Genomic DNA, 288,358 nt, shown 5'->3' on the forward strand with positions numbered 1-288,358 from the left:
GCAACTGACATAATCTACCTGGACATGTGTAAAGCATTTGACACTGTCACACATGACATCCTGGTTAACAAATTGGAAAAGTATGAACTTGAGGGGTGGTCCATTTGCTGGATAAGGAATTGGCTGGATGGCCTCACTCGTTGAATTGCGGTCAACAACTCAATGTCCAAATGGAGAACAGTGACAAATGGCATCCCTCAGGAGTCAGTACTCGGACCACTGCTGTTTAACATCTTTGTCACTGATGTGGACAGTGGGACAGAGTGCACCTTCAGCAAGTGTGTGGATGACACCAGGCTGTATGGTTTGGGTGTCATGCTGGAGGGAAGGGATGCCATCCAGAGGGACCTGGACAGGCTTGAGAGGTGGGTCCAAACCAACCTTACGAAGTTCAGCAAAGCCAAATGCAAGGTCCTACACTTGACTTGAGGCAATCCCAAGCACAAATACAGGCTGGGAGAGGAGTGGCTCAACAGCAGTATTGAGAAGGACTTACAGGTGTTGGCTGATGAAAAAATTCAATGTGAGCCGACAACTTGTGCTTGCAGCCCATAAGGCCAACTGTATCCTGAGAAGTTTGAAAAGACCAGGATGAGAAAGGTGATTCTCCTCTTCTACTCCACACTCATGAGACCCTGACCAGAATGTTGCACTCAGTGCTGGTGCCTCTAGCATAAGAGTGACATCAAACTGCTGGAGCAGGTCCAGAGGAGGGCCACAGAGATGATCAGAGGGCTGGAGTACCTTCCCTATAGGGACAGGCTATGAGAGTGTGACTGTTCAGTCTGGAGAAAAGAAGGCTTGGGAGAGACCTTCTAGCAGCTTTCCAATAGCTGAAAGAGGCTTACAGGAAAGCAAGGAAGAGACTTTTATAAGGACTTGTAGTGACAGGATGAGAGGCAATGGCTCTAAGCCTGAGGAAGGTAGATTTAGACTGGATATCAGGAAGAAATTCTTTACAGTGAGGGTAATGAGACACTGGAATAGGTTGCCCAGGAAGATGGTCGACAAATCCCTGAAGACATTCGAGGTCAGGTTTGGGCTGTGAGCAACATGATCCAGCTGGGGCTGTCCCTGCTTACTTACAGAGGAGTTGGACCAGATGATAGGTACAGATAGATAATGGTCCCTTCCAACCCACTGCATTCCATGATTCCCAATCCACTGTAACTGTTAGACAAGTCCAGACAGAAACATAATTTCACTTTATACTGTGCTCACTCTGTATCAGCTTTCCCTCATTGGACAGTGGGGGATCTCAAGATAGGACTCCAGCCATGCTTTAACAAGGTCCCTCAGAAAGACTTAGTTTACCACCATTTGTCAACCATCTTTACAGCATCTTTCTCCCTATTATCACAATCCTGGAACAAACACATAGAAGTGAAGCAATTTCTGACTAGCATATTGATCACCTTCATTATTTCTCCAGGTCAAGATGGTCTAGGCCCCAGTAACTTCATATACATCTGCTGTAGACCCTTCGTCCACGTTTATTTATTAGCAATCATTCTTCAAAATGACTTTATTGTGACCAGGGCAAAACACATACCTTGACCTGAAGGTGCAATTCTGAGACAACTGAACCCAGAAGGTCCCACCTTAAGTTGAGGTAGCAGACCAGCTAGGCTCAAGTCAGGCTGAGGAGAGGCATCTTACAATGACACCATGGACCCCTAGCACTGTCATTTCTCCATAGAAGTGGCACTATTGTAGGTGCAAGAGAGGGAAGTCATGTCTGTCATCTCTACAGCTGTCCCTGGTGCTCCTGCAGAGCTGTGACATTGCTTTTCCCTCTGCTGCTCCCTGAGATGGGAAAAAGGACCTCTTCAGAGTTCCTGCTCACCTATTTCATGTAACCTCCCTCCCTTGGGCAGTGATCCAACTCCATCAACTCCCAAGGAACAAGATCACATGGCACAAAGGAAACATTATGAACAAGGGTAAAGACAGGAAAGGGGAGTGGATGCACTGAACATGATGGAGAAGAGTGAGGACAAGGGAAGGCCAGGCCAGGGCTAGCAGAGAAGCTGGCAGCATCATGTAATCATGGATACTTCTTTTTTATTTCACTGTAAACTCTCTTAGAAAAGCAGTGTTCATGCCAGTGTAGAACATAGAATAGTAGAATCAACCAGGTTGAAAGAGACCTCCAAGATCATCCAGTCCAACCTAGCACCCAGCCCTATCCAATCAGCTAGACCATGGAACTAAGTGCCTCATCCAGTCTTTGCTTGAACACTTCCAGGAATGGTGACTCCACCACCTCCCTGGGCAGCCCATTCCAATGGCAAATCACTCTCTCTGTGAAGAACTTCCTCCTAAAAGTACAGAAGTAAAAGCTACTTCATTTACAGGCAGACTACTGTGTGCTAAACCACATTCTGAATGCAAATCTGTCATTCTGAGAAAGGATTGACGTGTTTGTATCTGCATGGTGATATAGCTGATTCACTACTAATATTAATGCAACTTTAATCCAAATAAAGCAATTTAATACAAATGTGCAATCTGCTAAGTGCTTCATTCTGTGTGCTGAGAAGACTACATAGTAAATTCTGTGCCATATCTCTGTGACTGTAACTGTAGCCACAGGAAACCTGGAAGGTTGTATTCACATTTGTGTTTACCAAACTCATGAATACAAACTTCACGGTCAGTTCTGGATAGTTTAAATGAAATTAATGAGAAGTTTCTCACTGCACTAACACCCACTGGTTATTATCTCTGTCATGCTTGTTGCTCTCCAAAATACATTATAAAACTTGACCTAGTGACCTGGGAAGGCATCCTGTTATATTTAGTTTATTCTCTCATAAAGAGTGTATTTTATAGCTGTTGTGGTGTTTGTCCTCCAAACAAACTAGTACACATTAGACATTTCAGGTATCAAATATAAAGTGAATTCTCAGATGACATTATTTTAAAAAAGGGGAAGGAAACAGAAGGAGGTCAAACTACCTAAAAACAAGAAATCTTATTCTTGTCTCCGTGAAACAGAAAAACATACTCAACTGCTGAGTGTTTCCACAGGCCAGACTTTCCGTGCTGTGAAACAAATCCACTGTCAGTAACTGGAACATTTTCCAATATACTGCAGCAGAACAGCACATTGAGGGAAATATTTCCATCTTAGATAATTTGGAAGAGAGGTGCTTTACAACCAGAATTGTGTCTGAACAGTGTTTAAGTACTAAAGCCACCACTTACCCTTGGGTGACCTCACTGCATTCAGAGGCATTTCAGCAGTGTAACTGGGGGCACCATTTGTTTCTTTAAATGTCAGCAATTATCTAATCAGATTTTTTGCAAATTTAATAGACAGCTGCTTACAATTGATATGACTCCACCTTCACAGTGCTGCATGTGCTAGAGTTGTCAATTATAGGGAGAAGCAACTTTTACCTCTGGTCATTTACCCCATATTCAGGGCTAAACTACAACAGTTTATCATCCAGTGACCTCTGGCCAACACAGAAAGGCAATTGGGAAAATGACAGGATATCAATGGGCTGAGATGAATACAGATTTTACGGAGAGCAAAATTAATACTAATACCAATGCCAACATAAAATATACAAAGTTACACTTAGCCCAGCAAATGCGTGGTGGTCACAATAAACAAGAAAACCATCCTTAGGAGCAGCATGGTAAGCAAACCTCTCCAGGGATGGGGAGAGGCAACAGAAGGAGGGGGAGAAACAGCTGTCCTGGAGTCCTGTATACCCCTAAATTCTTCTCCTGCCATGGCTTGAATGGGAGGGGGAAAGCAGCCTGGTTCCCCCACCTCGCCTGCCCTGCAGGCGTGAGGGGGGTGAGCAAAGGGGTCCTGCCTGCACGAGGAGTGCCCGTGCAGTGCCCGCACTGGAATCAAGCTGGGATTGGCTGTGCGCTTTTGCGCCTAAAGCGTGGTAATTCCCCCCTTTGTCTAGCGAGAGTATAAACTGGGGGGCTTCCCACCTTTGGGGGTTCCCGCCTTGGAGCTCATTCCCACCTTGGAGTTCGTCCCTGCCTGAACGTTTGGACGTTTGTGCCTGCCTGAGAGTTCCCCCACTCTCGCCTCGCCTTGGATGCAGAGATCTTCAAAGACTGCTTCACCTATTGACACCTTTTGTAAGAGCTGAATACCTCTTAATGACTCTTCGGCAGCTGCTGAAAAGGGAACGACAGAGACAGACCTCACGAGCAAGTCAGCCTGATCGTGAGTTATTTTGGCTCATCTCTGCTTTATTAGTAAGAAAACCGCTATAATTTAATAGCTAAAGCCTTTTCCAACTTCTGACTTCCAAAATAGTCAGATTATCAATGGTATCCCTGTAGATATTCTCATGCGACTGAATCTGCTAATTAAACTAAATTAATCTTTGTATATATAGTTTTGGGGGCGGGTTTTTGGGAAAATAAAATAACTATTTTTGTATAAAAATTCCTGGCTCAGCCACACATTAATTCCTTCCTCCACAACAACAGCCCAAAGCAAAGCAGATCCTGTCTGCACCAAACCTCTTCCTTCATACTGAGCATGACATTTATGGCATGGGACAGACCTGTGAGCCACCTCTGGTAAGTTGCTTCAGCTGACTCAAAACTGCTAGCAGCTTGCAGGCTGTGGCTACCCTGTGAGTCTGTCCCAGTGAAACCAGGACACTGCCCCAGTTCTGTTGTGCATCAGGCTTCCTTACTTGACTGCCCACAGCAATATTCACTGGTTTTGGCAGCCTGCAGTGCAGCTAAATATAGTCAGTGGATAACATTGTTTTAGTAGTAAGCATAGGCTTAGCAAGCAGAAACAGCTGTGTTCTGCTTTGAACAACTCCTTCCATCCTAAGGCACCTTGGGTAATAAAACCCCAAACAAACGGAAAACCCCACAACAATGCATATGTTAAGACCTAGAAATCCCATCCACCTAAATGGATATGCCTTGCCTTGTCACCAGTGTAGGTCTCATCCAATCTTTGTTAAAGATCACTGAGGAATTTCTATTGACTTCAGTGGCAGCAGATCAATCTCCTAGAGGAGAAGGGTTTTGCTCCTTTTTTAAGAAGCAAGTTCTTTTCAGGTACTTGAGAGGAAGGACTGGTAGTGCTGTTACTACTTCCCATATTTTTTAAAGCTTCACATTTTGCAAGTAATATCCTGTAACTTTGCTCACTCTGTTGTCTGAAGAGCATGTTGGTACTCTGCACAGTGTAACTAAAGTGGACCAAAATACTACATGTTGGTGAATGCCACGAAAGCTAAATTGAGTGCAACACACTGGAATCCTTGCACAGATTTACAGCTCCCAGCAGCTCAATCGACATTAGTAGGTAGTAGTCTTGGTAACCATGACTGATCTCATGCCAATAAAGACCTTAAAGAAACAGAAGTGGATGCCCTAAAAATCTGTTTGTTGGCCACAATTAGGATATATTTTTTAACAAAGTTCTTCTTGCTAGATTCTGCTTGCATCTATTCACATTTCGACCAGAAATATTTAACTGTTAAATTTTCACCACTTTGCCTTAGACTGCTCTCTGTTATTCTCAGCAGACAAGGTTCTGCCACTCCTGAAGGTGGTGTATATACCCTAACTATAGAACTATCGTGTAGTTACATTATGAAAAGGACTTAAGGCTGCTCTTTTAAGCATGGATGTGAGAACAAGCATAATAGTTACAGAGATAGCAGTGATAAGCCTTTTTTACCTCCAGTACATACAAAACTGGATACAGTCCTGAGCACTCAGTAACATTGTTCTCTGTTCACAGACCCTCATGGGGTGAGGTGCCTCCATCACAAAAGAAAGCAGATGTCCATAGGCCCAGGCTCAAAAGTGAGAAGACAAGACACTATTTCTTTTTAGCTTTTTCATCAGCCAGAAGCTGACTGAGCAACAGCTGTAATATACAATTTATGCAGGTAACAGGAGTAGAAAGAAAAATAAGACTAAAAAAGAAACCCATGCATAGCAAGAATGGTAACTTTATTTAATGACTTAGGTGGCAGTGCACAATTCCAAGTTGCTGTTTGTGCATGCGTTTGGATCTTGTGGCAACATTTCTGTTCTTCTGCAATTAGAATTTTTAAGCTTGTGGAAAAGCACACAAAAAGAACACTGGAGTGAAAGGAAAAAAAAAAAAAAAAAAAAAAAAAAACCAACAACCACCAGTCTAGAAAACAGGAAAGCATGCAAACCTGAACCAAGGGCTTCCCCTGCTCAGCACGAAGCTGGAAGTCATGATCTTCTTTGTATGCTTTCTTTCCTGCTCCTTATATCTTAGTGCAACTAAGCACTACATTGCATAGCTGGAGCATGACATTGCAGCCCTTGCTCTGGTACTGGCAACATGAAAAGTGCAGGCAGCTGCTACTCTGAACCACCTGATCTAGTTAAAGATGTCCCTGTTCATCCCTCAGATGCAGAGGTATTAAACTGGGTGACCTTTAAAGGTCCCCTCCAACCCTGAAGTGTTCTATGATTCTTTGTCCTAAGGTATTGAAACCAGTCCCACTGTGCAGCTTGCATTCATGGAGCAGAGGACCAAACCTATGCAGGAAGTGTGCTGAGGGATTCTGGCAGGTTACATACAGCGTTAGGCTGCTTTACAGGGGGATGCACAGTGTCTGGAGAAAAAGATAATTTCCTTATCTGAAAAGGGAGACAACAGTGGATTATGCACAGAAGTTTTGTGTTTTGGAGTTCTACAGACAAAATCTAATATAGTTTCCACATCATGTCCAATTTACAATATTCAAAGAAAGTCTAGCAGGACAAATTGGTGGGATTTCCTAATTGTTAAGAGTTTAGAGCTAATGCCCTAACCTGGTGTCTTGACTGTAAATTAGAATTAGTTTTTCCAGAGAATTACAGTGTAAAGAATGAACAGTTCATAGGATTTGGCACAGAATAATAAGATATATTTATCTAATTCCATCAGTCTGCTGCAAACCTTATATTTTGTGTATTCTTTCTCTCTCTCTGGCTGCCTTCTGCTTAGCTTCTGGCTGTTTTCTATCCCTGCTCCTGACCTTGCATGTAGGCAGATTGCATTCTGCCTACACACCTTTGTAAGGTAGAGGGAAAGGGGGAGGTAGAGACAGAGGGCCATCTGGACTCTTTGTGTCCAGAGAAGGTGGAAGGAGAGCTGAAGCATTGTACAAGGGGATATTGTGATGGTTTTGAACTCTAAATATATGTAAATTTGCCTCATATATGTTTATTGCCTTTTATACCTTTATATTTAGTCTACTTTTGTAATTATAATTTCATTTAACTTCCAAAGCTCTGAGTAGTGTAGTAAACTTCCAGTTTGTTAGGATGTAAATCTAACCGCAACACTAACTTTTTAGGGCCTGACAATCTGCTTTGCAGAGACACATTGAACAAGAGGCCTCTTAGAAAAAAAAAAAAAAAAACCCAGTCAATTTAATAAACAAATGGTCTTTGTGTAATCAAATGTTTGTGGAAAATCAGTGCACTATTTTGCATTTTTCACACTGATGTTTGGACTGGGTAAGGCCTCTGTGCTAGAACCTGCAGAATATTTTTATCTAAGTAGATGGAGAGTGTAACTTCACTATGAGGCAACATGTGAGGATTTTTTATATAATTCAGTTAAAGTCTTTACCCTGGGATCTTTTCAGTCATCTTTTGACCATGTTCACACTACTTGCTGACTGTTGCTCCTGGTTAGTGGATTCCCAGCATTTTAAGAAAAGAGCAATGTTATTTTCAGGAAAATGAACTGAATCAAATGTCCCAAATATACAGCTAATTCACTTATGAGAAATAATGCTTTTGTAGAGTTTGAAGTCCTTGATTCAAAACAAAGCTTTCTGAAGTCGGGAAGAACTTTGGGAAGACACATCTTCTTGTCTTGATTTTATGAAAACGCTATCCTGAAGGCTGTTAAGAAATCAAAGACTTACCGTCTCTCACAAAGCTGTAACACTCAAAGAAAATAGAAGTTTCCTGCTCTTCTGCTATCATGCTCAATCTTACGCCACATAGAATCATAGAATCAAACAGGTTGGAAGAGACCTCCAAGAGCATCCAGTCCAACCTAGCACCCAGCCCTATCCAGTCAACTAAACCATGGCACTAAGTGCCTCATCCAGGCTTTTCTTGAACACCTCCAGGGACGGTGACTCCATCACCTCCCTGGGCAGCCCATTCCAATGGCAAATCACTGTCAACAACTTCCTCCTAGCATCCAGTCTATACCATCCTCAGCACAATTTGAGACTGTGTCCCCTTGTTCTATTGCTGGTTGCCTAGAAGAAGAGGCCAACCCCCACCTGGCTACAACTTCACTTCAGGTAGTTGTAGACAGCAATGAGGTCACCCCTGAGCCTCCTCTTCTCCAGGCTAAACAACTCCAGCTCCCTCAGCCTCTCCTCATAGGGTTTGTGTTCCAGGCCTTTCACCAGCTTTGTTACCCTTCTCTGGACATGTTCCAGCACCTCAACATCTCTCTTGAATTGAGGAGCCCAGAACTGGACACAGTACTCAAGGTGTGGCCTGACCAGTGCTGAGTACAGGGGAAGAATAACCTCCCTTGTCCTACTGGCCACACTGTTCCTGATGCAGGCCAGGAGGCCATTGGCTCTCTTGGCCACCTGGGCACACTGCTGGCTCATCTTCAGCCTACTATCTATCAGCAGCCCCAGGTCCCTTTCTTCCTGGCTGCTTTCCAGCCACTCTGTCCCCAGCCTGTAGCACTGCTTGGGGTTGTTGTGGCCAAAGTGTAGAACCCTGCACTTGGCCTTGTTAAATCTCATCCCATTGGCCTCTGCCCACCCATCCAGCCTGTCCAGGTCCCTCTACAGGGCTCTCCTACATGAGATGCAATTCAGGCTGCCTTTATAATTACTATAGCTAGTAAAACACTATGACTAAAAATTAAATATAAACTTTTAAACTGAGCCAGTTATCTTTCTCCTTTGGTTTCTGTTGTTCTCATTCAGTGTAACTGCTAGGCCAAAATGTGTGCAAACAAACACGTTAAATCTTAAGTAAGAATGTACAGAACCCCACAAGTCATGCTATCAGAGTACAAGCTTTAAGGTTAGTTTCTAAGACACTACTAATTACAACTCTCAGAGACAAGAAAGAAAACACAAGACTAGGTTTTGTAGCATAGCTCACTTTTATTGTTTAAACAGTTTTTGCATAGGAAATATATCCGCTTCCAGTAATTGACTGCAGTATGAGCAGCTGCTAGCAGTATAGGCTGGATATAACAGTAACAATCACATTAAGTCAAGCTTGATTTACACCAGTTTAAAACTTGTGGCAGTTAAGTTCATTTGTAACCTTAAAAAAAAAAAAGTACCAAAAAGAACATTATTATCCTCCAACCAGGCACAACAAAAACCTTTGTTAACACTGAGGCTAAAACCAGGTCTGATGCCGAGGGCTCTAATTCCAAAATTAAGTAGCTGTAGTGTAATGTATCCTACTAGTGAAGGTTCATTACACAAAGACTGTGCACACACCTCCTTTTTAATTAAAATGTAACCTTCAGGATTTATGGGCTACAGTATGGGGAAAAATGCCAAAAGTTTTAAAATGGATCAACCCTGGTGTGTAGCTAGCAAGCAATAACTGACTACTTGTCACCTACAGTTGTACTAAATGTATCTAAAGAAACACGTAGTCCTACAAAAGTTGTTCTCAGAGAAATATCATTGAGATGGCGTGCCTCTTCCCAGATTACTAAAAGTTCTATATGATATAAGCACAAATTAACAGCTTGATGAAGATATAATCTAATGCAGCTCTTGAGAAGTCTATGCCTGGGATTGAGGAACCCTCACATTCTACAATGTTGTAAAGTTTTTTTTTTGTTTTTTTTTTTGAAGAAGAAAATGTTATCTGAAACATATTTACAACTGAACTCAACAGAGACTGTGAAATTGAACAGGCACTGCTCATTTGTTTTGATTTTTTTTTGGTAAACATTTTGCTGGTTTTTGTTTCTTTCTCATTTTGCATCAACTTTTATCAGTCCATGCAACTTCAATGCCCTCAATGAAGAATGCATAATAAGCCATACTTCTTAAAAAACTTCCTTCTGCATATAGAGATACATTTGCCACATCAGTCCCTGTAGCACAGTTTCAAAACCATTCTGTTAAAAATACAGGAATACAACGACTGACTTTAGTGTCACTAGCTCACACTGCTCTCCGTTTATTTAGGCCACCTTCTGTATTACTGTTATATCATGCAATAAAAATATCAAAGGCTTATTCTAGGTTATTATGATGCTAGTGGCACTGAAGCCCTTTTCACAAATTCAACATACATTTGAATTGCAACACACAGATATTTCTAAGAGTAATAACTAGTGAACCCTTTTATCATAAAAAACCCAAACAAACAAAATCCTACAAACGAGCAAATGAAAAAAAACCAAAACAAACCCTACTTACAACCATTGAAGAAAAAATTGCAACAAAAAATGTAAAAATTGACCATCTCCAACCTGTCCCCTTTACTTTTAACAATGTCACCAACAGAGCTGTGGCATGGAAACAGTACAAAGAGTTGTCATGGCAATAAGTTTGGCTGATACAAAGGTCATTGTGCAGGGCTAAAGGGCAAAATCAGTGGTCCGTGTTATCCTCCAACTGCAGTGCTCCACCACACCCACACAATTTTGAGGAATTAGAAAATAACTGGTGAACTAGCAGAAAGTGCAAATAAGAAGGAGGCAGATTTCAACTCCTTCAGCATGGAGTAGAACATTCAGCTCTGAGCTTTTTCCTGTTTATCTTGATTAGCCTGCATATGATTTTACTCCCTTTTCTTTACAACCAAAAACCAAATGAACAAAAAAAAACAAAAAACAAAAAAAAAAAAAAAACAAAAAAACCCAGTTTTCTATAGAAAACCAATAAAAAAGTCCAGGAGCATGCAGCTGGTTTATGTTAACAAAAGCCCTTGACAGGCTCATGTAAACTATATCGGATGTTATGCTTGGGGCCTTACTGCCAGCAACTTAAGGGAGTTGTCTCATTATAGTGAATACTGTACACTGACTATGGGATAGCTTTCTGCAGCCTTCATAGTCTCACACAGTAAATACAATTCAGATTTAATTACAGAACACACTCTGATGTCACAGATGAGTATGTCCTTGTGCAAGCCTTTTCATTAAGTCCTTACGAAGCTACAAGTTGCAAACCCAAAACTCTGCTCCCTGAGGACACAGCTGTGTGAGATACAAGTACTGTTTTAGTTCTCTGCCTATCCTGAATCGCTCTGTGAACCTAATCTTAAATACCATCACGTAACAATCACAAAAACTTTTACTAAAGGCCATAGACACTAACAAAAAGACAGTGGTGCTCCCAACATTTTGAAATGCTCTGAAAACCAACTTCTCCAATACTAAATACAACAAAATAACCTTCATAAAATATAACTTTTCTCCATTTACATTTTTTAAGGATTAGTAACCTATGCTTTTCAAGCACAGGAATCTGCAAAATAACTCCTAACATGGACAGATAATTTTTTTAATACATAAATTAAGAAACTGGAGAGTTTTAACTCAAGTCCAGTTTCCAAACAAGGAATATTCTTGTTCACTTTAAAAATGGAAATGTCATGCATTTCCATTATAATTGTTAAAAAGTAGGATTTACAAACAAGGGTATTTTAATTAAAAAAAAAATCTTAACAAAACTATACAGTGTACAAATTGCTGTCTACAAGGTAGATCCTCCTTTCTTCTTGCTACTTGCAGCTTCACAAATTCATTCACATATTTTCAATGGAGCTGCCCACCTGAACATTACCCCACAACTATATTGCTATAATTAATATTTTTGCCATGTCTTTATGTACAGTCTCCTTCACTGTCTTTTTTTTTCTTTTTCCTTAGTCAAGCCTCAAACGTTCATGTCACTCTGGGGGGAAACACACTTCAGTGGCACAGCCATGAGGCCAGGGGCTGCAAAGCAACTTAGTAAAGGCAGAACAGTGCACATAGAACGGGGTGGCTCAATTTAGTCAGAATACACTTCCTGGTGAAGGAGGAGGCCAGAGACTGGATTTGAGTTCTCAGTCTTATCCTGATCTGTTGATTGCTGAGCTTAACAACAACAACAACAACAACAATAACAGAACAAAACAAAATAAAATACAAAAAAAAAAAAAGGGGGAAAAAAAGGCAAACAACACAAAACCAAACCTACAGTAAATGACGAGTTCATTTTCTTCCAAAGAGGCTTCCTTATAAAAAAGGCAGGTGGAAAAATCTCACAGCTACTCACCAACTCAATTCTAGGAGACAGTTTGCTGCTTAAAATGGTGCATCTGTAAGCCTTAATTTTTTTCATACAGGAGGTCAGGGATACCAAAAAAATCTCTGTTAAGGGTACTCTTCTTCCTACAAGGGCAATGGTCATTTTGACTGCTGCACTTTGAACCTAAACTTGTTTCAGTTTTTAATCTTGGTGTGGTATTAAAAGCTGAACGAGGACACACTGCTAACCACATTAATAAGGACATTCTCACAGCATAACTCTAAACTTCCAAACACCACAGTATCACTGACATGTGGAAAAGACAATACATACTTTGTTTTATCAGGCCAGAGCCCGAGGTGGACTCTAAGTGGATCTAGTATATTTTGGTAACCATGTACTTATTGAATACATGCACTCTACTACAGGGCACATAAAAAGAACAACGTAAAGTTTATTTTAATTTTTTATCTATGCATCTTAATTTTTTATGTGGGGTTTCCTATTTTTTAAGTTTAGCTATAGCTAAAGCTCAAGAATTTGCTATTCTACAGCTCCTAGCTCTAGCCATTGAGGCTCTGCATACACACATACCTGCATTTGGAGACATAAGGATGCACTGCTCCAGTGGCTCATTAGCTGCTGTGTGCTGGCCAGAGGCAGAAAGGACTGACTTCAGTGTGCCACTACCCAGCACTCAGAGTCATGACTCTTACTGGGGCTACTCTAGGGTATAAAAGCCTCCGAAATGCAAAGACAGCTGCAAAGGGATTAATGTTATAAATTCAAATCAACAAGTCTATACTTTCCTCTACTTGCACCATAATAAAAGGAGGTGTTTTTAGAAAAACTTCACCATACTGAGCCATACAACACAAAGATTCTTGACGTGTAACTTGTCTCCAGCAACATGCTGATACTGATCTGTAAAGTGTCGTTTCACAGGAAATAGTCTTTTATTTACATCATAGTCTCTAATTCTGTGCATTAATAAACTCTTTCTCCCCTAGAGTTCAGAGCTTTCCATCTGACCTGCTGTACGAGAAGAAATAAGTAATTCAGATGCTATGAATTAAAAAACCTGGGAGGGGGGGAGGGACAAAAGATGTTTTGACACAGATTAAAAAGAAAGTGTAATATTCGTAAGTCAAGCAGACCAAAGGAGGCAAATTCTCTGCAGGAGTTACCCCAGAGTCAGCTGCAGTCAGTGGAATTATGCTAGTGACGACTTTGGCCCTGTACATACATTTCCTGGGCAAAAGTAAGTGTCTTTGTCATTCTGAGATAAAAACATTTGCTAAAGTGGACATTTTAGAATGTAGTAATCTTTGCCAGAAAAGATTTCATCTCACTGTAGGTCCTGACCTCTTTCTGTCTCTCTTTCTGAAGGAAAAAAAACCGTACACTAAAACAATTTCCTCAAGTCAAGTCTGCCTCCAACAGAATTGAATATTAGTTTTTTAAATCCAGAAATTACTTCAGCTTGCACCCCAGGTGGGAAGTTGAAAAGAGGGAACCAATTCGAAAGTTTGTCACAGTAGGCAGAACAGTCACTTTGCAGCCCTTGCCTGGCTAAGGGTGCACTGCTTCACAGCTACACTGTAAAGTGTTAAAAATTCTCCCCACCCACCCCATAATATATATATATATATATATATATGTATCTATATATATATATGTATGTATGTATAAAAAAAATCCCCTGTCCACCTCTCAGTACAGAAAAGGACCTCATCACACTGCAAAAATAGCAGTACCCACTTTGGTCAATTAAAACAACAAAATGAAACAAAACAAAAAAACCCAAAAAAAACCAAAACAAAACAAAAAAAGCATACTTTATTCTTCTTTTTTTTTTCTTTTCTTTTTTCTTTTAAATCTGAGTACTTACCTATAATAACCAATACAGCTAAAAGCACTACCTACATAGGCAAAACTTGGTATTGCATAATTCGTATAAATTTGTATCCCCTCCCCCCAATATTAATTGGAAGATGAAAAACATGAAAGCTTAATAGAAAAAACACCAAAAATACTGAAAATATTGCTGGTCGATTACAATTCTTAAGCGGCAACTATACACAGCCATGATATGCTTTATAAATGTGAGATAAAGGTATAAATCCATGATGTCACACTTCTTCCCATCTGGAGTACAAAATATTTAGTCATAAAAATGGCAAAGATTTAAAATTATAATAATAAATGCAGCAAAACAAGTGTTGTGAAGTCAGGTGGGGTTTTTTTAAATTTTTTTTTTCTCTTTTTGTATTTTTTTTCCTTTTTTTTTTTCTTTTTTTTTTTAGATTGCAAGGCAAGGCACGTAATGTGGACATTATATCTTCGTGCAAATTAGGATTACTGGAAAGTGTGTTTTAGTTTGTCTTTGTTTGTCTGTTTGTTTGTTTGTTTTTTTAAAGAGACATAGAGGCAAAATGTCTGCCCATGCACGTTATATTTCTGTCAGTATGTGTAAATTGTTGAACAAGGCTAACTTCTGAAAGCACCATGCAAGTTTTCAGCACCCTGTAACTAGACTTACATTAAGAGTGCATTATTTAAATATAACATATCCCCATTCTGGTATTACCAGTTTGTAAACGGTAAGCTTTGCCCTTGTGACATGGATTTGCCTATCTCTTTGTCTCTATGATGCAGATTTTACAGAAATATGTAAACCCTATGGGTTCTTGATGCAACCAGTAACTTTAAATAAATAAATTCTACCCCTCTGTAGAGGCAGCAGCTAAATCAACTTAAGGGCTCTGTTTCCATTGATTTCTTTTTCTCAAGGATGTGATTTGTCTTGATTTAATGCCTTTTACCGCCCCCAAAAACTGAGGGGAAAAGTAAGTCTGCATGAAGTTATTTTTAATCCCCTCAATTTAGAGTCCAAGGGCTGAAGGACTTATAGTGATGACCCCCTTAGATATGATTTTTAAATTGCACTTGCCTCTGTAAGTGTTTCTTTAATGGGGAAGGCGTTCACTTCTTTTTTCTTTTCCTTTTTACTGTTGCATGAGGAGATAACACTTCTACCTACTTAGAGGCATTTCTTCCATAGAGTCTGTGTTCATGCTGATTGAAAACCTCAAATTGCATAACACACTAGGAAAGGCTGAATTAAGGGCCAAAGTTTAATAAATCCATACCGATAACTGAGGGCTACAAAGCTTATTCTTAGAAGATTTAGAAATCAGTGTTGATAAAATGCCTGGCTCACAGCCCTTGTCCTTGTACAGCTCTGTTGCTTCTGTCTAGCCTTTGTTTTGTGAGATAACCAGAAATAGTGATCCCATGCGTAAACAACAAGAATACTAAACCAATAAAACTAGCTTATCATGCAAATATTAAGGCATCTAGAAAGTCAGTTAAAATATATTGTCAGAGACAGAACATCTATTTCCCAGCGGATTTCATATAACAAAGGCTACTTAGCAGGGGCTGCATTCTACCCATCAGTGAAATATCATCGACCCTTCATATGTCATTTCAGTTTCAATCATAAAGGAATTAATTGCTGTAAGAGCAGCAATTGCTGGCCTATCTTTTCCTTCTTTCTTCGATTTCTTTTCTTGTTCTGTTCTTCCTCTTTCATTTTTTTTTCAATTTTGCTTTTGTTTTTAGTTTTTCCCTCAGTCGCTTGTTTCTGCTTGAAGGAAAGGCTCTCCAATTATGTTCAAACCATAATTTGGGACGTTTGTTGGCAGGATCGGTGTCCTATTTGATACTTGAAAAGGAACCAAGCTAGCCCAGGTACCAGGACTGTTGAAGAGGGAAAAGAGGGAAAAGAGAGAAAAAAGAGAGGAAAAAACAACAAAATATAAATTAAATATATTGCAAAAAACCCAAAACACAATTCATTTGAATCAGGGCTAAGCCAATATGTATTATTAATAACACTACTTAGGACAAAATAAGAACCCCAAATCGTGAATATTACTTGAGATTCTACTGCAGAGTTTTCCTTGTGAAAGTATGACTTATTTGAAAGAAATATAATTTTGCAGAATTTGGTTGCAAGCAGTATTACTGCTGTCTCACACTGAATGACATGTTTGTTATGAAACCCCCCCAAAACATTTCAGATGCAAATATATAGAGCAGACAAAACAAAACTGTACAAGTGACTGTATGGCACAATGGACGTTACTATAGTGTAGGGGTTTGCTGCCTTCTAGAACTCAATATAAAGGTTCAGCAGTTAAGTTTCCTGTGCTATTTCCAATGCTTCTGCAACTTGGTAGTTTGTCTTCTCTCAGTCCCAGCATGTGTCTTTGAGATGTGTGGGCTTCCGTGAGAACAGAGGACCTTTAATATTCAAGAAACCTGCATTCTCTACAGATCTTTTTCCAAAAGGCACCAGTGCCTAAGGGACATTGGATAACACAGGATATAATCATGCAAACACTTGGCATCAAGGCTAGCCCTGAGTCAAAGGTAGCAATGAGCACTATAATTTTTTTCAACAAACATCTGAGCAAAAAAAAAAAAAAAAGGTTTCAAAGGCAATTCAATGACTTTGGAACTGAAGTAGTTATTTATAAGCACTCTACCACTGAGATGCTTAAGTCCCAGTGTCATTCACACGTTTACCAGGCACGAACCACTAGTAAGTACTCTACTCAACAGTATTTGCAAGATGGATATTTAAGAAAGACCTCAGCTGTCTCTATTCAGTATGCACAGCAGATCCTAAGCAGCCTCTTTCCTAGGTGTCTTTCTGGCAACCCAGAAATAATGGACTTTAGAGAAAATCTTGTCAAATTTATTCAAAAGAAAATCAATGTCGACAATTATTGCCAAACCACTAACATCAGACCTCCACACACAATCTGCAAATACTGCATACAGATTTTCTCTGCTCTAGGTCTTTCCACAAACACAACCTCTTACTTGGTAATACAGTTTGGGATTAGGCTGGTAAACTTCATGATAGCACATCTGAAGACTATAATCTGGCATATTTATTACATTCATGTTCCATCACAATTTGTTTTAAAATGCATTTTTCCCTCTTGCCCTCAGACTTCAGTGCTGTTAAAAAATAAATTCTGAAACAACAGCACAATGCCCAAGCACAGGGATTTGTAAAAACAAGAACTGCTAATAAATAAACCAGCCAAGCGCATTTGTTTTCTCAGGTTCTGTCTGAGTATGTTTTACAGTGCACAGTTCTTTGCTGTCCTGCTACATAGGATTTACAGCGTTTAGTGACTTTAAATAAAACAGAACTAGTTTCCTATTCTAACAAAATGTACGTAAATTTTGTGTGGGGTCAATATGGTGTTTAAACAATTTCTGCTGCAAAAGCTTCCAGATTATGTTTCTGAAGACTTACAGTGCACTTCAATGGTTAGATACACCTAATTAAGACTTTCTCATTTGTTTTAAAGTTGACAGCCTTCTAATGACTACAGCAGGTGAGGGAAACCAGGTAGCGCCAATAAAGGGTGAATTACTATTTGTAACAGTTTTCATGGAATCATGACATTGTTTGGGCTGGAAGGGATGTCTAAAGGTCAATATGATAATTATCAACTAATATTACAATTACTATTTAATATAGAAGACAGAGATCTTGATTCTGTGGAAAGTGCTCAATAAAAGTAGATTGTAATAAATGATTAACAGGACTGTAGCTGTCATGCAACCTACAAATTTAACATAGGGTTTATTCAAGCCCTTCAATCCCTCTCCCACCCTATATTACAACTGTGACAAAAATGCAAATTGCAATAAATTCATCTATGCTGCTTATGAATCATCAGGGAGTAGTAAATCTCCCGTGCTAACACTGTGCAGATCCCAGAGAAGTTTCAGGTGCCCCTTGCACTGATTGTTCAGTGCCTTCTGCAGTCAGCCAAAGATCATGCTACCAGCAGCGGAGCACCTGTGGCACTGAAACGTCTGCAGAGGAGTGGGAAAAAACACCATTCCAGCACCTCTGTGGGTGGGCTGAGATTCCTGATCTATATACACTTGCTGGGCAGTGGCTGGTCTCCCTGGCAGCCAGGAAGGACAAGCCATCCCTTCTGTTTGCTAGCACTTCATAAGGCACAATTTTCAAGGCCTTAGGAGCTCTGCTTGCATTTGAAAAATAAACCATATCATACTGCAGTTTGATGTAACTCCATCTCAGGCCATCCCAGTCCTGATACCATCACCAAGTATTTACTGCAGACAAAGCAGGAAACCTGAATTAAACTTACTAAAGTGAACAGCAGTAATCAGCATAAAGCTATGAACAGCTATGAGAAAAGAACGGCAAAAGATCCAACTTCAGGCTCTGCTAAGCTGCCTATGTATGGCTGTCTATCCAATATTCCAAAGTATCCCACTACATTTATGGTAAATTTAGTTAATGTTCAGTTATCACATGAGCCACAGCCTGTGGCTGTGTACCTCCCTAGTACTCCTGTGTGCATCCAAGCCCAACTGTCCGTTCACAAGAGGTCCCCTGACAGCTTTATCAAACCTTTTCTGAAAGAACCTCTATGAACATTGCAGAGTTTATTTTCTACCATGGAAATCATCTACAGTTTCTCCTCAGAGCACCCTAAGAGAAGCACCAGTTACTGCCCACTGCAATGCAAACTCTGCCTCAGGAGCCCACATGTCAACGGCAGACACAGGAAAATAACTTCACCACAGTGTTCAGCACTTTGCATGAGTTCCAGGTAAAAGCTCAACCTTTAGTTTAACAAAAGCAGAGGCAATGCTCTGTATCTGTCCTCAAAGCATCTCAACAAGCAAGCTTGTTGTCTTTGTATAAGTTAATGAGGTGTCCCTCTGCCAACATGGACTGTCCTTCCCATAAAACACACTGAATGTATGAAAGGAAGAAAGTTGATCTCGGCCCCACTCTCCAGCTCACTGCTCCTAAGGAAGTATGTGAGGTCTGAGCTGACAGAGGTTATAACATAAACACTTATCTTTTGGAATATGAAGTGAGATCCTTAAAAAAACCTGCTCCAGGCTAAGGGTTTGTTTTTGTTGTTGGGGTTTTTTTTCTTTTTTTGGGGGAAGGGGGAAATTACATGAGAAGCACCAACAGATATTGCTGTAAGATTCAGGCTAATAGCTTTGTAAGAGTGTGGACTGCCAAACCATCTTGAAGGATTATATTTCTAAGTACTTTAACTTAACAGAACAGTTTTCTCTCACCATAACCAAACTATCAGGTGTGTTACACAGTTACCAGTTCCCTCTCTATCTGTGGCAAGTACAATGCAATTTATCTGTTTACATATAATGATGCAGCAAAGGAAAATTTTGCAAGCATGCTACAGGGTTAACATTCTCCTTTACAGTTTTCATTACAGTTTTCATGTTAATTCAATCAAGATTTCTGCCCTGATTTCCTCTTAAAGATAATAATTGCTTTTTCAAGAACCTCTGATTAAAATATTACTGGAATGTACCACACGCAGTACTAACATTATTTGTATACACAGTCTGCTGTGGAGATCATAATAACATGAAGACTATAATAATGTTAAACAACTAACTAAATGCAATAAAAAATAAATCAAATCAGACCTGAGTAAATCTGAAGGATTTTAAGATTTTTATTTCCCACCATTTGCTACCTTCTTTGTAGGTCTGTTCAGAGGTCTGTGTTTCACCATTTGGAAAGTATGCACAAACCAGTATTTTCTTCTTGTAGCTTTGCTACCTGGTTGCATGAATGTGCTAGCTCAGACATAGTAAATCAGATCATGCCAGGTCCAACCTTGAATGGTTAAGGTAGAAACATCTTCAATGCTGAGAGAAGTGGCACTAGCAAACCACTAAGCAAGGTCTTTCTATCTCTGCACTAAAAAAAGTGTTTGTCCCTACAAGTACAGGGAATTTTACCATTTTAAATTGTTAACATCAGTTTTTGGAAATACAATTGTACTAACCACAGTGTGCTGCAGAAATTCCCACTTATGCATTTCAGCCTAAAGAACAACCACTACTCCAACATTTACTTCAAGTAGTAATTTTTTACCCTTCTAAATGGTATCTATAGTCAAATGGCTCCCAGACTTCACCTCTGAGGTGAGAATTCACTTCAAGAGATATATTAAATATCTCACTTTAATTTAGGGTAACTTTTACAGTTTAGCAGGTATGTACCACCCATCTAGCAGATGGAGGAGGTAAAAACCTATTTATTTATGCCCAGAGGAGGGAAAAGAGAATTCTGTTGTAAGTATATGTACTCTAATTAGTAGATCCTTTTTTTGTTATACTGGAACAAAACAGAACAACAACAACAAAACAAACAAACAAAAACACATTAAAAAAAAAGGTAAGGGAAGTTTAGGAAGAGGCCACAAAGCCCTTCACAAAGAAAACCCACAGTGGGGATCCATGCTGTGCTCTGGACCACACATACAAGACTGTTTGGTGCAAGAGCAGGGCTAAAGGATGTTTGCAAACATTTCTGTGCACAGAGGATGTCAGGACAAGGTGAAGGGCTGCCCACCATAAAGGATAAACCATGAATCATGTGGGCTTGAGTTACTGGAGTTACCTGTGAAAAACCTGAGCCCAAGCTTTCCACAAGTACACTATTCTCTTCCCCAAATATTACCATTTTTTATGTAGAAGTTTTAAAAAATATTACTAGAACATTTATTTATCAAATTAGTATGACTAAAGAATAATGCAGATAATCTTGATTGCATAAAAAAAACCCACAAACAAACCATGCATGTACACACACACAAAAAAAAAGAAAAGAAAACAACAAAAAACCCCAAGCAATGAACAACAACAACAACAACAAAACCAACAAAAACACCAACCCACCAGTGTAGTTTTCATGCTTTAAAAGAAACAATGGAAGGGAAGATGATCAAGAAGTAGAAAACGGGAGTAACCAGAGGGTTAAAGATACAGTTTACAGCTGGGAATTCTTTACAGTATGCTCCTCCTTCCCTAGGAGTGCTGCCAGAAATCATCTGACAGGAAAAGTAAGATTAAGTTTGTCCTACCTAAGTGAACAAAGACTGCTCAGAACAGACAACCAGTTCACTGCAGAGAGGGAACTTTTCTAATCCTGCTGGAATCTGCAGCACTGGTCAGGAAATATTACTGAAGTTGTTCCCTTTAACATCTTGCTTCTGGATCACCTAATTCATTTTGGTCACATGGCAGTTCTTGCTGCTTCTCCTGTAAAGGTTAAGTTAAAGCTCCAAACACAATCATGTGGAAAATGGACATTATTGATTCCTATGGTCCATTGTTTCCCTATTCTAAGTCCCTGAAGTTCAAGTTCAATCTGGAATTACATCATGTCTGGTTTCTCCTGGTTACCAGACGGCTTGAGACGTGACCACAGCTACAGAAAAAACAAACAGCCTTCTTCACGCTTCGCCTATCGATTCAAACATAAACTTTTTTTTTTTTTTTCTTACTCTCAAGTATGCCTAAAGTATGGAGCATGGTTAATTTAGAGATTAAGTTCCAAATTAGATTATCTAATGGCATCTTAATGGATTGCTGACCCATTTCCTGTGGGATGGCAGCATGCAAGTCTGGCTTGAATACAATTAATTTCTTAGGAAGTGTTCCGAAGATGTTTGCCTAGATGGGGAGGAAACACAATGTTCTGCACATCTTTCTGTATTATGGAGTTGGGAAAAACTATTAGAGTTAGCAATTTAAATTGAAAAAGAGCAGAAATCATTAGGTTTTCTTTCCATGAATACTTCTACCATCAGGATATTTCTGTGTTTTTGCTCTTAAACTGTAATGAATTCATACTTCCAGTCAAAAAAATTGCCTAAGGGGATTTGAGCTGGGGAAGGGGGAGGGAAATGAAAGAAGGGGGAGAAGGGAAGTTGCAGCGGGTGCAAACCACTCCTCTAACAGGTGTCCGTGTTTACCAAAATGTGCTGGCCACAGCAAGGCTGCCGACCCTGGTACTTTAGTTACGGGTTTGATCACTAACAAGTGCACACAAGATACTGTGTAACAAAAGCAGTCTGCACCCTCTCAGTTTCTCTTCTACTTCTTCCACAAATCCAAGATTATTCCACTTGATTCATTATCAGCACTATTATCATAAACCCAGAATGGTGCTAGGCAGGGGTGGGAAATGATGCTTGGAAAGCTGAAAGCCCCTACCGCTGGAGCTGAGAACGAAATCCAGCACTCTGAGAACAGAGCCCCTCAGCATATCCAGGAACAAAACAGCTGTTGTACTATGCTTATACGTCAAGATAACAGACCAAAAAGCAGGAAATGCTAACCTAGTGCATTTGCTTAGGCAGTGTAAATGTAATGTTAAAGTAACAGTTAACTCATAAAGTTCACAAAGGAAGATTGCTAAAAAATTAACATAAATGCTAAAAGTTGTGAATCAAAATATTTTTGGCAACAGCTGACTTGAAGTGTACACTCTGGCAATGAGTATCTGCTTGCAGTCTGTGAAATACTTGAAGACACTCAGCATGCTCCAAGAGATTCGTCTTGTCAGCTTTTGTGAGTGATCCCACTGGAATTAATGGTGTAATGAGCAACTGAGATTCAGGCTCACGATCATGTTATCAGTCCTACACACACACTTCTTCTCATTCTTAGTTGTGTCTAAACTTACTTGTTGTATATGCTCTTGACTTCACAAAGCAGCTGAGTATTTTCCTAACTGAACCTTTCACAGCTTTCCTTCACATTATGTCTCCAGGAAAAGTTACAAACACAGAACTGAGGATATTTGAAAAGAAGGTTGGTGGTGCTTTTTTTTTTTTCATGAATTCTGAATGATTTTAGAAGAACGTGAGACGTTAATCCTGTTGATGTGCATAGGTGTTGCACAAAGGTTAGCAAACATTAAAATGTATACCAGAAATGATGTAAGTAAGCAACAAAATGAAACAAAAAATACTGTAGAGGGTTAGGGTCTCAGGAGCAAAATAGAAATTACTACTTCCAAACACCTCATCAAATAACTGGGGAGTCTCCCCCAACTTTTATTTTATTTAAATATTTACTTTTAAAATACTGGAATGTTTAATTCAACCTAACAAAGTACTAGCCTAGTTTTTATTATCACTATTCCTTGCATGCCTTCTGGTTTCAACGAAAAGTGTGCATCAATGACTTAAAGTTTTGTGGTTTAAGATAGGTTTTGTCCTGTACTGTTTATATTATCCTTTTTTCCCCCTCTTTCTCCTCACAGTTCAGTCACAGAATCACAGAATTAATCAGGTTGGAAAAGACCTCTAAGATCATCGAGTCCAACCTATCACCTAATCCTTCCAATGAGGCACTAAGTGCCTCATCCAGCCTCCTCTTAAGCACCTTCAGGGATCTGACTTCACTACCTCTCCAGCCAGTCCACTCCAATGGGCAATCAGTCTTTCTGTGAAGAATTTCTTCCTAACATCCAGCCTAAACCTGCCCTGGTGCAATTTGAGACTGTGTCCTCTTGTTCTGTCACTGAGTGCCTGGGAGAAGAGACCAGCCCCCACCTGGCTACAACCTCCTTTCAGGTACTTGTACAGAGCAATAAGGGTCTCCCCTGAGTCTCCCCTGAGCCTCCTCTTCTTCAGGCTGAACAACTCCATCTCCCTCGGCTGCTCCTCGTAGGGCTTGTACTCCAGCCCCCTCACCAGCCTTGTTGCCCTTCTCTGGACACGTTCAAGCATCTCAACATCTTTCTTAAATTGAGTGGTGCAGAACTGGACACAGTACTCAAGCTGTGGCCTAACCAGTGCTGAGTACAGTCCTTTGCATATGGATCACTACTCCATGGGACTTCAAATGCCAACAGTACATAATGTTCTGTGGAAAGAAAATATTATTTGAAATCTGAGTATCATATTTTGAAATCTATGCATTGTATCTACTGTCAGGTATAACAGGAAGGTACTAATAAGACAAGAACGCCCATGAAAATAACAAAGATGTTATCTTCATTCAATCTCCCCAAGTTTCTAAGCTGTGGCTGACCCACAATGCCCCATGATGAATCTTTCAGGTTGGTTTACCTCTGCCACCTGATTTCTGTAGAGACAGGACAGCTAACACTGAGGCAACTGACAATTTTTTTACCTTCTTTAGCTCAGCGATATCCTGAAAAATCAGTATACCTAAAATAAACACAAAAGCCTGATATGAAAGATCAGACTGAACATCACCAAAATGAGCACTGCAGACTTGAGGAAGCCATACAGATCAAACATTCATCAAACCATTCCGCCGAGGAAAATCTGACTGCCTGGCCTAGAATGTATTTCTTTGCCATTAAACCACAATTCCTTCTGCAGTATGTTCGCTGTTTTCGTGTTGGAAGGTCCTCTTAGCCTATGCAGGTATTACTCCTCTTATTGTACTTTTAGAACATTGTATTCCAAATCTCAAATTCTGAAAGTCATCTACTTAGGAAGAACTAAAAATTTCCTCCATTGTCCTCCAAACTTCTGTTTAATTCAAGGCACAATAAGCACAACCTCGGCCTATAAAGAGATGCTCATGGCAGAACCGAGCTCATCAAGCAGCACTTTTATATGTTGGTTGGGTCAGAGTGGCAGGCAGCATTCTGAGAGTAACCTACAAAGCATTTTGTCTATAAAGATGAGTGGATCATGGAGTGTTCTTGTATTCACCACCAAGGTTTCCTTGGTCACTGACCAGAAATATTTTCCCCTTTCCTTTCTTTTCAGAATTTATGGCCAATAGAATTGTGTGATGGGTACCGAAAAACACAGTTCTTTAATAAGCATTTGGACGGTGCTTCAGACAGTACAAACTGGCACTGCTTTAAAGGGGGTTCAAGTGATGATTGATTAGAACTATTCAAAGATAATCCTAGCATACGCAGTTGTGATATAATTTCAGAACACCTGTCAATGCACTGAAAAAGCAACACCCTTCTTACTGGGAGAATAATTGAGTCTCTTTGTGCCATACTAGCTCAGTTTGGATTCACTCTTGGCAGTGAAAACTGCAGCAATTACCGCATGATGGGGATTTATAATGTGAATTACAGTCCTTGAGGAGTTGAGGTAAATCCATTAGCTAATTTTCCATTGTGTCACTTAAACTATAAGGAAAGAAATTGACAACATCTTGCTTTTCTCACACAATTCTTCCAGATTTTACATATTATTTTGGGAAAATAGCAATAAGGAAAATCAGAGCAAAAGTATTCAAGGCATTTGTATTTCAGATCTGTAAACAGCACCAGTTTTCAAATTCCTTAATTACCCTTCCAACGTGATAGTAAAAAATCTCCAAACTTTCCAACAATCTGTGGTACAATAAAGTGCATCAAAAGGCATTCTGTACATAGTACATACAGACACACACAAACAACAAACTTTTCAGTATTATGTACATTTTTATGTGAGTACAAATGTAAAAAAAAAGATCAAAATTATTTCAAGAGTAACTAATACTTCATCCAACAAAGTGCTAATGCACAGGCTCTATATGTACCATCCCCATTAAGTGTCAAGTGTTGCAGATAGTCCTCCATATGAAAGAGATGGAAAACCGGGGTATCACAATTATGTTGATTGACACACACACCTCTGCCGTTACTAAAATTTATTGTACACCAGGAAACATAAAAGATATTAAGATGACAATAATTTATTAATGTATCAAAGGTTAATGGGCTTTATTGTGTTTGCCTTTTCCCCCCCTCCCACAAAAATTATTCCTAATAATTCTGTTATTTGGTTGAGAAATGTTTCATATCTTACCTTCATGTACATGCTAGCGACTTAAATCTACACCTTTTGATTAGAAAAGTCCCTATGAATAGTATGGTTAGTCACTGTCCAAAACCACCATCACCACTGACATAATTTATTATGTTCATCTATACCTCTAACACCACCATTTTCTTTGTGTTAATCACTAAGCCCCCCAAATCCAACCTCTAATTCTGTAAACGACATTCTCATTTTTAAAGCTTAGATCAGTGTTCCCTTAAATTTGCAAACCCTTTATCTTTGACAACATAGCATTGTCATTCCAGGTGCTTAATTAAGGTAGTTTCTAAATTCAGCTTACACTGAAAATAACCTGGATGCGCATGGGAGAAACGTTACACACGTTTTGATCAAAGGCTGTCACATATTCCTAGCAAGACCCGCTAAAACAGATACCGTAGCTCAATGCAACTTTTTTAGAGGTGGTGTAGGGGTGGAAATAATTAAAAGGTTACCTTTGCCAAGTAATTCCCAATGTATCCTCACTGGCACTGGGGTATAAATGCCTGCCGTTTTGATTCATGGTCCAGTCACAAATTCTCAGCTGTCAATTGAAACCTAGCAGTCAGATATGGATCGAGCAGTACTACAGTTTTTAGTATTTAAATGAATACATGCAAGCTAGTACTGTACATGGCAAAAGCCTTACTTTCCCAGGAAGTAACTTTTAAAAATAAAACAAACAATCAAAGAAAAATAGCTTATTCTGAGAAATAAATACCTACAGATTTGCTTAAGATAATGCTACTTTAATATGCTCCACTATTAATAAAGCATTAAAGAGTAACTAGTGTTAAGCACATAACAATTAGCCATTATTAGACTACAAATTGAGCTGGAATAAAAGGAGATGTTAATATTCAATAGCAAGATACTTTAAGAAAGGAAATAAATAATGCTGTTTTCTCAAAGCAATGCTCTATATAATGCATATTAATTAAAAGTCAAATATAATCAATATCTTGTAGCATGCATTTTGTGAAACATAGAAGACATGCAACTTACAGAATATTTCCCAAAACTAAACAAAATGTCCTTATCTTGCTGTTTAAGAAGGGTAAAGGTATTTTGGAACTGAATTTTATTAATCTAGTGTTACTGGAAGTGGTATTGCTTAGCAAGGAAGTAATAAATTAATCTAACGTTGCTTCAGAATCTAGTGCTTCACTGCATGTTAATATCATGAAGAACTAAATGTTAGCTGAAATAAATTCTTCCCAGACCACTGAATCATCAGTCCTGCCTTCACAGGTTTTTCAAGCAATCCTCTATAGTTTTATGTGTCTAACAGCTGCCCTGTAGTGTTAGCAGATTTATTGAAAAGATATATTGCTTATTTTTAAGAGTGTGAACCTATCTGGATTGTGAAACAAACCCTACATTTTAATCTCTGTCTAGTCCTGCCACATATAACTTGCTGTACCATTATAGATGATACCGCACTCTGAACTGAAAATAATGTTATTGTTCAGTTTAATTGCATTTGATTAGTTTTGACTTTGTCTGTGCTCACAGTCTTGTGATCGCACAGGCTACCAAAAAAAAAAACCCAAAAAACACAACAACCCCAAAACAAAACAAACAAAAAAACAACCCACAAAAAAAAAAAAAAACAAAAAAAAAAAAAAAAAAAAAAAAAAAAAAAAAAAAAAAAACACCTAACATGAACTGTTTTCACAGGGGCGCAATTAATTAGTCTTTTCCTGAAAAATACAACTGCTGAGGACAAGACAGTATTACAAACTTGACCCTGTCTGGCAGTTAGCCTCATAAGCTTCCTGCTGTTAAGGTCTGAGAAATGGAAATGTTAGTGTCTGATGTTTTCATAGGGATTGTTTCTTGTTATCTGAAGAACGCTAAGGCACCTTCTAAGGGCCATTAAAGCATGACTAAACCAAATGAAATGAACCACAAAAGGAAATACGCAGTCAAAAAAGTTTGGTAGAGGTAACTATGAAAAATACATTAAACACTTATAAAGAAATGGGCACGTAAATATTTGGTTTAGTCACCACATAAGACAATATTGTAAGCTTGGTTTTAATGTTGATGGCATAGTAAAACATGTCAGCTCAGTTAATTAATATATGTTAGATGTTTTTTCTGCTATAGTCCTTAAGAATGCCATCATCTTCACTACAGGTGCATATTTTAAAACTTTCTAACTTAGCTATAAAAAAACACTTCCAGCTAAAACATAAGACTGAAAGGTCAAATCTCCTCTGTTTTCCTCTTTTGCAAAATATAACATCTACAAATAAAACCCCTTTGGGTTACTATAACTATAAAAACTGCTAAAATCATAAACTTAAGTATTGTCAAATTATTTTATGCATTTAGATCTAGCTTGAAAACCACAGAATGTGGAGATCATCTGGTCCAATCCCTTTCCTGTCACAGGTACACCTAGATGAGCTTGCACAGGAATGCATCCAGGCGTCCAGATGGGTCTGAAAGTCTCCAGAGAAGGAGCTCCACAACCTCTGTGGGCAGCCAGTTCCAGTGATTCCTCAAAGCACCCACAAAGTGACGAAGTTTCTCCTGAAGTGCAAGTGAACCCTCTTGTGTTCTAGTTAGCCTCCAACATCTCTTCTGCTATCTCTCACCAGCACTGAAAAGAGCCCAGCCTCATCCTCCCAACCTCCACCCTTTAGATATTTATACACATTAAGATTCCCCTCAGTGTGTTTTCCAGGCTAAAGGGCCCTGCATCTCTCAGTGTCTCCTCATAACACAGAAGTTCCAGTCCCCTAATCATCTTCATGGCCATCTGTTGGACTGTCTCTAACAGCTCTCTGAAAAAAAACCTCTCACAGCACTTAGCTTATTATAGAACCTGACTGCATTTACCATTTTGGGAAAAACAGGTTTTAGTAAATCAGCTTCCTCACTAAATCATTAGTCTTCCCACAGTCTGCATGAAAACTTCAATGTACAGTTAAACTCTTACATTTATCCCTAAGAAAGCTACAAAAGAAGACCTTTTGAAACCTAGTTCATAAATATTAGTAATGACATATTTCATGTTATATAAATACTGTAATGGTAATAATAGACCACTTGCACTTTATAGATATGCTGTAGACACACAGATACACAGAGAGGTGAAACTCATGTCACACTAGACTTTCAGTCAGTGTAAGCTGCAGTGTTATTCACTACACCACTTGCACCATACACTGGTACTGACAACACCTTGAAGAACTGCAGGTTTGTACAATGGGTTCTGTGGTAAACAGATAACAGGCTGGACATCAGGTCAAACGAGGTTCTTCTCCCACTTTGCTCTGCCCCTGCTCTGTTCTGGGCTCCCTAGTTCAAGAAACACAGGGAACTAGTGCAGACAGTCTAATCGAGGGCCACTAAGATTATCAGGGAACACAAGCTTCTTTCTTATGAGGAGAAGCTGAGAGACCTGGGGGCTCTTTAGCATGGAAAAGATAAGATTGAGAAGGGATCTTATCAATGTAGGGAATCTTATCAATGTATATAAATGTCTAAAGGGTTGAAGGTCATGAGAACAAGGATGGACTCAGTGGTGGATAGTAATAGGATGAGAGACAACAGGTACCAAGTAGAACACAGGATTTGCTTCAACTCAGGAGAAACTTCTTTACTTTTAGGCAGTTAATAGAGCAGGTCGTCCAGAGAGGTTGTGAAGTCTTCTCTGGAGCCTTTCACATCCACCTGCATAACACTCATGTGCAACCTGATCCAGGTGTCTTTGTGTCAGCAGGGGGCTTGGACTAGATGATCTCCAGAGGTCCCTTCCAACCCCTACCACTCTGTGATTCTGCAAAATCTAGAACTGCATCAGTTGTGCTGAAAATCATCTTTCCAACGCGACAAACTTTGGAGAGCTCTGCACTCCTTAGCAGGCTGACATAGCTGCCGTGTTGTCTTTACAAAGGAGCTGCACAGGAAAACTTTTTCTCTCTCACACAAAATTTCACTTCTAAGTAACTCCTGCTTACAGATCAGGATGTATATGGTTTAGAAATATAGTTTTCAATGTATGCAGAAATATCACTTTAAAATTCTATATCTGCATCCTTCACACTTTTTGAGTGCTTTCTGAGTAAAAAGACTGGAGAAGCTTGAAAGAGCTCTGTAAGCTGGAAGAGCTCTATAAGCCCTGGCTCCATTTGATGGAAGAAGTCTGTTCACTGCTGCAGAGGCAATGCTTCCCTTTGAGGATGTCCAGATGGCTTGGCTGGGAAAGCCTGAGAGCAGGATCTGACATGAGTACCAATCTCTGGAAGGATATATGACACTTTAGTACAGTATTTTGAGTGCTGTATGTTGTCTGGAATCATGATGAAAGCTTCCACTCTCATTATAGTTCAGAGACTTCTAAAATCATGCCACAGTATTATCTAAAGACAAGAAGGCACATTCACTCCAGTCTACCCTAAGCCACCTAAAGCTGTTTCTCTGATATGAAAGGGAAAGGCAGAAAACTACTCTAGGACTATTTCAGAGAACTTCAATTCATCAGTAGAGAAATGGTCCTCATTAGACATTTAATAAATCCTGGATAACATTGTTAACTTTCTCAAAAATTTACTATGAATGAAAACTAAAAAACTCAAGAAAAGTCTTTCTTAGAAGCCTGTTGGACAGGCTGGTCCTCAGCCCTATAGCTTTACTCTTTCAGCAAGGCAAGCAACATGAGCTCTGCTTCAGTAAGACCTTCCACCTGAGAAACACTACCAATGATATTTTAATTTATCTCTCATTTAACCACAGAGAAAAAGAATATGGGTCTGTATTCTGAAGCTGAAGAAGCTGTCCAGCCTTGCAGCAGAGGGCGAAAACTTTACAGGCAGCCAAGCCACTTCATAGAATCATAGAATCAACCAGGTTGGAAGAGACCTCCAAGATCATCGGGTCCAACCTATCACCCAGCCCTAGCCAGTCAACTAGACCATGGCACTAAGTGCCTCATCCAGTCTTTTCTTGAAGACCCCCAGGGACGGTGCCTCCACCACCTCCCTGGGCAGCCCATTCCAATGGGAAATCACTCTCTCTGTGAAGAATTTCTTCCTAATATCCAGCCTATACCTACCCTGGCACAACTTGAGACTGTGTCCCCTTGTTTTATTGCTGGTTACCTGGGAGAAGAGGCCAACCCCCACCTGGCTACAATGCCCCTTCAGGTAGTTGTAGACAGTAATAAGATCACCCCTGAGCCTCCTCTTCTCCAGGCTAAACAGGCCCAGTTCCCTCAACCTCTCCTCATAGGATTTGTGTTCCAGGCCCCTCACCAGCTTCGTTGCCCTTCTCTGGACATGCTCCAGCACCTCAACATCTCTCTTGAATTGAGGGGCCCAGAACTGGACACAGTACTCAAGGTGTGGCCTGACCAGTGCTGAGTACAGGGGAAGAATAACCTCCCTTGTCCTACTGGCCACACTGTTCCTGATGCAGGCCAGGATGCCATTGGCTCTCCTGGCCACCTGGGCACACTGCTGGCTCATCTTCAGCTTACTGTCTATCAGTACCCCCAGGTCCCTTTCCTCCTGGCTGCTCTCCAGCCACTCTGTCCCCAGCCTGTAGCGCTGCTTGGGGTTGTTGTGGCCGAAGTGCAGAACCCTGCACTTGGCCTTGTTAAATCTCATCCCATTGGCCTCTGCCCACCCATCCAGCCTGTCCAGGTCCCTCTGCAGGGCTCTCCTACCTTCCAACAGATCAACACCTGCTCCTAGCTTGGTGTCATCTGCAAATTTACTGATGCTGGACTCAATGCCCTCATCCAGATCATCAATAAAGATATTGAACAGGACTGGGCCCAGCACTGATCCTTGGGGAACACCACTAGTGACTGGCTGCCAACTGGATGTGGCACCATTCACCACCACTCTCTGAGCTCTGCCATCCAGCCAGTTCTTGATCCAGCACAGAGTGAATCTGTCCAAACCATGATCTGCCAGCTTGGCTAGGAGCTTCTTGTGGCAGACAGTGTCAAAGGCTTTGCTGAAGTCCAAGTAGACTACATCCACAGCCTTCCCCACATTCACCAGGCGGGTAACCTGATCATAAAAGGAGATCAGGTTGGTGAGGCAGGACCTGCCCTTCCTAAACCCATGCTGGCTGGGCCTGATCCCTTGGCTATCCTGTAGGTGCTTTGTGATGGCACCCAAGATGACCTGTTCCATGACCTTGCCTGGCACTGAGGTCAGGCTCACAGGTCTGTAGTTTTCTGGCTCCTCCTTACGACCCTTCTTGTGTATGGGAATCACATTGGCCAGCTTCCAGTCTTCAGGGACCTCTCCAGTGAGCCAGGACTGCTGATAAATGATGGAGAGTGGCTTGGCCAGCTCAGCTGCCAGCTCTCTCAGCACCCTAGGGTGGATCCCATCCGGTCCCATGGACTTGTGAAGATCCAAGTGACTTAGCAGATCCCTTACTGCTTCCTCATGGATTAGAGGGGGACTGTACTGGTCCCTGACTCCATCCACCACTTCAGGAGTCCAGCTGTCCTGGAGACAACCTGTCCCACTAGTGAAGATTGAGGCAAAGAAGGTGTTAAGCACCTCTGCCTTTTCCTCATCCTTTGTCACTATGTTCCCATCTCTATCTAGTAAGGACTGGAGGTTGTCCTTGGCCCTTCTCTTGCCATTCATATATTTAAAGAAACACTTTTTATTTTCCTTGGCAGCCGTGGCCAGCCTGAGCTCCAAGTGGGCTTTTGCCTCTCTAATTTTTCCTCTACAAGACCTAGCAACTTCCTTGAACTTCTCCTGGGACAGCTCCCCTCTTTTCCAGAGGTGATACACTCTCTTTTTAATCTTTAATTCCTTCAGCAGCTCCCTGCCCATCCAGCCTGGCTGCCTCCCTCGTCGGCTCATCTTCCGGCTCAGTGGCACTGCCTGCTCCTGTGCCTTCAGGAGTTCTTTCTTGAAGCAGGTCCAACCTTCCTGGACCCCTTTGTTTCTAAGGGCTATTTCCCAAGGAACTTTCTGAATTAGTTCCTTAAATAGGCTGAAGTCTGCCCTTCAGAAGTCCAGTGTGGAGGTTCTGTTGATGCCCCTCCTGATTTCTCCATGGATTGAAAACTCTATAATTTCATGGTCACTGGACCCCAGGCAGCCTCCAACCACCACATCCCCTACCAGCCCCTCTCTATTTGTGAGCAGCAGGTCAAGCAGGGCTGCCCCCCTGGTAGGCTCAAGTAACAGCTGGGATAGGAAGTTGTCTTCCACACATTGCAGAAACCTTCTAGACTGCTTCTTCTCTGCAGTGTTTAAGTCCCAGCAGATGTCTGGTAGGTTAAAGTCACCCACCAGAACAAGGGCAGGTGATCTTGAGGCAGCCTCCAGTTGCTTAAAGAGTAATAAATCAACCTCTTCTTCCTGGTTGGGTGGTCTGTAACAGACTCCAACCAGGATATCAGCCTTGTTGGCCTTCGCCTTAAGTCTCACCCATAATGACTCAACTTGATCATCCCTGATTTCTACCTCCACGACATCCAGAGCATCCCTAATATACAGAGCCACTCCCCCACCCTTTCTCCCTTGCCTGTCTCTCCTGAAGAGTCTGTAGCCATTGATTACAGCACACCAATCATGTGAGCCATCCCACCACGTTTCAGTGATGGCGACAATATCATAGTTTTCCTCCAGCACCAGAGCTTCCAGCTCCTCTTGTTTGTTACCCATACTGCGTGCATTAGTGTACATGCACTTCAGCTGGGCTGCTGCTTTTACTCCTAGCTCTAGCCTACCATCCTCAATTCCCTTTGATTTATCTCTGGTGCTGTCATGTTTAACCCCCTCCCCCTTCCATTCTAGTTTAAAGCCCTCTCAACAAGCCCAGCCAGCTTATGTGCCAGGGTCCTTCTCCCCTTCTGAGATAGTTGTGTCCCATCTGCTGATTGCAGACCTGTGGCAAGATGAAGTTCCCCAATATCAAAGAATCCAAAGTTATGTTGGATGCACCAACCTCTGAGCCACTTGTTCATCAAATATGCTTTCCTATTCTTCTCTGTATTCCAGCCTGTGACTAAGGGTATAGATGAAAAGATTACCTGTGCCCCTGTTCCCTCAACTGCTTTCCCCAGTGTCTTAAAGTCCCTTTTGATAGCTTTTAGCCCTCTGTTATTAATCTCATCATTCCCTGCCTGTATAACTAATAAGGGATAGTAATCAGAGGGCTGCACTACAGTAGGCAGCCTCCTGGTAACATCCCTGACCCGGGCTCCAGGGAGGCAGCAGAGCTCCCTGTGGAAGGGGTCTGGCCGGCATATGGGGCCCTCTGTTCCCTGCAGAAGGGAATCACCAATAACAATTACCCTCCTCTTTTTCTTCTGGGTACTTGTTCTGATCCGAGGGGGCAACTGATTTGTCTCGGTTGCCCTCCCAGCCGGTGATGCTTCTGCCTGCTCCAGGATCACCTCATCCTCAACCTCTAGTGCCCTATATCTGTTATGTAAGGGCAGCTGGGGATGTGAAGATGGCTGGAAGGGTTTTCCCTTGCCCCTTCTGGCAGGCACCTGCATCCATTCTTCTTGGTTGCTCTGTTCGTCTCCCTCTGGCAAGGGGGACTGCAGAGCATGTTGCTCTTTTGTACCTTCCCTTTCAGCCTTCAGTCGTTCCACCTCTCCCTTGAGTTCAGCCACCAGGTTAAGCAGACAATCAATCTGCTCACACCTAATGCAGCCATTGCCTGTGTCGAGTGCCAGGCTCCAGCACTCCTCACATCCAGACGTCTGGACGCCTGCACTCCTACAGGTGGGCTCTGTTTGGGTGCCCACAGTTTTACAATTATTATACAGCTTGGACCTAGTTCGAACCATGTCTGCTATCCTGAAGGTCCGCTGCGAGTTGTTAGGTGTGGTGGGTTTTTTTTTTTCCTGACACACGGAGCCTCAGCAGTTTAGCATCCTTGTGATACATCCTTGCTGCTGCACTCATGAAGTAGCATAGAGCACAAGTGTTTCTTCAGGGAGGAAGCACAACTCTCTTATCTGCCTCAGCATCATCATGGGAAGCAGTCATAGGCTGAGGAAGAAGTAGAGCAGTAGACCAAATTCTTCCCTTAACTCCTCTACCTCCCTGCAAGTCATCTACCCTCCTGCTTCTGTTCCACTCTCTGTAAAATGCCATGGAAATTATTTTAATGCACTTTCCAGCACTGTGAGACATACTGTGAAGTCCTGCACGTAAGCTAGATTTCACTATCTATAGCTTCCTTTCTTCACAAACACAAATAAACCAATCCTATGTTCATTAAAATCCCATAGTCAACATCTCAATCTTTAATGATAGTCTGAATAATTTTTATAGGTGAATCGTAGAATGGTTTAGGTTGGAAGGGACCTCAAAAATCATCTAGTTTGAACCCCCTGCTATAGGCAGAGACACCTCCCACTAGAATAGGTCACTCAAGGACTCATCTAACCCAGCTTTGAACAACTCAAGAGAAGGAGCATCCTCAGCCTCACTGGGCAACCTGTTCCAGTGTTTCACCATTCTCACTGTAAAGAAATTCTTAACATCTAGTTTAAATCTCGCCTTTGTCAGTTTAAAGTCATTACCCCTCATCCTGTCATTACAAGACCTTGTAAATAGTCCCTCACCAGTCTTCCTGTAGGTCCCCTTCAGATATAGGAAGGCTACTACAAGGTCTCCTTGAAGCCTTATCTTCTTTAGGTGTGGTGGAGGGGCAGCAGCCCCAAAACTGATGCCTCTCTATGCCTCTACATGCCTGGACATGTTTTTCTGCCAGGACCCATGGCAGTAAACAGGTTGTGTAACACACACACACCCAGTCCGTGTACCCCTGGGGTCTGCCCAGGTAATCTCCTATTGGGAGGGTCCAGGCAAACAGCTTCTGCCTATTAAGGTAAGGTTTGGCTTACTGCCAGCCTGATTGGTCACTTTAGATGGCCAAATGAGCCACAAATCTCGGCTCAGAGTCTATAAAGAGAGGTGCAAAGGAGCACCACGTGTTCAGAGCATTCAGAGCATTCAGAGGATCAAGCTCAGCTCTCTGATCCATATAGCAGCATCCTGCTGCCCTGACCTGCTTGCATGGCCTAGACACAGAGTCAGGCCTTACTCTCTTGCAAACATTACTGAGGCTCAGACCTCATGCATTGATCTCAAGGCGCAGTTAAGCTGTCTGCGAACCCTTTGAGAAGCAGAGCGCATGCACGCCTGCATTGCATACATATCTGGGGAGCTGAGAGCCCCCTGCCTAAGCCTAGAGCAGCTGTACATGCTGGCTTGCTATCCTGCATTTAGCTACAGAGCTCAAGTCTCCCTGCAGCCCGGCATATGCTGCTTGCCAAGCTGCCCTGTAAGCCTGTAAAATTCTAGGCCCAGCAGACCTTCCAGACTGTCTGCTAACCTACAAACACAGCCTGCTAGCTGTGAGACTGACTGTGCTAGAAGCTGCATGGACAAATCCTCCTCCTGCATCTGGAAATCCTGCCAGCTGATCATCCCTGGACACGGCATCCAGAACCAGCAGCACCAAGGCAGAGACCACTTCATAGCAGAAAAGAAGGTCAGAGAAATCCTGTTTACCCCAGAGACTGGGAACACCTTATCATTCACCTGCAAGCCGGGACAGATTCCAGCTTCAACAAGACCCGAACACTGGGCACACACTGTGGCACGATCCCGGGAGGGTGATTAATGATTAATACTTAAGAGCAACACATTTAAGCAAGCTCTAATTCCTTTGTAATATGTTACCTCTGTCTTAAGAGCAGACACAGTTTCAGCCCTTGCTGGGCAAACAGTATAGTTGTTAAGAGGCATTAAGCCTAAGGGAATCTTTCTCTCTGTCTATAGTTGTTGATAATTTGATATTTCCATTTAATAATCAAATCCCTGTAAATATATCCCAAGCTGTTTTCATAACTTTGCACAAATAACTTAATTACATAGTGGTTGGGGGTGGTACAAATTTGTAAATATTCATTTTTATAAATAATTTTATAAAAAATTAATACCACCTCAAATTAATTTCTCACTTCCTCCTAACAGAGGAGGAATAAGAGAAGCCCCTCCATGACACTAGGCTGAAGAGCCCCTACTCTTGTAGCCTGTCCTCACAGGAGAGCTGTTCCAGCCCTCTGATCATCTTTAAGGCCCACCTCTGGACTCGCTCCAACAGTTCAATGTTCTTCTTGTGCTGGGGGCTCCAGAACATTCATTGCAAACTTCTGTTATTGCTACTACCTATTTTGGAAAGTGCAAATGAGAGACTGTTCTATAGATCCTCTTAGCTGAGAAATGCCCATAAAGCTCAACATTTGCATATTGACATTGTTTTGACTGAAACTTCCTTGCAATGTGTTTCCTTTCCAGAAAGTATATGTGAAAGGTGACCTCTTATGCATTTACATACCTCACTGGTGGTCATGTGACCCAGTTTTACGTCAAACTGTCAGTTATGATAAGGGATACAATAAGAACAGCCTAAGCGTTGATAACCTGTTTCCTGGCATTACTGAACAGTTGTTTCAGAGACTACTTGTGTTCTTCTTTCAATCTCCTGCTGAAAGCAAAACCAGCACCCACTCAGAGCAGTTTGTAAACAGATACTCTATATTCAGTGGACATTCAAGTTTACAGTTTCCACGATGACTACTATGAAGAGAGCTCCATTTTGAATTGTGTGACTCAGTGCTAAAGGATGCATCTGGTAAGGACAGCTTCCTGACTAACAGGCAGGGGAGCTGGGAGTGTTGGAAATAAAAAGCTGTCTACAGTTTTCTGATTTTACATTTTAGAGACCTGGAGTGTTTCTTATAGCTACAGATATGGTCTGTATCTTCTCGTAAATCCCAAAGCTCAGTAGAAATTATGGATATTGCACACCACACTTAGAAAGTCCAAGCTTTAGTGAAAACCATGCCATTGTATTAATCAGTGCAAAGACTGGAAGAGTTCACTAACTTCTCATTAGCACTAGTTATCATAATTTACTGTAATAGTTAAGTTCTAGAGGTTATTGGCTTCATATACCTTGTTATCCCATTTATTTATATTTTGTAATTAAAAAACCCATGCAAAGCTCCAAGATGTATTAAAATTAAATAAATGGCTGAAAAAGAAAACTCATCAGTTATTTTACTTATTCCAACATAAGTATTATTATTTGTGAAATCATTCATCTGTACTTGCAATAAATGCAAATGTCTATTTATCCATCCATCCATCCATCCATCCATCTTTATATACTGTTTACACAGGTAAAGTGCTTGGCTAGTACTATTTCTGGTAACATTCAAGCTTTACAGAGAGAAAAAATATCATACTACCTCCACGTGTCTATCTGAAGATACAAATAAATTCATGAAGTTGAGATTGATAACATAAGGTGGCTACAGATATCTCATTACCCTGAAAACTCCCATAACCATTAGAAGAATTCTGATCATTATGTTACAGAACTGATGACTTCTGCATTAATATTACTTAGCCAAAAGAATGGAGATACAGCTAAAATCTGTCAGATACTGTGCTGAGCTGCAGAAGACTGAATTTGATTGAGTTTCCTCAAATTTCTTCTATTCATTGTTTTTTCCTCTAGTCTAGGCTTAGAAACCACAAATCTTCAGCAACTGCAAATCAGGCAAAAAAAGGGGGCGGAAAGGTAATCCCATATAACTGTTGCACCAGATGATCCTTGAGATGCCTTCCAACCTGACATTCTATGATTCTATTACTATCCAATCTTTCTTTAATGCACAATCCATTTAAGGTATTTCTCAGCACAGATGATAAGTACTGAGCACTAAATTTGACAACAAAATAATCCCATCAACCACTAACAGTAACATTAAGAAAAACTCTCTCACTCAGATACCAGCTCTTAACATTTCCCTTGTCCTCTTCCTGTGGTGCCCTCCCTGCAGCTGTTAAGTATCATCACCTAAAAACTAAAAAGCCAATGTGGAATCAAAAAAAGTATTAACGATTTGAGGGTGGGACTGACATGTTTTTTTTATCAACCAATTGTAAAATATAGTGCTAGATGACAGTGAAACAAGAGGTATGTTTTGTAACCACTCATGTCACCACACAGAAATACCTGTCATTTCAAAGCCAGTAATAGGGAGACTCATCAGCAACTGCAGCAGAATGTGGACTGCACAGTTATAATTCCTTTTCTTCCTGTCAATGTAGACTGCTAAGTGATGCACTTAACAGCATATTTTTCACAGTACCCAGATGAGTAAAACCAAATAAACCATGTCTATTGGTGCTAGAGTGCCCTGTTTTCCAAAGCCTTACAAAGTACTTTCAATCTAAAAGAGGTTATTTCAGGCATGTTGCACTACAATTTGTTTACTGGAAGTTCTAGCAAGCTGTCACTTTGTGAGAAGTTGCTTTGTAACTCTACGTTGCAAAATATATGTGTAACTTTTAAATTTATGGTGGTTACTGTAATTTAAACAGGCAATGTAATGATTCTTTGTAACAACAACAAAAAGTACTCAAAAGTACACGTCAATATTTCTCATAACCAGGGAGAATAAATCTTCATAAAGACTCTTCCAATGAAGTAAAAAATGTATCCGTGACAATATTTATTCCTGAGGGGTCAGTGTGCATTATAGAGCATGGTGAATGTTTGAAAGACCTCTCTGGAACTAAGACCACAGGCTTTCTAATTTGGAATTTCTCTCCACTAATACAAAATGATTGATCACCTTTAATTCATGTACCCCTTGATTCTTCTTTTCATTTATCATGGACTGTTCTAAACCAAATGCATTTAAAGTCTGCCACAAGAAAAGTGGTCTCTTTTAAATTGTTGTAAAGTAATAAAAGAAAATAGTAAATCAATCTAATTTTTGTCTTACTAAAGGATAACCTTTGCTCTTCTGAAGTTGTTTAGACAATCTCAGTGGCCTACCTCACTTTCTGGGTAATAAACATACATAGCACTGTAATCTCAGTGATGCCTTTAGGATTTGAGTGAAGGTAACTAATTTATTAGAAAGTCTTATATATGTATATTTGTATTCATCTGAAAAAGCTTTGTGATTGAAGTATTCTGTTCCTTAAAATGGTTTCAGCAGCACATACTGTTTCCTAATTTTGCAGTTATTTATATGTTTAAGCATGAACACACATAACCCCTCCAGACACACTTAGGCTAAGTATAAACATATATCCACTGCCTAAGTTAGAAAAGAATAGAGAATTCACAACAAAGATGAAACCTTGACACTATTTTTAAATATAAGAAATCAATTGCTGGTCATCACCTGATGCTCTTAAATTAACAGAACAAGACTATGGAACAATATACTTTAGAAAGGAGAACAGTGTTAATGAAGAATTTTGCTGTTTATAAAGTGTATATTAGACCTATTTTTTCCTTCCCTCTAAACCATGTGGTCACGTGTTTTACCATGAAAGGAAGCATAAGACACAGTGCATGTAAAGATCAAAGACTGTGATGACTCTTGAGATTCCTCACTTATACTGTCCTGTGACACTGCTGCAACCTCCAAGTCTATTTCCATCTACATAAATCCGAAAAAATATAGAAGATGCATGAAATAAGCAATATAAGACCTACATGTCATAAACTCAGCCAAAAGAAAATTATATACTTGCACTACCTTCTGGCATGTGACATGACGTTCTTAACTCTTTCAGTGAAATTTGAGTAATGTGGAGAGGGCTTAAGCAATAGTAAATTTGTAGGGAAAACAAACCAAAAGAAAAAAGTTGGCAAAGCATCAACTGTCTTGAATAAGACATCATCTTTATGGTTTTCCCTGCACTCTCCATGTGGTGACCTTTAAAACAGACATAGTGCCACCTCACCCTGGGAGTAGGTAGGGAGACAGTGCTCCAGATGAAACACACTTCATCTGTAGCAGCAAACACTGAACAGGTAGGTTTCACTCAAAAATGAAACTGGCATGTCTGCCAAATCATCACAGGAACTCAGGCCTGAGAACAAAATACAGTGGTATAAATACCAGGGAGTCTTTAAAAGCCCTTTTCTTACTACCACATTCAGCTTTTTTTTTTCCTTCTAACATTTTACATGCTGTTAATTTCAAAGTGCTCTACTGTTAAAATCTATGAGCAACACAAACACACATCATAAAACATGTTACAGTTCTAATGGGTCTGAATTTATTCCTGTTACTAGCAATGTAGCATTTCTGTATATGTATGGCCTTGCCACTGACTGCAGCTAATTTGTTTGTATGGTAGCATTAATGTCAGTTGCTTATTTTCACAGTTTGGGTAAACACCTCATTTGCATTAAATTTACAGCATTAATGAGATGTGAAATCTAAAATGTTACTTGAAACTAGAAAAAAAATGGGTTTATCATATTTGAAATCAGCAGACCAATTTAAACTTATTAACTATAACTAATGTGTTGTAGTGAACATTTGGCTTTATAACTCATCTTCTACAATTCAGATCATGTTAGGTAGGCTTAAAGATCTAGGAAAACCCCAAACAAAACAGCTTGAAAACAGTAAGAATGATGTTTTGCTTTAGAGATTTTGCGTATTTGTTAAAATGATTTTGAAGTGAGTATTTCTTCTTCACATATCTCATTCTCTTCCTTAAAATCCTTCAAAAGATTACATGTATGAGCTCTTGACATATAAAATAACTGAAACAAATATGACTGGAAGTTCCTTAAGATGGCACAAATCTAAGAAAAAAAGCATAATCTAAACTGAGTGTTTCTTAAAGGGTTCGGGTTCATATTGAATAAGCTTTATCTTCAGATGACAAACACTGAAGTCCTCAGAATCCCATTCTAATCCAAGCTAACAGTGGCAGCACATAGGAAGATGATACTGCAAAAGCTTCTCTATATAATTACACCTATGTGAAACTTGCCCACCTGTTGCTGGTGTAGGAAGGATGGGTCTCTTGGGCTTAGTCCCACATATCGATTGGCTTGGGATGTGCCTGAGGCTGTGTAGGCTGATTAAGGAAGAACAAAACAGATTGATAAAAATACCAACCTATCATTATAAATACCCTCTGCAGATACAGTAAATACATTAGAGATCCAGAGTTATGATTTTGCAATGTATAGGATGTGTCTGTGGTTTCCCCTTCTTTAAACGTTTATAGCAAAAGAACAAATTGTACCAGATTTGGACAAGCATGTGTAAATTCCTATAAACTTCAATGGAAGCTGCAATGTGTAAACCACAATTATGTCCCTTCTTAAATAAAAGTTCCTCTGATCAATATGATTTTATTTTTCTTAAAGTGATTAAATAAGATATGCAGCATGAGCCTGAATGTCATTTCCACTATACCAATCCAAAGGCACCAGTGAAATCTCCGAGATGAGAGTGTTGATAGAAAATACTAGTATACATTTTTTGTTCTTTACTGTTGTGCAGGACCATCACAGAACTGTAAAAGAACAAAAACTGCAACCAAAAGTTCAGTTTACTTATGATATGAAATGAATCCTCAGAGAGCTTCAGAAACAAAAGGTAATCTGATTGGTATTTTCATGAGAAACTAATTATTTTTTTCACCCTGCAATAGAATATTAAAGTTCTCTATAAACTTGGAAATGTTTTCCCAGAGGGACAATTTAAGGAAGTTTCTCAAAGTCTGCTACAGAAAATGATAAAAATAATCTTCTGATGAGATAGAGAATGGTAGGTGATGTTGGAATTAATTACAGAATATGGATTCTTGACCTGCAGGTCACATTCCTCTCTGGCCTCTGTCAGTAATCACTAAAAGCCATTAATGTCACAGCTTTTGGTGGCACTTGTGAAATGTGGTGAGTGGTCTTACTCCACTTCCCAGCGTGGAGATGTCAGCACTGCAACACGCAACATCACAACCTAGAAACTTGCTGGCAGACAAAGCAAAACTACCAAAACTGAATAGACAGACACAAGGAAGACACTGAGGAGCTTCATGGGAGTATCTACTGAATGAGCATGCTAAAGTCATGCAGCAAATACAGACAAATGAAGTCCAACAAAACTATTTTTTTAAGAGGCCTTCCTGAAAAACTGTCATAAAATTAATCAGCCATTAGATGGAAATTATGGTGAAGGCCATAGGGTTCCCAAATATTCAAAACAATTCTCCTATTGCACTTCAGAAAGAAAAGCACTGCTAATAATTGGCCACCTTATGAGATGGAATAATAACAACAACTTGCTGCCCAATAATAGCTTTCTGTCATGTATATTTTGATCCAATCATAGCAAATAAAATAAAGGCTGTGCCTAAAAATTTATTTGGTCTTGATTTTTCCTTTAAGTTGATGATAGCGCTCTGTGTGGCAGATCTATTATGACTGATAATACAGCCTCTATGTATTCATACATAATTTATGTATCAGCTGGATGTGATCCCTCTGTTGTTATTTTCTTCATCAATAAGCTGAGTTCCTTAATTTTTTTTACTCTTAAAGTTGCCGATACAGTTTCAAAAGACTTTAACAAGCAGATCAGATTACTGCCCTGCTCTGAAAAGCACAACATTGAACATGCAGCAATTGTACTCTGCCTTATATGCAGAACTGGCATACTCAAATAAAATTTACACACAGGGCCTCTTTTATTACTTACATGCTCTAGTGGCAGATATCAGACCTTTAGGCAAGATGTTACTTGCACACAGCAGTGGAAACAAGATTAGGCCTTATTTAAAAAAAAACTAAGCCAAGGTGTTCTAAGGTTCATGGGGAATCAGTTACTCAAGTTCCAATGTATTGTACAACAAGTTGGCTGTCAACTAAATTTGAAAACGTAGTCCAAATTTTCCCCTTAGTAGTAGGACAACAAACAGATTAGTTTTGCTTTCACAGGATGTTGAATAGTATAGTCAGATTACCACTGTATTTATTCTTTTTGCCACTTGTACTAGAATCCCTGACCTCAACTGTGCCAGCTATTGAGGTTAGGCATGGTCAAGTATAACAGTAAGAAGAAAAAAATCATGATCACTTGAAACCATACATCAACTCAGCTTTCTCAGTTTTCTATTCCGGACTTAAAGGCTACAACAACAGCTTCTTGTTTGCCTCTAAACCTAACTCTTCTTAAAGGTGCAAGAACTGAACCACAAACCACAGATAAACTCTATCACTTTTTAACAAGGCTTCTGATACACTGAATAGCTGAAACACTTCCATAAATCTATCCACGATTACTTGTTTGTAGCTAAATGATTGTTTGTTCTGAAGTTATTACCTTTTTATAATAAAGGGACAATTAGGCTTCCTTCCTTGTATCTTGGCCATTCCTATGTATTTGAGTTTTCACCTCTGCTTCACATTCTAGTGAAAGGATGTCAAGTATTGTAATGTTTAAGTACCATACAGCTTATAGAGTCTGTTAATGACAGACCAAAAGTCAGGAACTAGATTTATGGGTCAAACACTTAAAAAGGTCATTTTAATTTAATGGAGCCTGAAGAGATTAATATTTCTAAAGACTCACAGGTCTTTGAGTGTATGTTTCTAAGTGTCTCCTAAAGATCTTCACCACCCTCATACAAACTGGTAAAAAAAACTGGCCATCTCAGGTACAGATAAAAGTTCAAAGATAACAGAAATGCAGAAAGTAGTTAAAGAGCAATATTGTGCCTCATTGAGCATAAGAGGAATATTTAGAAGAGAAAATTTTACTCTCTATATAGTAGCACCTTTGTTCTTACTTCTAAAATTGCAATTCCATTGAAGATAATAGGAAAAATAATGTAGTCCTACACAGTAATAAAGACCTTACAGTATTAAAGTTAGGGTTTGTTTTGTTGGAGGGTTTTTTTAGGGGGGAAAAAAAAAGAATTTGGTATCCATTGCTGCGATGACAAAGAATTTGAAATTTATTTTGTCACATCAGTTGGTTTCGCTTAAAGAAAAAACACAACCTATATCAACATGCAATTGTCATAGCTCGGATTCAGTTTGAGTTGTAATAAGGCTTGATTGCTGTAAGAAATCTCACTGAGGAGTAAATTATCCAATCTCTGTTTAGAATACTGTCTGTGGGTCCTTGTAAAACCTTGCTGTCTGAGTGTGCTTTTCAATGTCTTACTGATGTCCACCTTAGGTGAGCAACCATCTTTCATCTTCTTGTATGCTGGCCAAGTACTCAGGCTTTTCACTTTCATTTTGTCATGTCACAAACACTGGTTTGTGTAACACGATGCAGTGGTTGAAACTTGGGCAGGAAAAGCTTTGAGTCAGATCACATTTGCTCTTCATGTAAAATGATGAGATCTGCTTGGTCAAATAGTAGGAAAAGACACCTTTTCTGGCCTCAATTTGTAATCTTATTGAATATTTGATGGACATTTTTGTTTCCTAAAAAAGTACTTACTGGTTGCTGTAGGTGAAGATGCCTCACCTTCAGTGGATGTAATGATGGGTTTAGTATCTGTCATGGTCAGGGTCACAGGTCGCACCGCACTGTGATGGGGAGAGGGTGCCAAAACTGGAGTAAAATGGCCAGGCACTTTCCCTACTACTTGACCACTGCTGTTAGGCTACAAAACAAAATCAGAAGAATGCCTGGTGAAACATACACATTGGATTTTTGGAACCTACCCATGTATCCTAGGGTTTTCCAGAATGCCTATCACTGTAGTACCTGTGTGCTGGAATGCCTTTCTAACAAAGATGTGAACTCCTAGATGGTATTTTCAGCAGGTAGACCTCTTTTCAGATAGTGCACGCTTAAATAGCATTACTTTATGGTGAGCTTGCTTTCTTTCTGGATGCAGCATGCATCAAATTGTTTAAATATATATTTGCTGTTCTCACAGTGGCTGTGAACCACAGTAAATCCCACAATAACAGGATTAAACTGACCAGGACATGGGTCCTAATATATGAAGTGTTAAGAACAATGAATGATACAAAACTTGTTTTCACGTGCCATACCACCCTGGCTTGGAGCATAATCAAGACTTGACCACAGTTGTCCATAAGGATTATGCATAGTGGAAGGCCAGCTGATAATTTGTGTTGGAGTGCAAGGGTTAGGGTACGATGCTACTTCCTGCATATGTGCACATCTGAATTTGGCAATGTTTACCAGTAAATGTATGTGTTTATCCAATGCTTAAACATATCTTAGACATTCTGTATGACTCTCAATAGTCCAGTAGTAAATAGCTTGAACTAAAGATTAGCAAGCAGTGAATAGATTTTTCAACTGCGATTGATACCTTTAAGATAAAAGTGGCTGAGAGTTCTGTGAATCAGAGGTATTTTAAAATACAGCCATGCAAACAGACAAGTAGTGGGAATGCTGTTATCAGAAGGATCCTGTCACCTCTGAGATAATTCAGACCAAAAAAATGGACTGAGAACGTGATTCAGACGATACAAGGAAAGGTTAAAAGGGGTAACCATGACTATGGCAAGGAAATAATAGCTGGACTGAGACAATCACTTCAAGTATGTGCAGAGTATAAACACACAGAAGAGGAAGGAATTATTTGGAAAGTACAGGAAGTATAAACTCAGGGTAATGGAATGAAATCAAGAAGGAGGAAATTTAAAATTAATAGCAGGAGAAACTTACTGGCAGTACAATTTCTACTAGACTTTGCAAATGCTCCCAAGGGAAAATCTTGCTCTTTAAGACTTTTAAAATTAAGCAGAATAATTCCCTCTCTAAAATCACAAGCATTGCAATGAAAAATAGCAGTAAAATGTACACTAAGGAGAAAGGGCAATTAAGTTACCCCTCTAATGAAAAAAAACAAGGATGTTTTTCCCTAAACATAATTGTATGTTTGGGGGCCTGTTGGACCAGGGTGAGGGCTGAAGAGCCATGGTGTCATAAAATCTTGCAAATGTGGAAATTGGGTAATGTTTACCACTTTTCCATTTCTGTTCCAAGTTGCTTGAGAAGTTACTACTAGGAGTTTAGTAATGGGACTGTGTCAGAGTAGCTTCTAAATAAGAAAGAAGCACAAAATCAAAGGAATAGCAACTTTCACAAATAAAACTTCCCCAAAGAACTGGCATGTTACATTAAGTTTATTCATAGGCAAGAATTAAGACTTGTTAGCTAGATCTCTCTATGTACTTGAAATGAAAATTACAACTGGGAGAATATAAACACAATTTCTGGAGCGTGATATGGCACAGAAGTTTGCTGAGCATTCTCTTGCTTTTTCACATGATCAATGGACTCTAAGTTGGAAACTCAGCAATTACATAGGTCTGACCTAAAATATACAGTCTTTTATGAAGTCTATGATGATAATTCCACTTTTGTTGAGATCTATCCTAGCAGTGGTCTAGGAAGTTTTATTTTGTGGGGTCTACTTTAAAGGCCTGTTAGCCTCTAAAATAAAGTGTCTAGGCAAACAGAAATCTGACTCCATTGCAGTTTAGAGCAATGTAACACTTTCTACTGTTCCCTAGTGATCCCAGTCAAAGGGAATTCAGGGGCAAACATGGACTCCAATTTAGTCTTTGTGTACAAGGTCCAAATGAGCAAACCTTTCCTTGAAAAGTTTTAAGACAAACAGCATACTTACACTGTTCTCATGTAAATCGTTTTTCACCCTGTACAATACATAATAGTAGCACAGTACATAACCCCACTTCATCCAGAACGAGAGTGAAATCCTGTCCTTGTTCAACTGCATGGGGAATTTGCTAGTGATTTTAGTGGATCCTCACCACCAAGTGCCTACATTCCTGTTTCTTCTGTTTTATTTAGTATCTTCTTAAAAACTAGGCTTTGTTCTGTATCTGAACATGTAAAACTGAGTGCAGACACAATACAATGAAACTGAGGTCTGCAACATTTAGATGGAAAAATAAAATCTCCAAAGTAGTAACAGAGAAAACTCATTACTTCAGTAAGTTCATTTCTCATGGTTCCAATGTTTCATAATCTAACTGCCTGCCATTTAACAATTTTGTTGCATATAATCACATTTATCCAAGCATCTTCTGACTGCACTTTATGATGTACTGAGCTTTTATTTTTGGTAACTTCTAACACATATTCTTTCCTTTTTTGGGTTTTTTTTTTTTCAGGTACTTTGCCTCTGCTTTCATATTTGTAACAAAACATTTGTTCTAAAATTTTCAATAACATCAAATACTATGTAGCAGTAACTAGTCAGATGTCTTTGCTCAACAACAGGGTAATACAAGAACAGGTAAATACACCCAAGACAGCATGATGCGCCATGCCTAAGTACCTAACTTCTCCCTCCACACTGAAAGTTTCCTGTATTTAAATTTTTAACTGGCCTCAGTTGTAAATTTTTACTTAACCTCAGTACCTACCTGAGCTTTTACATACATAATTCTTCTTCAGCAATCCCTACATATGTGAATTAAGGTACTCCCTCTGAGACAGTTTGTCATGGAAAATGGTACACATTAAATGTTTTTAAAACCTAAATGCTTTTCCTAGGTGTGCTGCATTTGAAAATAGAGTTTATGAAAAGCAGTCTCATACTTCCCCAAATTCTGCTGCACAAATGTCATTTGTGGGAAACCTTTCTCAAACATCCATGCTTGTCTTTTTTCACATGTACTGAACAACTGTGAAGCGCTTAACAAAATGTATTCAATACATCATAATTAAGTTTGCAACTTAGTTCATAAAATAGTCCTCAATAAACAGATTACCTCATTGTTTCAGAATTATTGTGTGGGCTCATCTTCAGACTGACAGTGCTGCACTGGTTTATGCTCAATTCACACTTCTATATTTATCTTTGCAGAAACTAAAATAAAAGCTTTTGAAATAAAAGTCTAGATTCAGGACTCTGGCATTTGACAGCAGTACAAACTCAGGAACTCCAGCACTCTCAGATGTCTCAAATCTTCTGTCCTGCTGTAAGTTTGCAGTTCAAAGAGGGAAACTCTGATAATAAACATATGTCTCATGTTAGGAATTCATAATTTTACCGAAAACTGACTACCAAAAGCAGTTTCTATGACCTATTCTCTTTTCAACATTTTCAGTTATGCCAAAAGATAACTTTGCATGGGAACTACCCATCCATCTGAATTACATGTACAAATATTGATAGCAAACCATTGAATGCAAATTCATTTTCACATAATCAAAGAGTCATAAAATGGTCTGGGTTGGAAGGGACCTCTGAAGGCCATCTAGGCCAACCTCTCCTGCAGTCAGGAGAGACATTCTCAACTAGATCAGGTTACCCAGGTCCCTCTCAAGCCTCACTTCGCATAACTCCAGGGATGGGGCTCTGGGAAACAGACCAGCTTTTTATCCATCAGCACCTCCAAGCCCATTTCACAAGTGTTCTTTCTATCACCTCATCCCACAGTCTGCATTGATAGCAAGGACTGTTCCAGCCCAGCTGTAGAACTCTGCCCTTGCTCTTGTTGAACCTCATGAGGTTCACCTGGGTCCACCTCTCCAGCTTGTCCAGGTTCCTCTGGATGACATACCATCCCTCTGGCGTATCAACAGCACCACTGAGTTTGGTGTCATCTGCAAACCTGCTGATGGTGCCCTTGATACCACTCTCTATATCACTGATAAAAATTTTGTCCTTATTTAAAACAACTTCTAGGTTCTAGTCCCAATCTTCCCTGAACAGATTCTTACGAATGCATTACAGGTGAAAAATCAACTGTTACCATCACCTAAGGCATCAGTATGTCTTTGTGGTGGATTCACACACAGAGAGACGTCAGAGGCATAAACCTCAAACTGCATGGAGGCAGCTGCATTAGATTAACAAGCTGTGCATTTAAAAATGGGAAAGGGAAAGAAGTAAACACAATGAACGTCTGCCAAATACAGCCCAAATTGATGCAGGTGAGATATCCAAAGATAGTGGAAACGTGACAAACATACTAAACAACCCACATATAACACTAAATTGTTTAAACATCAAAATGGGTTTTTTTTACACTCATATTTGTACCATACCTTTTTTTACAAAAAAATTAAATTAGATTTCCAATTTCATAGAAACATGGCTTGGGTTGCAACAGTCATTTAAAGCTTATCTAATACAATCCCCCTGCAGTGGGCAGGGACATCTTTAGCTAGATGTGGTAGCTCAGCCTCATCCAGCTTGACCTTTAATGTTTCTAAGGATGAAGTTTCTACCACTTCTATGGGCAGCCTGTTGTAATATTTCATAAGCCTAATTGTTAAAAATTCCTTCCTTATAGCTAACATAAACCTACCTTCTTTTCAGTTAAAACCATTGCTCCTCGTTGTGTTGCAACAGGCCCTACAAAGATTGTCCCCACCTTTCTTATAGGCTCCTTCAAATACTGAAATGCTGTAAGAAGGGGCTCCCAGAGCCTTCACTTCTCCAGGCTGAATGACCATACAGTACAGCTGTTCCATCCCTCGGATCATTTTTGTTACTCTCCTTTGGATCTGGTCCAAAAGGTCCATGTCTCATCTGTGCTGAGGACTCTAGAGCTGGATGCAATACTCCAGGTGAAGTTTCACCAGCGTGGGGAACAGGGACAGAATTGCCTCTCTCAGACTACTGGCTGTGCTTGTTTTGTTACAATCCAACATTGGCCTTCCGGGCTGCAAGTGAACATTGCTAGCTACGTTCAGCTTTTCGTTCAACAGTACCCTTAAGTCCTCCACAGGACTGTTTCAAATCACTTCATCCTCCAGTCTGTATTGATACTGGAGGTTGCCTTGAACTAAGTGGCCTTATTGAATCTCATGAGGTTCACACAGGTCTACTTCTCAAGCTTGTTCAGGTCCCTCTACATGGCATCCCTTCCCTTGGGTATGGAAACCCTACCACTCAGCTTGATGCCATCTTCCAGCTCGCTGAGGGTGCATTTGGTCTCAGTGTCTATGCCACAGAATCTTTAATACAAAGCATCTTCAAAGAAGTAATCAACCAAAGCCAGAAATCATCTTAATTCCATTCATGTCCTGGGGACAGCAACTTATAATACTGTGTTAGGTATTTCAGTAAGAAGTTTCAGGGTTTAATAAAAATTGCATCATAGCTAACCACTATACTTGGAGAACAACAGCACCTCACAAAATAAGTTTTTTTTTAAATTGAAGGTGTGTTTCCTAAGAAGCTTACCCTATTCTAGCCAGGTGATCAACAAATCAGTGCAGTTTAGTTAAACTGGATTTGGAACATTTGGAAATACTCTGCTACCAAGTTCTTCTCAATAGTTCCAGTCCATTGTAACAGTAAAGTTCAGATACTATGATGAGGATCATCACTCAAAACCCTATAGCAGTGTAGCTTTGAGACCACTAATTGAATTAATTTTCTAGATGAAGCTGCAGAAGATCCAGTTCCAAACATTTTGGTCACCTGCTTACATACCAAATATGTTGTTTTAACAGTTATCTACTAGCCACATCTATGAACCAGTTGGTAAGTTTTTAATGTTGTTGTTGTGTTTTTTTTTGTGGGGGGTCTTGTTTGTTTGTTTATTATTGTTATATGATACAACCCAATTTTTTTACCTCAATACAGCTTTTGCACAGAGCATTGCTATGCTACCTACATCACCTACAAACATCTAATGCCCACATTAAGTTTCAAACAGACCCTCATATATTACCTATCTGAGTAATATAACACAGTGCTCTTGAGACATACTGAACAGAAATGTATTATTAAAACACAGGTAGCAAGACTTCAGAAGGTACTATAGGGCACTTCCTACTCAGACTGAACCTGATGGGTTCCACAAAGCATTTGTTTAACAAGAAGCAAAATTATACCTACTTCCTGCTGTTGGACACTATGGTAGCAACAGAAATGCAATTTGCCTTCTTAAAGCATCCCTTACCACTTTACCATCCTTTCTAAGAAGGATGAATCTCATTTGTTTCCAATCCATGTAACCTGAGTAACTCATTACTACAGCAAGTCTTACACAGACTTGACTTGGAGATTACACAGAAAAGCTTCAGTTGGTGTGACAGGCAGCTACCTGTCTGCTTCAGAAACTGGCCTTGGAAAAGACATGTTGATGCCAGTTCTTGGCTGACATCACTTCCATACTACTTCCTGAGAGAAATCAAGGTGTTACCTTTTATCTATAAAGCTCTGATTCTCATCCAGTTGAGAAAACATTTTCCTCTTGATGTAACAGTACTGAAAGTGAAAACAGCTGCAGTGCTTCAGCAACCCATGTTCAAACACAGATATAGTAAAATACGCTAAGCAACTAGCTGTCAATCCCAAATTAGAACTTCACCTGTGAGCTCACAAAATCATAATTATTTGTCAACAGGTAGAGCACAAGAAAATACCCATATTTCCTTGTGTATTTGCCTTAACAATAGGGTAAATTCATGACACGCAAATGTGGGAAAGAAAGTCTCTTTAGACAAATGTTCAAAAGGTATTTTTGGTATTTCTCAAACTCTGGAGACTTAAATCCGTGCATTTAACATGTTAAAAATGAGCAAATTAAATACAAGCTACTTACAATTGGAACTAAATATTCAAATGCCTTGTCAGTAGATACACTTAAGCTAGTACTCTGTTTCCCAATTTCAAACAGCACATTGTTATATTTTATCTGCAATAGTTTCTTTTAAATAGTGAGGAAATTCTTGTCCAAGAGGTTGAAAACTACTGAACATCAGTAAATAAAAGTGCTAGATAGACCAAAGAAACCATATCCATATATACCACTTGTGTCACCCAGTTATGCTAGCATCCTCCCAGCAAACAAGAAATCCTTTGACCGGTTCAAGCAGAGCCTCACAGGATGCCCTTCTCATTGCTAAATGACTTCAGTTATTGTATAGAAAAATGACGAAGCCACTGCTCGGCATTCCTGAAGAACATGCCTATCTTTCACTGAATAAAACCTGAATCACCCTCATTAATTATGAGAGGAAAACAAGCAACCTCACCAGCTTCCACATGCAGCTTTTCTCAAGCAGTTCAGGCATTTCTGTCTTCAGACCAGGAAAAAAACAATACAGAGAAAAAGCTGCAAAGTAGCATACATTGCATCGAAGTATGTTTTAACAGCCCCAGGAATTTTAGTCAGTAGGTGGACAACTGTTCACTTGGGCTGTAAATATGTAACAAGTGTAAGCCATTTAATGTAGTAGGAAAAGGATCCAATTACTTAGCTCCCCAAAATCAGAGGTGTTGTTACCATGCCACTGAAAACTGCATATTTCATAAAAAATATCACAAAATTTAATTTACAATCACCTGTAAACTGTGTGTCTCATAACCCAAACTCAAAGGATTTGCCAGATTGTCTACTTCTGTTTACTTGATTTAGTCAGGAAAAAAATCCCACTGATTCTAAGGTGTTCTGGAACAGCAGGATTTGTATTAACTGCTTCCTTTACCATTGTTTCCTTCATCACAATTGCTGACCCTTCTTCTGTGAATCACCACGCATTCATTACAAAATTAATCTGTTTTTCACTTCAGCCAGACAAGTGTTGTTGCATTTCATGGCTCACTGGAAGTTTGATTTTGATACTTCCTTTGAGTGATGATCACAGAATCACAGAATTTCTTAGATTGGAAAAGACCTTCAAGATCATCGAGTCCAATCATTAGTTTCATACAGACAAGTTCTTGACTAAACCAAGTCCCTCAGCACAACATCATCACTATGAATCGCTATGGTTGGAATGGACCACCATGATCATCCAGTCCAACCTTCATCCCAGCATCCTTAATCACTAGACCACAGCCTCAAGCACCACATCCACCCTCCTCTTAAACAGCTCCAGGGACGGGAACTCTACCGCCTCCCTGGACGGCCTGTTCCAGTGCCTGACCACTTGCTCAGTAAAGAACTTCCTCTAACCTACATGATGGTAGGTTCTATGGATTTTCTTACTGTGCTAAGATTTGAGTACTAAACCAAGGCTGTTTTGCTCCAGAGGTTAACCAGATAGATACTGACATGTGACTTCCAAGCACCGCTGCTTTAGCAGTTGTAGAATAAAAATGCAAACACAGCAAACATGAATTTAGTATTTAAATTACTCTATATTGATTCATACAATCTCAATCCTTAAAGCATTTCAGGCATATGCAGGTCTCTGTGTGTGCAGGTCTCTGTCTGTGCACGCACACCTGTACAGAGGAGGTGTTATTTTCCAAGATTAAAAGATTCACCTGTCTGCAATTTGTCAGAAAGGAAATATGCAGTCAAAATTTCTGGTAGCTTTGCAATCCTCAAAATACTGTAGATGGATAAACACCACAGGTGGAATAGACACATAGCAACTGAACAGACATTGCAGAAACTTACTGTGAGCAACCAGTATCTATGTATGTTGTGGAAAGATCCACATCTCCTCATAATACCGCTATGTACTCACACACAGTCCAATCCACTAACATGCATGCCTAGCAGCGATGAAAAGCATTGATACAACTGCAAGAGCTGAGCAGAAGTAGAGCAGTTCTTAAAACCTTGGGAACTCTTCAAATTACAAGTTGGAGGCAAGTCCAGGTCTGTATCTAAAGAGGTCCACTTCCATTCAGTACATTTATTTGTGTATTCTCCAATCAGAACAAGGTATATAAAACAGATATGCATGAAACCAATGCCCACAGCTCTTCTTTGTTTAAGGTTGCCCATTGTTGAATAATTTTTCATTGCAGCCAAAGGGCCTGTTTGAACTTCTGACTGTTCATCACACATAATTTGGAGTATTTAACACCATGTCAAGAAAATCATTCACTGCTTCCCACTCTGGAAATCTATGGGAGCTCTATAACTTTAAACTAATTTTACATAAAGTATTCCATTGAATAACAATGTCTCATTATAATCACTGCAGCAGTAATGTAATTAATCTCAAAATTGCTGTGGGGAGTACAAAGCATCTCAGTTGCTTGTCGTAACAATCTAAATTAATGTATTATTGAAAGATGTTGAAGAGGAACAGTTCATTTTAGGTAAACACTGTCAGGCTATCCATCCTTTCCATTTCTAAAGCTGAAATTAAAACTATCATCAGAGCTCCTCTTTCGAAATCCAAATGAGTATGTTTTGAGGTGGGAAAGTATAATTAAATTTGATGTGGCATTCCTACAGATGCAATTTTGCATTTTAAAATAATTAAATTTGCTTGAGTAAAAAGTCATGTTTTATTTAGAAAAAAATGATTTGGCTCAAAGCATGCCATTGTATCACAACAATTCCCTTTTGTCATTGAAACTTCACAGATGAATGCTTCTTCTCTCCATAAGCAAAAAATTATCCTTGCTGGTTTACATTTTGTTCAGCTATCCTTTAGCTGTTCTATATAGAGATACTCTGACAGAGCATAGAGGTCCTCTAATGAACAGTATACTTCAGAGGTGAACTTTAGGAATTAAATCTAAAGGAATTTCCACCAATAATAGCAATTAATTACCATAAATTATGGACAATAAAGATGATAAAGATTACTGGAATCCCATCCTTAGAGCTATTTAACCCCTTCCCCTCTTCTTAAGAACTAAATCAAACATTACCCTAATATAAAGGATACAGAAGTTGGGAAAAGTAGTAAATGGAAGCTGCTTTGGCCTATTATTACCTATGGTAGCCTGGTACAAGAAGAGGAAACATTTTTGTTTACTACTACTTTCAAAAAAATTAAACAGAGTAAAATTTTATCTTTCAAGGTCTAAATATTAATCTTTCAATTGCAGATAAGGTAATAAAGTAATATTCTTACTGAGCAAAGAGCTGAAAGTGCTTTTCATGTTCACTGTTTAATTTGCTGATGTTAAAATCACAAGACAGCACATTTGTCAATTGTCTGAAAGTCAAATAATTCATGTAGTTGTTGCCTTTTTTCAGTGATAATCCAAAACAGAACACTGAACAATCCAGAGAGATTATCACCTAATCTGCTCTTTTAATATATATAAGCAATCAAAATGCAAGTAAAAAAAGCACTGAATAATTAAAGAAAAGCATAATAGCGAGAGCTTGATTTTAGTTTGCGTAGTTCTTCCCTTAAAATTGCCTAATTAAGACATCAATTAAAAAAAAAAGCAATAGAACTCTTAAAATTTTCCCCACTGAATTAACATTAAGGACTTTTAATGCATGTCTTAATTAGACTTTGTTATTCATGAAGTTTTACACAAATTTAAATCAGGTCCTGCATGCAATGTTCCCAGCTGAGTCTCAGCAAAAATGTTACATGGAACTGAAAGACTATTAATCTGCACACAGATAGCAATTTGTATTCGAAAGCTGACATAGTCCATTTATTTTATTTAGTTTGCATTAGAATTGTAACTGATAAAACTCATGTAGTTAGGATTTATGCCTTCAAAGACATACAGCTGGACCACAGCTTTAGCCCATGGAGCCAAAAGCCACAAACACCTAAACAGCCCAGAGGTGCTGTGTCTGATATTCAACACAGGAAGTTTGATTCAGTCTCAAGTTCTACTGCTGTTGTGCCTGAAACACATGAGATAATTGCCACCAATGGTTGAAAACAAAGGAAAAGAAAGTCTGGGACAAAATGCTGTCACAGCAACCTCTTCATCCCTGATAAGACATTCCTTCCAAAGGAATCTAACTCTTAGGAGTAGCAAAACCTTACCATTGTCTCTGCAATTTATATTCCTGAGGTTCTTCAAAAAAGCCTGATAAAGCACAAGCTACAGGGCTCCACAGAGCCTTCCAAACAAGGAACCAAAATAACAGTCTAAGCAGCAAAGATTACATTACACTGCCTTTGGAAAAACTCAAATATTGACAGACTAATTCTAAACTGCAGTTTATCCTACAGTGCAGATCACGTGCTAACACTATGGGGTAATGCTATTGTGGAAAGCAGTTTTGCACACAGCCCTTCATAGTTTACTTTGCTGATGAAAGCTATGTTAATTTCCCATATCACACACAAGTCTGTGCCAGCATAGCAGCCAGGATTTCATCTGCTCTTGCATGCTCTCTACAAAAGGAAGAGGTCTATTTTGTGAGTCTGTGCTGTTGCTCACTATAGCACTGTCTTTCGTCTGCACAAAGAAATGTCAGATGCCTACAAAAAAGAGCATGCACTACCTTGTGACAGTTTATTTTCATATATGCAAGTCTATAAATATGGCTATATATCCATGGATGTGTACATGTGTACGTACCAGTGCACTTCTTGCTCCATTCTGCAGCAGAGGCTTCATCTCTGACATCCTGCATGGTCCCAGCAGAAGGGTTGTGGGACTAACACCTCCCCAGTTAGTGCTGTCAGGTCATTCACTTACATTTGACAGAGGAACAGCAAGTGCATATGACTAACCTACACCATTTATTATACCATGCTGAACAAGAATATAAATTACTGGATCCCTTATATGCCAGCTCGTCTTGCTTTCAGACTGGAAGTAGCAAGATTCTGGTTTAGATGCCCTAGAAGACACACATCTCTCATACAATTTCTTTTGGGAGGTTTGTATTGGTTTACAGTACCTGGCTAGTCTGCGGGCTGGACGGGTCGTAAGAAGGTACATAATTCTTCAGAGTATCCTGAGGATTCAGGTGAGGAGGATATCTGATCGTTGGATGAGAGAAGTAGCTAGACGGGGCAGGAGGGAGAATAGCTTGTGCTGGAAATGGCAATGGTGAAGGTGGAGGTGGAGTTCTAGTTGAGATGACTGAAAAAGATAAATTAAATTAAAATTACTTCTGATCTTGGTTTGGGTTTATTGGTTTTGTTTGGTTTTTTTTTTAATTCTTCACCACTGTGTTACAGCAAGAAAAACAGTAAGTCTGTTCTAAATCAGCACACTGCACCTCTGCTTCATGACATCTCTACAGAAAAACTTACACGACCTCCCTTCACATCTCCTTAGGCAACAGAAAGTGCTACTGTTTCAAATTCACAAATACTGTATCTTGGTTTCGTTTTGTGGGTTGTGCCACCATATTTTTTTCTTTAAACAATAATCATTATCCAGGAAAAAAAAAAAAAAAAGGCAGTTAAATGACACAATTTTCCCTTGTGGAACTCAAATAAACAAAACAAATATTTTGTTCAATACATAAAGGTACCCAAAGCATGCCAGCAGAAGAGATGAAAGTTACCAGGTCCTAAGAAACAGTTAGTGACTCCTCATTGCATTGCACTCTACCTGCTTCTAGTAGGGACAAGCCAATAAAATGCTCATCAGTAATGTCATAAATATTAGCTGACCTTTGTGAAAACATTAATGAATGAAGCCTGGCAAACTAATCCCTCCAATAAAAATCTCTGACAAAGAAAAAGCACCTACCATGAACACATTTTTCTTTGCAGTATCTTTGTTTCCAGTCTTTACAAATAGATTAACTATAGGCTTCATATAATGCCTAAACAACCAGCAGCGTTTCCACACTGGAAGAAATATACAGCATGTCCTGCTACCCGCTTGTCCAGCTAGAAATGCAGAGTGTACTCCTGTCACACTGCACAATAACCTGCTTACCACCCTTACTACCTATCTAGAGGACACTTACTTGGGAACATATTTAAAAGGAGGTACTGAGTTCAGTGGAAATGGTGAAAAGACAAAAGTGTTTTAAGTTTTGTTAGTACAAAATCAAGTCTGCATACGCAAGGTATCTTTATAAATTGCTTACAGTTCTATACTGTACCAACACAAGCAAAACAATGCTGCTCTTCTGGACCACATTTCATATATTTGGGGGTTTTGGGTTAATTTTAAAATCATTTGCTGTCTTTGAGCTGGAACCAAATCATAATGTGACCAAGGGAAAAAAAAAACACCACCACCCAAGAAACAAGATGACCCCAAGAAACAAACAAGTGAAAAAAACCCACAAACAAACAAAACTCAAAACAAAAACACAACACACACAAAAAAAAAAAAAAAAAAAAAAAAAAAAACAGAAGAAATGTTTCAAAACTGTTGGAATTGGCAATAAAAACTATTGATCACTGACACAGGTACACAGCTAGAAAGCAAGTTTCCTAGCAAGTAAATATCTACAAATTACGTTATGACTGTCATTCAAATACACATCTCTACAAACTACACACTAAAGCAAATATAAAGGATCTGCACATACATACTGGGCCAAAAATAATCACAGAAACTTCTCTTGCGACACTTAAGTCACAGTTCCACCAGTTGAATTTAATCGTAAAATATCAGTTTCTGCTCTGACATCTGTGAGCTGCTCAATGCAAACATGAATCAGCAGAAATCTATCCTTTCCACTTCGCTGATCATATCTGATGTGCTAGAGTATTTGTTACTAGCAGAAACCTTACAGAGACCAGAATGAGGCCAGTGACACTTTCAGAACACAAGACAAACAGTTGTTAAAAAGAGTCCTTACACATTAATTGCAAGATAGAAACTTTAAATCATTGAAAAATCACAAACCAGAAACTTCTCAAAGGAGAACTGCATGTTAAAGAAGAAAGAGTCTTCAAATCGGCTTTACTCCTCTACTCACCCAGGTCTGCTCAAGAAGTGAATCTCTTTATGTGCATTATATAAGGACACATGATAAGCTGCTGAGAAAAGACCTTCAAGGACCAAATTCTCATCTGGAGAATCAGGGTTACAAAAATTAAATAGACCATGATGCTGGAATTTTCCTGTCATTCCTGTCAAATCCTCAAGATAACATGCACACTGACACACTTCAAGTGTTTCCTTCACACTAGAGGTGAAGTTTTACTATGGATTTCAGAAAACAAATCAAAAAATATTTCTCAGGAACACAATGTACTAGATTGTGACTTCTCTTGTGTATTAAATTCTACCTATTCCAGTATTTAAACACAACACAGTCATAGGAGCAATATTGTAAAAGGATGTAGATGGAAGAAGGAAAGACAGGGAGGATTTTTTCTTCTATCAATTTCTTCACACAGTTTACAGGTTATTTTATTCACTGCTTAATCCTAAACTCTTTCTAGTAACTTGCAGCAGTTAGACTACCTGAACTCAGTTTCACAAGCATTCTTTCAAGGACAACCTGATCTCTTCCATTTCTACTCAAAATGCACCATAATCTGATTGCAGCAAAGTCGAACAGAGCAAATGTAGCAAATAACAACAGAGCAAATGAATAGGGAGGTATTTCGTCCTCCTCCATAACTCTCACCAGTGTGTGCAACTCCTGGGATTCCTGGGTGGTGATGCTGGGGAAAAGTGCTCAGTCTTGATGACGAATCCTGGGGAGAAGTGGGACTAAACAAAGGCTTTTCAGGTTTCTTCATCGTAGGAGATGACATATCTGCAGCAGAAGAACAATGTAATGACAATGTCAGAAGCTTATGTGAGGACATCTAATGTTGCAGACTGTGGATATTTATTTTTATTGTTCTTGCATAACTGTTGTTTGGTGACTCAACAAACCAGTTTTAAACTACTGCTTTCGAACCAGAGAATGAATAATAATACTCCAGAAACTGATATTCTGCAAAAGAGAAACTACACTCCTTTCATATGAGAGAAGACAAACAGTGAAGAAAGGCAGCTCATCAGAACCTCTCTAGACACTTCTCGACTTCCTAAAACATCACCAAATCATCTGCTCCTTCAACAGGTACATAATCTTTACTGAGTTTTTAATAGGACACTGTGGTGGTTTGAGGCTAACTGGAATATTTTACTGAGAGAAATCAAATCCTTAGCTGTGAGAAGAATGAAAAAAAAAACCAACAGCACCCTGGTATCATCCATTCTGCTGAGAAACTCAACCAGTCAAAATATAGTTAAGACACTCACTTCTCACACATTTCTCAGCTCTCAGTTCTGTTTTCATCCATTAGGGATATGGGTTTTCTACCGTTGGTTGACACTGAAAATTGATTTTTTTTTATGTGATATGGAGAAATCTTAAAGGGATGTTCCTGAAATTTGGAGATTATGCTATTAGCTTAGGGTTGTTTTTAATATTACTGAAATTATTACCAGCTATGGTTTTAATAAGCCAGGAAACATAGCAGCTCCTCTTTCTCCTCTCACAATCTTAACGCGTGTTGTCTGGCTTAAAGCTGACCTCCCAGATGCCTGTGACAAGTTCTACACATGTAATACAGTGGTATTTTTATCATGTATGAATAGAGCCCTAATAATTCTGGTTGTAGCACTAATGGTAGCATTGTATATGAAAAATTCAAACGTGGCTGCATTAAGAAAATGAAAGAGGCAGATTTTTAAAACCTCACAAGCTCCTGATATAAGATGAAAACAATCCATTTTGTGTTCCATAAACAATTGTTCTAAAATTCCTACAGGGGGAGAAGAAGGGGACACAGCTACCACAGATTCTGTGAATTAGGCCAAGAGTACATTATCTACCAATAACACGGCAGACAGCCAAAGGGCTTCTTCTCGTCAAGCTGTCCAGGTTTCAGATGATTCTAATTCTGTACCTTGTTCAAATGCACAGGCTTCCAACCCCAAATCAAATTCAAACTTAAGAGGCATCAAGTCAGACTCCCAGAGATTCAAACCCATTAGAAGGATCTACTACCACACTTTTTGCTCCTGCAAAGGCACAGGCTAAAACCAAAGATTTGATAAAGAGTGGTTCAAGAGAGATTTTTGGGTAGGGGACTTCCGGTACACAAAAGGAAGAAAAGGGGGAATATAGCTTTAGAAACTTAGTCAATATACTCAAATCTCAATACTCTGATGAGAAAAGCTATGTAAGCTTAGCTGCCAAGAAGGATGGCTCTGAGGAGTTTAACAGTACACTTAGGAAAGTTCTGTTTCGAGGACAAGGACAACCAGGACAACCAGAGGAAGAGGAGAAGGATGATTTCCAAGATTCCAATGATCTATTCAAAGAGATCACAGAAGTTAAAAAGGAAGATTCAACAGAATCAGGAGAGCCAATCGTAAGCTGGCTGGCGAGATGCTGTACTATTGGTGCAAATGCCCTCCCTACAGGTAGGAGGCAAGTCTGCAAAGCAGCTATGGTCACTCACAAAAGAGAGTGGAGTGGACAAATACCTAGCGAGTCCTTTTGGTAAGCTTGTAGACACACCTCCTGTTGGCTGTGGCTATGAGATATTCTTCCCAAAATGAGTTGCCTTGGGCAGCCAAGAAGTGGAACGCAATTGAGCAGGGAAGTAAGAGTCTGAAGGAGTTTGCTGTGAAGGAAGTGCTTAGTGGATATCATGGCACACATGAGCCTGATGACATTCCTCTTGGAACAGATCTCACAAAGAAGCGTATTAAACTTGCTCCATCATCCTATGCCAACATATTTGCTAGTAGGTTTCTATCAAGGAGTGATAATGGAAGGCCTCTCACTATTGGTGAATTCACTGACCAACTGAGGCAGATAGAAGACAGCTTGTCACATTCTGCCCTAGTCTCTGCCATAAAAGGTATGGCTACAGAGATAAAGGATGGCATTAAAGAACTGAAGGAGGAAATTAAAACCTCCACATCCAAACTGGCAAAACATACCATCCCTTCATCATCTGAATGGGTGCATGTTTCTGCCATCAGGAACAGAGGCCCACCTCCTTCAAGGCAACTCTAGCCCTGGAGGAGACAAATTCCACCTAGACATCAGCAATCACATGGGTTGTGGACATGTAGACACACACATGCCTAAGAGCAGAGCTACTGAGGAACACCAACACAAGCAGCAGGCAGATTGAGATGCTAAAATTTCTCAAAATTTCTATTCTTGACCTTGATTAGAAACACCAAAGTGAACTGTTCTTAGCTTGGTGGGCACATGATTCATCTGGACATTAAGGCAGAGTTGCAACATACTGATGGGCACGCGATAGGTCAATTGACTTGTCCATGGACGCTATCACTCAAGTTATCCATGACTGTGACATTTGTGCTGCTATTAAGCAGGCTAAGCGAATCAAGCCCTTATGGTATGGTGAGAGATGGTCAAAGTACAAGTATGGTGAAGCCTGGCAGATTGACTACATCACTTTACCTCGATCTCGTTCTGGCAAGCAGTATGTGCTAACGATGGTAGAGGCCAGCACCGGATGGCTGGAAACCTATCCAGTTCCACATGCTACTGCACGTAACACCATTCTTGGCTTGGAGAGACAGATCATGGAACTCCAGAGAGAAACGAGTCAGACAATGGCACTCATTTCAAGAACAATCTTCTAAAGAACTGGGCCGAAGAGCATGGTATTGAGTGGATCTATCACATACCCTACTATGCACCAGCTTCAGGGAAGACTGAGCACTACACCCTCAAAACCATGGGGGGTGGAACTCTGAAAAACTGGGACAAACATTTATTACAAGCAACCTGGTTGGTAAATAGTAGGAGTTCTGTAAACAGAGCAGGACCTGCACAATCAGATTTGATACCCACAGTAGACGGTGATAAAGTTCCTGTTGTACATGAAAAGAATCTGTTAGGGAAAACACTTTGGGTATTTTCTCCTTTGGGTGAAGGGAAACCTGTCCGAGGGGTGGTGTCTGCTGGAGGTCCTGGTCACACCTACTGGGTAATGCAGGAGAATGGAGAAATCCAGTGTATTTCACAGAGAAATCTAACTTTAGCTGAGAGAATTTAAATTCAGAGTGTATAATACAAGCTGTTAGGAGTTTTCTGTTCTAGGTATTACCTGGCATCCAGCAAGAGAAAAATCTACACGAGAATCTATAGTACACGAGCATGAACTCACTGTCAACTGGTAGTCCCTGTTCTCATTTCATCTGTGAAGAGACAAACTGTTGTTTTTTGAGCCTTTGAACCACCTATATCTGAGATAGACAGAACGAAGCATGATCTGAATTTGTAATATTCATTATTGTAAATATTGTTTTAGAATAGCCAGATAGTTCTCAACAGAACACCGAGTGATATAGAGGGGTAGATTGTGCTGGTTTGAGGCTAATTGGAATATTTTACTGAGATTAGTCCTTAGCTAAAAAAAAAAAAACCAACTGTACCCTATATCACTCATTCTTCTGCTGAGAAACGCAACTAGTCAAAATATAGATAAGACACTCACTTTCACACAGTTCTCAGCTCTCAGTTCTGTTCCTTCTGTCTGGCAGTCTGGTCTCTGTGGTTGCCTCTGCCTTAACTCTTTAATCTAACCTAACCTTTTTTTTTTTCTCCAACCTTCTTGTCATCTTTTTTTGACACCTCAGATCTCTCCAGGTTTATCATGTAAGCTATACGTGGGTTGATCTCGTTATTTCTGAAGGGAGGGGAAGACGAAGGGGGGAGGAGGTTTGAGTTAGGAGCCCTCCTGACAATCTGTTCTGGAAGTGGTATTGTGTTTCTGTATTACTTTTAAATTATATATAATGGTATATATTGTGTATATAAATGCTTGTAAATTATGCTAAGCTGTAAATACAGCTTCATTCCTTAACTTCCAGCCAACTGAGTCTAGTGTCTGGGTGATTTCCAAGTGTGGGGCAGCAGGTAACTCCCAAACCATCACAGACACCTACACTCAGGTGTGTAGGGTAATTGCCATACACGTCAGTTTATTATATTTATTATTTTATTATTTCAAAGCTCAACCTTCCTCCTCCCGAAAACCATGGCAAAACAATGTAACCTTCCTAAAAATAAAGGATACTTTAACTTCTTTATCTGTATTTTCCAAGTCTCTAGTAGGGCCCTTCCACCTCTTCTTTCCAGTTTCCATATCAATAAAAACACCTCTTTAGAGCTCACTGTGTGAAGAAAACACACTATGTCTTCTACCATATAAGGTTACTGATGTTGCAGAAATAAAAAATACTTTATTCTGGAAGTTCAGAATATTGAAAAACATCTGCTGAGTTTGGCACCAAATTATTTCAAAGTTAATTACAACATTTTTGTAGGATATAGATTAATACTGCAAGCAGGTTCTATTTCATATCAATGTGGCTAACTCATGTGTAAAGCAAAGACTGTTTAAGTACTGTACTGAACTGGAGCCATTTTGCAGATGACTCTCCTACATGGACCATATTAGCCCTAAAGTTGATTTTGGCATTTTTACTATTCAGACATATTCTGACTACCACGGGAGACATACAATTATCTTGGAATTCAAAAGCAGGCCTGCAAAATGTGAGTGTCTTACTGAGACCAAATCAGACCACAGTCCTTTCTGAACTGGATGGAGATTAAGAGTGGGTTTTTACCCTGAAATCCTTACTTAGAATAGGATCCATGAAACTGAGAGACTGCATGTCTGCTTTGCTCCATCCCACTGTCAAGTCCTGAATAGGCACTGGCAACAGACCCCCATGCCCTCTCCCTGCTCCCATCTGGTCCTGACTACTAAGTCTGCTGAATTCCCAGACACTCTGTGAGATTCACTAATTCAAGATGGCTATGGCTACCAAGAAAATAAAAACTATTTCAGTGAAACATTTAGTAAGACTGAGGAATTGCTTTAGAGCACACTGATGTAGCACTCAGTTTTAACAGCTATGACAAAAGCAACTGCATATTTTTTGTTATATTAATCTGTTGGAACCTTACTGTTATTGAAACCAGTGAGTATTGTCAGAGGTATCTCTAGGTGTCTTACAAAAAAAAAAAAAACAAAACAAACAAACAAAAAAACTGTAAGATGAAAACAGAGGAATAGTTTGTTTCTTTGAATCTATCAGCAAGTAGCAAAGACAAAGTTGCCAAATGGTTGCAGTTTTGTTGAACACATTTTGATAAGCTAAGAAATATTTTTTTAATTGCCAGATTGAATTATCTTTCAATTTTGCTTAAGCAAACCATGATAAGAAGGCATGATAATTTTAGAATGATTTTCTAATGTTTCATTATGTTTTATTTTTACCTCAAATGGCATTCCTAACTTCATCATATAGTTCCATCAAAAAATAAACATTCTCACACCTCCACAACAGATGTATAGTTTTATAAAACCCAGGACAAAATTAACCAGCAGTCACCTTTGTACTGTGGTTCTCTGCATGCACAATCTCAGTCTCCACAGAAACACTGCAATGTTACAGTCTGAGAGGAAATACAAGTGTGCACAAAAACAGCTTGTGTGCACAAAAACAGCTTGTAGGCAAAACCTGCAAGTGTGTCCATCAGTCATCACAGAATTTATTTGTGGCCCCATACAGGTCAGGTCACTCCGCCACACAGAGGCTATCAAAAAAGAGGGAACATACAAACACTTTAATTTTACTCCAAATTAAATGTACTGCACGTAAGTCTCCCTAAGGAACAAACCAACTGTGGGATGGAAGTGGAAAAAAAATTTCCTTATGTAAAGCTCATATTCAACAAAAGATCTCATGAAAGAGAGTCACCTAGCTCCTGAAGTTCTACATGCTTCAGCAGCTCCAAATTCTAGAATGCAACAGATATTTAATTTGGTTGGTATTGCTTCATTGAACAAGTGAAAATTTTTGTGTTTTCCAAAACCAAATATTTCAGTTGTTTGAAAGAAATATGCTATATGAAATTCAATGTAATCATAATATCCATTAACCTCCCAGTTTGAAATCGATGAAAAGGAGATTGGTGACTATAGTAGCCCTAGTGTTTGCTTTAAAAGTGTGTAATTTATTCCTGGTCCCACTTTCCTCATGTAAGAATTGCAACTAACACGTAGAAAACAGATAGCATACATTACAAAGCAAACACAATGAAATTCTTATACAGAAGACCAGTTCCTTACCAAGGTGAATGTGACTGGTAGCATTTCAAAACAGTGATTTTAATGTACATGACACAGCGCACCACCATGAAATACTTTTGTAAGAAGTCTCATTATATATAGCAAAGACAACTGAGAAGAGTAAGGTCTGAAGTGCAGGCAGCAGCTTCTTTGTTAAAACGACTTTGCATTGAGAAGTAGTTCAGACAGTCTCTTTCCCCCTTCCAGTCCCTGCAGCTCTCCCCGTGTGTGCCTGGCCATCATAACAGAGCATTCACGCTCCTGCCACTGCCAAGTAACAGATGCAGTAGACAGGAAAGACAGAACAATAACTGTTTGTATAGGTTAGGAAGAAAAGTTACTGCTGTCTCCTCCTCAGTCAAGAGAGAAGGCTTAGTGCTTTAACAGGAAAACACAAAAATCGCATTTCTTTGGAGCATTATCAGTTACAAAAGTGTGAAGTCAAAAAAATAAAAATGCAAAGCAGTTCACTTTTTAATTTTCCTTGCAATTGTGCCTTTAAATAAAGGAGACTGAGTTAAAGTGATGGTGAGACTTCATGTGATTTTACCAGTAACTTCCACATGATAGAGAATACATTTCTCTCTTTTTAAAATATGTGTTATTTTTTTCCACATCATGAGATCTAGTCTAGTAGCTTAGCTCTATATTGACAGTTACAATGAACCACAAGCAGACGTCACAAAAAATAGGTCACTTGCCCTTAAGTCTACGTTGAAGTTTTACAAACAGGATTACAATCTTTATTACTTTGAGAATGAAAATATAACAATTTCAAGTGTGATGTATTTTCAGACTTCTGGGGAAAAAATGCTATGTACAGATGAAAAGAAGAAAGGTATCAAAAGCACTTGGAGAAAGTTATTAAAAATTCAACATTAATCTTACACTGTGTCCAGTCCTGATGAGAATTGCCTTCAAATTTGCAAACCAGGCTTTGCTTTGGGCTTTGGGGCTTGGTTTGGCTAGTTTGGTTTTTGTGGTTTTTTTTTTCCACTCAGTGTTGTTCCAAAGCACTCTTGTCTGTATTCTCATATTACTGTGGAGATACAGTATGTATGCACCCAAACAGGTGGCATGTCGTATATTTTGGAGCATCATATCAAAGAAAAAAAGGGCCTGTACAAATAAAAAGAATTAGATCATCTCATTTCCCAACAAGGTAAATCTGTCTACATAGGAAGGGAGAAGAGCTGCTGTGAAGCATAGCATATGTAGCCTGTTCATCAGCAGCTTGCACAAATGGTGCTCCAGATGTATAGCTGCTCAAGATAGCCTAAGGCAAAAATTTTCGTCAATTCAAAAGTGATAAAATGCTGCAGGGAAAGCACAGAAATGTGTTTACGTCAGTCTTTAATTAAACTGTTGTTCACGTCCAAAAAACCTTAGGAAACACTAATGAGACATGAGTTTTGGCAATTTACTCATCAAAGCAAATACACTCTTCCTCAGTCTGATGCAGCTTGTCATTCAGGCAGTTCCCTGGATGAACGTCACCTCGGCACACCACTTGGCAAGCCACTTGTTAGGAGAACTCAGCTGGAACCAAGCGGTGACCCAGGGGAAGTTCAAACATCCACCTGCCTGTTTCCAAACACCTGATCTGCTTTCTTGCTCACCACTTCTACATGGCCACTTCTCTTTGGTGCTCATGAGACACACACATATCATATACAAATATTAAATCTCTTTTAATCTAGTTTACTCCTCAAATCTTATCAGTATCTTTTCCAGCATTTATTTTCACAAGTCTTTCTCAGCAAGGTACTCTCCTGCAGACAACTGTCGTAGTAGGCCTGAGTAGGCTTATACATGTCCTGACTTGCCCAGACATGTTCTTCTGCTCTCCCTCTCTCTATTTTGGGGAGAAGCAACCGCAGGAAAGAGGACAAAGAACTTGGAGCCACTGAGTCTAAGGACTCTGGCCTGCCCAGAATTGTTTTGCTCCTCTTTGCATCCTGTGATAAACAAGGCACATGCACTTGGCTTGTGCCTGCCTCATGCAAGACCTAAGTTTTTCCCAAATTTGGGTTAGACTATGGCTTCACCTAATATATTCAAGCTTGGCTAACTGCCATTCTGATTGCCTATTCTGTGTCCAAAGGCCCACTAGTCTTGGGCTGTACTGATAAAGAGGTGAGCAGGTAACACAACGTGCTCTGCTGTTGTACTCATGCCTGCTGCTGCCTGCTGCTATTGCTCTCTGCTTCTGGCAGTGTTCTGCCTCACTGACTTATTCCATCCTGAACTGCCTGGAAACTGCTTGCCTTGAGTTTACCAGGAACAGGCTCTAAATGCCTCCCTGTGATAGGCCTGCATAGCTAGGGTGATGTTGTGCTGAGACTGCACATCACAAGACATCCTGCCTACACATGAAAGTCTCCTGGCAAGATGGGAAGTCCTGGAGATCTGACAGAGGAGTCAGGATAAGGTCAGAGATCATCTGCATCCTTTCCCCAGCACCCTGTGAAGCCTGGGAAGAATCAGAAGCCTCAGAGGCTCACAAGACATTGACAGAACCCTCTGCAAGTGTTTCAGTACTGTTTGAAGCTGTAGCTAGCCTGGCGAGTCGCAAGATAACTTTTGTGAGTAAATATTCAAAGCTTCTCTCTAAGAAATTCTGTAACTGGATTCTACTGTGCCTTTCTGCCTTAGTAGCAGAAAGGAGCCTCTCAAGTCCCCTGGTGGGTAAGAGGTATAATTCAAACTAAGAACCTCTTTCCAGTATAATGTTTGTATTTGCTAGTTATATCTTAAAGTGTTCTGGTTTTGTCTGTTCCCCGTATGTATAAGTATCCAAACTGTGTGTTTCAAACATTGTCAGTAAGTTTTCTGGTGAGATTTAATGTTAATAAACTGTTTTCATAGTTATAAGCAATCTTCACTTGGATATCAAAATTAATATCGATTATAATTTTGGATAATTTTTAACAATGATAATCTGTAAGAATTCATTTACAACTCATTAGTGTAACATCACCTCCGGAAAAAGCAAGATAAAGCAACATTAGACCTAATGTATATATAGCCATGGTGCAAGCAAGAAAGCAACAAAGCCCTCAGCACCACTGGCAAGCTAGAAGAGCATTCATTCTTGCTACCGTGTTAAATGAATTGCTCTTTTCCCAGATGCAGCACCTGCAATAGTTTCTGATGGCAGGATACACTACATATGTCATATGCAGCTGGACCTCACTCTCTACTGCCTCTACCACATCTGGTAAGTATGCTTGTGGTGGCAAGGGTGAAAACCTGGAGTAAATTCTACATTAAGATCAGATATCTGTATGATAATGATGATGAATCGCACTATAGTCAGAAAAATGTTTTACATCTGTGTGTGTGAAGAACAAAAACAGTCACTCTACACAGATAGATGCAGTATCACCAAATTTTCACATGTGATCAGTCTGATTTCCTTTAACATTGTAAGCCGCCTCCATTTCTCTACTGCAGGTCTTAATAAAGCACCTAACACTGAGTTTTGACAGATGAGTGACTGTAAAGCACAACCACCTCTCATTTGTAAGGCAACAGCTTTGTTATATCTGTCCTAAAGACTTGTCACTGAGTCTGGATGGAAATCAAGAATCTTGAAAATCAAAACATTTTAATTCATTTATCTTCACAAAAAAAGGAATCATTACATAGTTTTGTGAATAAATAGGAATGACAGATGTGCCTGAACAGCTTGGTCTATGAAATATTCTATGCCTAGAATACAGAAAGACTTGCTAGAATCCCAGTCCATTAATAGGTAGAGATCAGGCTTTCATCCAGCACTCCCATTCTCCAAATCTTTGCCCTAATTATTGGCCTGTTGGTGTCTCATTCTCCCTCACTGTAAATGTTATATTGGACCAAAGAGAAGCTCTCCTAACAAATCACCCATTATAATGAAAATCAGTTCTTACCATCAACATTTTCTGAGCAGAAAATCAACAAAACACAAAACAAACAAACAAAATAATCACCAGTCCTGTTCCATGACTTTCAGATACAGGTACCAACTGAAGCATGAAGGCGTTCGTATTCACAGTTAGAGAAACAGTGAGATTTTACACAGAGATACGTATGCATGGTGCCTAGCCCCTGAACGTTCAGAACTTGAGGAGCAGCTAGTGTTACAATTTGAAGAGAGCTGCTTCCTTTTTGAAAACCTCATGTTAAGTTTTATTTTTGAAAACCTCATGTCAGTTCTATTTTTGCTTCCACATCAACTGTAGAAAAGGATTTTGGATACAAAAAATTTATACTGAAGTATTTCAGTGTACAAAGATTTGGTAACTTCCCATTTGATCTCCAAACCAGTCCACTTAGTGCCAATGTTACATTCAAAGACACACCTCTTATACTGCACAGTTTATTCTGTCAGGCTGTGACACTGGTTTTCCTATCAGGAGCCCTGCCCAAGGGTAATCAAACACTATTGTGCTGTTTCACCATTTCACACCAGATAAATAATTTTAATGTATTATCTTTTGTGATTTTTGAGATTCTTCTTAGTCCTCCTTCTACTGCTAATATATTTACTGTTCTCTCTAACACCTGAAGACAGGTAATTTGCAATCGGGCTTTGGCTCTTCTAAATGTCTTCCTGCATAGCCTCATGACAACTTTATAGTCCTCTCAAGTGGCCTGCCTCTTCTTCCAACAACCATAGACCCTTCTTTTCTTCCAAAGCTGCAACCAAATCTCTCTATTCAGCCAGGCTGGCCTCATACCAGAAGCACTGCCCAGCTGAGAGACCTCCCACAATACAAAGGTGCCACTACAAAGACCATGGGGAGCTGTGGTGTTGCTGCTGGAGGAAGATGAGAACATCTCCATCAGCTCTGACCCACAAGGATTGGCAGCAGAGTGCCAGACTTCATCTCTGCAGCCCCTTCATCTTCACTTCCTCCTGCAGTTCATCCTATCAGTTCTGTACCAGCACAGTCCATCAGATGTCACGTGGGAGATACTTATGAATAACTCAGAGCTTAGTGGAGTGGTTACCTGTTAAACACAGAGCAGGCCCTGCAAGTAATGAGGCTGATTTTGGACACGGTGATAAAAAGCATGAGATCAAAAAAACAATATTGCTGCCACAAATAATGTAGGGGAGATTCAAACTAGATGTTAGGAAAGAGTTCTTTTGTCTGAGGGTGGTGAGACACTGACTGGAACAAGTTGCCCAGGGAGGTTATGGATGCTTCCTCCCTGGAGGTGTTCAAGGCCAGGTTGGATGGGGCCTTGAGTGACCTGTTCTAGTGGGAGTTGTTCCTGCCTATGGCAGGAGGTTGAAACTGCATGATCTTTGAGGTCTCTTCCAACCTAAACCATTCTATGATTTTATATATATATATATATATATATATATATATACACACAAACATACTGTCAATGACAAACCCACATGAGGCTCCAAGTACTCTGCACTACCATAAATATGCCTTAAACAGTTAGAGAACTTTATGTACTCAACTACTATTCACTTATCTTTACACTTCAGAAAGGGACTTGACCATTTCACTGTTTATGGAAGAGTGTGAGAAAATATAACTTGACATCCAAATCAATTTTAGTCATTTATTAAATCATTCCATGGAAAGTCACCCATACTTCAAGGAAAAACACACAGCGATAACATATTAATGCTGAGAATCCAAGGATTCCAGCTAGAAAACTAAATCAGTATTGCAACCATAACTGCAAAAGTCAGAACAGTATTCCCAATTTGATTATAATGAGATTAAAGAGGCATTTGAAATAAAATAATGTAAGCAAAGTTTTTGATTTAGAAGCATTTAGGCTATGGCATCTCCTTTTCCTTCCTATTATAATCTATACTGGTAACAGTTTAGTATGGTTTAGGAGGTGTGCCATATTAATGCAATTGTAGACCCAGTTGGGAAATAGTTTTGAACTGAGACAAAATCAACAACTCACATTGAAATATATTACTTTGATCAAGTTTGATACAGTTTGTATGAAAGTAGTAAAAAAAACCCAGAAAATAAGAAGCTTTTCAAATACATGTACAGGTACAACACAGAAACAAAGGTGAGGTACCTAAAAAAAGTTACAATATGTGTGCTGAATTAATTTAATTTTTTTCCGTCTCATGGGCGTACCATAGCTGGAAACAAAGTCAGTGCAGACACCTCTGATCAGTGAAGTATGAAGTACCTATTCTTTTGGTAACTGAAGGTATTCCGTACTACTTTGGTTAGATCATACAGAGTAATACATAGCCTACGAATTCTAAGAGTAGCGGGTAACTATCAAAAATTCTAACAACTAATGAAATCTCTTACACAGAAACACTGGAGTAAGAAAATTATATTTAACCACTCCTAGGGCATATCTCACATTAAGACATGCATGTTACCATTAATTTCAACCACGGGAAGACTAGAGTCATCATTAAGGTATGTCATGCTATATAGTCCACCCAAGAAGAACTCCTACATATACATGAAAAACTTGCTTTTGCACTCACATCTTTCACTGATGTGTATGGTAGATGAATGTGCAAGTGCTGAATGTATTCAAATCACAAATCACACACAGATAATGTAAAGTAATAGGCCTTAACAAAATATATTAGTCAAAATAAAAGACAAGGAACCTAAAGTAAGATTTTTTAAGTGACTTTATTGAGCAAATAACAGCCATTTCCAGGACCACAAAAAAGCAAAACTTTTTCTATGATTCCTATTGTATCCCCTACTGTATTTGCCACTCTGTCTGTATTTCTAAACATTTCACTCTTGATTCATTCAACAACTGAAGTGCACACAGGGTGAAAGAAATTCAGGTCCCTGCTCTGCCCAGAGCAGAAATTTTTCTCATCTGCTACTTAAGAGTATTTAAATATATTTAGGAACAAATTGTCAGTTCATCAAGAGCTCTTCAACATACAGAAAAAACAGATATAATCTCTGCTGCTTTATTTTTTTGAGAGAGTGTAAACTTAATCTCTTTTTTTACCCATTAACAAAGAATGTAGATTTTCTTGATGTATAAGCAACTTCACTCCTCTCAAGATGATGTTTTTTCATGTCCTGTTCATGGATTTTTTTCTCTGCTTTAAATATACATTTGAAAGCTTCTTTATCTACTTTTCCATACATATTGCCTTCCAAGCTCTAAGAAAGCACTTTTAATCTCTATGAAAGTAATCTTTAACTTGTTTTACATACCAGTAGGTTTTCTTGAAAAGGTATAGAAATCAACAGTTAAAATTGTTGTAGCAGGATGACTGTTTTTTAACAAATACATGCAACATCTGTTTGTTGAACACTAAAAATGTCTTGATTTACAACCTGATAGAAATAGGAGAAACTGACTGGCAGGCAAGTCTTCCTTGATAATGCTATTTTTTGTTACCATGATGCTACCTTCAGCATCATAGAAGCCAACAGGCTAAGAGAAGCAAAGGCTAAGAATGTTCTCCACACTTTGAAAAGTTGTTTGTTTTTTTTTAAAAAGTACCTCTCACTTTATGAATGTGAATTTAAAAAAACTTAGCAAGTGGCAGCATTTCAGTACTGTGCACAAATTATCCTAGTTAAAACCACAGAAAATTCAAATAGATCCTTAAGGAGTGAAGGGTATATATACAAAAGGCATCTGTATGTGTGTATACATTGTGGAAATATTATTTTTAACTATTAAAAATGCAAAGGTAAATGCAACAGAAGTAACTAACAAAACAAATTGTTTTAAAATATGCTTTGACATACAAAGATTTTGAGTACTTAGACTGAGTCTAAAACACAGAAATGCATTTAGTAGATACTTATCAAAGTAAAAAAACCTTTTTAAGATTATTTCATCCATTAGATATAGACTACAAGTTTCTAAACCATTAGCCTTCAGAAGGAGAACCAGGAGCTGGGAAAAATCCTGAATTCTGTCCAACACAGGTCACCAAAAAGCCGAGGTGATCTGTTACCCTTCTCAACTCCTGGACCACATTAACTACTTCCTCTTTTAGTTCCCTCACTTCAGAAATTAGAACATCCATCTTTGACAGTCCATGTGAAGAAGGCTCAAGAAGGAAAGAGCCATCAGGGAGGATCCCAATGGGGAAGGAGTGTCCAGTGGGTGGGGAGAAAGCAAAAGGGGACAAGTGTCCAGAAGGGGGATATCCAACAAAGGGGGTCGGGACCTGAGAAGTGGAGGGTCCAACAGCTGCTGGCCAATCAATGGGTGAAGGCGATCCAGCTGTTTCAGTTTTAATGGTATGGTGGCATCTTGACTCTTGACTGTTGTTAGAGTTGGGTGAAGTGTAAGAAAGTAAACATGATGAAGAAACTGTAAAATTAAAATTCACTTCATTGTATATTGATATTCAGTATTTCCAGACAGCTGACTACCACAGAAATTGACATAAATCTCTCCACTTTTATCATGACTAGTCACTGGTGATACCCCTGCTTTATTTATTTACAATATACACATGGTTGTAACACTATACAGTAAAACAGATCTCAAGGACAAATATTCAAATGTCTGTGATTATGTTAATGCATTTTGTCAAGCAAGCTTTCAGAAGGGAAGCCTTATGTTCATGCATGCACTGTACTCTAGTCTTCTGATATTTATTTCCTTATGAGTTCAGCAAATAGTATCTGATTTACTTCTCAGGAAAAAAAAAATGTATTTTTTTCACTCACTGCACTAGTCTCTAGTTTTCTTATTTTTTTTTAATTCCTCTCCCAAAAGGGATGGTGATTTATTTTTTCACATGTACAAAATTTTATTCTCCTCAGAATTTATAAAACACTAAGCAAATTTACTCATGTAGCAACTTCCAACTATTTCATTATTACTCCACTACTGCAGGAATTCAAAATTTTGTTTAGCATAGAAATGTAAACACCTCAGGAAGAGCAACCAGAAAAAAAAGAAGACTTCAAGATATTAACAGAAAACTACTTCTTAGACCTAGATACATTTCTAGTTAGTTGAAAGGTAACTAAGACATGATTCTGCCTTTATTGAAGTTAATATATCATTTAACTGGAAAAATTAAAGAGAGTAAAAAAAAGCCTTGCACAAGATCTGACAGCAGCAGAAACAGAAATTGAACTCCTAATTGTCATAGTAAAGCTCTGTTTATCAGACTTTTCACTTTTTTAGGCTCTGGGATTTTTGGAAGATGGTTTGTTACTTGCAAGGCTAATGAAAGAGGTCTGGGATAAATCTTAGCAGTTATAAACCTGCCTACTTGCTCCACACAAAGACCTGTTTCAAGTATTGTAATATAGAAAAAATAATGCAACCATTATGAAACCTTCCAACAATGACTGAATGTATGTAAACTAAGAAAACAACATTTAAAATCCAATGTATTTTTTTTAAATCTGTTTTGGAAACTATTACACATACTCTGTTGTTACACATATTTTTTACATAGTCACAAAGTTTTACAAGTCAATGAAGTAAACCTCCAAGACAGTATAATTACTTCACAGGCTTTTTTTTTTTTTCTTATCATAAAGATTTATAATCTGGCTTCAATTTAAAAAAAAAAGTATGGTTTTAATACTAATTTTGGTTTGAGCTTTTTATATTTTTATATCAGAATAGTAATAGGCATAATAATACCACAGAACTGGATAGTGAAGTCAATACTCATAACCCTTTGTGGACTGGCTTTAACCAATCTTATGCCATCTAAAGTTCTCATTTTTCAAATATGCTTACTTATTTCTGCAGGAATTACTTCTTCAAACAGTCAACTCTCCTAAAATATTCTATAAAACACATTCTGGCTGAACTACAAGTAATCCTGCAGTCATGTTCCTACCCCTCAGGATGCATGCCTGCACAGCAGAAAAGCTGTATAAACTACAGAGATTACAATAGAATCCCTCTTCTGGTGTCTACTGACCTACTGATCTATATGGCATTTGTTTTTCACAGCAACAAAACATTATCCAACCTGTTTCACATCACTGCAAATTTTCATCCATCACATATTTTTAATTTCAGAATATTTCTGTGCTAGTCATTAATCACTCTTAGATACAGCTTACCTACAAAATTCCTAACTACTTTATTCAAAGTTTTGGCTGTCATTGTTTTAGTATTTTCAGATGCAAACTACCACTGTCGTTCCTTTTCTACCACTTTATAAATGTACCTAAATAAAATCACAGAAAGTCTTCATTATAAAATAATCTTTCAATTGTATGTAATTTCTTTTTCAATGAAAAGATATTACACTTTGGTATGCAAATGAAAAATACAGATCTATTTCAGCCCAGAAGTTAGAGACTGTGGCAGGTTCAACACAGAGACAATGAAACTGAAATCAACACTGTTATATCTCAGTATCAATCCTGTTACTGATTTTCACCACTCTCTTAGAAAGTTTAAATTACGTCAAAGTGAAGGAGATGGTACTTACCTATAACTCAACGTATTCTCACTAGTGGGTACTGTGAAATGATTCACATTTCTAGTGTTGATAATGTTAGGAGACTGTCTGGAAAAGCAGTGCCTGTTGGGACAGTGTGAGCATCCCCTGGTGACAGTGGATGAACACAAACATGATCCCAAATGGCTTCTATTTTTTTCTTGTTTATGCCTGATCTCCTGTCATGTGCAGATCTCCATAGAAGAGAGTGAAGTATTACCTGTGAGTTCTCTGGCATAGAAACCACCTCCAAACTTTTATTTGTTACCTTTGTGCTTGCTGGCATAAGAAAATGGAGTATATATTTTCGTGAATCTTGTATCTTGCTAAGATCTCTGGGTCCAGAAAGAGCTTTATACAGATACCTGCTAGCATGAAGATGATATCAAGTACCTAACAAAGGAGTATCTGAACAAACATGCCAGAAGCTGCAACGTACCCCACAGTGCTGAGGAGCTACATACCAAGGACAGGCAGTGCAGTCACTACGGTGCTTCCACAGCTACAATCTCAGAAAATTACTGGAACCAAACACGAATAAGGAAAAAAAGCTCGCCTATGCTGCCCCCAGTGTAATGGTGTCCAGATTAGACAGTGTATTATCCATCCCTCTGAAGGAATGGGAGATCATCATAACAACAGAAAATGCAAAGCGTCTTATGACATTTCCGACATAACCTCTCTTCTTCTCGATTTTGCTTTCATAAGCTGTATTTTACATCTCAGAGACTCTCCAACATCTCAGCCACAGGCACAGGATCCATTACGCAACATTATTCAAATAAATGCAAGTTTAAACATGGTTTCACATCAAAAAGATGAGTGATAAAACTACACTGGCATCTAAGTTTATAAATCATTAAGATAATATGAGGTAAACGTATAACAATTAATTTTGCTGTTTCAATCACTGAAACTTTCCTTTCTACAAAAATGTGTTCCTTGCTTTTGGTAGTCAAAGACAGACCACCACTTACAAACACTCTTTAGTCCCACAAAGGTATGTGCAGGATCTTCAGACAAGAGCCTGCTGGGCCCACTCTAATTCAGAGTCACGCAGTATGGACTAAAAGCACATACAGGAGTCCACCATGGTAAAACAAAATCTGAGTAAACAAATGTTGAATGAACCATAGTATGGAGATATTTTAGGTTTAACTTGAAACTATTGCAGTCAAAATCCTGTTGAGATGATTACAACATATGCAGTATCAAGTACCTCATTTGACATACATCTTTCCAAACAATAGATAAGGCAGACACAAGATGGAAAAATTATGATGTGGTTGTTTATACCATATCCTCTTGTCTGTTGGTTTTAACCACATTTACAAAAACAGCAAATACACATACCAGACAGAAAAACAATTATTGCAATAACGGAAAGGCAGATAAAGAGATTTATTGTGTATTTTAATATACTTTGAGGTAAAACAGTTCTGTGTTACTCACCTTGATCTCTTTCATGCCACGTCCGACTCCCTGCAGCTGGTGAATTTGGAGAAGGATAAAAGTCTCCTGTTGGGCTTGGTTCCATATTTTCATCTATGGAGATAGTTTTGGGTCTTTTGCTGTTGAAGTAATATGGGATTTGACAGTGAATACAATATGCAGCCACTAGTAGTATGTAAACTGTTTGGATTTAGAACCACAGAATCATAAAATTGCTTCAGCTGGCAAAAACCTCCAAGATCATTGAGTCTAACCTTCAACCTGACACAATCATGGCCATTAAACCACGTCCCAGAGTGCCATATCTACACATTTTTTGAACATCTAGTATTTCAATTGAAAGTAATTTCAGCACTACAAAGCACATACAAACAGTGGATATGAAAGCCTAGGTTCACTTATAGATGATGCTATTTAGTAATATGTATTGCATGTATGTGCTTGAATTTTTCACAATTTAGTATTTCAGAGATGGCATGAATGGCTGGCAGACAAAAGTCTTCCAGCATTTGACTGAAAATCAAGAAATCGGTTACTGTGACCTACTAAAGAAAGACTATGTCATGAGAGTGTTAGACACTACACACAAATCATGAAAGCCAAACAATGCACTGGAGAAGTACTGCTAGTAAAATCAAGGTAAAACAGGAACTTTCTGAGTGTTAATAGGCAAAAAAAAGGTAGTACTGTATTTCACCCTAAGCTTTTCAAAGAGATCTAACCTGAAACAAGACTTTAGAGTAGTTTAATTAAAAACAACAAAAGGCTCGTATTTCAAGTCATGTTACATAAAAGGAGGCAGTACTTCAATACAGTGGAAGGAAGTCGAGTTTATTCTTAACAACATATACACCAAGGCTGTTATGCTGACTGTCAAAGAAAATCATGAGGAAGGTTTTAATTGTGGTAGTATTGTTGTTGATGTTAATGATAATTAGTCAATACCATAAGAATTAATCTATCCCTTTCTAAAATGTGTTAGGTGATGTGCTGAGCTGAAAATAAAATTAAATGGAACAGAAGAATATGAGTAACTCCAAAGCATCAGGTGCTGGTGGAAGAGCAGTGTGGGCCTGCCAGATGCTTTTGAGGGAGGAACTGGGTCTTCCTCAGAGATGGGAGAAGGGACCATGCTGAGGAAAGGATGAAGTGAATCACTCTGATCAAACTGCCTGTAGCAAACACAAGGAGATCTTTGATAAAAAACAGAGAGCTGTTACTACCTCACATGCTCCTCCTTTTTCTCACTGTGATGGGAAGTGCCCCATGTAAGGATGCAGCAGGAAACACACTTTCATGAGGTAGGATGATGCTACAAATAAACACATCCTGTCTTTATATACCTGTCCTAATGCCTTTCCCATAGGAAACAGTATCTTTCTCAACATATCATTCAATACAGAAGTACAAGAAGGATTCCTCATAAATAGCATTTATCCCTGCAATTACCCTGTGGCACCAAGCCACCAAGCCCTGATGACCAGTTCCCAGCTGCCAGATCTTCCAGCAACTTAACAGAAGTTTCAGGATGAATAGCTGTTCTCTCAGCAGATTATTTAGCTAGCACTTCAAACCCTAACTAAAATTACTATTGTTTTCCTACCAATAGCAGTGACAGGCAACAATGGAACCACTTCAAGTTACACAATTTGTAATATACATACTTATACATAGACTGTGATAATGTACATAAGTAACCTACCTCACAAAACTGGAGGAAATTAATTAAAAGTTCAGCGTATTTGAGAATTGCCTGTCCTACGTTACTGAAACTGGTTTCACTTTAGCTCCTGTTTCACATTATTACCTGCTTGGTGGAGAAGACAAGGACCTCTGTAGGTTTACACCTGAATTCATGTCATGATAATATGGCTGGCTCTGAAGCTCTCCAATTGGGAAGTTCACTCCAGTTCCCTGGGTTATTGGTGCTGAAAAACATATTGTCATAATGAGAAAAGATAATCTTCTATTTTTTTCTAGCCATCTTTTCATTTTTAACACTGGAAAAAATATCAAGATGTTACTACCTGTATCAAAATTTCTGTCTCTTTCAGAAATCAAGCACAGACAAGTTTTTTCAAGGTTTATATATACCTGAAAAGTGAATTGTCTTTTGCAGTTCTTAGAAATCCCTTAGCAGTTATGCAGATGTCATATATTTGTTGTGTAACAGACTGAGGGAGGTTGGTTTCTCTGGTTTGGAAAGGAGGAGACTGAAGGGGACTTCATTAATGTTTATAAATATGTAAAAGGTGAGTGCCAAGAGGATGGAGGCAGGCTCTTCTAAGTGAAGCCCAATGACAGGACAAAGAGTGAGTGGAAGCTGAGGCATAGGAAGTTCCATGGAAACATGAGGAAACAATTTTTCACTGTGAGGGTGACAAAACACTGGAACAGGCAGCACCCAAGGGTGTTGTGGAGTCTCCGTCTCTGGAGATACTCAAGACCTGCCTGGATGCATTCCTGCATGATCTGGAATAGTTGATGCTGCTCTGAAAGGGGGATTGGACTAGATGATCTTTCAAGGTCCCTCCCAACCTCTAACATTCTGTGATAACCTGGAATCATTAATACAAAAAAGGTTACACAGATGTCAACAGAAAATCAAGTGTTCTGCAGAACTTTCATAATGAATGAGGCAGGATTTATAAGGACTGACCACAGAATCACCAAACGGTAAGGGTTAGGAGAGACCTCTTGGGATTATTGAAACTATCTCTGCTGACAGAGCAGAATGACCTAAAGGAACATGTCCATGCAGGCCTTGGACCTCTCTCTCTCTGGGCAACACATTCCAGTGCTCTGCCAACCTCAAAGTTAAGTTCCTTCTCATGTTTAGATGGAACTTCCTATGTTCGAGTTTATGTTCATTACCTCCTTTCCAACCACTGGAGATAAACCAAGTAGAGTCTGGACTCATTTTCCTGACACCCACTCCTTAGATACTTGTAGGCATTAATAAGATCTTCATTCAGCCTCCTCTTCTCCAATATTGTTATAATAATAGCATTATGTTTTTTTAAAAATGAAAATAACTGGGAAGAATAAACATGGTGACATTGAACCTTTTTTTCCCTTCATTTTAACTCTTTTGTATTAATAGCAGCCTTCTGTGCCAACAGCATGTTTTCGCTGCCTCCTTTTTCTCTCACTCAGTGCCATAGGTACTTCTTTGCCTATGTAAACCTACACAGAGGCACACACAGTCAGGTGTTATCATTGCCTCCTTGTAAGGCCTGTGTACTGCATGTCTTGGCATTTCAAGAATAAATTATATGTTACATGTTGTGGTGTATTTACCTTTGCTCACTGTCTGTGCATTGTGCCTTTTAACTACCTTTGGCACTTAAAAGAATAATTGCACGTTGTGTAATGTATCTGAAGGTTTGTATTTTTCCTGGCAGTTAAAAGCACAACTCTTGCGGCTTGAGGTTAAACAAATGCATGGGAAGAAATCCCACAGAAACCACACACTTTAAGGCTTATTATTAGAAGTATATCATGTATAACAGCTGCAGAAGGTGCCATTCCGTAATGTAACTACAAAATTAATTCTCATGGAATCTGAATGGCTTCATAATTCAGAATTTAACAACTTGACAATTAAAGACAAGCATAATTTTGCACACCCCTGGCCTCCTAAACCAGCAAAACTGTACCTTTAGCAAACACAAAAACTAAGGTGTTTTAACACTGTAGGATAGTAATGCTCAGTGGTTTCCTAAAGGACTTAACATAATTTTAATTGTTAAATATTAAATTCTGGCTACAGGAAGTGAAATTGTAGAATCATAGAATCATCAAATGGTCTGTGTTGGGAGTGGCCTCTGAACGTCATGTAGTCCAACCCACTCTGCAGTCAGCAGGGGCAACCTCAACTAGATCAGGTTGCTCAGAGCGTTGTCAAGCCTCAGTTTGAGTATCTCCAGGGATGGGGGCCCAGTCAACTCCCTGGGCAACCTGTTTCAGTGTTCCACCACCCTCATAGAAAAGAATCTGTTCCTAATATCCAATCTAAATCTGCTCTTCTCTAATTGGAAGCCATTGTCCCTGGTCCTGTCATTACAGACTTTTGTAAATGGTCTCTCTCCATGCTTCTTGTAAGCTTCCTTCATGTACTGGAAAGCTATTAGGTCTCGTCGAAGCCTTCTCTTCTCCAGGCTGAACAACCCCAGCACCCTCAGCACGTCCTTGTAGCAGAGGTGTTCCATCCCCCTGATCATTTCATGGCCCTCCTCTGGACCCTATCCATCAAGTCCATATCCTTCCTTTATTGAGGGCTCCATAGCTGGATGTAGTGCTCCATGAAGTCTCATCAGAGCAGAGCAAAGTGGCAGAGTCATCTCTCTGGATCTGCTGGCAATGCATCTTTTGATGCAGCCCAGGATGTGATTGGCCTTCTGGATTGCAAGTGCACACTGTCTCCTCATGTCCAGTTTCTTATCCATCAGTACACTCCAGTCTTTTTCACAGGGCTGCTTTCTAGCACCTCATCCCACAGTCTGTATTGACTGTGAGGACTGTTCCAACCCAGTTGTAGAACCCTATAGTTACTCCTGTTGAACCTCATAAGGGCCAACTTCTCCAGCTTGTCCAGGTTCCTGCAGATGCCATCCCATCCCTCTGGTGTATCAACAGCACCACTCAGTTTGGTGTCATCTGCAAACTTGCTGATGGTGCAGTCGATCTCACTGTCTGTATCACTGATAAAAATATTCAACAGCACAGGTCCCAGTACAGACACCTGAGGGACACCACTTGTCACTGCTCTCCATCTGGGCTTCAAGCCATTGAGCACCACCCTCTGCATGCAACCATCCAGCCAATTCCTTATGCACTTAACAGTCCACCAATCAAATCCATATCTCCCCAACCTGGCCAGTAGGATGTTGTGAGAGGCTGTGTCAAAGGCCCTGAAGAAGCCCAGAAAGATCACATCTATAGGCTGTTCCTTATCTACTGACACAGTCACTTTATCATAGAAAGCCACTAGGTTGGTCAGGCAGGATTTGCCCCTAGTAAAGCCATGCTGGCTGTCTTGAATCATCTCCCTGTCCTCCATGTGTCTCAGCATAGTATCTAGGCAGATCTGATCCATGATCTCTCCAGACACAGAGGTGAGGATGACAGGCTGGTAGTTCCCAGGGTTCTCCTTTCTACTCTTCTTAAAAATGGGTGTAATATTTCCTTTCTTCCAGTCACCAAGGGGTTCACCTGACTGACAGGACTTTCTAAATATCATGGAAAGTGGGTTGTGAACTACCTCAGCTCACTCCCTCAGAATTCTGGGATGCATTTCATCAAGTTTCATGGACTTGTGTACCTTCAGGTTCCTCAGATGACCATGTACCTTGTCTTCACTCACAGCACGAGGGTCTTTGTCTCTCTGGCCTCCAATTTGCTGAGCCATCAACATCAGGGCCATGAGCAGATGGGTTGCCAGTGAAGACTGAGGCAAAAATGTTGACAATCTCAGCTTCTCCTCATCCGTTGATAATAGTTCTCCACTGTTGCTCATCATGGGGGGGTCTTTTTCTTTAACCTTCCTTTTCTGATTAATCTACCTTTAGAAGCCTTTCTTGTTTTCCTTTACATCTCTTGCCAAGGTCAGTTCCAGCTGCGCCTTGGCCTTCCTGACCTCATGCCCACACAGCTGGGCAGCATCCTTACACTCTTCCCAGGATGCCTGTCCCGTCTTCCATTTCCTGTGTGTATAGGGTTAACACTCCTGGGGGAGTGACCCTGAACCTGACCCTAGGGGTCTTGGCCCCTCCTCAGGGGTGGGCCACACTCCAGGTGATGGTTAGCCCACTCCCCCCCACTTCCTGTGGTATAAAAGACAGGAGTTCTCCTGTCTCTTCCTCTTTTCGCCCTCTTGCTCCCTACCTGCGTTCATGACCGCACACACACACTGATACTGCATACCAGCCACGAGGCAGAGACACCATCACACTACTCGGGTTGTATCCATCCCTGTTTTGTATTTTGCTGTTTTCCCTTCCTTATCCTTTGTAAACTCCCCTACCTCCAATCCCTTTTTCTAAGTTATTGTTAAACTTTTCCTTTTTTAACTTCCAAATCGAGTGAGATTGATTTATTGGGGTGTCCCTACCTTTATCTCTCTCCCTGTCTTTTGGGGAAAGGAGGGGGAGGAGGGGAGGGCACTCTATAAATTCTATAAATTGTCATTGGGTCTACCAAATTTATAAGAGTCTCTGGGAACTTGCATTTGAACCCAAGACAATTTATTTGGCGTCTCAACGTGGGGCTAGGTAGAAAGAATTCTTTCAGAGAAGATTTGGAAGTTAAAAAATGGATATTCTGAAAGTCTTAATCATTAACGCATTTGCATGGCTGTTGTGGGGCTGGCTGTTAAAGTTTATAAGTTACCATGTCTTCTGGATTGTCATTGATATGCTCTGGGAATATTCTAAGCATTTGCCTGCCCGAGTCTATGCCTATTTCCTGAATTCTGTTAGTAATATCACTGTGTTTAGAAATGTTTCTGGAACATGGAATCAATCTGAGTATATGCATTGGAGCACAGAAGCTCCAGATATTTTGGGGGAAAAATGGTACTGGATAGCTGTTATTTCACTGTGTGTAAATTTGGGTTTGGGAATTAATAAGATAGCGGTGAACTGGGACACGTGGAAGTATCGGGTGGGCGCCGCCATTAGGGTGCTTAGGGGGAGGGGTGGTCCTCACTGCCCGAGCTGCAGTTGCGGGGGTTGGGCGACAGGTCAGGCCGTTCCGGCCACCCCAAGCGCAGGCACCGCCCCTAGCGCGCCTCCGCCCCGAACTCCGCCTCCGGTCCCGCCCAGGGCAGCCCCCCGGACCCTGCCCCCTCAGCCCAGCCCCCTTCACCTAGCACCAATTACGACGCGGCCAGCAAGATCAAATCAAAACCCTCCCGCAGATACCGATCCAGGGCAAGGGACCTCTTCGGGAACCAGCACCCCCCAGCAACAGCAACCAGCTGGAAATGGACCTGATAATGGAGTGATCCTTATCAGCTCCACGCCCAGAAAGGAAATCAGGCACATAAGGCAGGAGTATGCAAGGGCAAACGGACAGTCCCTTTTCGCCTGGCTTTTGAAATGCTGGGATGCAGGAGCAGAAACAGTGGACCTAGATCACAAGGAGGCGAAGCAGCTGGGATCCTTGTCAAGGGATGGAGGTGTGGATAAGGAGCTGGGAAGGCTCGATGGTACCCACTCACTTTGGGCCAGGCTTCTGATAGCTGTGAGGTACAGGTACCCGACTAAGGATGACATGATTTTCCATCCCCTTAGATGGACAGATATGGAACAGGGTATCTCATACCTGAGGCAAATGGCGGTTCAAGAGATAATTTATGGAGCCGACCAGAGGCCCTCGGACCCTGATGATGTCCGCATGAAGCCAGCCCTCTTAAAGAAACTGACTCAGTGTGCCCCTTCCACATATGCCCCCACATTGGGAGCACTGCTGCTGGGCAGAGACCCCAACAACCTTCCCACAATCAGGGAGTTTGTGAATGACCTGAGACAGTTTGAAGACAGTTTGTCGAGGAAAACCTTAATTGCCACTGTAGAGACCCTCACCCAAGAAATGAACGAGCTGAAAGCCTCTTTCTCTGAAATGCAGAAGGCAGAGGAGGACTGCTCTTCACCTTCAGAATGGGTGCAAGTCTCAGCTATAAGGAACACACGCCGCCGTGCTCCTCCTCCTCCCCGCAGGAGACCAGCCCAGAGCAGACAGGGTACACACAGGGGGTCACTCTGGAGAACACTGTGTGACCATGGGGAAAACATGGATAGATGGCATGGCCAGCCCACCTCAGCTCTATGGGCCAGGGTAAGGGAACTGCAGGGGACAAACACAGGGAATAACTCCTCCAGAAGAGGGGTTGCCCCAGTGTCCCGCAGGCAGCGCTCTCGCTCAAGGGGTGGTGAAGCCAGTACCTCAGGTCCATGTGCCTCATGCAGTCACACTGCTCAGAATTAGAGGTGCCCTGTCTCCAGCCAGGCGGAGGCCAGGGATAACAGAGTATATTGGGACGTGTTTGTGAAATGGCCTGGCACTTCTGAAGCCGAGAAGTACAGAGCGTTGGTAGACACCGGTGCCCAATGCACTCTGATCCCCTCCAGCCACAGGGGGACAGATACTGTTACAATTGCAGGAGTCACAGGGGGGTCTCGGGAGTTGACTGTGCTGCAGGCTGAGATAAGCCTCACCGGGAATGTGTGGGAGAAGCACTCCATAGTAACTGGCCCTGATGCACCTTGCATCCTGGGGATCGACTTTCTCCGGGAAGGGTACTTTAAAGATCCGAAGGGGAACAAGTGGGCATTTGGCATAGCAGCTGTAGAGACTGCAGACAAAGAGCAGCTGTCTATCATGCCTGGCTTGTCAGATGACCCTTCCGTGGTTGGTACCCACAAGGTGGAAGATGTCAAGTTACCTATTGCTTCTCGTGTAGTTCATCGCAGGCAATACCGCACCAACAGAGACTCCCTGCTACCCATACAGCAGCTGATTCGCCGCCTGGAGCAGCAGCTTGTCATCAGCAAGAGCCACTCGCCCTTCAACAGCCCGATATGGCCAGTGCGAAAGGAGACGGGGGAGTGGAGACTCACGGTGGATTTCCGAGGCCTGAACGAAGTGACTCCTCCAATCAGCGCAGCCGTGCCTGACATGTTGGAGCTGCAGTATGAACTGGAAACAAAGGAGGCCAAATGGTATGCCACAATTGACATTGCTAATGCTTTCTTCTCCATCCCCATTGCAGAAGAATGTAGGCCGCAGTTTGCCTTCACCTGGAGAGGAGTCCAGTAGCACTGGAACAGACTGCCTCAAGGGTGGAAGCACAGCCCTACAATCTGCCACAGCATCATCCAGACTGCACTGGAGAAGGGTGGAGCTCCGGAACATCTACAGTACATCGATGACATCATTGTATGGGGTGAGACAGCAGAGGAGGTCTTCCAGAAGGGTGAGAAGATCATTAATATCCTGTTGGATGCTGGTTTTGCCATTAAGAGAAGCAAAGTGAAAGGGCCTGCCAGAGAGATCCAGTTCCTGGGAGTTCGATGGCAGGATGGCCGACGCCACATCCCTATGGATGTGGTGAATAAAGTGGCCACTATGGTGGAACCCACTAACCGGAAGGAGACACAATCCTTCCTGGGGTTTGTGGGCTTTTGGAAGATGCACATTCCCGGGTACAGTCAAATTGTGAAACCCCTCTTTGACGTTACAAGAAAGAGGAATAACTTTGAGTGGGGACCTGAGCAGCAGGTGGCATTTGACCAGATCAAACGAGAGGTGGTCCATGCCATGGCCCTGGGACCAGTTCGAACCGGCCCAGAGATTAAGAACATTCTCTACACAGCAGCCGGTGAGAATGGTCCTAGCTGGAGCCTATGGCAGAAAGCTCCTGATGAGACAAGAGGCCGCCCACTTGGGTTCTGGAGCAAGGCGTACAAAGGCTCAGAGACCAAGTATACCCCCACAGAGAAAGAAATCCTAGCTGCCTATGAGGGAGTCAGAGCTGCCTCTGAGGTGATTGGGACGGAGTCACCACTCCTTTTAGCTCCAAGGCTTCCGGTCCTGACTTGGATGTTTAAAGGGAAGGGTTCGACTCCGCACCATGCCACAGATGCCACTTGGAGTAAGTGGATGGCTCCGATAACTCAGAGGGCTAGGATGGGGACTCTCGAGCGTCCAGGCATTGTGGAGGTCATCACCAACTGGCCAGAGGGCACTGACTTTGGAAAGCCAGCAGAAGAGAAGGCAGTGACCCGTGCCGAGGAAGCCCCCCCATACAGTGACCTTCCTGAGGAGGAAAAGGCATATGCTCTCTTCACAGATGGATCCTGCCGCCTGGTAGGCAGCAAGCGGAGATGGAAGGCTGCCGTCTGGAACCCCACACGCAGGGTTGCAGAGGCAAGAGATGGAGAAGGCGAATCCAGCCAGTATGCTGAGGTGAAAGCCATCCAGCTGGCCCTGGACATTGCAGAACGAGAGCAGTGGCCAATGCTATACATCTACACCGACTCATGGATGGTAGCAAATGCCTTATGGGGGTGGCTGAAGGAGTGGAAGAGAAATGATTGGCAGAGAAAAGGGAAGCCTATTTGGGCTGCTGATCTCTGGCAAGACATTTCTGCACGCCTGGACAAACTGCCAGTTAAAATCCGACACATCAGTGCTCACATCCCAAAGAGCAGAGCCACTGAAGAGCAGCAGCATAACCACCAAGCTGACCAGGCTGCCCACATCTGCCAGATTGACCTGGACTGGAAGCACAAAGGTGAACTGTTCTTAGCTCGGTGGGCACATGACTCTTCTGGTCACCAAGGAAGAGATGCCACATACCAATGGGCCCGAGACAGGTCCGTGGACATATCCATGGAGGCCATAACTCAGGTTATCCATGAATGTGACATCTGTGCCACCATAAAGCAAGCCAAGCGCATGAAGCCTTTGTGGTATGGGGGAAGGTGGTCAAAGTACAGGTATGGGGAGGCCTGGCAGATTGATTACATCACTCTGCCTCGGTCTCGTAGTGGCAAGCAGTATGTGTTAACCATGGTGGAGGGAAGCACGGGGTGGCTGGAAACCTACCCAGTACCTCATGCTACTGCCCGTAACACCATTCTGGGCCTGCAGAGCCACATCCTGTGGAGACACGGTACCCCAGAGAGAATTGAGTCAGACAATGGGACCCATTTCAAGAACCACCTTGTAAGCAACTGGGCAAAAGAGCATGGGATAGAATGGGTTTATCACATCCCATACTACCCACAGGCTGCAGGAAAGATTGAGCGACACAATGGTCTGCTGAAAACCACCCTGAAGGCTATGGGAGGTGGAACTCTCAGAAACTGGGAGAAGCACCTTGCAGAAGCCACTTGGCTGGTGAACAGCAGGGGATCAGTTAACAGAGCTGGTCCTGCTCAGTCTGCCCTACTGCCCACAGTTGAGGGAGATGGAGTTCCTGTAGTCTGTGAAAGGAATCTACTGGGAAAGACTGTGTGGGTTGCTCCTGCCTCTGGTGGGGGAAAACCTATCAAAGGGGTGGTATCTGCAGAGGGTCCTGGTCACACATACTGGGTGATGATGGAAACTGGTGTTATCGAGTGTGTCCCTCAGAGAAACCTCTCTTTAGCTGAAAAGGTTTTGAAATCTCAGAGTTGATTCCATGTGTTCCAGATATTTCAGGTTATCTTGTATTATAGTTGTATAATAGTTGTATCATAGTTGTGCAATACTTGTATCATAGTTGTGCAATACTTGTATTATAGTTCATAAGGGGTTACAAGTTGTTTTTGTAGTTATACCCTCACCACTACACGGCGTCCAACAGAACCTACATGACAGCAGCAGCTATCCAGAGTCCTACAACATCGCATCACACCACGGCGTCCAACCAGAACCCTGCATCTGATTCGTCACTGATGCCCTGCAGTGAGAGACTGTTCCTGATTTCCCTCCAGAGGATGTCTACAGCCATCTCATCTACACCTGTTCCCCTGATGCCAGACATGAAGAGACTGTTCCTGATGTTTTTTCTTCACAGAGGAAAAAGACTTTCCTGAGTTCCAACAAGAACTGTTCCTGTTTCACTGACTTTTCTTCCGTTCCTGCCCTGCTCACATCTCAGCAACCTGCACCGGACCAGAGGAGCACATCGCCTTGAGATACAGCCGGGAACCAAGAAGGACTTTAAGAACTCTTAACCCATGGACAACTTTTTTCCCATCTTTGAAGAAGAAGACTGTTCTTAGGAAGGTGGAAGTGGTCTAACCAAGGGGTGGAATGTATAGGGTTAACACTCCTGGGGGAGTGACCCTGAACCTGACCCTAGGGGTCTTGGCCCCTCCTCAGGGGTGGGCCACACTCCAGGTGATGGTTAGCCCACTCCCCCCCACTTCCTGTGGTATAAAAGACAGGAGTTCTCCTGTCTCTTCCTCTTTTCGCCCTCTTGCTCCCTACCTGCGTTCATGACCGCACACACACACTGATACTGCATACCAGCCACGAGGCAGAGACACCATCACACTACTCGGGTTGTATCCATCCCTGTTTTGTATTTTGCTGTTTTCCCTTCCTTATCCTTTGTAAACTCCCCTACCTCCAATCCCTTTTTCTAAGTTATTGTTAAACTTTTCCTTTTTTAACTTCCAAATCGAGTGAGATTGATTTATTGGGGTGTCCCTACCTTTATCTCTCTCCCTGTCTTTTGGGGAAAGGAGGGGGAGGAGGGGAGGGCACTCTATAAATTCTATAAATTGTCATTGGGTCTACCAAATTTATAAGAGTCTCTGGGAACTTGCATTTGAACCCAAGACACTGTGTAGTCTCAACTTGCCCTCTAGTTTGACCAGCAGGTCACAATCTAGCCACAGTGGTCTTTTGCATTCCTTGCCTGATAAGCTTACATGTGAGGATTAAGATGTTCTGTGCTTGTCCTGATCCCTAATTCCTACCCATAACCTTGTGACCTGTTTGTGGCTATTCTTTAGTGACAACTCTTAACACTCTATCCACTTCTTTATAGAGAGTGCTACACCTCCACCCCTTCTTCCTCTCCTGTCCCTTGTGAACAGCTTGCAGCCATTGATAGCCATGGTCCAGTCATAGGATTCATCTCATCAAGTTTCCATAGTTGCCACCATGTCATAGGTTTCCTGCAGCAGGGTAGCTTCCAACTCCTCCTGTTTGCTGCCCATGCTGAATGCATTGTCGTAGAGACACTTCAGCTGGGTTGGTGCCCATGCCACCACCTTAGAGAGATATCCCATTGTTCCTCCAAGGCATTTCATGTGAGGTCCTGGCTCAGCTCTGTAAAACCTTGCCTTTGATGCAGTGTTCACGGCATGCTTCAGGGCAACAGGCTGAAGGCTCTTACTATCACCTCATCCTTTCAGTCCTTGTGTGTCCTCCTGCCACTTGTCACAGATGATCCTGTCACCATCTCCCACCTCAAGTGAAATGGCAGCCTGAAGGCTGTCCTTAGGCTCACCTCCACTGCATCTGGTTTTAACCCCCTCCTCCTTCAAGCCTAGTTTAAAGCTCTCTCAATGAGCCCTGCCAACTCATGTGGCAGGATCTTTTTCCACCTCTGAGACAGACGTACTCTATCTGCTGCTAGCAGACCTGGTGTCCTACAAAGTTCCCCAAGAAAAAAACAAACAAACAAACAAACAAACCACAATTCTGCTGGTGACAGCAGCCTCTGAGCCACTTCTTAACCATGCATAATTTCCTGTTCCTTTCAGTATCCCTTCCTGCAACTGAGAGTATTGATGAAAAAAATTACCTGTGCCCCCAATCCTTCAACCAATCTCCTCAGTGTCATGAAGTCCTTTTGGATTGCTTTTAGACTTCTGGTTTCAACCACATCACTTTCTACCTGCATAACTAGTAAGTGGTAGTAATCAGAGGGCTGTACCAGACTAGGCAGCCTTCTGGTAACATCTCTGACCCACGTCCCAGGGAGGCAGCAGACTTCTCTGTAGGAAGGATTTGGCCAATATATGGGACCCTCTGTTCCCCTCAGAAAGGAGTTGTCAATAACAATTACCCTCCTCTTTTTTTTTTTTTTTAAGGGTTCAATTCCTAATGCAAGGGGTGGACTGATTTGCTTTAGGCAACCCCCCATATGGTGTCTCTTCTGTGTTCTCATTTGCCACACTCTCAATTCCAGTGCCCCTCACTTGTGCAAGGCCAACTGGGAAGGTGAGGGGAGGTGGGAGGGATTTCCCTTGCCCCTCATAACAAGGGGTTATCCATTATCCCCTGTTTCTTGGGTCATCTCCCTCTTCTAGCGGTTCTGCAGAATCTTGTTCCACAAGTCTAACTCTATTTCACATTCCCCTATAGTCCTTAATCTTATCACTTCTTCCCTCAGATCAGCCACTAGGCTAAGCAATCGTTTCCCTTTTCACACCTAATGCAATGGAAGGTGGTGAAGACAACACCTGTACGTGGCTGGCTCCAGCACCCTCTGCAGCCAGGGGCCTAGATGCCTATATGTTTGTGCGTGGCCTCTCTCCGGGTACCCAGAGTTTTCCAAACAGCCTTTGAGTTGTAACCACGGATGGATCTCTTCCGGCAACTGACCGCGTGGGCTGCCAGGACACACCCCGCTGACTCACCCTTCACTGGCTGTGCTCAGGCACCGCAGATGCCTGCACTCCTGGGGCAGTTAAATAGCCCGAGGTGGCTGGGGCTCAGCCCACAGCTGTCCCCACCTCCCTCTCAAGAGGAATGGAACTCAGCAAAGAGCTGCCTACTTCTCTGAGCTTCCTGACTACAGAAAACCCAAGTTGTTACCGAAAAAAAAAAATGAGCCCAGGTGGCCAAGAGAGCCAATGGCATCCTGGCCTGCATCAGGAACAGTGTGGCCAGTAGGACAAGGGAGGTTATTCTTGCCCTGTACTCAGCACTGGTCAGGCCACATCTTGAGTCCTGTGTCCAGTTCTGGGCCTCTCAACTCAAGAAAGATGTTGAGGTGCTAGAACATGTCCAGAGAAGGGCAACAAAGCTGGTGAGGGGCCTGGAACATAAACCCTATGAGGAGAGGCTGAGAGAGCTGGGAGTGTTTAGCCTGGGGAAGAGGAGGCTCAGGGGTGATCTTATTGCTGTCTACAACTACCTGAAGGGGCATTGTAGCCAGGTGGGGGTTGGCATCTTCTGCCAGGTAATCAGCAATAGAACAAGGGGACACAGCCTCAAGTTGTGCCGGGGTAGGTATAGGCTGGAGGTTAGGAGGAAGTTCTTCACAGAGAGAGTGATTGGCATTGGAATGGGCTGCCCAGGGAGGTGGTGGAGGCACCGTCCCTGGAGGTGTTCACGAAAAGCCTGGATGAGGCACTTAGTGCCATGGTCTAGTTGACTGGATGGGGCTGGGAGATAGGTTGGACTGGGTGATCTTGGAGGTCTCTTCCAACCTGGTTGATTCTATGATTCTATGATTTCCCTGTCTGCCACTGGCAGCGACTGGCTGCAATCATGTCGTCCAAAGGATGTCACTCACCTGCTCTAAGCAACTGACACATAGTTCTTAATCCTCGCTGAGTTCATTGAATTCCTCAAGCATCCTGACCTGGCATGAATTAACGCCTGTGCTCAATTTGGATAGGCAATTTTGGAAACTAGTGCCTCACTAGTTTTGTCCTCACCCCATCAGAAAACAGATTCACTTATTAGGTTGGACTGGATGATCTTGGAGGTCTCAACCAACCTGGTTGATTCTATGATTCTATAATGTTGTCGCTGCAGACACTTCTAGCTATAATTTTCAAGCATTTTTGTTCACTTCCAAATGAAATTTTAAGATAAATATTTAAATTGTATTTGTACTAAAGTGAGAAAAAAGGCATTCAGAAAACAATGTCAAATGAAAATACACACCAGGTGTACACCATACTATCATGGTAAAACCTTCCTTGTCAAAACCCCAGATCTCCTTACTTATAATAATGGGTTCTCTTTCTGCAATACAAAACTCACTTCTCCATTTACATTTTATGTTTGAGTTTTGTGAGGCTTCTTTTTTTTTTTTTTGCATGTTCATGCACATAACATTCCTGATGCCAAAGCGAGCAAAGTTAATTAAAAATTCAATTAGAGACAATGCTGTGAGTAAAAGAAACACAAACATAAAACATACTAAGTCATCCTTTATGTCCATGTTGTCAATTTTCTTTTAAGTGCAATAAATTTAAGAATAAACTAGAAAAACAAAAAAGTCAGACTGTTTAGCAAAATCCAAGGACGTGTAGGGCAACCTTAGATGTGAATCTAACAAATAGAAAATGTTGCTACATATTGACAGTTTTATCCATTCATTACACTGCGCAGAGGGGCAAATAACAAAATGATTCCATATTTAAATACTGAAAAAGAAGACTCCTCATCATTTTATTACAAACACATGCAATATGAGCTGTATGGCAAAAGACATCAAAATGGTGTGTGGTTATATGCAGTTCTATTATAACCTGTGGAGAAAATAAAGCACTATAAGGAAAAAACCTTCACTTGAGCATACCAGGCTATAGAAATCATTAACTGCAAAGGATACTTACTTCTGGACACCCTCACAAGTTCTGAGACGTTGAATACTCCAGATTTTACGAAACTGTCCTCAAGGTACACTGAAAAAGATCACAATAATCAGTATAATGAGAAGATTCATAAGTAACTATGGGTAAGTTTATACAACTACTAACAAGAAGATTGAGCACCAGAACTATAACCTGTAAACAAAGTAACAATCAAGACCTTTAAGTGTAATTAGATAACCTTATAAAAAGGATGCTGAGAAACCTAGGTTTCTGTGGAAGCCTAGAGCAAATAATTGCTGCAGTTGACTGAATTTGAGACTGTGACATCACAGCCCTCTTAAGTAGGAATTGCCAACAATTTACCATTACGACTATTTAGATCTGTACTTGCTGCACAATGTTGCTCCAACAGTACTACTTCTTTATTTGTTTCCATGTAAAACAGCACTCTAAGAATTTCTTACTGTGGTTTCTCTCCTTTCAGAATTAACACAGCATTTTCCTTTGGAAAATACGCTGCCAGTTTTCTGTTCCAAATGTTTGAACGAGTAAAAGCACTCTCGAATTCTTAAGTAACAAAACAAATTTTAAAGCGCATTTACTGGAACAGAGTGGCACTAACTCGGCGCCAGGCAGGCACTGGGAGAGGCAGAGCCCAGTCCGCACCGGCACCGGGGCCGGTTCCGGCCTCAGCTCCACAAGAGCGGCGCACAACCAATTCGACCTCGAGTGAACAGGGGACCCCCTGTCGCAGGGCCTGCTAGAAAGAGGGGGAGGGGCAGCAGCAGCAGGGGAGGCTCCGCCAGGCGCCTGCGCGGCAGAGTGAGGCGGCGGGGGAGGGCTGCTGCGCACCGCGCCAGATTCTGACAGAGGGGCACTGAGTGAGCGCCAGGCGGGCACCGGGAGAGGCCTGCGCTACGGGAGCGCCGGACGGGCGCGGTTAAAACAATAAAACAACAAACCCCTCACACACACCACAAAATAGCCAAACAAACTGCAAATCAAGCCATGTGGGTACCCAAACAGAGGTCATATGCAAACAGGTGGGTACCCAAATGGAGGCTACACACAAGCACAGAGATGCCCAGGCAACAGGCTCCAGTGAGTGCGGGAGCCTAGTACTTGAGATGGAGAGCAGAGGAGGCAACACCTGTGCTAGGGGTGAGGAAACTGAAGATCTGCTTAGCCTGGTGGCTGGGCTGAAGGATGAGGCTGAAAGATTAATGTTTATTAGGGAATATGAATGGGAGCTGGACATGTGGTGCCAGGCTCTTCAGACCCCACTAGCAGAGGGAAGTGCCCCAAAAGCAGAGGAGGAAAGAGACTCAGGCACCTATTAGAAGAGATGAGGAGGGATGGAGTCGGGTCCCTCTCCAGTGAGGCAGAAAAGGCAGGCCAATCCCTTCCCAATCCCCGCAGTTGTCCACACACAACAGCTTCAGTGCCCTTGCAACAGAGGGCTGGAGGAATGAGAATGGAGATGAATCTCCATGCACTCAGCTACCCAGGACTTGCCAGCCAGTCCTGACACTGCAGGCTTGCACTTAGGACTAGTGAAAAAAAAAAGAAAGAAAGAAAGGTGATAGTAGTAGGGAATTCCTTTCTCAGGGGAACTGAGGGCCTTATTTGCTGGCCTGACCTGTCCCACAGGGACATCTGCTGCCTGCCCAAGTCACAGGTTAAGGACATTTCTAACAGGCTCTCCAATCTCATTACACCGACTGACTATCACCCACTGTTGAGATGCAGATTGGGAGCGATGAAGCAATGTACAGGAGTTCAAAAGCAATGAGAAAAGACTTCAGGGCCTTGGAACGACTACTTGAGGGATTGGGAGCACAAGTGGTGGTCTCCTCAATCCCTCCAGTAACAGCAAGTGATACTGAAAGGAAAAGGAAGATCCATGTGATTAATGCATGGCTCAGAGGATGGTGCCATCAGCAGAAATTTGGGGGTTTTGTCCATGGAGAAGTGTTCTTGGCACCCTATCTACTGGTTACAGATGGAGTTCATCTGTCCTATAAGGGAACAAGAATCCTTGCACATGGGTTGGCTGGGATCATCAACAGGGCTTTTCACTGGTTTCAGAGAGGGACAGGGTTGTAGCTGGCCTTGCTGAGAACCCTGGGGGTAGCAGTCCATCACTCGAGAGTGAGTATGTTGGTATCTTAGACAATCAGAAGCATTTCCCTCTCTCAGTGTTTAAAATAATGCACTTAACTCCCTCCCTGAAATGTTTATACATCAATGCACACAGAATGGGCAATAAACAGGAGGAGCTGGAGGCCATTGTACTACAGGGTAACTATGATATAGCAGCCATCACAGAAACCTGGTGGGATGACTAATAACTGGAGTACTGCAATCTAAGGGTACCAACTCTTCAGAAGAGACAGGCAAAGTAGAAGAGGCAGTGGAGTTGCCCTCTATATTAGGGAAGCATATGAAACTACACAAATTAATGAAAGTGATGATAGGGTTGAGTCATTATGAGTGAGAATCATGAGTAAGGACAGCGAGGTTAACATTGTGATTGGAGTATGCTATAGATCACCCAATCAGGATGAAGGGGTAGATAATTTTTGTTATAAGCAGTTAAGAGAGGTCTCACAATTCTCTTATTCTTGTGGGATACTTCAACTTCCTGTATGTCTGCTGGAAGTACAATACAGCAGTGAGACAACAGTCCTGGAGATTCCTGAAGTGTGTGGAAGACAACTTCCTTATACAATTGGTGAGAGAACCAAACATGGAAGGTGCTCTCCTGGATCTGCTTCTTGTGAACAGACAAGAACTAGTGGGGGAAGTAAAGATTTGAGATTATCTGGGGCTCAGCGATCATGAGATGTTTCAATTCTCTATCCTTGGGGAAACAAGGAGAGAGGTTAGTAAAATGGCCACCTCTTCAGAGTGACGTGGCTAGATCAATGGGACAACATTAATGTGATGAGTTTCAACAAGGCCAAATGCTAGGTCCTGCACTTGTGTCACAACAACCCCAAGCAACGCTACAGACCTGGGGCAGTGTGGCTGGAGAGCTGCCTGGCAGAAAGGAATCCGGGGGTTGTAATAGAAGGCAGCTGAATATGAGCCAGCAGTGTGCCCAGGCAGCCAAGAAGGCCAATGACATCCTGGCTTGTATTAAAAAAGCTGTGGCCAGCAGGAGTAGGGAGGTGATTATCCCATTTTACATATCTTTAGTGAGGCCACATCTTGAGTACTGTGTTCAGTTTTGGGCACTACAGTACAAGAGAGATGTGGAGGTGCTGGAGTGGGTCCAGTGAAAGGCAATGAAGCTGGTGAAGGGCCTAGAGAATAAATCATGAGGAGCAACTGAGGGAGCTGTGGCTGTTAGTTTGAGAAGGAGGAGGCTGAGAGGAGACCCCATTGCTGTCTATAACTACCTGAAGGGACATAGTGGAGAGGCTGCTGCTGGTCTCTTCTCACAGGTAATTGGAGACAGAACAAGAGGGAATGGCCTCAAGTTGAGACTGGGTAGGTTTAGATTAGATATTAGGGAAAAGTTTTCCACGGAGAGAGTGGTCAGGCACTGGAATGAGCTGCCCAGGGAGGTGGTTGAGTCACCAACTGGATGTGTTTAAGGGTCGTTTAGATGTGGTATTTAGGGATATGGTTTAAGGTGAATCTTGTAGAGTAGGGATATCAAGTGTAAAAAATGCACCTGACAACTAAAGCTGAAAGAATGTGTATACATCCAGGCAAGCATACTTCCTGACATATGTGTACGCTATTACATCTGTAAGCTAATGTCAGTCTTGAACAGCTGAAAAACCCACCCTGAAGTGAGTGCAGCAAGGATGATGAATACCATAGGCCTGCAGGATCATCCTGAATGGTGTATGCCAATGCCATCATCTTCTCATCTTCCAGTTAATGTCACTTCATATCATGCTCCTGCATGTCTTTATTTGCACTAGTAGCTCTGCAGGTCTCCCCATCTTTTCCCTCCACTTCCTTTCACATTCCTTGTCCTCTCATTTTCAGCAGCTTCTCTCCATATCCACTACTTTTTCCCTTACTGTCCTTCTCCTGAATGTTGTAGGCTTCTCTGCAATCTTATTAATCTTCAGCTCCAAAAGTCATTTTAAAATTCACTGCATTCTCTTGCAACTTTTGTCCTTGTTGTTTGTTTTGGGTTTGATTGTTTGGTTTGGTTGGGAGCTTGTTTGTTTGTTTGGGTTTTTTTGAGTGTGCGTAGATGAAAAGATGACATGGGTTGTCAAATATACTTCTTTTTAGGACATAGCATTTAAACATCAGTGCTCATGTTTATTTTTCCCTTGTTCATATTTTTTCAATTTTTAACGTAAGAATGGGCAAGCTGAACAAATACAAATAATTTCCCTAACAACACCAGTCTTTATCTTGTCTGATCATTTTCTCCTGCAGGAACAGGCTGAGGTAGCAGATAGAAAGGAGATTTCCAAAGAAAAATTTGATTTCTTGATTTTCAGTTGGCCTGTAACTGAAGTGTAATTTAAAGCCAGTCTATAAATATGTAGCTAGCTCTGGAACTGCTCATGAGACAAGACTTGAGCTTCTCTGCTGATTATCCAAATCCCACTCCTTTGTAGCATAACTTCTGTCATTCAAGTTAGTCCAATTTGAAAGGAGCTTTACCAAAGTATAGGTTTGTCAAACTACCACTGGAGTGAGAATAAGCTCCAAGGCTCATACTAAACAAACAAACAAACAAACCCCACCCGTGTAGGATTTTATATATAAGAACACACACAGAGACACTTTTTTTTTTTATCTCCAGCTTTTTTTCACAAATTCTTAGTTTTTATCACTGGCAATAATAAGAATACCTACACAACATAAAAGGGTGTGTTCCTCTCCCTGTGACAGTAAGAGCAGGGTAAAAAGTCTACTGCTGAGTGATACCACTGTTTTCCACCATCCAGAGAAGGATGCACTGTTGACTGATAGATCACTGTCTTTCACCCATGTTTCAAGCTGTCTTGGATGATCCAAAAATGACACCCACACATATATGCAAATATTTTCATTAAGAAAAGAGTGAGAAACTGCAGCTATTGTCAATCGCACTCAATTTTAAAAAGAGCTTGATTTTTTTTTCTCTATGTGATGTGATAAAATATTAAAAATTGATATAACAGTAAAAAGTCTATGCCGACAGGCACTTAGCAACCTCATCCTGAGCCTCATGTCCCAACAGGAAAGGTAGATTCCAGTAGTACCTCCAAGTGCAGAAATATAAGCCCATTATGTTCAGTGTGAGCTTGACTACTTTTAACTAGTTAGGAAGGCAAGTTGTGGTAGACACATTACAGAACAGTTCTTGGCTTCCAGCTGTGCAACAGGAAAATTTCTGTGCAAATAAACAGCTGTAATTTGTTGCAGAAATATGCGGTCCACAAATATGTCTAAAAAAGAAAAAACAAACAAAGTGCAAGACATATTGACTTTATGGTGTCAGAGACTGCCTTTTACTTGGTGAAGACAATCTCCCTACTGAATAATAGTTATTCATATTCACATTATTATTCGCAGTATGGGTATTAAACAGTTTTTTAAAATAAACATTCCCTAATGCACTGCTTGCATTAATATGTTAAAGAGCCTTGAATTAGCATTCTTGGTGTGTGCTTTTGATCTGTTTGGTAAATAAACTAACGCACTCAATGACCGTCTGTTGTTGTATTACTAATAGAGGATTTACCCTATCTTTTCATAGCCCATGATAACACCACTGTGTAATCTTTATTGTTCAAACCTACTCGTAAGCACTGAATATTGTCATTTACTAAAACTCTTCTTACATGACAGATGGCAGTGGCTGAAGTGCATTTCACTAATTGTGACTATTCTCAAAGTTTGAGTTCTACAAGAACATTTATGCCAAACCTGTCGTAGTGCGGTTCTGTAGAAACAGTTAGTAACTTCCAAACCCCATAAATAAATGTGGACGTTTTTCTGTATTTCCTTTAAGATTTTATACAGAATGAGTAGAAAACCTGTCTTCCTTAACTTATCCCTTTTTTAAAGAAAACTTACTTCTGAAAAATACACTTCCCAAAGAATACTACAGTGACTAGATGAACGCCAACAGGTTTAAAGTTTTCTTTCTCAAACAATAATTATCCTTCAGTAGATAGACTTAGCAGCAGTAAAGTGGGTTTAATATCAGAAGCTACTCTGAAAAGAAAAGCTGGAAGCTTCAGTCCAGTATATATTAATACTAGCAGAGAGCTGCAGCTAGAGTAAGTCATGCAGCATAACATTCTGGATGCTGCTACAGGTTTGTTTAACTTTTGGGACTACTACGATTACAGGTTAAATTATTTTACTGTATCGCTTCTTTTGTTTAAGTGTTTGAAAACTGTCTTTCTAAGGATCATCTCTTTCCACCCTCTGCAATACCTGACTTCTGCATGAAGTGTCAGCAGTAATCCTATTTGTTTACAGCTACTATTCATAGTCGGAACCATTAATGAAAAGTTAGTCTCACACTGGCTATAGCAAGTTAACAAACAGTCAGCAGACTTGTGGCATTTTGAGGCCAGTATCTTGAAAAGAGTACCAGTTTCCCACTGAAACAAAATTTCTTGAAGGCAGGTAAAAGTAGATCACATGAGCCAAGGAGTGACAGAAAATATTTCAGTGATGATGCCATTTAAAACAGTTGAGCTAGAGCCTGTCTGGAGAATGTGGCTATTTTGGTAACCACACAATTGTCTCTGGCTTTGCTGTATACCCACAGTCCGCTTCAGCTTTTCTCCTGAAAGTTGCAATGACATTGTAAATTGGATTGCCAAAAAATCCCGTGACTCCATTTGAGCTTTTAATCACAATAAGGAACTAAGAAGCTGCCTGCACCATTTTCAAAAAATACAGTAGGTTATCAATATTCTAAATATCACAGAATTGTAACATCCTTCAATGATGCAGTAATTTGAAAAAGTAAACTCTTGGTTTAATGAACCATGGAATCTGTGTACTAGAATCCAAGAGGTGAGCTGCCCCAAAACCTAGCAAGAAACAAATGCACGCTGCCTTCTACTCCAGAGGGTCTCAGGTTATACACAATCTAAACCCAAGATTTAAAAAGAGATCGGAGGAGGTGCAAATTAACTGCTACAGGACTACCAGAAACCAAAAAGGAATGTTCTTTGTGTCAGAGCAATTTTCTGGAATTCTAATTGGCAACATAAGAGTTTTTAGTAAATTCTTGCTCTGTGTGTTTTGAAGTAAAAATCATTGTGCTCACCATTGAACACAATGGCATCAGAAGTAAGCATGGCAGCAGAACTGATCATAGCACCACTTACATCATGGGTTCACAGAGAAACATAGCCAACACAAACAAAAATACATAAGTAATCCTAAACCCGTAAGCAGTAGGAATTACCCACACCAAATTTCAAGCCAGAATGCAACACCAAAATCTCTTCATCTTGGAAAAAGGGGCTGTACTGTCTGTGTAGGTTTCTGATTGCCAAGATAACATATCTGTGCTGTACTGTGCCTACAGAATGCCCCACCTGGCTTAGGGCTGAGAAGCTCACAATGAAAAGTATCACTTCTCAATCACTGCCATTACTAATTCATTGAACATTTGGGAAAGGGGCAGCTCCAAAGAAAAGTAAGCCCTGGCCAAGCCTAACCCTTCACATAAACTTCTGTTTTATTTGAAGATCACCATCTGAGATGTCATGGCATCTGTATAGAAACACAGGAAATGAAAAAGCATTTCAGAATATCCACTCCCAAGCTGAAAAGGCATAAATAAGTACAATTCTGTCTGAGGCCCTAAACTGCTACTATGGCATCCCTGCTTCCACAAGGAAAACTGCTTGCAGTGACAAGGCCAGGGAATAGAATAGAATAGAATAGAATAGAATAGAATAGAATAGAATAGAATAGAATAGAATAGAATAGAATAGAATAGACCAGGTTGGAAGAGACCTCCAAGATCAAGACTGGGCCCCAGGAATATCTCCTCTATTCATATTAATTACTGGACTAATTCACCATCCACAAGAGGGTAACTTTCAATGCAGCAAACTAATTAAACCATCTCTGTTCTGAGTCACTCAAAAACATTTGCTTATTGCAAAGACAGCAAAGGTTGAGAACAAATTACTCTTTAGGGGTTATTTCTGGAATTATACATTCTAAAACTGTCCTAGGTTAGGGTGGATCCCTCCTCCAGTAGAATAAACTCACTACAATACAGATTTTTGGAAAGTCAGGAAAAAATGAAATTGTATTTCTTATAGTTTAAATATAACAGTATAAGGAGAATAAACTACTACAGAAATATAATAACCTTAAGGAAGATTGGGAAGGGGTCAAGTGGTGGCAAAGCAGCAAAAGCAGCAGCAGCCAAAACAGCAGCAGGGGAGAATAGCAGAGGGCACAGCAGAAGCACAAGGGGAAGGTACAAGCTGTGCTTCCAGGCACAAAGCTCTTGATGCTCCAATGAAATTATATTAACTTATCCACTGTTGCCATTACATGGCCTATCCCTAGAATGTTCACCTCTCCACTCAGAGCTTCTACTTGTAAGTTTCTCTGTTCTGATTTTTTTATGTCTAAGCTAGAAATCTAACTCGAACAGCCGCGAAAACTTAAAACTGAAATACTTTTACCAAGAGCAGTCATATATAGTCAAATTTATTACACATTTTTTGGGGCATGATCCAAAAGAATGTTCTCCTTATGGCTGCTAACCCATATGAAAGCACTAAAAAGCCTTTGGGGCTCTACAGCTGCAAGAGAGATTTGCATATTGAAAGATAGGTGAAGCTGGTTGCAAGCTTTTTGGCAGAATTTTAATTATTTTTTTTGTTTTAAATTAAAGAAAGAAAGAAAACAGATGGTGATTTCACCCAGGTCTTTTTTGGAAATAGTTACCAGAATGAAATTTCTGGTGAAAATAAAAGGGAAAAACCAGTTCCAGAGCAGTGAGACTGGGGATTCACATACCTATTATCCACTCAGATTATGGATTTTATCACTAGATTCATTCCCTGACAACATATCATAAGTTACTGCAGAGGAAAGAAGGGAGACAGTAGGGAGGAATGAAACATGGAGAGACAGTTTCATAATCTCTTTGTCTGAAATTGTGTCACCCCCATATAAATAACGTAATATTCACCATCACATGGGCTGAAACCTGAGTCATCTTAATTCCTCAGTCAACCCTGACTAATGTTGTAGAGTCTGCAAAATGTATATTAAATTATTCCTTGTATCAGACAGAGTAGAGTAAATTCTACCAGGGAAGAAAAGAAATCAGTCCCACTTGCTAGGAAACATAGCTCTTATAACTTCTGAACTCAACTGTTGGGATAAAAACAAAAAATCTAAACACACTTCTCTTCCCTCACCAATGAAGGAAGATGAATCTGTGTCAGGAGGATGAGACTTCCCTTGCACCTTTTGAAAAGTTACTTTTTGCTTTCTCCAGTGCTGGAAGTGACCTGTATAGGAGGAGACTATTCTCCTAGCTCTATTTGGAAGACAAGAACATGAAGCACCAATGAGACCTGGTATTCACTCCCTTCAGTTTCCAATCCTTTTGATTCCTCAAATTGTAATCAAACGTATAACCTATCCTATTATGATATTCAAGATAACATTTTACTCAATCAGCATAGCTATTTCTTATTCATATTTTAGCAGATTAAAAAGTCTGTGTTCAAACAACTGGACACAGCAGTGTTAATGCTGGTGTATAAATACTAAGCAGCAACCTCACACCAGTGGCAGATAGCAAGTAACCTTATTAATGTCAAACAGCTGTGGTCATCAGTCAATAAGCAACAGAATGAAAAATAAAGCAGAACAAACTCCAGAAAATCCCCTAATAAAACAACTAGCTAGTAAGGAGTGTGTTGCAATACAAAGAAATGTTATGGCTGGTGTCAGTATCATTAGCGTACTAGTACTTCTAGATGTCTCTCTTTTTTTCACTCTCCTGTGTAATTTTCTTATGCCTAACAGATGAACCTACTGAAAAAGCCTTCTCTCTGTCTTCAGTACATATTCCCCCACACTTTTGCAGATATTTTCTTAAGTTATAAAAATGACATATGGAACTTGCAGGGAACAAACAACACAGCTGTACTCTGAAAATACCACATTAGGTCTCCTTCCACATTCTGCCTTCAGCAGCCCTGAGCAGATGCCCAGTAGAACAGTAAGAAACAGGCCAGCTGAAAATGTTTTGGTGGTTTTTTTTGCTGATAGTGTCCAAGACCCATCGGTATTTTCAGTTTTAAAACTTACTAATCCAAATGTGCCTTTATTTGTTTAGTCACCCTTCATGGATCTATGAGTATGTCTATTCTCTCTTTGAAACCATGTAAACTTTTAATAGTTTCCAGTGTAACATAAGTTTCCAGGAACTTAATGACTGTTGCAGACAACAGCAGTGTTCAAACTCTTCCTCCTTCAGTTCAGTTCAATTCAGCTCATCTATCTTCCTGAAATCTACTTAATAATCCCTGCAGAAAAGTGACTTTTACAACTCAACTTCCAGGAAAGTTAAGTTTTGTTATTTAGAAATAGATCAGATGAAAGTTATTGAAAAAAAAAATTTAAAACAAAACCAACAACAACAAAAAAACCTTAGAAGATACCTTGCTGAAAAAACTAAATACCACTTTCACCACAAGCTGCACCATCTTAATACTGTATTGTGCTATCACAGTGCTCAGTGTATTTTTAGGAATTAATTATAAAAATTTCCAGCAAATGCTCTTAATATTCTTTTGTTTGGCAAGTGACATTACTCCCCCTCCACAGCTAAGACAGCAAATTATCAGACACCCTAAAGAATGCAACAGTCTAGCCAAACCTAGAAAAACTCACTTCTAACACCAGCAGCCTCGCCAAGTACCACTCAGTTTCCAACCTCCTCTTCCTTGGCAATGTCTTTGTGAAGGTAGTTGCATCCAAAAGCTAACAGCACCTATCCCCTGCCAATGCCCTGGCTCCTTGACATACAGGCATCAGACCAAAACACAATAGAAGAATAAATCCAGTCCACATGCTCCTGGCTTGGGACTGAAAACAAACCTCAAAGTGGATATCCTCTGGGGCTCTAACAGAAGTGATTGGCTGATTCTAGAAAGACTCCGTGAAGTTTAGTAAGAAAGTACAGTACAGCAGTCCTTTTCCCAGACAAGCTGAATCGAGTGCTACTCATTCTCCTGCACAGCTACAAAAGTCCTGTATTCTGCAGTCCCACAAACCTCAACAATTTTCTCCCTGCCAGTTAAACCTCAAGACAGTATCACATAGGGCAGACGAATGATGCTAGAAGTTCATGTATCCACAAATAGATAGATGATATTCTAGTATGCCTCTGTCTCTGCTTAAATGAAGGGTTTCAAGGAAGTAAGCCACAGTTTCCATTTTCTGTTCCTACTTGGCAGAAGATAAAGTAATAATACTCCCAGCAGTGACTCTAATGCACGAGAAAGTGTTATGCTCAACTTTCAAGCAGGAAGTTTTATGATGGAACTAGCAATAGACTTCTCTGCCTTCTACATCTCTCTACCTCCTGGAACACTGGAGTTTGTCAAACACTGGGGCATCTGGTCTTGTTCCACAAGGCTGCAAAATAAAAGCCTATGTAGCTTTTCTGCTGCCACCCCCAGGGCATTTCTGCTAGCAGCAAGACTATTCCTTGCTGGAGTAACCTGGGGTTGAGACGAAGAGCTGTCAAGACTGGATTCACTAAAGGATGTGAGCCTCACTGGTGAAATATGTTCTAAATTCCTTCTCCAAATGCTAAATGGCACTTTAAAAACAGAATTGTAAAACATGTTACAAGGGAGCTTCCAGATCCTGCCTCCAGGTTCCCTAACCCAGAGGTTACAAACCATCCTACAAAATGGCAAGGAGTAATGCCTTTGGCTTTTCTTGCACTCACAAACATATATGCTAAAACAAAAACAAATGCTCTACAGTTAAATGCTCCAAGTTTTACAAAATCTGTGAAAATCTGTGAAGACATTTTTCCACTTTATTTTAGGCAAGTTTGCTGTTTTCATCTTTAAAATCATTTAACATAATTTATGTCATTTATTTAATATAGAAATAAAAGGCTACTCATAATGTCCCACATAGTATTAATAGAAACAGCATTGAAGTCTGCAGCCAAAAGTGGCTTCAAGCCTGCATCATCCCTTGCAAAATTTAAAATAAACAACTAAATAAATAAATATACCATTCTAAAATTACTTGTTTTGCCTTCAGATCTCTAAGTTATAATTTCAGACTTCTGATATATGTTTCTGTGTTTCATGTTACAAGAATAAAGCTTTTTGTATAGCAGTCTAGGATGGTTTTCCCCCCTTAAGTATTTACATGCAACACAACACATTCCACCACATGCAGAGAATTCTTTGATCATGTACAGGGTACAAAACTGCACAGCTACAATGCAGGCTGGTTTCCCTAATGCTTGGACAGATCCATAAAATATTCACGTGTATGCAGCAACACAGAAGAACTGCATCATTAGAATGTGGTTAATTTGGCATTTAGAAACAAAATCACATTGAATTAGTAGTAGCTTATTTCAGACAAACACCTTTTCTGAGAGCCAAAATTAAAAGATACATCATGATGACAGCGTTCTGTAGAAGCTGCTCTTTGCTCACTACCTCACTAAAGAATGATAGCATTTCTGTCACACCTGTTTGTCTTACACCAGTAAAATGCATAAACCAACATACAGTAGCACAGCTGAATTGATTAGAGGGGTAACTCCATGAAAATACAAACAATGTTTTGTCTGAACAGTGTGGAAGAGCAAAGTTTGGCTTTGATCTTCTCATGTATTTTTATGTTCAGAGAATCCCTGAAAAGACTGCTTACACTGTAATTTCTTTCAAAAATATTCTGATTGTCAGTTTCATAACACAGTAATAATGTGTTCAAAATCTGCTCTGAGGTGACATGAAAAGTAATGAAAATGAACCTATTTATATTTTACAGTACATGTGTGAAGAAGCTGGTAGCTCAGGACACAGACTTTAGAGGTAGGACAACTGGAGTAACAAGGAATAACTGCAGCACTTGAAGATTTTTATAAAGTTATTTGGGATCTTGTCTCTTTCTTCCTCTGCCCACCACTGACAAAATGCTGAAAATTGTGAACTGAAAGGAAATTTCCTTAGATTGAAGGAATGTTGATGAAACTAAACTGAGGCATTGCCAGTTTAAAAGAACTAAAATAATCACAGCTTGTCCTGATTATATGCACTTAGCAGTGCAAAATAAGTTTGATGACCAATTATGCTCTGTTTAACTACTAACAGTAGTATCTTTGTTCTCAAACAATGATGGATGTACATGTTCTGGAACCTATATTTACCTGGTGGATTCTTGGCAGGATCATTGTGGCTTGGACTTCCTGGTTGTCCAGAATCTATAAAGAAATGAAAGAAATGTTTTATTAATTTGTTTTGAAAGTGAATCACAACCTTTTAATACCCTTCTTTAGTATTAAACTAATACCTAACTTTTGTTCTCTAAAGGTCATTTTGTTGATTTTCCACATGAAAGCATTGTTGAATAAACACACTATACATAACCCATTTCATGAAGAAGCAGAAACATTATGAAAGATGCAATGATCGTAATAAGAACTCATAGATCACTGAATAAGGACAAGAGAGCTATTCAAGTAAATACTCAAGTTGCAAACACATTTAAAAGAGTACCTTTTCACTCTCTCTTCCTCCATTCCTCAAATATAACATTGCATAATCACTAAAACAGGGGTACTTTCTTCTCATGCATGACCAGAAATATGTACTGGATCAGGCAACTAATGGTGTATATGTTGATGAGTCCTGTTTCTTTACTCTTTCCTTAAGCATAAAGGCCTGTGTTGCTTCCACAGGATGAGGACTGCACTGAAGATACAGTCCATTTTAATATGATATAGGCTTTGTATTCATAGTTTGTGAGATTACAATTGTGAAATTAAGTTTATGTAACTTTAAAAAACCCTGAAACACAGACACTGTAGACTTCAAAGAGTGTTCTTTTCATGATCATGCATCTAATGAAGCAAGAGGACAACGTAATGTGATGTCAGCACATTAAATAAATTACATCCTTTGCTTTTAAAACTATCTAACTTGTACTGCATTTCAACATAAATAATACAACAAAACCCTGTTGCACTGCAATAAAATGTTATTAAGAAAGTAAGACATGAGAGACACCCTTATATGTAAAGCGAAGGAGCACAACCATTTCTTCTGAATACAGGTATCTAAACTGAAGCAGTTTCACAGTCTGAATAAAAAAAAATATTTTTTTGGGTTTGTATCACAGTCCTTCCTAGTACCATATGACCACCAAGAGGTTGCATCATAGCACTACAAAACTTGTTACTGCCAAACAGACACAAGGGGGAAGTCAGAGTTTTTGAATGCACTGCTGAGTACAGGAGAAAGAAAAAAAAAAAACAAACCAGAAAAGGATGACAGCATATGTTACGGGATACTTGTCCTTCAGTCCTCATAACTTTCTCCTAAAGCCACTGGAGCCCTCAACCTAGAATAAACCTGCTACAAGAAATTAATGGAAATATGTTACCATCTGCTACGTAGCTTAGTAAACATGCCTTGACATACATGTCTCTAAGTTTACTCAAGCTTGATGCTGAGATGGAAATGCACTTCACAGTTCAGGTTCTACTGAATTCATCTTAATGATGAAGACAAGCATCTGAGGATCTACCAGAGAACCAGAAGACCAAGACACATGTGAAAATCATCTCCATAGTATAAAAAGCACAATTTTGCAATACTGAACGAAACCACTCTCGAACACAATAAAATATACATTGGATAGCTAAATTCATACCAAATTTTCTCTGTCTTCTTTACCCCTAGATAAGAAGAATGAAGGATAGGCCTCCCAGTAAGATTCTGCACAACCTAGTCTGGGTACTTTGGAATCCAAGTGTAGAACACAACAGGTGCTCTACAGTGTGCCTGTTTCTATTCATGAGAAGGCACAGCGCATCCTTTTGAAAAAATAAAAGCAAATTAATTTGAGAACTCAACCAGCTACAATAAATGCTAAAACTATGATGCTTCTCTGCATATGGACCTTTATGCAGATAAATGCCCTGTTCCCTGTGTTGCAATGGGAAGGTTCACTCTGCAGGGGGTGAACTTTAATATTCTGCTAATAGGCCTTCTCTGCTTCTGGAAACTATACACATTATTATTTAAATTAAGATTATCATAGCAGATAAATTTTACACAGCAACGATCTGAGTGTAAAGCTGCTGCAGATATGTGACTAGATAATGTGTCAATTTGGTAGCAGATGTACCCAATAAATCTTACTGTAGGTTGGGGAACAAAGAGACCTGAGACTGGATTAAGAAGGCCTACCAGAAAATAGCCTTTGAAGTTTTCTCCTGTTCAAATTCACTAAAAAGATGCACAAAGAGAATAAAAGTTTTAGCTTTTGCAAAACAATTTGCCTTTGCTCCTACTTTCCCATTGCCAACAAAGCAACTTTTTGGGTACAGGATTTAAACACTGGTAGTTTAAGCAACACTTTTTCATATTATAGTAAGATAAACCTAGCACAGAATTTTCCAGTTACAAGGACAAACAGTTGACTTTTTCTATAGTTTGCCAGCAAGACTTAGCTTAGTTTTAAGATAACTACCCATTTTTACAAATTGAGTCTTACAAAGTGTTTTGAGCAGTAAAATGGACTATCATATTTATCACCGGAGTCTCAATATGATCCTGAGAAATTATTATTTAATTATATATCTAATTATTATTTAATCCTTCACTTAAAGTAGTTGAGAAGCCAAAAAAATCTATTCTGTATAAGACGTATCAAGCTATGTAACTGCACTTAGAGCACACAGAGGCATCTCATTTTGAGGATGAAGGGCATGGACTTTGTCAGGCACTGCAATGAGCTGCCCAGGGAAGTGGTTCAGCCACCAACCCTAGATGTGTTTAAGGGTTGTCTGGATGTGGTGCTTAGGGATATGGTTTAAGGTGAATCTTGTAGAGTAGAGTTTTAGTTGGACTTTGTGATCCTAAGAGTCTTTTCCAATCTGGATGGTCCTGTGATTCTGTGACTTGAGGTGGCCTGTGGGGATGAAATTCTCTCACTAGTGTCAGTAATTATAAAGTATTCTTTTTATGTGGTTGGATGCAAATAGTCTTACAAAGTACAAGAGAACTGTGATCATTACAGGAATAACTTATAAGCAGAACATTGAACAAAGAGACATTAGAACAGTGTCCTAAAAGAGGGAGTAAGAGGCATATTCAGAAAGCCATAAAAATTAAAGAGGTAAAAGACACATCAATATACTTCAAATCTTTCTTTGTCCTCATCTGCACAAGTTCATTAATTAAGGCATGAGCCCTCATTTTAAAAATTGCAGGCTTTGCTTCCACTGTGATAGAGCAAGACATAAACCACACTCCTTGTCCACCCAGTTGGCATTGGATTTAATTTTCCCACCAAATAATTCTGTGCACGCTTAAAAAGAAGAATATTTTGTAAGCTCAAAGTTGTAAGCAAAGCTCTACAATTACAGCAAATAAAATCCTGTCACGTAAATGTCACGAAACTAAATTTTCAGATTTGTCATTTAGCTCCCAACTGTAGGTTCCCTTATTCTTTTTGTTTTGGTGGTGGTTGTTTGTTCATTTGTCTGATTGCTTTTAAAACCTGCTTCTCAAATTTTACTTCAAATGTGCTTTTCTTGAAGATGTCTCCGATCTACTTTTCTGGCACTGAGTAAAAGCTCACCTACACGTACTATTTCCATAGAAGAGCTTTCATTGGCACCTCACAACTAGGGTGGGACTATGCTGTAGCCTTCTTGGTACTGACTGCTGCAACAGTCAAAAGCTGGTGACACAATAAGTTATTCCTTCATGGATAAATAGTTCTTATGAGAGCAGCATTTACTCTTATCTGGTAGATATATAGAATCATAGAATCAGTCAGGGTTGAAAGGGACCATAAGGATCATATAGTTCCAACCCCTCTGCCATGGACAGGGACACCTCACATTAGATCAGGCTGTCTAGAGCCTCATTCAGCCTGGCCTTAAACACTTTCAGGGATGGAGCTTCAACCACCTCCCTGGGCAACCCATTCCAGGGTCTCACCACCCTCATGGAAAAGAACTTCTTCCTAACATCCAGTCTGAATCTACTAATTTCTAGCTTTGTTCCATTCCTCCTAGTCCTATCACTACCTGACATTCTAAAAAGTTCCTCCCCAGCTTTCTTGTAGGCCCCCTTAAGATACTGACAGGCTACAACAAGGTCACCTCAGAGCCTTCTCCTCTCCAGACTGAAAAGCTCCAACTGCCTCAGTCTGTCCTCACAGGAAAGGTGCTCCAGCCCTCTGGTCATCCTCTTGGCCCTTCTCTGGGCACGTTCCAGCACATCCATATACCCTCTTGTAGGGGCTCCGTACCTGGATGCAGTACTTCAGTATGGAGTAGAGAGGGAGGATCAGATTCCTCGACCTGTTGTCCACACTTCTCTTGATGCAGCCCAGGATCTGGTTGGCTTTCTGGGCTGCAAGAGCACACTGACAGCTCATATTGAGCTTCTCATCCACCAACACCCCCAAGTCCCTTTGCTCAGGGCTGCTCTCCAGACAGTCACCGCCCAGTCTGTATGGGTGCTTGGGATTGCCTCAACCCAGATGCAGGACCTTGCACTTGGTCTTGTTGAACTTCATCAGATTGGCTTGAGACCACCTCTCCAACCTGTCAGAGTCCTTCTGGATATAGCTCACATACAATTTATCATAACAGGATGGCTACCACCAGGACATTCAAACCTTTTAAGTCAAGTACCTCTTCTTTTGGTATGAAAGAATGAGTCAAGATGCTAGTCTATTTACACTGAATTGTTTCCTACATTTTCATTTCTAGGGGTCAGTCACTATGAACAGCTGTGAGTGCTAACAACTCTTCAATACAGCCAAGGTTAAGTAAAACTGATGGCTGCAGCCTGACACTGATGAGAAAAAATGCCATCAATTTTCCATACTACACACTAGGAGAAAGATGCTGTCATGCTAAGTTACTTTTGGCTTCATAAGGCAGAGGAGTGGGGGAAAAGAAAACTGATGTTTTGCTGTCCAGTGAGGGATAAGATGCTCTTTCCCTTTGTCTTTGACAGGCAGCAGCAGGAAGAATGCAGAACAGAGCCAAATAAGTCACACTGCTGTTCTCCATCTTTCTGAGGGGTTTTTGTAAGTCTATCTTTTAACTTTTCAGCTGATAAGAGAAGATGCTGTCTGAAAAAAAAAAAAAAAAAGGAAAAAAACTAAAGGAAAAAGTCAGTTATGCTGAATCTCCCTCTGTCCATAATGTACAAGGAATTTTCCTTTTACCACTCTCTGAATTAGCATGAATATTGAAAGTCTTGAAAACAAATACAGAATCTATAGAAAGAAAAAACACTTTCTTACATCTTAGAAATAGGCAGATTCTCCACAGGTGTCATACTAATCAGATAAACTTCCTCAGTGGTTGCAGTGAACACTTTTCACTTTTAATTTGTCACAGGCTAGGAGACAGCCTTTGCGCTCAGTTAATCTCAGCTGGCAGACACTAATTTAATCATTTACCAGCATGTAAATACACTTTTATTCTTTGGTAATCCACAATTTGGGTATGGGGGAGGATAAAGCACCAGAAAGATGTGATATCAGGCAAGTATCAGTTTGATGGTGTCCAAACCTTAACATACCTACACAGCATCTGACTTGACAATCGACAGAGCCACTAACTATGATCAAGTATTACAACCACCTCTCAGACTGTCATCCCTCAAGACTGCATCACTGCTTGACATCACAAACTAGAGACAAGTGGTTGCAGCCCTGAAAATTATACCATCACAGGGTCCCCTTAGTTTGGGTCCCAGCCCCTGTAGGATCAAAGTCAGCTGATCAAGGCTTTACAAAGCCAGAGTATGAAATCTGTCGATGATTGAGGTAGCCCAGTTTCCCTGGGCCCCAGCTTGACTGCTAGACTGTCCTTATGGGAGGAAGACTTTCTAAATCATCTCTTCATCTCTCAAAGACTTTTAAAACATTGTCATGGTCCTTCACCCACCTAAAGTAGGCAATGAAGAGCACAGCTGACCAGGGGCTCCAGAAAGCTAACGATCAGGCAGGTACTGAAGTTTCGGTCCAAGCAGGCCTGTCATTTCACCAGATTGCTCACGGCTCAGGTATGGAAGTGTTTCCATTGCAAGACACATGGTCCCACAGGCAGAAGCTGAGCTCTGTTTTCATTTCAATTCACATATTCACAGACTGCATTACGTTGGTAGACACCCTTAAGGGTCATCCAGTCCAAACACCTTACAGTCAGCAGGGACACCTACAGATAGATGAGGCTGCTCAGGGTCACATCAAGTCTGATCTCAAATGTCTTCATGGTTGGGGCCTCAATCATATCCCTGGACAACTTCTTCCAGTGTTCTACCACTTTGATTGTAAAGAACTTCCTCTTTATGTCCAACCTAAATCTACTCTGCTCCAGTTTAAAACCATTGCAATTCATACTATTGCTACAGGTCCTTTTAAAAAGTCCATGTTTCTGTAGGTCCCCTTCAGATATTAAAATGTAGCTATAAAGTCCATCCAGAACCTTCTCTTTTCCAAGCTGAACAGACCCAGTTCTTTTGCCTTGTCTTCATGCTCCAGCCCTCCTCTCTCGTGGAGAGGTGCTCCAGCTCTCTGATTATTTTTGTGGGCTTTCTCTGAACCTGCTCTAGCAGATCTGTGTCCTTTCTGTGTTGGAGGCCTCAGAGATGGATGCAGTACTCCAGGTGAGGTCTCATCACAGTTGAAGAGAGTGACTGAATCACCTCTCTCAGTCTGCTGGCCATGCTTCTTTTGATGCAGCCCAAAATGCAAATGGCCTTCTGAGTTGTAACTATGCATTGTTGGCTTCACAACCAGCAGTGCCACCAAATCATTTCCTTCAGGGCTGCTTACAATTTATTTGGTTTGGCATGGGCACAGGGTAAGAGCTACACAGTCATCAGCTGCCCCCTTTCACTGCAATCCCCTGTGGCCTGCCATGACAGACAACTTCACCTGGAACTGGCATGACTGGAAGAAACCCCATGTCTTTCAGCTGAGAGCCCATCTGTCTTCATGGGACATGTTTCCTGGCCCCCACATTGGGGATCTGCAGCTAGGGTGTCATCGGAGTTGGTCAGGGCGATCTCACCATGAAGGCTGACAGCAAGATGATGTGTAATGGCTTGCGGTGTCAGAGCTGCAGAGGTCATGGTGGATTCCTTGCTTCACCTCCCCTTTTATCAGCAGCTCAAATCTGCAGCTGCCAAATCACCTAACCAGACATTGTCAAGACTGCTAACTTTTTCTCCAGACTGTTTTAATTAGGTAAATAAAAAATGGTAATTAAATCAACATTATGTAATGTGTTTATGATTTGTAATCTCATTTAAATTAATTAACTGACTCAGCCCTTAGAATCATACAATCAACCAGGTTGGAAGAGACCTCCAGGATCATCCACTCCAACGTATCACCCAGCCCTATCCAGTCAACCAGACCATGGCACTAAGTGCTTCATCCAGACTCTTCCTGAACACCTCCAGGGATAGCAACTCCACCACCTCCCTGGGTAGCCCATTCCAATGGCAAATCACTCTCTCTGTTTAGTTTTTAATCTGCCCTAGTTAAGAAGTAGATCCCTAGGAGTAAATCCAGTTTTTATGCAGTTGAAAGACAAAGACCTAGAAGCACTTACCAAAATAAAAATAGCAATAAGCACAGTCAGCTATTCAGCTTTATATCCCGTGCACAGATTTATCTTTTTAATTTAAACTCCCTTGTTTGTGTAAAATAAATCACAACACTTATTTATTCAAAATATTTCTTATACAATTTATAAAGACCATATGGTGCTCAGTTTGGAAGCAGAACAACTTTCCCCAGATGTGCAATAAACTGTGCATGGAAGATATACATACTACATAGATACATACATATATATGTGTGTGGGTGTGTGTACATCTCTATATATGTATGTATATGTCTGCACAAATGTGCATGCACACACATTTTTAGTTTTATAAAAAAAAATGGTTCTACTCTTTCATGGCCTGAAACAAATATTTCTCACACACTTCATAATATTAGCTTGGCTCTTTTTTTCACATGCACGTTAAGCACTTAATGTAGGTATCTTTCTATATGTAGATTACTGTGAATGAATGATGTTTCCTTCCAAAACTTTCATAGGAAGGGATGGGGTATGAGGTTATCCATCTGGCAGACACTGTGGATATTAGCTACAATCAGAAACATTTCTTGGAAACCAAAAAATCGTTCACATTTAGGTATTGGGTCATAAAAGGCTTTTATTACAGATTCTTCAGAAAATGAAAAGCAAAAGGTGGAACATGGCAAAAGATTTACTTATATGTGTACATAAGCAAAAAATTATATGATAGACTACAATAATGAAAAGTTCATATCTGCAGGCAAAGAACTGACCATTGTGTGCATATACCTTCAGCCAATTAATAAACTGGCCACTCCATTATCGTACAATCGTAGAATGCACTGAGTTGGAAAAGACCTCTAGAGGTCATCTAGTCCTACTCCCCCTGCAATAGGGATGGACATTCTCAAACAGACCAGACTGTTCAAAGCCCCATCAATTCTGACCTTGAATGTCTCCAGGGATGAGACCTCCACCACATCCTTGGGCAACGTGTTCCAATGTTCCACTACCCTCATAAAAAAACGACACCTTCCTAATGTCCAATCTGAATCTACCCCTCTCTATTTCCAAACCACTGTCCCTTGTCCTAGTGCTACATGTCTTTACAAACAGTCCCTCTCCAGCTCTCCCTCTTCAGGTACTGGAAGGATTCTGTAAGAACGCTTTCCTTGGAGCCTTTTCTTCTCCAAGATGAACACCTCTAACTCTCTCAGGTGTCTCTGCAGGAGAGGTGTTACAATTCTCTCATTATCTTTAGGGCCCTGTTCTGGACTTGTTCCAGCAGGTTCATGTCCTTCTTGTGTTGGGTGTCCCAGAGCTGAACACAATACTCCAGGTGAGGTCTCAAAAGAGCAGAGTGGCACATTCACCTCTCAGTCTGCTGGCTGTGTTTATTTTGATGCAGCCCAGAAACAATTTGCCTTCTGGGTCGCAAGTGTGCACTTTCAGATCACGTCAAACTTTTCTGTCCACCAGTTTACCCAACACCTTATTTATAGGCATGCTCTCCATCATATCATTCCCCAGCGTGTTCTGATAATGGGGATTGTCCTGACCCAGGTGCAGAGCCTTGCACTTGGCCTTGTTGAAACTCATGAGCTTAGCCCCAGCCCATTTCTCCAGCTTGTGCAGGTCCCTCTGGATGCCATCCCATGTCTCTGGCATATTTACCACACTACTCAGCTTGGTGTCATCTGCAAACTTTCTGAGGGTACACTTGATCCCACGCTAGATATCATTGATGAACAGCATCAGTCCTAGAACTAACGCCTGAGAAACACCACTTGTCTCTCATCTCCATCTGGACATTAAGCCTTTCAGCACTACCCATTTAGACAATTACTTATCAACCAAACAGTCCACTCATCAAATCCATATCTCTCCAACTAAGAGAGAAGGATGATGTGGAAGACCACATCAAAGGCCTTGCAGAAGTCCAGAGAGATGACATCTGTTGGTCCTCACTTGTCCACTGATGTAGTCACTCCACTGTAGAAAGCAAAGCCATCAAATCACCTCCCTGTCCTCCACGTGTCTTATCAGACCTTCTAAAATGATATGTTCTATGATCTTCCCAGACATAGAGGTGAGGCTGACAGGCTGGTAGTTCCCAGAGACTTCTTTCTTCCCTTTTTAAAAACGGATGTAAGGTTTCACTTCTTCCAGTCACCAGAGACTTCACCTGACTTCCAGGACATTTAAAACATCACGGAGAGTGGCTTGGCAACTAAAGCAGCCAGTTCCCTCAGGACTCTGGGATGCAACTCATCATAGTCTCTGGGACCTCAGGTGGTCACAAACCTCGTCTTCACTTACAGTGGGAGGGTGTTTGTCCCCCTTCTCTGTCTTGTGGTCTTTCAATTTGAGAAGTTTGGTTAAAAAGGTTGCCAGTGAAGGCAAACATTGTTCAGAGCTACAGCCTTCTCCCATTCTGTTGTTACTAACTCACTAGTCTTCCTCATCATCTTTAACTTTCTTTTTTTGGTTCACATACCTGTTACTCTTCACACCCCTTGACAAGTTTAGCGCCAGACACGCCCCAGCCTTCCTGACCTTCCTCTACACAACCAGACAACATCCCTATGCTCCAGCACGCCTCAGGACAACAGGTTGAAGGTTATTACTCACATCTTGTCCCTCTACCCCTGGTGTGTTACTTTATTCCACAGGTTGTCACAGACAAGTATGATACTGTTATCTCTTTCCCCCTTCACATCTAGCTTAAAGCCCTCTCAGTCAGTCTTGCAATTTCCTGAGCAAAAGCCATCTTCTGCCTTTGAGAAAGATGTTTCCCATTAGATGTCAGCAAGCCTGGTGCCATGTAGGCCAGCCACAAAGTCATATACTATTAGGATGGATCTGTCCCTTCCATTGTCACTGCCTCCAACTGGGAGGAGATAAACTCATGTTTCATTATGTTGTGAGAGACAGAGTTTAACCCTCACCTTCCTACAATGTGTATCACTAAGAACTGTGGAGATCCTCATTTCATGGAAGCTAACCTGGATTTTATCACTGACTGCTGTGAGTTCAGGATTTCATTTTCTTCATCTCCCAAAACAAACAGAAATAAAACATTCAGTCATTTGAAAAGTTACAATCATATGCTGCTTTGCAAGACTAAATCACCTGACAAAGAACCCACAAAGTAGTTTACAAAATGAGAGCAGAGGTTCACTGGGCCTCTCTTTTTATTCTGTAGACAGACATCTCCTAACGTGCTAAGTACACCAACACACTTTATACTAATGGGGAAAATTATCAGCAATTAAACTAAAAAGCTGGCATTTTGTGTATCATGGAAACTCAGAAATTAGACTAGAGCACTGCAGTATTTAGCTTCTTCAGTCCAGCTATGAACAGCATGAAGTAATATCTCCACCAGTATATGTGTAACTGTCTTTAGGAGCCCAAAAGAAAAATAATGTTTTCTCTGAAACAGGAGAGAAAAGGCTTAATGATTTGACAACCTGAGCATCACTCTAATGTTTCTAAACACTGTAACATGTACCAAAGGATCTCCTAATTTTGGTCTATGATCCACAAGGATACTGCAACTCTGTTTTCATTTCCATTGATTTCAAATATATGGTTGGTGATAAAATACAATCTTTGGTGTAAAAATATGGAATGCTCAGACAAAATACTCAAAAAAGAGTGACTTCATTGTTTGGATGGCTCCGTTTTCATTCAAATTCTGCCTATACATTGATGAGCATTTCTTGTCTTGAGATTGCCAGTTGATGCCATGTGCAACTTTAAGACGCTAGAATGTTAAATTGCACCTAACAGAGACAGAGCATAAGAAATGTCATAATTCTGTGTACCCTTCAGTAACAGATTTTTTATCACAGATCCTGTTTACAAAACCAATATCTCAAATGGCAGTATATACACATAATTTATAGGTTATGTTATCATACTTTGCATGAAGTCGACTTAATTCCACCTGCTATAGTCTAAAAAAGTCATAGACAAAATATGCAGCACTCTGCCTGTTCGTAACCACACACACATATTATTAAAGCAACAGTGACTAGCAAAACATTGAACCTATCAGAGGGCACTAGGTAGGTAATTTGCAAACAATGGCTGACAAAAATTGCACTGTCTTTTCAAACTACTGGTTCATCAACTGGAATTGCATGTGTACTCACAGCCACAACTACAGTCATTGCAGCCAAAAGCTATTTAAAAAAAAATTAAATCCTATCTGACCAGGTTCATTTGTTCCTTCTCAATATATTTCTGTCCTTTTTGTGGCTATTATCATGGGAGCCTATGATGGGGAGTGATAACTGGATGATCTTTGACGTCACTTCCAATCTAAACCATTCTATGATTCTTTTAATGATGTTTTGCAATTCTTTTACTTCCCTTATATCTACCCATCAAAATATTCTGCAGTTCTGCTTCTTTCTAATGTATTAGCATCATCTGCATAGGAGAAATGCCCTGACAAATGGCTGTCAGAAAATGGCCAACTGCCTTTGGACCCTGACAATGTCCGTATGAAATGTGCCCTCTTAAACTGACCCAAGGTGCCCCTTCCACATATGCACACACACTGCAAGGGCTGCTTTTGGGCAGAGACCTTAACAATCTCTCAAATGTCTGTGAATTTGTTAATGATCTGAGGCAGTTTGAAGATAATGTCTCTAGAAAAGCCCTGATGTCAGCTGTGAAAATCCTGACCAGAGACATGAATGAGCTTGAGGCCTCAGTCTCTGAATTGAAGAACGGGGAGGACACTCCTCACCTTCTGAATGGGTACATGTTTCAGCTGTAAGACACACACACTGCCGTGCTCCTCCTCCTCAGAGGAGACCAGCCCAAGCCAGACAGGGGACATCTCAGGGCTCGCTGTGGAGAACTCTGTGACCATGGTGAGAACACAGACATACGGCATGGCCAGCCCACCTCAGCTTTATTGGCTAGAGTAAGGGAACTGCAGGGTGCGAACACCTGCAGTAACTCCTCCAGAAGAAGAGCTGCTCCAGTGTCTCACAGGCAATCCTCTCGCCGGAGGGGTGGTTCTGCCAGCAACTCAGGTCCATGTGATTCATATGGTAACCAAGTTCAGTATTAGAGGTGCCCTGTCTCCATCCAGGCAGAAGGCAGGGATAACAGAGTATACTGGGATGTGTTTGTGAAGTGGACTGGCACTTGGAAGCAAAGAAGTACCAAGCTTTGGTGGACACAGGTGCCCAATGTACTCTGGTATCCTCAAGCCACAGAGGGACAGAACCCATACCAATTTCAGGCATCACAGGGGATTCACAAGAGTTGACTGTGCTGCAGGCTGAGATAAATGTCACTTGGGAATGCATGGGAGAAGCACACTACAGTGACTGGTCCTGACGCACCTTGCATCCTTGGCATTGACTTTCTGCAGGAAGGGTATTTTAAGGACCCAAAAGGAAGAAGCAGGCTTTTGAGATAGCAGCTGTAGAGATTGCAGACAAGGAGCAGCTGCCTATCATGCCCACAGCCTTTCGGATGACCCTTCCATGGTTGGCATACACAAGGTGGAGGATGTAAAGTTCCCAATTGCTTCTCGCATAGTACATCGCAGGCAATACTGCATGAGCAGAGACTCTCTGCTGCCCATACAGCAGCTGATTCACCGCCTGGAGAAGCAGAGTGCCACCAGCAAGAGTCAATGCAACAGCCCAATATGGCCAGTGCCAAAGGAGACAGGGAATGGAGACTGACCATGGACTACAGAGGCCCACATAAAGTGACTCCTCCAGTCAGCACAGCTGTGCCTGACATGTTGGAGCTCCAGTATGAACTGGAATCAAAGGATGCCAAATAGTATGCCACGATTGACATTGCTAATGCTTTCTTCTCCATCCCCATTGCAGAGGAGTGTAGGCCACAGTTTGCTTTCACCTGGAGAGGAGCCCAGTACCACTGGAACAGACTACCTCAAGAGTGGAAGCACAGCCCTACAATCTGCCACGGCATGATCCAGACAGCACTGGAGAAGGATGGAGCTTCTGAACATCTGCAGTTCATCAATGACATCATTGTATGGGATGAGACAGCAGAGGAAGTCTTCAAGAAGGGTGAGAAAATAATCAATATCCTATTGGATGCTGGGTTTGATGTTAAAAAAAGGCAAAGTAAAAGGGCCTGCCAGAGAAATCCAGTTTCTGGGAGTTCAATAGCAAGATGGATGCCACCATATCCTTATGGGTGTGGTGAATAAGGTATCCACTATGATGGAATCTGCTAACAAGAAAGAGACACAGTCCTTCTTGGGGTCTGTGGGCTTTTGGAAGAAGCACATTCCCGGGTGCAGTCAAATTGTGAAGCCCCTCTTCAACAGAGCCAGAAAGACAAACAACTTAGAGTGGGCACTTGAACAACAGGTGGCATTTGACCAAATAAAACAAAAAGTGGTCCATGCTATGGCTTTGGAACCAATTTGAACTGGCCCAGAGATTAAGAACATACTCTATACTGCAGCCAGTGAGAATGATCCTAGCTGGAGCTTATGGCTAAATGCTCCTGGAGAAACATCAGGCTATCCACTTGGGTTTTGGAGTAAAGCATAGAAAGACTTAGAGACTAACTACACCTCCACTGAAAAAGAAAGTCTAGCTGCCTATGAGGGAGTTCAAGCTGCTTCTGAGGTGACTAGAATGGAGTCACCACTCCTTTTAGCTCCAAGACTTCCAGTCCTGACTTGGATATTTAAAGGGAAAGGCTCAACAGCATATGGCTGTGATAACCCAGAGAGCTAGAATGGGGAGCCTTGAACACCCAGGCATAGTGGAAGTGATCACCAACTGGCCAGAGGACACTGACTTTGGAGTGCCACCAGAAGAGAAGTCAGTGAACAGTGCTGAAGAAGCACCCCCATACAATGACAACAAAAGAAGATATGCTCTGTTCACAGATGGATCTTGTCATCTTGTAGGCAGCAAGTGGAGATGGAAGGCTGCTGTCTGTAACCCTACACACATTGTTACAGAGGCAAGAGATGGAGGAGGCAAATCCAGCCAATACCCCAAGGTAAAAGCCATACAGCTGGCCCTGGACATTTCAGAATGAGAACAGTGGCCTGTGCTATGCATCTACACTGACTCATGGGTAGTAGCAAATGCCTTATGGGGGTGGCTGAAAGAATGGAAGCTAAATGATTGGCAGAGAAAGAGGAAGCCTATTTGGGCTGCTGATCTCTGGAAAGACATTTCTGCCTGCCTGGACAAACTGGCAGTTAAGATCAGTCGTATCAGTGCTCACATCGCCAAGAGCAGACCCACTGAAGAACAACAGCACAATCACCACTTGGCTACCCACATCTCCCAAACAGATCTGGACTGGAAGCACAAAGGTGAACTGTTCTTAGCTCTGTGGGCCCATGACTCTTCTGGCCACTAAGGAAGAGATGCCACATACCAATGGGCCCGAGACAGGTCCATGGACATACCCAGGGATTCTATAGCACAGGTTATCCATGACTGTGACATCTGTGCTGCCAAAAAGCAAGCTAAGTGCATGAGGGCTTTGTGGTATGGGGAACAGTGTTCAAAATACAAGTATGGGGAGGCCTGGCAGATCAATTACATCACTCTGCCTCAATCTTGAAATGGCAAACAGTATGTGCTAACCATGGTGGAGGCAAGCACTAGGTGGCTGGAAACCTACCCAGTACCTCATGCCACTGCCCACAACACCATTCTGGGCCTGCAGAGACACATCCTGTGGAGACATGGTACCCCAGAGAGAATTGAGACAGATAATAGGCCCCATTTCAAGAACAATTTTGTAAGCAACTGGGCAAAAGAACATGGGATTGAATGAGTTTACCATATGCCATATTATGCACAAGCTGCAGGAAAGACTGAGCTTCACAATGACCTGCTGAAAACCACCCTGAAAGCTATGAGGGGTGGAACTTTCAAAAACTGAGGCACCCAGCAGAAGCCACCTGGCTGGTGAACAGCAGGGGATCAGTCAACAGAGTTGGTCCTGCTCAATCTGTCCTAGAAGGAGATGGAGTTTCTGTGGCCTACAAAAGGAATCTACTGGGGAAAACTGTGTAGGTTGCTCCTGCTTCTCGGCAGGGTAAACATATCAAAGGGATAGCATCTGCTGAGGGTCCTGGTCACACATACTGGGTAATGCTTGAAGCTGGTGCTATTGAGTGTGTTCCACAGAGAAACCTCACTCTGGCTGAAAAAGTCAAATCTCAGTCAGTAACACAGCTCCATGTAATGTTGTATAATAATTGTATAATAGTTTTAAGTGATTGTAAGTTTCTTTTCTAGTTACATCAACACAACAAGGCATCCAACAGAACCCACACCACACAAGCAGCAATCGAGAGGAAGTCTACATCATCACAAGGAGTCCAACAGAAACCACACCAGACAAGCAGCAATCCAGAGGACGCCTACAACATCTCATCTGCACCTGTTCTTCATGATGCCCTGCAGCAAAGGACTGTTCCAAATTTTTCCCTCCAGAGGGAAAGGCTGTCTTCCTGAGTTTCCTTCAAGGGCTGTTCCAGTTTCCCTGATTCTTGTCCATGTTTCTGCTGCTCACACATCACCTCACCAACCTGCACCAGAGAAGCACATTGCCTTGGGATACAGCCAGGGACCAAGAAGGACTTAAGAACTCTCAATACTCATATACATGGACACATTTTCCTATCTTTTGATGAGGAAAGTGTTTGCAGGAAGGTGGAAATGATATTACCAAGGGGTGGAACATAAAGAGTTAACCAAGGGGTGGAATGTAAAGAGTTGACCCTCCTGGGAGGGTGGTCTTGATCCTGACTCCAGGTCCTCCTGACTCCTCGCCAGGGGTGGGTCTGAACCTGACTTCAGGTGTAGTGATCAACCCACTCCCATTTCCTATCTCCCTATAAAACCAGAGGAATTTCCCGGTTTTATCTCTCTTGCCCTGCCTGCTTGCACTGCCCTTTCTTCTTGCTGCTTTTGTTTTACCATGTGTTCGTCCTTCCATGTGGTAAACAAAAACAAATCCTTATTTTGCCTCCATCCATTGCCATCGATCTGGTTGTGTGTGTGTATATATATATATATATAATATATATATAACATATATATAATATATATATACATATATAATCTTTCTTTGTGGGGGGGTTGGTGTTGGTTTTTTTTTCCCTATACCTCTTTGTAACTCCCCTACCTTGCATATCTTCTATTTATTGTTAAAGCTGGTTTTTTTTGTTCTCATTTAACTTCCAAATCTAAGTGAGACTATTTGAGTGTGTTTTACCTTTTCCTCTCTACAACTAATTCCTTTCTTTCCAAAAAGAGGGAGAGGAGAAAGCATCCTATAATTGTATTTGTTCTATTAGCTACATTTCAGTTTTGGGGAAAGTTATACTAGAACCAAGATGCCTAGTCTATCTGTTAAGTTGCCAGTGCCTTGAACAATGCTTAACCACCCAGAGTTCCTTGTTTTCTCACCACTGTTTTGTCACAGCTTCTGATTCAGTGCTGTAATCAGTGTCTAGTTGGATCTGCAGCTGTAGAAAGAAAAGGTTTTGGAGCTGAAAAGCCTTGTACAAGTTTCCTGAAAGTAAAAGTGAAATTTATGTTTCACTTTGTGGCAGAGATCAAAAGGGGCTACACCACTCAGCTCAAAGACTTATTAAATGAGAATGAGTACTCTTAGGTGTTCAACACATTGACTCTAACTTCAGGAATTACACACTTATTAAAGGCCCTTTTTCTTTCTCCAGGAAATAACTTTCAGCTGGCTAAAGATACAAGAGAAGACAAAGTGCAAGGTCCTGAACTTGGGTCCATAGCACAGGCTAGGTGACAAGTGGATTCAGAGCAATCCTGCAGACTTGGGAATGCTGGTTGATGAGGCACTTGACACAGGCAGGCAATGTGTGCTGGCAGCCCAAAAAGCCAGCTGTATCCTGAGGTACATCAAAAGAACCGTGGCTGAACAAGGTGATTCTGCTGCTCTTGTGAGACCCCACCTGGAGTATTGTGTACATCTCTGGAGCCCTCACCACAGAAGGATATGGATCTGCTGGAGAAGGTCCAGAAGAGGGCCACCAAGATGATCAGAAGTCTGGAGCACCTCTCCTTTGAGGACAGGCTGGGGGATTCGGGACTGTTCAGCCCAGAGAAGAGACCTTATAGTGGCTTTCTGGTACCTGAAAGGAGCTTGCAGAAAAGCTGGAGAGGGACTATTCATAAGGGCCTGTGGTAATTAGGCAAGGGGTAATGGTTTTAAACTAGATTCAGCTCAGACATTGGAAAAACATCTTTACTATGAGGGTGGCAAGGGACTAGAATGGGTTGCCCAGAACATTTGTGAATACCTCATCTCTGTAAGTGTTTAAGCCCAGGATGTATGAGGCTTTGAGCAACATTTAGGATTAGTGGGAGGTATTCCTGACCATGACAGGGAACTAGATGGTCTTTAAGGTCACTTCTATTTCAAGTCATTCTATGATTGTATAACATCTAAAGCAAACAGCCTTTTCCATATTACTAAGTTTGTTTGTAAATTCATGTATTTGTGCATGAGTATACACAGAAACAATAAATGCATATAGCTTCAGGGTTATCTTAGTTACGGACCCACATCTGGGGCTTTGCAGAGGGGAAAGTCTAATGAGCTAAATATGTTAAACTCTGTTCTGCATTACTGATAGAATGGAAATAAATATGAACAACAGCACCTTTACAACAACATCCGTTACAGAAATATTTCAGCTTCTTCTATCAGCATTATATCAAAAGTTTGAAAGGTAATACTTGCACTGCCCTTCTTTTGGGAACAACAGCAATCATTTTCCCCTTTGTGCACCCACAGAGCAGGTTCAAGTGTCAGTTTACCATCTTCTTACATGCAGCCAAGCACTTGAGACTGTTGTGTGATGCATTTTTACTGGAAAAATGGGTTACACTCACTTGACCAGGACAAAGTCATGTGAGACACAGTGTGCTGCACATGAGTTGTAGTGTATGCACTGTGATAACAGTAGATCAACTTATGACTGATGTCAGGCAGGTGACAATACTTTAAAGAAAACCCACAAACCTCTCAGATTTTGCTTTACCTTCTCTCCTCCCTGTCCTTCCCTGTCCTCCATGAATACACATATACATTGTGAACTACTGAAAAACATTTTTACAGCCTTACAGCCTCCTTTCAGCGTGGTTGCTGCCAACACTTCACAGCAGTGTAAAGTCAATCTGTCTGCTGCTTGAACAACTTAATGTGAATATGGAGCAGCGTGCAATGCCAAGACTAGACTTCATTCAAATCAACCTATCTATCAGTAGTCAAGTTTCCACACAGTTGCTAAAATTTGCATTGAAATTCAAATTAGACCAATTGGCTGGTTAGACAACAATTTTTACTCTTATGAGCAGTTACAGCAAGCAAATCTCCAAAACCCCAAAATGCTTTTATGTTTTCAAGCAGTTTTTCAAGTGATGCTGTGCATCTGAATAACAAAAAGTATCCCTTTAATGCCTACTTAGAAGTGAAACACGAAGAACAATGGAGGCATTTTAGGGCAGCCGTTTGGTATCAGTAACAGCAAGAACATGAGAAAATCTAGTTCTCTCATGAAATTCACATTGGCCTAGGGCTGTGTTTCCCCACCCAGTGGGTGTGACTGACAGGTTTGTCAGCCTGCCCCAAGCTTTCCCAACCCCTCTCCAACCTGAAGCTCTCCCATAGCAATGTACGGTTTTCACACACTTTTCTGTTCACTGACACCAATGCATTTCCACATGTGAGAGGAGAACAGGGGTGAGTGACCTGTCTGCAGTGGAGTGAAGAAATGTTAGGGCTTGCAACAGTATTCTCCACCTATAGCAAAGCAACCACTGGAAATCAAGAATACACCAGCACAGTTCTTGGCCAGTTTTTTCCAAAGCATTAGCTTTCTTATACACACAATTGTTCTACATTAAGTTCATTTAACATAGTTAAAACATGTTCCAAATCAAGCCAGCTTGTCTGTAAGTTTAAAGGCCTCTGTTCCCCCAGGAAACACAACAGTTAGTGTATGGCCCCTTTCTTCTATTTCAATCAAATGAACAATCACATCCCTTATGTATGCATAGCTTTTAGAAACAGCATGATGAAAGTCTTCAGGAGATGCACGCAGCACACGAAGACAGATTGCCATGACAAAAGGAATAAAACTAAGGCTTTATACAAAGTTTAGTTTACAGGTTACCACAGTCTGTTAGCCATGTGTGTATGTATGTATATAGGAACCAGCCCAGAAAACATGGATCTAGAAAGACTGTCAACTTTGCAAGCCTACACTGGTTCCCATACACATGTTGGCTCAGTTACAGCAAGTCTGTGTATCCTTGCACAGCTTTCACCTATACCATTTCAAACTATATGCCACGGTCTAATGTTAAGTTCACATAAATGATAGGCAATAGCATGAGGATCTCTGAACAAAGGCATATGTCAATACCAATATGATAGTTGGCTTTCTAAATTTATTAGCCTGAGCCCATTTTAATAATCAACAGATTATATATATATATATATATATATATATATATATATATATATATAAAATCAGTATGTTCCAGCATTAAAAAAAAAATAGGTTAAAAATCATGTTAGGAAATAAAATGTATTCATCAATGAGGCACTAAAAAGAAGTGTGCTGACTATGGGTCAGCATATCAATTCTCTGCAGCATATATTTCCATGAGACTAGCAGAGGAGAGCCACAATAAATTGGCATATCTGGACTATGTGTTAAAAAATACTTTCTCTCACGTTCCCATACTTCAAGTGCTCTCACGCACTGGTGAAACACATTCTCTCAACATCATTTGCAAACTCATGACCAAGATGAATGATTTTAAGCTGAATCAGGGTAGATTTAGGTTAGACATAAGGAAGAAGTTTTTCACAATGAGAGTGGTAAAATTCTGGAATGGGTTGCCCAAGGGTGTGGTGGAGGCCCTGTCCCTGGAGACATTCAAAATCAGACTCAATGTGTCCCTGGGCATCCTGATCTAGTTGGAGGTGCCCCTGCTCACTGCAGAGAGGTTGGACAAGATGACCTTGCAGGGTCCCTTCCAACCCAATGCAATCTGCGAATCTGTAAATTGGAAAGGCAAAAAAAAATCTAAGCCCAAACAACAAATTCCTTATTATCCTGAAATCTGTAAAAATTAAGTTTGTGTCTCCGAGGCATCTCCTTCTCACAGGGACTGCAAATCAATTGTAATAATCTGTACAACTTCAAGACCCTTAGATCAGATGGCTACCTATGTTCAGTGATGAGATGGTTTGGGTGATACCTCCTCCCCCACTCTTATGAAATCACCCAGACTAGAGGCAGTTGGCTGGAAATTAAGAAATGAAGCTTTGTGTTTACATCTTAGCACAATATGCTAGCAGATATTTACAATATATACAGCTAAATACACAAATATACTAGTTAAAGGTAATACAGAAAAAACCACAATACCCCTCCCAGAGACCAGAGTCCCCAGGAGAGGCTCCCAATCACCTTTTCAACCCCTCTACCTTATCCCAGAGTTTGTCTTACATGCAAGGTGAGTTTGGAGGATCAGCCAGGGGGGTTAGAGAGCAGAAGGATTAGTTACACAGGAAGCAGGCCAGGGAGAAAAAAAAACAGGCACCACCTGCAACAGAGAGCCACTGCATTATCTATGTTTATATTATGTTCTTGTTCTTGCACATCTCAGCAAGTCTGTGAGTGAAGTAGACATCATCACTGTTTCCTCTTCACAGCCTATAATCTAATTCTTCTCACCAAAATATCCCAGCCAGTCTCAGACTAGCACAAGTGACTGCTAACAACAAATTCAAGGTTTATGGTCTGCAAACTACATTTAAGACCTTTTTTCTTTTCTCTGTGTTCATACATAACTGCCTCCAAAGTCCTAACTTCTGTAAGGCAGATTTTTCAGTTTCAGTGTCCTGAGGTACCCCAAATGTCTTCTTCTCCTCCCCCTACCCATCCCACATCCCTCCCTGGGGGTTTGCATGGGAGAAGAAGGCATGAAAACTGCTTTTCCTCCCCCATGCCCTTCAGGCTTGAAGGAGGAACTGCAAAAGGTGCCTTTCTGTGCGTGGGCTGACCCATGTGGAAGCCTGCCCTGGAATCAGGCTGGTGGTTGGTTGGGTTTTAGCACCCAGTATAAAATGGTAAATGGACACTTTGTCTAGAAATGCATAAATAGAGCAAGGGATGAGGCAAAAAGGTTCCTGCCTTGAGAGGTCCAGCCTTGAGAGTCCCTGCCTTGAGAGTTCCCCATTTTAAAAGAGCTCCTGATAGAGTGCCCAACAGGACAGGTTTCCTGCTGTGACTGGACTGTCCTTGCTTTTGGACGGCTCCTACCTTTTTGTACTGCTTTCAGTTTTATCCCATCTCTGCTTTTGGATGGTTCTCCCCACTTTTGCACCCTTCTGTGCAAACCTGCAGGCTTGGCAAGTCCTGGGTTCCTTTGAGAGAGAGATGGCAATACCTGGACTGGCCACTCTCACACCATTTCAGCAGCCAACTTCCTGGCTGCCTCCCGCACTGGGGGATGCTAGCAGTTTTGGCTCTCCCCTGCTGCTGTGAAGGCAGAGTCATTCCATGATCATCCCACTTATGGACAAGCACTTGAGACGTTTCTGAGTTTGCCAGCTCAGCCACTTGACCTGGGGTTCTGCTGTGTGGACATACACTATTCGATAGGGCCTGCAGCATCAGAAGGCTGCTTCCAACAGAGATAAGGGATCATTGCCAAATGCCTGTCTCACCTCCGTGAGTAAGACCTGCTGTTCCCTTAATCTTCTGCTCAGCCTGATTGATAATGGGGTAAAGCTGTGTTTATAGATTAGCCTTTTCCATGTCTTGACTTCCTAAATATCTAAATTTGTCTATAATGTCCTTTTTTGAAGAAATTGCCAATGAAACTGAATCTGTAAATAAACTAAACTAATTTTTGTAAATAGTTTGGAGGCAGGGTTCCAGAAAAATAAAATAATTATGTTTTTATAATTCCTGACTTGGCCACATTAATTACCTGCCTCCATGACAAGGGTCACAAAATCCACAGCAGCAATCGAGATCACCTTGCCAGTTGCAGGCATTCCCAGGTGAAAGTTTCCTGAAACAACTCTACAAAATCAGGCTTTGTGAAAATTGCAGTGACATTTCAATTTCAGGTACCTAAGAAAATTATTATCCCCCATCCTGGCACTGAAGAACATCCAAAACATTAACCAAAAAGAAACAAAGCTGCATGGCTACTCAGTTTCTTCACCATTACTAATCTGTCTGGCATAGGTAGCAAATTAGTTAGTGTCATGGAAATCTCAAGCAAGCAAATCAGAGATGGAAGGACAAAAAATCCCCCACCTTCGGAACACACAAGTGATAAGAACAATTTCCATTCACGCTTAGAGAAAATTCTTCTGCTGCATTACTAAGAGCAGAGGGCATATATGAGTAAATTACTCCCTGGTATGCAATGAATTCAAAGTATGTAGCTGTCTGTGAGCAGAGTTAGAAGTGGTTGTCCACAAGCACTGTTTGACTCCAGGAAGCACACTACTATTCCACCAATTACACTGGGAGCCCTTTTACCCAAGGTCTAGGTTTATAATTAACTTTAGGAATAATAGAGTATATGAAATTGTTAAAGATCTACTGGAAGATAAATTGTAACTACCCAAACGAATGAACAAGACAACAAAACCCAAACTTTTTACCCTAGCTTCTCTTTGCGGTCTCTTTACTTTCCTCCTGCCTTCATCACTTGCCTGGGAATACTGCTCAATCCTGCAACCTTCTCAGCATCTTGGAAAATACTTGAACTAAAACCACTAAGAACTGTACAGGTTTCTTGCTGATTTGAATAAAGGGTGGACTATCAAATGTTGCTTATTAAGAAAAGGCCTGTGGCTAGATGAACTCTTGTTCCTCTTGCTTGTTGCCCTTTTTTAAAAACCACTCTCTCTTTAAAGGTGTGCAAGGTGCTGGCAATGCTGACAAGATGACAAAGTGAATAGTCCCTCTGGAAGACTGGCTGAAATATTAAGCTATGCTTTGCAACTTGGGGTTTGGTGGGTCATCTGAACAGAAGGCTTTCCCACTGTTTTACAACTCACTGCCAACCATTATTGGGATTGAGTGTACCTTTGGCAAATTTGCTCATGATATGAAACTCGGGGCCACAGTGTTGGGGGGCGGAGGGCAGTACTGCCATCCAATGAGATCTGGGCAGGCTGGAGAACTGGGTGAAGCCAAACCGTGTGAAGTTCAGTAAGGACAAGTGCAGGTCCTGCATCTGAGCGAGGAATAACTGCAGCACCAATACAGGTTAGAGGTTGCCCTACTGGAAGGCAGCTCCACAGAGAAAGACCTTGGAGTCCTGGTGGACAGCAAGTTATCCATAGCATAGCAATGTGATTTTGTGGCCAAGAGAGCCAATGGCATCCTGGGGTGCATCAAGAAAAGTGTGTCCAGCAGGTCTAAGGAGGTTCTTCTCCCCTTCTCCTCTGCCCTGGTGAGGCCACATCTGGAATACTGTGACCAGTTTTGGGCTCCCCAAGTCAAGAGAGACAGAGAACTGCTGAGAGAGTCTCCAGTGGAGATCTGCAAGGATGACTGGGGGACTTAATCATCTCCCCTATGAAGACAAGACTGAGAGGGGATCTGATCAATGTGTATAAATATCTGAGGGGTGGGTGTCAAGTGGATGGGGCCAATCTCTTTTTGGTGGTTTGCAGTAATAAAACAAGGAACAATGGTTACAAACTCAAACATAGAAGGTTTCACCTCAATGTAAGGAGAAACTTCTTTACACAGAGGGTGACAGAGCACTGGAACAAGCTGCCCAGAGAGGTTGTGGAATCTACTTCATTGGAGACTTTTAAAACTCTTCTGGATGCATTCTGTTTGGACTACCCTAGGTGATCCTGCAGGGGTGTCTGACTTGATCTCTGGAGGTCCCCTCCAACCTCTAACATTCTATGATTCTGTGATTCTGTTACGGTTTTGCTGCATTTATGGCAATTATCATCAGCCTTAGTGTTTAGTCAAAACTCCAGAGATTACAGCATTAGGTGAATATTACAGTCATGGGAAATACTACAGAAATGAAATTGGTAACTGTATACTTTTCTGCTTCATCTTCATAAAGGGGGGAAGAGTTGAATGAAAATCAGGCAAGAAAATTTTGTCTGGGGAAGTCTTGTATAAAACTGTTCTCAGTTCAGGATTTCTTTTTGTGCTGGTCAAGTTTAGGTTCTGAACAGCTATATATTTATTATTAGAAATCTCTGGTTATTAATATGACTTTAATTTTCTTAGTAGTTACCACACACTGACAGATATTACTGCAGCTTCAGATCCAACTGCAAAGAAGTGTAGTACTAAACTCCAACGGAACTTTGCTCAGAAATGCAGTAAAACTGATAACTAACTGAAAACAAACCGGGTAAGAGAGGTGAGGGGTAAATCCACAAACCCAAAAAGGTTGTTACATACCTTTAGAACTCCACATTTCACTGAGCTTCACTCATAATTCCTTTTAAAATGTTCACTGTTCACTGCCTCTGCAAGCAGTTTGCAAAACTGTAATCCACAGATGTCTATGGGCAAAAATGTCTCTGTATTCCTGTCCCAGCTTTGTGCTGTGTACTTTCCATTTACCCGAACGCAAAAGAATAGAAAGCAAATACAAATGTTGGCATAGGTGATTTCAAACCATAGTCATTTGACCTTTCTGTATAAGCTTTTGGCATCCATGACTTGGCAGGCAGAGTGAAGGACAAGCCAGGACAAAGAGGAAGACAGGAAGCAGAAAGCTGGCCTGTCCTCTTGGCAGTCAGCATTGCAACAGGGTGAAAAACCACATCGTTGCCAAACCAGAAACAGTGGGGGAAGCCCAGACAGTTGGCAAGTCACATATGGCTGTATTGTACATCCTAAACACTAAATGCTTGATAAACTTAAGTGCTATGCCAGAGCCTCATCTATTTAAACTGTCTTCTGACTTACAGAGGACTACTTCATTGGTCTTTGTTTATGTTTCCTAAAGAACTGGCACAGCATTGTTACTTTCACCTCAGAGCGAGCAGGTTAGAAGCTTGCCACTACTCTATGCACATCAGCTTTCAGCATTTTTCTAAAGACCCTCTCAGACAACGCCAGAGCACAGCATCTCCACCACACACACTCATTTCCTGCCCCCAGACTCCACTCCCGGGCATCCAAGTTTTCAAGCATCTCCATTACACATACTGCTTGGCCAATCATACCAGACTGCGTTTACTTCCTTGAAAATAACTTGTTTTAATTCTTGCCACATTGTTTGAGCAGGACTACATGACTGCCAACATTTGCCCAAGCACGAGGTAAACATCCGGCTTCAAACCTGTGAGATGGGATGAGAGAAGCGCTTTGGGTAAGGCTGACTCTAGGCCACCTCTGCATTCTCCCAAACCCCTCAGTGGAGGGATGCTGTTTCAGGCTTTGCTCTGAGTAAGGTTTCCCACCCCGAGTGGAGCATCAGTTAGGCCACGTCCAGCACTATGCTCTGCAGATTTCTCTAGGCTATCTGGGGCAGTGCAACAGTGGTGTTTGTGGCTGCAAAGCAGAGGTGGGAGTTCCTGAGACATTGGCATTGGTAGTATGAGCAAGTGGAGGAACATGATGCTTTGTTAGTCAAGGCTTCTCGCATTTACAGTAGACCACGAATTTCAAAGGGAACGTGGCAGAGCATGGTGCATGTTGCTCTGCTCTCCAGGAAGGCCTGGCTCTCTGGTGGACATGGAGACTAGTTTGTGCATAGGACACCCTCAGAAGCTTCAAAAGGACTCTGCTTTCCCAGAATGGCACAAAATAGCTTTGTCCCAAACCCTATATGGAGGCTTATTAATAGACAAAACACAAGAATTACTTTCCAAGTACCACCCAAGCTCCTGGGGCCTTGAGATGGTGAGAAGGACTGTAATTTTTACAGATTTTTTTTTTCATTAATTATCCAATAAATTAGTGTTGTCAGAGGTGTCTCTTTATGGGTGTAGAATGCATTTCTCACTTCTCCATCTGAAAGATTTGATTTTTGTGGCCAGGCTTCCTTCTTACACTCCTGTGGATAAATCAAGGAGAGAAGAAGGATCTCATTCATGAGATCCTTTGCCACTGAACTGAATTCTTATTGCTTAGGAAATGGCAAAAGATCTACAGAAAAGTTTCATTTTACTCCCAGAAGCACTCTGTTCTCTGTTTTACTTCAATCACAACAATGATGCTGAATAACTGTGCTTCTCATTAGGAGAACAGCACTTAGGAAGAACTGCTAGATAATTCCAATGTACCAGTAAGACTGATTTATTGACTGATTGGTAGATAGAGTAAGGAGTAATTAACTAAAAGTAATTCTTCAATTGAAAGTAATTATCACTTTCTACAAAAGGAGTCTTACAATCACAAGAGACAGGAAGTTATTCTGAATTCTTGAAGTAATCAGGTGTGTGGGAATCCATCCATAAGCTGTATTCCTTCCCTCACAGACAACTTTTGTAATGCAACAGGACAGGGAGGCAGAACTATCTTTACTTGATCCTAGCTTATGGTTTTAGTGCTCCAACATCTGGTTTTGCTGACTTTCCTCAGTTAGCCTTTTAATATATCTCAGTAGTGATGCTTTAGTAGTTACTAACCTAATAATGTTTGTTTGATATCTAGTATAAAAAAGTAAATATATGTATTTTTTTAAAACAGAATTTATTTAACTTTAATGGAAATTAGGAATGCACAAATCAATTAGAAGAAGCTCTTTGTTTTTCTGATGCCCTTTCAATCGTACTTAAGAAACAAACTTTCTGGAATTCACTTAAAAATGGAAATAGTTAATTTTACTGACTTGCTTTTGAGCCATAGTATGTCCATTTAAATTCTCTCTGGTAAACTATGTCTTCAGCAACGCTCACATGGTCACATTTACCTTCTTCTGTATCTCTTCCTCACTCATATGATGTTTAAAGTAAAAATCATTCGCACAGTTCCCAATACATATCTGCATGCCCTCTGAAAACACATGTGAAGATACTTTGGTGCCCTTTACCTGTCATCAACCTGCCTCATGCCACCACCTCCTGGCCCTACACACATGCAAACAAAAATTGAACACTCTATGTAGCAGAGACCATCACCTAGTGGACTGTGGGACAACCATCAGCCTTTCTTCTGCTGTTGCTACTGCACAATTAGTGACAATAATAAATGGCTTGGCCTGGAAAGGCAAATATGGGAACGATAGCTGTCTTGAATGCTAGCCCAAGCTTCATGAGTAAAGAAGTCTCAACACGCTTTCAAAAAAACATGATCTTTTCTATTCTTCATCTAGTCCACATCGAACTGGTCTTTTGAATCAGGAAGCCTTTCATCCCCAGACAAAGTATTAATCTAATTTTATGACTGTGATGACTCTTGTATTTCCCTAGACCTTGTATATGGAGTCCTCAATTCCAGGAATGGTCCTTTTGAGACAAAGCCTCATAGGATCAAGGAGTTCCTGACAGCAAGAAAAGACTCAACATTTTGGTCATTCATAGAATCATAGAATCAACCAGGTTGGAAGAGACCTCCACGATCATCCAGTCCAACCTAGCACCCAGCCCTATTCAGTCAACTAGACCATGGCACTAAGTGCCTCATCCAGTCTTTTCTTGAACACCTCTAGGGATGGTGACTCCACCACCTCCCTGGGCAGCCCAAAGTCACACTGAGGTTTTCATTCCCATAAAATTTAAAAGGAATTACAGAGAGTTACTTTAATGCATTTGATAGCAAGTAGAGAGATATTATCTAATATGATTTCCTATGTAATAAAAAATTAACCAGTTTCATAAAGCAAATTATCTCCTTATAAAATACTGTAACCTCCAGCATTCTGAAGTTTGCAGATGGCACCTTTTGCCATCTAAGGCTAAATATTGCTTGTGATTGGAAATTATTTCTCTAGAAGAACAATTACCACAGCTATCACACAATTATTGCAATTGTATTTGTAAGAACTGCTGTTCAGAGCTGCTCCCTGTAACACCATCCTACGTCACCAAGACCATTTGCCTTCTCTAATGATCACTAGCACAAATGTTCTTTTGTATCTCTTGGAGTGGTTTAATGTATTTCTATTAATATCCTGTTACTTGCTTTGGAAGAAACGAAAAGAGACAGACCCCAATTAATACATACTTTTTAAAGCCAAAGCTTTTAGTGAAGCCAGAGTTAAGGCACTTTAAAGCAGGTATTGCAACGTGCCTTTTATGACAGCCTGACATTTTCAGTGTGCCTTGTTAAATGGATAGAAAGTCCCCAAAATACTTCAAATCCCTGTTTCACAAACTATATTCTGAGAAGTAGCAATAAAGTTTACTGCAGACCTAAAGTATCTGCATAAAACTAGTTACTTGAAAAGTGGGTAGAGAAGGTTGCCAAATTAAATGTTTACATTAACACAGCTGTATTGTAAAAACATTCTGCCCCCTGTGCTTTGTCATTGTAAGATATTTCTGGACTCTGTATCTCTGCAAAGTTTATCTCTGCTGCCAAGAGTGTTTTGGCACGGAGTGTCTGCAATTTTTGGCAGCTGAAGAGGTCTCAGCACAGGCAGAATCTAAAATGGCTGCCAAGCAGTTCTCCTGAAATGTCGCCGACCCAGTGCCGTCCTGTGCGCGGCAAAGCCAGCCCTGGGTTTCAGAACTGATTATTTCAAAGGCGGCAAAGAGCTGAGCTTCCAGGCAAGCGTGAGACCTGGCACCAAGGGTTGGCCACACCAGGCTCATCAGAACACCATGTACAAGGGAAGGCATAGGGACTGCTCTGAGTATCCTGTAGCTGGGGGGGGAAGAGGAGGAGGGGTTTCCTGAAAGGAAGCTCAACTTTATTGTTTTAAATTATGCATAAATCGTCATAAGCTTCCCCTGTGTCAGGAGCACAGAAGCTGGGGCCTTTGCAAAGCTCAGCTGCTCTGCGGTTGGTCACAAGGCGCTGGTGAGGTCCCAGATGTCTGACACCTCCTTCGTGCTGATTCCATCTACCATCTTTTGATGAACATCTCTCTCTTTTCCAAGTAAACAGCAAAACATACAAAAACCTCTCACACAACTCAAACCTCTGCTATGCCAGCCTCTTTGTATTTGATTTGAGAGGGACATCCTCACCAAGTGATCCCACCCTTGGCCAGAACTAGGAAACCTTAGCCGCTCTGTCCTGAGCCTGAATAACAAAAGCAGAAGGGTATCCTTTCACTGTGTCCTTTGTCAATGCAGTTCTTTATGTCTGCTTACTGTACTGTAATCACAACTGACCACGACAGAAGCAGAGGCATTTCAAGTCTTCACTGAGGCCATTGTTTGTTTACTGCTTACTTAACAGTTTCTCTGGTTCCAGGTAAGCCTAGTGGTTTCGATAACAACAGGTGACATGTGAGTGGATCACGTTTCCACTAAATCCCCTTTTAAAAAACATAAATCTGCACGCATTTTATCATCACTTGGAATCTGAAAAGACAATGGGAAGTGTCCACGCCAGAAGAAAATAGTTCATTAGCAGAACTGCAACCTTACAGATACTAAATGGACACAAAGCTAGTCTTGTGGGTTCTGACCCTGTCTATTTACTGTCTTAAGGCCCCCTATAAACTATCATTATATAATAATATCTGAACAGGAGCTTTTCATGAAAACATTAGTCAACTGATCCATGAACTGCTTATTGTCCATGGCCACACTGCTGCATCAGACTTCAAATCAAGCCCAGTCAATTATTTATATAACCTCTATTTAATTTCTAATCCTTTCTACTCTATTGAGCAAATCTTTGTCCCTGTAAATACAAAGGACATTCACTGTCATAGTTCTATCCACTCAACAGGCTTCTGAATTAAGTGACTTTCATCCTCTGTTTAATTAGTAATTGGGGTCAAAGTCACACAGCTATGTAGTGCTGACGTCCTTGTAAAGTGCCAGTGAGTTGAGGTGAAGGTTCCAAAGAGCATGAGGGCTGCATCAGCATGCAATTTCAATTGGCTTCTCTTCTATTAATATTTAATTAGTGCACCTTTAAACTGCTTCCTGCCAGAGAGGGGGAAAAAAAGGCAAGTGACTGTGTACAAAATATCTTATCAGTTAGATACACACAGAGAGATCTTTTTCACTTCTATTTCCCAAACAATCTACCATGGTCGATCCCTTGGACATAAAACATTATCCTCATAAAACTGTGTCATTTTGTCTATCATATCTACTACTTACAGCCTCTGTAGATGAAGCTTCATTATGAAAACTAATATCCTGCCCCTCCTCTCTCTTTCAAATGTGCATGCATATATTTTAAACATATACCTACTGTTTTCCCATTCCTCCTACTCTCTGGGTTAACTCTCTGGCACTTTCGGTTACAACATTAGACAAACACAGGCCATTTTCACTTATGGAAGCATCAAATACTCATTTTACAGGGAATAAAAAAACTTTCCCTTTTTACCTATTAAATATGCTAAATCATACATTTCTATTCATTTATTAAAGGGAAAAAACAAACAAACAAACAAAAAGACATGTAAGAATAGCTTTCTCAGGCTCCACTTCCACTTTATGTGTCCGTTTTATCCAGTCACTTTACGTGATTGATCTGATGTCAGGCCATCAATCTGGAATAATGATTAGTAAATATTTGCATGTAACTCGGCATTTCTATGCTGTAAGCAGAAGGAAAATGAGATACCATCCCTTGTCCTTGGATTCTGCATGCTTTTGCCAATAGGTCTGCTAAATGAAAGACTTTAAAGCTTTGGTTTTCAAATGACTGTGGAATTCCATTTACCATATTAAAAAATATTAATTTTGCAATTTTAAAGCTGTAGGAAACACCCTCCTATCTCAGCAGTTCCATCTGTGTATTAAGAATGGCTCCTATCAATTGGTACAGGTTTTCACTGCTATTGACACTTGGGTTTCTGTCATATTCAATGCAAAGAAGAATGAAGGCATAATTTTATTTTACTTTTTAATAATTACTTCCATGTTCTCTTCTTTTTGCTTGTAATTTTCAAGAAGGGGAAAAAAATCAAGGGATTTGTTCTATCAGGAACATTACTACAGATGTTTCAGCTTTACAGAAGCGTTGTGAGTCAGACCTCCTTCCTCGCACTCCTAATAGCTAGATCTAAAATCCATAAAAAATCTTTCAGAAGAGAATACTGAAATGTGTGCTTGATTTTGAAAAATGAAGAGGCTAAAAATTATCACAGGTTAATTCTGCTTCTTGCACCAACCTATCATTTGTTTATTCTGCACATCTATAGATTTTGAATGTATCTTGCTTAAAGTCTTCAAAACCTGTGTTTAAAAAAAAGAAAAGAATAAGAAAGAAGTGGAGATGTCCCATCAGTGCTAGCAATGCAACTTTTTCTTGGCCATATGCAATGTAACTTCCTGCAACCCTTTGTTCACATTCTGCATCAAATGAGGCTAATGTCTTAAATATTCATGCACTGAATGTTCTATGTAACATTAGGAAGAGGCTGAATTCAGGCTGTATTGATACCCACACAGCAGCACCTGTGCACACACAGATGCGTTTAAGAAAACGTTTTAAACATCTTTATTTTCCAAATACAGTCTCTATTAGCATAAGTATGTCTCCATTTTGGTGCTGGGCCGTGGCCAGAATCAGGCAATGAGACTGGTGAGGGGGTCTTGAACACAAGTCCTACAAGGAGCAGCTGAGGGAGCTGTGGCTGTTCATGGTGGAGGGCAGAGCTCTGAGGGAAGTCTGAAGCCCCGAGGCAAGACTTCATCACTCTCTACAACTACCTGAAAAGAGGCTGCAGCAAGGTGGGGGGCAACTTCTCCCAGGTGAGAAGTGATAGAATGAGAGGAAATTACCTTAAATTGCACCAGGAAAGGGTTAGATTGGGTACTAGGAAAAAATTCTTCATCAAAAGGGTCACTGAGCACTGGAAGAAGCTGCACGGGGAAGCGGTGGAGTCACCATCCCTGAGGGGCTTTAAAAGATGTCTGGATGGGGCGTTTAGGGACTTGGTCTAACAACACGATTTTGTACAGGGAGATGTTAGGTTACGGTTGGACCTGATGACCTTAATGTCTCTTGAAACCAGGCTACTCCACGATTTTCTTTGGAAAATGTGTTCCTGAGTGAAAACTTGAAGTGGTGATGACCTTCTGAATGAAATATTTCCTTGGGACCTTTGTTCACTAGCTACAAATGCCCACGGCTGTCTTAAGTTGCATTAAGCCTGCCAACACTAGGCTGTAGTGTAGACTATCAGAGCCTAAACAAAGGAAAGAGCTAAGCCAAACTACACACAAGATTTTGAAGCACTGTTCCTAGGAAAATACTACTTACACTAACACCAAAACTAAAATAATCACTGCACCATGCTTCACTAGGGGTCATGTCTCCAGCAAATAATAATTTTTCTATCTCCAGGTATTCTTCTCAAGAAAACAGTGTAAATTAATGCCACAAGATCACTGTATTTTTGTACCAAGAAAGAATGTACTGTACGAGCCCACTTGCACATGCAAACCACTGCCACCTTTTCTGCCCAAATTATGTGCAAAGCACAATTGCTTTCTAAGGCAGCAAGCTTTCAAAATTCTGTGTCCAAATGACAAGTCCGAAAGCTGAATGGATATTTTTAATGCAAATTTTACCTTATTGACACATGTTGACTATTTAAATAGACATTTTCATTTAAACTTTCTGCTTTGCTACTAAGTCTTCTCTCCATCGTCTACTGAATTTCACTTCCATGTTCCTATCTCTATTTGCTACTGTTATTTTCACTAAAGCTATGATTAATTTTCATCTAGTGAGATCTACCAGTTCAAGAGAAAAGCACACAACAACGGAAAACTGGGATGCTTCTTGGTGAGCAATGTCTGTAAGAGATTGTTTTTAATAAAGGAAAAGTGAGGAAACTACCTTCTTTTTAAAGAGTTCACTTATCTTAATGCAATGAACCATCTTTGTTCTTGTTCACAGGCATTAGAAACTGTTGGGAGTTATAATAGTTTTATCTACTCAGTGAATTATGAGTTTTAAAAACTTCTAACAAAAACTAATTCCATTGCCCGTTGAGAAAGAAATGTTTGCAAAATAACACTGACATCACATCAGACAGCTTGCCTACCAGTAGCTGACTTCTGGCATTAATTCTGAAGCTAGTTAAACTACATTAGCTCTTCATTTGTTACATACTGCGTACAGGCTACCCACACCTCCACAGCAACATAGCATTTGCGGTCTTTCTGATCATCTTCTGCAATGACTCATTTGCAGGTACAGAGTAAAGTTCAACTAGAACCTTTCAACACTTTCTGTTGGTTTGGTTTTTTTTAACCAAGAAAAAGTCATGTTTGGGCTGAAAGGTGGAGAAGTGAGGGCAACGTTCACAGGACAAATTCAGACATATTCCTGCAGTGCCCAGTTTTACGTTATGAAAAGACAAAATTGCAATTAGTGAACATATCAAAGACAACATTTACTGTAAAACGCAACTGCTTGAAAACACACTTTTAATTGGGCATACATATTTTTATTCATTAAAATGTATAACCAGTAAAATCCTGCACTATGCTGTCCCAGCCTCATAACACATTAATAAAGTTTCTTAAGGGTTTTGGCAGGGGGCCAGCACAGTCCATTAACTCCTTGCAAGCTGCAAAAAGAAGTCAAGTCATTTCAGGCTGCTTTGTGGTTATGAATGAAACAGCAGGCAGTCTGTATGGAAATGTCACTTTGGATATGGCACTGGTAATGGATGCTTTGCTGCTCAATCAAAGCAGTATGGGGATAAGTGAATCACAATCTAAATCATGATGCACTGCAAGACTAATTTAGTTAAAAGCAGAAGGAAAATCGCAGAAGTTTCCAACTTCTGAAGCTCTATGTATTTTCTTTGTAGGCTGTCACACTGGATCAGGCTAAAGTTGCCCACCATAAAACAAAAAATTATACAACCAGTTTTTAGTTATTCTACTAATTCTGTAAAGCTAAGATCGGTCACATTTGGGTATTACTACTAACAAACAACAAAAGGAAATAAGATAATATTTTATCCTTTTCTCTCTGAAATGTACGAAACATTCTAATTTTCTTGGTTTACTCTTTTACATAAAGGAGCATAAATAACTTAAGCAATTGGTAACTAAGTGGTTGTCAAACATTTTGAATTAAAGTACTCTGCTTTCCCCTTAAGCTTTATGATACCATCTGTTCTCCCTTTTTATGATGTTAGAAACATTTCATTTCAGGGAAAAGATTTACTGTTTTGTAACTTTTTTAGAACAAAAGGCAAATCTGAATGGTGTTGAATATTCTGAGAACCACCCAAGATTTTTCCAAGCAAGAGAGCAAGCAGGCTGTTGGATTAGAGCATTTTCCTTAAGGTGTGTCTTGTATTTCCTCTTCCTTTATCATTAAGCATAAACATGTACTTTAAGATTAAAAACTTACTTTGAAAAGCAGCAAATTTAAGTGTTTTTTAAACAGCTATAAAAGAAAAATAACTTGCAGAACAAAAAACTGTGCACTCCTTCATAGAACAATTAAAATGCCAGACTTCTCACTGGTGCTGTAGTATTCTGATAGCAATTTTTCAATTACAACACTTAAAACTTGCACAAAATTTCCAGAGTGTAAGTATCCCTGAAGGATTTGGAAGGGACAACTAATCATCTGAAATCTCTGACAGCCCCAGCACAAGTGTGGCTTAAATCAAAAAATCAAAAATTGTTTGTCTAGCATCTAGTGGGAATTTGCCACATTACAAAACCCACAAAATGTGTTAAAATTAGCAGTGTCTTCAGAGGATGCCAAGTAGTGAAGCAGAAGGGTTGCTGAGGCCAAGGGTGAAAACAAACAGCACTCACTACAAAAGCAGCTTACAAAATAAATGACACAACTACATCAAACTCTATAGCTCTAGCTGCCACTCTGCACCAACCTTTTCATCCATAAACAGGAATGCCATACTTCTGTATCAAAGACAGTCTAACACTTTCAGTGCAGTTTTCAAAATCTTATTTAGGCACTTGAAAACGTACCCAATTAATTTACATAACATGAAACATGTTTACTCAGGATTGCACCTTTCTAACCCAAACTACATCAGGTAACCCAGTTATCTTAAGATTTTCCATTGATCGGGGATGTAAGATAAAATGATCTTAAAACAGCAGTAAATCCTGTAGCCCCCCCCCCCAAAAAAAAAAACCAAACATTTAAAACCATAAATGTACACTTAAGTCTATGCAGTGAATTTCAACTCTCAATGACTCCACCACAAAACAGGATTATACAGACTTCTTCAGAGCTAATGCAGATTTATATAGCTGAATGCAAAGTTTGGCCCATGGATTGTGTTTCACATACAACTGAATCTCATCCATCTCTGAGATATGCTTTTTCAGCTGCATATGACTCAACAGACACCATGGTTTATAAACCTAACCTAATAAATCCGTATCACTGAATACACATCTAACCTGAGAGTAGCTACTTCGAAGCTCAATGGAATAATTCAAGTAGGAAGTACAGTATTTCACCCTAGCTTTTAAAAAAACCCTAACTTTCTTGCAGAAAACAATCTGCAAATCATAACAACAGATTTGTTGACCTTGCAATTGTACAAAAATACCTTATGTGAGAGAAACCGAATTGAGAATTTAAGGTGGGCATGACATGAATATCTAAGTTGAATTGTTTCATGTCTTTGGGCTTCTAGGAAATAACATCAAGTTGCTTTTGATCCTCAACTGAAACACTTGTCCTTCCTGCCAGCACTCACCTTGACTGGGAGTAGATGATGGCCTGTGAAAGATGTTTTTTGAAAATTCTCTCCACTTAACTTCTGGGAAAGATTACCTGATACTGTAGGATATGTTAATCTTCCCCAAAATACCATATTCCATTAGGACATCCAGTCCCACATTTCACAGGCTCAAAAACCTGTATCAGAGGATCAAAATCCTAAAACTGACCCTACACAGCTTTTGTGTACTCCAGATAGGCAATTTGCTTTCCAAAATGGAGCACACAAGTTGTGCATCCTGAGTAATCTCTCCCTCCTAAAAACGTAAAGTGCACATGTGTACAGTCATGTCTCCCAGTATGACTCTTCCAGGTGAACATTTGCACCCCTCTAAGGATGAGTTGCTTGGGGTTTAGATCAGTCCACTTTGGAGTCTGCTGTTCAGCTTTGTTTTGCCTGGCTTTGTTTTTCAGTGTTAAGCAAAAAAAAGAGTGAAGGCTCTTCGTCTGTGCTGGGGGAAAAAAAAAAAAGGAGGAGATATTTCTCGAAAAGATTTTCTGGATTGGTTTTGGGTTTTTTTTTTTTCTTTAATTATTATTAATTTAGTGATTTCTGTCAGAAGTTTGGAATGCTGGAACAGTCACATAAGACAGTCATTAGTGTGTCAAGTGCTCTTGTCTTACATGGATAACTACAACTAGCTTATTCAAAACAATAATAGGAAAGGACCCTGAATTGTTTCCCTAACAAAGGAAAAAACTATTTCCATTTGGTTCTATACTGATTCTTATATTATGGAAATACAATGTCAGCTTTTGTTTTACTGCTCTTAGATCAAGTCCATGGAGAGAAACTCTCAGACAACTTAAGAACAGTCTGCATAAGCTGAATATGTTGAGAGTTCTTGAGGTGTGGCTTTGGCACAAACCACAGACATTAACATTTTGCCAGAATTTAATCTGCTTAGTATTTTCCAGTTTTGATAGCCATTCCTGGCATGTACAAGATAACACTGCATGCCCAAGACATGATTGATGTCAGTCAGGAGAGTAAACACGGTCTTCAACATCAGCTAACAGTGCAGTGCGCCATTTACTAACATTGGAACAGGTCTGACTTAAGTGCCAAAAAGCAGAATGTGTTAGGAATTTCTCTAAAACAGCAAGATGAAGCAACATAGAGCACTGTATATAACTTCCTCTAAAGGACTGCAGCTCAATTAAGAGACAAAATGGAGAAGAGTTACACTTTTCCTGGACTGCCAGCCCTGCAAATTTGACCAGGGCTTTGCATTATCTCAAACAACACCTTGCCAAACCAAAATATGTAGGTGGAAAACTACTCAAACTCATCCCTCTCTGATAGCTGAATTAGAGAATCCCTTTGCTGACTCTCCCATTCTTGTGTGACTCTCCATGCCTGCAGCAGATGATGAAGGAAAAGGAGACCAGAGACTGCTGGAAGGTGCTGTCGGTTTTGAGGGGATTGGTGTTCTCCCTCTTGTTCCTGGGAGAAGACAGAGCAAAAATATGAAATGACAGTTTGTGGATTGGCATAGGAAGGAAATAGAGTGAGACCTACCAGCCAAGAAAGCTGAATAATCCATAGGAGAAAAAAGACCATAAAAGTGAGGGTTCTGATGGAAAGCAAGACGTTAAGCAAGCCTGAGAAGGAAGCATAGAGGGGTACAGAACAATCAGCATCCAGCTCTCTCCATCTATTCAGTGACAGAATCACCCTCACACCTGCTCATGGCTCAACAAGGTACACAAAGCCTTAGCAGGAGATCAAATATCTCTCCTTCCCCAAAACGTAGGTAAATCACATCTTCCGGAGATGTGGGCAAGCATTCACTGCAAAATAACAACTAATATGGGGTTATTTCTGCAGTGTCACATACAAGCTCATTCATTTCCAAAAGGAAATGGAAGTCCTTTCCTTTACTAGCTGTATATATGCATACTGATTTGGAATTAATTTCTCTACAGATACCTCTAAAGTAGGAATGGCATCATCTGGTTAATGAAATGGAATTTCTACCACATAATATTAATCCCTCAACACTATATTCTTGCACAATTTATATCCAGATATTGCAGTACTTCACTGACTTTTCCATTTCGCCATGCTTCAGGAATGTCTAATGAGTCACAGTTTATTTAGATGCCTTCTGAGAGTCACATTCTTGTTCACAACATCTCATTTTATCCAGGTGTAAAAGAAAATGGTAAACAAATTCACACACTCATCTCCCTTTTCTAAAATACTGCAGCACAACAGAGCCAGTCTCATATTTCCCTGTCTCCTGAGACTTCATCACATCGACAGAATTATTTCTTTTTGTGAAACATGGCTGAATTCAGTTTTATTTTAGTAAGAGCACTTGTTAGGTGTGAATACTTTGTAGTATACCAAATGAAGAGAGATAAGTTCTCAAAGGGGCAAACTATTTATCAAGAGCTGTGCCCATACTAGCTTTAGTGGTTTTCATGGGGTTGTCTAGGGGGGAGGGGCAGGAGCTTGTGACTGCCCTAGGGATCACTCAGGGGAACTTGCTGTGATACGTACATATTTATGAATTGCATTAATAACTAACATTAAAAATAACTAAGCTATAATTCTGTATTTTTTTAGCATGACTCAAGTAGTTGCCATGCATAGAGAAAAGGATATTCTAAATAAATCTACAAGTAAATTTTACTAAGAAAAAACAAGCATCACAAATAACTTAAGAGTGATCCTGGTGTAAACAGGAGAGATCTTCCCTTCTAAAGATGAAGTTGTCTATGTGAAGTCAAAATATAAAGCCCTCATAGGAAAAATGAGTAAAATCCTCCTAGTAAAATCAACTTTTCCTTCACAGTTCTTCTCCCTTTCTCTGGCGTACACTTTTCCTTTTTCTAAAACATTGTCCATCCCCCCCTGTTGCAATTCCAGCCATGGAGTTGTTTCTGTTTCTTCTCTAAATCCCCACACATTGCCCTTTCAGATTCCAGCAAAACTGGTTAAAGTTTTCACTCTTACTACAAACAGCTTGGGTGTTAGCTACAGGACAGCTCTCAGAACAGGAATGTATGCAGGGAAGGAAACAAAAAACAAAACAAAACAAAACAACAAAAAAAAACACCACAAAAAGGAGAGAGAAAGAAACAATTATATAACTCTGATACTACATATAATTCTGTGTGTGCACAACATATAAAAGAAATTAATGTCCAAAGACATAGGTGAGTATGGTTTGAGAAAAAAAATAGATCTAGTAAATGCCTGCATGTGGTCTATCACTTGGGAATGCTGCAGAATGCACTGCACATGTAGCTGCCTACCCCATTAAGCTGCACCTTCAAAGAGTAATCAGTGCTATGTACTTCAAAAGAGAACTCAAAACGTTGACATTTCAAAATAATAACTTATTAGACCTAGGCAGAAAACTTCCTTTTTCTCTCAGACAGCATTTGTCCTAAAGAGTAAGTGCTGGTAGTGTTGATACCCTTCCCCCTTTTTAATTCCTGTCACAACAGCCAAACTGCAGAGTTTGTAGTCACTGGAAAGTTATCCAGTCTGATTCTGGGCCCTCAAAGCTGCTGTAAGAAAAAATGCAAAAATACAGTGCTCTTAGATTGGTCTAGACAACTTTACACACACCAGCTGGCAGCGTCTTGTCATTATTCATAAATATGGTGTAAGAAATAACTGCTTCCCAGATTTTGTATGAATCCTAAACACAAGTGCCCACATTTAGCACCAAGTTGATGCTGGGCTTTGTAACAGAGATTTAAAACCTCCTGGAAAAGCAGCAAGCAACTTGACTGCAATTTAATTATGTGATTTCTGTATGAGCTATAGTCTGGACCTGAAAACAAACATGGTGCATTATGCTCAAGTGAACTTGGTACTGGTTACAGTAATTAAGTTTAAAGAGCCTGAAGAAAAGTCAGTAGTGGAATGTTGTTGATTTTATTTATTTTGCTCTCTGAATTGCTTCATTACTCTTCAAGGTGTACCACACGCTTCTGAAGGAACTAACTTTATGCGTAGTCTTTTCTCTAAGAGTACCTGTAGAAGTAATAAGTCATGCCTGCGACTTCAGACAAGATTCCCACTTTGCACCTGGAAGTGGACCCTGCAACAGCAAATGTATTTTAGATCCAAAATGAATTTTAGTTTAAACACATTTCTCTTTTTTCCTCTTTTTTTTTTTTTTTTTTTAGGGGTGCATGTGTGCGTGTGTTGATCTGGTTTGTTTTCTGGTGTGGTTTGGTGGTTTGGTGGTGGTGGGTTTTTGGCAGGGAGGTTGCTGCTTTGTTCTGGATTGGATTGGTTTTGGCTTTTTTGGCTGTCTGGCTTTTGTTTGTTGGTTTGTTTGTTTTTTGGGGTTTTGGGTTTTGATTTGGGTTTTTGTTGTTATTGTTGCTCTGAATAGGAAAAGGAAAGTTCAAAAATTAATTTTGAATTCTACTTATTTTGATTAACAAGGCTGTTTTTCTTCTTTTTCCCCTCAAGCGCATCCTCGTTTTGGAAAGCGTTCCATCTGACATCTCAAACATTCAAAGAGGGAAAAAAGAACTTGTGGTTTGGCTCTCACTTTAGCTTCTAGTGGATAGCTTCTGGAAGCATTAATTTATTTAGAATCTTTCATCATTATTATAATTGATAGACAATTGCAGGTTTCTTAGAAATTAGTTTTGACATGGCTCAGTCCTACCGGTAAGAACATGAGCAACTATTTGTTTAATAGATCTTTAAACTGCTTTTGGGAGAAGTGGGAAAGAATTCAGCAACACTACTTTTTACCACCCTTCTCCAACCATAGAACATTATCTTTCTGCTAATTTTTGTCCTGAAATTAAATTAGTTTATAAATAAACTAGCTGTCTCTGGCACTAAAACCTATTCAAAAAACTACTTCCTGCATGTTAAGGTGAATTTTTCCTGCCCATCTTCTGGGACAATAACATCACTCTGAAAAATATTGTTGAAATGACATGGTGGGTGTCCTAGGAATATTTTCATTTTTCTCTGAAACTCACTCTGGAAAACGGCATACTGAATGTTTTCTGGCTTCCCTGTCAACTCAGAATAGTTTTGAAAACAATAAAAATAAAAATATCTATAATCTGCCTTGTTAGCTCTTCATCTTTTGACTTCATGGAGATGGACAGGAAGAGAACTGCCTCTTTACATAGGAGGAAAGACTTGCCAACAGTTCCTCTCAGGACTGGAGTCAATGTCATGTCTTAGGGTTATACTTAAGACCAAAGCACTTTAGAGAAAATGCAGCCTGGTCATTTCTTTATATAAAAAACAGTCTTAACTAGGTTAAGGTTATAAGCAGGTGTTGCAGAGCTCCCTGTAATGACTCTTCAGCTTCTGTAATGCAAGCAGCATCAAAATTTGCCCCACATCACACAATGAGGCTGTAAGGAGGATGCGACCCAGCCTCACATACTCAAAAAGAAACTCCTTTATTTGGGTGCAGCACAGAAGGAAGATACACTGTATCTGTACAAATCCCTGTGTTTGTTAAACTCTTTGCATCAGATGTGTTATCACAAAGTATTTTGCTTGCAAGAAAAAAAAAAAACCTAACTGAAAATTATGTGTTTATGTATTGTGCAATGAAAAGATTGACTTCCTTAACAGCTGGTTTTCTTTTCGAAGGTGTATGTCCTATTTTAATTGTCATATTTTTACTAATGAGAGGTTTATAGCAGGTTTTAACTTAAGAATGATTGCTCATCACGAAATGCTGCAATTATATGCTTTATGACAAGACACAAAGGTGCACATTAGCAAACTTGCATAAAAAGCCAACATAATCTCCCTCATATAATAAGAAATATTTTACAAGCTGACAGATCTTCAACTCTGGGTAACAAAACCCTTTTCTTTTTCTGCCTCAAACAAGAATGATTTAACAAAATCAGGAATTAAAATCTCTATTTTCTCCTCTTGCTTATTCAGAAAATATAGTATTACAGGACTTAAGGAGTTTGAAATGCTGTGATGCAAAAAGGAATGCAAAGCAGAAGAAGTGTCTTCAGATAATAACAAAACAGCTCTATTTGAAAATGAGTTCATAAGTAGTTCATAATAAAGGCCTTTGAGATTCACCAAATCCATCACAGTAACATAATTTAGAAGCAAAAAGAAATCTTCCATATAAGGAAAAAAAATATGGGCATAGAAGTTAAAAGTTCTATGTGCTATTATAGGCACAAAAGTTAAAAAGTTTTGCATCTATTTTTAAGAAATAAAGAATAGAAAGAAATTTTTTAAAAAAAAAAGAAGAAGGAAAAAAAAGAGAAACAAAGGAGCAGCAAAAAAAAAAAAGTAGGCAAGTCAATACTGTTTGTACTGTTTCTGCATGATTGCATTTTCTCATACAAGAGGTACTTCTGGGCTACAATGAGATAGCAGTAAACCATCTGTTTAGGGATTAAGGATCCAGCAACATGAATGTTCAGTTCAACGCAAACTGGCCACTTAACTCTGCATTCACCATTCTCTACCTAAAATGCTCAACAAGTACTCTGTGTATAACCAGAAATGTGTTTTCTGGTTAGTCCTGAAAAATCTTTTGCATTGAGAGTGGTGTAGTTAATAAAGTTTACAGTAAATCATAATCGATCTGAAAGTTTTAGACCCCGGAGCTGGACTGTAGCTGTGGGATTGAAAGGTCAGTTGATTGCCAACACGTATTAGAAGTGTTGAAATAGTGAAAACACAGTGATCACCATACAGTATAGTGTAAACAATCTGAGAGTTTAGGGAGAAAAAAAAAATAAAGGAAACATTAATCTATGATTCAGGAAAATCTTTGCATTCATGAGACATTAGAACTACTGCATCTTTTTCCAAAGGAGTGACATAACCGCCCTTTCGCCAAACCAGAGCACCTTTGTGGAAGTAGGCTTACTTGAGATGTGCATTTTAGTGAGACGAGCTTTAAAGAGAGTTAGGTACTGAAACTCTAAGTCTCATTTACTAAGCAGTATTACAAGACCAAGGAGTAGAGTGTGTTTATAATGTATCTTTCACATCTCTAAAATTTACACTATAAAAAGGCATAGTATCCTTCAATAGAACACATGATGGGCTACTTTGTAACACATCTACATCAATGCATCAGTAACAAGAAGCACATTTTTTGCCTAAAGGCTTAAAAAACAGTCCAAAAGGGGGTGACTTGCACATATTTTACTGTTGATGTCTCACTAAAATGTATCTTGCTTTTCTGTTTTGAACTTTCTCAGTCTGTCCCCTTCCATTTAAACTGTACCTGTGAGTGGCAGACAGACAAGTGAAGTACAAGCTCTGAAAGTAGCAACACAACACAATTGCAAACTTGCCTGCAGCAGAGTGAAAACTCTTAGTCAGCAAACTAAAGTGCTCAGCTTGCTAAAGATGGAGTATACAAACTCCTGCTAAAAGGCAAAGAAAACCACTAATTGCCTCAACTTGGAAAGCTATTACCCCTATGGGTAGGTTATTCTGTAACTGTCAATTAATAGGTTGCACATTCCCAGTGGCTGCTGTCAAACAGCACTAAGTGCTAAGCACGTAATCCTGGACCACTGATCTCATCCAATATGGTAACATTCCTGTGGTCATAGCACAAGTCTGTCTTATCATTTCAATGCAGAAACTGTGGCTTCTGTTTAAAGGCCCCTCTAACTTTGTGACACCTAACCCTGCTCGGGACATTTAAGCAGGTGATCAATTCAGTTTCTATGAACTCTGAAAATGCACATAAAGATGTCTTCCAGAGAGAGTGCCTTCCTCAAATGGCAACTATATGCTCATGATGTCACAGCAGGGCTGCCTCCTTCATGAGGACATAACTGCCAAGAAAAAGTGGAGACAGTGAAAGCAGCTAAAGAAGCAAGCATTTTGCACCCAGAGAAGTAGTTTATTGGTTTCAGACACTCTATAGACTTACTTCTTAGTTGGCTCCAAGTAACTGAAATTGATCAGCTTATCAGAAATGCAAGGGAAGAAGGAAACTCTGAACCACTAACTTTAAACAAAGTGATTGTATTTTGGAAAACAAAAGAAAAATTAATTAAAAGATAAATAAAAGGGAAGAGAAGGGAAGGGAAGGGAAGGGAAGGGAAGGGAAGGGAAGGGAAGGGAAGGGAAGGGAAGGGAAGGGAAGGGAAGGGAAGGGAAGGGAAGGGAAGGGAAGGGAAGGGAAGGGAAGGGAAGGGAAGGGAAGGGAAGGGAAGGGAAGGGAAGGGAAGGGAAGGGAAGGGAAGGGAAGGGAAGGGAAGGGAAGGGAAGGGAAGGGAAGGGAAGGGAAGGGAAGGGAAGGGAAGGGAAGGGAAGGGAAGGGAAGGGAAGGGAAGGGAAGGGAAGGGAAGGGAAGGGAAGGGAAGGGAAGGGAAGGGAAGGGAAGGGAAGGGAAGGGAAGGGAAGGGAAGGGAAGGGAAGGGAAGGGAAGGGAAGGGAAGGGAAGGGAAGGGAAGGGCTCCAGCAAGCATTTCTGCCTGTCTTGTCTTTTATAATTAACAATGACCTGGTTCACTCATAGGCATCCTAGAGGTAATTGTTCAACATTAAAGCCAGAGTTGACCAGTCACAGAGAATTGAAAGAAGTTCACATCCCTTGCCAGTTTGTTTCAGTTTACACATCTGCAGACTAACAGGACAGGTGTGCACCAGGCGTCTCTGTAAAGAACATGCTCCCAGCTGTAACAGAAACATTTTTCTTAACATTTGAATTCATAAACACCAAAAAACTTTAAAAAGCAAAGGAAATTTCAATGTAAGAGGTAATGACAGCTGCTGTTTAAAAAACAACACCCTAGATGCAGAATTGGAACGTTGTAGTTTACAGTACACCATCAGACAGGTACAGGCCATCACCTTGCACGGTAAGTCTTTAAGATCTAAGTGTGGATGCTTAAATGTATCATGCTTTGGATGTGATTTTTAAAATAATATTATCTACTGGGAACAAGGAGGTCATCTGATGGAAGAAAGACGCAGTTGTTTCACTTTCTGCCAAGGACAATCAAGGAGGATTCCCAGGGCAGAATGTCCTGCCATTTCAGGACTGAAGCTCAAGAGCAAGAGGCCTTAAAAGTGTGGGAATCATGAAGTTTTACATATACCATTTACTTTCCCAAGGTTCACTGATGGATGTACACACTTTTATACCATGTTCTGGACAGGGAACCACAGCAGGCAGCAGTGTACATGATTCATACAAAACCCTACTTTCTCCTAACCTTCAAGCGTCAAAGGGCCATGTGCTTCTGAAAGTCTTTTTTCCTTTGGGTGAGATCTGAAATGTATCAAAACCAGCATGCTCCTGTGGAACTAGGGTTTATTAATCTTAATACTACAGTCTGCTTTTACGCATCTTGCACGGATCTTTATTTTTCTTCCAATCTTTGTAACACTATGTAAGGTGTCGAAAAAAGTCATCTCCCATCCTTCAGCTTAGCAACAGGTAACATTGAGGCTTAATACTATTTTTCACTAATTTGTGAACCATCTGCTGACATAAATTTAAGTTCTGCCACGGACAAAAAAAATTCCATAAATTAATTTAATTTGTCAAGTATGAAGAGATGGATAGCTGTTTGGTAGAGATGCTTTCCTGTCATGTATAAAGACTATTTCTCCCAACATTAGATGACCATGAACACAAAAGACATTAACTAATTTATCATCTAACAAGTCTACTGTTGCTTTTGTGATCTACAAGAGAAGCCTTTTACAAATCCATTTTGAAGGACATATTGGTAACCTTTTCTGATTGAGATGGTGGTTAGAATTGATTGTTTGTTCTTGCATGACACTCTTTCCTAACTAATATAAAGCCATGAGATACCCAAAATGCACTAGTTCAGAGAGATCATAGAGGGCACAAAACATGAAAGAATCAGTGTCCGTCCCTGGATAAACCAATAGCATCAAGCGCGTTTCTTGAGAACATCATTCGTGTTACGCTACTGCTCCTCCTTCATAAACTGGAAAGCATCAGATTCACATTCCTGTGACTTCCAACTCCCACAAAACATTTTAGACTCTGTTTAATGAATGAGGATATATTTTAATACGGTGTCATTGTTTTACTACTTCCCATGTTTATTTGGATGGATTCGTAGCGCTGTTTAGGAAATGTATTGGTTGGCAACCTCAGCTTTGGAAAGGAAAGTAAATATATGGCAATTAGCAAACAGTGAACTCTACTATGTTTAATTTTGGGTTAACAAAAACTAGAAACACACACAGAGAGAAAAACACATGAGCCAGGGACCATTTTCTATCTCATTCCAGATAGGGGTATTTGTCCATACATTGTGTTCTTGCTTTGGAGAGTTTATGGGATTCTACTTTTTTCTTTTTTTTTTTTTTTCCCCACGTGCTCACTAACACTGATTGCCTATGCCAGTAAGGCACTAGTTAAGAAGAGAATGGTACTTAGCAAACAAACAATTTTCCTCTGAGATCTAAACAAAATCATTAAACTGTGCAGGTTAAAGTGAGTTAAAAAAAATAAATTTAAAAACTTGTCTAGTGTTGATAAATGAAAGGTCAAAAGAGTCAAGTACAGAAGAACTCAGAAAAAAAAAATACTGGAGAATCTCAATGAATGTCAAGGATGAAGATAAATACGCAACAATTACATAAGCTTCCAGTGGACATTGTTTTTGCTTCAGCACTCCCACTGTTTCTTTTGGTGGTCTCACCCTGCTGAGTAGTGTTTAAGTCCATCACTCTCACATGCAAATACACTGTCTTTTTCTGAGATTATGACACCCAAATTTAAGTGGGCTTAAATGGTCAGAGTGGAAAAATAGGAGCAAAACCTATTTTAAATATAGATGCAGAATCCACAGGATCACTTCAGCAAGACAAATACTTTTTTTTCTGTGCTTAATGTTATCTTACTGTAACAATGTTTCTCCAATTCGCAGAACTCTTGGTAATGTTATTTACACCTGTAAAACAGGCTTAGAACGATATGGTGCAAGCAGGCAACGCTCTTACAATTCCTTAACTCCCTCACCACATTTTTCTGACTGCCTGGCCTGTGCTTTTCCTGAAGGGCTGATAAACTCCCCAGAGCTTTAGGTGGCTACGGTGTAGAGCAACATACTGCAAAGAATTTTACACGGCCCTTACTACATGTGATGCACAAAATCAGCGCTTCTTACTCCATAAAGACGCAAAGCATTTCCTTCCACCAAGCCCTGCAGCTGAGGGCTACATCCGCCAGAGCTACTTGGTTGATTTCAAACAAAGGTAGGAAATGGCTGTATCCTAATGCTTCATTGTGGACTCATGAGTCAGTGCTTTGGAACTCAGTACCTATTCTTCACTCTTTTACCAGAAGGAGTAAAACAAAAACAGAAAAGCAGTAGATAAACACTCGAGGCTGTGCAGATAAATGCATTGCTCAAGAGAGATCTCCTGGTCCTTAACTTTTCATTTCCTAATCTCCAGCTCTGCAATAACATTTACTCACCAGCAGGAAATCATTCATGCTGACCCATTTTTCTGCTGCTGTGATGGCCCAGCACTGAGCTGCTGTTTCAAAGCCACAGTTGTTACAGAGTAAGAGAGAAGGTGCGCAGACCAAGAAGGTAACTCAGTAACTCTCCTGAGTGGAAAATCACTATTGCAAACACAATTATAGGAAGGTTACTCACAATAGTAACTAAAGTAGCCAAGCCACAAGTAGTACATTTTCACTTATCAGTTAGCACATTTTTTTCGGGGATAACGGACACCATTTTACAAAAAGCCATCAGCATGGAGAAACTGTGGAAGCGTTGCTGAAACCACATCACGCAGCCTTGACACTGCTTTCCTGACTAGCATGCAAAAGTGTTTACAACGCAGATGATCAGAACAGCATTAGAAGAGCTGTGCTACTGTATACTCAGATGGCACGCTATTGGGTAACCACCACAGCATTTTAAACATTGTTCAAGAAAATCCTATTGAAAAGTTGGCTGTTGATCCATGCCAGTAGAAATCGTTTTATATGCAGCTGACTCTGAGGTTAGCAGAAGCGGAGGTTCAATGCCGAAGTTGAAGATAGTCAATGCCTCAGAAGCTCACTGCTACCAGAAATATCTCAAGATTGAGACTGACAAACTTCTGGTGTTACAAACATTCCAAGTTGATCAAATCTTACTTTCATCTGGTGACTGTAAGATATCAAAGTTAAACCAAAGATCCTGCACAGTCATTATATATAATTGTCAGATACAGGACAGCTATCTCATTCAGTCAGAAGTAACTAGTTCAAATGAAGATCCTAGTCACAAGAATCATTAAAGAATGGCATAGAAAACACACTAAGAGGAAAAAGAGTTGGGCTGAAATCTATTGCAGCATAGTCTCAGTGGTGTGGCACATTTCAGTTTTATATGGCCATTGTCAATTGTAAAATTAATGCCACTGTTTCTCTCTTTAAAAGGTGATGCTTCAGCCTATATATGTGTGCACATATATATATACATACAATCTGTGAATTAAAATTAGTACCCTTATTTAGATTTCAGCAGCTATTTTTCAAGCCAAATAGGTTTCATACTTTATAAAAGAAGAAAACTCAGCATATTCCTACATAATGCAGCAAGATGAAACACCCTTCCTAAAATATCTGTATCTATCCACCATTAAGGTACATCCTATAACGTTGATGATAGAGTCCTCTCAAAAGTCCTCTCCTTTTTCTTTCTTCACCATAACATCTAGCAATTAAAATTATATTGGATCATCTCAATCTTTAGCACATTTAGAAGAGCCAAATTGACCGCACTGTGAAAAACTTATTATGGACGGTATAGCCACATATAACAAGGTGGAAACTGTATGAAACAACCTCATATTCTGACAAAATGTCAATAGTCAGAACTGTTTACAGAGGTACAAAAACTATGGACTACAGTGTATAAAACAGAAAAAGAAATGTACTTTGTGCAACAGGGAAGTTAAAAGTAAAGTACAGAAACAGCACTATCTTGTTAAGAACACTTGGCAGTATGTCTAAAGTGCCATGGTCAAAGGCAAGATGCAGCATGTGCTGTGTTCCTGTCAAAAGCACTCTCCAGCTCAAAACCTCTCCAGCCATCACTACCACCTCATTTGGCAATCGCTCCAAAGACTCAGTTCATCTACTCTAAATTTACTCCACATGAGATAGACACAAACTTACTAGATATGTATTGCGTTCCGTGTAGGATAAAAAGGAACATTGGCAAAGAACAGTAGAGCGCATAGCTGGCCAGCTACAAAGACAGTTGCACTGTATCATGAAAACACACTTCTACATCACATGCACATCTTGTTTTCATTTTAAAATCTCAGTGACGCCTTTCTTTATTTGTCTTTCATCCTAAATTCTTCCAGTTTCTCAGCCCCATGTTTTGGGTCTTTTTTGGTTTGGTTTTTTTTCCTCCCTCCATGCTTTTGCTGCTGCACTGGACACAGAAGTAATGTGCTCAGAACAGATAACAAGTAGCATTTGGAGTGGATAAAGGAGACAAAAGGACACAAAGAGAACTAACTGACATCTCTTTGATTAGGAGCTGACATATAAAAACTTTAGAGGCTGTACTCCACTTTCTTCAAAGTTATCATCAGAATTACTTTCCCAGGCTTTCCACAATAGCTCATCAAAAGAAATTGGTTAATTCAGGCACACTGTCTTGAATCTACTGTCTGCTGTATTTCTTAAAAGGAACACACATAAACTGGGAGACGCTTCTTCAAAAAGCTTTGGAGACACTGAGAATTCTCTTTTCAGCAAACCTTGGAGTTAGTGTTTAATGACTCAGTAAAGTGAGACTAACAATCTCAAAGCTAGCCTGGTGTGTACCAGAGATTGTGCACAGAACACATGTGCCAAAGCTGAGGTGTTACACTAAACAAAATTATTTCGTATCACTTTTCTGTACTTTAAATTTCTTTGAACACATCAAAGTGGCAATTCCTTTTATTATCTATCAAGATCCATTTGTTTATACTGAGATTATGATTCTTTCTCATTTTTTTTCCCACTAATTTGTCACAGAACAAACAAGAATGCAGGATTACATGACCGAAACCTGTGACTCTAAAAGACTTTAAAGATGGAAAATTAAACAAAAGCCCCCAGTCACAATCTAGAACAAAATCAGTTTTACCTTTATGAAAAGAAGAAAGCAGCAGAAGCACCACTCTGCCTTCAAGTTTTAGTGGAGGACTTAGACATAAATACTACTCAGACATAATAAAGTAAGTCCTACAATAAGATTTATTTGGAAAGAAGTAAAACAGTGTTTTGAGTAGAAGGTGTAAGGACCTTCAAAAAGAAAGTAAGAGGTCCTAAAAAGCTAATCAATTTAATCACAAATGCATAATAAGAACTATATAGTGAAGCTAAACAGACTCAATTTAGTGGTAGGAAGAATGACAAACCATTGAGACAGACTACTAAGGAAGCAATGGATAATCCTTTCCAACCACAGTTGGATTGTATTCTGGAAATGGGTGTTGCAACAAGAAGAACTTCTACTGAGTTACACTAAGGTCAAACTGATACCTGATAATACATTCATTCTGACCTCACACTGAAATTATTTGGGTTTTCATTTGGTTGGTTGGTTTGGCTTGGCTTTTAGTTTTTTGGGGTATTTTGTTTTGGGGGGGTCTTGGGGGTTTTGGTTTGGTTTGTCGTTTTTTGCTTCTCTTCACAAGGCTTTGTGCTCCAGCCCCCTCACCAGCCTTTTTGTCCTTCTTCGGACACATTCAAGCACCTCAGCAGTTCTTTTGAAGAAATATATGAACAATTTTATTTCTATCTTCTTTCCTTTGATTTCTGCTGACTCTCAGCACTGCTCACTGTAACCATCTTTGTACGAAATGAGGCTGAATACTGGCCTAACTCAGAGTAAAAAAAATCATATAGTCTAAACTGAGTCCTCAATGCTCTCGTCATCTTCTCTCACTGCAAAAAAAAATTAAGATATTTCTGTATCTCGGATGGCTCTTTTATGTATAACAACCTTGAAAATAAAATGAATATGTATAGTAAGGCTCTATTATTCATTACTGTAATTAGAAAGGGATGTGACTTGAGCAGAGGACTCAAGCACTCTTGTAGCTCACATTCTGCCTCTTCAAAGAGTTATGACCCTGACTAAGTAACTTAGCACTGCTGCCTTAATTTCTTCATCTGTACAATCGAGATAATGCTGCTTATTTACATAGCTCAGTGTATAATGTGGATTAGCTAATGTTTTAAAGTGCCATGAAGTTGAAAAGACATCTTTAAATACAGATTAACAGAAGCATACCTATCATCTGTAAATTAATAAGAGTAAAAGTCTTTCAGAGGTTTCTTGCAAAGATCAATAATTGTACTTCCAAAAAAAGAGTCTAAAGATTTTAATACCCTCAAAGTTGTTCTGGTTTAGTTGTATTCATGAACATCACAATCTGAAGACAAAAATACCAATGTAACCTCTGACAAATGACTGAGAGAAGCCCCACTAAAAACAAAGTGCTCAGGAGTTCAGGACTGAAGCTCTCCCACCTTTGCATAAATTTTGCGGCTGTTATGTGCCTTTCTCTTGTTCTATACATTCAATATGTCTTCTAGAAGGAAAAAAAGGACTATGATGAAAGCCAAGTTTTAATTTAGAATTTAATAAAAATTGATTAAGCATCACAAAGCACAAACAAAGCTGCTCCATAAATCTCTCAGCTCTTTTTGTGCAGGAATGAAAGAAAACACTGTCTGCTGAAGCAGATGACAGATGCTGGCTTAAAGATAAGTATTATTTATACTTCTGTACCAGATTTCTTCTTATGTGTATCTTATAATGCATGGATATATAATCAACAAAGTAATTATCCTGTATCAGTCAAAACCTTACAATACACTTTTACTCCATGGGAATTTATTTTGTACAGTTCATTGTTCAATAATAATTTTTCTTTAAATTAAAGAAAATGTGTAAATTATGTCTGGAATACTCTTTCACATTGAAGTACCAAAATAGAGCAACTGAAAGCTTTATAAATTGTCATGTCCTGAAATGCACTGATGCTTTACAAATAACCAGGGAGTATCTGCAAATATCATGGATATTTCAGTAAAACTAGCCACTTCAGATGATTGCTCCACAGCCTAGCCTAGAAACCTCTCCCCTCCCTGAAAAATCTAGAGTATCTGCATGCCTGCAATCCTTGGGAGCAGTTTTCAGCACTATCATGGGTATGAACATATATACTTGAAATAATTAAATTGCCCACAAGCAAAAGCAAACATGACTTTCAAGATTCAATGCCTTTCGCCCCACCCCCTGCATGTTCACATTCAGCAGTAGCTTACTGAAATGCTGCACTTTTCTGGCTTAATGGTCTGAAAGAAAAGGAAGAAAAGGATATAATCAGTAACATGGCTGAAGCAACAGTTCTGCAACGATCTACTGTTATTTTTCTAGAAACAGAGATTGAAAAATGCAGACATAAAAGGCATGTTTCTGCCATGATATATAGGCACCCATATCATAATCACAAAAGAATGGTTCTGAGGAAATTCAAATTACAATTCTTCAAAATAAGATGGGTAAAGAAATTAACTTGTAGACTTTTTTTTCATTGAGCAAAGTTACCCCTTGAGAATTAGCAATGTACAACTAAAATAAGAATCATAAAACAGCACTCATGCAATATACAATCAATTTATCTTTTTTGAATTATGCATGAATGCACTATAGAAGCATATGAATTAAGGGACAATAACTCTTCATGAGTTTCCACATTGCTCTTCTCCTCCATAAAGCTACACCACAAAGGAAAAAGTCCAAACAAAGAACAAACCCTCTTTTCAAAATCTAGTTACTAATATCTACTTGAATCATCTTGATAACCAGTGCTATGATTAAGAGTGCAGTAAATTAAAATGAAGATTGCACATTTGTGTCTTACATCTGTACAAATACACTGGGGTTTTAAATTCAGAGTGAATGACACTGACAAAGTCTGACTACAATATTTAGGGGATTTTAAAAGTTTTATGTTCACTTTTACTTTTAAATGCTGTCATTAACAATTTTCTGTCGTGCCTTTAGTTCATAGTGAAGAGTTGTTCTGGGGTAGAAAAGTAATTAAGGGCCACAAGCAAAAAAAGGAGAGAAAAAAGTACAGCTTTCTCGGGGGGAGACTGCTTTTGCATTCTTGCCTTTTATTTCACTCCTGGACAGGGAAATTGTGTCTTGCTGGCATGCTGGGTGGGATGAAAAATCATACTTCCAGGTGAAAGAGCAAAGGTACCTCTAATAGCAGTGGGTCCAACTTATGACAGAGTTTTGGAAAGTCTCACCTCTTAGTAGACACTTAACAGAAGTTACTTACAATAGCTACTCAGCCAATCAATCAACCATTGCCTGCCAGGCAGCCATTTGAACTTATGAGCTAAAAAAAGAGAGGCTTAAGAATAAGATTACTTTTAAGTTTTAGAAAAAGTAAAGAGAAACTTCTGATAGCAACGCCAAAATAAATTAATTGTAAGCAACCTGAAAGTATTTCCAAATTGCACTCCTGGCTGATCTATTGAGGGCACTGTCCTATACACCTGTGAAATTCAGTATTACATTAAATTAGCAGAAGATAAGATGGTAGAACACATACAGACGGGACATTTAAAAACATTTAAATTGAAACCGTAATCTGTTAGCAACCAAAGGTACCCTCAGATTGTCATCTTCTCTTTCCTTTCTCTGCCTGTCATGTTGTAAGCAAATAACTTTCAAATACAGTAAACTCAGAGAACCAGTTAACTTGCTAGCATACGAATTGACATTGTGTCTACACATGTAACAGATGGAATACAAAGATACTGCAGAATAATAAGCTTTTATGTTTCTCCAAATTTTGGGGGAGGGAAATATCCATAAAGACTTTCATTGACTTCAGAGACTTTGTTTGAATCATGATATTAACAGAGCAATTTTTTTCTTCTCAGACCTCTATCTAAAAAAAAAACAATAGTGGCATGTTTCGAATTATTAATGACTCAGAGAAAACGTATCTTGGAAACTATCACATTATCAAGTAAAATATTACACAAAATACCTGCTGAAAAAAAAAAAAATGCCTACCTTCCAGCCTTTATTTTAGCACTGCTTTGGTGAGACGGTACCAAAACTGTATTTCTATCAACTCGAACTTTTCATTAGTATAGTTCATTCCTGTTTATAACTATGACTTATTACACTTCACATAGTCAACAGTCCACCCCATGTTTATGACAATCAAGTTTTAAAATTATTCACAAATGTAGCTCTGCATTTACTCAGAATATCCCATTTAATGTTTCATAGAAGAAACATGAAAGCTTCCTTGGAAGAAAAATACATGACTACATTTGTCATAGTATATAAATACCACTCAATTCGAGAGAGATGTTGAGGTGCTGGAACATGTCCAGAGAAGGGAGACGAAGCTGGTGAAAGGCCTGGAACACAAACCCTATGAGGAGAGACTGAGGGAGCTGGGAGTGTGCAGCCTGGAGAAGAGGAGGCTCAGGGGTGACCTCATTGCTGGCTACAACTACCTGAAGGGAGGCTGTAGCCAGGTAGGGGTTGGTCTCTTCTCCCAGGCAACCAGCAGCAGAACAAGTGGACACAGTCTCAAGTTGTGCTGGGGGAAGTATAGGCTGGATGTTAGGAGGAAGTTCTTCCCAGAGAGAGTGATTTGCCATTGGAATGGGCTGCCCAGGGAGGTGGTGGAGGCACCGTCCCTGGAGGTGTTCAAGAAAAGACTGGATGAGGCACTTAGTGCCATGGTCCAGATGACTGGTTAGGGCTGGGTGCTAGGTTGGACTGGATGATCTTGGAGGTCTCTTCCAACCTGGTTGATTCTATGATTCTATGATTCCATTACACAGAGAACTATGCAAACTCCAAATGATTCTAAATGCTCTGGGTCTTTCAAAGAGTTGGCTGTTCTTTTGTCTGTCTTTTTTCCAGGGACTTCTGCAGTGTAGGATCTTGGGATTTGAGTAATTAGCAGAATGCCATATTTCATCAAAAAAATAAACAAACCTTAGAAACTTCAAAGGAGAGAAAACCCTATGGCACTTCGCTGAAATGTGGCAAGAAGGTCATGAGGAGGAAAAGAAAAGAAAGGAAAAAAAAGGAAGTTTTGCTTCTTAAGAGTAAAGTGTGCAGTGTGCAACAAGTGAGAAAAAGAATTGTCAACCCTACTAAACATGTCCTTTCCATCACACTGCTTCAAAAGGAAGCACCCTCAGTGCTGAGCTGCTAAACAGTTAATCTTCGGTAACTCTGCTAAAGAGCCCTAGTGGCAGGCTGCCCATCATTCTTTAGGCAGAGCTTGTCAGAGAAAGTAGGGCAGCTTGTCCAGCCCAGAAGTCAACTGATTACTAGCAAGCTCAATGGGGCTGTCAGCCAGCCCCTGAGACTGCTGCCAGCCCCTTGGGTATTCAAAGGCCAGCATCCAGTGTGGCTTCACTTTGCCAGAATCACATGATGTCAGTGCTGCTTTCTCCTGACCAGAATAACCAGTCATTCAGGTTGCTGCAAATGGTATGCAAACAAATGGCATCAGCTCAGCAAGGCCTGTGTGAGCACTGACTTCCAGGGCTACAGACAGGAAGGCACAGCTCACCTCTGCGTTGTGTGTCTCTGTGGTCAGAGTGGTGCAGGGGGCCCTGATCAGGCTTTCTGCCGCGACTACTCAAAAACTGCTATGGCAAATGTGCTGAGCAAATCCCTCCCTGGAAAGAATGTCTATAAGTATTTTTAAAGAAAGAAATGAGACCAGATAACTGGATTTGATAGACCTGAAATCAGGAAGACATTTACTGCTGCAGGTATGGAATGTAAATAAAACTCCTAAAATGTGTTAAAAGAAAATGTATATTCACTTAACATCTAAGTTAATATTGGGGCTGTTCAGTCTGGAGAGTAGTCTCCAAGGAGACCTTGTTCTTGCCTTCCAGTATCTTAAAGGGCTTACAAGAAAGCTGTTGAGGTACCTTCTAGGTTGGCAGTGTTAGGAAGAAGTCTTTCACCATGAGGGTAGTGATACACTGGAACAGCTTGCCCAGGGAGGTGGTGGAAGCCCCATCCCTGGAAGATTTTAAGGCCAGGATGGATGGGGCTCTGAGCAACATTATCTACTGCGAGGTGTGCAGTCACTTCCAGCCTTGACAATTACATAATTCTATGATTCTAATGAAATTTGGATGTGAAAATAAATAATTAAATTGATGTCCAAGTGGTATGCTTTTCATAAAGTATTTCTGTCTCTGTAAATTGCACACCACACAACATACAGACCTGTTCATTTTCATCTGATATGCTGAACAGCATATATCATATTGCAGACATACAAAGTATTTGCTAAGCGAAATGCAGTGATTATGAAAAAGGAATGAAGTTTTGAGTTTAAAGCTCGCAGGTTCATCAGTAACACTCTTCAGACAAGAGAGCGTCAGTGGTAAAGTATAAGGTTCTGAACTCTGTCTTTGTCTAAGTGAATTGTAACCAAGTAATGCTCTTCCTCCAGGATACAGGTGTATGTTTAGAAGGACCTCATGGAGAACAACCAGTGAAAGAGAAAATACAATGAAAGCAAGAGAGTATCTTCAGCACTCTTGTACCAGAAGAAGGTGATGAAGCTACCATTCTCCTCCACTTTCAGTTGCAAAGGTCCATTGTTTAATGTAAGATGCAGGGCAGGGCTGATATTTTTATCACAAAATAAACATATATAGAAAACCAGCTGACTTAACAGTCAGTTTTCAGGTGTCACAGTAATTTTCACAAAGCCAAATTCTGCTACCTTTGACCAGTGCCAGGTAATATTTCTGTCAGATGCAAAAGAGGCACTGATGTAAGATAAAAACCAGCAAGAGTATAGTAGAAAAATTGGCTTTAAACACTGAGCTGGAGCCTCAGGCTCAACACTGCTGCCCAGAATAATTTTAGGAAGCCACAGACACAGAGTTTTTCAGGGGGAGGGTGGAAATAATCTCTGGCTGACAAAGCAAGCATGTCAGGATGGGCGGGTGACAAAATAGATTGGGCTGAAACACAGCCCCAAGTTGCTTTAGCTCAAATGCCTATCCCTGTAGATGTGTGCCAGTGTCTGCCTGAAAAAATGTAGGGACTCCTTTTCATTTAGAGGATCACTGCCAATTTCCGAAAAACATCTAACAGTAACTTCTCAGCTTCTGACTTGTCCTTGTTCACCCCAGTGTGTAAATCTCTGCTGGAATTATAAATTCAAGTTAAATCACACATAACTTCAAACCTCAACCAATTATCAGCAGAAGCACTGCACTTTGAAATAACAACAGGTGTCTGTTTGTCAGACTTCTTTGGCATTGGCAACATCCTCTTTTCCTCCAGCATTTCAGACTTTTGACAAATAGGCCACCTGTCTCTTCTCAAGTGTAAGGGGAAAGGGTATAAGGTTGCATTTAGAGCAACCATTTCTATTAACCAAAAAAAGCTACGTCTGCAAAGGGAAAATAACCTGTCATTCTGGAAGCTGAAGTAAGTAGCAGTCCAATAACAACCAGAAGAGGTAAAAACTGTCCCTCATTTAATTTACAAGACACAAGAAAGCAAAAGTAACACATAGCTTGCTTGATCTGGTGGGAGACATCTTTTTTCATCCAGGTTCAGTACTCTCCCACCTAGTGGCAACAATCTGTTCTGTGGCTTCATCTGATCCCACATGTTATGAAATCTCTCGATACCATATACAAGTTGTCATTCTGGTATCTCCATTTTTCTATTTATATCCACTGCTATCAATCTCAAGTATAAGATTAATTTAATTAGTGGTAAAATACTGAGTCAATTCCAGAATTCAAGGTCATTCCAGTTTTGGTTCATCTAGTCATTCCTAACAGAATAGTGTTCAATATATCTATTTCATAGAGAGACTGTCTGCTGTTACTAAATATTCTGTTATTCTCAGGTTTTGAGTATTAGAAACCACAATACATGCCACAGGACACGATTCAGTTTTTTTTCTTTATCAGCTGACATTTTTTTTCCTCCAAGTTCCAGCCTTAACTTTCTTAACCTGAGGTTTAGACTAAGGAAAGACATAAGGAAAGCATGGTTTTGTATTTTGCTTGTAACACAGGGTTGCAATATGTATTTATACTTACAACTTTCTACATGATGTTTCATTTTCACTAAGTCCACACAGCAAGAATTAAGTTGTAGTGAAATATCAGTCAAATATCATATTCAAACAAACAGGGCAGAAAAGTAGTTAATTACCATTTTCTCCATTTTCCCAACAACTTCTCTTTCAGATTTCCCAAAAGTAGGTAAATAGTCATGGTGGAAAATCTATGGGTGAAGGGATGTCTGAAAACTCTACTCAGCGGCTAAAAATCACAGGAATAGAGTCAGTAGCAAGTTTCCATGTTGCTAGGCAAAAAATGGTCATTTCTTGAGCTGATCAGACTCTAAGACTGATCTAAGTTCTGGGCCCCTCAATTCAAGAGAGATGTTGAGGTGCTGGAACGTGTCCAGAGAAGGGCAACAAAGCTGGTGAGGGGCCTGGAACACAAACCCTATGAGGAGAGGCTGAGGGAGCTGGGGTTGTTTAGCCTGGAGAAGGCTCAGGGGTGACCTCATTGCTGGCTACAACTACGTGAAGGGAGGCTGTAGCCAGGTGGGGGTTGCTCTCTTCTCCCAGGCAACCAGCAGCAGAACAAGCGGACACAGTCTCAAGTTGTGCTGGGGGAAGTAGAGGCTGGATGTTAGGAGGAAGTTCTTCACAGAGAGAGTGATTGGCATTGGAATGGGCTGCCCAGGGAGGCAGTGGAGTCACCATCCCTGGAGGTGTTCAAGAAAAGCCTGGATGAGGCACTTAGTGCCATGGTCTAGTTGACTGGCTAGGGCTGGGTGCTAGGTTGGACTGGATGATCTTGGAGGTCTCTTCCAACCTGGTTGATTTTATGATTCTATTCTACGATTCTAAGACACAATGGAACTGAAGGTCAAAAAGCAAGGGAAAAAAAAATCACCTAAATTTGGAATGAAGAGACAGACAGGTGACAGAACTGAAGTACTTCTGTCCACTGAGCAGCCTGGCCTTTGGCGTTACAGCAAGCCAAGGAGCATCCTGGGTGCAGATCATCGTGTCACAGACAATGCTCACACCTTGCACCCAGTAACCACCATGCCCTGAGACACAGGGACAAATGTCTGACCACTGGACACTCATGTGGCATGCCCTTGGCACATGGGAACAGGGGAGATAAGAAGCAACAAGTCCTCTGCAGTCACTGAGGAGTACGGCACGTAGCAGAAACAAAACAGTTGTTTCTGTCTGCAGCAAGCTTTCGCAGGACCACACAAACAACACGTCCACAGGTGTCAGGCAGCTAAACTGCCTTAGAGCTCTGCATTTTTAACTCTTTTTTTTTTTTGCAAGAGAGAGCTGACAGAGAGCAGAACTTTAAAGTAGGACTGAAGAGAGAGAGGCATAGCTTGACACTGTAGGCCTCTTTTACTAAGGGAAATAAAACACAAAGGTGAAGAGTGGTGCCATGAAATCCATCTTTAAATGTAACTAAATACCAGGCATACTAAATTACGGTCTTTAATGAGACAATTTAGTTAAAGACTCTTCAGTTCTTAATTTTTCATTTGTCTATATGCTTTGCTGGGCTGAGACACCTGCATCTACAGGAGTTACATTTCCTTTCCCTCATGCACGTATCACCACAAATCTGAAGGGATATTTCAGTTACCACTGTAATAAAGGAGATCATTTGGCACACAGGTGATCTCCAAGCAGATTAAGGATATTTACTTTCTTCCTGATGGAGCATTCCCAGAGATACCAGCACAATGCAGCCTACGCAATTAGTTTTCACAGGTGGCTGTTTTGCCTCCAGTAAAACTGCTTTCTTTCTCCTCCTGCAAGTCATAGCAGAGCAAACGTATATAAAAACATTTCAGATATGAAATAAACACTTTCATAAAAGCAGCTGTGATGCAATGCATCATTTCTGTCTGACCTGAGGTACGGAATGAACTTTTATTGCCAGGATCAAAGATGGTAAGGAGAGAGTGGAGGATGGGGGCTAGGACAGGTCTAGAGGAAGATGAGGACTCAAAATAGCACAGTGTAAAATAACCTCAAATACTCGAAGGGTAAATGCCAGTTTGGTACAAGCACACACTCACTGTGTGCTCGCTGGGCAATGTGTGCAGCAAGGCTTATACTACCATGCAATACAAACCAAAGTAGCTGTCCAGAACATACTCTTGTCACAAGCTCCTCACCTACTATGTGCCAGGCAGCAGTGAATTTCCCAAAGCATAACAAAAAGTGCATCTGAAGCCGTGATTTCACCCTCACATCCATTTACCAGCCACTGCATAGGAAAGTATAAAAGTCTTTAAAACTGGTATCTCACATTTTCAAGGACTGTACTTTCAAGATACAGCAACACACATGCTGAAATCTCCACCTAAGCATTAGTTAAAGATATTTCTACGTCAAGGGTCTCAAACTGTCACAATAGGGGTTCAAACATACACCTTTCACAAGTTCTTTCATGTCAACCATATATAAGATTGTATTATTTAAAAATCTGCTAAGCTTCTCTAAAGGAAGAATAACTTACAAGTGCTAGGGGGGGGAAATAGAAGAAAAATATTATTAATTTTTAAGTACCTCCCCCTGTGCATGTCCACTGTATGGATCCTAGTAAGGTATTTGACCACTAAGGCTCCACAATTGACATGGATTTTCTACAAAATTTCCATGTGTGAACCTAATCATGATCGATCAGGTCTCACTCATGAAGAAATATCCTAATGCCAGGCAAAGCAACAAGGGGAAGAAAGGAAGGAAGGAAGTCTTTGGCAACTCCCTCAGCCAACTTATTTCTAAGGACAATTACAGTTTTTACCTAGATGATTTTGTGAACCATAATCAACATGAGCATTACTACTGGAGGCTTTGGTCTTATTTAGGGCAGAAGCTTCAGCCTTTCAGAAACAATAAAAAAGCACCTGTAACTAAAATTGTGATGGTATTTCATGTGAAAGACTGGGTTTGGTATTGGTTGCTGGGTAGGTATGTACACTACAATGTCTTCATCCTCAAATTCAGCGCAGAAAACATACGCAGAAAGAGCCTACAATTCTGTGAAGAAAAACTGTTACTGACTGAACTCACAATTCAGTCAATTAGACCTCAGTGATCAGCTATGCAAAATGAATTTATGGGGACATACTAAATCAATGAGGATGAGCAACTGTGGTTATGCATATGTTACATAGTGATTAACTGCAAAAAGGTCAGAGGCCCAAATTTGTCATTTTTCTTCATTCAAAGTGTTTAGGAAAGCAATCTCTTTTGTAGGAACTAGAACTGCCCAGAATGGTTTTCCTGTATAATGCAAATATAAAAGTCTGAGTGATACTCTGAAGAAATATGGATAGCTGCAAAAATGTAGTCAGATATGTGATTTTTTTTCCTTAATCTCTTAAGAAGTTTTGCTAAATAAATTGGAGAGTGATGGACATCAGTGTGCAGACTTCATCTTCAAAAAAGGCTAGAGGAATAAGTAATTACAAAAAAAAGTTTTAGAATACGATTATGAAAACTTGTAAAAAACAATGGTAGGTTCATTACTAAAACAGCAGCAACATGTTTATTCAGGGACCAACCTACCCATTTTCAAAACCAAAAGACACTTTACTTTGATTAGCTTTGAAGAGTTTATGTAGTTGAGAAAGCAGGAAAAATAGATTCTAGCCCTTCTATTACAACTACATTTGTTTATTAAAGCTGCACACCTGTGCAGATTAACTCAAGGCAAAAGTGCAATTGAGGACATAGTTTGGCCTGCAGAATATTTGTTACTGGTAACAGATGAGAAGAAACAAGCCCCATGAAGCTATAACAACTTGATAGGGTAGGAGCCAGACCAAAGTATTTTACACTGTGCTGGCCAGGCACAGAGAACTTCCCTTTCTCAGACAGACTAATTTTTAGAGTTAGAGCACACTTTCACACCGATCTCTGCACTCCAATCAAAACTGCCATTTGCAGCTTTTCTGAAAATAACCTAAACTAAATCTGCAATTATGCTGTGATCAAAACGCTTTGAAGAAACTATTTGATGTTGTGCTACTAGATAGTTTATGCTTCTTCATACCGTAGCATAAAACAGAACTTGCCACAGGTAAGAACCAGCGGCTTCTGATTATCTAGTGAATAATGGCTTCTGATCACATTAGAAATAGATCTAAAACATAATTAATAGCTCTGTGGCTTCCTGGCTTCACTATCATTTTTATTTTGAAGAAAAAAATGTCTAAGAAAGGACAAATAGCTGAGGTTTGCTAATTTCCTCTGTTCACTACTGACATTTCAGCAAGCCAAAAATTGTTCCTGCTCTCACACTTAAAATTTTCCCAGAAAAGACACACATCTTCTATAGCTGTGTCTTATCAATTAATAAATCTGATATAATTACACTGCATCTTTTAGTGCAATTGTACTTACAAGTAACCCACTCTTCTTTATTCCATTTTATTACCATTCTTCCACTCCTCTGATCTCCTTGTCCCCACCACATGAAAATCCAAGTCAAAGCTCAAAGAAGTAAAGTTTTACTAGTCCATAAGCAACAGGAAGCATGCTTGTAATGAGGAAGAGTGTGGCTGCCTTAGCTACTAACAGCTTCTCTTAGAATAAAAAGAATGATTTTCCTTTCCTTTCCTTTCCTTTCCTTTCCTTTCCTTTCCTTTCCTTTCCTTTCCTTTCCTTTCCTATTCTTTTCTTTTCATAAAATAAAATAAAATAAAAATAAAGTAAATGCACCTTTAATTCGGACATTGAATTGCAGTAACATGAAGATAGCAAAAGTCTTTATATGGGACTGTCAAAGAAACAACGAACTGTAGCCGTGCTTAATATCTGATATGGGTCTTCACAGGGTACAGCAACAGCATTTAGCCTCTTAAGGGATTTGCCTTCAAAACTAATCTGGCTGACAAACTTCTGGCTTCAGAAAAAAATGATCAGTCTGATTTTCTATCCAGATGCTTGAAGCAGTCTGAGCTACTCTTCTTATCCCAAGAGACACTCCTCTGTTTTTGAGGAGTGTTTGGGGTTCAGAACAGTACTTAGTTAAGTTACTATAGTTGCATGTCTCTCCCTGACTACCACCTCCACCGCAATACGGATAGACGAGGTGAGCGCTTATGATTTCCATCATGAAGGGAGGCTTGGCTTCTCACTTTAGCTGAATTCTAGTAGGTCCTACAACAGAGATACACATAATGTCCTCTACCCCTTAAGAAGGCAGGTTCCTCTGTGACTCCTTCCAGTGCTGTGAGTATAAAAATGCTTTCCTCAAATAAACTCTGTCTGGTATCACGCTAAGTAAGAAGACCCTGCAGAAATCCCATTCTCATATTGCCCATCAAGTCAGAAGCAGGCACACTTAACTCACCATAAGGTAATTTACCTCTGTAAATATGCTTCTGATAACAGTGGCAAGAAGCCAACTACACAATAGTAACAGTATAAAATAGGTGTAAAAGCACAATATGGAGTAAAAAAGTAGCTACAGCACACAAGCCAATGATAATACACACACCAAAGCAGTGGTTTCTTTAATTAGTATAAAACAATTTATGCATTGAGGTCCAATATCATAAATGTGTGGAGTTAAATTAAACCATTAAGGTAGTGTCTCTGTTAGGGGTTTTGTACAACTCAGAGGGAACTGCATATTGCAGCCTGTTTCAGGGATCCTGGCTCTTGGGAAGGCTGAAGATCACAAATTAGAGTTCTCACTTCACTCAGTATTTGTGCACTGAGATTCTAGACAGATTTGATATCTCTGGATCCTTGGACTCTATGAAGTAGTCCACTCTGACATGGGATAATGGGAACTCTGCATTTTTTCTATTTCATGTATAGTCAAAAACAAACATTCACCCCACTTTTAGCTACGTTACATGGCATTGGAAGGCTGCTAGAAAAAAACATTATAGAAAGGGATTGAGGTTAGAATTTTCAAAAACACATAAGCATTTTGAAATATCCAGATACCAGCTATATGCCAACTCACATACTTCAAGAAGTTAATGAAATCAGAATCACAATGTCTATGTACCATTGCAAAGATAAATAAAGAAAAATAAAGTAACTGGACAACTGAAAGCCACTAGAGATAAACTTGTAAGTCAAACTGCAAAACTTTCCTGTAGATGATAAAGGCACTGAGAAAAGGTACCTTTAAAATAAACCTAATACATTCAAAATAAAACTAAGACATGGATTCTTATGATTTCCTACTGTTCTGTGGATATCACAAATTACCAGTGTTCCTATTATGATCATATTCTGTATTCTTCTGCAGCAATTAATTCCACTGATTGCTTATCCACTTTGCTTTAAAAAAAAATTAAATTGAAATGAAATAAAGAAATGTGGAGAATACTTTCTTTCTCAGAACTTCCTGAAGAAAGGTGAAGAGCAGTATCTTACCTGAAGCCTTGTCTAACCTACAGAGTGCAACAGAACAACAGATGACTCCGAAACAAACACTGCCGCAGTTCAACTGAACACAGGCTACAGTTGCACTGCAAAAAGCCATAGACTGTCGCCAGCATTTATTCAACTGGAAGAAGTTTCTGTACCACATCTGACCCTCGCCTCATAAGAAGATATTTCAGGAAGTGTTAAACTAGGAATCTCACAAAATCAAGCCAATACTTTCCTTCCCCAACTAGAGCAGAAACGCTGTAAAAATTGACTGACTTGAGTTATTTCTGCATATCTAGTCCCAGATGGAAATATGAACTCTAGAATAATGGGGGTGGGGAGGACACACACAAAAAAAAGCCAATGAAAAACCATTTAACTATTTTGCCCCCTTCAAAATGCTTCTGATTCAAGATTGGCTTTAGCTAGCTGATAGACTGTTAGCTTAAGCACTGCTCATCAAAGCATTTGAAGAACTGTTCTTATTGAAGCACATGTGTTAGAACAAAGCTCAGTATCAGTGATTGCTTTTGGATCAGGATTTTCCTATTTACATGTAAGTGATTCATACTTGCTGCCATATTTGTCTTATTTTCTGTGGTCTATTCATTTTCAAGGTCACTGTTGTTCAGGCTTTTAAGTGTGACTTTTGGTCTTTGATCCACACAGCTTTATATCTGGACAAGTTAAAAGGCATAAAGGACCAAAGGTACAAACTAGTCCAGATTTTTTTTTTTTCCAATTTGATCTCTCTCATTTTTTTTAACTTAGAAGAGTGCTAAGCCAAGCTGGCTGGTGCCCTAGTGACTGCTAAAATTATTTTAATGTATCTTAAAGCTCTTCTGGCTTAATTTATTTTTCCATGATTATGACATACTGTGCAGCAGTGAAACTGAAAGACCATCAGGAAAACAAGAAACTATGCTGCAACTATATAGCTATCATTCAGCGGTTTAAAACGTTTTAAATCTAAACTAATCAAATTATATTATTTTCTAAAAGTTTCTTCATTTATTTTCAAGGCAAATTTGTCACCAATTTAGAGACTGCTAAGATGGTAAAAAAGACCAGAATGAAACCGCGTGAGGACATCAGCAGTAAAATTTTTACTAAGTATCCTTTGCAGACTGGCCTGTTTTGTCCTAGCAGATAATCTGAGAGGTTGGGTTTGGTGGGTTTTGTTTATTAGTTTATTTTTATTGTTGTTTTTGTTGTTGTAAAATAATAATTGCTTTATTTGCCACCATATTTTCTACTGGTAGATTTTATCTTTTAACCAGACCTAGAAAAAAAGACCGGTTTTAATCCTATGCATTTGTCTGAATGAAACACAAAAGTAGCACAATTTTGGAACACATGGCTGCAGGACCAACATCTTAACAGTCCTATCTAATACTTTTCAATCAAGGATGAAAAACAAATAGGTTAAAATGGAACTAATGAAAGAAGGTTTGTGGCTTGATGTATAGACTATCTTACAACTTCAGCATCTTGGAGCACCAAGAAAAGTGTCAAGATGCATGTTTCTTGGTCAATCTGTGTGCACATCAAGATGTATAGAAGCTGTACCTTCTCCCAGCAGTCCTCTCCTAAAAGTATTTGATTTTTAATTTTTTTAACATTTCTTCATTCTGTTCTCCTCGGTTATTTAAGTTGTGCTATGCACACCTTAGCTAAACAAATCCTAAAGAGATGAAGTCAGCAAGCTTCCATGGACTTGCTGAAGGAGCACAATGAAAACCAATGTTGTTAAAGAAAAAAAAAAAAATTCTTAGACCACTGCAGTAAGAGGCTCAACTTATTTCATGAAATGAAAAATTACTCTTTTAATTCAGGAAGACATTAGTACTTTGCTATCTTACGAAGCATGCAAGCCTAACCGTGTTCTGACTGAAAAAATCAATTCTAAGTTAGGAAAAAGGACATGCTAGTAAATAAACTCTTGTTTTGAGCTTTTATGACTCTTACAATACTTACTGAAGATTAAGGATCTTTACAAGTCAAATGTACCAAATACTTAAGTATGCATATCTGTATAGAATACATTGATGTGTTTTGAGCTCTCGGTCCTTTCAAAACTAATATTAGCTGTGTTGTAAGTAACACTGAAAGGACACATGACTTGCATGTCTTGTCATATACCAGTAAATTTCCATGGTTAAAGAGACTGTAGGACAATCGTTGTCTGCATGTACCATATGAGTCTGCAAAAGAATCAACAAACTATGATTGGAGGTAACAAAGTACAGAGACAAGAACCTCATGACATAATCTTTCTAAAAATACAGTCATCTGGGTACTGTGATATTTTTACATTGTATTTAGTTCAACAAGCACCTATTTCTTTTAAGTCATTTATGCCATACATGCGTGTAATCCATTGATTTCTGCCAATTGAGGGGTTTTCTTTCTCCACAGAAAGACAATCTATGCGTATACAGATTTGAAAGATAGGATGGAAGCTCCAAGTGTTTTAATAGCCCATTATAAAACATTATCCCTTGGCAATAAAAGGCCAGACTACTGGCTTGAGCTCAAGTCAAAGAAAAATGGGATAATACAATTTAATCGAGAGAGAGAGACACACACACACACAGAGACATGTGTTCTAAAAAGCCTAGGATTCAGAGAGAAAAAAAATCCAGAGAGAGTAAAAGACAGATCAGCTCTATTTTCAGTCCAATCATTTTGTCTCTCATATACAAATCCATTGGATTTTCTGTGTTCTCTTACTTAAAATAAAATAAAATAAAACTGATACTTGATCTTTCTGATTTTTTTAATAAAGAAAAAATCTCTTGGAAAAAATCTACAGTAACAGGTGACAGGGAACAAAGCAGCATTTTGTTTTAAATTTGCACAACCTAATTTATAGTAGTAAAGCAGAACCTAAGAGTTCTGGTAAATGTCATTGCAGTCATGTTCATTACATATGTTGATAGGTATGAAGCAAAGTCTCTGTAGGCCCCTCAAAAATTGCACACAGACGATTTAATGCAAACCAGAAGTCACTGGCTGCTGGATGAACGTTCAGTTTCATTCCCACATGGATACAAAGACAAAGTAGGGGGAGGGAGCTTCCTCCCCGTTTATTTACAGTTAAAGGGTGGATCTTGAGGAATGAGTATGAGACTAGAGAAGGATGGATTTGGTTTATGGGAAGACACCTCCCATTTTCCCATTCTGCAGTCACCAGAGTGAAAGCGCCTGGATTGTGTGTAACCTCCTCCCCCATCTTGCATCTGCCTTGCCCAATCTTGTCTGGGCCTGCTCCAACAACAACATCTGCTTGGCAGCTTTTCAAACCCATGGATAGTTATCTAACTGAGGCTTTTGTGCTGCACTGTTTATTCTATGTGAAGAAATGCCTCCTTAGTTGAAAGAGTACTTTAGAAAAACTGTGCAGCTATTAGCAAGTGAAGCACAAAGCTAATAACCCCCACCTGCTCATCAGATTGATTATGACATCTGAGTCATTATAACTCAGAAAGAACACACGACTGCAGACTTGTCACATATAGAAATAAACACACTTCACATTAGGGAAAGGAAATACACAGCAAAAAAAATGTCCAGAAGAAAACCATCTAACTCTCCACATTTAACTTATTAAAAAATGAGCATTATTAACTTGCCAAAGGAAAAAACTAAAGACAGGCTAGGAGTGGATAATTTTTTTTCTGTAGAACACATCTCTACACCTCTGTATGGGCTTTGAGAAGAAAAACATGTTAAAATCATGATCTTCACAGCAGGCCTGTAAATCAGCATGTTCTTCTGTGAGAAATTTTGTTTCCATAGGATTCCATAACAACCTAGGGGAAGAGGTGCATATATCATCTCCATTTAAAGACACATTCTCAGACTGGAGCATGCTTACCAAGGACTAAGGGAAAATACTAAGGGGGACAAAAAAAAATAAAGTTTGAAGTCTAAGCTAAACTTTAACTCCCTGGCAAATAGCAAAAGCAATAAAAATTTCAAAATGTAAAATATCTGCAAGTCAGATTCCACTAAGTTCAGAGTGTAAAGGATAAAACACTTCCATGCTTCATTTTCAGATATTGCCTTTCGATTTGATTGTCAAAGCTATCAAGTCCTGCTTTCAATCCTGACTTAAAAGGTTAAATCATACATATTCTGGTTAAACTTCTAAAGGCCTCTGGCAGTCATAGACATGATGCACATTTTCTGTTCTTTGCAGCACTTCTTTCTGGAAAGAATGATTTTTTCAATGTAAAAGACATGGCCCTGCATCTCACCATATACTTCATTCTCAAAAGTGGCTCTTAAATGTGCAATTGAAGACTAATTAATTTTGATTAATTCTCAGACTTATTACCAAATTAAATTATGGATAAAACATTAAAACATTCATGAACTGTGTTTAACTTTTGTGGGCAAAAAAGGTCTAAGTACATTAATGGCATTAAATATATAAATGCTGGAAAAGTGCTTGTTTTCCATTGGCCCTAACACATTCTTTGCCAACAGCTCTTCTAGAACAGCAAAAAGCATAGCTAAGCAGCTTCCCTGTTATAAACAATCCACCCTCAACAAATATCTCTATCATAAATTCTTATTTCTATCAGTTACAAGAAACAGAAAACATTTTCTAAGCGAGTCAGGAAAGAGAATCCGAGCAGTAGGTGAGATAGTATTCGTTAAAGGTTGGCTTTACCTACACTATTTCTCCCACTAGCGCATACTTTGCAATGTTTTAGAAGCAACCACCACCCTTTGCAAATAAAGACCTCCAGCATTATTTCTGCTGAAAAAAATGCTGCAGAATTGACTTCCAGACAAGATTATACTGGTCGTCTAGCCTCTTCATATTTTAAAACTAATATATATGCTAATTATTGAGAAAACCATGTTAGAACCTCATTTTGCCTACCCACTTTTATTTTGTTAACCTTCAGTTATGTATTTTCCCTATTTGAAAGAAGATTTTGGAGGGTTTAGTCAACTTTTTTTTCATGTAGCCCAAAGTTGAGAGCCACAGAAAGAAAGTAAATATTAGAAAGGTATTCTTGGCTTTGCTTTTTCCAAATAAGATGACCAATATTCATCCCCAAAACAACAAATTACCATCACTTGAATGTGTCAGTGCTGCAGAATCACAGTAACACAGAGAAAGGAAATATATTAATCACACAGGCAGACTGCTCTAAACAGATTTACAAGGCTGGGAGAATAAGCCTCACATTTGGTTTTCTCAAAATCTCCACTTTTTGAGAAATCATCTTCACTGGGGACTTGATGGCTTGATACTGGAGCCTATGGCTTCCTCCACAGTAGGACTGCATTTGTAGACTAAAAGACTCTGCTACTCTGTGCTACACTCACACTCCCAGCCACAGAACTATTTGAGATGCTGTCCCTGTGACCTGTTCCTTCCCTCTCTGGTCCACATGCCCATACTGCTCCTTCACATCACCAAAAAACAAACAAAACAAAACAACAAACAGGAAGCCTGCGAAGAAACAAAGCAAGGAAGATCATGGCACATTCCAGATTCTCACTAATTTTAGTTTCATGAATTATTTAATAAAAAGGAAAAATTATGTATGAATAATATTTATTCAATGATACAAACACAAATATTTCAGTTTGTGGGAATGTACAGCTTCTGTTCTTACTGTAGGAAAATACGAAGTATATACTGCTGTAGGACATGTTGCCCTTCAAGAGCCTTTAAGTGTAGCTGTGAAGGACGCTGAGTCTGGCCTTGAGCTACTCTGCTTTGGAATTCCAAACAGGAAAGGAAAATTTGTTCTTAACCACTACACTGTTACTGAATTTACAACAGCATCCACGACAGAAGTTTGAGTGGTAACAAGTTACAAAGTATCTGGTAAATCTGGATTTCTCCTGAACGGTCTGTTTTTCCCAACTATCAACACAAATGCTGTGGAATTAACAGCATTTCAGTAGATGAACAGAATTTATGGGTCCAAATTTACAATCATACTCTTAACCTCCAGATGCAACATCAAAGCGAGAAAACTTAATGCTCAACTAGTAAAAACACTTTAAAGGTTATTTTTTAATAAATGCCTGCCACAGTTATGGAATTCCTTTACCATGACAAATAATAAATGTGCATTCCAGAAAAGCACGTCTAGAATACATGAAAGCTTGTGCACCCACATACAGACACACTGCATATTCACTATGCAGGCTGAAGCGCAAGAACAGTATGCAAGAAGTGTGGTCTGTATCAACCACACTTTAAAAACAGCTTTACACAGAATTTTCTGACAGCTTACTAGATTTAGCTGCATTGTCATTGAACTCCTAAAAATGCCAAAGGACATGCCAAAGAGAATATGTCTTTCCCAAAACTCTTCAGTTCCTAGATCTTCCACAAAGCACATAGCTTCTCATATCTATTTAATCTCTGAATACATCTTCACCCCTGCTTCCTTCCCAGTGGTATGTGGTCTTGAAACACAAATGTTCAAGTTTCCTGGAGCTTAGCAAAAGAGGAAAAGTCTTACTCTCAAGAGACAAAACTTAAAGCCCTTGGAGTCCCTGAAGTTGTTATATACAATACAACATAATATGGCACTTCACCATAATTAGCAAGAGGGAAACAGCCTTTTTCCACCTCCAACAGCATTAAAAAGATAAGGCAATGAATACCAGATCCTATCGGCAAACACAAACATGTCTGATCCAGAGACTGCTTATATGGGCAAGGAGTGACATTTTGTGTGACAAAGCAGGAAGCAACAACAACCACCAGAATAGATACATACATACATACATACATACATAGACAGACAAACAAACAAACAAACAAACAAAAAGCCCAACCCTACATGAGTATGCTCAAAACCATTTGTAGCTGCAGACATTGTTAGCAACAATAGTATTATCTTCAACTGGGGGGGGTGGGGGAGGAGAGTGATGAGGGCAAAGCAAGCAAACAAACACCTAAACCACGAGCAAGAAAAAACTCCTGTGATTACTTTTTCATTTTTAATTTTGTATTGATAAATGTGGTTCACAGAATTCCTCCTGAGTCATTTCCTTTTCCTTTATATGGATATACTATCTCTGAAAGTGCCATTCTAGATATTCAGAATGGTTTAGGTTGAAAAGGATCCGCTTTCCAGCCTTTTGTAAGTAACGTTACTTATCTGAACACCACCAAGCAACTTTATCTATCCAACCAGATTTTGCCCATGTGCAACATTGTACTTTGGAAGTGAAGAACCAGAGAGTACTGCAAACCTTTACTTCTCTGTAGCCATTCATCATGCTGTTAAAATCAGTTCCAATACCTCAGAGCCCCTGTGGGAGTTTTGATTTAACAGAAAAAAAATCCAAATGTATTACATACTCAGTTTATTCAGCTTTTTCAGGGGGAAAGAAAGGTATAAAACACAAGGAAAAACAGCCTATTAAAAAATGCCTGCTGATGGCTTTGAATCCCTCAACCTCAAATCCCTCAGCTTCAAACCAAGATTCTCACAAAAAAAGGGAGACACTAGTTTCCTCTTGCTGATCTATCAATGTCTTTATTTTCTGAAGGAATCATGTCTAAAATGGAGACAGTTTTTCAATTACTCTTTCTTTTTCATTCTTGGGTTTCTCTGCTGAGATTAGCAACCATTTCAGCAGCTATTCCCTGTAAAACCAGTACACCAGAAGCCAGACTAAATCCTCAAAATTCTGTTTTACACAAGTGAGATCACATTCTTCAGCAGCAATTCTAACAAAACTTCTATTCTAGACTTCAACTGATTAATCACAGTGGTAGATCCTAGCCTTTTGGGGGCAGTTTTTATCATTTTTTGATTGGTACTTGCCTGTGCTCAACATCATTAATTGGTGTACGCTCCAGCCACAACAGAGCTTGGAAGAAACACTACAGAGCCAGCGCCATTCCCTGAACTGCAGGACATCAAACAGCGACATCCAACACTACCAGAGAATTTAAAAACAACACCACAAAACAAAAACAAGCCTTAGGGAGGTTGGGTTTTGCAGTCTCTTTATTAAGACATTTTTGTTCATGTTTTCATATACTCTGCCTTTTGATACAGCATCTTTCTGTTCTAAAGGAGACACTGTAACAGCTTTGCCACCACTGCTAGGATAAGGAGTGTCCAAATGCATTGTCCTGTCTGTAACTATACTTTCTATTTCTATTCTGAATCATGCTCAGTTACAGATTATACCAACAGGGTCTACATTTCTGGTACTGAGTGCCAAAATTATTTTTAAAAGCAGTGTAGTTCACTGTCATTAAGCCAAACCAAAACTCTGACGGTGCCAAATGTGGCACTACTGCCAACAGCTGTCTACTGTTAAACTATACCACCCATTGTGGGGTCATTCTTCCTCTCTGTTTGTGCAATAAAGCAGCCAGACTCTGTTCTTCTGGAGTGATGCATCAGTGCTTTACTCAGAACTGCACTCACTTTTGGATGCCACAGAAGCTTTTATTCCCACCAGTTTCCCTTCAGCTGACAGTTCACTTAGAAGATTTTAAGTGTAACTGAGAGCACAAAGCTACACATACAAAAGTGATCTTATATTTTGACAAGGAAATCCCTAAAACCAAGTATTTATTATTTTGTACGAGAATTCAACTATTTCCTCTTTTGCAGGTCTACTGGAATGCCTAATTCTGTATTTTAATTTCCTAGACTTCAAGAAAGGTATCTTTTTTTCCCATCAGATGAAAATTAATATTGTAATAATTGACATTTAAAAACTTGCTCCCAGCCAGCAAGCCAAATCAGAACACAGAACTCTTAAAACCTGGTACATAGCTTCTGGACTCATACATGCTCCTTGTTGGGATTTACTGACAGTCCCAAAATCATAATCTTTGAAATACCACAGTAATTTCCTACTTTAGAAACAGGGTAATACAGCAGTCTCCAAGACATCACAATACAATAACCACAGATAATTGCAGATTTTATGTTGATAAGCAGTGCACTGTTTTTTATTCAAGTGTTTGAAAGTGTCTTACAAACATGATTAGGTCTTATCTCAACTGGGAGATAAGCAAATGTATCCAGAGTTCTAGTCTAAAAGTTGAGCAGCTGAGGCACCTATTGATACCCAAAGGAATTTGCCTTTCACCTTCATTCCGGCAGGAATTAATGAGTCACCACTGAAACTGAAGAACTTGATCCAAATTCCCAGAGAACTGATTTCACAGAACCCAAGTTCCTGACAACTGACTGATAGAAACTAAACAAGAAAATGTACACTCTGAATGGGTGTGTGCAAAATTAAAAAGGATCTTTGAAGAATCTGACAAATCTGCACACAAGTACAAGCACACAATGTACTACATTATCAACTATTAAAAAACAAACAAACAAACAAACAAAACCTTAATAAACTAAACCATAAATTTAAGCCAAAAGACAATCTTTTATATAATTTTAATCAAAATTTGCCCACTTTGAAATTTGGGATAGATGTAACAACTGCATTAATTGTAGTGGACATATTTGTGTGGTCCTGCAACTATAAAATAGCATTAACTATAATGTTCATTTCAGGTTTGTTGGGTTTTTGCTTGTTTGGTTGTTTTCTGTTCTGTTTTGTTTGTTTGTTTCATGTACTTCTGCAACAAACTGATAATATTGATTCTGCTCATGATTAACTGTTATCCTCACAAAAGTCATTACCAAGGAACTTCTTTTCTACTAAATTTTCAAGAAGAAAAAGTAGCTGCATTTTATTCTTGACATCAATGGAGTTTCAGAGAAAGTAAGTCCATTTCTAGCCTTCTTTTAAAAAGTCCAAAATAGAGACAACAAATAAATGGCTGGATACTCTCTTCAGTAGCCCATTGACATAATTCACACATGAAAATATGGTAGAAGTATTTAATTTAACAGTCTGTTCACACTGGGCAATCACTGTAGTATTGTCCAGAGTTAGCAATGCCATCGTATTGCTAAACTCTGCCAATTGCTAAACTCTGCAAATGCAATAAATTTCCCTGCACAAAGGCACTCAGCACAAGTTGAGAATGTTCACACCAAGGACTGGTACAAAGTTTTTACTGGGCTGTAGAAGAGAGTAGCTAAGTTTGCAGCTGTGTTTATTTGGCTTACTTTAAAAAGCTTTCCATACTTAGGGAAAACCCTAAGCCTATTTGAAGGATAATAAATACATCACACTGCTGATCTAGAAGTTGCAATTTCTCTGTTGTTTGAGGAAAGAGGAAAAGTGGAAGAGATTGTTGTCCTGAAGAATGGTGGCATTTAGTTTTAGAGCTTCCAACCACAAAACTAAAGGAGGCAAATGCAAAGTTTTATGTCTGAAGTTTTGAAATTAACAAATCGGTACTGTAAAACTAAACCACAGTTTCCCACACAGATGCCAAATACCTGTTTACCTACAGTAACAAAGATTTCACTCACACCTCTATGATTTAAACTCACCCAAAACCTCAGCTGAAGCAACTAGAAACATATCTCATTCTCCTTACACATATAGCTGTAACTGAAAATCATGTTCAAAGTAGTGAATATAATTAAGTCTTTTTTGTTCCGTGCCAAGTCTTCAAGAAATTTCTTGCAGAATACATTTCAGATGCTTTGCATATCTGATATATGCTTAGCTTAATAGAGTAAGTTTGAAGGAAGCACAGAAAAAGAACAGGAGTGTTTCACTTCCTTCTTTGTTACCTATTAAGAGAAGGCTTAATACCCCATGGTATATGCCATGAATAGTCTTCTTCCAGCAGAAAAGGACATTCACTAATGCTGAGGCGCTGACAGTGGAGCAAGATAGTCTTGGTGCAAGAGTTAGGGGCTGCTCCATGATGGACACAGCCAGCTATAACAGATCCACCGTGTGACACAGCTGAGTCCATCAACCAAACTGCCAGTGTCTCTAGGAAACCGTATTTCAGAAAGGGCAAAACAATGAGGAATGCGGAAAAACAGGTGTGAGCAACAACCCTGCAAGCACCAAGTTTATAGAAGACGAATACAGAGGAAGTGTTTCAAGATCACACTGGAACAGATGTTTCCCTTCAGTCTGTGGAAGGGACCATGGTAGAGCTCATGAAGAATCCCACATTGCAAGAGGTTGGTATTTCTTAAAGGACTGTAACCTAGAGAAGATGTGCACTGGAACAAGTGAAATGAAGCAAGGAGAGGAGAAAGGAACTGTTATGGACTGAAGACAATCCCAGTTCCCCATCCACACGCACCATTAAGGCCAGAGCTGGAGGGAGGTAGAGGAGTCAGGGATGAATGAGGGAATGTGAACCAGGAAAAAAGGGAGAAGTACCAGGAAGGTGTTTTAGTTTTTTTCTTACTATCCAACTCTGTTTTAATAGGCAGTAAATTAGATCAGTTCTTCCCAAACTGAATCTGTACTACCTGTGACAGTAATTCAGAAGTGAACCTCCGTGTATGTGCAACAATAGTCCATCTTTCTTGTCTTATTTTCTCTCCTGCCCTGTTGAGGGGGCTGAGTAAGAGCATGCCTTGGTGGACATCTAGCAGAGAACCAAGGTAGAACTTACCACAGGGAGAAGACAGAACAGGGCTTGTATTTTTCTTATTGTGACAGAATATATTGTAATTACCTGTTTGTCCTAAAGAAGTCTCCAGACTAAAAGCCGAAAACTCAGTTTATGGCATAAGTTGTCTTCCATTACTCTGATCTTTCAGCACACTCTCTGTTCATCAGTGAAAGAAATACAGTAAAAACTACCAGGTGACAATATTTTCACATCTAAGGTTTTGAAATCTAAGGAAAAAGACATTTTTTCTCTCTCTCAGTTTTTATACAATGTCTGCAATTGTTCTGCTGAGTACGGACATTAAGTGTGAAACGCATCTGCTTCACTTTCTTTTACACAGTTTGCAATCAAAAATGTATTTGTTCACAAAAAGATTTGTCTACTATTGCAAATTTACCAGAACAGTTATTCTGGTATAACACTCCTTTAGAAAGGTTGTTTTTTATTCCTTTTATTTAGAAAGCAATAAAAACATCTTTTCCTCTTCTAAAGCATCCTTTTTAACTTCAAAAAGACCGGTGCCCACAACAGTAATTTATACTGGAATAACAACTACTATAGAATATATTACATAGGATTTTGTATATTTGCATCTAGAGTGGTAAAGAAGCATGAAAGAAACAGGTCTACTCTTTTAAAACTGAAGGATAAACTCTACTTAAAAATTGAATTGGCTGGTTACTTTTGTGCTACGCTTCATGTTGTATATTTCAAAATATTAGAACACTACATCTGGTTTTTCAATTTAATATTTTAACCAGATCAGTACCCAGATAACATTCACCCCTTGACCACCTAAACACCTGACAGCATAACATAGAGAATAGCAAAGATGTGAGACAAGCAGCCATGAGCAACAAGGTAAAAGAAGGTTGCTGTAGAAAGCTACATAAATGGGTCTGGTAGGGAAGGGCTTCTTTGTGCAGCAGCTATCCGTGAGGTCATCCCAGCTGTTTCGTGGAGTTGCACCCTTAAATTTATCTGAACATTTGAAAAATTTCACTGTGAAATAAACCATGTGCCTAAGAGGATTAACATAAAGAACAGTTACCATGGGAATGAACAAAATTATTTCTTGACTGTGGAATTTATTTTATTAAGGAATTTGTACTCCAATTCTACAGTCTCTAAGCTCTAGTCAATGCCTAATATTAAAAGTTCAGCAGAAAGGAAGTAAATCAATAGTAGAAAACAAAGTAAATGGGAAAAAAACAATGCTGATTATGTAGCCCATTCCACGTACACTGTCTCCAGCAATTTTCCATCAGTGGGAGCATGACCATTCCTTGTACACACACAAGAAAAACAAAAATAAAACAAACAAAAAAAAGAGAGAGAGAGAGAGAAACAGAAGACAAGAAAGGGGAGGGAGGAAGGAATATTTTAACATATCTAAGAGTCACAGTAAATTAGTAGGGATAAATAATCGTCGTATCTCCAGTTCAAAGGTAACACACATAGTTTTCCTGTAGAATTCATGCTAAACTTCTCTAGACACTCATGGCACATGCACAGGCAAACAGCACAGAATTTTTGAATCAGTAAGTGATTTGAAAGAATCTCCTGAAGTGTGCTGAGGCATGCTTCTGGTGCTACGCCAAACTGCGTGCTTCTATTTGTGGCTTTCAAATATAGGTTACATAGATGCACAAACATGCACTATTTGGCAAGTAGTGACAATGGCCTACTCAAGATTCATCAACTCAAGTTCTACTTAAGTTTTACTAGGTGAAAGAAAAACTTAATTACATATTGTTCCAGGTTCTGTCTTTATATCCTTTCGCCATCTCTCCACTCGCTTGTCGAAGAGAAGAAGCCCCTGTAAAAGCCCCTGTAATTCTAAATGTCCTTGTTGGATAATTCTAGTACAAGCATTTCAAACAGAAGGTTCAAATGTTAAGTGCATTTAAAATGGAACTTGAATTTGTATTTGCTATTGTTCTAAAACACCTGAAAAATTCCCACTGTGGAAATTTCTAGTACTTCAACTGCTGGCTACAGATCCATTTGGAAATTAATTAAAGGCAAAAATATTTGGAATGACAAAGTCTTGTGCCTGGACTGTGCCATAAGCAAATACAGACTTCTGCACAACACATACCATGGGTTCACAGGCTTACTACAACTCCCACAGATTTCTTCTTCCTCTTACTTACTACCACAAGGCTGAATGGCATACCTAGGGCAATACTTCTCGATTCTCTATACTTCAGAGCTTGAAATACAGGAATTTCAAACAAAGCTTTATTCTAGACCCTGCAGTCGTTAGAATGTTCTGCAAATAACAGACTTTAATCTGAAATTACAAGGAATATAAACACAGGTGCCACTGTCTTCTATAAATCACATATGAAACATCATGCAAGGTCAATCCATTTACAGTCTGTCACTTCCCTCAGTTTATAGGTAAAAATAATAGTTGAGTTACAGATGGGAAAATGTACAGAAACCAGGAAACCTTTTTTTTTTTTTTTAATAGATAGAAAGGATTAGGTACTGACAGTGGTTCATTGTTAATTGAGTCCCATGTGTGAAAGCTAAAGAAAGATTAGTTTATACAGCTGCTGCTATTTGTCAAAACATTGCTAACAAGGTACACATGTTAAATCTGTGGGCTTTTCACTCTCTAAAAATGAATGAACATGGTAAATTCTATGACAAATATTAATTGAGAAAAATCACTGCCGTTTTCTGGACAATTAAAGTATTTCAATGTATTATTCATATTTTATTGTAACAACAAGCAATTTTAAAACAATTTTCCATAAAATGGAAGCAAAAGTGTTTGGAGAGTACAGAAGTAAGAATAGAAGGAAAATGAAGATTTAACCTTGGTAAATTCTCTTCTGTGTCTTCAAATGTAACTTTTCAAGGACTGTTTTGAAACAAAACAAAATTTAAAAAAAAAAAAGAAGTTGTAGTTCTTGCCAGTAGAAACCAAGACCTTTCAAATCAAAAGCATCAATAATTCAACAAAAAAAAAAAAATAAAAAAAGATGTTGTGTTCTGGAAATATTGAGAAGTTTGGTTTCTTCTGCTGTTATTACAAACTTTCTCAAAAATATCCAGAGGGATTACAAACTGAATTAAATGATGAAGCTCTACATCTAGCAAACACAGACAATAAAATAGTCTAGGACAAGCCCATCCCTCCCTGCAAATGGGCAACTAGGTCTTGCAAAGAGAGGAGGTAGTTAGCTGGAGTCACCTCTGATATGGCTGTGCTAGGTCATATTAGAAGAGTGGGCTACATTGCTAAGTGGCAGCTGGGAACTTCAAAGGAAGCCTGCTAGAGGGACACAAGCTGCTTCTGAAAGGTAACACCACCACGCTCCCCTGACACATAGCCTGCCTCATCCCTGTCACTTGAGGTGGAAAGGAGCTATTTGAAAGCTCAATGTTGACCACTCCTCTATTCATACTGCTATTATAAGTACAAGTGTATTTATACAGTACTTTGTAGGCAGCCATATGCAAGCCTTGACTATGCTACAAGCCAGCAGAACTGTGTGCCTTCTTGCTGCTATGCACTTGGGTGGCTCAGAGTATACAGAAAGTTTGCTGGGTCTGCTTACAAAATGCTGCATTAATACATCCTAATCTTGCTTCAATTTTCTTAATGTACATGCTGTGTAAACCACTTTAGCACAAAACACTTTCCTGGAAAGTGAGCTTTGACTTATGTAAAAATCAGGTTGTGACAAAAAAAATCTTAGATACAGCATGCTTCACAGCAGTGCCCATAAAACGCCCATAAAATGCAATTCTGCTCTGCCTTCTAAAACAAGACACCAGTAAGAGTAATGTACCGAACCAGACTAATGCAAAAGAAGGTCTGGTGCAGACTCAGAGAATCAATGGGAAGTATACTTATAAATGTGAGTAGGAAACCAACTCTAATTTTCAAGAGTTGAGAATGTGGTAACAAGGCCCATTTGAGCATGAACAGGGATCACACACAGGATGATGCCATGGTCTAGTTGACTGGATAGGGCTGGGTGATCTTGGAGGTCTCTTCCAACCTAGTTGATTCTATGGTTCTATGATCAAGCTTTTTTTTCAACTTGCTGCTGATATTTTGCTTGGCCTAAGGAAAGATGCTTATTATCTTAATGGAAGAAACTTTGTATTTTCTACAGACCTCCTGCACATCTCACAAGTTTGGATACTTTTTTTTAATATGCTATAAATGGGGAAATATTTTAATCTTTTCACATGTTGGGTGTGGGGAGGATGTACTTCTAGTATTGGATTCAAATCCGTTTCAGTAAGAAAATTATAAGAAAATTATATTCTTGCATGATTATGGTAAGGAGAAAGAAAAAGCAAACAAACAAAACAAAATAATGAACCACAACAAATAAACTATATTCTACATACTCTAAGAATATTCAAATTTAACAATCAAATAATAAAATAATATAACACTTGTAAATGCATCTGTACAATTGAGTTGAATCTCTAAATGTTATGACTTCAATTGTTACAGAAAACCTGTCGTATGAAAGTCTTAATTATGCACACTTCAACCTTAGAGGCAGCTGCCTTATTTAAATATGCTTAACAAATCTTAAGAGAGTAAGCCAGGCAGGAAATAGTGGCTATGACACTTCATAGCTGAACTTCAATGTGCATGCTGCAACCTTGCCTACATACTTGCACCACTAGTGGTAAAAACTGCACTGGTTCTCCACAGCAAAAATGCCAAGTTACTGTAGAAAGTTGTTATCTGTAATTTACAATTTTGCTGAGACATAAGGAAGAAGTGGTAAACAAATATAAGAAAGTCACAAAACACAGAACTGAAGTCCTCTTTATGTGGTCACATAAACACAACAGACAATGGTAACTCCTCTAACCAAAATTTAAATAACAATTATCATGAAACCAAAAGAATGTATAGCAATTATTTTATTTCACCCTGCAATTCTTTATTGGGTGTAATGCATCAATGGTACACTTAAACTTCACTTTCCTAGTTTGCTGCTCAGCTAGGAACATGCATGTAAATACAGCTGTTAGCTTCTAAATCCCTCACAAACAGGCAGAGATGAACTACTAGTCAACGAACACACCGCAGATAACAGCATTTTGGGAATATAGGTAAAGGAGAGCAAAGAAACTTAAAAAAATACCAGGAGGAAAGCACACCAGAGCAAAACTAAAAAATCCTGCAAGAAAGCACATAAAGGCCATTCAAGGCTTATGTTGATTTGCAGTAGCCCAAAAGTTAATTTCATTCACATCAACAGGTGCATTCATATTATAAAATGGAGGCTTCTTAAAAATCTGGACTTGCTTAGATGCTTCATATTTCTCACTTTTCAGTAAATGCGTAAGAACACTACCTGCCATGCATATTCAAATATTTACTTTGTGCAGCAAAGAAAAAGCACCTTCATCTCTTAAAATAAGTGTCAGACACTTTCATCTTGATACCATTACCTGGATTAAAGCTGTGCCAGAGTCACACTTGTGTAATTCTCAGGATGAACCTCTGAAGTGCTCTGAAATATACTCTTGAATCGTGCAATTTTTTTTCACTGTCTCTATAGATGTTGAGCTGCTTGCAAAAGAGCTGCCCATTTCACCCAAATATTCTTTATCTATGAACAGAATATCAATGATTGCCACCCCTGCAGGCTCTGCAAATGCCTTCTCTGTGATGGGTCACCTGGATGAACTGCCCATAACAGCCCATGACAATTATTTCATTTGCCTTCACTGTCACAGGGCAATAGAACACGTTTCTCTGAGTGCACTAAAGGTCCTGTTCTCTGACCCTGACCTCAAGGGCTAACCCAGCGCAGGGCTCTTGCACACGGAAGCACAGGTGACCCAAGGTGACCACGACAGCGATTTTGAAGTCCTTGCAACTAAACATTGAGTCAGACTGACATTGTGTCAGCAGGCCCACCCTCTTCCTTTAGAGGAACTGTATAACTGCAATTAAAAAATCACACCTAGATTGTGGAGTTTCATGCTGAAATAAAAGGCTGGGTCACTTACAAGTGCACAAGAATACTGTATGCATACATACAATCTGGTTTGGTTTTTTTCCTTAAAACAAAAAAAAAGAAGAGAGAATGAACGAGTTGACAGAGAAATCAGGCAGACTGCATAAACATAAACCTACTCATGCACTGTAGAAATAAAGTATATAGTGCTGTAAGATAAACTATGTTTTAAATTAAGTCAGTTCAGGTGAATCAATCTACTCACCTGAGCAAAACTCTCCAGTTAAGACCTCAAATTAAGACTATACCAATTATTTGATGATAACTGAATTACTGATTCACGTGTTTTGTAATGGTGTCAGTACCAGCACATGAGCCTTCTTAATCTAACCAGACTGTATCATGCCATCCAGTCACTGACTTCAAAAAGCATTGCTTCCTAAAACCCATGTCAGCAGATCATTAGATCTAATACCCATCTCAACTAAACTGTCCTTTTCACCCAAACATTTTTTTTATCTATAAACACAATATTAATGATCATCACCATTTCTTACAAGCCACCATGTAATTTTGTAGTGAATATTTAATTTTAAAATATATTAAATGCACTCTGCAGGATGAGTCCGTGGATGGACAGCAGATTACTTCAATGAGTTATTTGTATACTACAGATTGAAAGCCACTCTTTTTTATATTTTTGCATTTATGCATGTTGATAGTAAAAAAAAAAAAAAAAAAAAAAACACCAACAGAATGTCACAGCTGTTTCCAAAGAGTTACAAAATTCAAAACCAGAGAAAAAGCTACAAATCTGAGCATCTGCATGCATGAGTGATATTTCTCCAGTGACTTTACATTTTAGCATTGAAAGTACAATACACAAAAGCAGAAATCATTGTAAAGAATGTGACATAGAACATATCTATCTTTTCATGCTCTTGAAAATATCTGTTCTTATTCAGACCAAAAGACCTCCAGAATGCATATTCACAACACTGAGTACATGAACTGACTCAGTCAGTTTAACCTTTATTTTTTTTTAAATTTAGAAATAAGTCCTGAGAACCAGAGCCTAAAATTTGGAATGCATCTGCAGGATGCCAAGCATTGCTTTAGCACAGACTCCACAGAAATTGTTCAAACAATCACTATCTATCACAGCCTCAACAGCAATAAAGAGTCTGCTGCACTTGGTGCTGAACTGAGGCACAGGACAACAGTTTCAGAAAACTCCATTCCTTCTTCTATCAGACACAGAATTTCAAATCTGTGTAAAAGTATTTCTGGAATCAACAAGATAAAGTAGCATGTTTGTATAAACAACAGATGTTTCGCTTAGTCAGGAGACACCATGTCATTTTTAGAGAGAAATAAAGTTCTTTTGGAACTCCAAAGGTATTAATTCACCTTCAGCAAGAGCCTCAAAACACAGCAAAATGACAAGACATCCTGTTATCTTAATGATTAAGGACAAACATTGGTTCTGACGAAGAACATTACTTCTCCTGAGATGCAAGACCACAACACAGAGAGCCACAGAGAACGTGACAAAGGACTACTTGTTGCAACCAGCAACTAGCTTCTGAAAAAAAAACAATGGACTATTCTTCAAAACTAATGAATTATTTTACCCCTTGATTAGAAATCAGTTTCACTTTCTTCTCATGCTGGCATAATCTGCTGTAATGTTATACTTGCAAATCCTGGCAAGGACTGTTCTGAGGTATATAAAAAAAAAATCTAAGCACCCAAATCAAATAAACAAATGGCAAAATAAATCAAAACAAAATCAAGTTAAATTTAAAAGGTCTATAAATGTTAGTTAAGAGTATTTGGATTTAATCTGACACAAACAAAAGATAAATTCAGACCCTAAAGAACTAACAGTATTCCCTGGGAGTTCAGGAAGGGCAGGCAAGTGAAATAATGTGCACAATTACACTGAGCAAACTGACCTTATACATTTGCTATTTAAAGAATATTGGTCCTGTGTAATTAAATATATATATAATTTTTTAAAAAAATCTGCTGACTGAATTACCTAATTGCTCCTAGCAAATTACGTTTACAATGTGTCAATACAGGAACTTAGCACGAAAGTTCTCTGTCCTTTTTTTTTTCTTTTTCTGTATAATAGAGTATCATAGAGATTTTGCATATTAATGTTTATGAAAATAATGTGCAAATTGTTTTGTCTTCAGTCCCAAGTTCTGTTTCCTGGTGGTTTACATCTTGCAGTTTAAATATTTATGGTGATAATCTTCCTCACTCTTCTCTTGTAAGCATCGTATGGTTGATTTAAGTTTTGCATTTAGCATAGGTCTGATCTTCCATAAAGTTCAGTGTGAAAAATAGAAAACACATACTAAAAAGGATGGTCCACTTCACAAAGCAATTAATTCTAAGCAAAGGGGAACAGTTAAACGTCATTATAAACCACTGGCAATATAATGCTGCATTACTTTAGGCCTTAAAGCATAAGGGGAAAAGTAGGCCTATGATAAGGAAGCAGGAATTGGGATCATTTTAGTGTGGAGATACAGGTGACATAAGGGAAAAACCTACAGCAAAGCATTTTTCACCGTAACGAAATGTCTGCTTACTCATGAATCTTGCATGTTTAAGGAAACTTAACCTGTAACAACCAGAAAAGACACTGAAAAGAAAGTTACACCTTGTGAATAGAAGCACCTGCACTTTGGCCACAACAACCCCATGCTACAGGCTGGGGTCGGAGTGGCTGGAGAGCAGCCAGACAGAGAGGGATTTGGGGTGCTGACTGATACCCGCCTGAACATGAGCCAGCAGTGTGCCCAGGTGGCCAAGAGAGCCAATGGCATCCTGGCCTGCATCAGGAATGGTGTGGTCAGCAGGAGCAGGGAGGTCATTCTGCCCCTGTACTCTGCACTGGTTAGACCACACCTTGAGTACTGTGTTCAGTTCTGGGCCCCCCAGTTTAGGAGGGACATTGAGATGCTTGAGCGTGTCCAGAGAAGGGCAACGAGGCTGGTGAGAGGCCTCGAGCACAAGCCCTACGAGGAGAGGCTGAGGGAGCTGGGATTGTTTAGCCTGGAGAAGAGGAGGCTCAGGGGTGACCTTATTGCTGTCTACAACTACCTGAGGGATGGTTGTGGCCAGGAGGAGGTTGCTCTCTTCTCTCAGGTGGCCAGCGCCAGAACGAGAGGACACAGCCTCAGGCTGCACCAGGGGAAATTTAGGCTCGAGGTGAGGAGAAAGTTCTTCACTGAGAGAGTCATTGGACACTGGAATGGGCTGCCCGGGGAGGTGGTGGAGTCACCATCCCTGGGGCTGTTCAAGGCAAGGTTGGATGTGGCACTTGGTGCCATGGTCTAGCCTTGAGCTCTGTGGTAAAGGGTTGGACTTGATGATCTGTGAGGTCTCTTCCAACCCTGATGATACTGTGATACTGTGTGATACATTCTCAAGCTGAACTTCCATTTATAGTCCAGCTTTTTCATGTCAGTCAAAATACAGGCCATTAAGCTTTGTCTATCAGGCTTTGAACATTACTAATTTCAGAGAGGTGAAAGGGTAGTAATCCGAAATATTCAAAATTATCAGGAAAAAAAATCAAGAATATGCTATAGTCAAGAGGAGTAGTATGTCTGTGTCCACCAACACTGCAGCTTCTGACAGCAAGTTAGCACTGTCAGCATATCTGCCATCTTGCCACTTCATACCAACTGGTCTGACAACACAAATAGCAGTTGTTTATTGTCCATTTTTTGCTCACAGAAATCCTAGACCACTGTCCTTGTCTTATACAGGGAATCCAAAACCTGGGGTAGATGCTGTAACTATTGTGCATGGGCTGCACCATCACTGCAGCCCAGCTGAGCTACCAAGCTTTTTCTCTTTTCTCTTCTAAAGCTCTTTAATTATGACATCTATTTTAATAAAAAGGATAGTGAATAATATATCCTTTCTATCTTCAGCAGCACAGCCCAAAGCATATAGCGTACATGCACTTGAAATCTTCAGCCTATGCATCAAACTAGTCCGGTGCTACCACTCCACATGCTCCTGCATTACAAAACCAAGTCCACAGGAGCAGAGCGTCAACCAAAGTAACACAGCATCCTATTGCCCCTTCCACCACAGACCTGTCACAAAACATATTCAGCTCAAGCTGTAGCAAATACTACCACAGCTATGTAGGTGTACTCTATTGGTAGAGAGTAAAGGAAGTGGACTCTTCCCAACATGATCACCACCTGCTTTTGCTAGGATTTCTTTCTTCATTGCAGTCTTGAAAATTGAGCATCCATCAATGGGTGACAGTTCTACAGTGAATGCCCAGTGAACTCTTTGAAAGTACTACCTTAGTTAATTGAGCCAGAGCCAAATCTTAGCACAACTTGAACTGCAGGACACAAAATACCTTAAAATTTTCTTTACTCTCTGTTAACAAAAACTTCAAAAGCAAGATATTGACAGGCATTAATATGTACACCATAGACCTCTTTTGGTATCTAAAAATACCTCTATATCTGTAGTCTGCAACATACAACATATGTGAAGAACAGCAGTGGCACCACTCAGCTACATACAGCACTTTCTCATAAGTAAACAGAAATAGAAAGGAAAGAAATAGAAGAGAGACCTAGTGTATACAGACAGTTGCTTTTGGTAACAATCTACTAGCAACAGACAACAGTGCTACTTTTCTGCTTTTTTCTTTTAGCTCAGATAAAATGTTACTTCAGAGTTTTCTTTAACAGTCATGAGATTATCACAGTTGGTGCAACAGATGTTGGTCTCTAGGAAGAATGGCCTGATCCTGTAAAACCTGCTTTCTCATGTGCAGACCCTTTGAAATCAGTGGGATTTATGTAAATAGGGATTTGCAGGATTAGGTCTACAGACTAGAGTCTGCAGTACTTCAGTCCTACGTGTTCCAGTTTTGTTGCCTGGGAACGCAATACACCAGAATAGCTACTGAACACGCCAGGCATCTTTTCAGAGCAGTAAGAATGTGAGCACAGTTCTTGTAACATGAATTCTACATTAGGACCTTATATTACTGTAAAACAATCCCACCTGAGCCAAAGAGTACAGACCTGATCCATATTAATGCACAAAATCCAAGAATTCATGTTGCATTTATAAATCTGAGGAAAGGACACAAAAATTATTTATTTTCTTCCTTTTTTTTTTTTCTGTTGTTGTTTTGTTTTGTTATTCCAAATGGAACACAGCACTGAATGCCCGCATTGTCTTCTCCCTACATCAAAATATGGAGCTGCTAACATTTTATATACAGTAACATTGTGTTACCACAGAGAGAAATAAGAGACAACAATTCAGAAGTTTAGCTCAGGCACTTCAAAACTGGTGCCACTGGCAACGGACATTGCAATTGGATTTGCAGTTGAAACTCCACTTTGCTCTCCTTCCATACACTCCTGGGTACTCTCCAAGGCACCTCCTGCCCACCCCTCTCTAGCTTCCCATGCACTCCCTTCTATCACTTCATGCACTCCCCATTCCTCGCTAGGTTCTGGCTGGAGCTGAGTTACTGCTGCAGTTTCCACTGGCAAGGAGGCACACACAGCCCTTGGCCACCGAGCTGTCAAAAGGTGATAAGACTCAAAAAAAATCTGATGAATGATAGCTGCCTCTGTGGAGACACTTGTAAAAGAGTATACAGTTTGGACCCCTCACTACAAGAAGGACATCGACATGCTGGAGCCTGCCCAAGAAAAACAAAAATGCTGATCCAGAGAACAGGGGTGTGGCTGAGAGGACTGGGCTTGTTTAGTCTGAAGAAGAGGCTGAGGGGAGACTTTATTACTCTCTATAGCTACCTGAAAGGAGGTTGTAGCGATGTGTTGGTCTCTTCACACAAGTAACAGGACAAGAAAAAACAGCCTGAAGTTGCACCAGCAGAGGTCTAGGCTGGATCCTAGGAAAAAATTCTTCACCAAAGGGGCTGTAAAGAATTAGAACACACTGCCCCAAGAACAGATGGAGTCGTCATCCCTGAAGGTATTTAAAAGATGTATAGATGTGGTGCTGAGCAATATGGTTTAGAAGTAACCTGCCAGTAACAGAAACCAGGCATGAGAACCAAAGTAAGGCATCCTTGTCAATACTGTACAGAAATTCAAGCTGTGCCAAACACCATTCACACAAACTGGAAACTACACATCAAGCACCACATCAGTGAACATAGACTCATATGCATATATTATTACTAGAAAATAAAATACACATATAACTGAAAGAAGTTCAGATGAGCCTTCTGTGGTTACCTCAATGGACATATTTTCCCAGAGCTGATCCACATCACCCTATAGGAAACTCAAAGGAGCAACATACACAAAACCACATGAGGATGCCAGAGGAATACGATTTTGCTGTTCTCAGGATACACCTGAGCTTTCTCACATCACACTGTGATATATTTATCACTGTGTTACACCATGTAGGAAAGCTTCCTCAGAATGAAATTGAAAAGTTGTAGAGATATTTTTCAGCTTACATATAATGTGTAGCTTAACCACTACTTTCAATTCTGTACATTTTGAAGTCTGTTTCCAGAACATTACGACAAAAGCTGGGGATTTCACACATACATAACTCTTTACTATAGTCCTGTGTTGGTCTTGTACTGGTGACCCCAGAACTGGGCATGGTACTCCAGATATGGCCTCCCTAGGGGAGAGTAGAGGAAGAGAACTTCTATTGAGCTGCTTCTCACACTGTTCTTAACGCCCCCTAGGATATCATTGGCCTTCTTTGACACAAGAGCACATTGCTAACTCATGATTAACTGTCCACTAGCACTCCAGGTCCTTCTCCACAAAACTGTTTTCCAGCAGTTGACTCTTAACCCGTACTAGTACATGGAATTCCTCCCCAGGTGCATGACTTCACATTTCCCCTTGCTGAACTTCATGAGGTTCAACTCCACCCAAATCTCCAACCTGCCTGGGTCTTGCACAGCTTCCTGGCGTGTCAGTCAGTCCTCCCAGTTCTGTATCATCAGCAAAATTGCTAAGAGCACATTTCATCCAGATTATCAATGAACCTGTTGAACAAGACTGGACATAGTACTGACCCCCAGGGAACACTACCAGCTACGAGCCTTCAGCTAGGCTCTGCATCACTGATCACGATCCTCTGAGCTCTCTCATTCAGACAGTCTGCTGTCCATTCATCTATCCCACACTTCCTAAGCTTATCTATGAGAATGTTGTGAGACTGCCTTTCCAAGGTCGAAGTTGACACCATCCACTGCTCTCCCCTCATCTACCCAGCTGGTCAGACCATCATAGAAGGCTAGCATATTGGTCAAGCATGATTTCCCCTTCATGAATCTGTGCTGACCACACCTGACAATCTGTTTTACCTATGTGTGCTCACAGATGATATCCAGAACGAGCTGTCCATGATGATCTCCAAAATGAGCTGTCCCATCATCTTTCCTACTTCACTCTAAGTCTTGGTTCAGACTACAGAATGATCAATATCATTAGTTGACTCTGTAATGATCCTAGTCCTAAACCTGAAATATGCCTTTAGCACATGTGCATGAATGTTGGAGAACAAACAACAGATTAATTGCTGGCCCTAATGCTGTCTTTGTGAGTGCTAAGAAGTCATTCCAAATGTTCCAAAAAGGATTAATGCAGTATAACAAGTCTATTTAATTACACAAAGACTAGTGATCCTCATTTTACTATAAGCAGCTTTGCTTTTATTTGGAGCCTGTAAACATAACAGAAATCACTACAGGACAGTTATAACTTTTGACTCTGAATATTCAAGTTATAGCAACAATATAGTGAAAAAAAATGTGAAAGGTCAGGGAGGACTATATACACATACTGTTTTTGTGTATGGAAATGCAAGATTAGGCAAGTCTTTTAAAATACACCAGCACTTTTCACTACAGTTGAAATGCAGAATTAATTCATATGTAAGATGCAATAGGCTTCCTTAACTTAAAACCAAAAAGAGTAAAAATTGAGGCAGTTGAAACACATACACAGCTTTAAAAAAAAAAAAAAAAAACAAAAAAAACCAACTTCCCTCAGCTTTAACAAAACCAAAGAAATCCATGACTCCCACAACATGAGCCTTTACAGATAACTGTACTGCAGGCAGTGAACTCATGAATGAATGCAAATATGATAAAAGACAACTCAACACAGATTCAATTATTTGTCTGCATCCAGGCAGCCCAAGAAGATTTCCAGTTTTCTTTTCTGTACAAGTTGGTTATTCTTTAACTGGAAGATAAGCAAGAGAATCACTTTTGATGTTAACTCTTTCTTAGCTGCAAAATGCCCTGTTTCCTTATCACCTGGAGACTTCCTATCATTTAATAAATTAGTGCCACTTTCCACCCTGAGAAGTAAACATGGTAATTTTGTAGGTGTTAACGTTAGAGGTTCTCTCCAACCCTTAAAAATCGTCACAAAGGAATGAATGAGGAAAGCAATGACTTAAGGAGTAAAAGGGGACAGCACAAGTTACTAATTAAGTATTTGGGAAAGTTTCAGTAGAGTTAACAGGGATTTCAACCAAATACAAGCTCCCTATGACAAAATCTCAAACTAATCCTTACCAATCAATGGCTACCTCCTCAGATGCCTCACAAACCAGACCTGTTCAAGTCTGGAAGATGAAACAGGATGACCAGTATATTCCAGATACAAGCATCATCCATCCCCCTTTCATACTGATGTATTCTGATTTGAGCTACTGTCTACTTCTCTCTTCAGTGAAAAACCTGGGGTCAGAGCTGAGAGAGGGACAAGAAACCACTCTGAGCTCCAAGGCCATTTGCAGGCTCTGCAAATGCCTTCTCTGTGATGGGTCACCTGGATGAACTGCCCATAACAGCCCATGACAATTATTTCATTTGCCTTCCTAAGTATTTTTTGCCTTCACTGTCACAGGGCAATAGAACACGTTTCTCTGAGTGCACTAAAGGTCCTGTTCTCTGACCCTGACCTCAAGGGCTAACCCAGCGCAGGGCTCTTGCACACGGAAGCACAGGTGACCCAAGGTGACCACGACAGCGATTTTGAAGTCCTTGCAACTAAACATTGAGTCAGACTGACATTGTGTCAGCAGGCCCACCCTCTTCCTTTAGAGAAACTGTATAACTGCAATTAAAAAATCACACCTAGATTGTGGAGTTTCATGCTGAAATAAAAGGCTGGGTCACTTACAAGTGCACAAGAATACTGTATGCATACATACAATCTGGTTTGGTTTTTTTCCTTAAAACAAAAAAAAAGAAGAGAGAATGAACGAGTTGACAGAGAAATCAGGCAGACTGCATAAACATAAACCTACTCATGCACTGTAGAAATAAAGTATATAGTGTTGTAAGAAAAAATATGTTTTAAATTAAGTCAGTTCAGGTGAATCAATCTACTCACCTGAGCAAAACTCTCCAGTTAAGACCTCAAATTAAGACTATACCAATTATTTGATGATAACTGAATTACTGATTCACGTGTTTTGTAATGGTGTCAGTACCAGCACATGAGCCTTCTTAATCTAACCAGACTGTATCATGCCATCCAGCCACTGACTTCAAAAAGCACTGCTTCCTAAAACCCATGTCAGCAGATCATTAGATCTAATACCCATCTCAACTAAATTGTCCTAACAGTCAAATTGTAGATAATTACAGGAAGCATAAAGCCTACATCAAGAAGCTGACACTAGAAGCAGGAATTCACTGTAGGCAGCCTGTCAGTGCTTCCCTTGCTGAGAGTAATTCCTGAGGACAAGTAGTCTCCCTTAGAAACAAAACGTTGCACTGGGAAAAAAAATGTTGGCAAAGATTGTTCTTTCTCTCCCTTTTGTAAGTTTAACTACTACATCAAACAGTATGCAAAGTCATTTTCTTTAGAAACTACAAGCTGGATCTTTAAGAAAATGATGTTTTGGTACCAAAGAAATAAAGTAGCCACTTACGACACAGACATGAAATTTCATCTCCTCCATTTCATGTCAAGGAATCATTTTGATAACTGTTTTCCTAAAAGTTGAAATATTCCATGTATACACACACACATACATATATATATATATATGCACATATATAAATTTTTTTCATCACAAGACATTTTCAAACCAGAACCTTATTCCCACCACACCCCACTCCAACAACACTTTCAGTAAAGTGGGCCCTACTAAGGCTGATGATGTTTGCCATTGAAAAATGTAGTGAACCCATGCACCCTAACAGAAATAAAACAAACTGCAATCTGAAAGAGGACAGAGCCCCTTGAAGTCCTCCCTCTTCCACTACAAATGGCTATTTGTTGTCCCCCTCACTGTTAGCAGACAAAAGGTGGTGACATCAGAAGCACATCCAAGGGAGGACATGCTCATTCTGGAGGAACACTGCAAAACTCACTGAGGTGTAAATTTGGGACAGAAGTTTTCTTGTCAACTATTATCACAAAGAACCACAGGAAATGTCATGGCTGCAGAACAATGGCAAGATCAAGCAGTTCACAGCCATTTCATGACCCGTACAAGTTAAGGTCAAGAGATTCAGGTAGCAATTTGGCCTGGGCATGAGTTACAGCACAAACGAATTGTTTTAACAAATCAGCTTTGGTCAATTAAACCTAACAAGACATGTTGCATCACATAGCAGGGTTCCTGACACTAAGGCCAGGAGCTGAGGCCAGTCTTGTAAAACATATCTTTTAATATAGCATAACAAATTTAAGGTAATCTGTCCAGCGACTGCAGATGTCAGAATAATAAAATACAATTTGTCTTGACTAGGAGGTGTATTCACACTTAAATCAGGGACACTGGAGTGTAGCCATTCTCTCAAGACGTTTGGCTTAATTTTCAATGGCATTAATCATGCAATGGAAAACTGACACTGCAGTACATTTACTTGCACAGACACAAAGCACTTCCATGATAATCTAAGCAAGTCCAGCACTTCCTTGTTAGCTGCTTCATGAAAAAAAGGCAGCAAATGGTTCGACATTTTTCACAAGAAAAAAAAAAACAAAATTCACAAGCAAAAATATATACTCAGACAATGCTTCCATTGTATTTAAGTTCTGAAGACAAGGAGTTTGTAAATGTTGGATTCTAATGTGTGCACATTTCTTTGGTTCTATTTAAAAGGAAAATATATACATCCTTTGCTTATGAATGATATGGCAAGACAACTGACTAATAATTAAAATGCAATGCTAGATTTAAGACAAAGAGTTCATATTTATTTTTCACTTGTTTAAACTCATCCTTTATCAAAGAATGTAGACTAATTCAGGTTAATATAAAGACTGGGAAGAGAAGTATATAAACAGCATATTCAAGAGCTAAATGTTTAACAGTTTCAGCTGTGAAACAATTCTCGAATATACTTGTCCACAGTGCTTGTGTGAAAACAAAACAAAACAAAACAAAACAAAACAAAAAAGCAAACAAAACTTAGGGAAAAAACATGGGTTTCCTAATTTCTTGGCAGACCTGATGAGTTTCTCAAACACAGTTCATTGCCTGTTAATTTTTGCATTTGGATTTCCTGTTCACTTTCTAATAAAAAATAAGGAGGGGAGAACCACTCTGTTCAAATTCTGTGTATTTTTTCGGGGAGAAATTATTATAAGCCTACTCCACTGACAGAGATATCTTTAGTGAAGGTGTCTTTATGGAATAACACTAGAAAATGTAAAGGTCTCCTTTCTGCTTTGGAGGTAGGCAGAGGTAGGTAGGTTAGTTACTGCTAAAAAGTGTAAGGTTTCCCTAAGAAAAAAAGAGAACTTAATGGTTTCATGGGCTTCAGCTAAGCTTTGGTACAGTGTCACATCATGATAACTTCTCCTTATTTAAGTTCTATTTAATAGACTACAGGAGTTGTTTAAACAGTCCCAAACACCATAAGTAGTTATGAGGAAAACAATGTTAAAATGACTCCTCTGATCTCACTACAACTTTAAATCACCTTTTTGACTTTAGAAGGGACATGGGGACAAGAGGGATATAGTGCAATGGATTTACAGGGCATGTAGGCAAAAGGTCTGGTCCACAGCCTGGCTAAAAATGTCCGGAACACCATTATGGATAAGCACATGCAGACTATCAGCTCTTCCTCAGACAGAATCCCTCACAAACAACTGAAGCGCCCAAGGTCTGTAGTGCTCAACTCCCACCAGCTGTGGAAAATGCTAGAAAAAAAAGTTGCATGTCAATAACAAGGTTCCTAAGAAAAGGCTAAAGAAATATTTATTTAAAATGTTTTAACGCACAATATATGTCAGAAAATGAACCTCTCTTCAAGGAGAATTTGGTGGGAGGAAAGTGTAAGAAAGTCATCATTTTATAAATAAAAATGTAGGGGGGGGAAAGATTAACAGCTGTGCTAGAAGAATGTTTCTAGCTTCACATAAAACTCACTGCTCCCAAGCAGTATAATACACACACCCAAATTAAATGTCTTTTCGGTTGAACAAAGCTAACAATGTAAGATCTACCTCTCCTCTACTAGCTTCTAAGCTTTTCAAACCTCTTCCACCTCAACTTCACTTCTCTCAGACAGGTTTTTTGCAACTCCTTCCACAAGCTCCACCACAGCAACAAGAAGAACAATAACAACAAAATAAAGAAAAGGTGACAGAGCAAAATTGTGAAACCTCTCTATAATAAATGACACCGTGTTTGACACATCTCAGCCAAACTGGCTGATCACAAAGACCTTCTTTCTTCCTGATATATCCGTGTGGCATCTGGGAAGTGTCTCCAGATAAGGAATTTCTTCTCCACAATGAAAGAAGCAACATTAACTTAGACATTTAACTTGATTTTGAGATCGTCTTAACCCAAGTGATTACAGCAAAGCAACATACCATCTTGTAGTTGAGACTGGAATGCTAGGCTTTAGGAAGCCCCTTGAGTTACTGTGCTTGGCATTGTGGAATGCTGCTCCAAGGACCTGAGCTCCAGAGGGCCACCAGTCCTTGAGATTCCTACATTACACTCCTAGCAACAGGGAAGAGAATGAGGAAAAGCAAGGAAGAAGGGAAAGACAGAAAAAGCAGACTTGACAGCAATCTCGTGCAATTAACTTGAAAATCCATCCTGTAATGGCATTTAATATTTAATTATTTTAATGAAGTCTTCAGTTTCAATATATTCAATATATCTGAAAATTATGAAATTCAAATCAGAAATCTATTTTGTCATTTGAACCACCTTCCTTTACAAATTAGTGGCCTTATTGATAGTTTTAAAGCTATTTTTTTTTCTTTTTGTTGTTGTCATTCCCAGCATTGTTCTTCTGTCTGAACCTACCATGAATCTTCTGTTTTCCATTATTTTCTTTATGGCTTCTTGCTGTCAACCTAAATGTCATTCATAAATTAACACTGACCTCTAAATGTTCAACTTGTTGCACAGAATTTATTTAACTATAAGCCCCTTCTGTCTTAAACATAATTGATGTAATTTAACACTATGAAAATTATTTCCCTTGGTGTATCAAGTTCAAAAAAAAAAAAAACCCAGAAGCTGAAAACTCCTTCCTTAAACTGATACCTATGTAATTCTTGACTGCAAGTGGAAAATTAAGCATGGAAAATTCCCAATCCTTCAACATGAACCTGTCAGATGACCTGTATCCCTATCCTGAGGGAAACTAAAATTCAAGAGAAAAATAAATGTATTTTTAATTCTTTGCATTTACTGTTAGTCCATACACACAAGTTCTGAAAAATAAAAATTGATAGGTAACCTCCAAAAATATTTTCATATCCTATATTTTCATAAACAAAAGGTCTATAATCACCAATTGAAAATGATTGTTATTCCCATATATGCAATATATTAATCTCCATCTCCCACTGACAAATGTTTTTCCCACTGTAATTTTCAGCACAATGAAGCCACTCAAAGCAGTCATCCAAAATTTTACATTATAAAGCTGGAAAATAAATCAATACAGTATTTTTGTCAGTTGACACTAGTTTTTTTGGTTACTACATTTTCACACATGTATGAATAGACTGGAATTGCTCAAAGTAATATAATCTTTTTTAAAGGTTTACTAGTTCCTATTCTTAAGCTACAAAAAAAAATCATCTCGTATGAGAGCAGACAAAATATGAGGTCACAGTTCTCTTTCTGCATTGTCTTTCTAATTCAAATTTGAGATTTAGGGCAAGGGATGAACATGCCATTCCACACGCATTTTTAAGTAGCAAGCTCCTACAGCACCTAGATGCCTACAAGCATAGGCAGTAATAACCTCTATTTCCTGTTGCTCCCAGCATGACTTAAAACTTGCTGCGTGAACTCCAACAAATCACCATGTAGCTTAACACATCCTTCAGCAAAATAGGTAAAATGTTCCAGTGTATGTTCTCAGGTGAAGAATTCAGATGAAGGCAAATCATCATAATTAATGGAAGAAAGAACAATCAGCAATTCAATTGATTGACTGATAAAGGCTTCTAAGCCTTTTTTATTATTATTAATTGTAAGTGGAAGCATCAGTGCACACAAGAAATGCAAACCTTCATCCAAAATCCTTCTGGGTGGTGTGACATTTAAGACATATGACCACTATATGACTCACACAGAAAGGAGACTATTTCAGATATAATTCTGATGGAGATTTTAAGTAGAATTTCTTGGAGTTACATCAAACTAACCAAAATAATTTCAATTATCATTTACAAATACAAACAGTATTATTACACTACCGTATCAGCAGTTTTCTATACTTAATAAATGAGATCTGACATTTAAGATGAAAATTACTATATGAAGCTATTTTAAAATTGAAGCTCCCTGTACAAACAAATTCTCAAAGCTCAATTAGCTTAATAGAAGCATCAAGCCATTGACAAATCAAGTTCAACCACTCACTCCTGCAATTTGGATACGTAACTTTTGAAAAAGAACTACAATTTCTTTTGGAAGGAGAATATGAGGGTTTTTTCCAAAAACAGTGCATACGTGTTGCCAGTACTTTCTTAAGGAAAACAGTGTCATCCCTGTCCAGCTGGGGATTAGCAGTTTGCCAGAGTTCAGGTGCAGTAAAAACAATTTAGAGTCAGTGCAGATGTGACACTCAGCTGAGGTTATCTGAAAATGTGCTTCATAACAGCATAAAGCATACTACCAAAAACAGGACCCCTGGCCTAAGTCACTGACATGTGGCAGCCCCCCACCTGCCAACCTGCCAGCAAGGAGAGCGCCACACAAGACATACCCTCCTACCATGGCTGTACAAGCCTGGTGCACCCTCACTTTCCCCCTCTTTTCTGGTCTCTTCCCTTCTGTTTTTTTTTTTGCTGTTTTTTTTTTTACCTACCCACCCAAGGACAAGACCTGGCAGTTCAGGGACTCATGTAAGCCAGGCTTTCTTCTGTGCAGCCCTTTGGGTAGAGCTGCTAGTCCTTCTCATTAATAATAGCAGTTAATCAGAAAGCAATATTTAATGCTAACCATCTAGGAAACTTCCAACAGAAATTATTTACTTTTCTTCCTGATTTCCTGCTAGCAAAGTCATGCAGTTGGAACTGCAGCAGCATCTTGACGGTGTAAGAAGTTAAAAAAACAAAAGTGCCTAAACAGTACAGCACTAAAGACATCTGCATCTATTTTCTGTCCTCCTTGGATCGTTTAGAAGATCGTCTCCACCCTCATCTTCAGAGTTTATTAGCAGATGGAGATGCAGGCTCCTCCAATTATATCACTCACATAAGGACAAAGGAGAGTGTAAACAGTAACATGACTGATTTAAGAAATAGGCTCTTGAGAGGTACATGCATTTAAAAAAATGTTAAGTGTTTGCCATTTACAGGTACCATTGCTTCAGACCTTTAAATTACCAATGTTTCTCTGAAGGTCTACTATGCTTCATTCAGTATGTACTGAAACACCTAACATCAGGCTTGTATTTTACTTACACCATAAAAAAACAGCAAAGGTGATTCAGGGATTAAGAATTCTGCAGAAGAGGTACATTGCTGTAGATATTTTATGTTTTGCAAAAAAACAGCAATGTACTTTTTTTATTAGCCTTTGTAAGAGTACATAAAGCATCTATGAGAAGAGATTTATATTATCTGAGTTCTGTTGCAGCAAACAAGTACAGCAGCTTTCATTCACTGATTGTCAAAAACTTTCTAATGTGCCCACTGCAATGCGGATGCCAACCAACGAATCAAAGGCATTCAGTAACTAGACAAAGAGGATCTGATGCCAACCTCGGTGCCACTGGCAACCATTATTGGCATCAAGCACATTGTCTGCCTTTTTTTTCCCCTCTTCTGGCACTCGACAAACAAAATGGCGGTTCTTGTAGCAACAGGGACACGGCATAAGCACCGCACTGAATCAAATACCATCAAATGATTTTATGGACTGAAACGTGTACCAAATGAGAGGGACTTTCTGATGCCTGACAGACAAAAAATCAAAACAAAACATTTGTGTCAACAGAAACAACATTCACACTATTTTCAAGGTTTGGGCATTTTAAAAACTCAGGCCAGGGGGAGGGGGGGCGGGGGGTATGAGGGTAGCTCTGACACACACAAGCGGAGCCCCATATTAGTGTGTTATGAATAAGAAATCATTCCGATCTTAAACATTGATCACAGTATGTATTTCCCATTTTCTTCCTCCATTTTAGTCAAAGGAGCAGCATTGCAACCTATGTCAAGTGACAATTTTTACTTCTTTTTTTCCTTTTTTTTTTTCCCAATAGATCCTAAGATCCTAAAGCAGAAGAAGATAATAGGAAGAGAATTGGGGGGAGGGGGAGGGAGGAGGAGAGGAGAGGAATTGGAAGATGTCGAATTCTGAGGAAGATAAGTGAAAACTAGAACTAGGTGAAGTTAGTCAATGAAAGTACTTCACAGGTCAGTCCTTATTTCTTCTTTCAAGTCAAGCATGAAAGCAGAAGCTCTTTTTATTAAGAACTGAAAGGATTATTGACACTTCTAGATCTGGAATTTGTCAATATATTGTAACATTACCCTGCACTGCAATGCGGATGCCAACCAACAAATCACAGGCATTCTAGGCTAAACAAAGAAGGTCTGATGCCAATCCTGGTACCACTGGCAACCATCACTGGCACTGGAACTATCCTTCTCTTTTTTTTCCTTTAATCTTGTTTTTTAAAACAACAACAAAAAAATAAAACTTCTTGGCCTCTTTATTCGCTTAATTTGCTAATTGCTTCCTCATATTTTGTTTGGGAATGTAATCATTTCTATGTCTTCACTTACTTTATAAATGATACTAGTAGGCAGGTTTATATATCCTGAAGGAGAAATAAAATGCTAAACAGTATGTGTGTGATGCAGAATTTTGGTTTACTTCCTGCTTATCTTTTGCAAATCCTGGTGCTCTTAAGTGCACTACAAAGTGCCACAATTCATATGCCTGCATAGAGAATCAAAATCTGACATAATGGAGAAATGATACAAAGACAACTTAATATGTCTTCTTCAAGAAGAGACAACAGAACGGGAAATTTACTGTGAAGCAGCAAGACAGGAGTCTACTAAGGGTGACTTGGTACATAGAAATTAGCCAGCTTCCAGTATATTCTCAAAGTATCATTGTATAACTTTGAAACTTGCAACGTTACAGCATGATTATATTACTCATTTTCGATCAGACAAGTTCTTAAATAAACTCATATTCTCGGTCCATTGAAATCAGTAAAATCTGATACACTCTGCAATTTCCTCTCCCACTTTCAGTCACTGGCTTCCAACAACTGGCTTCCAACAACTTAAAAGCTGAAAGTGTCTAAGGGTACTCTGAGTACTCAACTCTAGCTTCTTCAACTTCTTAAACTGTTTTGCATCCTTTAAAGTTTTTACTTTTAGGAACAGGTAAAACCACCACAACGAATCAGTAAACTATGTCTTGCAATCTATGCATTCAAAATATCATTTGACTTTTCCTTCACAAAAAGAGCTTAAGTACAAACTATTTGTACTTAAGCTGTTTTGTTTAATGCTATCAAAGAAATCTTTCTTCCTGTGTTATTAGGGGTCAGATTTACCAGACTCTCCAGCTACTGAAAGTCAGTGCAAAATAGGTAAATGTTATCTACTACTGTGGAAAGAAAAATACAAGCAGGGAAAAAAAAAAAACAACAACACAAAACCAAAATCAATCAACCCTCACAATTTGCCATAAAAATAAAATTTGAGCGCTGTTTATTCACACATGCTCACATAGTGTTCCAGTTGCATAACTAAATACTAAGAGATAAATTCTCTGAATACAGAAAGGTTGTGTATCTGTTCTTTTAAACAGTGAGTACCTGCCAAACGAAGATGTGAAATTTTTACATTTTTGCTACTAACAAAATCCACTCCATTTGGTTTTCAGTTAAATCTCACATTTATGTATTGGGCATCAGGTAACAGCCATCTGCCCTTCTGCAGGCCATTTCTGCCTTGCTACCAGGCCAAGTTACAAAATAGCCCACCATCTGCAGCCAGTCAAACTTTCCCTTGTTAAGATCCACAGCTAAAACCCAAATGCTTTATTATTGCTGATCAGTTTGCAATACAAAGACGGTATAATCACTGGAAAGAACCACAATGACCCCCTTACAGACAAAAAGCATTCCAGAAGGCTTAGTATCAGAGGAAAAAAACTTACCTACTTACAGGCATTTGCAATGTTGGGGAACCTGCCTATGAGTAGATTGGTATCTGAATACAAAATATGATACAGCAGGGTTTTTGCCCAATACATGGCTGTCAGATGCCCTGTTTCTATTTTCATTCTATAAAACTAAGTTTAAAGAGCTTTTCCGTAGTATTCCTGGTATTTTCCACATTTTAGTGTTGGGCCAAATGAAATTAAGTATTCAAGTGTGGTTATAAAAATGCACTTTTCAGGTAAAATTCTCAAAAAAAATTACAACTTCGATTTTTGTTTTTAAACAAAGGTAGGTAAGATGAGCTAATGATGTAAGCCACAGATACAACACCAACTACTGCACACTTTAATTCTGGCTACATATAGTATTTACAAAGCAGTACTTCTGTGCTAAAGTTTTGTCATGTTTCATTTTATATATGTGAGGGAGTCTACAATTGTTCTTCAAAATGATAGTAGGTTTATCAGTTTAGGGATGAGTTCTTGATTATTTGTAACTACAACAATAACAAATATTCATAGTATCTATCGTGACTGTGTACTTGCATATAGCTGTATCTGTTACCAACCATAACAGAGCTTAAAGAAAAGTGGAAACAAAGAAAACTAAACCAAACTAAACAAAACAAACCCACAACAATCCAACTTGAAAAACAAGACGCATATTTTCTGAAGTCATGACTTAAACAAATACACAATATATTGGTAATATTTTTGACACACACACTTGGATAAAGGTAACTTCAGTGGAAGTGAAGTACTAAACACAATACCTTGGTATGACCTACTTTGTCTTGAAAATGAACAAGGTACATGTCAAACACACTCGTCATTTACACAAGTCTCTAGGAATATGTGTGTATGTAAGTATCTGTGTATGCACTCTAATTTACATATGGGTATGCACCCACATTTTGTCTATAGACCACAGAATAACGTTTCACTGGAAGCCAGCCCACAGGGGAAACAGGGCTACTTATAATCAGAGTCTGACATGCTAACATAGAAACACAACAATCTGCTTCCTACCTTGCTCCTGCACGTAGTATGCCAAAAACAAGTCAAGTTCCTTGACTGATACTGTTATGTGATGTGGTTGGACGCAAAGTGCTGGATTTGTGCAATGTGGGGATTTCATGAGCCGCTCTCCATCCGTACTTTCCAAAGGGATGCCTTTGAACAGGATCACCATGACTAGATCCAGACGCCAGACTTTGTCAGCCTGTCTCAGGCAGTCGATTCTCCTAATCTTACCCTTCTGGTCAGGATTGGACAATACACAGCATGGGTGCTTCTTCCCAGTCACCGTGAGCACAAAATCCTCTCGGAACTCTTGGCGAATATCTTTGCGCAGCTTGGCCAGAAGCCTAGATGCCCACTTCTGTTTAATTTCAGGCTTTTCGCTAAGTAGCTCATCCTTGACTGCTCTTTCCTCATCCTTTGACATTCGTTTCTCATGTTTTTTAAAGTACTTGCGTTTTCGAGCCTGAAGGTTGAACCAAGTATAGGCAATTGCACGGACATGTGGAAGAAGTGCCTCAATAAATGGGTGAAATTCATCCTGTGGAAAGAAGTAAAGGGAGAAAAACGAAAGAGATGAAAACTCAAAATCAGTAAGTTCTCATAATTAAAGCAGGACCAAGAAATGTTCTGAAAATCTTAAAGTGAAATCCAAGACGAAGAGAACAAACACTTAAAATTTACACAAATTTCTGCACAACACTTTTTATGCAACTACTACCACTGCCAGACAGCAGACAAAGCATACACAGAGAACTGCACTTTCCCCACATTTCACTCTTACAAAGAACTACGTGAAAATTTTATTTTGTATGCCTCCCATCACTCCATCCCATTTAAAAGAGATGCTAGCAAGGTGTTTTGTTTCTGACATTCAAATATCTCAGTGAATGGCTAACATCAAGAGAAGTACCATTGCACAAAGAGGACACTATTCGGTTTTACAAAATCTGAGCAGAAACGTTCAGAAGGCTGAGGCAAATGCCACAGTTCATTTCTCTCCTCGGTGGCACAGAAACACAAAGCATATACATGCTCAGTGTAATGCCACACAGTTCCCGCTTTTGGAGCATGCTCTCAGCAAGAGACTGCTGGTGGCACAAAGAGCATGCGCCATTAAACCTGATCCATTTTCTTATCAAACATCCAACATTCCTGCACCGAAACAGCACCATTCCAATGGTGGTAACTAGAGAAACCAGTATAGAGGAAGGGAAAATGGGCAAAAGACACAGCATGTTGTATATAAATCACGAACAGGAGCTTCTGCACTTTCAGCTCTTCGGGCTTCTCTCCCACCACCCCCGAACTCTGTAAAATTAAAGTTTTAATAAGTTGAGAAGAAAAATTACATTTATGTTCTTCCTGCAGCACCACTGTAGGTTCTGAAGCCCCACAGAGTCAGTTAATTTGTTAACTGAACACATGAGTGTGGCAATTATACCCAACTCCTTAAAAATCAGTCTGAGGTGTACAATGAAAAATGGCAACTTGGCACAAACTTTGCATTCTTTCTGTTTCTGCATGCTGTGGCAGAATGGCATTATGAGTGCACTGCTAGTCAAACGTTGCTTTTGTGCATGCAATTTATTTACAGTTCCAAAATATCCCTTTCTGTCATCTGGCTTCACCTGTAAGTTCTGCCTAGCATTGATATGGATTGCATTAAGGAGGTAATGCTTAGTTGTCATTGACAAGTACATCCTATAGCAATTAATGAATTCATTTTGTCTGCTTGAAGTATCATCCTATGCATCCATATTAATATCTAAATAGGCCTTTCCTGGAAACTAATGCCTTTCTTCTATCAGCAGATCCGCTATTTAAAACAGCACAATCTGCTTGCCAAACGTTAATGCATTTTGGTTTGGAAGGGAGACCTTAGGGGAGGTATCTTTCTTCCTGCGTACAGGCATATTTAGGTTTAACTACCACAAAGATTGTGCCCCATACTGTGGCATGCTGCAATCAGACTAAAACTGAACCTTTTTTATACAATTACATTCAAGAATACAATTAACAAACTAATATTTTAGCTATGTTGCTAGACAAGGAATGAATTATGTTTAATCAATAGGCTCATTAACTCCATTAGGTAAAAATGATGAAAGTATAATTAACGGTCTCAATTATACAGAGTACAGACTGCTACCGTAGATGCTTCAGGAAATGGTTTTAGTATTTAAATCTTCAAATTTTGAACAAATGTCAAAATCCATTGAAGGATAGAGAAAGCCCACTAGATCTAGCTATCTCTTTTCACTAGCCATTATCAAATCAAACAGAAAATAACTGAAAAGTTGTGAGCAGCTTACTTTAAACCATGTTACCTTCACATAAAAATAAATAAATAAATAAGCAAACAATCAAATAAAAGAGTAACAATACAGGAAGATAACTCAAGACAGAAATGAGCGCATTATAGTATTGTGCTTAACAAAAAGAGACAAAAGAAAGAATTAAACTGATTAGTAGTTTCCAGCAACGAATTGAACAATTCTGATACTGTACTGGTGCATAAAACTAGGCCATGGAAAGAGTTAAACCACAATCTGTTCTTTGTGTGGGAAGGCAATACCGCTCTAAGTAACCACAGCCCGTGATAAGACTTCCCTATCTTCATATGTTTTCTGATGCCACACTTATTTTCCTCTTAATTATAACTACTAAAGAAAATTTATTTTCTTCATCTTAATTGAAGTGTTCCAATAAAATATGAAAAAATAATGATTTAACATATGCACCAAACTACATTGTGTTAAGTCCTTACAATTAATTTTCAACTGAATAAAACACATTTACTGCAGATTTTGAAAATGTTAACAGCTAAGGTAAATAGGCAGGCTGAAGAGAGGGGGCTGAAGAGCTTCAGAAGAAATTTAGGTTTCACCACAATGATTCAACAACTTCAAAATTTGTAACTTAAAACCAGAACTATTCTGTGGTACTAGTTTTCACTTGCAAGAAGAGCACAAGGAACTATTTTGAAATTGCCAATATTAATCTGTAGCATTTTGCATTTATGAAAATTTTATAGATGGAAATCCCACTTTTTAAATTCCAATCTGGTTGAAGATTTCCTTTTTGAAAGTGGGGGGGGAGGGGGGGGCAGAAGAAAGAAAAAAACCCAACACCTTTTAAAAATTGTACTCAGACTTTTCTTTCATAGTATCAGTAAGTCCTAAAGATATAAATATATATGAAAAAAGTGTGAAGGAGAAACACAGTAAAGAACATCCTGTTCTAAAGCAATATTACCAGGTATCTTTGATTCATTGTGCATCTGGAGTCCCTTCAAATGAAACATTACTTGACAAGAAGTGCCCATAAAAATGATCTTAAATGGAGATTTGCAATTAATCACACATGTTTTTCCACCAAACCTTCTAAAAAGCCATCTACAGAATTTGATTTTCCCCTCTCTTAATATTCAACAGGCAATATTGAATTTTTTTATGTGGCACTTACAAATGTGCCACAGTTGCTCTTGTCATATCAAATGGCTCAGGTGAACCACTGTACACTGGCAATTTAAATTTAAATGGAAGGTACTATATAATATCTATGCAGCTTGTAAAGCCACCTAATTATGATAGGCCAGGTTTTCTTTTTGGAAAAAGTAAAGGGGAAATGCAGCATCCTTCTCCTATCTCCTGCTTTTATAAATGTTGTATCAATTCATGCAAGTTTCAACTCAGGATAGTGCAACAAATACACCTGGCAGAAGTCTAGAGATTTTATAAAGAAAACCACATGTGCTCGGTTTCCCTGCATGGATTTTATCTGTGCCTAACAAAACATACTCTAGGAGGAAAAGAAAATGGCAACATAGTCTAAGCTTCCTGGACCACCATAACATAAAAATAAACCACAGCAAAAATATCACAAGAGACCAAGCACTTAAAGGCATGTGGTAACTGCAACCTATCATGCTGCAGTAAGTGAGATAAATGCAGTTTACAGTCATTCCAAAACAAGGGGAAAGAGGCATATGGGAAGGAGACAAAAGCCCCTCTCAAAAAAAAAAAATATATGAACTGCATTCGTTAAGTCTTCATTCTTCCTGGAAATTAATCTACCCCCACCAAAGTTTTACTGACAGAGCAATGGGTCACATTTGAATTGACAAGGTTGTCTAAAGAGCCAACCTTGGAATTTAAACTTGTTTCTAGAAGGTGATTCAGCACTGTCTCGGCACAAACTGAAGTATTGCTTTTTCAAAGGAGCTTGGTCCAAACAGGTGTTCTGTGCTTATAACTTTTACTAAAATACTTTATTCTGAGCACACACTAGCACAAGTCAATGTGCATTGCTAGAGCACTAGAGACAGAGGAAAAAAAAAAAACAACTAAACAATCTTGACAGCTCTACTTTAACTCACAGCAACTCTAAATAAGGCTACTCAATCTTTTGTTTTAAATAAGTAAGTAATACAAAGTTTAATATCTCGCTGCCAGTGTAATCTTAATTTTTAATTTATGGAGAGAAAAGATTATTTGTATAATGCCTTTATGATTCCAAACAGGTATAGAAGTTAAAAATCAATTTGCTGCATCTGTGTTTCAGGTATGTACTAGCAAATGGGAGCTGTCTCTGCACAACACAGAGTAAGATTGTAATATATCACGGAGAAGCTATCAAGACACAAAAGCTAGGAACTGCTTTCTTGTACTTACGTCTGTAAAAGTACAATGTTATGTTTTTATCTACACCTGAGTGCAGTGCTTTAAGACAAATCTGTAAAGAAAGAGTGAATCTACTATATCTGTGAGTCCTAAAAGCAAACTTACAAGGAGAGGGGATTTTTTTTTTTTAATGGCCCTTACAGCAGGAAACACCAAAATAAACTACCCACTGTAATTGAAGTGATAGTGAAAATCTGCCTGTCTTCAATGTAAAAACCACTTTCTGAAGTTGTACTCTCAGGTTTATACTCTGGTGCAGAGGCTTTATTGCCTGTCAGTAATTTCTCACGATGGACAGCCCACGCAGAATTAGTTTTGACTAACTACAGATTCCACCATAGGTAATTATTTCTATGTCTGTACCTGTAAGCATGTGTATACACTACCCCAAATGCTTCTTACATGCCTTCACTTCTCTGCTGAAAAGCCAGTATCTCAACAGTGCTCTTGTCCAGCTTTTGCTTCACTGCAGCTCACGTTTACTTGCTGAAAATATCCATATCTAAGTCAATCACACTTAGATGCCAAACAAAATATAAACAATACAAAATGTGTCAGCCAAAAAATTACAGGACTGTAGCCAATCACTGAATAAGCCTTATCACCGTTTCCATCTTCATTCACAACTTACGAATACTTCAGTCCTTTTGAATTACAATGCTTTCTAATTGTGGATAAGCGAAATCACATTTATTTATTCACCGTGCACCTTTATGGGCATGGCTAGCCGCTTACTAACAGTGCTGCCGGAGACGTTACTTTCGCAGATTTTCTGCGTCTTTACCTATTTGCTGCACCAATGTGGAAGCAAGCAGTTATCGCTTCATCAGTTTACATCACATCCTCCTAAGACAGTCTTTCACAAAAGCTTCTGAAAGCAATCCCCTGGCTTTACAGATCGAGTTTGCTCTCCAGACCTGGCTCTGGTGCCCCGGCGCTCGTTCCCCGTTAGCGTAAGCCCGTCAAGGGCGCTCCCCTGGTAACCCGGGAATTTTCCAAGCCTACGCACTATACCCTTCTCTTCTCAAAATCTGCTGGTTGCCTCGGCGGGATTCCCGCCTGGGCCGCCCACCGCGCTCCGCTCCCCTCGCCGCTTCGCCCCGCGCCTTCCCGACGCCGCAAGTGACAGCCACGTCCGGGCTCTGAAAGCAGCCGCAAGTGCGGCTGTAAAAACCGGCCGGAGCTTTTCCCTTGCCGGCGGGGCTGCGCCTCGGCGGCAAGCACCGCACTTGAGCTGCGAGGAGAATGCCATGTCCCTAAAACACCGAAAATGCTGCGCAGCGTGGTCAGCCGTGCTCGCATCGGCCTCATTGTTGGCAGGCTAAGTGTTATCAACTAAGAATAAGATGGGATTACTTCGCACCGGAGAGCGCTCGTGTTTTGTCAAAACTAGCACTTTTCCTTTCAAGCCTTTGCATTAGACTTTCCGTAAACCGGCGAGCTGAAAAAAAGAACAAACCCTTTGATTCCAACCATATCAATACTTCGCAACTCTGCTTTTTACTGCAATTATGCTCACTTCCATTTTGTTAACCTTTGACTTCTTACGCACCAACAATTAGTATCTGTCTACGAGTGACACTTGGGATGAATCTCCCCAAAACAATGGTCTGGTACAGTTTATTCTCTACTGTTCCCTCTTGAGAGAGGAGTTTGGACCTGACAAGCAGTTACAACTGTGCTTTAACCCGTTACAACAACTACTAGCAACGACGCATTAACAACTCACATAATTTTAATTTTTTTTTAAACAAACCAATAAATAAGCAGATAAATTAAATAAAAAGAGTCTATACCTGAGTGAGACAGATTGGCGAATACATCATGACTTCACTTGAGAGTGCTGCCCGGAGAGCCCCTAAGAAAAGCCTCAAAAAGGAATAATTTCATCTATTCATTTTACAGTCATCTGAGACTCAAGGAAGATGAAATCAATCAATCCAGGCTCTGCCTTGGATCACCACAACTTCACAACAAAACCCAGTCCTCCTTAAATAGCCAAAGATTCAAGTTCACTCCGTGTGCTAGATTTCCCGGGGTGAAATCCAATCCATGCTTTTAACCCTCTTGTAGTCGGCGGCGCAGGAGTCTTGCTTTTGCTGCTGCTGCTGCTGCTGCTGGTGATGGTTGTTTTGCAGATGAGGGGGGAAGGACTCGGGGGGGCGGGGGGGAAAGGTGGGGGGGCGGGAGGATTTTTTTGTTTGGACTTTTTTTTTTTTTCGCCTCCCCCTCCTTCCCCCTCCTTCCCCACTCCCACCCCCTTTTTTTTTTTTTTTTTTTTTAAAGAAGTTATTGGGTTATTACAGCACTGTCACCACGCTCTCAAAAGTTCAAGGTTACGGTCCAGAGTGGAAGGATGGCAGGACAAGCTTGGCAGAGAGCGCAGCCCGCGGCCTGCAGGCTCCCCCGCGGTCCCCGCCCGCTCCCCACACATCCCCCTCTCTGCGGGCGGCGGGGGGAGGCGGCCTTCCAAACGCCCACTGTAATAAAAGTGATCTCCTGAAAATTCAAACCATCAATCTCTGCCTGGCGCTCCCTCCCGATTTGCTCCCGCCGCGTTCGAGTCCGTCCCCTGCACCCCTCCCCTTCTCCCCCCTCCTCCCCCCCACCCCTGCAAAACTTGGAAGTTGAAAACTTCACCAGTTACACCCTCTGGACCCCGTTCCAGCTCTCACCCCAGATGAGACTTAAGTAATTTTTTTAATTATTTAATTACACAATCACTGCTTACACTGCTCCTCCTCCTGCAAACACATTCCTGCTTCACCAGATCCCCCTCCTCTGCCCTCCCTCTTTATTAATCACCACAGAGCGCTGCAGAGGAACTAGCACATTTTGCAAACATCCCTCATTTTCCCTCTCTTCTGGTGAGAGAAAGTTGGAGGGGGTTGGGAGAGTGTGTGTGGGGAGGTGGGGGCGGGGGGGTCTGTCATCCGCTGCAGGTTTCTTTTTCCTCTTCTCCTTTCGGGATGAGATTCTGACAGCTGCATCGGGGCTCAAGATCCCCTCGTTCACCCCACTCGGCGGCCTTCGGGGAAGAGCATACCGCAGGAAAGGGGGCCTACACGGCACCTCCGGTAGCTGCTGTCCCCGCCGCACTCGCGGGCAGCTGCCGGGCGGCGGGTGGGGGAGGGCGCCCCAGTTGCCGGACCGCAACAGGGTGCGGGGTCTGGTTTCTTTCTCCCGAGGCAGCTTTTACCAGCGGAGCTGAGGAAGCCGGGAAGAGTGGTGAACGAAACTTGTTTCCGCTCCTGTGAGAAGCGCTGCGATGGACGGCGCTGCTCGGGGGGGCTCGGTGCGCGCGGTCCCCCGCGCCCCCAGCACCGCCGCCGCTGCGCGACACCGGCACTGCCTCTCGGTGCTTGTGCTCAGCTCCCGGCGGCGCCTCGGAGAGACCGCCGGCCGCCTCCCTTCCCGAAGTGAAAGTTAATTCTCGTCAGGCATTTCACAACGACACATCAAGAAAAGTAGGCAGATTCAAGTCAACCATGAAATGGTCACTTTTTAACCCCGTCCTGTCCTCATTAGGGAAATGCTCAAACACAGCCCATTTTCAAAGCACGCTCTTAATGAGGGGAGCTTGCCAAGTCTACCAGCTGCAATTCTCATAAATTTACAAATCAAAAGAAGCAGGGGGATGGGAAATGAGAGAGCTCAGGTAAAGTCAAAGAAAACAGAAAGAGCCGCTAACACGTTAAACCTTGCAGAATCTGTGTCGCATCCCCACAGCTCCGTTTCTGGTTGCACTTGCCCATTTCTCCCAGATTTGCAGGATTCGAGCAATAGTGACGTTTTTTCCCCTCTGCACACCACATTAATAAGTTCAGAGCACATGCTGAGGCAAAAAGAGATGAAGCAAACTTGGGGTAAACAGCAGTAAGAGAAACTTACTTCATCTCTGGTGTAGCATACCCCTCCACACACACAAAAAAAACCCCCAACCCTATCATCTTTTCCTTTACCCAGACACTGCAAAAAGCTGATAATGCCAGATGGAGTTTCCTTTTGAATAAATATTCAATTTAACTGGAGTTAATTTACCACAACAGACATTCCCCTTGGCACAAATGTACTGTCCTTGAACACATTTCTTTGAGTGTTTGAACTCCTATACAACAAGCAGACCTTGTTTAAAACCCTAATAACCCCACTTCACACCCTTCTACCTCATACACCTCTGGAACGATCAAGGCAATCCCCCAATACCACATCAGCAAAGCTACTCCTGTGAGATTCATAGATGTAAGAGGCCTCACCTCTCTCAGGCAAGTCTTACAGAAGCCCCCACTCCCTCCCAGATCCTGGCAGTCAAGAGATCATTTTGTCCTAAAGACCTGTGCAATGTAAGCAAGAACTGTCTGGCAAGGTCTTAGGAGTGAGATACAAGAAGGAAAAAGCAACTGGAGCAAGGTAAGGACAGACACCAAGCTGGATGCTTTCTGCAGCCCTCACTACTGCCAGTGGTTATAGAGTCAAGGTGAGATTGGGTTTCTGTCATCACAGAAAACAGCTGAGGACAGATCTGCATCCCTACCAAGAGCAGACATGGGGGACTGAGCCAAACCAGTTCTGTGGCATGTGCCAGTACTCCCCAGAACACTAATGTTGCAAACCACAGCAAAAACCACACCTTCCCCACAGCCAGCATATTGACCAGGACTGAGCAGACCCCTCATGTGAAGGCATCTTGGGGCAAAGAGATTTGCCTGACCAGCATGATTCAAACAGCATCTTGTCTTCTGCATGACCTAGAAGATAAAGAAGGTACGGTGCAGGTTGTCATGGGTTTGTCTTCAGTTTGGTCTGTACACTTGTAGTGCTTCACTGAAAGCAGGTTGAATGGCATATCCAAAAAGGCATGTTTCAGCTGTCTTCCTTCTGCTTAATCCCACTGCAAATCTATACATCAGAGAGGCTTTCCCATGAGAAAACTTTACACACACACACACATACATGCATATGTACATGCCTACACACATACATCACACACACACACACACCCCTATTCCACCCCTGGCCCATCTCCTTTAACAGGAAAACAAGATAGAGGTTATTTTCAGAATGAGGAAAGAAACTCCATTAAAATAATAATAATAATAATAATAATAATAATAATAATAATAATGGGCAACTCTCTACCACTTCCTTGCAAAGGTATATAAATAGATATGTGGGAACAGGGTTAGCCTGGAGAAACATGGTACTAATGCAGCAACAGCAGCCACAGTAGTTGGGCCGTGGCATGCAGGGAGACTTTGTGGGAAAATGGTTCAATTGCTTTCAAGTCCTGGCTTGCATTAACTCCCCATCCCCTGTAAAAATCTTCCTCTCCTACCTAAAGCTAAAATATTCTCTGTCACTACTGCAAATTCTCTAACCTTGAAACTCCAGGCTGAGGAACTGCACTATCAGAGCTATGCCAACCTCCATGCTTTATCTGGAAGTTCAGGTACTGTTTCAATTTAAGCACTGAACAAAATGAAAGTCACCTTCTGACCTTCCTGGTGAGAGACGCCAGGAGCTGTTTTCAGCTCATACACGCTAGAAAACTTCATGCAACAAAAACGCATACTCAGGAGGAAAAGGTAAGTTTCACACCCCCTAAGTGGCAAATGCCAAAGCTGTGTGACAATCACCATCTCTTAGATCTGCACCCTCTAGGCAGAGGGCTACCCCCATGTTCTCTGCCATGGTCTGCTGACGGTGCAGACCCTGTTATGCCGGGTTTGCACTGAAAGTCTGGTTTTCCCCTTCTCTCCCTTACAGGCAACACTCACAAACTTTACCAAATACTGCAAAACAGCAATGCCCTTGGACTTCAGATACAGTAGCACTAAAAAGTGGAAAGGCCAGTTAGGCCACCCATATTCTTCCTAAAGCAGAATTTCAGTTGATGCCCTTTGGCCCGACAACTGCTCAACTGTCAGGTTTTGGAGCACAAGACTATTATTATGCATCAAAAATAAAAAAGAAAGGTATTGCTAATGCTGAAAAATGCAGCCTAAAATACTCTTAGAATACAAGCAGGAGGTCCCCAACTATCTAAATATACATATACTGAACTTCTACGACATAAAATTTGCATTAAAATTCCAGTCACCTCTTTGTGGAAATCAGAAATAATTGATTCTAGCATGTGACATTTAATGTAAAAGATTCAGTGTCTAACAACCAGCTCCTAAAGATTTACTAAAGAAGTCTCTGTGATCCAAAATACAAACTTTGTTGTGGTTTTGTATCTAGTTATATCTATAGCAATAATACTGTTAAATTTTTCACTGTTTATTAAAAAAACCTGCCATTTACACATATGCCCATTAGATACACAATTACTTAGGTACATGCATAGTGAGGAAAACAAATACAGTAATCTCAACCACAAGTAATAAACAACCTAAAGCATATCATGTTATCATAGTGTTATCTAATGGTGATTCAGTCAGTGCAACTGATTTGTGCCTTGCAAGATGCCTTGTACCATCACATGAAACTCCAAAGTTTCACATCTTTGGTATTATCAGAGCACTGGCCAGTTTTTCTACATACAGGAGTATGGTGTGCACATACATACATATATGTATGTATGTGCACACCATACATATACATGTGTGTATGTATGTGTGTGTGTGTGTGTGTATATATGTATATATACATACTACATATATGTGCATATATAAAGGTGTGTGTATGTATGTATGTATGTATATGAATAGGAATTTGGGAAGAAAACATTTAGGTAACAAATGTAACTCATTACATAAGCAAACTGATAATACACTGTTTTATGGAGTCTCAGTACATTTCATATGCAGCTGAACTGTAAGGTATTTATGACTTTCCATGTGAACAGCAATCAGTGAAACTTTTAGGTCAGTGTAGTGCATCTATAAATATATGTATCACAATATTTACTATCACTTCTGTTTGTTTCTGGGTGTTCAGAATAAACACATGCTGTTTATGAACTATGTGTATGTATGCTTAGATATACGTATATGTATGATCAGATACAAAGTCTGTACATACACAGTCAAAAGCAAAGAAACACATTACTGACTCTGTGCAGAGACAGACATACATATGAGAGGGAGGTGTGATTCACCCCTGTCCACATATGGTTTGATGAGGACTGTAATACTTGAGCCTTCCACAGCTCCCGAACCAGCAAATGAAAACATCAAACCTCATGTGTAAAGCTGTAAACCACAACGTTTTGGGTTACACAACTGTGCAGGTTTTGTCCTCACTGAGGGTCACATTCTCAGCCTTAAAGAAGGCATGAAAACCTCTTACCCCAATACAGTAAATTCCTTTAAAAATTCACATTTGCTGATATTAAATATCCTAAACAGTAACAAAAAAAAAACCCAAAAAAACAACCCACAATAATAACATTTCAGCACGATCTTTTCTTACAGTTTGTATCACTTGCCAGATTTTGAGAGAGTGATGTCTAGAACCTGGAATTAAATGTATGCTCAGATTAGAATTATAAAAGTGCTTTATTTTTTCTAGTGATTTTAAGTTAAAATTACAAACGTTGCAGCTCAAAACGGCTTCAGCGAACATTATGAATTCATCTTGTGTGTTTTGGCGCCTTTTCACTGCCAGCTACTGTATTCCAGGGGAAAGGGAAAAAAAAAAAAAAAAGAAAGAAAAAAAAAGAGATGGGAGATCTCGTCTGTCCCGTCTCAAGTTCAATGGCAGCGCTTTCCAGCCGCGGGAGGAGAAGATGGCCATGTTCGCGGCCCTAATAATAATTCCGATCACACCACATCGGCATCTTGTGTCAGAGTCGAAACTGGCTTCCCCGCCCCCTTCAACCTGAGAGCTGCCAAGTCTTTACACACTCCGCATTCAACCACAACTTAATGGATGGGATATTGTGCATTAAAATGTGGCCCAGACACACAGGCGAAGAGAGGACAAGAGGGAAAGCAGACAGACAGACATGCAGAGACGCGCAAGAGAAAGGAACAAATTAAAATACACACACAGGTCCCACAACAAAAAGGCAGTGAAAGGAACAAGGGGGAGGGGGAAGTAACAAAAAAGAGGGGGGGGGGAACCAATCAAACAAACAAACAAACAAACAAACAAAAAACCCACAAATAAAACCCTTTAAAGTGACTTGGGGAGGGTGGGGGGGGAAAGCCACCCGAACACAGCATCCTGCAATACAGCACGAATTAGACGACCATAAACCTCTAGACAATTTACGGAGCAGACCATACACATAAACAATGCCATTTCCCCAACATTATTCACTAACACTGCACTCCGTTAACTACAAAAAACATCGAACAGACAGAGAGAAAATATTATAATACGAGAGTAAAGAAAAAATCTCTACAGCAACAAGAAGGGAAAAATAACTGTTTGCAAGGTACAAATAAAGCAGCATTGGCATTTATCCTTTCTAGCACTTAAACGATAGCTGCCTGCCAGAGAAGGGGGAGGGGGAAAGCTACAGCAGGAAATGTGCCAAGTTCAGCACTTTCGGACACAAACTTTCATCAACCGATTCCTGACATAGAAGGGTGACCCAAATACAAAAGCTGCCAAAAAAGCAAAATATAAACAATCCACCACTTTCATCTCATTCTGTAAAGCAGAAGTGGTATCAGCATTTACAAAAAGAGTGTAACATCCACTTACAAACCAGAGAGTGAGTCCTAGCCTGGAGGAATTACAAAACAACGTATACATATATGTGCGTGTGAGTGTGTGCGATTTCACTGTAGGCACCACATACCGTTGAAGCGTATTGCATTAAATAAATGAGATCTTGAAACCAGTATAACGCACCATCAGGCCTTTGGCCTCACATTTTCCAGGAAACAAATCAGTTATGTTCTCACGGACTCGGTATGTTGGAGTCTTTTTGTTGTTCAGGGTTTGTTGGTTGCTGCTTTTTTGTCGGTGTTTTGTTGTGTTTTTTATTTCTACTTCCAGTAGCGGCCTTCTGCCTTTTGTTTTGGGGTGAGGTATTTGGGTTTGTTTCGGTTGTTGTAGGGGGAGGAAAGTGTTATTATTTGTTCAGGCTGGCTGTTGGCTTTGTTTTGGTTTGTTTTTGCTGCCGGCTTTTTGCTTGACACAGAACATGATGAAAATTCTTGGCCAGAGCGAGGGAAAAGGCGGCAAAGTCACAGCCTGCGGGCAGCGAGCTGCCCACACCCCTCCCTTCTCTTCCAAGTCTTCCTTTCTCTTTTGAGCTGCCAGGCTGCAGAGCACGTTTCGGCGGCGGCTGACTTGGACGCGGTCCAGCAAACCTTAATTTTTTTTAACTCTTTACATTTAGCAGGCAGCTACAGCTACATACACATGTAGATGTGGCCGCTGTGGCCGGGCTGCCTTTGCTCTTCAGCTGCACCCGTTCCTCTGGCCTCTCGCACGGAGCTGGCGCGGGCCTGCGTGCGGCAACCGAGCCTCCCCTTGGCAGCCGCGGCAACGGGTTCCGCGACCGGGCCGGGTCCGGCGCGGCCCCGGCAGGCCTCCGGCGCGGGAAGCGCGGCTCTCCGTTTCCGCCTCGCGGCAGACTCGCGCAGCCCGGCACCGCGCTCATTTGCATACTAGTGGGGCAACAGCCAATGGGGGGGGGGGAAAGGGGCGGGGCAGGCATCTGGTGCTGGTGGCACTCGATGGGCGGGCGCGGGGCCGGTATGGGCGGTGGCAGCCCGCGGGTAGCGGCGGTGCTGCTGCTGTCCGGTGAGGTGCAGCGTGGGGAGGATTACCACGGGCCGGCGAGAAGAAGGCTGCGGCAGATGCGAGCTGGCGCACGGGCGGCAGTAGAGCCGCCGGTTGCTCTGTTTCAGTCTCGAGCTGCCTGCGTGCCTGTCAAATCGCCCGGTTCCCCCGAGGGGTGTAAGGGTGTAACGTCAGTGCTGCCCGCGCAGGCGAGCGCCGTACTCGGAGGAGGATGATGGATCCAGGCTGAAAGAGTGGAACCAGAGTTAAATGGCTTGCAATTGCGTTGTAAAATTTAAATATTCCACCTTAGGCGTCACAGGCCAGGCTGCCGAGTGCCTTTCTTCACCCCTGTGTTTACACAAGGCTTCTGCAGGCTGCGTATGTACTCCCGTGGCTTCGCATGCCTTTTGTAAACTCTCACGAAATTGCTCTCTCCCTGCAGGGCTGTCTTCACGCCGCAGGAACTGCTCTCAAGCGCAAGCCTGAAGGTACCTCGTAGAGGAAGAATTTCACATCTAAAACTTCTTATAGAATTAAAGCACTTAGAATGAAATAAACAGAATTGAATGAGGCAAAACTGTGTGAAGAGTTTTAATAGGCCAGATAACGAATATATTCCTTCCTGTTAAAAACTGATTGCTGAGTACAAAGTAGCCTTCATAATAGCTTGGGGACCATTGCTGTGAACATGCGGGCTTCTCAGGAAGCCAATTTTCTTTTGTTTGATTCAAGAAAAGCATTCTAAGCTGATAAAAATACATTCTGCTTCTAAAACAAAGCGTGAATTGCTGCAAAATAAGACAAAAGGCATAAGCTTTTAGACTCAAGAACCAACATTCTGGAGTTTTCATCTTTATTTTTTCTGATTCTTTCATGAAAAAGCCAAACCTAGAGAACATAAAATTAGAAATTTATCTATTCAGTGGATGGGGAAAACAATTGTTCATGCTAAGAGTGGCACAGATTTTCTGAACTTTGACAGACAGTCAGTTGAGTGGAAAGCAAGACCTTTCTCCATGATAGAATCTATGGGTGCTGATTTTTTTAAAAATCTTTGTTATAGAATTCAAGCTTTGAGTCAGAAAGTCACAATTATTCATGTTTGTCATCAACACTTAATGGAGTTTACTGCAAGAACTTTTGACAGGGGAATTGTTGCTCCTTAAATTTAATTTTGCTGTTGCTGTGATTGCTGGCAAAGACAGACATCACAGTAGACATGCCAATTAGCCTGCTTATTTCTTGATTTTGTTAAGTTTGTTGTGGTTAATAAGCCTAACTCTGCCAGTGGTTTAGCAAACAATGAAGAACTTTTTATATTTAGGCAAATGAGAAAAATAGTGACACCAGTGAAAGCAGTGGATGTTGTAGTCTCTTAGAAAGAAAAACTTCTACCCAAGTTGCCATAGATAGTTTAGTTTAAGCCTAGATTGTTGTAATCACTTTTCTTGAACATGTTTTTACAATTCAAATAATATCTTGTTTATAATTTCCATTGCCTTTGATTTCTCAATTGTACATCACTACCATGTATTGATTGTGACTTTGCTTTTCAAAAATGAAATCAGAGGCTTATACATTTTGTAACAGGTTGACATTAAGTTCTGTTGATTGTGGATCTTTTTAATCTTCTGGCGTTATTTATCTGTATACTTCATACTTTCTAACATTCATAATGGATGAAACATGAAAAGACCATAGATACTTGATTAAAAGTTGTTACATACTCTCTTGTCTATCTGGATGTTAATAGATAATAATATCAAGAGAGATGGACTGACTTGCAGAATTTTCACTAAAACAAGAAAGATCAGATTTTTCAAGACTTATTTTCAAAGCTACTGATGTGATTTGCTTTATTAAAAATGTCAGCATTGTCAAAGCTTCTTCAGCAATCAATAGGACAGGAAAATGAATTAAATAGGATCCAACATAGTGATGGTTCAACAGTAAAGTCTAGGAGTAGAGCAGTCACAGAATAAACTGAGTAAACAAAAATCACAATAAGTGACAATACAGTAGGTAGTGTCTCAATACAGTTCCACTGTGCACACAAGGGGTATAATTGTTCTTATGTACAGCAGGACAACTGAGAAAACCAGGTAGGTGTGGCTAAATGCATCATTTTACACATATAAAAGAACTGTGCTTGCCCTACCAGCTTTCAAGTAGGAGCTTCACACTTTCCAGGGAAAGGCTGCAGTAGCTAGGAAAGTGCCACCTAAAAATCCTACAATAACCCTTTTGGGTACACAATTTGCAACGTACAATTTTCAATGCACAGTTGCAAATCCATAATTTGTACATGTGTAAGACACTTACTCACTATTACTGAAAGTTCATACTTCTGCTATGTTTCTCTCTTTAGCCTCCCAGCCCCACCGAACCTCTTGAGTAGTCTCCTAGCAACTATGCAGAATTAAAGGTCTGAGCTTGGCACTGCAAAATGTTTTCTTCTGCAGCTTCGCCCAGGCAAGTCCTTTGTGGTCTAGAGTAAAACACACTAAGAGCCAGGGGGTGCTGGTCAACAGGTTTACAGAGACTGATATTAGTAATTCACTGTTCTCCTAGGAAAAGCCTGGAGTTCCCACTTGCTGTGGCAAAGCCAAGTGTCATTTGTTCCCAGCCCTGCTCTGGCATATGAGATAAGGGACAATTCAAGATTGCAATTTTTTTTTCTATAAATTTTGAGGATTTAGCAAGTACAAACAAAGTTCTTACTGAGTACAGGAGACAACCTTGGATAATAAAGCAATGTGGAAGATGAAATGCAATATACACCATTTCAGTCATCAGTGAATGTCCCTTTTCTTGTCCAGGAAAGCAGATGTAGAATTCTGATGCACAGCATCTATTTCTGCCTGGTTAATAGTATCATACTATATCTTTGTTTAATATTGTTCTTCTATTAATATATGTTGGAAGCACTATCACAACATCACCACACAACCACATCATCACCATAACAAATTAAAAGATGATTAGAAGATTACAGAGTGAAGCACCAAAGAAGGTAGAAAATTCCCTATGCAGGACTGCCTTCAGTTCTTCAGATATCCTTAATAATATGGCAAAGTGTAATTTCTTCTCTCCAGACCCTTGCATCTCTTGATACACAGGAATGCTGAGGAACTGTAACATTGCTGTTTTTAAAAGGAGAAAAATATTTAAATCTGAGGCTTAGTGGTAGCATTTAAATGGCATATAGAGCCTTATGTGTTCACACATTAAGGTGAACGGAAAAGAAAGGAGCACACATCTTTGTAGTTGCTTTTGCCTTGCATCATTTTCAGCCAAGCTATGTGAATAGACCAGCAGTGCATTTGATTTTGCAGCAACTATATCTTTGCAGCAGATTTTATTGTTATTTGGTTGTTGGGGTTTTTTTTTGTTGTTTTGGGTGGGTTTCATTTGGTTTTTGTTTGGGTTTGTGTTTAGGGTTTGTTTGATTGATTGATTGATGTCATGGTTAGAAATTACAGAATGTTGTGAAATGGAGCCAGGTCTCTTAGAAGACAAGTACTTTGATTCCTATTTTTTTCAAACCAGTCTACCAGGTCCAAGTCTCCTTCCTGCTCCATTTAGGAGGTCTCTTTCCACTGAGCTCTGCACTTCTCACTGTTTCTGAGATGAGTCCTGTAACACCCACACTGACTTGGCGAAGTATTTCTTGCCCTGGACACAAGCGTGCTCACCTGAGCTGACAAAACCCATATATAAAGGTGCAACTGAAGAGCTGCACATGGCACATACTCCTTTAACAGACTCTAACTATACTCACTTACATAGGTGATATGATTTGGTCTTAGGGCAGGTTTTGCTGTAGGACTTCTCCACAATTTTTCCCAAGGTTTTTAGCATTCATCAGCTCAGGATTATGTTTCACAACAATCAGAGAAAGAACTTCTATGTCTGTCATAAGCACCTGTGAAAAAGTTATTTTGTCCTGCTAACCTAGTGGTGTTATCTCACTTTCATTTCTGTCCTTTCCTATTACATCAGCCTGGACCTAGATCATCCACTCATGAATGTGTTTTTAGCATTCTTGCAGCAGAATGTAGGTGACATTTGAGAGGGCAACAAAGGTTGTTTTAGTGTGAACATCTCACTTTAACACTGGGAAATCCAGGGGGAAAATAAATAAATAAATAAATAAATAAATAAATAAATAAATAAATGTATGTAACTAACTTATTTCTGCTGATAAGTACTGATTTGACAGTCTGGTAGACACTTAATTGCACACCACTATGCCTATTGTCTCTCTGTAGGCACACAAACAACCTGTGCAAATGAAAGCTATACCCTCAGTATGTAATTTTCTGACATTCAGCATTTCCATGTGAAGAAGAAGTATGCCTGACCACAAACTTTTTCTGCCCCCATCCCCTCAACACCCCGGGTCGCTAGGGTCGGTCCATAACTGCAGATGTTTTTGTCCACAGTGGATGACTTTGCCACCTGGTGGCTTTTTCATCTGGACTTCTAGAGATTTTTGTCATTATTGTGTCAGCAAGACAGCTGAAGATCTTGTGGTAGTAAAGATTTTTTTTATATGATTGATGATCTCATCCCTGTTGCTACTGTGCTTAAAATAATAGCTAAGGTTTGAGATAATGGCTTTATAAAATGCTCTGCAGATGGTGCTAACACTTCACTTTACTGATCACAGAGAAAACCTAGCTACCTCAGCCTGAAAGATAACACAGAGTGTCACAGAGTGATGACCAGAGTGATGCTGTGCCAGAGATGGTATCTACCAGTTCAAACAGCAGAAGACCTTCATCCTTCACAAGAGTATGGACAGTTTCATTTTAAGAAACACTATTGCCTCTTCATGTTGGCATCACTGCAACCCACAAAAGACTGCCATCTGGAGGACACTAGCAACGTGTGAACTCAGGAAGCTAAGAAAAAGATAGTCCTTACCAAATCCCTTGCCCAATGGCTTGGACAGGGGCACTCTGTTGGGTTAAGAACTGGATGTATGGCCAAGAACAGAATGTGGCGGGGAAAGATGCCACATCCAGTTGGCAGCCAGTCACTAGTGGTGTCCTCCAGGGATCAGTGCTGGGCCCAATCCTGTTTAATACCTTCATTGATGATCTGGATGAGGGAATTGAGTGCATCATCAGTAATTTGCAGATTACACAAGTTGGGAGCATGTGTTGAGCTGTTAGAGGGTAGGGGGACCCTGCAGAGGGGCCTGGACAGACTGGATAGATAGTACGATGCCATGAGTTTTAACAAGTCCAAGTGCCCGGTTCTGCACGTTGGCCACAATAACTACATGCAATGGTACAGGCTGGGAACAGAGTGGCTGGAGAGCAGCCAGGCAGAGAGGGACCTGAGGGTACTGGTTGACAGCTGACTGAACATGAGCCTACAGTGTGCCCAGGTGGCTAAGAAGGCCAATGGCATCCTGGCCTATATCAGGAATAGTGTGCCCAGTAGGATCAGGGAACTCCTTCTGCCCCTGTACTCAGCGTTGGTCAGGCCACACCTTGAGTACTGTGTCCAGTTCTGGGCCCTTCAATTTAAGAAAGATGTTGAGGTGCTTGAACGTGTCCAGAGAAGGGCAACAAGGCTGGTAAGGGGGCTGGAGCACAAGTCCTATGAGGTATAGCTGTAGGAGCTGGGGTTGTTTAGCCTGGATAAGAAGAGGCTCAGGGGAGATCCTATTGCTCTGTACAACTACCTGAAAGGATGTTGTAGCCAGGCAGGTGTTGGTCTCTTCTCACAGGCACTCAGTGACAGAATAGAGGACACTGTCTCAAACTGTGCCAGGGCAGGTTTAGGTTGGACATGAGGAAGAAATTATTCAGAAATTACTCACAAAAAGAGTGATTTGCATTGGAATGGGCTGCCCAGGGAGGTGGTGGAATCACCCTGGAGGTGTTTAAGAGGAGGCTGGATGAGGAACTTAATGCCACAGTTTAGTTAATTAGAAGGGTGAGGCAACAGGCTGGACTCGATGATCTTAGAAGTCTTTTCCAACCTGGTTAATTCTGTGATTTTGTGAAATCAGTTTTGGATAAAAGTGTGGCCAGAGTAATTTCAGCTCCTAGCTTCTGCAGCATCCTGCACAATAACTCCAAGGAAAAGGACCCTCAAATAGCTCCACCAGTTTTCAAGGCACAATAGACCTGAGTCAGGTGGCTTGAAATCATGCTTTCCATCAGTGGGAGATCTTAAGGAAAGCACTATCTGCACTCTCCCTTAGATTGCTTGTGATGTGCAAGAGAAAATATCATGCTATGGAAATAAAATGGGACACAACACACGCCTTCAGCACACATTGAGATAATTTCCATTGCTTTTGTGACAAGTGAGAAACTGCAATTTTAAAAGTATTAAGCTAAAAAAAACCCAAGCATTTTTAGAACTGTTATAGGCATTCCATCTGCTTCTGGTAACATTTTTTAAAGATCCAGACTTACTGTGCCAGTAAGTGCTGGTGGTACAGTCATACTGGTGGCTGAGAAGGACTTCCAAAGGTTACTATTTCCCTTTGACCACATGCCAGCAATGTGCTGTGTGGAAATGAAGTGACTGGGGAGCAGTACCTATTTCCAGTTCTGAAATAACTGAAAATCTTGTACTCTCTGGAGCAAATTTGATGCAAGAGCAGATAGTACACAGGAGAAAGCATCAGTAAAGTATTGGAGGTAATTATAGGTCAGGATTGGGAACCCTTGCCTTCGAATTCCTGGTAGTGACCAACCACTTAGCTCCTTTCTCTCCTCTGCCTTGCTTCAAGCTCTCCCAGTACTGGTCAGAGAGCAGTAGCTCAGCTTTTTTAAAGAAAGATCACTTCACCTTCTTCATTTTTCATAATTTTTTTTGCATCATTACTCATACTCATTTTACTGACTTTAATTTTTATCCAACTTTTGCCCAGAGCTGATGTGTACTTCATGCATATATTAACCTTTTTAGTTCTGGGTGGTTTTTGTTTGTTTGTTTGTTTGTTTTTTAGTTGGAACAAAATAATTGCTCCATCTTATTCTATGACATGGCAAGAACCCAGAGCTCTTTTTTCATCTCTTCATTTTGGCCTATGCAAAATGAAGCAACCTGGTTCTCATCCTGTAAGTGCATTGTGGGAGGGATTTTTGACTAGTCTCTTACATGACTGGCAAGAGAATTTGGGGAAATTTAGATCAGATATTAGATATTGGAAAGGAATTCTTTACAATAAGAGTGGTAAGACACTGGAACAGCTTGCCAAAGAAGGTCATGGATGCCTATGCCCTGGAGGTGCCCAAGGCCAGACTGGATGAAACCTTTAGCAATATGGTCTAGTGGAAGGTGCCTCTGCCAATAGCAGAAGGATTTGAACTAGATGATCTTCAAGGCCATTTCCAGCCAAAACCATTCTCTGAGTCCATGACTCTATAAAAATGGACTGAAGGGTCTTTTCAGGATGTTAGTAAGGACTGATTACTGGTAAGAAAACAAGTAACTTTCTCTTAACCCATGAGCCACTGAGTGAAGAAGCAATACCATGGTAGAGAAAGGGCTGGTGAGCTACAGGAAGTTTGTTCTGGCCAAGAAGCCTACTGAGTGTTGATATTTTAAACTTCAAATGCTAAAAGCAAATATTAACATCCTGAGGAGGGGAGTGAGACAATTTAAGGAGCCATCGACAGGAGACTAAGGTAAAGTTTTGCAGAGACTGTCAGATTTACTCTCTTCTCTCCCAGGATATGATGACAACTTCCAGGAAGTCAAATTCTAAACTTCAGTGGAGATTTTTTACTAAATGCACACATTGGTGATCTACAGTCTAGACTTGGAGACAATGTTTTAGGAGTATCTGTCTATGTTAGTGTACTAATTAGAGAAACAAGAAGCCACAGCAGCTAAATCAAATATCAGAAATTTCTTTAAATAAATTTCTTTAAATAAATAATTTCTTTAAATTTCTCTAAATAAAATGTTTAGTTAAAAGTTGATATCTGAGGCAATCATAGAGATCAGCAAGCTCACCATAGTCAGTGGCTGTACAGACGCACAGCGAGATGTTTTGCTGCCACACTTTGCTGCAATTGCAGTTCTTCATTGGATTTATAATGGCACACCTGGAAATCACAGCAGGGTTTCTTGTTTCCATCTCGGAATGTGCCTTACTGACAGTGTTTATTTTCCATGCACCTACCAAAATTAAATTGTAAACCATGATCACATCAGGAAATAACCAAACTCTTTGACAAGTCTGGTGTTGTCAAGAGCTGGTTAACCTCAGCAGCATGTCCAGGGTGAGGCAAGCATGTAAAAACAGAACAAGTTGTGTGACAGGGGAGTTACATGTGTACAAGCCACAAGTAATTTGTGTTGCATAGAGTAAGCCGCAAGATGAAAGAGTGTGGAATAGTAAAGTACTGCAGTACTGAACTGAGGAGCTACCAAAATCTGAACTTTTTCATCAGTCACTACATAGTAAATCTCTCAGAGCCCATTTCAAAATGAAGCCTGTATTGTGCCTGTACCAGTAAACAGATGAGCAACTCTGGCTTTCAAGACATGTTTGGACTGAAAATTTTTATTTGAAAGCATTTAAGCTAAAATGGAAGTCCTGCTTCATACTTTACAACGTACGGTGAATTTTCTGAAAGGATGGGTTTTGTGTTCAGAGGAATATTTCCTGGCATGTGAATAGTTTTCAGTGGACACAGGAAATTTGAGTTCCAAAGGTGATATTTCCAGAATGCTTTGAACATACGAAAAACAAGGTTATAATGGAACTTCTCTGTAGCTTAATCACACTCTTTGACTCTAGTTCTTTGGCCACTCTGAATATAGAGATGCATTCACTCACACTAATAATGTAAGACTATTAATCTTTCTGTTAACCAGCTAAACTGAGTGGGAGTAATATATTTTGCAGTACAATATGCATTAAACCAAGCAAGTGACAGGACAGCTCTCATCTCTGGAGCAGAGGAAGTAGAGAAAGTCAGAGGAAGATGTGACTGTAAGCAGCAGGTCAGTCTAGACCAAGCGCAGTTTTGTCTGACTAAGATGAGCAAATGAAAGCTTTGTCACGAGAGTGGTACTGATTAGTTAAGGCTAAACAAAAGCAAAACTTCATCTCTTTCTTTATCTTCCCAACCCCCCACCCCATTGTCTCTATCATTAACCCTCACTGTTTTCCCTCTGTCTCTTTCTGAGCCAAAGAAAGGAAAATATGCTAGAAAGTAGGAGGAGCTGAAGCAGCACAAGGTAGGTAAAGTCACGGGGAAAGCTTTATCAGATTTTTACACTGTGTGAAGGAAAAAAAATACCTCAGCCTTTTCAAAGAAGGTGGCAAAATTAAATTACAGCCTGAAATAGAAATGCTACCAAATTTTCAGTAAATAATGTATTTATGTTCTCTCTATACAGGTGGAAACAGATTGGTATGTTAGAGGAAGACACATATTCAAGTGATATTTTCCCATTACAAAGTGGTGTGATGTTTTCTTCTGCACCAGTTAAAGTGGCTTCTTTTTACCATAAAGGATTTACTTTCCCTCCCTTAACCTAATCCTTAGATGTTCTGTGTGAAGTTTCAACAGATAAAAGTTTTCTGGGAAAGTACGGGCTTCTTTGTCTGGTAGAGAAGGGCAACAACGCTGGTGAGGGGGCTGGAACACAAGCTCTGTGAAGAGAGGCTGAGGGAGCTGGGATTGTTCAGCCTGGACAAGAGAAGGCTCAGGGGAGACATTATTGCTCCCTACAACTACCTTAAGGGAGATTGTAGTTGGGTGGAGGTCAGTCTGTTCTCCCAGGCACTCAAGTGACAGAACAAGAGGACACAGCCTCAAGCTGTGCCAGGGCAGGTTTAGGCTGGATGTTAGGAAGAAGTTCTTCACAGAAAGAGTGGTTGGCATTGGAATGGGCTGCCCAGGGAGGTGGAGGAGTCACCATCCCTGGAGGTGTTCAAAAAAAGACTGGATGAGTCACTTAGTGCCATGGTCTAATTGATTGGATAGGGCAGGATGAAAGGTTGGACTGAATGATCTTGGAGGTCTCTTCCAACCTGGTTGATTCCATGATTCTATGATTCCCTGAAGACAGGGTGAAGACTGGATAGCAGCAGGACCCAACATCACCCTAAGTCAGTGCTGCTTACATAAAGACATCTACCCTACTTAAATAGAAGTACCGGAACAGAATGGTCCCAAGACCATCCACAGCTATCACCCTGAGGTCTGGGCAGGGGTTGCTTCCTCCATGGTATGGATCAGAAGAGTGCTCACCCTTTTTTTTTGATCCAGTGGGACCAGGGCCAGCAACTGAAATGGGGAAGGCCAACAGCAACCAGTGTGTAGCAGCACTGCCCTGCTACCTCCTCTTACTACATACCTGCCACCCCACACTAGGCAGGCATGTGTCATGTAGTATCTATTTTCCTTTCCTTCCTTCCTTCCTTCCTTCCTTCCTTCCTTCCTTCCTTCCTTCCTTCCTTCCTTCCTTCCTTCCTTCCTTCCTTCCTTCCTTCCTTCTGAATTGTTTTCCTTCCAAATTCCTTCTGAATTCCTTCCTTCCGAATTCCTTCCTTTCTTCTGAATTCCTTCCTTCCTTCAGTCTGAATTCCTTTCCTTCTGAATTCCTTCCAGATTCCTTCCTTCCTTCTTAGTTCCAAGTTCCTTCCAAGTTCACTTCTCCCTTCTTCCTGCACTCCCTCCCATTCTTCTGGAGGAAGGCTAACCACATGAAGTTCAATAAGGACAAGTGCAGGTTCCTGCATCTGGGTGACAAATAACTGCAGGCACCAGTACAGGTTAGGAGTTGCCATGCTGGAAAGCAGCTCTGTGGAGAAAGACCTTGGAGTCCTAGTGGACAGCAAGTTCTCCATGGGACATCAAAGTGCCCTTGTGGCCAAGAGATCTAATTGCATTGCGGGGTACATCAAGAAAAGTGTGTCCAGCAGATCTAGGGGGGTCCTTCTGCCTGTATTTTGCCCTCTTCTGCCCCTACTCTGATCCATTGAGACCACACCTGGAATACTGTGTCAAATTTGGGCTCTCCAGTTCAAGAGAGACAGAGACCTGTTGGAAATAGTCCAGTGGAGAGCCATGAGAATGACTGGCGGATTTGAGCATCTCCCCTGTGAATAAAGACTAAAAACCTGGGGCTGAGAGGACATCTTATCAATGTGTACAAGCATCTGAGAGATGAATGTCAAGTGTATGGGGCCAATCTCTTTTTAGTGGTCAGCAGCAGTAAGAGGAGGAGCAATGGCTACAAACCGGAGCACTGAAGATTTCACCTCAACATTAGGAGAAATTTCTTCACAGTGAGGGTGACAGAACACTGGCACAGGCTGCCCAGAGAGGTTAGGGAGTCTCCTTCTCTGGAGACATTCAAAACCCACCTGTGGACATTCAAAACCCTCCTACGTGGACTACTCCAGGTGATCCTGTCATGGCAGGGAGATTGGACTTGATCACTGCAGATCCCTTCCAACCTCTAGAATTCTGTGATTCTGTGAATTCCTTCCAAATTCCTCTCTCCCTTCAAAATTCCTTCCTTCGAAATTCCTTCCTTTGAATTCCTTCCTTCCAAACTCTTTCCTTCTGAATCCCTTCCTTTCTTTTTCTCCCTTTACTGCATCTTTTTTTCTGTTTGTTTGGCTTTTATTGTATTTCCTCTGCTGCGGGAAGGAGCTGTGGCCAAAAATAATGCTGCCAAGCCAAGAGGATTGGCACACACTGCACAGTCTGCAGCAACAGCAGAGGTTTTAAATAGCCTGAGCCCTGGCTGCAAACTGCTCTTGGAGGGCTGGCAGCCTTTCCTCAGCAAGGATAGATGCTGTCTGTGGATGCAAGATGAGCTACACTTCATTGTCCTGTGCCTATGCCCATGGGGTGTTTGACCCCCATCCATATGAGCTCCTTGGCTGCCACCAACTCCCTGCTTAGGCCCAGGGCAGGCTGATACACTGCCATGCCTGGAAATGCAAAAAATTGTGCAGTGCTGTTATTTCATCAGTTGCTGACCACAACGTTCCATGATAAAGCAGATATTTGATTTCTCTTTCTTCATTCTTTACCCACACAGAAATACTCCCCGTGGACAACTCTCACAACCCCTAAGTAAACATGAACCTCGATGTTTGGCAAGCTGAATCAGCCCTTCCTGTTCAGGTGACAGTGGCACGAGATGAGCAGGAACCTCAAGACCTTTGTTTTGTAGCAAGACGCTGCCTTCTGCAAGTGTGTGTGATGTTGGGAGGTCCCAAATGTAGTTTATGTGAACCCTCAGCCTTGCAGAATTCCTCAGCGGATAGTATCTCTCTGCTTGGCATGCAAAGCAAGCGCTAACTCCTGCAAAGATTCAACGCTGAGCTTCAGTCATTTGTTCCTTTTGATTAACTCCTTCTGTCCCCCTTTTAAGCTGTTTTACAGCAGCCAACGACTATTTCGCCCTCTCGGGGAATGAGGGCCCCTCCCTCTCCTCCGGCGGCGGTGGGACGGCGGGAGGCACGGCAGCAAGGCGCTGCCGGCAGCATCTTTCCACACTGCTTTGCGGCCTCTCACAACTCCCGCTTGGCAGCCTCGCTCAGAGGACTTTGGCTTGTCCCTTCTTGCGCTTTAACAAGCTGCCTGTGCACTCAAAGTCACTTTCTCTGCTTGCAAACTGCGTTTCCTAACCGCTGATCTGCTTCCTCCCCGCAGCCACAATCTCCCCGCGTGACCTCCAGAAACGGGTCGAATTCTCCCTATTTCACCTAGCGTGTGCACATTTTGTTGACTCTTTTGTTGTCCATGTTGTTGATGTTATTCTAAGCACAATAAAACTGGGTATTGCATGGTCCTAAAAAAATGCACTGCTTCCAGTCTTACAGTAATAGCTTATGTAGCATGAAGAAGAAAAAACCTCTTGCAATGACTATACAGTTGCGATGCGGGAGATTTATGTTCGCCATTTCCTCTGTGACATCCCTGCGCTACTTATGTAGCCTGCCTTGCAAGTATCTCGACGTACGTATTCTTTCGGACACGCTGGCGCAGAACAGGTAAGGGCGCCGCTGCTTCGCCTTTAAAGTGACGACTGCCTTTTCTCTCGCGAGCCGACGGGCACCCAGACGACGGAGATAATAAGGAAAGCTTCAGCCTTTCAGCTGCCGGTTTCATCAGCTCAAAACAAAACAAAACAAACAAAACACACACACACACACACACACACACCCTCCGAAAGCAAACAAACAAAAAGAAAAACCCAAAACAACAACAACAAAACCACAACCACAACAAGCAAACAAAAAAAACAAACCCCACAACCTAAACCCAACAGACAAAAAAAAATCCGTTAAAGGGTTTCAGTCGCTTTGGGACAGGCTGCACTCTTAAAAGCAAATGCAAAGTTGGCTGACCGACCGAATGGTGTTTTTCTCTAAAATGCACATATTTGAGCCCGCAGTGATGCGTGCGCCAAACCTTCTCCCGTCTGTTCCCGAGAACAGATCAAACAAACAGCGGCCGGGTTCGGTCCGTCGCCGCGAAGCTGAGCAGACCCAGCAGAGAGGCCCTCAGCTTTTGTCTCCGCACGCCGTTTTTTATTTTTGCTCCTTCCAAACTTTTGGGCGCTCACGCTGCAATGTATTTATAGACCTGGAGCCCACGGCTGTATTTTTCCTTGTGCTTTCTTTGGCTTGGGCTTAAGTCACTGGAAGGGAAAATAAAAGGGAGGCAGGCAAACGGGCAAGCAAACTGGAAGACAGGAGGGGAAAACAGGGAGTCCCGCGGATGGAACCAGGAGCGGGGCTGGGGCGGGTGGCCGAAGATACGACACCCTTTTCTCTGCTGGTGGGCTCGAGAGAAAGGTAACGGGGGAAGTTCCGGCCCGACTCTCTTGGTAGTGAGGACAGCCTTCTGCCTCCGGGGCAGGGCCAAATTGAGACGGTCGCTCCATCCCGGTGCAGGGTCGAGAGGGGCACAGCTTGAGTTTGTGTCTGGGGTGGTGGGGAACGGCACGATGTTTACCATTGTGCTGCAGGACCAGGCGGAAGCAGTGTACGTGGGGCATACGAGCTACCGCCCGCCTCGCCCAGGAGGCCAGGACGTGGAGGGCGGCAGCCCGGGGCCCGGCCACTCTTGGGGTCGGCGCCGACCCCGACCCCAGAAGCCCACGAGGAGAGCCTGGGCGTTATTTGAGGGCGGCAGCGATTGTAGCTGCTGTGGGGCTCGGCAGGGCTGAGGCTCTCCGCGGCGGCGGGAAATTGAGTGGAGCTGCAGTGGACGGTACTACTCAGCTTTTTTCACGCCTCTGCTGTACTTTCAACAATGAAACCCAAAGCCAAACCCCACGCCGCTCATGAGAATAGGGAAGCAATAGCTACCTGGAAACTGGGAAAGCTTTTCCTGCCCATAGAAAAAGTGACTGGAGCTGCGGGAGGGAAAGAAGAGGGGTGATGTGTGTGTGATTCAAAACGTGTGTGTTCAGGGTTTTGCCGCTGTTGTTTTGGGTTTGGTTTTGGGTTTTTTTTTTTTTGTTTTGTTTTTTTTTTTTTTGTTTTTGTTTTAGCTTTCTCCCGTAGTCTCACAGTAAACTCTTCTCCCGCAGTGTGGATGGGTTAAAGTCTCTAACAAAATATCTCAGTAACGTGAATAGTGTAATTGTCATGTTGTTAAGCACTTCCTTATTGACGTGCACCACATCCAGCCTCTCATCTCTCATTTCTGACATCTTTAGAGCTGCCTGTGCTGCAGGTACGTAAAAAATGCAAAGCTGTGAAAGAAGCTTGCTCTGAGGCTGAACATGAGATTTTCGGGTTTGTCTCCGAGTGGCAGAACGTCTGGAGCAGGATTACACTTGGCTGTGTAATTTGGCATTATTATGACCTTGTTCAAACACGTTCTGATGTGCCATGAGGAAGGTATAAAATTAGATTAAAGCTCACAGCAACTCATCAAATCCCACTTAGAAACCCTGCTCTGGACTCGGGATTGTTTAAATCATTGGCACTTTAGAACAAAATCCTTTCATCCTTTACCTCTCCGGGAATTTTGTTTGTTTGTTTGTTTGATTACATTAATAATCCAATTTCTGTTTCTTACTGGCCCTTCCAAGTGGGTAAATCGACCTTTTTTTCCCAATAAGGGTGGAGACTGTTATTTTTAGCGTGTTCACTGGAACCAAATGTTCGAACACTCCCTGCTTTGAATCTCATTGCAGTCTGAATACTTTTGATATTTAAGATGATCGGTTTTCCAACGGTTATATCCTATAACTACCTGTTATAGGAAATACCTCCCTTAGCTTGGCAAATCACTCTTAAAGACGTAGACAGGAGCATTTGCTGAAGTATAGAAACGCTTCTAAAATGTTGCACAGAAATACTCTGTATATCTACTGTAGGTGCTACCCTTATGATGACCTTAATGGTGTGTCCAGATACCAAAACAAGTAAGAACCAACCAAAATATTGCCATGCCTTCTTGTCCTCTTGATAAATACATTTTGTTGGTACTTACTGACCAGTTTGTGGAAGTTCCATGGGCACGCCATAAACAACACTGAAAATGCGGATTTGATTTATCTATCGTTTTAAGTAGCCCTGGACTCCCTTCCCAGTGCAGTTGTGCGTCTACTATTTCTGTAAGAGAGGACGTTAAAGTGCGTTTAAACGTTCCACACGCCCCGCACCGCCACCGCGTTGCCAAAGAGCTTCCGGCTGGCACAATTACCGTGTGCATTCTGAAAAAGCGCCCCTGCGTGTTTAGCCGCAAGCTGTCCGAAGATAAAAGCATACAGAGTTATGAAAGGACACAACAAAGTAGGTGAGAAAAGGAAAACTCCACTTCTGTCAAACGATGCCTCCTAAAGAGTGAATTAGTGTAATCCAGACTGTAAAAACTGGCTCCTTTGAGATTATAAAGCCATATGCATTTCTATGTGCTCATCGGTACAGTCTGAGGTGTAGAAATTGTGACAGGAGTTCTAAACTTCATGGCAGTAGGTTTGGGAAGTTCGCATACCATTCGCCCCTGAGGACCTTCATGCATTAGTAAAAACACTGCATGGAACTGAAAACCTGACGGCCGCGATCTTCACGGGATTTTCTATTACTGTCAAAAATACTCTCACGTTCGATGCCTTCTGTAGCCATGGGCCAGCTACTGAACGAAGTCAAATGACTACATTAAGTGCAAACTGCTTTTCTTTGCACTGAAAGGGACGTAACCAGAAATGATGAAAATCTGAGTTTTATAAATCACTACATTCTCATCAACAGAATGCACATAACAGGGGCAAAATCCCGCTCAGGTGCTGATTTTTGCTATGGCAAGAAGCAATAGCCACTTTGTTACAAAAATAGTGCTTGCTAGGAAGAAACTGAGTGAGCAGCCATCCAGGAAACATGCCCTGCTAGCAAGCAGCCTACTATCTTCGTGCTATTTTGTGTGCTGCTAGCCTTCCTGTCCTTTTCAGTCACTGTTTCGGGGGGCGGTGTGTGTGCTAGTAATTATGCACATTGTTTTCCAGTTATCCTAATTTCAGCACTAAGGCTCTGAAATTGCATAAATAAACAAAAGAGTGCCTTTTTTTCTCCTGTACGTGTGTATCGATAGATTGAGCACCTATTCTTAGTGTGCAGTAACCTTTTCGTATGATTATACCGAGCCCACTCAAACCTCTGAGCCTCAGATTCCTCTATATTTGTGGCTTGTCTTACCTGCTTTTTCCTGTCTGTTGAGAAATAGTCATAAACTCTCTCCGTCAGGTAGTTAAACCTACAAAACTGGAGTGAGATACTGACATTGTTCTCCAAGTTACGCGCTTTTTCTTCTTACCGCTATTTATCTCTGTTACAAGGTCCAGCCGGACTGGTGGTACCTGACAGGCAGGCTCCTGCCTCGTACGCGAACAGCGGCACATGCACCGGGCTTCTCCGCGGACACCGGAAACTCCCCTTCTCTTGCCAACCCCCCTCCAAGGCAGCACTCCCCAAAAAGAGTGCCGAAAGCGCAGTGAGCAGCACAGCGTGCCTCGCAAGTGCGCTCCCAGCCTCAGGACAGTAATGAAGCCTCCATAAAGAAATGACATACGAAATAAAGAAGCCCACAGTCACAACGCCAGGCGTAGTTCGCGGGTGGTGGGGAGCGGCCGGACGTGCAACTTCAGTTTGCCACAGTTTACACTCGCAGGCTTCGTTTCAACTCCCGGTCGCGTTTCTTGCCAGATTACCAGAGTGACGGCTGCCCAGCTTCGCCGACGCGACGGGGACCCTCGTACCTCCTTGCTCCCTGCACGCCGCATACACCTTTCCTCCTCGAGAAGCACAGGGAAACCTCCCTAGACCTCACTGTCTGCCTCCCGCAGAGTTAGGCCGAAAGGATTTTTGCGGCTACCGTGGGCGAACTGTCCGGCTGCCCCGCACCTGCCCGGGCGATGCCCTTGTCTTTCCCGCCCGCCAGGTCCCGATCGTCCCCGGGCAGCGCGGGTCGGCGCTCTTCTCCGGCGACACTCGCCGGGCACTGGCACAGCCCTCAGTATCTGTCCTTTACAGTCGGTTTCATGACTTTTATTTATTTATTCTTTAATGCAGCCGAGTTTAAAAACCCCGCTGAGTGAACCACGTTAAGAGCTGCAGCGGCTCTCCGGCAAGGCCGGGAGCAGGCGGGCCCCGAGTCGGGGCGAGGGCGCCGGCTACCCTGCGGGTCCTCAGGGCATGCCTCTTGGGCTGCACCCTAGAATCCAGCTGCCGCCTTCCCCTGGCCGGCACACCGCTGCAGCGGTGGGGATAATTTTCAGAGCGCTCGATCTTCCACCCTTTTCGGAAGAAGGCCGCTCATTCGGCAGTGGATCCCTGCCGCCCTTGTAACAGGGCAAGAATTCCCTGGCCCACCGCCGCCACCTCCAGCCTCCACAAGGCGGGCGAGCGAGCGGCGCAGCCGCTGGCCTCCGGCCCCCAGCGCAGGGGCGGTGCCCAGCGGCACGCCACCGCCCACTAGCGGAGTGGGGCTCGGCTCGTGGCGGTGACGGGCGACCCCCAACAGCTGTGGCGGGGTTCGGGCCCCCGCCTCTGGGTCACTCCCTGCCTTTCTATCACCGTTTCCTGCAGGTCTGGGTCCGGTCTCCTGGGTGCAGAGCCTGAGGTCCCCACTACCTGGGGTCCCCATGACCTGATGCCCCAGGCCACATCACCTTCTTAAGTGAGTGTCGTGGAGGTGAGTCTCTGTTTCACTCCTTTGGCCCCACATTGCCCTCCAGTGCCCATCTTAGCTTTCCTCAATCTCTAGGGAAGGACCAGAGCACCCATCTCTTTCTCCAGCCTGCTTCACACGTGGGCCAATAGTGGTAAACAGCTGGTCTCACACCCGCCGTCAGCACTTCCCGGTCCCGTCCCTCACACACTGTCTCTCCTGGTTCCAGCTTGAGAGATCCATCCTCCTAAGCTCTTTGGAAGGGTACATCCACCTCCTCATCACAGTACTGTATAAGGGTACTACAAACATGCCATTGTTTACTTGCACCAAACCCCTTGGAAGTGAAGGGATCGTAAACCTCATGTTACAGAAAGAAGAAAATGAAAGACATCAAGTCTTCATGGCTTGATTAAAATAATTAAAGTCTTGTTCCAGTTTGAATCATCTAAGTACAGCTCAAAACTGCTTATGGACACAAGTCTGTATTATGTCTCCAGATTTCACCTTAGTTCTTAATTTAATGAGGTTTAGCAAGCGCTGAAAACAGTTTACTGCTATCAATGCCTGATGCTTCTTCGTTAAGCAAACTGAAAAAAAAAAAAAAAAATCCACCCTGACAGGTTTACCAGTAAGCTTGATGCCTGCAGAGGTGCTTAGGCACAGCTTTTTCTGCAGAGCTGTCAGTTTCTTGCAGTCTAAGCTTTATGCCATGTGCCCACAAACTCTCTCTTATTATGAAGAGATAAGAATGTTTGCAGAGAACTTTTTTCTCCCCTTGCCCCACTTCTTCCACCCTCCAAATTCTCAACCAGATCAAATCAATTGGCTGTTTCTAAGTCATCACTGCTGCTATCTATCTCAGCTATGCAACAAAATCTTCAAAGGCAGTCAGGCTGGCAGTGTCATCCTATCTTACCAAGCAGAGAAGCTAACACCAGGATGCCATGCCCTCCACAAGGAGCAGACTCTTGCAACTCCTGATCTCTACTTTGCTTTAGGTGGATGAATTTGGCAGAGCTGTGCGACCCACCAAATGAGAAGCATTATCTCCTACATTAGTCATAAAATTAAATACAGTTTTCTGCTTCCTATAGAAGAGCAGAATTTAGGCAGACATCTATGTTATTTCTTATATGTAAATGACCTAATAAAGAGACATTTTCAAGATTAAGAGAAATGAGACTGAATAAGGATGAAGCATCTAGGTTTATTCTGTCTTGAAAGAAAGGTTGAGGAGAGCCATGGTAGAGTTCAAGTATAGCTTTAATGTCAATGGAGAAAGGAAAAGACTTTTTTTTTCCCCCTTGGAATTTGAATATGTCTACCCCTAATGTTTCCAGATAGAGTAGCTGTCTGGGAATTCCCTACTCCTCTGGGAACTAAAGCACATATGGCATGTTCAGAAACAACAGATAGGTAGGGAGGGCAAAGGGGTCTCTTAGGATGCCTGCTGTTAGAGAAGCCAAATTAGATTTTAGTGCAATTTATCAGAGCTGGAGGCCACTCCATGTTGCAATAGCCCTAGTGCTACTTATAGTTACAGTAGGCATTAATTATTTTACTGTTGTGTTTTTTTTTTGTTGTTGTTGTTAATTTCCTTCCCTTCATGATCCTCGCAAGAGTGATGGTGCATCTAGTCCATTGATGACTATTGAATACCTGAGAAGCAACATCAAGGATGAATTAAGGTCTCACTCAGAGACTCCAGGAAGCCCAGTCACAGGCTACCACCTCTTCACAAGGACAAATTCATCGCAGCAGCACATAGCAGCAAGGAGGGTCATGAGAAGAGGAAGATTTTGAAAGGGTTAGTCAAGTTTTATTCCTATGCACAAAGGCTCCACCCAGTGTGGTAATGGGTGGATGTTCAGTGCATATTTCTAGGCTTAACTCAGTGTCTTAACATCACCCCTGGGATGAAATATACCTTCTTTTATGAGCTCAGGAGTGGTAAAACAAGAACTTTGATGAAGTATGCAGAGGTCATCCCAATTCATGAAAACAGAATTGTTTCACTCCAAGAACTATTTACCTTGTTTTGTTATCATCTTTTTGGAGGGATCTTATTTTCTGTATTTATTCTTCTATAGGGCTTTTATGATTTTGCTAAATAGATTAATTTATAGGGAATATTTTCCTGCTTCCTTCCCTGATCAAGATCCTAACACACAAAGTGAAGCTACATTTTATAACTACCTTTTCAAAAGCTTTTGGAATCTGAAGGAAAAGAACCTCACCTGCAATGGTAATACTGAGAACCAAAGGAAATCAAAACAGCAATACAGCTTGCTTTTGTGTTTAGGGGACTCCTTGTGAAAGTTATTTAGAAAAAAACATGTCAGCCCCGAAGAGCATACTAACACTGTATTCTTACATTTTTGGGGGGGTTCTTCATTTAATTTGTTTAGATTCTCATCACATCCGTGCTTCAGGACACTGATGTGATGGTGTGGCTTTCAAAACTGGTTATCTCTCGGCACTGACTTGGGTTCACTACCTCACTCTGCATGCTGAGCTGAGTAGAGTGAGGTTACCTACATTATTTCTCTAATGGCCTACGGCTAATGAAATAAGTGAATCCTTCATACCTGAAAGTGAGAGATGCAGAATTCATGGGGGACACAGGATGACAAGCTTCACCATATCTTCATAAAAATTTTACCAGTGGTATAATTGGTGTGTAGTAAAGTTTAAAAGCAAGGAGTCACAGCAGCTTCTATTGATACTAAGTTGAATCTGTGCTTGCCAGAGGCTTTTTAGATGACCTCCAGAACAAAGAAGGTACTTTCATGATTTAAAGTTCTTCTTTATCATTCCTGAAAAGGCAGCCAGGGTTAGGAGGTAACCCTTTCTGAGGAAAGTTCTGTTTAACGGCTGATACTGAGCAGGGGAGGAATCATTCAAACATCACAAGATCACAGGATCACAGGATGTTAAGGAGTTGGAAGTGACCTCTGGAGACCATCAAGTCCAATGCCCCTGTCAGATCAAGACCATATAATCTAGTGCAGGTCACTCAAGAATGCACCCAGATAGGTCTTCAAAGTCTCCAGTGAAGGAGACTCCAAAGTCTCTCTGGGCAGCCTGTTCCAGGGCTCTGCGACACATAACAGTAAATAATTTGAAATTCTTCCTCGTGTTGAGGTGGAACATTCCGTGTGGTACTTTACATCCATTGTTCTATCACAAGGCAGAAGTAAGTAGAAGCTCTCTCTTCCTTCTTAACACCCACCTCTCACATGTTTATAAACATTCATTAGATTCCCTCTCAAGTCTTGTCTTTTCCAAACTGAAAAGCCCCAGATCCCTCAGCCTTTCCTCATAAAGCTTATGCTTCAGTCCCTTAATCATCCTTGTAGCCCTCTGTTGGACTGTCTCATGCAGATCCCTGTCTTTCTTGAACTAGGAAGCCCAGAACTGGATGCAGTATTCCAGATGAGGTGTCACTAGGGCAGAGCAGAGGGAGGAGAACCTCCCTTGATATGCTGGACACACTCTTGTTAATGCACCCCAGGATCCCATTGGCCTTCTTGGCCACAAGGGCACATTGCTGTCCCACAGATAACTTGTCCACCAGGACTCCTAGGTCCTTTTCTATGGGGCTGCTCTCCAGCAGATTACCTCCCAGACACCTCCTAAAGACTTTCCACTTTGTTGCAGTGTTGGAAGCTTGTGAGGTGATTTCCCTATAACAACAGTTAAAAATGAACAGGCTGCTTTTTGAGGGACAACATTTTAGAAAAAAAAAAAATCTTCATTTCCTGTACAAGATTTTTTTGCTAAAACCCAGAGCCTATACTGTCAGACTTTTCTTTATCATTTAATTATTTTTTTTTCTGTAAAAAGGTACAAAATTTAAGCAGAATAAGTGAGCGCTGAATTTAGACTGAGGATATATTCATGGCAGTTTGCTGTCATTTTTGCACAACTGCAGAATTGTACATGAAATGGAAAGTTGGAGACAATAAAAGTAATTTTTCCAAGTCCCAAGAGCTGCCAAGTGGAATCACAATATATTGTTAGCTGGGAATCTGCATGATTTTACACCTAATTCTACTGGACTTAAAATTTAATTTGCCATCAGAACAAAACCTCTAATTGCAAGCAGAAACAGCTTATTACATCTTTTATGTGACTCTAACCAAACTGTAAGAAAAAAAAAATCCCTTGCATATAGATGATGATTCTGCTTGGATGTTCTGTACCTAGGAATTCTTCATGATTTACTAATAGGAAACAGAGAATGAGAGGAAATTATCTTCATCTGTTTCTCTCACCCGTAAAGCTCAAAGTAGACAAAGTGTTGCAGCAATTGCACATTCTTGCACCTTCTTCAATTAACTTCTCTCAGTCCTCAACTAGCAATCCATTAAAGACCACAAATACATGAGGCAAGGGATTTTTCTATCTCAGGTATTGGTGAAACACTTATGTAAACATGGCGGGGGTGGGAAGAGGGGGAAACAAAGAATAGCAGAATTGGGAGTTAGAAGAGTGAAGGGGAAAGAAGAAAAGGGTGCCTTCTCTCTCCAGACACTCATGATCAAAGCCCACCACTGCCATTAGGCAATCAATTTATAGTTGCATACATAAAACTTTGGCAGTGTGTAGTCTCCACTGCTTTCAACAGAGGCTGTAGACATCTGAAACCGGGCATTCTCCCAAAATTTAGATCAAATTGCACATACATTCCAGAAAAGACGACACCAAATCAGAGGCCCTCTTTTACCCTTGTTATTTTTGAGCTGCAGTGTATGAAAAGTTATGCTCCAGCCCCCACATTTAACCTCTTGAGTTGCTATGTTTGTGTCCTCCAGCTTCATCAAATAGTACACACTGCCAGTAGGCAATTGCTTCCTAAAATAATTATTGGTGTAGGAGGCATTGGGGAAAATGTGTGCCTTTCCTTCTGGAAGAATTCCTTCCAGGGTCTTTCAGTCACCTATGGACTTCTTTAGTTTGAAAACAGGAATCTACACTAATGTAACATTTTGTAAGTGTAATGTAATTTTGTAAGTTTCATGAGTGACTCTGAATCTCCTGATTTGTTTTGCTTTTCTGCTTTTAAACCTCCAGGTCCTTTGCTCTGGGGGATTCTTCTTGTCTTGATTTAAAACTGGTCCTAATAGCCAGCTAAAGTTTAAGCAGATTCTTATTCTTGTGCACTCCACAATCAGAGGTTTTCAAGCAGATACACTGGATTTCCTTGCAAGGAGATCAATTAAAAGGAAATTGGTGGCCACAAGTGAAGCACAGAGGGTAGCCTCAATTATTTAAGATTAATCTGTTTATTTCTACGTGCTTTTGTCTTCCTCTGATCAAACTTAATCTCAGTGTATCTGAAGAACACTGAAGCTGTCTTACATTTACTAGATTTCACAGTTCCAGAATACTCAGTTTCTTAATACCCTATCTTTCATTCCATCAAAGGCAGGAGCTACAGGTATACTGAAGTCTTCCACATCAACATAAATGCCCTGTGGAATGTGTAGCCTTCAGTGAAGTTCTGCAGGAAAGATCATTACACAAGAAAAAGTCAGAGACCAAACACCACTTAATAGAATACACGTAGAAGTCTGGTGAGATCCAGAGCATACCCATGAAATCATTTTTGTATTTATGATAAGAAGCTCACTCCCTCTTGGATAACCTCATGACTGCTTTTGTTAAACTTCTGGCAGCTTAAAAGGCATTGTGGTTTCCAGTGTCTAGGCCTTCTTCCTCTCTGCTTTCTTCTCTCTTCCCCTAAGAGGGCCTCCTCCCTTCACTCAGCTCCCACTTTCCATCTCAAATGACATTCTTTCTGTACTTGTCTGCACAACCGCTCAAGGCCTAGGCCATGCTTCTGAGAGCCAGGAAAAATGTTCTAGTCTCTCTGGATGATTAATCCACAGAGAATACTGTGCCCTTGGAGAGGGGGGGGGGAGGGAGGCTCAAAGCCATGCATGTTAAGATACATGCTGATCTGCTTTTTATGTTTGCTAATTTAAAAAGAAGACGTTGGTGAATGTTCCTTGATTGTATGGCCTTTGTTCTTGCTGCTGTTCAAAAGCTCAAGTCCAAGATTTCAAGGCAGGTACAGTCAAGGAATCACAAAGATACTTGTGCTACGCAAAGGTCTGTATATAATGTTTAAAAGCATCAAAACTTGCTGAAAATACTTTGCTCTGTGGTTCATGCAGTGCTGCCTGTTCTAACTAAACACACACATAATCTTGCTTTAATAAATATGGAGAGTTCCCAATGGCTGGCATTTCTTTTTCTGAACTCTTGGCCTCATCTGTGAGGGCCAGACATTACACAAGTACCTTCGGTGTACATTCAAAGACTAGAATATAGCTCAAGACATGTTTCTCGCCTATCTTGGGTGAGTGGAGACATACTGCATGAGCCTGCACCTGAGGCATGCAGACATCTGTTACAATACAAGCTCTGAAGTATTAAGAGGTTTCAGCTCTACTGTGATCTTAATAACCCAGAGAAATTCTGTCCTTTAATGATACAGGGCATGTCTCATTTCCTTCATGTCAGCAGCAGAATTCTCATTAATTTCAGCATTACATGAAAATATGCATTGACCATCTATCAGGGGAAACAGATATGGCAAAAGCCAGAGAACTGTGAATGTCTATGCTGAAAAGCTTGATCCAAATCTCCCAAGATGTTGGCAGTTCAGATTTGATTACAACCTGTGCAGCTCAGGAAAAGCTTTATTGATAACCCTTAAAGAAATAACTGCTGTTTTTCCTCCAGTTACAATTTTAAGGTTAGTGTCCTTAACCTTTAGGACACTAATGTTTTCCCAAATTGCCAGGAAAACTACCAGAGCACAGCTGATTTTCAGTCAAAAACTATACTGGGCAAGCTGGAATTTGTAAAAAAACAAGGTAATTACTATATTAATTTATGCTAATTAAACAATTTAGTTAATGTACACTTTCTAATTATATGTGGTTATATGATACTTTTCTGTATTTCTAAGTCTTATGAGCAAAATGAGAACTGAAATGTCTCTATAAAGCTAATAAAGGTTTGCCAAGTTTCAGCTAAATGTTGCCATCTACTGTTAGAATAATAACAATAAAAACATAAATGGGTGAAACTAGCACTGCAATTGTGGAATAACTTGGTGGATATTTGCATCCTATTGTGCTGATGCACAAGGGAATTTTCTTTCAACGCATAAGCACTGAAATATGTCTATAAATCATTCTGTATTTCAGAGGCAGAGTAGACTTCATTGTTTGCAAGATCTCATTATTATTGCTTTTCAGCTTCTACAAATGTTGTAATAGTTTCCAGATTTATAATATTCAATATGTTGAGAGAAAATGATCTTCACCAAAAAGCTTGTTCTAGAAGTTCCCCATCTATGTTTTTTGGGGGTTTTTTGAATGAGCACATAGAAAAGCGATATGAATGTGTGCAGCAAATTTCTGAACATTTCACTTCTCCAGTGCTGAAAGTTAAAGAGCTCTCCACTCTTCCACTGACAACTGTGTAAGGAGTAGCTTTATATCAAAATCAGGCATGAACATCTGGATAAGGACATAAAATCCTCTTTGTTACAGAGTACTTGTGTTCTGAGCTGGCAATAGGAAACCAGTGAGCCTTTTACTTTATGTACAGCAGAAACAGAACTTAGAAAGAGTTAAAAGATCTCAAAGAGGACAGTATGTCTGCAGAAAAAAAACATGTGTGTTACTGGAGCAGGACACAGACTTCAAGGAGTTACAGGCTTTCTGGATTCCTGCTGCATGCCTTAGGTGGCATACTACTATTATTTCTCCATGTCTCGTATTTCTTTGTTGAAAATAACCCTACATCGTATTTTGATGGAAAAATATAGTAAATTATATCTGGCTAAGAAAGTCTCTTTCATTTTGAGCAGAATGTCCCATAACTTTGGAAAATCCGTTGCTCATGTGTTGCTTTATTACATTCTCAAACAAATAACTTTAGCTTCCTATCACAGGCACGAGCTATGAAAATGCTGGAGGCTTTCCCTGCTGTCTAGTAAAAGAAATTGAAACACGCATTATGTCATGCAGTGCCACTTACAGCTGGAATTGTGAATTGTAACTGGTTTTTCAGTAGGTTCATAGAAACTTGAAGTTGCTGCATTACAAAATAGCCCTTACTCAGCTGTGTAACATGGTGTTGTGGAGGGCCTGTAGGCCCGAAAGCAGGCTTATTTGTGCCTGTTCTGCCTGGACACGTCTCTCTGCCTGCACCAGGGGTAAACGAGCACAAAGGGGCACAACAGACCTGGGCCATAAAGTCAGTTGCCCAGGACACCTGATTGTGTAAGTCCCCACACGCCCAGCTCGTGCCTGCCTGGTGCTGGGCCCATGTGATTCCCATATTTGGAGTCCAGGCCTGTGGGTTTTGCCTAGTATGGTAAGGTTTGGCTGACTACCAACCTGATTGGTCATTCTAGTGGCCAATGAGACCGTTAACTCTCGACCCACATTTAATGAGTGGAGGTTCACAGGCTCACGTGCAGCTTTCCCCACATTGTTTGCGGCTCTGCCACATTGCTTGCTTGCCTGCCTGCATACTTCCTTGCAGCTTTATGCCTGCCTTTGTATAATTGCCTGGTGTGCTCATTGCCGTGGGTTGCCAGGAGCAGACCCACTTGTCTGCATTCGATTGTCCTGAGGAGCAAGTGTTAGTCCCGTGCTCAGACTGCACAGAGTTCTGCCTTTGCACCTGGAGAGCCTGCCTGCGTACTCCTGGAGAGAGCAGCCACCAGGAGCCAGCAGCAAGGTCAGAGACTGCCATTTCCCCTGAAACTGGAGGATTCCAGCCTCAGTCCACAGGCAGAGACTCTGAAGAATTGGACACTTGCAATAGGCTGTGATGTAGCCCGGAGGGTGATTTCTTATTAATCTGAATTGTGAGTAAATACTTGAAATGCCTCTGTAATTTCTGTTACCTCTGCCATAAAGCAGAGAGCAGCTTTCAGCTCAACTTTGCTGGGCAAATAGTATAAGACCCCAAGTGTCATTAAGCCATGGGGGAAACTCTCTCTGTTAATAGTTTCAATGTTTGCTAGTTATTAATAAGTTTCTGTAGATATATATCCTAGAATGTCTTCATAACCGTGTAAAGAATCCATTAATATTAAAGCTAAGTGGTTGGGGGTGGCAAGAGTTGAAAATATTGGAAGTTAATAAATCCATCTATTTTTTTATAAATATCCTCTCGCATTAGCTAATTTCTCCCCTCCGCCTAATCGGCACAGGTCGCACAATATCCCATCCGTGACACATGGAGAGTAAGATTAAGGTCATATTAGTAATATTTATTGTTTCATAGTGTATTTGAGTTCTTGGAAAATTTCTCCAAGATACAGAAATATTAACTTTTATTATGTAAGTTCTGATTCATCAGACAAGTGCAGCTAATGTGAGGTGGAAAGTATGGTTGGTTGAGAGACATTGAGCAGTAGCCGTGTACCCTTGAACTGTGTATTTCATAGTTTGTTTCACTTTGGTGCAATACCAGCAAGAAAGGACAAAAGGGTTAGCATACAGGTCAGCTTGTTCAGAGTTATGCTGTAGAGGCCAAAGTCCTAAGAACTTTTTTGAGATATGAAAGGGCTAGAGTTGAAAAAGCTCAGCTTAGTGGGAGTGGAAACTATCATGGGACATACAGAGCGGGAGTGAGGGCTTCTACTGAAAAGCTAAGAAAATTACTTCTCTGCCTTGATTTTTCCTAGTTGCATTTGTCTTCAGATCTCCCATGTCCCTAGGGCATAGAAAACAGTCTTGGGGAGTGAAGTGTTACCCAGGGAGAATTGAGTTAAGAGAAAGTAAGCAGGTCAGGGATACACAAGTTCATGGAACCAGACAGAATGCATCGTGGGGTGCAATGGGAGATGGCTGATGTCCCTGTGAGACATTCTGTACCATCTTCAAAGTGCTGTAGTGTTTCAGAGAGATTTCTGGTGATTTGAAGGAGGTAAACAGCACATGGTAGGTCTAGGGAACATCAGGCTGGTCAGCCTCCTCACTGTCCATGGTAAGATTATAACGTGAGTCCTTGTGGAAGCCATATGCATATGACTGAAGGAGAACAATGGGATTTGGAGCATGGATTTACCTAGGACGAATCATACCTAGCCAACTGGACTGCTTTCTGTAACACTCCATGTAGACTAGAAAAGTGAGTACTGTTTACCTCAGCTTACTGAGGCTTTCAGAGCACTCTCCTGTAGTATACTTGTAGCTAGATAGGTGAGATAGAGACAGTACAGATGAACTATATAATAGGTGGCAGCATTCCTGGACTGCCAGGCTTGTAAGGTAGTGATTGATGATACTGTGATTGATATATGATGATATTATGTGGGATACTTGTGACATTGTGCAGGAACCAGTCAAGGGCTGGAAGTTCTTGAAAGCAATCTTTTGCTGGCAATTTTTAAATTACTATTATTAATGTTTTGACTGTGGATAACAGGAAAATCTCTAAGCAAGAGGAATAAAAATGAACCTGTAGCTTCCAGATTCTTAAGTAACTGAATCCAAGCATATGCTGAAATTTGTTATTTTATTTGCTTCCCTAAAATGTTATTTCTATGTTTGAGTCTGCTTTTTGGGTTAGATTTGTGAACCTCTTGAGAGAAAGGCTGGTCATAGCAAGTTAATGCTAGATGTGATGAAGGAAGCATCTCACTATGCACAAGATGGTTATGATTTCCACTTCCAACAGATTAAAATTTCATCATCCTTTATTTCAGCTATCCTCACATTAAGCTGTTCTGGGAAGTGTCCTGCATTAAGTCCAGATCCTTTTCAGTGGTGGCAGTAAGTATTACTCTTAAAGCTAGATTTGATTTTCCCAATTCTGGTAACAGGTTGTCTGGTGGATACCACAGAAAAACTGAGCAGCAGACATGGCAATGTTGTTATTAATTTTTCTTCCACCTAATGCTGTCAGTGAAAACATTTTCCCTCTCTCAAAAAAAAAAAAAAACAAAACCCCAAACAAACAAACAAACAAAAAACACCCAAATAGACCAAAAACCAAACAAAAACCCAACCCAACCCAAAACCCCAAACCAACAATGACAAAGTAAGCTGCACAAAACAAAACACCAACCCCCAAAAAAGACCACCACCACCAAAACAAACAAACACCATCCTCCCCACCCCCAAACAACAACAAACAAAAAAACCCCAACACAAACCCAAAACACCATAGCGGAAATATCTGCATTCAGCACATCTCTAGTGGTGCTGCTCTGACACATAAAAAGGCATGTCCTGTTTGTAGATGAGCTGTGCTCTTTCTCTGCAGAGAATACATGTAGGGATAGTGCCCTCTTAACCGGAGCATAAACCACAAAGGAAAGTGTTGCCAGTCCAATGTCATCCATGCAGGAGAAGGCTCAGTGGGGGTCTTATCAATGTGTTTGAATGCCTAAAAAGAGGATGTAAAGACAATGGAGCTGGGCTCTTTCCAGTGGTGCCCAAAGACAAGACCAGAGACAATGAGTGTAAATGAAAACACGCAAGGTTACCTTTTATCATTAGAAAGCACCTTTTCACTGCAAGAGTGAGTGAGCACTGGAACAGGTTGCCCAGAGAGGTGGCAGAGTGTCTGTCCTGGGAGATATTGCAAGGCTGTCTTGACATCACCCTAGGCATCTGGCTTTAGGTCTTCCTGCTTGAGCAAGGTTGGACCTTATGACTTTTAGAAGTTCCTTCCAACATCAATGATTCTGTGACTCTGATACTGAGCATCTCTCTCTTTTTTTTTTTTAATAGGAAAATTCCATCTTGTTTAAGCATAGTCCAATTTTTAGGGTGCTTAGCAGTGTATGTTTAGATGTGAAGAAGCAAAAGATAGCATGCACATCTAAATGCGTAACTATGCTGGAGCACATAATCCTTATACCATGTAACTGTCCTGGTAGGGCATAAATCCTGCCAGGCAGGTTTAACCCTGGCTCTCCTCCTTCTGTTGTGCTGAGGTCCAAGAGTGAGTAGACTGCAAACAATAAGTTTCCCTCCAGCAAAGACTTGAGGGCTAAGGGGCTTACTACTTCGTGTCAAGTATCTTGTACTGCCATCAACTTGCCTTTGTAGACAAAGAAGGCAGGAATTTTTGAATTCACTGGCCAGAACAGTGGTGCTAGTGCCTATTGGCCAGTTTGATTTCAAAATCAAGTCTGTAAAGGGGAATGATTTAGAAGCCGTGCCTTTCTACATTTGCCTTTCTACAGCAGCCTTTCTGCATCCTGCCTTTGTCTGCACAGAGCATCTCCTCGTCTGAGGCTCGTTAACAGGCGGCCACGTGTTTGCAGCTCACTCTCGTGGCTTAGCAGCATCTCCTTCCTCCTCTGCCTGAAATATTTGTATTTTACTTGTCTTTCATACAGGAGACTTACTCAGGGACCAAAGGTGTCGTGAGTACATACTGGAGTGAATGCCCTGACTCCATAGGCAGTAGTTAGGGTTTTTCCTGTTCTCATGTTATTGTTTTCCAAGTTCTGGTTGATTAAAATGTTTAATTCTATGCAATTGCTTCTTGTCGAACTGAAAATCCAAAGAACCTCAGGGATTTTCCCCGATTTTTTAATATTAATAACAAAAAGTAATATTAATACAGAAATTAGTAGTCATAATTCATACCAAATTATTAATTCCCGATACAGTAACAAACCACAACTATGCTTAGAGACAGTTTCAATTTTTTTCCCCCTCACTTTCAATTTTGTTCCTTTCTCAGCATATGTGTTTTATGGGTCAAAATTTAAGTCACATGACTAAAACCCTGAAGGGTCTATGTACCTAGCAATCAAGTATTATTCTGCTGCAAGCAGGAGAAGACTGATGTGCAGTGGACTTTACAAAAAACAGCTCTCACAGATGCATAAATTAAAAGTGCAAAATAATACCTACAGTATGGAACATGCTTTCTCTCTGCTTCGGAGAAAACCTGATCTGTCTAAGAGAGCTTTCGAGGCTTAATTGATCACAGTTCCTGGTAAGGACAGAATGTTACAAGCATCTGTGAAACTTTGCAACTTGGAAGAGAAACATGCCATGCATCTTGGAAGCTTCTTGGTTCATACACAGTTAGCATACAGTGAATCCAAGAAGAGCAATGATCCAAAGGCCAAACAGCATTTAAGAAGTGTAAATTTTTTCTCATAGTGTGTTTCTGATTCACACCAAACTTTGAAAAATGAGGACATTGTTGCAGATTTTATGACTTTTAGTCTTGTTGTATGTCATTATTCTGATTTTCATGACTTTTGGTGGTTTTCCTTAAGCAGTTTTTGGAGACTGAGGATTATTTATTATAACAATAAGAAAGCAATTATAATAAATAAATCATATACAAATAAAATAATGCTGTTGGGGTTTTTAAAATAAATAACAGGACATTTGGAAAAAATAGCTGTGGATTGTGCTTACTCTCCCCTTCTGTATAGCCACTTCAAATATATAATCTCTTGATGTCTTAATGGTTTAATATCAAATCTAATGATTTTTAAACTAGTCTCATGCTTTTGAAAGAGACTGCTGTGAAATCTTTCTGCTGTCATGGTAAAGATACACATGAGCTATATAGCAGGAAGTGAATTAAACTCTTTAATGTAATTTCCTGTACTATTCAAAATCTCAATTTCTTTTCCCAGAAAGGGAGGAAGTTTTCTAATGACTAGCAAAAAACACCAGTTTCAGAAAGTGCCTCTTTATCCCTTTGGAGCCAGTAGTCTTTATGAGTGGTTCAACATTCTCTATAGATAAAGCTTTGACTCCTTTTCCTTCAAGTGGTACTTTTAACAAGCAACATCAATAAGAAAATCCACTTCTCTAAAACAGATGGTAAAGCCTCAATTGATGCCCATCCTTTATCCAGAGGACCCAGGCAGATCCATACTCTTTTCTGCAGACCCAGCAGAGTGAGCTCATTTTACCCAGCAAAAATAGTCAGCTGAGTATTGTTTAAGATACCAGATGTAGTGTATTAAACCTACATGAAGCAAGTTATTAATTCTTAAAAGACAAATGACTTGTGACAGTTTTCATGGAGCATAACTAAGTGTAGGCACATTGGTGTAACCTAGTAATATGACAAAAAGCCTCACACTCTATGTTTGACAGTAATACTAATGTCATTGTGTTAGTCAAAGTCAAGTCTAAAATCAGGATCAGTTCTATCATCTGAATCATTGTAAATGTTTATGTCATGACAGGCACAGTGGTTACCTCTTTCTGCTTCAAATTATTACTTGTATATGTATCACAGTATCACAGTATCACAGTATCAACAAGGTTGGAAGAGACCTCATAGATCATCAAGTCCAACCCTTTACCACAGAGCTCAAGGCTAGACCATGGCACCAAGTGCCACGTCCAATCCTGCCTTGAACAGCTCCAGGGATGGCGACTCCACCACTTCCCCAGGCAGCCCATTCCAGTGTCCAATGACTCTCTCAGTGAAGAACTTTCTCCTCACCTCGAGCCGAAATCTCCCCTGGCGCAGCCTGAGGCTGTGTCCTCTCATTCTGGCGCTGGCCACCTGAGAGAAGAGAGCAACCTCCCCCTGGCCACAACCACCCCTCAGGTAGTTGTAGACAGCAATAAGGTCACCCCTGAGCCTCCTCTTCTCCAGGCTAAACAATCCCAGCTCCCTCAGCCTCTCCTTGTAGGGCTTGTGCTCAAGGCCTCTCACCAGCCTCGTCGCCCTTCTTCTCACACCCCACCCCAAACCAGCTAGACAAAAAAAAAAAACCACCAAGTCAACCAACCAAAAAGCCCTCAACTGCACCAACTAATATTTTTGAAGGTTTTAAAAACTTTGAATCAATCATCATTGTTGAGACTGATGTTAAGCATTTGAGTTGGAGCCACATTTAGGGCAATGTTGTACACACTACTGTTGAAATTACACACCTGTTGTGGGCAACTTTCTTTCAAGTATTTGATCCATGATTTGCAAAGCATTTTTCTATCAGCCATGATTGTTTCACTTTGTTGCCTGAATTTTACAGATACAAAAAATAAGGATATACTGTGAGATGTCTTGAGGAGGAATTGGAGGAGACAGAAGTCAAGTTTCTGGGCTTTCAGTGATTTCCTCTTTTCACAACACCACAGCAAAAAATGCTCTGTAAATAGAAGGCACTGACAGTGAACTGCAAAATGAGGAAAGATAAAATCATGTTTGATAAACGTTTCATGGTGCTGGTCATTGAAGAAGAAATTAATCACCTCTGGGTTACTTAAACCTTTTTAGACAGCTCCTGTAATAACCTGTTTGGTAATTACTCCATTGCATAAATACTGTGATTCTAAACCAGTAAGTACTACTAATGCATCCTAAAAAGAGTTTTAAAAAATATGTTTAGGAATATATTTGATTTTGAAAAGACACTAACATATCATTTATGTAAATTGATTACTATTGAGGTCACTTAAACAATGTACTATCTTTTCTGAGAAACAGATTTCTCAAAATTAACAAAGTAACTTTTTACAGTATTTTTGAGTGATATTTTACAGGTAGAAGACCTAATCAAATGTAAATTCAGTAATATGCTTACTGTGATCATGTTAAGCAAGCCTGTGGCAATATTTCTCTGTCCATTTCATATTAGAGACAGGTATACAGCCAAGATGTTATAGCACAGCTGAACTGGATTGATATTACTGTTTCTGGTCACCATCCACCAAAATCAGAAGTTTTTACGTCTCACTCTCAGCATCTCCTATTATGAAAGATGTTTAGCAAACACATATTGACCTGTGAGTCCCCTCAGAGGCGAACACATGGCTGGTTATGCTGGTAAGTGTGAACAGAATATAACCTTTGGTGAATGTAGCAGGGATTAACAGATGAGAGGTGGCAACTGTAAACCTAGTTCAATGATAAACAGAACATGTGGAACTGCAATGGCTTTATGACCACAAACTTTATAAAAACTCTTCCCTCAACTCATGCTTAATTTGATTCTGGTGCACATCAGAAAGGGAAACACATTGAGGAACATCATGAGGAAAGATTTGGTCAACAGCATTCCTGTGTACAGAAAAACTTTGTCACTTTTCTCTTTGCCCCAGTGTAAATAAATAGCTTTGCCCAAAATGCACCTATGGTGAGCAGATCCTTAGTGAAATGGGCCAGATCATATCAGTGAACAATCTGAATCCTCCAAGTATTCAAACTGTAGACATAAGTGGTAAAGTCACTAGTACTCTGTTTACACAATCATGTAACAGCCACTGAGTAGTGTGAGTCAATGTCTGACATCAGATGGTGTCAATAAACCCCTTAATTTCAGTCTGAAGTTTGTATTATATTATCCAGATGTGATAAATGAGAGCATGATTCATGTTGGGAGGAAACAAAGTGACTGGGGGTGTGGGGGGGAAGAGATGTGCCTCCTTGGGATGGAGAATTAGCATGGGAACTGGTGGAGTTGTTTTGTTTGGGTTTGTTTTTTTTATGCTTACACCGAAGGTGGGTCAGAGTCCGGAGGACACACAGAGAAGATATCTCCAACGACCACCAGAGGTGACCGAATGACTGTGAACAGCCCAGATGACGCAGGCGCATGGAAGATCTCTGGTGTATCAAGTATTTCAAAGATTTATTTACATACTTGTTGCTTTAGCTGAGTGTATAAATGGAGAGGATGTTGTGTGCCTGTTGGATGAGTTGGTAGAGTGCAAACTTCCCTCATGACCGCCACTGCTTGCTTCCTTTTCAACAAATAAATTTTATATTGTCTTTGGTACTGATTGGCTTGTGCCCAACATTATTTATCACAGTTCCTGGTGACCCTGACATGATCTTCCTTGCCTCTGGGTGACTGCGACCCGCACAGGGGGGGTCCTCCACCTCCTTAGGTGGCATGTTGGTGCTCTTCAGGAAACCCAGGAGCATGGAACACACACAGTTAAGGTGGAAGCAAGGAAAAATTGCTCCTCAAGGAAACCCAGGAGTGTGGAACACACACAGTTAAGGTGGAAGCAAGGAAAAATTGCTCCTCAAGGAACGGCCATAAAGTACCTGTAATTCTAGGTGCACAAGAAGTCACAGGAAGACAAGTATTTGGGGAGGATTGGTGGTGGGAGGCACTCAGACAGGGACTTCAGGAATACATGTCGGTGAATGCGAACAGATTGGGCCTCTCTGGGAAGTCGCTGGACAATGAGTAGCACTACCTGGTTTGGTGGGAGGAATGGTGAATGTGTACAAGCGTGTGTGGAGTCTTTCTAACCACGTTTGACTGGCTGGTGAGAAGATGAAGTGAATGAGGAGACAGACTGAACATCTCCAGGATTAGGGGGGATTGGTGGCAGGAGGCACTCAGATGAGACCTCAAGAACCTCAGGATGGGTCAAGGTGCCAGAAAGGCTAAAGGCCCTGAAGGACATGGGAGTAAGAAGCCGTGGCTGAATATACCTCCTGACAGTCCATTGGGGGTAATGATTTCTAATTGGAGAGATGCAAAATATACTAAAAATAAAGATAAAGCAAAAAAGATACAATATTGTATGATAGAATGGCCAGAGGAAAAGATAAGACCCAATGATCTTTTTTGGCCTAGATACAGGTCTTTTGAAGGAAGGATTTGTCAAGCTCTGAATATATATGAAAATAGTAAGGAGCCATTTAATGAAGAGGAGAGTGATTATGCTGTCTGCTGGAAAGGGCATATCTAGCCTGAGGATGCTATAATGGTGTTTAAAATTAAGACTGAACAGCAGGATGAAGATCGGAATGGGAGGAGGACTAACGAAAATAAGTGGGATCCTTTAGATTATCTTCTTCCCACATCCTCTCTCTACCACCCCCTCCTCTGGTGGTTAGACTGATGGCACTTCCAGCATCCTCCCCCTATAACACCCCACTTGCTGATGGCACCTCCCTTGGTGATGCCTCACAGACTCCCTTTTAATTCAGATCCAGAAGTGAAACCAAGATGAAAAAATTGAGTTAGAGTGGAATCGAGAGAATTAGGGTGTTAAAACTAGAACAGGAGTCAGATGATGATTCAGAGAGTGAGGGGGAATCACAGGAGGCTACAGCGGGAATTACCCAACTACATCCTCTAAGGGAGGTGCCATTGGGAGGAAACCAAGAGGGAACAGGCTATGTGAATGTTCCTTTGAACTCTGGAGAGGTACAGGCATTCAAGAAAGAGAAGTGAAATCTTCTAGACGATCCTCTCGGAGTATCAGAGAGGTTCGACCACTTTATGGGACCAAACACTTATACACGGGAAGAAATGCAGTCCATTATAGGGATTTTCTTCACCTCAGAAGAGAGGCAAATCATCAGAACAGCTGGGATGAGAACTTAGGAGAGGGAGAATCAGCAGACACTTCCAGGGGATCAGAAAATGCCAGTTGTTAATCCCAATTGGAATCACAAACGAGTGGCCAACTGGCAACAAATGGCAGATTATAGAACATTAATGATATGGGGAATAAAAGCAGTCCCTTGGGGACAGAATACTGCTAAAGCATTTAACACTAATCAAGAAAAGGATGAATCCCCCACAGACTGGGTAGAGAGACTTAAAAATTATATGCAACAGTACTCAGGGTTAGATCTCAACTACCCATCAGGTGAGGTAGTGTTAAAGGTAAATTTTGTCAGTGACTTCAAGTGGGACATCAAACAAAAGTTAGAGAAATTGGAAAGGTGGCAAGAAAAAAGTTTACAGGAATTATTAAGAGAAGCACAGAAGGTGTATGTTAGGAGGGATGAGGAAAAGGCGAAGAATAAAGCCAAGATCTTTGGCAGTCAGGGAGACCCAGTGGATGAAGCAGCAAGGGAAAGCACAGCTGTATCCAAAGAATGGTAGGAGCAGACCCAAATTGAGTACCACAAATGCGCAAGCTGGGGAATGCTTTTACTGTGGGAAGAGGGGACACCTAAAGAGGGACTGTCTTAAATGACAGCAAGATTTTAAGACATTCCAAGAGGCAGAACAAGATAAGGAGGGTCAGGGGCTCTTCCTTCTGGGGGTAAATGACAAGAATGAGCCCTTGATAAAAGTAAAAGTTGGAGCCCATGAAGGGAACATGAGTTCTTAGTAGATACTGGAGTGGAAAGATCAAGTATTACACAGATACCCTATAGGGGCATAAAGAAGGAAAGGTGACTGCAAGGGTGATTTAGGCTAGCGGGGAAGGGTTTGAAATACCAGTTATTAAAAAGGTGAGGATTAGGATTGAGGAGGCAATTGTTGTACAAGATCTACTCTTTGTACACGAGGCAGCAACTTATTAGGCAGAGATCTCCAGATCCAGTTGAGAATTGGAATGGTTCCCACAGAAAAGGTAATGGTAGTGAAACTAAGGAAGTGAACAACTGAAGATGAAAAATGCATAAACCCAAGGGTGTGGGCCACAGATGGTAATTTTGGAAAATTACATATAGAACCAATTAAAATAATGATCACAGATCCAGACTACCTGATAAGGGTAAAACAGTATCTCATCTCGTCTGAAGGAAAGAGGTGGCTAAATCCCATAATAGAGAAATTAGTCAGGGAAGGGACCTTAGAACCTTGCATGTTGGTACATAATACCCTCATACTCCTGGTAAGGAAAAAGGATGGCACCTATACACTAGTACAAGACTTAGGTGCTGTAAACCAGAGAACAGTCACCTAGCTCCTGGTAGTGTCAGATCCTTACACTCTCTTGAGTTGTGTATGCTTGGAATATACCTGGTATATTGTGATAGACCTAAAGGATGCATTGTGGGCTTGTCCACTGGACAAAGAAAGTAGGGATATTTTTGCATTTGAGTGGAAGGATCCAGACACTCAGAGATAACAACAATTATGATGGACTGTATTACCCCAAGGATTTACAGAATCTCCTAATTTATTTCCTGAAGGAAATCTCAGAGAAGAAGGAATCTTACAATTCATGGAATAAGGGATTGATCACTTGGGAGAACTTTAGAGAAGTAGTCAAGGATTGTAGGACAACAAGAAGGAAGGCCAAACACCTCTTGGAACTGAAGCTGGCAAAGGAAGTAAAACAGAACAAGAAAGGCTTCTTCAAATACATCAGTAGAAAAAGGAAGAAGGAGGAAGGTGTGGGGACACTGCTGAACGAGGAGGCAGCTTTGATAACTGAGGATGCAGAGAAGACAGAGTTGCTGAATGCCTTCTTTCCTTCAGTCTTTACACCTAAGGCTGAACTCTTCTATGCACTCCAGACCTTGGATGAAGGAGAGGAAGCCTGGAGGAGGGAACGCCCCACACTGGTCAGTGCAGACTGGATTTGGGATCAGTTACACAAATTAAACATTCACAAGTCCATGGTCCCTGATGAGATGCACCCAAGGGTGCTGAGAAAACCGGCTGATATTATTGCTCTACCACTCTCCATCATCTTTGCCAAATTGTGGCAGACAGGAGAGGTGCCTGAGGACTGGAGGAGAGCCAATGTCATTCCAGTCTTTAAAAAGGGCAAGAAAGAGCTTCCAGGAAACTATAGATCAATCAGCCTCACCTCCATCCCTGGAAAAATGATGGAGTGGCACCTGTTAGAGGGCATCTCAAGGCACTTAGAAGAGAAGAAAGTTATCAGGAGTAGTCAGCATGGATTTACCAAGAGGAAGTCATGCTTCATTAACCTGGTAGCATTTTATGATACCATAACTGAATGGGTAGATTCAGGGAAACCAGTGGATGTAGTCTACCTTGACCTTAGCAAGGCCTTTGACACCATCTCCCATGACATTTTAGTGAGCAAGCTGAGGAAGTGTGGGATGGAAGCACATACAGTGAGGTGGGTTAGGAACTGGTTGCAAGATAGAGTTCAGAGGGTGGTGATCAATGGTGTCAGGTCCAGCTGGAGAGCTGTGACCAGTGGTGTCCCCCAGGGATCAGTGCTGGGGCCAGTCCTGTTCAACATGTGAATCAATGACATTGATGAGAGGGCACAGAGTGTCTGCTCAGCAAGTTTGCTGATGACTCCAAGCTGGAAGGCTTGGCTGATACACCTGAAGGCTGTGAGGCCATCCAGTGAGACCTGGACAGACTGGAGAGCTGGGCACAGAGGAGCCAGATAAGTTCAACAAGGACAAGTGCAGAGCCCTGCGTCTGGGGAGGAATAACAGACTGCACCAGTACAGGCTGGGAGGTGATCTGCTGGAAAACAGTCCTGTGGAGAGGGACCTGGGGGTCCTGGTGGATAACAAGTTAACCATGGCACAGCAATGTGCCCTTGTGGCCAAGAAGGCCAATGAGATCCTGGGGTGTATTAGGAGGAGTCTGTCCAGCAGATCAAGGGAGGTTCTCCTACCCCTTTACTCTGCCCTGCTGAGACCTCATCTTGAATACTGTGTTCAGTTTTGGGTTCCCTAGTTTAAGAGGGAGAGGGATCTGCTTGAGAGGGTCCAGCAGAGGGCTACGAGGAAGATTAGGGGACAGGAGAGCATGGGTGATGAGGAGAGGCTGAGGGACCTGGGGCTTTTTAGTCTGGAGAAGAGAAGACTTAGAGGGGATCTGATAAATGTTTATAAGTATCTGAGGGCTGGCCAGGAGTGGGGAGTCAGGCTCTGCTCACTTGCTGCCTGGGATAGGACAAGAAGCAATGGATGTAAGTTGCAGCAAAAGAGATTCTGCCTCAACACAAGAGGGAACTTCTTTACTGCAAGGGTCACAGAGCACTGGAACAGGCTCCCCATGGGGGGTCGTGGAGTCTCCTTCTCTGGAGACTTTCAATGCCTGTCTGGATGTGTTCCTCTGTGATCCATGTTAGATAGCATTGTCCCGCTCCAGCAGGGGGGTTGGACTCAATGATCTCTGTAGGTCCCTTCCAACCCCTAACATCCTATGATTTGGTCAAACCCTGGAGAAATTATCTGAAGCATTTGGAATATCTAAAATGGTGGCTGTGGTGCAATATGTGGATGATCTCTTGGTAGCAGGAGAGACTCAGGACTTAGTCAAGGAAAGTACAATCAGACTGCTAAATTTCCTTGGTGATAAGGGGTTGCGGGTCTCTGAACAGAAATTACAGCTCAACAAAGAGATATTTGGGTCACTTATCGGAAAAAGGATCAAAGAAATTAGACCCTCATCAGGTCTCAGGAATATTAGCCCTTCCACCTCCCCAATTGAAAGGGGAAGTTAGGTGAGCTTTGGGTTTACTTGGGTATTGCAGACAGGATTTCAGGGTATACTCAGTTGGCAAAATTTATGTATGAAGGACTTGCACCTGATACCATCAAATGGACACAGGAGGATGACAAAGAGTTCAATAAAGTAAAAGAGGCACTGGTGGCAGCACCTGTCTTAAGCTTGCCAGATCTGAAACGTCCTCTCCAGTTATTTGTAAGTGTAGAAAAACAGGTGGCATATGGAGTTCTTACTCAAAATTGGGGAGGTAATTGCAAGCCTGTGGCATACTTCTTGGAATTATTAGATTCTATGAGCTGCAGCTGTCCCACTTGCCTCCAGGCCATGGCTGCCACAGCCTTGCTTGTCAAAGAGGCTTGGCAACTTAATTTTGGGAGCATTTTAATGATATATACCCCACATAGCATGAGAAGTATTCTGGAGCAAAAGGTGAAAAGGTAGTTAACTGATGCCAGAATACTGAAATATGAGGTCATTCTGTTAGATAATGGGGGACTGAAATTGGCCGTAACCTCAACAGCTGATCCTGCCCAGTTCTTGTATGCTAGAATAGGAACATTAGAACATGACTGTCTAAGCCTTATACAAATGCAGGCCAAGGTCTGTGAGGACTTAGAACTAAAAAAGAAGAAAGACTGTTTGTAGATGGATCTTCTAGTTGCAGAGAGGGGAAGCAAAACTCAGGGTATGCTGTGATAAATGGGCTAATGATGGAGGTGATTGAGAGTGGCAAACTGAGCTTGGCCTGGCTGGCCAAAGCGTGTGAGCTACATGCACTCTGAAGGGCTTGGTGTGGTTAAATAAGAAGGGAACCATTTATACAGATTCAAAACACTCTTATGGGATGGTTCATATATTTGGCAAAATCTGGAAAGAATGATGATTAATCAGTACCCAAAGGAAGGGTTTGATCCATGGGAACTAATCAAACAAATGCTGGAATCATTATCACACAGTATCACAGTATCACCAAGGTTGGAAGAGACCTCACAGATCATCAAGTCCAACCCTTTACCACAGAGCTCAAGGCTAGACCATGGCACCAAGTGCCACGTCCAATCTTGCCTTGAACTGCCCCAGGGACGGTGACTCCACCACCTCCCTGGGCAGCCCATTCCTAGTGTGGTGGCTGTAGTACATACAAAGGGGCATTAAAAGGGGCTGGCCTCCCAAGTAAGGGGAAATAATCTGGCTGATAAGATAGCAAAGGAAGCAGCAGCAGAAGAGGAAATAAAGATATTCAAAGTTAAGATGGACACAGGGAAACTAACACCAGAATCAGGGCCATTTAGTCCCACTGAGTTAAAAGTAATGAAGGATTTGGGGGCAAGTGAGATTGAAGCAAAGTGGTTTCTAAACAATGGACAGGAAATGGTTCCCAAGCCTGTAGCGAGGGCAACCTTAAAAAGGATCCAGGAATGCACTCCCTGGGGAAGCAGGGCTCTTTGTGATCAATTTTTGAGAAATTGTGGGTGTATTGGAATTTTTGAATTGGCCAAGCAAATTACCTGTAACTGCGACTTGCCAGAAGGTAAACAAGAAGGTTGTTCATCAAGTCTCTGGTGGGGGAAGGCAGTTAGTGTTCAGGCCTTTTGAAAGGATCCAGGTTGATTACACCAGATTGCCTCAAGGAAATCAGTGGAAACATCTCCTGCTGATAGTGGATCTGTTAACCCAGTGGGTGGAAGCATATGCTACTGCCAGGGCAGCTTCCCAATTTGTGGCCAAAATGCTACTGGAATGAATCTTCCCCCGATTTGGGGTAGTAAGTGCAATCGGCTCACACAGGGGTATGCATTTTACTTCTAAACTCATCAGTGACTTCACCTTAGCCTTAGGAATTACATGGGACTATCACACCCCCTGGCACCCTCAGAGTTTGGGACAGGTTAAGAGAATGAATCAGACCCTAAACCAAACATTGACTAAACTAATGGCAGAGACACAACTGTCATGGGTAAAGTGCTTACCCATGGCCTTATTGAATGTTAGAACACAACCCTGCACAGATACAGGGTTATCTGCTTATGATATGGGTTGCCCTATCTATTTCAGGAAGGAGGGGGCACACTAGAAATGATGGATACCAACCTAGTTCAGGAATTTCTAAAAGATATGGGGAAATGAGTGTCCAAGGGTTGCTTGCCCAATCAGTTCCTTTGGAATTTTGAACCAGGAGATTGGGTCTCAATAAAAGACTGGAAGGAGATGACTCTAACTCTTTGTTGGGAAGGGCCATTCCAGGTTCTCTTGACCATTGAAATGGCCATTCAAACAGCTGAAAAGGGATGGACTTATGCCAGCTGGATCAAAGGACCAATTGACTCACCTCGGAGTTGGAAGGTGACATCAGACCCAGGGAACTTGTGAGTCCAGATAAGCAGAACGTGAATCTGGCTTATTTACCTCGTTTCTTCAGTGCTCCGTGCCTTCTCCAACAGAATGGAGGGTTAGGACTCCATAGGTTACCCTATGTAGAGATGTCCTCTAAAGTCATCATATTTGCATTAGCAAATTCATAGCAGGAATCCAGGGATAATAAGGGGAGAACAACTGTGTATCCTAATCTATTGCATCATGCACCCTGAGGGTCTGCATTGTAGTTGATCTATCTGAAAGGTGTTGTGGTGGAGGGTTGCAAAGTCCTCTTGCAAAGCCCTCATTTATACAAAATTATGGCTCAAAAGGCCATCCTTCGAGGAGTCAAAACATTGCCTTCATCTGCCTGTATGACGACAGCCGCTGTCCCAGCAGCCGTTACAGCCTCTGGGAAGATTTCTCCCCAAGAGGGGCAGAAACTGTAAACATAGGCTATTGTTTTGGAAAAAAGGCCTTGGTTCTCAGACTTTGTGAGGACCCTACGCACACCTGCTGGGGGCTGACCCCCTGGGTGGTACCACAGGTTGGTTTTGGTGAAAATTAGCCAGTGTGTGAGTTAATTATAACTTTGAACCAATCTGCATTGTTCACGTATGTTCGCCCGAGTTTGGCTAGAAACACCTCTTCTGGGGTATTATAAAAGATGCTGCATTTGCCTTAACTGAGCACCTTTTGGGGTACGCTCTTGCTCACTCACTCACACACACGCACACGCACACGCACACGCATCGGCACAGCCCGGCGCTCGCTCGGCACTCGCACCACACCGCAGCATCGAAGCTGCAGCCGGCTCGGGACGCCGCGGTTACAGGCAGCGCTCCGATCCTCGCCAGCCGTCGGAAGCCAACGCCCAGCTTGGCCCGGACCGGCAGAAGCTCGGATAGCGCGCCTCAATCCACGATATTTAGAACTTTTCAGAACTGAATTTGGACAGTGAGTAACTGAAGCTTGATCTAAAGACTGAATAATCTCTCAAAGCCTTCCGATGGAACTTTCTCTCAAGCCGTAGACTCTCTTCATAAATTCTTTCACACTTGTTGCTAAAAGGTCGTTCTGTATTTTAATTCACATACAAAGAACTTACGTGGGGTAGTTACAAATAAGTTTGGGGAGGAGGATTTCTAGTGTTTACAGTAATAAATCATTTAAATTCTTTCAAATTCGGCCTCGCATTTCATTCCCCAAAACCCAAACAAACACCCCTCCACAACAGGTGTGTAAGCTGTAAGTGGAATAATTGCATATCTTACCTCTGGTGGCCATACTGCCTTAGATATAGCAAACATCTCATTAAAGATAAGTATAGGAAGGTGGAGGAAACAGAGATAGAGGTTTCCTTCTGTGATCGAGAACAGCTATTATCTAATGAACAATGTTCAAAGAATCAAGTATGGAGCAGCAAGACTGACCCTAGCAAATAAACCCAGGACAGGCAGAGGGCAAGGCCAGCTTGGTTCACTCACTCACCTAAGATCCACCCACCATGAGCAGCAACCTCATGATGACAAGGCATGGGAGTGGGAATCATACTGGACCTCTGCTGCTTATTCTGATGTTTGGGATCGCTCTAAGCCAAAATGCAGATAATTGTACAGATTGCATCTGAACCATTCACCAAGGCAAGCTGATAACTCAAACACTGGTTTTTAATTGGAATTATTGTGGGGCTACAGGTTGGGATTGTTTCTCAAGAAATGGCCACTGGAGTAATATGTGAAATTCCCACTATTGAAAAAAAAAACCTTGTTTGTAACTAACTGGTTTTGGAGTTCAAGTAAGATGATACTATAATAAAACAAAAACGGTTCATAGACAGGGGCCTTCAAGTAAGGAATATTTTTAGGTCTAATGATAATTGTGTTCTTATTGTTTATACCATGCTTACTATCTCTCTTTACCACTATCACTAAATGAAGTTCCACAGTTCAGGCATACGATAAATAGGAGCGGCTGGTTTGATACTGAATAGATTTGAGAGGCAAACATGAATCAATAAATGAAAAAAGAAGAGGGGGGATTGTGATAAATAGGAGCATGATTCATATGGGGTGGAAACAAATGGTTGAGGGAGATGTGCCTCCCTAGGATCTAAATCAGATAATTTTCCTGAGGATTTTTTCAGCGTAACAAACCTGCATGAGCATGGGATCTTAACCACTTTTAGCTGCATGTAGCAACTAAGGTAATTGGAGAATTTTAAAACAAGATCAAACAAAAGGAGTGTGGTGAGTTATCTGGATGTGTTTTGGAAGTTTGCACAGTTAGATACACAGGTAGAAAGAGCTGTGGTTGCAATCTGGATAAAAGATGTTGGCAAAGGAAGTGTGGTGACCCAGACAGTGGTCCCATGCAGAGGCAGGTACCTAGGCCCATGGCCACAAGGAGTGCCAGTCTTTCTCTTGCAAGGGTGGGCTGCAGAGATATCACCTGTTAGCTGTGAGCAGGTAAATGTTTCACTCAGTGTGGTGGATAAGCAGAAATACGAAGCCAAAAGAACAAGGACCACAAGGGAGTGTGAGAGGAAGTCAGACCGCTGGAGCCAGGCTCTGCCCTCTCTAAAAGGAGAAATGGGAGCACCCTTCAGAAAGCAGCCATGATCAAGGGTCCCCTGTATCCTGCCCATGTCAGGTGGAAGACAAAAGCCCAAATAAAAGGAGTGGAGTAGAATTCATGGCTGTCACAGAAGGAGAGCACCTTCCTTGTCCACCTCACCTCTCCAGGGGCCTCTGAGAAACAGAAAGGAGGCAGTTCTAGAAGATGGCCAGTGTAATGGGGATGTGGATGTGGGTGATAGGCAACCTACACCAAAGGTCTTACCACAGTCAGATAGGCCTTCCATCCATATAACAGTCTTTTCCATAAGGAACAACAGTTGTAATTGTCAGAGACTCATTCCTAAGGAGAACAGAGGGCCTGGTATGCTGGCTTGACTCCCATCATAGGAAAGCCTGCAGTATTCCTGGAGCCCAGATCAGAAACTTGGTGTGGTTGTCAGACTACAAGCCACTACTGATCTTCCAAACAGGTTGGGAGGAAGCTTCATCCTGTAATCTGAGAGGAATGAAGAGAGACTTCAAGGCCTTGGGACAGTTGGTGAAAGAGGCTGGGGCTTAAATGGTTTTCAATTCCCTCCTTCCAGTTGTGGGTAATGATGTGGGATGGAATAGAAGGATGCAGTCCAAAAATAACCTGGCTGCAAGACTCTGCTACAGCCAGGGCTTTGCGTTCTTTATTCATGGCAATGTGTGATAAAAGCTTATCCGGCTAGGGGAAAGGGTTGTAGAGCAAGAATTAGCAGTGCATGTTCATAGAGCTTTAAGCTAGATTCAAAGGGGAGTGGGATTGTTGCTGGGTTTGCACCAGTGGGGCAGTAATGCAGACCAGAAGGCCTCCCACCCCACCAGTGTAGAATCATCAAGCTCAGCTTGCTCCCTGCAGTGCCTGTGCACCAACGCATGCAGCATGGGGAATAAACAGGAGTCAGAAATCCATGTATGGTCAGGGGGTTATGATCTGGTGGCAGTTACAGAGACGTGGTGGCACAGCTCACATGACTGGAGTGTGGTCATGGACAGCTGTGTCTTTTTTAGGAAAGACAGGTCAACAAAGAGAGGTGGTGGAGTTGCTCTTTACATGAGGGAGGAACTACAGCATGTTGAGTTCTGTCCAGGGCCTGATAAGGACTTAATTCTCACCCACAAAATGTGGACTAAGAAGCAAGCTAGTGTGGGTGGTACTATTGTGGGTCTTTTACAGGCCACCTGGTCAAGATGAGGAAGTTGATATGCAGCTGACAGCAGCCTCGCATTCACAGGCTCTGGTGCTCATGGGGGGTTTTAGCTACCAAGATATTAGCTAGAAGGCCTCCCCAGACAGACAGCCACAGGCCAGGAGGTTCCTCCAGGGGCACAGATGGCAATTTCTTGATGCAAATGGAGCGTGAAACAAGTAGGAGAGGAGTGTTGTAGGATCTTATATTCACTAGCAATCAGAGTCTGATTGAAGCAGAGAAGATTGACACAGCCTGCCCTAGAGATAGTGGAGTTCAGGATTTTGGGATGTAGGAACAGAATACTGAGCAGTATCACTATCCTGGATTTCAGCTGGGCCAGTGTTGGAACTTTTCAAGCAATTGCTAGGGGAATTCCCATGGGACAGGGTAACAGAAGCAAAGGGACCCAAGATAATTGGTTAACATTTAAGGACAACTTCTTCCAAGCTCAAGATCAGAGTGTCACAACAGGTAGGAAAGCAAGAAAGGGAGCCAGGAAGCCCACATGGTTAAACAGGGCACTGCTGAGCTGTGCTAGTTTGAAGCAAGCTGGAATGTTTTGGTAAAAGAACTTGATAACAGGCAGTGGAATGAAAAACAATTGTGTCTCCTTCTCTCACAGTTACGCTGAGAGCTCTGGGAAGAAGAAAGACTTTTTCTCCATTTTGTTTCTTCCTTCTGCCTTTGCCTTCAGACCTGGTCACATCTCATTAACCTTGCTCCCACTAACCTTGCTCCCTAACCTCTTGGCTGCACCTCTCTTCTTCCTGAGAACTGGGGTAAGGTTGAGAGGGCCGGGGGGAGGTGTTGGGGTGGTTTGAGAGCCCCTCCTGGGGACTCAGGTTTCTGGGAGGGAAGTTGTGCTTCTGTATTGTTTATCCTTTGTATATTTCTGTATATAATTGTATATAACTGTATATATTGTAAATAGCTACTTGTAAATTCTGCTAGCTGTAAATAAATTGCTTCATCTATATTCCCAGAGGCCGTCTGAGTTAGCTGGGGCACATACAAAGTGTGGGAGGTGGGTAAGAGCCCAAACCATCACATGAGCAAACTCAGGTGGAAGAAGAAAGCCTATAGATTATGGAAGGAGGGGCTGGCCACCTGGGAGGACTATAAGACTGTTGTCAGAGAATGTAGAGACGTTACTAGGAAAGCTAAGACCTCCTTGAAATTCAACCTTTCAAGGGAGGTCAAGGACAACAGAAAGGAAAAACTGACACTAGAGGCAATGTAGGCCCTCTGCTGAATGAGGTGGGTGTCCTGATGACAGAGGATACAATGAAGGCAGAGTTACTGAATGCCTTCTTTGCCTCTGTCTATACTGCTGGAGACTGTCCTGAAGAGCCCTAAACCCCTGAGGCCCCAGAACAAGTCAGTATAAAAGAGGAATTTGCCTTGGTTGATGAATCATAGAATCATAGAATCAACCAGGTTGGAAGAGACCTCCAAGATCATCCAGTCCAACCTAGCACCCAGCCCTATCCAATCAACCAGACCATGGCACTAAGTGCCTCATCCAGTCTTTTCTTGAAGACCCCCAAGGACGGTGCCTTCACCACCTCCCAGGGCAGCCCATTCCAGTGGGAAATCACTCTCTCTGGGAAGAACTTCTTCCTAACATCCAGCCTATACCTACCCTGGCACAACTTGAGACTGTGTCCCCTTGTTCTATTGCTGGTTGCCTGGGAGAAGAGGCCACCCCCCACCTGGCTACAATGCCCCTTCAGGTAGATGTAGACAGTAATAAGATCACCCCTGAGCCTTCTTTTCTCCAGGCTAAACAGGCCCAGCTCCCTCAACCTCTCCTCATAGGATTTGTGCTCCAGGCCCCTCATGATGACTGGATTAGGGTTCAGTTGAGATGTCAGTTGAGATCTATAAATCCCTATGGCCTGATGGGATGCATCTGCAGGTGCTGAGGGAGCCTGGGCACACTGTTGGCTCATGTTCAGTTGACTGCCAACTAGCACCCCTAGGTCCCTCTCTGCCTGGCTGCTCTCCATCCACTTTATCCCCAGCCTGTAACGTTGCATGAGGTTGTTGTGGCTTAAGTGCAGAACCTGGCACTTGGCCATGTTAAAACTCATGGCATTGGGCTGTGCCCATCTATCCAGCCTGTCCAAGTCCCTCTGCAGGATCCTCCAACCCTCTAACAAATCAACACAGGCTCCCAACTTGTGTCATCTGCAAATTACTGATGATGCACTCAATTCCCTCATCTAGATCATCAATGAAGGTATTAAGCAGGATTGGGCCCAGCACTGATTCCTGGGGCATGCCACTTGTGACTGGCTGCCAACTGGATGTGGCATCATTCACCACCGCTCTCTGGACCCGGCCATGAAGCCAGTTCCTAACCCAGCACAGAGTGCCTGTGTCCAAGCCATGGGCTGCCAACTTGTACAGGAGTTTGCTATGGCAGACAGTGTCAAAGGCCTTGCTGAAGTCCAGGTATACTACATATGAGGACATAAGCGGATAGATTGATATACAGATAGATAGATAGATAGATAGATAGATAGATAGATAGATAGATAGATAGATGATGGTAATGCAGTGGGTGTGGTTTGTCTTGATCTCTTACAGCACCCTTGTAGCTAAACTGAGAAAGTGTGGTCTGGATGGTTGTGTAATGAAGTGGGGTTTAAGTGCTTGAAGGAAAGAAGTCAGAGAGTTGCAGTCAATGGGACAGAGTCTAGTTGGAGGTCTGCGTCTTGGTTCTAATTTAAATTTCCCAGAGACTCAAATATATTTGATAGAACCAGTAACAATTTATAGGATGCCCTTTTCTCTCTTCTTTCCCAAAGAAAAGGAATTAGACCTAGAGTGAGGAAAGGTAAGCACACCCAAATAAAGAATCTCACTTCAATTTGGAAATTAAAAGAAGACAAATTTAACAATAAATTAAAGGTATATGAGGTAGAGAAGTTATAAAGGTATAGGGAAGGGAAAACAAGACACAAAATGTGTAAAAACAACCAGATTTTGATGGCAATGGTTTGTCTGTCTCGTGAGTGATGGCCACATGGTAAAACAAAGAGAGACAGGAGCAGAATGGTGATGCTGGTAAGCAGAGAGGCAGGGAAAGAGAGTGAAAACAAGAAGTCCCCCTGCTTTTATGGGTCTTAGACAGGAAGTGGGAGTGGGCTAACCACGACACCTGGTAGTGTTCAGACTCACTCCTGGGGAGCAATCAAGATCACCTGGGGTCAGGGTCAAGACCACTCCCCCAGGTGGGTTAACATTTTACAGTCTGTATCTAGTGGAGTCCCTCAAGGGTTGCTACTGGGACCAATAATAGTCAATATCTTCATTTGTGACCTGGATGAGGGCACAAAGTGCATTGTCAGCAAATTTGCTAATGAGACAAAACGGGGTGGAGTAGCTGACACACCCAAAGGTTGTGCTGCCATTCAGTGAGATGTGGACAAATGGAAGAGTTGAGTGAGGAGAAATCTAATGAAATTCAACAAGGGCAAGTGTAGAGTCTTGCACCTGGGGAAGAACAGCCCCAGGTACCAGTGTAGGTTGAGGACTGACCTGCTGGAGAGCAGCATAGCAGAAAGGGACGTGGGAGTCCTGGAATACAGAAGGATGAATATGAGCCAGCAATGTGCCCTCATGACCAAGAAGGTCAACAGCACCCTGGGGTGTTTCAGAAAGGTTGTGGTTAGTAGGTCAGGAGGGGCACTCCTTCCTCTCTAGTCTGCCCTGCTGCTTTGTCACCAAGTATAGAATATGTGTTTATATAGGGCTTATAGCACAGATTGTTGAACTGGTACTTAGGGAGCTCCCAGTGTAGCACCTTACACACAACTGAGCTTACAAAAGCTATCTCCTGAGTAGATGGTACATTAAAAAACTCTCTCAAAATTTATAGTATTATAGAATTGTTTTGATTGAAAAAGAGCTTTAGGATCAAAGAGTTCAAGTTGTGACGAGATTGCAGGACCCAGCACTTGGCCTTGGGAAATCTCGTACCACTGACTTCAGACCATCAACTCAACCTGCCCAGGTCACTCTGCAGACCTTTCATCAAGCAGATCAAGACTCCCTTGCAGCTTACTGTACTCTGCAGACTTACTGAGGGTGCACTGAATCACCTCATTCAGATCACTGATAAAGACGTTAAAAAAGACCGGCCCCCAAACTGAGCCCTGGAGAGCACCACTTGTGTTCGTCTGTCAGCTGGATTTAACTCCATTTACCTCAGCAGTTTGGGCCCAGCCACTCAGATGTTTTCTTGCCCAGTGAAGTGTCTACCTATCCAAGCCATTAGCATCCAGTTTCTCCATGAGTATGCTGTGAGAGATAGTGGTCAAAGGCTTATACCAAAGTCAAGGTAAACAGGCGTAGCTTTTCCCTCATCCACTAAGTGAGGAGAAGCTCAGGTTTGTCAAGCAGGACCTGCCCTTCATGAACCTGTGCTGACTGGCCCTGATCACCTGCTTGTCCTGCACATGCTGCCTAATAAAGAAGATCCATGACCTTTTGCATCAATGGTGTCAGACTGACAGGTCTTCAGTTCTCCAGATCCTCCTTCTGGACCTTTTTGTAGATGGGTGCCACATTTGTGAGTCTCCAATCTGCCTGCTGGAAGTCCAAAGTGGAAGTTCTGCTGATCTCTCCCTTCCCCAGCAATTGAGAACTCAATAATTTAATGATTACTGTGCTCAAGTCAGCCTCTAACTATTACCTCACTTTGTTTGCTAATGGAAGATCCAGCATGGCATGTTCTAGCTATGTCAAGAAGTTGTCCTCAACATGCTCCAGAAACCTCTGTGATGGCTCCCTCTCTGCTGTGTTATACTTCCAATATATGTCAGAGAAGCTGAAGTCCTCCACAAGAACAAGGGCCAGTGATAATAAGACTTCCCTCATATGCCAGATAACACAATATTTTGAGTTTCTCTTCACCCTATTACTGACTCTCAGCAGGATATCTGCCTTGCTGCCGTCCTCCCTGATTCTTACCCTTAACCACTCAATTCTATTTTCACCCTCATTAACTTCAATAGAATCATAACAATCCTTGACATACGGAGCCATGCCACTCACTTTTCTTCCTGCTTATCCATTCTCAAGAGTTTGTAGCCATTGATTGCCATGTTCCAGTCATGTGAGACATTTCACCATGTTTCTGTCATGGCCACTGTATCATAGTTTTTCTGACAGACAATGGCTTCCAGGTCCTCTTGTTTGTTTCCTGTGCTACTTGTTAGTGTAGATGCACTTCAGCTGGTTTAATGGTCCCACTATCTTTTTTCAGACAGAAGTGCAAATTTCCCCCTGACTGTTGTCAGGCACTCCCATGGTTGCTAACTCATCAAACACCTTGATATCTTTGCACTGTGTGGGTCTTCATTCCCTACTCCCACTGATACAGCAGACTAACAGACCTCGCTAGCGCACTGTCCTTCAAATATTGAAGTGCTGCCCTTGGGCTTATTTCTAGCAGGCCTGGTTTTGTGCCCTTTTCCTTTCCAATCTAGTTTAAAGCTCTTTTAGTGAGCCCTGCTAAATCTTGGGCTAGGATAATTTTCTCTGTTTTAGGCAGGTGCATTCTGTCTGTTGCTAGCAAGCCTGGTCTCCTTTAAATCAACCCACGACTCAAAAATCTGAAGTCCTGCTGGTGTCACCAGATTCAGAGTTAGACATTGATCTTCTGTCTCTTTCTGTTAATTTCTCTTGTACTGGGGGGCCCAGAACTGAACCACACCACACCACACAGATGTATCTCACCAGTGTCATACAGAGAAAAGATCATCTTCTTTGACCTTCTGTAATGCTCTGCCTGATACAGCCAAGGATGTTGTTGGTCCTTTTTGCCACATGGGCACATTGGTGGTTCAGTGTCAACTTGGGGTCTCTCAGCACTCTCAGGGACTTCTCTGACAAACAGCTTTCCTGTAGGTCATCCCCCAGAATGTCCTGGTGAATGAGGTTCATCTCTCAAGGCACAGAGCTGGGCACCTCCACTTGTTCAGCTTCTGTCAGCCTATTTCTATAGCCTGGCGAAGTCCCTCTGAATGACAGTAAAAACATCTGGTGTACCTACCTATTCCTTCCACTTCTTAAACTAATTAACAAAATTATGAAAGTTCTTGCTGCTATCAGTCTTGTTTTGTTATCATTATGAGACAGAACTAAGAAGACTAAATGGCAGATAGGAGATCTTTAATAAAGCAAATTATTAGAATAATTGCTATGAACACGTGTTTTGAAACACCAGCTCTGAAGCCTGAACAGAAATCCTTATTTGATGACTCAGTGCTGTCAATATTTGATATCTTACTTAAAAAAAAAAAATAATTTTCTGCCTTATCTTTTAAAAGCAGTCACAGCTTGCTGCCACCTGTTCCAGTTTTCTGAAACAGCCCACTGGCTGGTACTTTGTGCTCTGGTTATGGTCACCCTGTTTCAAGTCTGATTTATGGCAAGAGTGGAACCTGTGTTCTAATGCTTCCTTTTCAGGAGTGTGCTAGTTTGAAGCTATCTAGAATGTCTTGGTGAGAAGAACTAGATTACAGGCTGTGAAAGGAAAAACAGAATGATGTCTACTTCACTCATAGGCTTGCTGAGAGGCATAAGAACAAGAATCCAAACATAGATAAGAGAGTCGTTGCTTCTTCTGGGGGAACTGGCTGAGCTGCATTTCTCTCTCTAGCCTCTCTGCTGTCTCTCTGATTAATCCACTTTACTTCCTAACCTCCTGTTGAGAGGAGGTGGGAGAAGGTGAAAGGGAGGTTGGGAGCCCCTCCTGGGGACTCAGGTTTCTGAGAGGGGAGTTGTGTTTCTGTATTACCTTTCATCTTGCATATTTCTGTATATAACCATAAATACTGTAAAAATCTGCTTGTGTACTGTGCTAAGCTGTAAATATAAGCTTCATTCAATTACCAGAGCCAGCTGAGTCTAGTCTGGGTGATTTCCAAATCGGGGGGGGGGGGGGGGAGGGAAGGTAACACCCAAACCATCACTAACAGCTTTAAAAACTATTATGTAATTTTGAATGTTCTTTTACCAGAATTTCCTCCATCACTACATATGGTATTAAAAACAATTTGCAGACCACAGTCAGTGTATGTTTGAAGATAGACATTGATCAAACAGAATTCAGCAGAAGATTTTCACATCAGACTGCAACTGCCAAACAGAACAAGAATATTTTTCACCACCAGAACATTTGTGTCTGTCTTCTGCATGTACTTTTCTGCCAGCAGCATCATTTTTGGTTAGGGGATGTTGGGATGTGCTGCAATGGTAGTGGTCACCCTGAGGAAAAGACCAGTGCCTGTAGATGGTCCTAACTAGATGGCAATGTTTGCACAGCTCTGCTATAGAGGATAGAAAACATGAGTCATTGGACACCTCCTTTGTAGCTTGCTGTGATTTTATAGTGGTTAGTACTCTGTGTTGCAGCCACAGCAGCTCTGATTCAAATCGAAGTCCAGCACAGAGAAATGGGAACTGATCTAGTCCACACTTTTGAAGGCTTGATGCTGGACACATACTGCTGGGTATGTCATGCCCCCTTAAAGCCCTCTGTTTGTGGTAACTGCTGAACAGACTTCAGTAGCTGAAGCACAGAGAATACAGATGAGAGGAAGCAGTAGCTGCACATAACAAATTTCGTGTAGCTCATTGGTACGTGTTAAGGTTATTGGCATTCTTCGCACCACAGAATTTTTGTCTCCTTTTGTGTGATTTCAAGCTGCTCACACATATGTACTAAGGTCATCTGGAAAAACATTTTCACTGACTTCATTCTGTCTGTTTTTTAACACATCACCTTTCTCTCTCAGTGAAGACTGATTTCTTTCCATGATCTATCACAAGAGATGAGTAACTGCAGAATAAAAGTCTAGAAGAATTTTTCAGGAAAGGACAGCAAAGGAAGATGAAATGATATGCAGTTACCTTATTTATTGCAAGGCTGTATAGCGTCTTTGTTGCAAGAATGATGCACTTACGGAGCTAACAATCAGTAGCAGTAAATGTGAGACATCATGTCTAGGTCTGAAATTTGGTTGAAGAGAAGGAAGACACTTCTGGAAATGCAGTGCCATTTTTGCAGCTAAAGGATGGTGTGAGGAATGGGAGGATTCTGATAAAATTGGAAAAAATGGTCTGTACTACTCTTTATTTATCATCTGAGCACTATTGTCTTCTTCTGCCTATGCTGCCTGCTGGGCACAGTTGTTTACAGGGTCAGAGCATTAAGGACCAGTGGTTTTCCAGTACAGGATGTGAGGTAAAGAAGTTAGCCAAAAGGTACATGGAAGAAGGTTTTCAAAGAACACTCCCTAGGGTCTACATTTAGTCATTTTATATACTGATTAAACCATGCATCATCACAGTTTCAATTGTAATTTTTTACTAATAGGAGGTGATAAAAAATGTATTCATGAACTTTGGATCAAATAACCAATTCTAATTTCATCATTAAATAGCCACACATCTTTCTACAAGTCAAGAGAGCAGCAAGAGGTGTAAAAGAAGATGACAACAAATATTCACTTGTAGGAAATTACTGTGTGTTTCTAACAGTGGGGACCAGCATCTCAAAAGTTTTCCTTACTGAAAATAGTGTATGTCCTTCTGAGGTCAAACACTGTTCACACATCCAGACACAGGCTTTCCAGCTCTTGGCAAACTTTTTTCCAGGTCTGTCTAGGTCTCTGTAAGTGTCATGTTACTACAGATTAGATCATTATGATTATCATTATTCATAACCAGATGAAAATATCACAGTATCACAGTATCACAGTATCACAGTATCACCAAGGTTGGAAGAGACCTCACAGATCATCAAGCCCAACCCTTTACCACAGTGCCCAAGGCTAGACCATGGCACCAAGTGCCACATCCAACCTTGCCTTGAACTGCCCCAGGGACGACGACTCCACCACCTCCCCGGGCAGCCCATTCCAGTGTCCAATGACTCTCTCAGTGAAGAACTTTCTCCTCACCTCCAGCCTAAATTTCCCCTGGCGCAGCCTGAGGCTGTGTCCTCTTGTTCTGGAGCTGGCCACCTGAGAGAAGAGAGCAACCTCCCCCTGGCCACAACCACCCTTCAGGTAGTTGTAGACAGCAATAAGGTCACCCCTGAGCCTCCTCTTCTCCAGGCTAAACAACCCCAGCTCCCTCAGCCTCTCCTCATAGGGCTTGTGCTTGAGGCCTCTCACCAGCCTCGTCGCCCTTCTCTGGACACGCTCAAGCATCTCAGTGTCCTTCCTAAACTGGGGGGGCCAGAACTGAACGCAGTACTCGAGGTGTGGTCTGACCAGTGCAGAGTACAGGGGCAGAATGACCTCCCTGCTCCTGCTGACCACACCATTCCTGATGCAGGCCAGGATGCCACTGGCTCTCTTGGCCACCTGGGCACACTGCTGGCTCATGTTCAGGCGGGTATCAATCAGTACCCCCAGATCCCTCTCTGTCTGGCTGCTCTCCAGCCACTCCGACCCCAGCCTGTATCTCTGCATGGGGTTGTTGTGGCCAAAGTGCAGCACCCTGCACTTGGAGCTATTGAATGCCATCCCATTGGCCTCTGCCCATCTGTGCAGGCGGTCAAGGTCCCACTGCAGAGCCCTTCTGCCCTCCAACTCAGTCACATCTGCCCCCAGCTTAGTGTCATCTGCAAACTTGCTGATGACTGACTCCATGCCCTCATCCAGATCATCTATGAAGATGTTAAAGAGGATGGGGCCCAGCAGTCTCACCAGAAAACTTATTTATAAGGTTTGAATGTGCAGTTGTGGGTATTTACACAGGGAACAGACAATTTAAACAGTTAAGCAAAACAAGCAAAATACAAACATTAATTTGAGCTTTTGGAAAGAAATTCTTGCAGTGCAATATGCTGCCTCCCCTCTAGGGGAACTCGAGAGGCTGGACAAGGCAGGACACATACCAGGCTTATTTTGACCTTACAGTAAGGAAGCAAGACTAGCTTGAAGCTTTTAAGAGGAAAAGGGTTTGTTTTTTAAAACAGGACTCACAAAACTATGACGATCAAAAGGGAATACATAATTCTGCTAAACCCACCTCTCAGAATACAAGAAATAGCAAGGGCAATATAGTGAAACAAAGGAGTTCAAGAGCTGGTGGGTCAGCCTTAAATTTCATTCTAGAATTTATGCTTTTGTCTCTCTGGAAGATTTTGTGTTTCTTATATTAGGTCTTCTAGAGTTCATTTGCAATCATTTGTCAGTCAAGTTCAATTCTTATTAAAAAAAAATCACATTTTTCTGAAGAGAGTTTTCCATGATATGCTACTTTTCTTACAGTTGCTTTAATAATGATCCAGACCTTTCTTTTTCAAGTGTAACAGTAAAAGAGTAATTTAATACACGTGGTTTTACTACAAATGCCTTCATAATTGTATGAAAAACAAGTTTTCTTCTCTGTTCCAGTCAGTAAAAAGGTCAGTACAACTTCTTGCCTTGGTGAATAATAGCAGTAGTGCAGGTTCCAGAATAAACTTCTTCTACTATGACAGATTTTCCTAAAGAGTTTAGATAGATCTGCCCCCTTCACTCTCCCACTCCTACTCCCAATTCCCTGCTCCAAATTACTGACACAGTTCTAGATTGTAAAATAAGACATTTGCTGGTCATACCAGAAAACAACAGCAACAAATTATTGTTATAGGAGTCTGGAAGCACAAGATCTAAAATGGTGTGAGATAACTGCCTAGGTTACCATGGGACAGGAAGTGCAAGTTAATTTAGTGAGCTTCACGACCAGGCCTGAGATGTGGGATAAGCCAGGAAATCACAGGTCTATTAGCCTGACCAAGGTTCCAGGGAAGTCATGAAGTAAATTATCTTGAACAACATCATGCATCATGCATGGGATGAGATGATTTTGTTATCTACCTAGGTACAGTTTCCCACAGCCTTGCCTTGTAGGAACTGTCTACTCATGGCTTGCATAGGCGCATGCCTTTTTATGTAAAAAAACAGCAGAATGGCCAGCCCCAAAGAGCTGTTGAACAGAGCTAAATCGATTGGCAGCCGGTTACAAAGTGGTGTTCCCCAGGACTCAGTACTGTTAATCTCTATCAGTGATTTGGGTGAGAAGATCCAGTGCATCCTCAATAAGTTTGCAGATGACACCAAGCTGTGTGGGTATGTTGATGTGGTGGCAGGCAGGAACAGCCTGCAGAGAGATCTAGAGAGGCTGGATAGATGTGTTGATGCTAGCAGTGTGAGATTAAGCAAGGCAAAGTGTTTTTTACACTTGGACTACAACAACCCCGTACAATACTACAGGTTTGCAGAACAGTGCCTTGAGAACTGCTTGTGGCAGAAGCATCTGGCACAGCGGATTGATGGCCATCTAAATGTATGCTCAGGTGGCCAAGAAGGTCAATAGCATCTTGGCTATTCAGGAATAGTGTTGCCAGCAGGTCTAGTGATGTGATTATCTCTCTACTTGGCACTGGTGAGGATGCACCTTGAGTACAGTGTTCAGTTTTGGGCCCCTCACTACAGGGTGTTGGAGTATGTTTGAAGAAGAGCAACTAAGCTGATGAATGACCTTGAACACAAATGTTATGAGGAACAGTTGAGGGAGCTGTTCTTGTTTACTCTGGAGAAGAGAAGGCTGAGGGAAGAAATAATCATCTTCTACAATTCAAAGGAAATTGGGTCAAGGTGGGATTCAGCAATGTGCATGCACAGCCCAGACAGCCAGCTGTGTCCTGGGCTGCATCAAGAGAATTGTGTCCAGCAGGGCAAGGGAGGCGATTCTCCCCTGTTACTCTGCTCTTGTGAGACCCTGCCTGGAGTACTGAGTACAGTTCTGGAGCCCCCAACACAAGAAGGATATTGAACTGTTGGAGTGAGTCCAGAGGGGGGCCATGAAGATGATCAGAGGGCTGCAGCACCTCTCGTGTAAGGACAGGCTCACAGTTGGGGTTCTTTAACCTGGAGAAGAGAAGACTTTGAGGAGACCTTGTAGTAACCTTCTGCTATCTGAAAGAAGCCTACAAGCAGGCTGGAGAGGGACTATTTACAAGGTCCTGAAATGACAGGACAAGGAGTAGTGGGTTTAAACAAAAATAAATGGGGAAGTTGACACCCTAGAAGGGAGACCCTCCAAGAAGAACTTGACAGGCTGTTAGAGTGGGCAAGAAGGAACTGTATGAAGCTGAATAAGGCCAAGTGAAAGGTCTTGCACTCAGGAACACATAAGCCAGGAATGCATCTCAGATGGAAGCCACCTGGCTTGAGAGCAGCACTGTGGAGAGGGACCTGAGGATCTTGGTGGACAAAAGGCTCAGCGTGCAGTGTGCCGCAGTGACAAAGAAAGACAAGATGATGCTGAGTTGCATTAATAAGGGTATCAGAAGCCAAGATAAAGATGCCATTCTCCCACTCTACTCAGCACTGGTCAGGCCACACCTTGAGTACTATGTAAAATTTCAGTCCCTGCTCTACAAGAAGAATGTGGGCAGGCTGGAATGGGTCCAGAGAAGGGCCACAAGAATGATCAGAGGACTGGAAAACCTGTCATATGAAGGAAGGCTGAGAGAACTGGGTTCATCCAGCCTTGAGAAGGGAAGACTTAAGGGAGACCTCACAACCACATGCAAGTACATAACGGGTAGGTATCATGAGAAGGAAGGCTCCCTCTTTACAAAGAGTCACATGGTAAAGACAAGGGGTTATGGGTACAAGTTGCTACTGAGGAGATTTGGGCTTGATGCCTGAAAAGTATTTTTTACCATTTGAACTATTAGACAATGGAGTAATCTCCTGAGGGAGGTAATGGATTTTCCTGCCACAGACAGATTCATGGCCCAGCTTGACAGGATGCTTGGACACCTCATTTAAACTATGCTCTTACTGTGAAAGGTTAGCCTGGATGGCCTTTAAGGTTCCTTCCAATCTGGTATTCTATGAAACCATAAACTGAATTCCCTTCTGTAAATTCCAAATCAAGAGGACACATGAACAAGGTTTTAGGAAGCAAACAAAACCCCCAGCAGTATTTAGGTAGCTTTGAGTTTGCGATGAAGAAGCGACCAAGTGCTTTCAAATGTAGCACAGGAAGTTGTAGGATTCAGACTTGAGCTAAAGCTTAACCCTAAGTGTTGCAACTCAGAATCTTAAAAATTGCCCATAGTCTTCCCATGTGTTCCAGTTCAGCTCTCCCCTGCGCAGTGAGTTACTGCTGGAGCTCTACAAATAGGAAGTCACGCAGTCTCACTTGGGGAGTAGCACGTGCTCTCTGTTAAGAAACACCAGACACATTGAGAAAGGCCACAGAAATGCAGCATCAGACATTGCTTATGCAGTTATGTTTACACATCAGTCTCACAAACCTCCCTGTCTGTCAAATTTTCCCAAGTGACTGTCATCCTTCAATAATACCCTGTAAAGTCAGAGCCAAATTTGCAGAGGTAAAATCATCCTACCTGTGACACCAATTCCTAGCATTCTTTGCTACAGCACAATCAGCTATTTAAAGCTTTCAGGAGCCCTCTTTACCACAGAAGATCTCCTTTCAAAGAGTCTTCTTGACCAAAGCCCTTTGAAAGGATTTCAGAGGGAACCTGTAAAAGTTTTAATATGAACTGCACTCCTGTGAAGAGAATGAAAAACAGAATTAATTTGATTTGATGAGTTCAGATTCAAAACAACCACTGCTTTCTATTCAGCTCAACGTCTGACACAAACATTGGTCTGCTCTTCCTGCACTGGAAAATGAAGCAAAACAGAAATCTACACCAGGTTTGATCAATATTAAAAAAAAAAGTATCTTTAGTGTTGCCTTCTGAACAATTAGGTGTCTTTCCTGAGGAGAGGGACTTGGGGGTGCTGGTGGATGAGACACTGGACATGAGCCAACAGTGTGCACTTGCAGCCCAGAGGGCCAACCAGATCCTGATGTAGGGCTGCATCAGGAGAAGTGTGGCCAGCAGGTGGAGGGAGGTGATTGTTCCCCTTTACTCTGCTCTAGTGAGACCCCACCTAGAGAACCATGTCCAGTTCTGGAGCCTCCACTACAAGAAAGACGTGCTGGAGCTTGTCCAGAGAAGGGCTACAAGGATGATCAGAGGGCTGGAGCACCTCTCCTTTGAGGACAGACTGAGGTAGTTGGAGCTGTTCAGTCTGGAGAAGAGGAGGCTCCGAGTGACCTTCTTGTGGCCTTCCAGTATCTGAAGGGAACCTACAAAAAAAGCTGGGGAGGGACTTTTTAGGGTATCAGGGAGTGACAGGACATGGGGGAATGGAGCGAAGCTGGAGGTGGGTAGGTTCAGGCTGGATGTGAGGAGGAAGTTCTTCAATATGAGAGTGGTGAGACCCTGGAATGGGCTGCCTAGAGTGGTGGTTGAGGCCCCATGCCTGCAGGTGTTTAAGGCTGGGCTGGATGAGGCTCTGGCCAGCCTGATTTAGGATAGGGTGTACCTGCCCAAGGCAGGGGGGTTGGATGATCTTTGTGGTCCCTTCCAACCCTGACTGATTCTAAATCCCTCTCCACAGGGCTGCTCTCCAACCAAAACTGCCCAGCCTTTATTTGTTCTTGGGATTGCCTGGACCCAGGCACAGGACCTTGCACTTGGTCTTGTTTAACCTCTCATGAGCTTGGCTTGTGCCTACCTCTCCAGCCTGTCCAGGTCCCTCTGGATGGCATCCCTTCCCTCCAGCATGTCTGCTGCACCACACAGCTTGGTGTCGTCATCACACTTGCTGAGGGTGCACTCAGTGCCACTGTCCATGTCACCGGCAAAGATGTTGAACAGGACTGGTCCCTGAGAGACTCCACTTGTCACTGGCATCCACAACAATGGGTATAGGGAAGCCACTTCAAGGTGGTTTGAGCTCAAGCATGGGTTGGGCGAGCCTTGAGTGTTTTGGTAGCCTCAGGATGATGCATGAGTAAAACAGTACTTCTGGCATTGCAGGTTTTGGGTCTCTTTCTAGGACTTCATTCAATAGGATGCTTTAAAGATTTTATGCACCTGTGATGAATTAATCTGATATTTCTGAACTTTATAAAATCTAACACAGCAGATGATATTTCTGAGAGACTACAGCAGGGATAGAGTATGAGAGATCATCCTGGTCTCTTTTATGCTCGTTCATGTTTATAAATTCATTCTTCTGGGAAATCAGTCACATCTGTCTCATCAATTAAAAGAAGTCAAGAGCTAATAACTCTGATATGCTCCTAAAAGGCTGAGTGATATTTAGACAGGAAATCTGAGGCAAGTCAGACGTTTGAAAACTCAAAGATAATTGAAACACAACAGAGCTGTCCTGAACCTGAGAAAGGTGATAAAATGCCAGGGTCCCTAGCATACTACAGTGGAACTGGGATGGACTCTGAAACTTACAGCCTCCAGAGCTGAAGTGCCCTCCTGAGAGGAGTGCAAATTTTTATTTCACTTCCTTACGGTGTAGAAGGGCAAGGAAAGTTTCTGCTATTTTGCAGAGAGAAAGGCACCTGTCATTCACACACTTTAAGAGCTTAGCCTTGCATGGATCTGCTCAGGTCTGGTGAAGTCATAACTCCTTGTGCAGAACTGATGTTATGTCAGATGTAAAAGTGAGAGGAAAGCCAGCACTTGCTCAAAAAGTAATTCCTTATCACCATTGCTAGTGAGACAATTCTTTTGTGGACCTATTATTTATTATGCCAACTACCATCAGTTACCATAACTAATTTACAAAGTCCACATAATCATTTTAGAAGTGAGGCAGGTCAGTGAAGTTACACACCATTCTCATCACAAAAACAAAGGGGATCACTAACAAGTGATGGTTCTACTTGGCTGTCACCATCAAAGACTTTCTGATAGAGGCAGTTCATGCAAGCTAAGTGGGATTTCCATAACTACTGCTGTCATGCTTCCGACCAGCTCAAGCTGATTGCTTTACTAGGATGACAGACCAGGAATACCACAACCAAACAGCCTTCATGGCTCTGTCCAGATCTTAAGTAGCTACAATAGATGAACATTAAATATTCTCTCTCTTTTATTTGCCACAGTATCCATAAATATTTAAATAATTAAATCCCCCCTCACTTAGCAAAAGGATTACTTGCAAGACACACTCCTTTAGCAAAATGCTCTTGTAAAGGTCACAAAGCCTCCAATAACATTTTTATCGCAGTCATAGACGTCACTAATAGATTATTATTTTATGTGGTTTATAATTGCATCTCTTCAAAATACACATCTTCCCATGCCGTGACTCGGATTTGAACCGAGGTTGCTGCGGCCACAACGCAGAGTACTAACCACTATACGATCACGGCAGGCTGCCTGGACGCTGCCAGAGCAAGCAGCCTTTTTTTTACCCTCAGTGCAGTCGCAGATTTTGTACAAATGGTGCCACCTACAGTTTACACTGACTTGTAGCAGCAGGCGGTTCTAGTTTTCCAGGTAGCTGCATATTAATATTTCTCAAAATTACTTCCAGACTGTTAATAATCCAGGCTCATCAGGAGTGCTTACAATCAGGATGTGAGGAGTTAGAATAGCTCTTCTCCTGTCCACCACATCTTTTCAGAGAGGATATTTTTTTCCTATTTTATCAGTGGTTGGACAGTCAAAATCACGACAGCAGAAAAGTCTGTCGGTGTGCTGTGGAGACATTTAGCCAAATGAACAAAGTCTACTTAACTGAAAGTTGCATTTGCTGAGTTGAACCAAATACAGTTCTTTCTAGTGTAAGAGCTGGTACCGCTAGACATCCTCTTCCTTACCTCTGCAATGAGCACAGAACACAAACACCTCTTTCCAGAATTTGCCTTATCTGTCGTGGAAGGAGATGATCATACTCTCACTTAGATCCTACCAACTAAGACCATAAATGAGTATGATACTGAAACAAGTACCAAGAAACACTTGTCCTTTGTCAGGTATTCAGGCACGAAAGGACTGTGATCAACATTCAAATAGGCACAACAGAACAGAATAAGAAAAAAAAGATCAAAACACTGTACCTCTTTCAAATAAGAGCTCCAACAGAAGCAAAGCTGTGCAACATAAAGATTACTGTGGAGAAAGAGAACAAGGCAGCAAGGTTTGGGATGCTTATACTCTGCATTTCCCTCTTGCTTCCCACAGCCGTATTAATTATTTAATTTAAAAATACTGCTTGATTTGAGAGCCTTGAAAATCATAGAAGCACCAACATTGCAGTAGTACAGTGCCATACTAAGTCTCTGAAGAACAAGGAAGGCTACTCTACATAGAGACCCCCTAGGTTGTCATGCACAGTACCACTAAAATGTCTTCAGTATGTCAAGAAGCAGGTTTACTCCAGATGAAGGTGTACACAGTGAGAACTAATTCACAAGTAGATTGTGTGAAAGAAAGGCTTGAACTGTAGAAACAAACTTGCCAAACAGACTGCTCTTCTTCAGTCATGAACTGCGCTGCCTCTGCCATAGGGAAATGCACAAGCACCTCCTGCAAGCACTAGGATGGGTCTTACCTGCTGCGGGAGCCACAGAAAGAACTTTCTGACAGTTGCTGAGGCAGGTACATGGAGCAAAATGGTGTTCTAACAGTGTTTCAGACTGATGTGCTTCAGCTTATGGTCCTAGCCAGTAGCTTGGTGTGACCAGAGAAGCATTTTACTCAAGGCTCAGTGTAACCTTCCACAGCAGAGGAAGACTGCTGCTACCCTGATCTTCAATCCTGTTAGGCACAGACCAACCGTGTGTGAAGAGACTGCATTGCTGTCACAAGCTTCTAATGAGGAGTGGAAAACATTTGATTTAAACAAAACTCTCAGCTTAGGTTTGCTGTTGCCTCATAAAGCTGTAACACT

The 288,358-nt window shown here is 40.9% G+C and overlaps 1 protein-coding gene and 1 non-coding gene across 7 annotated transcripts; both read right to left on the bottom strand.

The window, feature by feature from the left end:
• Nucleotides 1-13,328: 13,328 nt before the first annotated feature.
• On the bottom strand, nt 13,329-216,970 carry NFIB (nuclear factor I B). 6 transcript variants are annotated; one of them, XM_064140619.1, is made up of 12 exons: nt 216,226-216,970; nt 209,754-210,285; nt 107,803-107,856; nt 94,440-94,508; nt 80,165-80,285; nt 78,358-78,476; nt 59,987-60,118; nt 57,338-57,522; nt 45,306-45,444; nt 41,813-41,895; nt 26,416-26,504; nt 13,329-16,007 (listed from the first exon to the last, which is right to left on the bottom strand). In XM_064140619.1, exons 1-12 carry the CDS (start codon nt 216,253-216,255, stop codon nt 15,878-15,880), a joined length of 1,683 nt encoding a protein of 560 aa, XP_063996689.1. In that variant the 5' UTR covers nt 216,256-216,970; the 3' UTR covers nt 13,329-15,877. The 6 variants fall into 6 exon arrangements, with proteins under 6 accessions (XP_063996689.1, XP_063996688.1, XP_063996690.1 ...); XM_064140618.1 differs by having other exon boundaries at nt 45,279-45,444; XM_064140620.1 differs by lacking the exon at nt 216,226-216,970 and adding an exon at nt 210,658-210,744 and having other exon boundaries at nt 45,279-45,444.
• A 69,793-nt stretch (nt 216,971-286,763) lies between these two features.
• Nucleotides 286,764-286,835, bottom strand: TRNAH-GUG (transfer RNA histidin (anticodon GUG)). Its single transcript has one exon. It is a non-coding gene; the product is annotated as a tRNA-His (tRNA).
• Between the last annotated feature and the right edge of the window lie 1,523 nt (nt 286,836-288,358).

Source organism: Pogoniulus pusillus, chromosome Z (assembly GCF_015220805.1).
Source record: "Pogoniulus pusillus isolate bPogPus1 chromosome Z, bPogPus1.pri, whole genome shotgun sequence".
In the NCBI taxonomy this organism is placed as follows: domain Eukaryota; kingdom Metazoa; phylum Chordata; class Aves; order Piciformes; family Lybiidae; genus Pogoniulus; species Pogoniulus pusillus.

What these genes read in the sequence shown, in the direction of transcription:
- NFIB (XM_064140618.1), bottom strand. Translation starts at nt 216,255, where the DNA reads ATGATGTATTCGCCAATCTGTCTCACTCAG. An exon ending in CGCCAATCTGTCTCACTCAG is followed by an intron (nt 210,286 to 216,225) that starts GTATAGACTCTT and finishes TTCTTTCCACAG; the next exon opens with GATGAATTTCACCCATTTAT. An exon ending in TTGTCTTCTCCACCAAGCAG is followed by an intron (nt 78,477 to 80,164) that starts GTAATAATGTGA and finishes TTACTTCAACAG; the next exon opens with CAAAAGACCCAAAACTATCT.